Raw genomic sequence first — 234,449 nt, 5'->3', positions numbered from 1 at the left:
ACAAGATGTACCTAGTCTTATAATGGATGTCTGGTGATAATTTCAATAATGATCCTATAAGATCAGGAGGAGTGTCCTGGTGCGAGGGCGGAATGGAATTGATAAAGTGTCTAACTTGTAAGAACATGTAAAACTCATTGTGAGGAAGATGGTATTGTTGCTGCAGAGAGGCGAATGATAGCATTGAACCCCCGGGATCAAAGACCTTGGATGCTAGTTTCAGTCCTTTCTCTCTCCACGTGGTAAATTTGGCATTATCCAGTGACGGCAGAAAGGATGGGTTACCCCATAAAGGTATAAAAGGAGTGTTATTAAAAGATCTAGAAAATCTCTTATTTAGCATAACCCATGTTGTATATGTATCTTTAAACATAATATGGTTAGACAAATCTGATGGAATATCTGAGGATTTAACATGTAGGACCGCCCCTGGTGAGAAAGGAGTGAACGAAGAACAGTCAAGATTCCAGTCAGTATATACACTTGTTTCAAACAGTCTTTTATATAACGAAAAAATACAGACAGGGAGTAGGAAGCCAAATCTGGGACACCCAGTCCTCTCTCCTTACGAGTCGCCAGCATTTTGGTGAAAGCAATTTTAGTTTTTTGTTTTGCCATAGAAATTTAGAAATTGACCTAGCAAAGCATTTATTTAATAAATTATAATATAATAATAAATATAAACATAAAATATAATAATAATAAATAATTATTATTATATTTATCAGAGTTGGAGATCGTATAGGTAGTATCTGCATAAAATAGAGGATCTTTGGGAAAATTATGCTTTTGATTACAGAATTTCTTCCTAATAATGAGAGGCAAATGTTGCCACCCATCAAGCAGAGAAATAATCTTATTGATGGTTGGTGTAAAATTCAAATTATATAGATGTGTATGGATAGTAGGTATAAATACTCCTAAATATTTGATGTGAGATGGGGCAAAGGTAAGAGGAAAAGGAATAGAAGCGAGATGAGAGGAAGGAGTAGAGTTAGTCTACCAATAGATATTCGGATTTGTCAAAGTTGACCTTATAACCAGAGATTCTTCCCAAATCCTCAATAATGGAGAAGATCTCTAGCAATGATGAATAAGGTTTGGAAACAAATAGCAGCATATCGTCTGCGAAGAGAGCAATTTTTAGGTCAACCTTGCCAACACGAATGCCAGTAAATAGTTGGGAAGAACGCAATGCTATGGCCAATGGTTCCAGGGCCATTGCGAAGAGAAGTGGGGATAGAGGGCATCCCTGCCTAGTTCCCCTCTGTATTGAGAAAGATTTAGATAAAAGGCCATTGCATGATACTTGGGTACTAGAGTTACAATAGAGAGTCTTCAGTATGTTAACAAACGGTTCCGTAATTCCAAACGCATCATAGTGGCAAAGAGATGTTTCCATATAATCAAATCGAATGCCTTCTTGGCGTCTAATGAAAGGATCATATTGGAATCAATGGAATTCGAGTCACTAACATGCTGAATAGCCGATAGCACTCGTCTTACATTCACCACCGAGTGCCTACCTTTGATGAAGCCTGTTTGGTCAGGGTGGAAGATATATTGTAGAACATGTTTTAACTGCTCTGCAAGGATTTTGGTGAGAATTTTGTAATCTAGATTAAGGAGGGAGATAGGTCGATAACCTGGTTTGGATAGGTCTCTTCCCAGTTTGGGGAGAACTTTTATTATAGCTGCATTAAAGTATAAAGGAATGGTATTACTGTTAATAATATTGTTATAAAAAGCAACAAGTATTTCCCTATCCGAATTTGAAGGATTTTGTAGAAGTCTCCACTAAGACCATCTGGGCCTGGAGCCTTGCCTGTCTTTAGATGTTTTATAACCTGCAGTATTTCTGGTAAGGTTATTGGAGCATACAAAACAGATGCCAGATCAGACGGTAGAGTAGGGAAGGGAAGAGAGTCCCAATCCACATAGTGCGAAGCAGGAGGGGAATGGAAATCCTCTGGGATCAGAGAGTGTGGAGTAGGGGAAGTAGTGGTATCAGGTGGAGTCTACTTGGGCATATAGTTTTTTGTAGAATTCACACATTTTCAGCAATTTGAGTGTTGGAGGTAGTAAGAGAGCCGTCTTGTGTGGACAAAGGATGTACTAAAATAGGTCTCCGAGTGCCATTAAGAAGATTTGTTAATAAACGACCTGTTTTATTTCCAAATCTGTGGAAACAGAAATATACATTCAAGAGTTGTCTATTACTATTATTTATATGGCGCCACAAGGGTTCCGCAGCGCCTTACACAGTACATAAACAAATAAGCACACAAAAAAAACAGATATTAACAGTACAAACAATGCAGGACAGATACATGATTTATACATTGCTGCGTAACACTTAGATAAGCAGCATGGTGTCTGTAACCAAGGGTTGGGTGCTGTTGTAAATTAGAGTATAATTAAGTGAAGGAGAAGCACATGAGGGAAGAGGGCCCTGCTCATGAGAGCTTACATTCTAAAGGGGAGGGGGCAGGCAAACATAGGTGACATATATGGGCTGGATACAAGGCAATCTTACATCTATGGAAAGCTTAGTCTAAACTTAAGAGGAAAAAAAAAACAATGAGTTCAGCAAAATTACACCAAGCCTCATAGTTGTCATAGTTGGACTGGATAAGCAGATTGCATGGGGAGATCAGGAGGGATGTGGGCAGCATTGGAGATCCAGATGCAGGCACAATCCATAGGCATGATGGTAATGAGGTGGTAGATAAAAGCAGTCCTTAATAGCAAAAATTGCAGATTTGTTAAACTCTCCTTCTGTTCTCCTCCTGTACTAAACTAAGCACTTCAAATCTAGGCACTGATGTTGGAGCAGCCTCGGCTATGGCAGCCTAATAGTGAAAAATTGGTATGACTCAAACCAGGTACCCACACTGATGCCACCCCCACCCCTAACACCCTCCTGTCTAAGCCGGATGATTTTATATAATAGGCTGAGACCTAAATTGTAAAATCAAAATCTGCACAAGGCCATTTTGCGTATGGCTACACGATGCCATTTTGTGTATGGCTACACAGCGCTGTTTTGCGTTCCCCACACAGTATCAGTAATATACGGTGCTGTTGTAATTTAGCAAGGCGTGTTTCCCATGCAATAGAACACTGTTAAAAGTCCTGACAAAAACAATACGTACATTTATACATTTATTACTACATATAATATGAACAACCCCGCGAAGCACGTACCATGGTGTACTTCACAAACACGTAGATGCACAACGCATATTAGAATCTTTTCTTAATGTCCCCACATCGACACATTACATACTTACACATAAAGGTTCCCTAGCATTAAGGTTAATATTAAAGGTTTTATTTGTTATCAACTGTATTGTGAAATACATATATTTGGTATTTAAGGTTTAATACATGATAAGCAGACCGTGTTTGGTGGTATTCTAAACCACTGTTTATTTGCAGATTTCCGGTTCCATCGGCAAGGAAATCGCAACATGCGTTTGCAAGTTATGGATCATAGAGAGATAGGCATTGAAATGTACTCTGTAATGTAATGTTTATTAGCCAGTTTAGACTTGTTCTTCGGCGGGAAAATGCACACAAAGAGCCGTTGGAGGGCTGAACTATTACAATACAAACTGACCTATGAACTGTATCGTAACAGAAGAACCAGGAGGAAGAACCAATGGGATTATGCCAACTCGTTCTATTGTTTTGCCCATCTCTGTAAGGGTATATATGCAAGTACTCTATATCTGGTAGTTGGTCATCTTTCTCTTTCTGTTGGCGGAGGTTTCCACATTTGATGTCGGGAAATCTGGATCCAGAGCGTATGCATATGTATCGACTGTACCTTGCATATGTATAATCTATTGTGCTAAATTGTGTTTAAATCAAGGCGTGTAACTGAATGCTTTTTATATAATAATAAGATTTTGTGCTTTGTAACCAACACTCAAAGTCTGGAAAGCAATTATTTCTTGTGCGACTTGCAACGCTAAATAGCGACTTTAGGGTATAAAGATAAATATGAATTCATAGTTGGGGGCTCGTCGAGTGAAGTCAAGCTACCACAATGGTGGAGGCGCCATACGCAGGAAAGAATGCACTCCCTTCGAAAACCTGCTACCACTTGATGCTGAGAGACCGCTATCCGTTATTGTGTGAGTTAAAGGAGCGCTGACTAGGATCTAGGGACAAGGAAGGAAGAGTTGTTTTCTTTCATTGTTAAAATTTTGTGTTAGTGGGTAGGTCTCACAATAGCGTACGCATATTTCCTGTATTGCTGCCACGTGTTCAAATGGTCATTGTATGTATAGCGTGATTGCTTGTTAAACCTCTGAATTATACTGCTATATTAAGGTAAAAAGGTTTTTATTTTCTGCGTAGAAAATGTGTATGTAATTGAAATGTGTGATTGCAAAGCGGAGGCTACTGTCTAGTTAAGCCTAAGTGTGAAGCGGAGGCTACTGTCTGTTAAGCCTAATTGAAACTCGGTAGGTGCCCGACGGGGCCGTACAAACTACTGGGCCAGTGTACAAAGCAGGTACATTGTGGTTATTGAGAAACGAAGGGGTTTCTTGGTCCGGCACCCATTAATCGCAAAGTCCATTGATCAGTTAGGTTCTTTGGGCGATGCGATCAAACCACATAGTTATATAAACTGTGATTGTGAAGTGGGTTGTTGTGGGAGTGAAACTGCTGGCAAGGTTACAAGTTATTGGAACTCCTAGATGCTTAGATAAAAAAAAATTAAAAGAATCCGCACTGATCCATATATTTTTAGTTGATCTCACCCTACCTTCCTATTTATAGGTGTAGGCCTTCACCTATTAATAATCCTTCTTATCTTATCATTTTTATAAAGAAAAAGAAGTGTAGGAAATAGTGCTACCCTGCTCACTGATTGTACTAAAATTAGAGAAAAAAAGAGAAAAAAGACGTGAGACTGTTGGGTGCACTCTCGGGTGATTAGGGGCAAGTACTGGGCTTTGCTGATGTTACAATAGCAACATTGTAAAAATAAAACGTAACTTTTATTAATTTATTTTTTAAAATTAAAAAGGTATATGCCATAGCATTTGGGGTTAAAATAAAAAGATATAGAGATATAAAGAGAATAAAATATAACTGATATTGACAATACAAGTTATTGACCCAGCGGTCTCATTAGGAATTTTTAATTATCACTTTTTCTTACTTTATGCACTAGCAAAGCCCAGTACTTGCCCCTAATCACCCGAGAGTGCACCCAACAGTCTCACGTCTTTTTTCTCTAACTCCTAGATGCTTCCTATTTTGAGTTTACTCCCAGCTGGTAGCAAGTGGTGAAGCTTGGAGTTAAATTCATCACAAGTAAAATAATTCGCTAGGCGGTTATTTTACTCCTCGCTTATGCACAATGGACCATATCGCCTAGCGAGGGAAGTGGTGCATAGCGGGAAGAAGCGAGCGGCTGAAGCTTTACAATAGGTGGTTATTCTGCTCCTCATTGTGCAAGCCGACTGTAACGCCCAGCGGGCCGACTGAGCATAACGGGAGGGAGTGCGTGAACATAGCTCTCTGAAAATCGTTCACCAATCGAAATTCTCTAGAAATTGCTAAACTTTTTCTCAGATGGGTGCAAGGCAATCTCTAGTAATGGTCGATGATGTGCTGCTGATGGAAGGGCCGACTGGATCGGCCAGGTATGTTATGTTTAAAAAGTATGGTGCATACGCTACTGCGTACTGTGACATATGGGTCAAGATGACCAAGAAATGTAGAACACCTTTTCCGAAGATTGGTAGCTTTGATTTGGAGGTTCTGAATAATGTTAGAGAGAGTATATGTTTAGTGAAATCTCTAAAGAAAAGGATAAAGTTTAATGATTGTTTGAAGTTGTGGCAGGACGAGGGGAGCATGTGGCTTAGCAGTGTGCACGCGACGCAAACTAGGCGTCGCGTGCACGACGCAAGGGAGCGTGCACGCAACACTAAATAGTGTTGTGTGTGTGCTGCAAAGTAGCGCTCACACACAGCAAAGTAGCGCATACTTGCGGAAGGTAATGTTAGTAGCGCACGCGCACCACCACCGCCCTATGTGGATGGGGTGAAGGTACAGTCTATCTCAAAAATCATAAAAATTTAATAAGTAACTTGTACCCGCTCCTAAGTAACTATAAGGAACAAGTTTATGATGCAGATGATGAACCTGTGGTAATGTCAGCTCTCTCCCATGTTGCCCAAATGTTAGATGTACCATCACAGCAAGCACAGGTAGCTGCCCCACTAGTACCAGAAATGGAGGTAGCCCCACCAGTGCAGGAAGTATTAACACCCGCTTTAACAGTAGCGGAGGTTGTTAACACCATACGTAATAGTAGTAAGCTGAACCCTCAACCACATAATCAGGCCAAAGATAACATTGTGGCAGGCATCCATCCCATCCAGACAATAACTGTTCCCAATGGGAATCCGGACGCACATGGTGTAGTGGCCACCAGGAATGTAGCGATGCATTGTCCATGGACTATTACCCAATACACAGGTATAGATGATATAAAAGACAACACACACCACAGGGAAATGACAATCACAGTGCTTATGGATGGTCTTAAAGACACTCTAAAGACCAGGGTTCAGACCTCACTTCCTGGTTGGAGGGGAGTTACAGTAGACACACTCAGGGAATCTGCAATTGAACATGATAAAAACATCCTTAGGAAGAGAGAAATGCAGAGCGAGAAACTAATGGCTGTTAGTATTCAAGCTCTGGATGGAATGCAAATAACACACAGCCACAATACACTCATCCCATACAACCGCCAAACCCTTATCCCCATACACAAACACAATCTTTTCACACTCCCCAACCCACACAACAACCTTTCAATACATCAACCACGAAGGTGTTATAGATGTAACAAGGAGGGGCACATAAGTCGGTTTTGTAAAGCTAGACAGTGGGAAATCCCAAACCAGGGAACACCGAGATACCCACAGAAGGGACACCCACCACAGTCAGGACAATTCCAGCCATCACCTGCTCACATCGTAGCAGTGAATGCTTTGCTGGAAGAAGATAGTCAGCTCTAGGGGTCAGGTCACACCTGTAGTCTACAGCCAGTCAGGTTAACTGGGGATACTAGAGAAGAACCTGTAATGATAGTTGATGTAGCTGGTACTAAACATTCTTTTCTTGTAAACACAGGGGCGACCAGATCAGTGATAAAATCTCCATCTAATTTACAGGTGACCAGCAAAACAGTACCAGCAATGGGTGTAACGGGTAAAGTACAACATTATCCTTTAACCAAATCTGCAGAGATTACTATCGGTCCATTACATACCAGGCATTCCTTTCTCCTGGCAGCAGCGGCCCCTACTAACCTACTGGGAAGAAATTTGTTATGTAAAATGGGATGTGTCATTTATTGTACCCCTGATGGTATATTTTTAGATATCCCAGAGAGAGTTGCACATGAGGTGAGGTATATATTGGACACTCCCAAAAGGTTAATGTTTCACTCTACTGTTTCAGATAACATCTGCTCTACATGAGATGGATTTTTATCTCAAATACCAGGTTCACTCTGGACCAAAGATGGACAGGACATTGAATTGATGGCAAATGTAGCTCCTGTAATGGTAAATCTAAAAAGTGGTAGGCAAGCTCCAAAAATTCCCCAGTACCCTTTAAAACCAGAGGTAGAGTTAGGGGTGTATCCCATAATCGAGAGATTGCGCCAACAGGGAATTTTAGTCCATACAGTAAGTGTAGCCAATAGTCCAATTTTTCCAGTGAAGAAGGCTGGGGGGATGGGCTATAGATTAGTACAGGACATTCAAGGGGTTAATAAGGTAGATGAGAGCCAAATACCGTAGTGCCAAATCCAGCTGTCATTCTCATGCAGATCCCATCAACCGCAACCCATTTTACTGTCATTGACCTCTGTTCTGCCTTCTTCTCTGTCCCTCTCCATCCTGACTGTCAATACCTATTTGCATTTACATACAGGGGGGTGTAATACACATGGACACGATTACCCCAGGGCTTCACAGATAGCCCCAGCTTCTTCTCCCAGGCCTTACACCTTTTCAACCTGTCAATGGATCTGTTCTAATACAATATGTAGATGATTTATTGTTGTGTTCTGATTCGTTTATGTCCTGTTTAAATTATATTAAACTACTGTTGCTTCATCTCTCACAAACAGGACACAAGGTTGCTAAGGACAAATTACAGCCATACTAGTTCAGGGTTAAATACTTAGGACATTGTCTAACCCAGGGATTACGACATCTGACTACTGACAGAATCCAGGCCATACAGACCATGACACTGCTGCAGAACCAACAGCAAATCCGTACCTTCTTGGGAATGTGTGGATACTGCAGAATGTGGATCCCAGGTTTTTCAATTTTGGCTTTACCATTGCAGGAGTTAGTCTCTTCCTCAAAGCCCGATCGTGTCATACACACAAAGGAAACAGAGCAGGCTTTCCTTAACCTTATGGACAGTCTGACAAGAGCACCTGCATTGGGAATACCTGATTATGAAAAACCTTTTGATTTATACTGTACGGAAGCTAATGGTTGCGCAGCAGGTGTCCTCACACAAAAACATGGTGATGCCAGTAGGCCCATAGCATACTAAGTGCACAATTGGACACTGTGGCAAGATCACTCCCAATGTGTTTAAGAAGTGTATCAGCAACAGTAAGAGTGAGGATGCAGTATTAGGCCATATGATTGTTTATACACCGCATGCTGTATCTGCTTTGCTGAATTCTGCCCAAACCAGACATGTCTTCTCAGCTAGGTTCACGAAATGGGAACTAGCCCTAATAGCACCTGCAAACATCACCATTAAACAGGGCAGTACTTTAAACCCAGCAACATATTTACCATATGTGCCACAGGATGCACAAAGTGTGGAGAGAGGTGAGTCGCTGGTGGAAGGTGAGTTCTGCAGGTATATTGATGCACATGATTGTATGGAATATTTGAATCAGACCTTTACTGCAAGACCTGACATACGTGATACACCTTTAGAAAACGTAGATGTGACATTTTACGCGATGGGAGTCATCATAGACAAACTGACACTGGAGAGTTATGTACAGGTTGTGCTGTTGTAAATGACAAAGACATCATAGAAGCCGAACCACTTGGTCCACCTCACTCGGCCCAAGTGGCAGAGCTGGTGGCACTAAGAAGAGCATGTGAATTAGCAAAAGACATCTGCTAATATCTACACTGACCCTAGGTACGCCTTTGGGGTCGTACACGATTTTGGTTCTCTATGGCATCTAAGAAATGTTATGACAGCAGCAGGCACACATAGTCGCACATTCAAAACATATTAAAGGACTATTGACAGCGATTCAAATGCCTAAGGCAGTGGACGTCATTAAGTGTAAAGCCCATACATGTGAGGACGATCCGGTGTCACTGGGCAATAACAGGACAGACAAAGCTGCCAAATGGGCAGCAGGTTTAAAATGTAACATGCCAATTAACCAAATGATGATGTTTCAAATGACTGATATGCAGAAATTAATTGAGATGCAAAATTTGTGTTCCACTCAGGAAAAGGCAGTCTGAGGATCCAAGGGATGTGGACAAGAGTCCTCTGGAGAGATGGACAAGGTAAGCCGGTGGCACCCAAGGCATATTACCCAAGCTTGGCTGAGGCAGTGCACGGTCTGACTCACCTGGGAAAGCAAGGTATGTGCAAGTTGATCAGGGCGTATTGGTGTGCACCAGGTTTCTCTTCCCAAGCCGAAAAGAGAGCAGTGTCCTGTTTGACATGCTGGAGGAAGAACATTGGAAAAACAATACCAACCGAGCCATCCCACATTCCTCCGACAGACGGGCCTTTTCAGGTAATACAAATTGATTTAATCCAATTACCACCCTGCAGTATGTATTAGTGTGTACAAATGTGTTTTCTCATTAGGATGAGGCATATCCAGCTGCCACTAATATTTCTGCGTTTACTGCTAAAAAGATTGTTCTGGAATTTGTATGCAGATATGGTATCCCTAGAATTATGGAAAGTGATAGGGGTACTCATCTCACAGGTGATGTCTTCCAGAACATGTGTAAGTTGATGGGTATTAATAGTAGACTTCACACCCCTTACCGACCGCAAGCCAGCGCCAAGGTGGAGAGGATGAATGGTACTATTAAAAAATAAATTAAGTAAGATCATGGCAGAAACTAGACTGGGGTGGCCAGAAGCATTACCGCTAGTCCTTCATAGCATCATGACAACTCCTAGACTCCCTCTCAATCTGTCCCCTTTTGAGATACAATCAAATGAGGTTGTCTATCAAATAGTAAGTCCACAGGAAGATTTGAAAGGTAACAACGAGGTAACTGTAAGGTATTTTATAACAATGAGTAAACAGTTGAAGCAGCAACAGCAGAAACTGAAATTGTTGACACATGATATGCCAGAAACAAACTGTCATGATGTTGAACCTGGAGAATTTGTTATGATCAGAAATTTCTTGCATTCAGGTTGTCTGACAGATCAGTGGGAAGGTCCATATCAAGTGTTGCTGATGAGTACAACTTCCTTGAAGGTGGCAGAGAGAGATACCTGGGTCCATTCCACTCACTGCAAATAGGTCAACCAACCGATGGGAGAGACAAGACGGAGTCGAGGCAGATAACATAGACTTGTCAATTGCGAGCCTGTTCCAGGAGGGTTAAAAGTTGCAGTGAGACACCTGAGCTAAAGAAATTTGTAGATCACTGTTCCAGCAATGGAGTGGTATGCTGGGGTTACGTTTGTGTCTCTTCCAGAGTTTTCATCATACTAGTTTGTTTCGGGATTTCTGGTTTCTGTGACGAAGGACAGATGACGGAGAGGGGAGCAGATGGTAATATCGATGGAGTGGAACTAGGAGGAGTGCTAAACCAACCGGGGGAGTATCTGACCAAATGCAGTACAGTAATTGCTAAGAGATCTGTTAGCCTGGAAACTCAGAGACAGTGTGAAGGTCTATCGTCTGAGGAATATTGTATTTGTGAGTTTTGTGGGTCCCTAATTGGTGAGAGATGCACCCAACAGTGCCAGTCTAAGTATAACCCGTATTGGGATGGGTATCCTTTAGAGGATTATTATACCATGGTGGGCAAAGTTTTAAACCAAACTGACTGTTGGGTGTGCTCTCACGTGCCTCAAGGACAGCATAATGTAGGGTTAGTGCCATTCCCATTTAATGTCTATGAGGTTTTAGAATTGCAAAGAGGGGATACACTGGATGGAAAATTTCTTATGTCCAAACCACCTCATTTTAAACTCCACCAGTACCAAGTTGATAGATGACTTTTATGTTTGAACATCACCAACTCCAACCAACCAGGAATTTGGGAGGTGACTGGGAATAACCAGACGATGACCTTCTCACTAAGAGCTGATAATGAACCTATAAATTTTGAACTTTTACGCACAATTAGACTAGGTGGAAGACACTTCTGGTATAAATATACACTAAGTTCCACCAAGGAAATGGTTGGTAGGGTACCAGAAGGGTACTGTGCCAAGGTATTACAAACAGAAACTTGTATGAGTCAAATGGGAGAACCTGAAATAGGATCACTTGCTAGGGAAATGTGTTTGACGATAATGATGCATACTATCCCTTATGTACTCCCTGATGATGTGTATGTTATACGTGGAAGGAAAGCGTATAAGTGGCTGTCTCCGAGTTCAGAAGGTTTATGCTACCTAGGAAGAGTAGTTCCAGAAGTTATGACCCTTACCCATGGTGAAATGCTTGGTATCCATAAAAACACACCATCCCCATATCTTCATACGCATTATGAACACCGTGACAAGAGAAACATGATACCTGGTGATATACATAAAGCAACACAATTGATTAGTTAAACAACTGGCTTTCAAGGTTTAGAAGCATTGGATCCCACCAGGATCGCTCGGGGTACTTTAAATTTTAGATAAATTTAAGACCTTGCTAAATTAATAGATAATAACACCGAGATGTATGATTAGGTATACAGGTAGGGAGTTACAAACTTATAAGAAAGAACTTGTGCAGCATAGGCTAGTGTTAAATTATTTAACAGCTGTCACTGGAGGGTACTGTGTAACTTTGGCCACCCAATTTGGTGTCAAGTGCTGCATGTATATCACAAATAACACTAGTGACCCCAGGGAGGTGATAGACCGAAGATGGGTGAAATTCTGCAATTAAAATGGGAATTTCGGAAAAACCATAATGCTTCACTGATTGAAGTAGCGGAGAAGGTAGAAGAGTGGTTCACTTGGTTGAACCCTGTTTAATGGTTCTCCGGTCTAGAAGAATGGGTCCAGGAACTGGTTGCCACTGTGGGTAAGCTCCTGATCTTTATACTGATTGTCATCTTAGTAATTGGCTTATGTGTCGGGTGTGTTCCTAATGTATTGAAGTGTGGAAAGTGCACAAGGGCAAACAGAGAAACCGAGATGATGGTGATGAGCAATGATATTATGGATACCAAGGTCAAGGAAGAACTGTATTACAACCCTGAACTAGAATGTACCATCAGATGATGTATAGATTTAGCCATGCATGAAATGTATTATTAAATGTTATTTTAAACATCCTAGATAATGTAAGTCCCTATCCCGTTCAAGACTTCCTTTATAGGTTAGGTGCATCCCCACATCTTTGCCATGATCTTCCAAGATCCGCGGTGTGCGTATAAGGGTAGTTTTATGTCCCTCCCAGAGACACATTGTTGATGGTTTAATGACCACATTGTGCCATCCCATAATATAACATTAAATAATATGTCATAGTGTAAGACTAAAAATAAATTTAAGACCAGAGTGTGATAGCGTGTGGTTTGCTATCAAAGGGTGGACTGTCGAAGCCGGATGGTTGGCTGAGACCTAAATTGTAAAATCAAAATCTGCACGAAGCCATTTTGTGTATAGCTACACAGTGCTATTTTGCGTTCCCCACACAGTTTCAGTAATATACGGCGCTGTGTTATTTAGCTTCGTGCATTTCCCATGCAATAGAACACTGTTAAAAGTCCTGACAAAAACAATACGTACATTTATTACTACATACAATATGAACAACCCCGCAAAGCATGTACCATGGTGTACTTCACAAACACATAGACGCACAATGCATACTAGCATCTTTTCTTAATATCACCACATTGAAACATTATGTACTTACACATAAAGGTTCCCTAGCATTAAGGTTAATATTAAAGGTTTTATTCGTTATCAACTCTTTTGTGAAATACATATATTTGGTATTTAAGGTTTAATACATGATAAGCAGACCGTGTTTGGTGCTATTCTAAACGACTGTTTATTTGCAGATTTCCGGTTCCATCGGCAAGGAAATCGCAACATTCATTTGCAAGTTATGGATCATAGAGAGATAGGCATTGAAATGTACTTTGTGTGCATTTTCCCGCCGAAGAACAAGTTTAAACTGGCTAATAAACATTACATTACAAAGAGCCGTTGGAGGGCTGAACTATTACAATACAAACTGACCTATGAACTGTATCATAACAGAAGAACCAGGAGGAAGAACCAATGGGATTATGCCAACCGTTCTATTGTATTGCCTATCTCTGCAAGGGTACATATGCAAGCACTCTATGTCTGGTAGTTAGTCATCTTTCTCTTTCTGTTGGCGGACATTTCACATTTGATGCCGGGAAATCTGGTTCCAGAGTGCATGCGTATGTATCGACTGTACCTTGTATATGTATAATCTTTTGCGCAAAATTGTGTTTAGATCAAGGCGTGTAACTGAATGCTTTTTATATAATAATAAAATTTTGTGCTTTGGAACCACACTCAAAGTCTGGAAAGCAATTATTTCTTGTGCGACTTGCAACGCTAAATAGCGACTTTAGGGTATAAAGATTAATAGGAATTCATACTCCTCACACAACAAGGGGGCAGCAGTAAAATAAACAAATTGTGAGAGTGCAATATACCAACACAGATACAGAGGAATTTCTTGCCTTGGTACAGATTTTAAAATAATATGAAATACTGTTTAATCAGTATGTTGGGTGCAGTAGTTAATTATGTAACAGATTTAAAGGCTGTGCAAATAAAAACCAAGCAGCAGTCTATCTCCCAGGTTTTGGAGGAACTCATCAAAATGAGCTTTCTTGGTTAAGTAATCTTGTTTATTACTGAGACTCGGGGAATCTTTATATTTTTGGAATGCATCAGTTAGAGATATTTCTATGTTTATATAAGAATTAGAATTTTTTTTATTTTGGGCAGTATCATAGGATAAAATAGTTCCTCTCATTACCGCCTTAGCCGTTTGCCAAAACAAAGCCGCATCATTGTCTAAATGAGCAATATTGTCTGCCTTAAAATCTTCCCAGGCAGACGCCATCCTATTCCAAAATTTTAGAGAATTAGAGAGATGTGAAGATATCTCCACTGTCTAGGTCCACTCCTTTCCAACTTATCTGAAGAGTCATCCAGATTAAGACGTGATCCGAAACTGAAATGGGTTCAATTTGAACTTTAGAGACATTAGAAAGTAAACCAACTGAGGAAAGCAGGTAATCAATCCTCGATAACGTTTGGTGAGCAGCTGAAATGCACGTGTAGTCCATTTCCAGGGGGTTCAAGGCACGCCATACATCTACCAACTGCAGGGTACTAGCAAAGTGTGGCACACCTAGCTTGGGTAAAGGTGTGGGGGAGGTCAGTGTTGAGGATTTATCAAGCACCTGAAAAGAAATTAAGTTAAAATCTCCACACACTAGAAGAGTTATGACCAAAAGTACTCAATTTGGCAATGAGACGCTGGAAAAGATCTGGAATAAATATTTGGGGCATAGACATTACACAATACAAATGTAATATTATGAATAAAGACTGAAGCTATAATGTATCGACCTTCTGGGTCAGTTATTATTGACTGGACAAGGACATTTAACGGTTTCTATGCCAAAATTACCACCCCTCTCGATTTTGAATTGTATTGAGAAGCAGCCACAACTGACCAATTCAGCACCTGAAGTTTGGGGATTTCCGCTCCAGCTAAATGTGTCTCTTGCAAAAACACTAAATCTAAATTTTGCTTTTTAAGGTATAGGAGAACCTTGCATCGTTTAGCCGGTGAATGAAAACCACCAACATTAAACGAAACAATTCTGATGTCTCTCATAGATTACCATAGAAATATGTCACCATATACCATGACCGTATTCTCATAACATTTGTGTGTATTCAACGAGAATTAAAGGAAGAAGGGAATGGGGGATAGGGCAAATACAAGTGGATAATGACAAGACAAGGGTAGACAGATGAGAAATGGGGTGAAGAAGTAATAATAATATCCGCTGTAACTGTTGAATTGTGGGACAAAAACACCCATATATAGAAACAAGCGAAAGCGATGATAGCAGATATGCAAACTTAAATTCGAAATCACTACCAAATAGTAGAAAGAAAAGAAGAAAAAAAAAAAAGGAACAAGGAATTGCATATTCGTTTTAGACAACCAGTATTCTTTCTGGGTAATATAGACGTGGAACAAGTTCAACATATGCAAGGAACGAAAGGAGCATAACTATTATTCTGCCCTGACTGTAACAGTACAGTGTCATAAGACAAAGTAAGGCTGAAGCATCTAATAATATTCAGTGGTAACCCTTACATAAAATTAATTAACAGATAAGTTGATACTCCAGCAGGAACCAATCTGTTTTCTTGTGACTTGATATATGCTAATCATAACATTTCTTTGTGTAATGAAGCGAAGAACACTTATATAACAGTTAAAAGGTAAAAGTCACGGCATCAACAAAATGAAATAGATAACAGTAAGACATTATCACCTTATATTATACCTAAAAACTGCAGGTCTGGTTGGTATATGTAATACATCCGATAATGAAAAGTAGCATTCATTTAACTCTTAAAGTTAGCATACATAATACTACACAATATCAAATATAGGATAAATATCAGGATAAATATCACAATGAAGTGGCATATCACTGATCCGCGATATCCGATGTCTGCAACTGAGATTCTTCATGGAGATATCCAGCGGCATCTGCTGGGGTGGAGAAGTCCACATGTGATGAGCCCACATAAAGGCGTAGTGTTGCCGGATATAACACAGCGAATTTGCGCTTGCTTTTCACCAACTGAGCACATATATTGGAGAAAGCTTTGTGTGCCCTGGACAATTCAACTGAATAGTCCTGAAAGATGTATAATTTGTGCTCCTCCCAGGTGAGATTCCGTATCTTTGGTGAAGTGGACCAGATAGCAGATTTATGCGGGCATTTAAAAATCATCACATGTGGACGAGTAGGGGAGGAAGCCAGCTGAGGACCTAAACGGTGGACCCGTTCAATGACTAAGTCCCGACAAATATCCTCAATGCCTAGAAGAGAGGGCAATGTCTGCCTAACAAAATGTGCCAGCGCAGCTCCTTTGATCATTTCCGGCAAACCCACCAGCCTTATGTTGTTCCGGCGTGACCAGTTTTCTAAATCATCTACTTTGTTTAGAAGGTACCAATTATCTTTTTGTAATCGCTTAATTTCATGCCTTATGTCAGCCACATCATGATTAGTGACTTTTAGCTGGAGCTCAGTGTCATTCATCCTCTGCGTTGACCCCTGAAGCTGCATGGATGTCTGTCACAGCTTGTGAGAGTAATGGAGCCATAGTGGATTTTATGGCTTCCACAATATCACCATATGTTGCAGGTGATTCAGGAGAGCGTCCTACCTGTGTAGCAGGGGTAATTAATTCAGCCACAGTCTTCTTAGGAGCTGGAGCTGCAGAGGGAGCATCTCCGTCAGCACCCACCGCCATATTGGGATCAGCGCGCCGTTTCCCCTGGTGTGGCTGCGGGTGTTTCACAGATGTCTGTGATGAAAAGTATTTGTTCATCTCCATCCGGAGATGTTAGGGGATGATACTGGGGAAGAGCCGCTTAATTGGAGGCTTACCAAGCCGTGAACAAAGGTAAGGAGGGTTTGAATATGGCGGAGCTCCTGCACGCTTGTCCTCACGCCATACAGCCAGAACCGGAAGTGAGCAGTGACTATTTTAGTGAAGCAAAGTCACAGAAAAAAAATCTTGCACCAAGCGGTATAGGAGCTGACCAGGGTACTGAAACAGCAAGAGACAGCGAGAGCCAATTAATCAGAGATAGCAATGTGCCCTGTTGCTTAGCGGTAGCCTAGAGAGGAGAGAGTCAGGGACTGAGCAGGGTCATCCGAGGAAGAAATAGGGTGAGACACAGCCTCCAACCCATTAAAATGCCCAAGTGCAGACATAGTAGCCAGGAAGGAACCAGGGGAGGCATAGCTATTCACTTCCATTTGATAAGGAGTGGGTGGTTTTGAGATGCAGGGGGCTTTGGCGAGATGAAATTGTTCCCATGTTAAGCCGTGGCAGATCGCTAGTATGAAATAAATTGCTCAGGAAGTATTTAACCAATGTATTGTTAACACACAAACTGTACAAATTGTATAATGGTAACAATTACTCATTGTATTGTATGGCAGCCACTGATGCTCTCTGTATTATAAATTTATGGCGGTCACTGCAATGCTCTCTGTATTGCATGGCGGTCTGTGATGTTCTCTAATTTATATGGCAGTCACAATGATGCTCTCTGTATAGGTAGTAGAGTGCAGGCAGCTATACAACTCTAACCTTTGTGTCTTTGTCTCAGGTGATAGAGCCTAGCTTTACCCCTGCTCTTAAGGGTGTCAGAAAATGTAAAACATCAGAGTGTACAGGTGAGTATGAAAATTCGAATGCACTCCAGGGATATAAATGAAAACCAGCATATAGTGTATACCATGTGTCAGGTAACAAATCAAATGTTTAATGTCAATTGTTTTGGTGAGCTTTAAGCATATAAAAGTTAAAAGTCCAGTGTACTTTCCGTATAGAAATAGTTTTTCTTATATATATGGATATTTAAGAAAGATTGCGCTGCAACTGGTACCAGTTTCACTGAGCTACCGTCCCCTTCCTCAGGAAGCTCAGTAGCTACTCTGGTTCTGGTGTATTGACATCTTAATTATATGGGAAGCGACTAAGGTGTTATTTGAGTATTTTATTAGGATATTAAACAGCAATGATCTTAACATCTTAACAAAACTCATGCATGAGATGAGAAAGATATACATTTCCATTTACCCTACATTAAACCTTTGGGACAGTGCTAATTGACAGTTTAGTCTGTATCCAGCACCTAGTCCAATGGTCCCGATATTAAATATCCAAACTTTCGTCCTTTAAACCAGATCAAAGATTTGGATCACTAGCAACCGGGAGGAGTTAAATACGATGGAAGAATGATAACATTCAATTCCCTGCAACATTTTTAAGTTTAGTGGGAGTTAAATAATGACTATCGGAATTTACATTATTATCGTTTATTTATATGGCGCCACAAGTATTCCGCAGCGCCTTACAAAGTACATAAACACATAAAAAAGAAGATTCCCTCTAGCACACTGCAGCAATATTAGCAAAAATACTTGAATCCTACATGATAATAGAAATTCAGTGGTATTGGTTGCATACATTTGTGGTCCTTGGCTGGATTCTTTTGGGCTGCTCTGCACCTCGGACATGAACCCCTTAATGTTAGGGACGCCGGTATAGAGGAGCCTTGACGCTGGCCCGGCACTTAATCATATATTTGCAAATGTATGCAACTAATACCTCTGAATTTCTATTATCATGTAGGATTCAAGTATTTTTGCTAATATTGCTGCAGTGTACTGGAGGGAATCTTCTTTTTTCTGTGGTTCAGTATAAACCCCGCCCTTTACAAGCACATGAGCAATATCATTAAGCTGATGTGAGCGACCACCATACTTTCTATTTAAAGTAAACAAATAGATTGATTTACAGTGACTTACAGTACAGTACAATAGAGGACATGGATAATATACATTACTACATTCGCGACCATAACACCCAGATAAGCAACAATGCAAAGCAACCAAGTGTTAGGTGCCCTGGTAGAGAGTAAGAAGTAGATGAAAGTAGAGTAAGGAGAAGCACAAGAGGGTAGAGGGCCCTGCTAATAGGAGCTTACATTCCAAGGATACATGTGTTATATATTTTACTAAATTCGATTCTATAAATTTGTGTTTATACAGTATATATATATATATATATATATATATTATATATATATAAAAAAAAAATGAACAAAGGGGGTGCACTCACCAGTCTTCTAAAATGAGTTTTTATTTCATATTTTTTTAAATTTTTTTACTGATGCTGTAAAATTTTTTAAAAAAAGATGAAATAAAAACTCATTTTAGAAGACTGGTGAGTGCACCCCCTTTGTTCATTTTTTTTTATATATATATATATATATATATATATATATATATTATATATATATGCCATGGACAAAAATTTTGAGAATGACACAAGTATTGATTTTTCACAAAGTCTGCTGCTTCAGTGTTTTTAGACCTTTTTGCCAGATGTTACTATGGTATACTGTAAAATTACAAGCATTTCATGAGTGTATATCCAATGCTTGGAGTTTGTCAGAATTAGTGGGTTTTTGTTTGTCCACCCGCCTCTTGAGGATTGACCACAAATTCTCAATGGGATTAGAGTCTGGGGAGTTTCCTGGCCATCGACCAAAATTTTGAGGTTTTGCTCCCCGAGCCACTTAGTTATCACTTTTGCCTTATGATGGAGCACATCATGCTGGAAGAGGCATTGTTCATCCCCAAACTGTTCTTGGATGGTTGGAAGAAGTTGCTGTTGGAGGATGTTTTGGAGTGAGCCCACTCCCTTGGCTGAGGAGCAACCCCACACATGAATGGTCTCAGGATGCATTACTGTTGGCATGATGCAGGACTGATGGTAGCGCTCACCTTTTCTTCTCTGGACAAGCATTTTTCCAGATACTCCACACAATCCGAAAGGGGACTCATCAGAGAAAATAACTTTACCTCAGTCCTCATCAGTCCAATCCCTGTAACTTTTGCAGAATATCAGTCTGTCCCTGATATTTGTCCTGGAGAAAAGTGGCTTCTTTGCTACCCTTGCTGACACTAGGCCATCCTCCAAAAGTCTTTGCCTCACTGTGCGTGAAAATGCAATCCCGCAGCTGAATAAACTTTAGGAGACAGTCCTGGCACTTACTGGACGTTCTTGGGTGCCCTAAAGCCTTCTTCACAACGATTGAACCGCTCTCCTTGAAGTTCTTGATGATCCGATAAATGGTTGATTTAGGTGCAATTTTACTAGCAGCAATATCCTTGCCTGTGAAGTCCTTTTTGTGCAAAGCAATGATGACTACACATGTTTCCTTGCAGGTAACCATGTTTAACAGAGGAAGAACAATGATTTCAAGCTCCACTCTCCTTTTAAATCTTCCAGTCTGTTATTCTAACTCAATCAGCATGACAGAGTGATCGCCAGCCTTATCCTCGTCAACACTCTCACCTGTGTTAACGAATCACTGACATGATGTCAGCTGGTCCTTTTGTGGCAGGGCTGAAATGCAGTGGAAATGTTTTTGGGATAAGGACCTGATTCAGACCCGCTCGCTAGATGCGTATGCAAATTTGGCAAGGCAGGTGATCGCAAGGCAAGGCATTAGCACGCCCACTATGTCTTGGCGTGCAATCGCTTTGTGTATGCAGACGCCCACAGGCCTATCTTAAGATGCCCACTTGCACACATCATCTTCAGGAAGTGTATGCAACCATCGGATGCATACGCAGCGCTTGACCATATCCTACCGCAAGCACTACGAGCAGTTCAGTGTAAAATTCAGCCAAGTGACGTGTACAATGACGCTGCCTCTGAATTGTGCACACCTCTGAAACTACGTTAAGATGCTCAGACACACCTGCTTTCGTACCTCCACTGACACGTTTCTAGTGGCCAGCCGTCACTATCCACAAACGGCTTCTCCTGTCACTCATTCAGCCGGCCAGTCTATGTGCGGTGAGCGAACGCTTCCCGTTCACTCGCACTGGTTCGTGCATGCGCATTGCAGAATGCAAACATCGGCAGTCTGCGTGCGAACGCTGCCTACCGAGCGGGTCTGAATCAGGCCCTAAGTTCATTGTCATGGCAAACAGGGACTTTGCATTTAATTGCAACTCATCTGATCACGCTTCATGACATTCTGGAGTATATGCAAATTGCCATCATAAAAACTGAAGCAGCAGACTTTGTGAAAACCAATACTTGTGTCACTCTCAAAACTTTTGGCCATGGCTGTATATACACACATATAACCACACAATTAGTTTGCAAGCAAGAGGCATGCCCCCCATCCCTTATCATGTTGGTACCCCACCGTCCCTCCCATTGTCAAATACGATGGTGGATCCAAATGTCCTAACGTAGTAGAAGATGTTGTCCCATATTGATTTTCTGTATATGTACTAGAGGTCTTAGTAGAACACTGTGGAAAATTACAGCACAAGTCGTCTTTTTGCATATATTGAATTATAAACGGAGCAAACTTGCTAAAAGTAAAAAAATGGACAATACTGCAATTGACACTGCAGGGTTCAAATTGGTTAACCATCCCCCCTATTCACCAGACCTGGCCCCTAGCGACTATTTCCTCTTTCCAAAGATCAAGGAAAACATCCGTGGGAAGACTTTTGCATCTGCTGACGATGTCATGACTGCTGTACAGGACTGGTTTGAGGACCAATAACCAGACTTTTTCATGAACTAAATCAAGAGTTTGGAGCATTTATGGGAGAAGTGTATTGAAGTAAATGGAGACGATGTTGAAAAATGAATGCCATTTGAACTTAAATTTCTCTGTTATTCATGGTCAGGAGGCTTGTATGACCCTCATTCGTCCAAACTGCTCATCTCTAATATAAATGATAGTTATCTATCATTATGACTGTAACCTGCATAATGTGGGTATTGAATAGTACTAATATGGTCCTAACACTAGGAAAGATAAAACTTGAAGCAGATAACTTGGTTCTCTATGAGGCAGGATCTTTGATTTGGATGGAAGAACCAATAAAATGGATAAATTTGGATGGATAAAATTGCATGAAAATTGGATGAAATTGAAAAGTTCCAAACAAAATGTACAGTAGTAGTACAAATAGACAAACAGTTTGTCCAACCAAAAAACAGGACATACAGACGGACAGGTGAGGAGTCTGATTGGACTTCTACAGGACACATGGGAACAACCAGACCTGGGGAGCCATTTCTCCCTGTGCGCCCCCCTCATGTCAAACACTGGCTAAGCTGCTGTTCTGGAAGCATTGAAATGGCTGACCTTTATCTCAATGAACAGAGAATGACCAAATGACAAAATGGTACAAAATAGTATAGACTGGTAAATGTGACAGAGCTGTAACAAGTGACTGTTTCCCTATCTTTGCCTATGCAAAGTATTAAGTGTGAAATAGCACACACAATTACACCAGTACATCTTACTATGTTATTGCATTTAACACCTAAATGTTAGCAATTTATGGCTTTTATTTACTGGGCAAATTGCTTTTCAGAAGGTACCCACTTGTTATTATAAGAAAGAATATGGGTCAATTGTTCTTATTTTAGGCATTTTCAATGTCCTCAGTAGTTGGAAAGTTGAATTATCCCATTTATATAGAGATATTTATCGCTCTTCACAACCACAGCAATGTTTACAGTTTGTCACACTGCTTATTCATCTACTAACAACGTTTTTTCCTCCTTTTCCCTTTAGTCTACACGGCAGCTGCTGAGCTTTGGTAAGTATTGAGCCCCTGCCTTTACCTATTAGTGCCCAGAGGGAAGGGCAATCCTGAAGCCATGGCTCCCCACAGCTTTCCTCCACATGGTTTTTTTTTCTCTCTCCGGAGTGCTAAAGGAGTCCAGAGGTTGCCCGAGTATGTGGCTTTTATGCCATTATGTGCGTCAATGTTAGCGATATTTACGCAGGTAAGCAGTGGGTGTCCCTTTGCGCAGGTTTTCTTTGGAACTGTTAGCATGTTTTCGCAGCTGTGTACCATGTGAAAACTCGCATTAGCGTCCATCCCTGAATCAGGCACGGGGTCTCCTTCTTTACGGAATGCTAATTTCACAGGGTCCACAAATTATTACTGATATGACTGTTACTCTACTGTCCTGCTGAACTGAACTGTTGTATAGCAGCTCGACACATTCATATTTTATTTACAGCATTCTTGGGGAGATGTATCAAGCCATTTATCTAGCACAGTATTTGAAATGACAGAGGGCCTGATTCAGAGTTGCAACTGCAATTTCGGACGCAGCTGGTTTGCGAAAATATATGTTAATGACTTAGCTGATGTCTTGTGGAGAGAAACACCAACGTCCAGTGTCTCACATTCTCCACTTGTGCACAAAAGACGTCACATCGGGAACATTAGTCGCACATCGAACATCTGAGCAACCTTATTCTCTCTCAGAATGTCCGTCTAAGATGCCGAGGGCCTCTCAAGCTGCGTAGGAATTCGTAGAGGCTCACAAGGGCGCACCCAGAAAATAGTCCCATTACCCCTACCAAATGCTGACCACCTGTCACTAACTTTGCGAAAAAACCCTCACTGCACCCGCCATTGCTAAGCCAAAAAAAAAAAAATAGCTCCACTACATCTGACAAACGTTGTGTCCACCCATGGATCAGGCCCAGAACCCGATTGGTTATTTGGGGCAACTGCTCAACTTTATTTCTCTCCAAGGCTTGCTACATGTCTCCAACAGTGTTATGTCCCTCTTTCTCTTAATTAGCAAGTTAAATTTATAATTAACATGGTTTTTGTCTTGGTAAATACAGTAGGGTAAGAAATTCACAAAATAAATGATAAAATATTTCTATTGGCTTGTCAATACCCTCCTGCAACATTTACTTTGCTTTATCACTCAAGCTTCTTCTATGCCAGACAAGGACGGCTTGTAAACAGAAAGTGACCATAAGTAGGTGGAATCACAGCACATGTAGGAGGATCCTGTCACAGTAGGTGAAGATAACACCAGTAGGTGAAGCATTGCACTGGCATGTGTAGCCAACAAGTAGGTGAAGCCAGCACACCAGGGGGACAAGTACACAAATTAGTTAAGTGACCGTCACCACTTAATTCAACAGCAGAAATTCCAAAGAGTAGTACACAGTATATTTGCCAGTACATATGCACACAGTATATTTGCCAGTACATACACACACAGTATATTTGCCAGTACATACACACACAGTATATTTCCCAGTATATACACACACAGTATATTTGCCAGTACATACACACACAGTATATTTGCCAGTACATACACACACAGTATATTTGCCAGTACATACACACACAGTATATTTGCCAGTACATACACACACAGTATATTTGCCAGTACATACACACACAGTATATTTGCCAGTACATACACACACAGTATATTTGCCAGTACATACACACACAGTATATTTGCCAGTACATACACACACAGTATATTTGCCAGTACATACACACACAGTATATTTGCCAGTACATACACACACAGTATATTTGCCAGTACATACACACACAGTATATTTGCCAGTACATACGCACACAGTATATTTCCCAGTACATACACACACAGTATATTTCCCAGTACATACACACACAGTATATTTGCCAGTACATACACACACAGTACATTTGCCAAATAAAAAGAGGGCAAGTCAAGGGATGTCCAGACAAATGGATGCCATGTTTGCAGCTACATTTTTACCTCCTTCCTGGGGCAGTAAAATTAATTTATTAATAACATTATTATATAAACTACCAGTTTGCAAAGCAGATTTCAAATTAACTCCCATGAAGTTACACAAACGACCTCAAACATACCCAAAGGGCTGGATCTAGATATGGGCCATAACACAAAAGTTATAGGAACGGAAAGCAACTAAAATGTTGTCTAATTAAAAAGCCTTCAGACCTCCCACATGTCATTTATATACCCCATCAGACCCCCTATAACTTGTGTTTTACAATATCTATGAGAACCCCCCACAAGCCTTTTATATGTGCCGCGTGGAAAGCAGCAGCATTTAGTGCCAGCATTGCTGCATGCCACGTGGCACAGCAAACATCTAGCCTGGACACACGCCAATGTTGCAACACAAAGTTTGAGAAGCTCTGCTGTAAACCAACCAAATAATTTGAAGTTCAGTGAATTTTGCCTATATCAACATTTTTATTCACAGTACAACAGGACAAACACAGTTATGACCCCCTGGTTCAAATTGTATGGGGAATGCCTGTTGTCTGTAGTATATAGAAGCATAGCATGTTGTGTATTACCTGTGTGGTTTGCAATTTAATTTGAGCCCCTTTCCTGAGGTTAGCATATGCTTTTTTTTAGGGAGTATTCCAATTTTACTTTTAACAAAAACATTGGAACTCTATGCAAGTACATATTCTACAAATAGCAGTGTAACAAATCACATTTCCATGGAAAATAAATACGGCACAAGTATTGAGCAGAGAGAAATGGTATTGCAGTAGATTCATATTGTAATCAGTAATCTTGTCCAGAGGGGAATTCTGGGTAGCTGCAATCAACCCGTGTCTCCTGTGGTTCAAGATCCTTCATTCCAGATTGCCTGTAATGTATTCCATTTATGTGCAGGAAAAATCAGGGCATTTAATTATAAGAATAATCTCACATTACTCCAACAGAGCTCTCACAGGATGACAGTCTACAGTACATTTAAGTGAGACCCAAGAAATACTGGTTAACAGAACTTTTCAGTTGATAAAAGGGCCTATGCATGATTGCAGGGAATCAGTATGTAATGCCGGCGGACTAAATATCGATGCTGGAAGCCTAAACCGTCAGGATCCCGACTAGGGCTGGTAAGTACCCTAATCCTCCCCTCTCCCCCCCTAACCTCCTCCGGTGATGCCTAAACCTAACCCTCCCGGAGTGGTGCCTAACCTTAACCCCCCCTCCCTGCACCCTAAACCTAACCCTCCCGACGTGGTGCCTAACCCTAAATCCCTTAGGGGTATCCTAACTTAACCCTCCCCCCCCCCGCAGCTAAGCGCTAACACTGCTCGGCTTACCTTAGTTCGGGAAGCAGTCTGTCTAGATTCCGGCGTCGGGATCTAGATGGGCATCGGGATATCGACGTTTGTCTTTAGTCTCGCGTCGGGATTTCGACGCCGGTATTTAATCAGACGGCTTCCTGGTCATCGCCATTTTGACCGCATCCCGTATGCAGTAGTGTAAGCGCTACAATAGTGTACTGGTTTGCTGGCACAGTGCATCTAATATGAATAAATATTGATAAAGGCACTCGTGCATTTATTAGTAATATTTTATATTTTTTTATTACACTATACAGAATTTTGCAAAACCAAATGTTTTTGATCCTAGTCTTTTTACAGACACACAAATAAAACTTCACCTTGAATCTCCAAAAGTCAACTACTTTATTAAAATAAGTGACAGAGTATGTATAGGGGTCAGCCAAACATATTACATGGATAAAACATTTTACCACGTTTAGAATTGAATAAAATTTCAACACAAATAACAAAAATTTGCACATTTATTATAGTAATACAACCAAATAAAATATTTAGATTAACATATATTAGTAAAGTATGCAAAAATAGAATTAAATACAATTTACACATTTACATTCCTGCTATAATATTATCAATGTAAAGTTTTATAGAAAACATCCATCAGTTACTGTATGTGTACGAATACCTCTACAACCCATAATTTTGCTTCACAAGCTTAAATGCTCTTCTGGACACTTCTAGTTGAAACAGATTCAATAAATGAAAATATTATAGTAAACAACACTGATAATGTACATCTTTAAGTGAAACAATTACTCGCTGTACATATATTTGCTTTAAAATATCCTATGAATGATACCATTTCCTGGTTAAAGTCAAAACTATTGCTTATTTTATAAACCATGGCTTTGAATCTCCAATTCAATTTGGATGAAAAAGGCACAGGTTAAAATGCAGTATGGCAATCTCCTACACACATCTTACAGCCAGAATAGATTGTCTATTGCAGTGGTCCACAGGACCCCACACAGGTCACGTTTTCCAGGTCACCCAGCAGGTGCACAGGTGTAGTCATTACTCACTGACACATTTTAAAAGATCCACAGGTGGAGCTAATTATTTCTGCGAGGAGACCTGGAAAACAAGCACTGTTTGGGGTCCTGACGACAGAGTTGGAGATGTAGTCCTACTACTCATTGTGTATGGAGATGTAGTCCTACACAATGAGATTGGAAGAAGCACTATTCTATTCAAAATCTTTGGAGCATAAGATAGATACTTAACTGCTCTCCCGGAACCTCCAGGAGACTCACAAATTTTTGGGGAGACCCCCAGGCTCCCGGTAGAGTGGGTTGTCCTTGCGCATCCCACCATCTGAGCATAACGGAGACAATAATGCCTGGATACATGGGGAGGGAGTGGAGCCAATTATGATGTGAATCTATGATAATTGGTTCATTTTGGCTCCACCAACTCTTCATAGAGGTGCTATTCCCAGCACTTTCCTGTCAGGGGGTAAGTCCTAATGACACATCGTTCAGCCCCACCCCCACAGTGGCCACTTGCATCTCCTCTCCCGGGGAGATTATAAAAGTCGGCAAGTATGCCTTATTTAGTAAGAATATGGGGAAACTAGGCATTAAAAGAGAAGGCCAATTAATTGCACACAGCTATTTAAAAAAAAGGAATAACTCTCTTTAATCTCTCCAGAATTACTGCTGGAGACTCCACCATAAAAAATCGGTAAATAAAAATCCTAACCATATACCAAGCTGCATAGTGTTCGTAAACAAATCGATTTATTCTATAACGGATACCATCTGATTTCTTGATAGATGGTGTTGAATGTTTACGTTTATTTACTGAAGAATAATCCCACATTGAATTCTAGTTATAAAATTGTGGAATAGAATTAACTCGTGGTAGAAATAACAGAAAAGTATTTTTTAATTTTTAGTCCAAATAATTCAAAGAGCAAAATGTATTTATGTAGTATTTCTTCTGCATGTCTTTCTGTGTGCAATGATTCTTATTTTAGTACCTGATAACTAAAACATTTTGTTGTGCGATGTATCAAAACTTAGTTTTATGTGTATTAAAATAAATTGACATTTTAATTGATAGTATTTGGCTTCTTTCAAACAAATATTTGGTCAAAACAAACCTGAAAGCATTTGGGAAACCTGTATCTACTTACCTATGGATTAAATATTGTTTAAAGAAAATAAAGACCAATATAATAGATCAGTGGAATAATGTAAAATGTGTTACAACTGTCATATAAAGATTTAATACATTATTTATGCAATACAAGCTAACTCAAAACTAGGTGTGTATGAAATAGCAGTTTCCCATGTTTCTTTATCAGGGAAATCTTTTAACTGTATATTTAAAAATGTACTGCATATTGTTTTATCATGCTTATATTTTATATGTAATGTAACAAAGGGGTCTATTCATAAAGAACATGAAGTGGCTCACGAAATACACATGGCTATACTGTATATCGCATCACATCAATGCGATATATAGTGATGTTTAGTAGCCATTCATGTACACCAGTGGTGTCAAACTTGGGCCTCCAGCTGCTGTAGGACCACATATCCCTGCATGCCCTGCCACAGTTTTAGCATGTCCTAATAGCAAAACTGTATCAGTGCATGCTGGGATGTGTAGTTCCACTGCAGCTGGAGGGGCCAAGTTTGACACCACTAATGTACACTTACCTGTCTGGCCCCTCCGCGATCCCTGGACCCAGTGAGAATACAGACATATTGTGTGTAATCTTTCTGCTAATGCCCTGGTGTCTGAGAGCAGCAGGTCAGGTCAGACTTGCTGCAATGGACGCTGGGCAACAGCAGGGGGTTGTGCTACTTCCTTGCTCTGTTCAGCTTGCGGTACAGACTTCGCCATCATCAGATGGCGAATCTGTACCGCAGGAGATGAACAGAAAGCTGAGCTATACGTTCCTTTATGAATTGCACTCTCCATATAAAAGTATGGTAATGCAATTCATACACGAAGTGGGGGTGCCGCTGAAGAAGGAATACCCTTCTCCACGGTAACCCCCTCTATGAATCGCCTAAAGCAGTGAGAAGCCATGTTTTCAGCTAAACAAGACTTTTCACTACTTTCTGAATAGACCCCAAAGCATCAAACAATGAAATAGAACACATCATAACAATATATTTAGCACAAGAAGATGTCACATCCACTGAAAATCAACCTATTGTATGTAAAACCTAAAGTATTAGGACTAGATTTTGTAATGTACGAACAATGACAGTGTAATTTCTGGCCAGCAAATCTCATGTAGCATTTCAAGTATAAAGGAATATTCAATAATAGTTCAGTCTTTTTTCCACTATGATTTTAGGAAGTCCATTTCTTCCTCAGTAGATACTTATGAGTAAATGGTGATCACCTCCCGGCCACCACCACGGACAAGGAGCACTCGGTTCAAACCTTCAGTCAAAACTTCTAAAAATTCCATATCTGACAGAAAATTGTTAAAGATTATTTTAAGTTTGAAACACATCTGTGCTTGGAAGGTTATTTACACTATATATATATATTTTCCCTGCACGCTATAAGCAATAAATGCTGGCATGGCACCTGATGAATTTTACAGCAGGGGTTCACAACCCAAATGGCAATGGGCTATACTGCACTGTACAGTAGGATGGTCATGGTATGTATAGTAAATATTCATAAGCATCCCTGGATAAGTTGTATTCAAAATTTACCAACAATCTGGAGATAAACTGTAAATTCCTCAATGTACCCCATATGAACTGTGTTCCTTAACAACCATCAATTAAAGGGAAACGATCAACAAAAACAATCTATAGTATTCAACAAATCAGTAACAAATACAAATCTTATTTCTCATGCATGTATGAATAAAACTTTTGTGAATTCACGGATTCCTGGTTAGCTTGTTACGGTTGTGTATCCCTCCATTGCCACTTAAACTCTTGGCTCCCTGGGCTGCTGTAAAACAAATTTGAATATGACTTGCTGTTCCTTATCTTAGAACCTAAGTTGTCATACTGTACCCAGAGAGCAACTCAGATAGATTCAAGGGATACTTCCATCTGTTAAAGAACACTAAATATGGAAAGTTGAGTCCCCTCATTTAGATTAAAGCTACAGCATACAAGAGCAATCAGTGGAAACAATAGGCTGTAACAAATTAACCTGTAGCTTACACAGTGACTCAAACACTTTGCACACAAAAGATTTCAAGCCAAAGCTCCCACAAGCTGTATGAATTGAGCCCTCTGCACATTAAAGGATTTCAGCAAGAGTCCAAGGTTGCCTCCTCTGTATACAATGATGTCCGCTTGAAATATTTTTTTTGGGAGGGGAATAGGTCAGCGGTTCCCCATTATTCTTGCTGAAGTTGTACATGCACAGCTAATAAAAACTGCAAAAAAAAAAACTGCAAAAAATTAAATAAAAAAACATTACCCATCTACAATTTCATAACCAACCTTGGCACTAGCAGCTTGTCTGATTATCAAAACAATGGGTAAATCAGCGGTGTGCGGTCTCCTTTGTCACGATAATCAGATCCTAGGGCTTTTCCCACAGAGCTGTGTGGGTTTGGGCTAAAAAGAACACACACATTCACACTTGCAAGTTAATAGAAAATCTTTATGAAGAAAAAAAATTAATGGCAGGTTTTAAGTTGCTCAACAGATGTAATCCAGTAACAACTGTGCCCTTAAAGGACTCAAGCAGGCTGGGAATTGTTTTTCAACAAAAGTCAGACAGCCATAGTTTACTCATGTTATATAGTACATTAATCTGCGTGCCTTCAATTTCTTCAGTTTGCCTTTACACAGCATTCTGGTGTGCCAATTAGATGCCAGGGTTGGCAGTTAGAACAGGGAGCTTATTACAGAGCACTCTGTGCTTACATGCAATAAAAACTGAGGGAAATGAAGAGTGTAACACCAGACGTGTACTCACTTAGAATAAGGTCCCTTGAACACCAATGTCAGCAATCCACTTTTACATAGCAGGTGTGTGGTTGCTTCAAATCCACATCAATAAAACTAAAACAATTCCTTTTCCCTGACATACCTGGGCACCAGGGTTGGACTGGCCCACAAAAGTACATGGGAAATCCCCGGTGGGCCCGCTGCCTCTGGGCCCCATACCTTCCTCTAATTGCAGGTTCTAGACTGTGCACTTGCATTATACCTTGTTATTATGAATTACAATTTTTATTATTATTGTTGCTATTAGAGGGTCAGTTACCAGGTAGAGCAGGAGCAAGGATGCTTGATATGTTTCTATAGAAACTACACCAAGATCCACTCTCCCGCCAAACTAATTTAGTGGCGTTGTGTATATTTGGAATTCAGCTGGCACTGTATATTTGGGCCCATTGTATCCATGTTGCCTGCAGATAATGTCCTCTCTAATAGATGGCCGAGCCTCTGTGGTGACTACCCGCACCTACTAAGCATGGACCCCTAGCTCTGCATTCCCCCAGTGGGCCTTTCATGTACCAGTCCGAGTTCTGCGGGAAAAAAGTCCTTCATGAAGAATGTGCTTAGTCTACATATCATTACTATGTGATATTGCACTTTGTAAGGGTGAAAACTCACCATGCTTCCTGGCCAAGATCTAAGCCAATGTTTGTCAACATTTGTGTGGTTCAGCCACAATGTGTAAGACACTGACAAGATCTAATCAGAGACTGTTTGGACACTTACCCATAATGTCTGGGTTGTCTAGACCACTCATCCTTAAGGCTGTAGAAAACCAAGCATGGTTTACCTTAAGATGTGTATTAAAATATAGTACTTGGCATATTCCTAATATATCTTGGTTAAATTAGCAAAATCAGTTGCAGAAATAACAGTAATATTCTCAAGAATGAAGGAATTTAAAAAAATATCTAAATATTTTTTTAAAATTTCCAAGATACACACAGCAATAAGACATGTTACTGCAAGATGTGCACTTGGTGATGGACTAATACCATAGGTACAGTTGCAACCAAGCTTAAAGTGTTTTACAGTGTTACAGTAATTATTATTATCAACGATAGACTATTAGAACTACCGATACACAAAAAGGATACAGTTTTCATCGCCATGTTTACTCTTAGGCGGCCCGGGCATATTCAGTAATACCAGCTGAGCATGCTGAGATCTGTTCACTACAACCTCATTTAGCTTCACTGCAGTGTGCATCCTTCTGACATTTGACTGGTTTCTGGAACCAAAACAATGATGATAGATTTATAAGAAAGTGCAGAAATAACAATACACATTTTAATAGTATTTGACACTTTTACTATGTTATACTATTTGTTTTAAATCTAACCAATACCCATGGAAAAAGCCAGTTTCACATGCAGTAGGCTTTATGTTATGGAAGTAAAAAACATAATAATAAAATGGTATACAACATCAGACCAAACACAAAAATATGATGCACTTTAACTCACAGATTCTCCCATTCTCTGAATGCATTAGATGTTGAGAAAAAAAATATATAAAAAAACACAAAACCATAAAGTCATTTAGTATACTTTTCCTGTTATACAAACTTAAATTAGAGCTATATATATATATATATATATTAGAATATATTTTTTTCCATTGTACTGAATAATGTGCTATAGCCGGGTATGTTACATCAACTATTCTGGGTAATACCGGTTCCAGGTAATACTAAACATCCTGATTGTTAATCTACAGAAAGGGCATAAATAGTACTATGAGCAATAATGCTGTAAAATGGTTATACCTTTCCAAATTATTTATTCCAGGTTTTATTTGAAAATATATTATACATAGTATATAACCCATGACAAAGAAATTGACACGCACGTACATTTTTATGCTGTATTATGAAGCCAGTACAGATTGTACAGTGATAATGCAAACTGCAGGGCATTGAAAATAAAAGGTAGAAAGAAAGATCAGCACATTATCAAAAGAACAGCAACTGCCTATCTGCATTTTGTTCATAGGGTTTGCACACATACTGCAGGAGAAACATAATACATCTTTGTAGTATCTGTATCAAATAAATGTTTCCTATTTTCCTAAAGACGTTAAAAAAGCTATTTTACTTTCTCTATCAGTTTTTTAATACCAGTCCATAGGTACTGCGCAAACTGTGTACATACAGCACCTTTTATTAATATTACCTCACAATAATGTTTTCTATTTATATGTTTTAGTGGGGCCACAGGATCAGCATAATCTGGGCAGCATACAACATGAATCAATACGGTTTTGCTGGTAACATATAATATTAGTATTTACTAGAGAACAGATTCTCAAACTCGGTCCTCAGGAACCCAAACAGAACATGTTTTCCAGGTCTCCTCACAGAATCGGAAGTGAAATAATTAGCTCCACCTGTGGGATTTGTAAAATGTGTCAGTGAGTAATTAATACACCTGTGCACTTGCTGGGTGACCTGGAAAACGTGACCTGTGTGGGGTCCTGAGGAGCGAGTTTAAGAACCAGTGTACTAAAGAAAGAAAATGTAACTTTCTGTTTTCCTTTCATTTTACACTTATTGGAGACTGTAGAGAGTAATAGAGAAGGGTCCATATGTACAGATCATACAGTCAGGTGCATAAATATTGGGACATTGACAGAATTTTCATATTTTGGCCTCTATTCACCACCACAATGGCTTTGAAATGAAACAAACAAGATGTGCTTTAACTGCAGACTTTCAGATTTAATTTGAGGGTAATTACATCCAAATCAGGTGAACGGTGTAGGAATTACAATGGTTTCTATATGTGCCTCCCACTTTCTAAGGGGCCAAAAGTAATGGGACAAACTAAACAATCCTAAATCTAACTTTCACTTTTTAATACTTTGTTGCAAATCCTTTGCAGGCAATTACAGCCTGAAGTCTGGAACGCATAGACATCACCAGACGCTGGGTTTCATCCCTGGTGATGCTCTGCCAGTCCTCTACTGCAAATGTCTTCAGTTCCTGCTTGTTCTTGGGGCATTTTCCCTTCAGTTTTGTCTTCATCAAGTGAAATGCATGCTCAATCGGATTCAGGTCAGGGGATTGACTTGGCCATTGCATAACATTCCACTTTTTAGCCTTAAAAACTCTTTGGTTGCTTTTGCAGTATGCTTCAGGTCATTGTCCATCTGCACTGTGAAGCGCCGTCCAGAGAGTTCTGAAGCATTTGACTGAACATGAGCATATAATATTGCCTGAAACACTTCAGAATTCATTCTGCTGCTTTTGTCAGCAGTCACATCATCAATAAATACAAGGGAACCAGTTCCAATGCCCACACCATGACACTACCACCACCATGCTTCAATGATGATGTGGGTATGTATTGGATCATGAGCAGTTCCTTTCCTTCTCCATACTCTTCTCTTCCCATCACTCTGGTACAAGTTGATCTTTGTCTCATCCGTCCATAGGATGTTGTTCCAGAACTGTAATGGCTTTTTTAGATGTTGTTTGGCAAACTCTAATCTGTTCTTCCTGTTTCTGTGGCTCATCAATGGTTTACATCTTGTGGTGAACACTCTATATTCACTCTTGTGAAGTCTTCTCTTGATTGTTGACTTTGACACATATACACCTACCTCCTGGAGAGTGTTCTTGATTTGGCCAACTGTTGTGAAGGGGTTTTTCTTCACCAGGGAAATAATTCTTCTGTCATCCACCACAGTTGTTTTCCGTGGTCTTCCGGGTCTTTTGGTGTTGCTGAGCACTCCGATGCGTTCTTTCTTTTTAAGAATGTTCCAAACAGTTGATTTGGCCACACCTAATGTTTTTGCTATCTCTCTGATGGGTTTGTTTTGATTTTTCAGCGTAATGATGGCTTGCTTCACTGATAGTGACAGCTCTTTGGATCTCATATTGAGAGTCGACAGCAACTGATTCCAAATGCAAATGTCACTCCTAGAATCAACTCCAGACCTTTTACAAGCTTAATTGATAATGAAATAACGAGGGAATAGCCCACACCTGTCCATGAAATAGCTTTTGAGTTGATAGTCCCATTACTTTTGGCCCCTTAAAAAGTGAGAGGCACATATAGAAACCGTTGTAATTCCTACACCGTTCACCTGATTTGGATGTAATTACCCTCAAAATAAATATGAATGTCTGCAGTTAAAGCACATCTTGTTTGTTTAATTTCAAAGCCATTGTGGTGGTGAATAGAGGCCAAAATATGAAAATTCTGTCAATGTCCCAATATTTATGCACCTGACTGTATATGTTATGTAGATTAAAAAAACTGAAAAGGGGAAAAACAGAATCAATGAAAAAAGAAATATAAACAGGAGCAAACATATTGTGCACCTATTATAAGAAATCTAAAGTGAAATATTCTACCAATTACATACACTAGGGGGTGCTAAGAGGTAAATAATAGAATTAGCCAGAAAAAGTGTGAAGTGTGCAATCACTAAGATAACTGTACTGTACAGTATAATCTTTAGACAAACGTATATATATATATATATATATATATATATATATATATATAATGAGAAAGGAAGATAAGCAACTCTTTTGCCAGCAATAATTGTTTCAGTGTGACTTAGATATAATGGATTTTTTTTTTTTTTTTTTATTAGAACCAGTTTACATGGATCTAGCCACCTACAGTGACAGGGAAGGGAGACGTGAAAGTACTATCTCCTGTGCAACCTGGAACTGCCCCCTGCTGGTACAAGCAATTGTGGTGGCATAAACTACATGAAACAATCCCCAGGACCGTCTGCATCACTCAACAGAAAAAAACTGCTAACACGAAGTGTAATTATTTGAATATTGCGATCATCATAATCTGTCTGTCGTAAAACAACAGAGTTAACCCTAGAAAGCTACATATCCGGGATTTTCTAACTTTCCAATAAAGTACATTCAAGTGGCAACTTTACCTCACTCGGTAAAGGTGCGTACACACTAGACGATATTTTGAACGATTTGACCGATTTCAACGCATCAGCACGACAATTTGTTTAAAATATGTCCAAAACATGAGTGTCCAAATCGTGAGTGTTCACTCACGATCACGATGCACGTACCCGCTGGTCATACATCGCATCTTCAGATCTTGCCTACAGCAGGCAAGATCTGCCAATGTCGTACACGATCTGGTGGCTATGTGATTTCACCACTTAGGACTAAAACTACAATATATTTGAACATAACCTTTCTAGAGTTACTTACGGTTTCATGTTAAAGATATCCCTGTAACTTGCTGCATTTAGATCTTTCATTTTATGCTTCTCAGCAATGAGCTTTTCTTTAGTCCAGGTCATCTGGACCTTTTCTGGTGTAGCAGCACTGGATTTGGATACTACCGCAGAGTGTGATGCCGTGTTTCGGTCATGGATCAACTGCGCCTGAGCAAAAAGTACACAGAAGCTTAAACAGGTGAAGTATATTTCACTCATATCTAAGTGATGTAGTAATACTGCTAGCAGCAATAATGGAGCTTCCTCTGCTTCCCAGTATTTATACAACATCACAATTCCGGATTCTGTATCTTTGAGAATGTTTTATCATGCGGTTTCCTTGCACTGAATGACACAGAGTATGTTGGCCAAATTGCTCTGATCTACATCTGTTTATGTCATGTACAGAACAAAGCTGGAAATATTGCATTCTCATCCATTTAGGTATGCAAGTAAAGGAGTGATGACAGTCTGGCTCATAACTTCAAATATCTTTCATCAAAACCATTTTTTCAGATGGCATCTATAATTAGGCTTGCCATATCATCGCTTTAATTCGGGACACTCATGAATTACACAGGCTCTGTAGCTGATTACAAACAGGTGAAATGGAGATGAAGTTAGCCAGCCACAGTATCTGTTTAATTCATATGTGTCCCGAATTAAGGGCTAATATGGCAAGCCTATATATAAAGAATGCAAAAGAAAAGACAAAGCCTTATCTGAGGCCATCTTTCAACATTTGTGTTCGTCACACTACATCAGCAATACCACTGATTGTTATGCAGTACCCAAATAAGTTATAACCGATAATACATTGTTGTTAATATTTAAATTTTTTTTTTATATTTTTCGCTGTCTCGATGTAAACACACTCCTTGTATAGGAATAATATGGTAGCCCAACAAGGCCTAACGCTTGTAAAATTATACAGCCTACCAATTGGAGAAACCCAAGAAAGTTTTATTTTTCTGTAGTGTTTAAGTCTAGAATCTGATTGGTTGCTATGGGCAACATCTCAATTTCTAAAAACTCTCACTTTAGTAAATACACCCCTTAGGGTGCCTTGAGGAAGGAGTTTGGGAACCACTGGTATAAGTCATACTTCAAATCAACAATATCCTTGTGACAGGCATATGTCAGCCATATAAATGCAGGGTTCAGTATGTTATGTCAAAATTCAGAATATCAACATTCTTAAGTGGCGACACTGACAAAATGTCGACATTATAAAGGTCAACTGTCAGTATGCCAACACTCCACTTTTAACGTAATCCTAAATGCAGCCTAACCCTAATTTCATGTGTCGACATTTAGTACATGTCAAAATGTTGTCAATGTTGACATGTTAAAGGTCTGCAAAGTATTGCCAACATTACATTACATCAACATTACAATATTGAGATAATGAATGTACACGTGCTAAGTACTTCCCTAAATGCATATACTTACACCTCACAATAGTGTACAGTAAAAGCAAATACAATGGGAATCTTTCTGGCAGTAGCCCAATTAGAAGTGACAAATAAATGAATTGCAGATCTGTCAAACACTGGATAAAAATGGTCACCTTGGCACTTACATGATTGCCAGTGTGGTGTGGAACCCACTCCTCTAGATGCCCTAAGCTTGGCGCTAGTTTGAACACTATTAGAGGGCTGGTTGGAGGGTCCTGAATGGTATCTTGCCTAGGGGTTACAAGGGTTCCTGATTAGACTCTGATCAAGATACCAGCATTTGTAGATAAGTAGGAGGTATGTACGGAGGGGCTGGAATTTGGCGTAGTGAAGGTGTTCCTAGCTAGATTGGGGAAGAGGTGTAACTATGCACCTGACTTTGCGGCACAGTTCAGAAATGAGATTTAGATTTGCAAGGCTAGAGTATTGAAATGCTATACAGGGCTGGTGAGGGCCCATTTTTAAGGGCATTCCTTGCTGTGCATAGTGGTGCATAGCCTTTTCCACTGATCAAAAGGACTAGAGCAGAGGTTCCCAAACGCGGTCCTCAAGGCTCCCCAACAGTACAGGTTTTAGAGATATCCAAGGTTGAGCAAAGGTCGTTAAATCAAATTGACTGAGGTACTAATTAAATCAGCTGTGCTCAACCATGGATATCTCCAACTGTTGAGGAGCCTTGAGGACCGTGTTTGGAAACCTCTGGACTAGAGGGATTTTACACCTTAATGTATTTACTAAAATGAGAACATCTGTGGGCTATCGTGAACTAAAAGTTCTCTAGATTTACCTTGGAAAAATTGTATTTATATTTTCAATACTTTTCTCTTACAGTACAGATTTTAGGGAGATGTCCGTTCCCAACTACCATGAAGCTTCACTATCCTCATACATCTTCATAGAACAATGTGGTAAGAAAATAGAGTTTACTTTATTTTTTTCAGATAACGAAAACATTTGACTATAAGTTGATTATTCAATTACATTGTAATATTATATAACTGAAAATGAAAGTTAGTATGGAGTTAAATCATAATATTCATTGACTTTGCTATTTGAATGTATAAAATGATGGCTTTGGAATGTTAGTACTTTGGACTGATCACCTTGTGAAGTGCATGTTTTCCCCTAACAGGGATGTAGAATAAAGATGCGAGGAAGATAGAATGTTTTACTCATATTCATTCATGATTAAAAAAAAAAAAGTCTTCATGTGTTTTATCTAAATAGAAATGAAAACTAAATTTTAAAGTGGTTAGCTCAACCAAGATTGGACCTAGATTTGGATTATACATACCTCTTAAAATATGTTTTGTTAAACACTTGCCCAGCATATTGGTAAATGAAAGCTTACAGTGTGTCTGTATATTATACATAAAATAGACATAGAAACATATCACAGATAGTAATGTAATAGGTACATTGCAGAGACAGGCTTACACTAACCATATATCTACAAACGTGGTACACTTTAAAACTTACCTCTCTTTCTCGTTCATTCTTAGATAATTGCATTTGCTTAAGCATTTGTGATCGTTGTTCCATTACCAAAGTCTTCTCATATGTAAAGGCTGAAATGTCATTTTCAAACTGTGAAAAAACCCAACAAAGAACAAATAATAATAGGAAGTCATATACCAAAACTTAGTAGTGGGACAAACATCATACGCGCCCAAGACAAAAAACAGTCACCCCATTTACCATATAACACTTACAATTCACAGTGTGCCTACCACAAATTATACCTGGCAGTAATCCCAAACACTATGGCCCTGATTCAGACCCGCTCGCTGCCGAAGGCAACTTGCAGGGTCTGTGGGCGTTTTTTTTTCCCCTCCAGGCCACTCGTAAAGCTGTGGGTGCCCACCCACAGCTGTGCGAGCGGGCTGGAGACCGTCGCGATTATCGCGACCATCGGGCTTGCGACGGATCCCTGGGGTAGGGTCTCGGCTACTGCAAGCCCGAGTGGACTCCCTGCTCTAATTGAGCAGGAAGTCCACTACTGACATGTCAGTAGATCCTCCCACAAACGCCAGGCTTTCCCTTAGCGTTTGTGCAGCCACCCCCCCACCCGCCTACAAAACGAGGCGAGCTGTCACTCACCATCGTCTTGTAGCGAGCCCTGCAGCGACTGAAGCTCAGTCATCCGTCGGGGCTTGCACATGCGTAGTAGGGAACCATCGAGCCGCTTGTGGCTCTGAATCAGGCCCTATATTCAGAAGTGCCTCCCACACAATATACCAGTGCAGTGCTATTTACAGCACAACATACATATTGCAGAACATTGCAGAGCTGGGGAGGGTACAAGTACTAGTATTACATTTACAAACTGGAACATAGATAATGTATGTATACACTGTAATATACAGATGTGTCCACACATACATCTATCCTCCGTGCGCTGCAAGTCGTGCTACACATAATGCGGGATCTCTGTTTGAACCGGTAGCGCTGAGCGTCTTTTCGTGCATCTTTTTACATTCAAATGCGTCTTATTCGCATAGTGATACGAACATGTAGCACAAGCAGCTTCTGCTGATTAAAATGATATGAAGCATGCCTATGTTCTGTGTGCGTCTGCAGGTGTATCTGCATGCTAAATACTACGTCAGTGTTACAGCTGCTGACACTGTAACATAGCATTAGCATGCAGATACACCCACACATAGAACAAAGATATGCTGCATATCATTTTAATCAGCAGAAGCTATTTGTGCTACCTATTGGGGATATATAGGACGCATTTGAAGGTAAAAACGTGCACAAAAAGAAGCTCGGCGCCACCAAGTCACGCCACGGCATGGCACGACTAGAAGGGCAATATAACGCGCAAATAGGCTGTATGAGGACACATCTGTACAGTAGATGTAATAATGATATAACTAATACGTCAAAAGGATTATGCTACAGTAACATGTCTTCACAGCTTTTATAAATTGCTTACATTTCCAAAAGTCTCTTCATAATTTGCTTTTGACAAGAAGAATCACTGCACCATGCACATGGCTTCTGTTAGCTGTATCTTAATGACTTATTTTGTGGTATTTTTGGGCTTCTTTTAATATTCTTATTATATTTCTTTTTATACTGACTGGATACTGGCAGTTATTGTATTTGCTGAATCATAAGGAAAGAAAATATTGCTGCTGTAATTAGAAACATTCTAACATTTTAATTTCTATGATCAATTATGGTTTTCTTTTATTGTTAAACAGATGTACTATATTTCACGTATTTGTCTTTTGAAGACATATGGTGGGTATGTTCTTTTTGGCCTTCTTGTTATTATTGTACTCATCTGCAACCTCCATTTGCAAAAAGGTGTTGAGAAAGTGGGCTTGGCCTCACTGATTATACTGAGCCTGTATCCCTGGTACAATAAATTCCAAAGCTTTTAATGAATAAATTAGTCTATTATCCCTGCACTGGTGTTCTGGTCAAAGTTAAAAAACGTAAGCATAGGTTGAATACGGACAGGGGCAAAGGAGAAGGCAGCATGCTTGTATATGCTGGCCTTCTTATCAGTAATAGGGAAACAGTATGAGCTCTATTTCACCTAAATTTCGCTTTATGGCGTTCTCTTACTAAGGAATAGTGTACATATTTACCACACATTGATCCTTAGGACCGGATTCAATTAGCCGCAAAAAGCTGTGGTTTAGCAAAAATTTTTTGCACGTGCAAACTTTTGTCGAAGTTTGTTCACATGGAAATTCTCCTTAGACAAAAACTGACAAACGGTTTTCACCATCTCAGAGCAAGTGAAAAGCTGTGCAAAATCACTATTTTTACTTAGAAATGTGGGGACTTGGTTCAGAACCCCTTGGACACTCCTCTGATGACAAATTAGGCAAAAATACTATTTTAATTAGCTTAATTTTGGCAATAATTACGTGTCATTTTTGGAGTGAAAAAATTAGTGGTCAGGTATTTTGGGGGGGCTGTATGGATGGGACATAACATTGCAGGTGGCTGAACCTGGTGTATTTTATAAGTGCACTTTTTGGACTCAAAAATATACTTGTACCCATTTTAATGTACTCCTAATTTAACTGCAGGATTTATTTTCTTCCCAAAAAATGTGTTTTTTTTCAATAATTTTTCCACACATACAAATATTCATGTAACAGCCTTTTGACACAATTTAAGAACCCCAAATAGTTTTAATAGGGCCACTAATACACTTCTAAATTTATTTCCTATGTCAGTTACCTATTATAAGTGGTACAGACAGATTTCCCCAAATTCACCTTTACTTTTCACAAGTTACTCCACAAACAGTTTTTGTTCTAATGTGTTTTAGTCTTTTATAATAGGACAGTGCAAAAAACGGGAGCGTGCATAGACAAAAGATGCAAAAATATCGCACCAAAACACCCGAAGGGTGCAAAAACTTCACCGACGTTTACTTTTCGTTTTATCACATCTAATTGACCCCCCCTTAGTATAGATTGCACCCAGGCCAGTTGTAAAAAAAAATATCACTAAAACTACCATCTATCAATATAAATATAAAATAAATACATGTTCATACTGGAAAACGATTGCATCCAGTCTATTAGGAGGCCAGGTTTTTTTTTGGGGGGGGGGGATTGCAGATCTGTCGAACACTGGATAAAAATAGTCACCTTGGTACTTACATGATTGCCAGTGTGGTGTGGAACCCACTCCTCTAGATGCCCTAAGCTTGCTGCTAGTTTGAACAGTATTAGAGGGCTGGTTGGAGGGTCCTAAATGGTATCTTGATGGTGAGTTAGTGGTTTTACAATAAATTGTGCGTGTAAATAAAGCTATAGGCCTAATTAAGCAGGTAAGTACCAAGGGTAACCTGTAAGATATCCCTGCGAGGTGTGGAGTGCCCATAGTAACTTTCTGTCTTATGGTTAGTATGGAAAGGTTCTGTATAATATGATACCTTTTTGTGTCAGCGCTATGGTGTGAAATCTGTAACATGAAAGCAATTGCAAAATGAAACAGGATTTAAAATATAAGGAAAATACAAACCATTTCAACCACTTCGACCTCAGCATCTAGGCGTAAATGATACAGGAACATCTGGAGATCTTTTTTCATCTGAATACTGTTATCATCCATTTGGGCAACAGTAAATATCCGCATTCTGCACTTTCTCCAAACCTAAAATGTGAATTAGGATATAGGTTATTAGGAATCACACACCAAAGATTTTAAATACCACAATTAATGCTGCATATTTTTATTGTTCAACAACACTGCAAATTAAGTAAATAAAGAGGAATTAAGAACTCAATGTAAAAATATTTACATACATTGCTGATTTTATTGAGAAGCCACAGGTTACCATTCTTGCAAGCCCGCCTCGCAGCAATCAATCCAGAAGCAGCATTTGCTGCACCCAGAACACTGGACAGCTTATTCATATGCACAGGCCAATCTGGGTAGTGACCACAGAGGTATTCCCTCAGCATAACTCATCGGTAGTCCCCATGGTGTGCTGTCCTGCACTGTAACTGCAACAGGACAGACAGCAGATGCTGCTCCTTTCTTATTTCTGAGAGACATTTTACCTGCCATCTCATTTCCCATTCACTACTGTATATAACAGGAGACTACAGAGGCAGTAGGGCTTATGTAACAGGGTGTGATATGGTGCCGCTGCGAGAACTCCTGCGAGTCTTACATATTTTTAAAGTGGCAATCATTTCAAAGGCAAATCCAGATTGGTTTTTCCTTTAAAATGATTGCTGCTTTAAAAATTATTCAAGTGAACCTGCCCAAATTTGCCACCTCTCTTGTGATGACAAATTTAGGTTTGGTATGTGTATCTTACTGTCTTGTAGATCTTCCAGTACGAAAAGCACCTACAAATATTCCTACTTTTTTAATTATGGATTTGGGTAATTCTGATGTGCAGCAAAGCGTTCGTGTCTGACAGCACCTGTAGCAAGGGGACAATGTTTTAGGTCGCAGTTTCAACAGCAGTTAAAACATAAGTTTCCTCATACAACAGGTGTAACAAAATCAGATAAAATACCCTACCTTATGTTGTCGTAATAAGAAAGGCAACAACATTAGCATCCCGCCATCATGAACAATCCACCACACATCAATATTTCCTTCACTAAAGCGTTCCTGATTGGTAGGAAATGAATCAATGTTTTTTGCTACGAGTAAAGCTTGTTGAGCGGTTGTTGCATCTCGTACTGTGTCTGATGAAACACAAGGGAGAATTTATTAGTAAGGAAGATTTGTCTTATAATGCAGTCAGAACTACTAATTTGGGCTCCAAATATGACAATCAATTCAAATTGATTTGTCTTAAAAGAAAAAAAAAAAAAAAAGGAAAATATGGCTTTATTAACGTCACAAAAAAAAAAAATTACTTGCAATTCAAGTAGAAAAACCATAACACACACACATACACAACTGTGTTTCCACTTTGTAATTTTGTCATCTTAATTTATTGAAGTGTGTTTTATGTACGTTCTAAAAAGCAACATGCAATTTCATACATTTGCTGGCTCCCTATCATGCAGTGCAGCCTGGTATAGCCTAGTGCTGGCAGCGGCAGCCCTCACCCCCAATGTGTTCCCTGGCATTATCGGTAATTGGCCCAGGCTGTATAGATATATAAAAATTCAACTTGCAGATCCCCTGCACACAGTAAGCCACAATTTTGCATGCATACTTTTACAATTCGGTCACAAAATTGCAACCAACTCTATAAGAAGCCCAAAAGTGTCAATATACTTAACCCTTCACATTTTATGACTTCACTACATGCCATACTGCCTGAACACAGATCACTTAAAGGGTCACTGTCGAAAAGCAAGAGAGATATTTCTAGGCAGACTAATATCACCTAGTATATGCAAACTTGAACACTGAAGGAATGTAGCATAATTAGGGTGTGAAATAACTGCTATCCACAATTACAAATAAATAAAAAAGAATGTAGTGTATGTTCTTATAAATGAGGGATGCAAAGTTACAGGGGGCATTCATAAATGGGCTACAAATATAATTTGCTGAATTTGGTTTAGTTTGCTATTATTGTTTATGTATATAGTATCACTAATATACGCAGCACTGTACAGAGAATATTTGGCATTCATCAGACTCTGCCCAGCAGCGTATCTATAATGTATGCAGGATGCACATAGGCCCCTGGGTCCACTGGAGCCCACACTGCACATATGCAATCTACTTGTCTTCTTCCATGGCTGCCTCTGACGCAGGAGAAATCTCTGGGGAAATGGAGCCGGCACTGTTTCCCTGGAGATACTGTAATGGCTTTGTAATGATACCCTTACAGATCAGTTACTATTAAAGTGGTAAGCAGGTCAAGATTAGCAAATGAGCGGATGGGGATACAGGTCGAGGTCTTCATATAAAAATAGGCTCATTATCATGGCAGCATGACGACGACCAGCTGCCTAGATGGCCACACAATCAGCCACAAATCATAAGTATTAAAAATGTTTTTCTAGTTTTCCTACAAAACCATATTAGGCTATTTTTATGTATTTAGTGAGACATCGGGGCTAATTGTATAGGTTTGTACACAATCACATGGTACGGACTACAGCCACACAGCACTGGTCACAGCTCCCCCCTTCTCAGTATAGGCCCTTTTACATTTCCATTTTCTATTTTCAGCACCATGCCTGTTTGTAGCCATTAATCCGGCATTGGTGCTAGGTGCTGCATGTCCAGTTGTAGGACAGGAGGAACACTATCCTATATAGCAGAAAGCAGAACTCCTCAGCTAGTAAAGAAAAAAAAGTGATATGATTGTGTTTTCTATAATCCTAACTAGCCATTTTCAGAGGCAAGATGCCATCAGCATTTGCATTCCCACTTTGGCCAGTTTTAGTAATACAGGTAGTCTAAATGAATGGCATTTTATTTTAATAGACAACAACAATGTTATCAACTTCTGAAGGATTGCACATAGGATGTAGTGTCTAGCGTTAAAGGAGCTGCTCTGCTTACACATACCTTCCTAATGGATTCAAATAAAAGAAATTGCTTTCTTAGATTTATGACTCTTATGATTTCTCTAAATTTTATTAGTATCATTTTAAAACGTGTTTTTAAAGGAACAATTCTTGTTATTTTCATGTGATGACATGTCTGTGTGTGTGTGCTTGTGTGGCAAATAATTTACAATGCAAGATCCAATGCAGCATGAACTGTGAATGATTAAATATTCTTAATACAGTGCTTCAGAATATAATGGCGCTATACAGAGAAGAAATAATAATAATAATAATAATAATAAAACAGCTTTCTCCAGTTTACTTCATAAATTGACAGCTCATTGCCACAAACATCATGAATGGCAATTAATTTGCTTCATTGGTCACCAGTTGCTTCCTTGGAGTAACATACAGTGCATTTAAATATTTTCTTCACTACACAGCTAATAAGCAGCAACAAAGCCTATTCTGTATACTATAAAATGAAAAAAACATACCCACCTACAAAATGTTTCCAACTGTAAGGATTGTTTGGCTGTTTCCATGAGTATGGCCAAGCCATCAAGACTGTGTTATGCTTCATGCCACCAAGTCCTGCCGACTGTATTAAGTGTGACATTCCATCGCGTAGACTGGATGAAACAACTAGCTGACAAAATCCTTTGGTCTTCTCTGTAGTCATTAAAGCTTTGATATTCTAAATAAATGTATTTTAATTACATGCTAGTCATACATGGTTAAAGGCACTTTTGAATAAGAATCACACACACGCATCACAATTGTTATGAAAAAAATCAAAGTGGCACTCTAACTGGGTGTTTATCACTATATCACCAAATTTTACTGTGTATAAAAAGTTATTTTTCCAAGATAGAAGAATATATATATATATATATATATATATATATATATATATTCCCACAGTAGCACTGGACGGCACTCTGAGTCCATGTATGAAAAATAAATCTCCAGGGCACTGAGATAAGATCTTATCTCAGTGTCCTGGAGATTTATTTTTCATACATGGACTCAGAGTGCCGTCCAGTGCTACTGTGGGAATATTGATTGGAGGACGGGCACCGAGCATGGTGATTTGGATGGACTTGAGTGCCGGGCATTTTGTGCTTTATATATATATATATATATATATATATATATATATGTATATGGGAAAACAGAAAAATAGACTGAAACGTTGATACAGTATTGGCTGGAGTCTTCTTCATAAAAGCCTTTGAATTTTTAGATCTGGTTTTAAGTGGGGAAGATTCCAAGATCGTGACAAAGAATTTCATTAAAAGTGTGGATGCCAACAGCTATCTGTACTACAAAAGCTGCCACCTTAATAGATGGAAAGAAAACATACCATTTTCTCAATTCTACAGGATTAAACGAAACTGCAGCGATCAAACAACATGCAAAGACCAATTAGAACAGTATGCTGACAGATTTAGAGAGAAGGAATATCCAGAAGAGATCCTGAAGAAAGCTTTAAACAAAACTGAAGCATTGGATATAAACTATTTAGTTCAATACAGTATAAAACCAAAAATGAGAAAAAAGAAATGGTCCCCTTTATCACTACTTTCAATGGTAAAGAAAAGAAGATTAAAACATCTCTGAATAAGAACTGGAACATGCTTCTAATGGACCCAGTGCTAAAGGAGAAAATGCAAATCACAGATTGTTTTTAGAAAAAATAGAAGTTTAAAAGACATTCTGGCACCAAGTTTACTACCAAAGGAGAAGAAGGGAAATACTGGTGGCAACTTGAGTTGCAAGGGAAGTTACAAATGCGGACGCTGCAACATATGCAAATATCTGCACCCCAAGAGAAAAAACTTCACAGATTTCGGACGGGACAAAGGAATTGGTCATCAAAAGTTTTATGAATTGTATGTCCTCATCAGTCATTTATATGTTGGAGTGCTCTTGTGGGATCAAATACATTGGCAAGACAAAAAGACTACTGAAATTGCGCATCCAAGAACACATTAGGAACAACAAAAACAAAGTAGAAAGTCATGCAGTGTCCAAACATTTTCTAAATAAACATAATTCAAATCCCGAGGACTTAATGTTCAAAGCTATTGAACATGTAACCTTAGGTGATAGAGGAGGTGATTTAGGAAATCTTTTAGCCAGACGGGAAATGTATTGGATCTTTGAACTCAACAACTTGGCTCCTAAAGGATTTAACGAGAGCTACGAGATTGCACCTTTCCTGTGAGGGAGTAACAAGAAGATGGACGGAATGGGTTATTACTACCATACCAACATGACAATACCCATGAAAGCGGGCAGCCTGATGGGTTGAATCATGTTTTTTGGGCCTGACAAGTATCTGGGAGGGAGATCCCCAGAGAATATCAGGTGTAGTAATATATCCTAACTACAAGGAGTTACAAATTAACCCTACTAAAAAATGTGGACGGGAACAAGGAGAGAAAGGAACTCGACAGTATCTACACTCATACCAGTATACGTGTGCCCAAACTCGTCCAATCTTGGAAGCTATACATGTCTGGGCCCGGCTAGTACCTGGATGGGAGACCTCCGGGGAAGACCTGGTGGTGTAGATACTAGAGTCCAGTAGGGTCAATAAATTACCTTGCTAGTATATTATCTGAGAGTAACAAACTGTCACCTTGAGAATAAGGCACCCTAGAAGAAGCAGCTGTGACTGTATCCTAAACCTTGGAGAACTTTATTTTATCCTAATCACCTACCTCATCACTATGAAGACTCTACTCATGGAATAACTAACTTCTGAAATATGAACATTTTCTTCAACATTTTTTAACAATACCTTGTGATTGTATCCTAAACCTTGGAGGACTATATTTTATCCTAATTACCTTATCACTACTCATGAAATTATTAATTTATGGAATATTTCAACATTTTCTGCAATTAGTTCTTTTAAATGCCACATATACATTCCTCTTTTAAATAGTCATTAATTTATTATTGTTTTTTACAAGTTTCTAACAATCATATATCCACCCTATTTTTTCCCTGCATAATCATCATAAGTATATTCATGATGAATTTTGCTTATTTCCAGGTAATATAATATACCATCTAAACATACTGATTACAGATGGTGAGCGGAAAAAGAAGGGCGGAAATACTGTGCATGCATCAGCGCTGGAAGGGCGGAAGCTATGAGTCATTTAAACCACGCCTCAGATGTCCGGGAGTACACGGAACGAAGCGTTTGGATAAGACACGACGGGGTGCATTTGGGAGCAGCACACATGCAGAAGTGACGGAGGCCGGAAATGATGTATCGCCCATCATCTCGGATGCAAAGTGCCAATATAGATAAAGAGACACACCTGATGCCAGTACGTGCGCGACACCTTAGAAGGGCGGAAGTGACGTATCGCTCATGATCATGGCCAGATCGGAGCCAGTAAACAAGTTTCTGGATTACTTAAAAAAGTCTTAATATACTTTACTAATGTAACTATATGCTCCGAATATTATTAATTATCCACACCTTGTAGAGAAAAGGAGGGTGTAGGCAATCTTTACCAGGTGCAGGGTTCCACCCTGACCCGGAAGTGATTACTCCCTAATGGAACAAGAGGGGGTATAAATAGGTGAACATTACACCTTGATCTTCCCATGAAGAAGTCAGCAGACGAAACGCGTTGAGACCCCTATCTCTTGTCCTAGGAAAACCTGTATTCCGTTAACCTTGACTCAGATAAGCTTTTACGTTTTTTTGTTTTTTTTTAAATTACACTGAATATTCTGATCATTTATTTTTGAACATCCCCATTGTTTTCTCGGTTTTATTTATATATTTTTGGAATAAATTGTATGTTTTTTAATTATATATTGGCATCATCCTGATATTTATCTATTTGGGTTTTATGCTCACTATGCATTTTAATTTATTAAGCACTCTGGTATTTATTCAATAATTGTATTTATTCAACACTTTTATGCACTTTAACTAACTAGCACTTTACACGCTATTATTTGCAGAGTATTGCAAATTTTACACTGACCTAGCGGAATTGTCGCTCACAGTCAATTTCCCCCTTTCCCATTCTACAAAGTAGTATATCACCAATACTACCTATTGTTGACAGGGAGCTGACGCCCACCTATTGATATTGGGCTTATCCGCAATTTACATTTTAATTGATATATTTTATCTCACAATTTCAACTTGTTACTGGCGCCTAATCCGCAAGATTTTTTTTGATTATATATATATTGTCAAAACTGGATTATTGGCTGAGACAAGATCAGTTTAAAATTGAAGCGTGCGCGACGCCATCTTGCAAATGGCAGCTAGACTCCATTTTAGAAACAAGAATCTGAAAGACGCCATTCTGTGACCAGCGTCACTTCAAGTTACAACTCAGGAGCTAAGAAAAGATGGCAATGTTTTTGTTAATCTACCAAAGGCAACTGGAAGAACAAGCTTCCTGAGTAAAAGTAAATAGAATAGACAATAGGTATTTTTACATACAAATTGGGAATCCCTGGATGCAGACAAAGTATAGTTGTGGCAATTGTAATATAATCCAGGCATTGATCTACACAATTGGATTTGTCTGAATCCTAAACAGGTCTTAGCCCCACACACAGACAGGATGGCCCCGACTTCACAGCTTGAGATGATAACACAGTTTCCTTTGAACACAGTAAAGGTGGGGGCCTGCTGACAGAGGGCATGTGGAACTATCTGGCTCAGCATGTCACACTGCTAAAGTGCACCCATCTTCATACACACATTAATACGTCTTTATATCAAACCCTGAATACTCACACATAAGGTTTAATAAGCTTTAAAGTGTATGATTTAAGTTGGTTCAGTTAGTTTAAATGCTGAGAAAAAAAGATATTTGATAACTAAGGTATTATACATGCTAAACAAGTCGTGTTTGGAGTTGTACTGATGCGTACTCTTTTAACAGTATTCCGGTGTTATCGGTGGGGAGATCGCATCATGCATTCTCCAGTTATGGATCGCAAAGCCTACAAGCAGCAAAATGTATATTTTAGGAACAGCTGTTAGGATGTTGCACGGGGCGTGAAGAGGAAGATCCCCAGCTGTTAGAGGCAGGGAGAGTCTATTTGAACTAGCCTGTTAAATGTGCTGTAACAGATGCTTCTCCCCTGGGAACCAATGACACCAGCAACAAACTTCCCTATTGTCCTGTTTATTCTGGGGGGGTATAAATATGTGTGCACGAACGCTGGTTCTCAGTCTTCGTGCTGAACGCTGTAGGACTAGGGGTCTCTTGCTGATGCCTATCTCCGGGTCCGGAAGCGCCTGCGTATGTATACTTGCCTTGGGTCTGTATAATTTTCCTTTTGCGCCTAAATTGTGTCTAGATCAATTGCGTGTAAGTGTCTGAACTTTTACCTGAATAACACTTGTGCTTTGGAACCACAGATTCCACGTCTAAGTCTTTATTTATGGTATGACTGCGTACGCAAATTAGTGTCATCCTTAGAGGTTTATAGGAAGGATTTTAGAAGGTACAGGCAGGGGTATATAGAGGTTCATTTTAATATTAACAATATATATATTATATATATATATATATATATATATATATATACATGAAAACATTGAATCTGTTCAAAGCGCCTGTGTGCTAAACAAAGTGCTGTGCAAACATAAATATTATTAATAAAATAAATATGAATAAATATTATTGATAAACTTCAGAAAAATCAATATTAAATATCTGTGGTCTTTTAACCAATAAAGTGCAAAGTGCAATTGTGAAGCAAGTTCCTTAGTAACACATATAAAACAATAGTACCATCTAAGAAAGTGCGAGTGAGAAAAAAATAGTACTCTGACTATAATATACATAAAATGGACACACAAAATTTATTTTAAGACAAGAAACGTAATAAAAATATAAAATGAAACAATAAAAAATAAATAATAAGTTTATGCAGAAATGGATGTGCTATACACAGCAATTAGATAGTTGTTATTGACCAGTATATGAGGGTATGCACAAATAGATAAATATTATAAAAAATACATAACAATCAATATAATTTTAAAAAAGGAATTCTGCGGCTTATCTGATAAGTATGGTAGTAAAGTCCACTTACCTCTCATGAACTTCCTTTTTTAAAATTATATTGATTGTTTTGTCTTTTTTGTGTGTCCATTTTACGTATATTATAGTCAGAGTACTATTTTTTTCTCACTCGCACTTTCTTAGATGGTACTATTGTTTTATATGTGTTACTAAGGAACTTGCTTCACAATTGCACTTTGCACTTTATTGGTTAAAAGACCACAGATATTTAATATTGATTTTTCTGAAGTTTATCAATAATATTTATTCATATTTATTTTATTAATAATATTTATGTATGCACAGCACTTTGTTTAGCACACAGGCGCTTTGAACAGATTCAATGTTTTCATAAATTTAATAACAGCAGATCACCACTGCTATACTTCTTCTGTTTGAGCTGACACCCATACTATAGGGGAGTGCTATATACTATACTTTTTATATTTTAAAAGACATATATAACTTGAATACGACTGGTTCTAAGGCGTAGGACTTCTTCCTATTCTACTGAAATAGGGTGTTTATTATCCTTTGGCGCCGTGTTCTCTCATTTCTACATATATATATACATATATATGAAAACAGAAAAACGCGAATAGACAAACGTTGTGAACGCTGATACAGTATTGTCTGGAGTCTTCTTCATAAAGGTCCCGTGAGTGCCGCGGTTTTTCTGTTTTCCTGTATCTGGACATTGTTCAATACCCCTCTGAGGGCACCTGGGCAATTGCTCTGTATTTTGTTTGGAGTGCCTGCGCTACATATTATATATATATATATATATATATATATATATATATATTTTAGAATTACTACCAAACTAATGAGGGCAGCAGTTCTGTAAGCAATTTAGAGATAGGTGATGTTAAATGTAATTTGATATATTAAGCCTAGTGCTTTAAGTTACATTGAAAATGTGCATTTTTCACATTACTTAAAGCGTATTCTACTCTTTGCTCATGCATTATCTTACATTACTGTGCTTTCATCAGTACCAGCTCGGTTACATTTAAGCAGAAATGGCTGAAAGTGCTTCTCATCACTCTTTACTTTATGACTAGAGCTAAAAAATCCCAAATGGAATTACTGAAAGTAAATTGAAATACTTACTTCTTCACCTTTCTGTGCTTCTATGTGATTATCCAGAAATGTTCCTTGCAGCACAGAGCCCACAATGGTCAGTCCTTTGCCAGCCTTTAGCTGAGATGTTAGTGAGAGCAGCCTGGGATGCTTTACATTCTGCTCAGAATCCAGGTTCAGTAACACCAACACCTGAGGTCTGCAATATATTTTCACATATATTTATTGCTACTCCATTTAAATGTGTAACTATATTTCTCAGTAATGAAATGCAAATACCTAGTTGTACATTGCCGATTTGTACAAATGAATACAAGGCTAATTTTAGCAAGTCCATAAAAAACAAACAAACAAACTTTTGATGGTCAGTTCTGGCTTAAGTTTTTAGTATATGCATATATTTATTACTAGGTGTGAATAAATTAAGCTCACTGATAAAATGTAATAGTGTACAATCCAAAAGATGAGTAGATAAGAAGCAGGCTGATCTTCCTCCTGTGAAAAAGGACTCCCATAGGCCAGTAGCTTACACCAGGAACAGGGCAGCAAGAAAATCTAATGTTTGCCAAATACACTTATTTAAAATATGAGATATGGTAAGAACTTACCCTTGTTATCTCTATTTCTACGAAGTCCATAGGGTTCCACAGGATACCTTGGGTATAGGTGTGACGTCAGTCGCAGGGCACCAAAGAGTTAAGCTTTCAGCCTCCCAGGATGCACTAGGTCCCCCTCCTATACCCCGCCCCCGGGCCAAGGCACCTCAGTTAGTTACCAAGCCATAGGCCGGAGGAGGAGAAGGAAGAGAGAGAACAAAGATCTGGACACATACAAGAATCACATTCTCACCAGAGGGAGACGGAAAACCGGTGACCAGAGCAAAGCCCATCTGCAGCACAGGTGTGACAGGGCGGGAGTCCTGTGGAACCCTATGGACTTCGTAGAAATAGAGATAACAAGGGTAAGTTCTTACCATATCTCATATTTTCTACTTCAGGGTCCATAGGGTATCCACAGGATACCTTGGGGATGTCCCAAAGCAGTATCCTTTAAGGGTGGGGACGCTCCTGTGCAGAAAGGAGAATCCGCTGCCCGAAGGAAGCATCCTGAGAGGCGAAGGTGTCAAACCTGTAATACCTCACGAAGGTATGGACAGAAGACCACGTAGCAGCCTTGCAGATCTGAACTGCCGAGGCACCACGTCGAGCTGCCCACGAAGGACCCACAGACCTAGTGGAATGAGCCTTCAGAGAAGGAGGGACCGGTAGGCCTTCATGAAGATAAGCTTCAGAAATAGCCATACGGATCCAGGCTGCCAAAGTTTGCTTTGAAGCAGGCCAACCCTTTTTACGGAAGCCATAGAGGACAAACAAAGCGTCCGACTTCCTAAACGAAGAAGTGCGGTCAACATAAGTCCTTAAGGCCCGCACAACATCCAAAGAGGCCTCACCCACGGAAAGACCCGGTGAGTTAAAGGCCGGAACAACTATTTCCTCGTTAACATGAAACTGGGAAACAACTTTGGGAAGAAACTCGGGCCGAGTGCGGAGCATTGCCCTGTTCCCATAAAAAACCAAGAAAGGGGGTCTACAAGAAAGAGCCCCTAACTCAGAAACACGTCTGGCCGAAGCAATGGCCAGAAGGAAAACAGTCTTAGCTGTTAGCCATTTAAGATCCACTGAGCCCAGTGGTTCAAACGGCGGTCCTTGGAGAGCCCTCAGGACCCCAGCCAAATCCCAAGGCGCCACAGGTGGAACAAAGGGCGGCTGAATGCGGAGAACACCCTGCATAAAGGTGCGCACATCCGGGATTGTAGCAATCCTACGGTGAAACCAGACAGATAGGGCCGAAACCTGTACCTTCAAAGAAGCAAGGCGAAGCCCATGATCTAGTCCCGCTTGCAGGAAGGCGAGAATCCGAGACAGACGAAACTCCCGCGGTGCATAACCTCTCGGTCGACACCACTGGAAGAACGTATGCCACACGCGATGGTATATCCTCGCGGAAGACTGTTTCCGAGCTCGTAACATGGTACGCACCACAGAGCTGGAAAACCCCGGGACCTCAGCATGGCCGTCTCAACAGCCACGCCGTCAAAGACAGCCGAGTCAGGTCCGGGTGAAGGCAAGGACCCTGAGACAGAAGGTCCGGTCGTAGCGGCAACCGCAGAGGACTGTCCACGGACAGACCCTGAAGGTCTGAGAACCAGTGCCGTCTGGGCCACGCGGGAGCTATCAACAGGAGCGTCCCTCCTTCCTGTTTGAATTTCCGGATTACCCGTGGAAGAAGGGAGACCGGAGGGAACAGGTATGCGAACCGGAACGTCCACCGGACGGACAGAGCATCCACCAGAGACGCCCCTTCGTCTCTTGTGCGAGACCCGTACACCGGCAACTTGTTGTTGTGCCGGGACGCCATGAGGTCGATTTCTGGAAGACCCCACCTGTCCACCAGTAGTTGAAAAACGTCCGGGTGCAGGGACCATTCCCCCGGATGAACGTCCTGGCGACTTAGAAAGTCCGCCTCCCAATTTAGCACTCCCGGGATGAAGACCGCTGATATGGCCGGAAGATTGCGCTCCGCCCAAACCAGGATCCGAGAGACCTCTACGAGAGCCGCCCGACTGCGAGTTCCTCCTTGCCTGTTTATGTAGGCCACGGTGGTAGCGTTGTCCGACTGGACCTGCACCGGGCGACCCTGGAGAAACCGCTGTGCCTGCTGGAGAGCATTGAAGACCGCACGGAGTTCCAAGATATTTATTGGAAGCTCCGCTTCTGTCGGCGTCACCTGCCCTGGAACAAGTGTGGACCCGAAACTGCTCCCCAGCCCCGAAGACTGGCGTCCGTTGTCAACAGGACCCAATTTGGAACCCAGAACGGACGTCCCTTGTTGAGGTCGTCTGTAACCACCACGCAAGGGACAGGCGAACCTCCTGGGTGAGTACAATCGTCTGGGACTTCAGAGACTGAGTCAGCCCGTTCCACTTTGACAGGATCAGGTGCTGCAGAGGTCTGGAGTGAAACTGGGCGTATTCCACCATGTCGAACACCGACACCATGGAGCCCAGTAACCTCATCGCCGAGTGTAAGGACACCCGGCGGCTGTGCAGGCAACTGCGCACCCTTGACTGTAAAGCAGAGATCTTGTCCTCCGTCACGAAGATCCTTTGCTGTCCCGAGTCCAATAAGGCTCCAAGATGCAGAATCCTCCGAGACGGGATTAGAGTGGACTTCTGCCAGTTGATTAGCCAGCCGTGCCGTTGCAGCAGTGCAATGGTCAGGTCCAAGTGGCGTAACAGGAGCTCTGGAGATCCTGCCACCAATAACAGGTCGTCCAAATACGGCAACATGCGGACTCCCTGCAGCCGCAGAGAAGCCGCCATGACCGCCATCACCTTGGTGAAAACACGTGGTGCTGTTGCCAGGCCAAAAGGTAACGCCCGAAACTGGAAGTGGTCGCTGCGGATTGCAAACCTGAGGAACTGTTGATGGCGCAAAAGAATAGGGACATGCAGGTAAGCGTCCTGTATGTCCAATGACACCAAGTAGTCCCCAGGTTCCAGCGCCAGAATGATGGACCGTAGGGTCTCCATCCGAAACTTCGGGACCCGCAAAGACTTGTTGAGTGCTTTGAGGTTGAGAATCGGACGATATGACCCATTGGGTTTCTGTACCAAAAATAGATTTGAATAGAAACCCTGGCCCCTCTGGGAGAATGGAACAGCCACTATAACTCCAGCCTGGAGCATAGTGTGCAATACCTTCCGCAGCTCCGTAGCCTTGTTCCGGTCTGATGGGAGACCCGTGGTGAAGAAGCGAGCCGGGGGTCTGTGCCGGAAGGAGAGGGCGTATCCGTGGGAAACCACCTCCAGAACCCAAGTGTCTGTCGTAGTGGTCGACCAACACTGGGCGAACTGTAGCAGGCGGCCTCCCACCCTGGGATCCCCCAAAGGGAGGCCCGGACCGTCAGGCCGCAGGCTTGTCATCTGGCTTGGGGGCCGGACGTCTGGTACTCCATGCCTGCTTCCGGGGCTTGACCGATTTCTTAGGGCCAGCCTGTCGAGGAAACGACTGTGGTTTGGGCCTGCCCTGGGCCCTAGATGACCGAAAGGACGATGGTCCCGAACCAGAAGGAGCAGCGGCCGACGGGAGACAAGCAGATTTGGCTGCCGCCAGCGTGGCCACAATCTTATCCAGATCCGGACCGAAGAGAACTTCTCCGGTAAACGGCAACGCTTCCAGACCTTTCTTGGAATCTGCGTCCGCCTTCCAGGATCGCAGCCACAAGGTGCGACGAGCAGCCACCGCTGCTGAAGAAATTCTAGACACCAGAGTACTAATGTCTAGAGCCGCCTCGTTGATGTAGGTGGCCGAATCACGGAGATTGCCAATCAACTCCGCCTGTTCGGCCGGACAGTCGGATTCAAAAGAAGCCTCTAATGAATCCGCCCAGCGCTCCATCGCTCTGGCAACCCAGCAAATGGCCATAGCCGGCCGTGCTGCCCCCCCTGCAAGGGAATAAGCGGACTTCAGGCAGATTTCTACCTTGCGGTCCGTAGCATCCTTAAGGGAGGACATGGATGGCATCGGCAATGTGGCACTACGGACAAGACGGGTCACGTGAGAATCCACCTGTGGAGGGGATTCCCACTTAGCAAAATAATTATCCGCGAACGGATAAGCCACCGCCAGGCGTCTCTGCGGCTGGTATCTTTTGCCAGGTTGTTTCCACGCCTCCTCTAAATGGTCCACCAACTGACCCGAAAGAGGAAAGACTGTGGCATCGCCCTTCACATCTTTGAAAAAGGCATACTTAGATTTAGCCGCTGGGGGAACTTCGTCCTCAATCACCAAGGCTGTGCGGACCGCCCGAATAAGTCCAGGAATATATACTTTGGACTTAGCATCAGCGTCCTTAGTATGGAGAGGTTCCTGATCGTAAGGATCCAGAATCTCCCCATCATCAGACGTCCCTTCGTCATCCTCATAAGGAGCGGACAGAGACGCCACCGGCCTTTTATGAGGCCGCATCACAGACTCCCCTTGCAACACATCCGACAAGTGCTGTACAGAACTCGTCAGGGAGTTAACCCACGCTGGCTCCTGAGAACCCGGGAGCGGGGAAATAGGGAGACTGTGGGGTACCACCAATTGTCGTGGGAACCCCTGCATGGGTGACGACACCACAGACTGCTGGGACAAACCCATCGGAGTAAACGCGGGCTGCGGAGCTAACTGGCCCACTAAAGCTGTTAACGCCTGAGCGAAACAAGCCCAGGGCGGCTCCTGTACCGGTGCTGTAACCGTAATAGGCCGCGCCATGGACAAACACTGCCGGCAAAGGCCCTCCGCGCTACCCTCCCCCTCCGCTAACGGTACTTTGCACGTGGTACACTGTAGCCGGAGGGGAAAATCACTTTCAGACATGATGGCACCACGTATGTGACCTCTCTCACCAATTAAGTATTAAATAGGCGAGAGACCACCCTGCAGCACCGCACCGCAAGGGCTTTAGCAGAAGAACAGGGACAGTAATAAAGCTGACAGTTTAGAGAAGAAAAGTTACAGGCAGCGCTAGCACAGTCACATACAATGCAGAGAAATAACAATTCCTGCACTAACAGCGCTGATTACTCAACTACACAGACACAGGGCCTGGTAGGACACAGCGCTGCATACACAGACCTGAGCCACAGCGGAGGAGAGGTATGCGGGGGGACCCAGACCACGATGCTTCCGTCCAGCGCTTCCAGCAGCGTTCACCATGCGTTCTGGAGAAGATGGCCGCCGAGGAGCAGAGAGGAGGCTGGCCTGGGGGAGGAGCGCTGCCACAGGACCAGTCGGCAGCATGCAGAGAGGGCTGTGTGCAGCGGGGGAGGCGCCGGCTGTGAGACAGGGAAGGCGCGTTCCCCTGGCATGCATTTAACCCCTGGGACGCCGCAGCGCTACCGCTCTGCTGCGGTCCGCTGTCCCAGGGGGTAGTGGAAGCGCAGGTTGGTCGCCTGGCTCCACGCTGCAGCCAGTCCCCAGGGAGCCCCCTGCCTGGGGACTTAGGACCATGTGATCAGCGGGGACCCACCGCGGGACCCCGCTGCTTACCTCTGTCCCCCTTGAATCCGGCCATGGTCCGGAGCATCTGGGGTCACCGCTAGCTGTGACCCCAGAAGCCCACCAGCATCCCCGGATCAGTACCGGCGTTCTGGTACCGGCGGGGTGTAGGGAAGACAGCATGGACGTCAGGACTGACTGTCCATGCTGTTCATCCAGATGTGCAGCCACAGCTGCATGAAGAAAAAGCTTCAGGGGCTCTTCTAGCCCCCACTCCAACAGGTGCACCCGACTCCGGCCGGGCACCAAACTAAACTGAGGTGCCTTGGCCCGGGGGCGGGGTATAGGAGGGGGACCTAGTGCATCCTGGGAGGCTGAAAGCTTAACTCTTTGGTGCCCTGCGACTGACGTCACACCTATACCCAAGGTATCCTGTGGATACCCTATGGACCCTGAAGTAGAAAAATGGATACTGGGCAATAGCTCAATTATTGCAGTGTATATAGCTCAATAATAAACCATAACACAAATTATTGCAGTGTATAAAGCCTGATAATATACCATAAGCCCAGTTATTTAGTGTATAAAGCCCGATAATATACCACAAGCCCAGTTATTTAGTGCATAAAGCCTGATAATATACCATCAATCCAGTTATTGCAGTGTATAAAGCCCGATAGTATACCATAAGCCCAGTTATTGCAGTGTATAAAGTCTGATAATATACCATAAGCCCAGTTATTGCAATGTATAAAGTCTGATAATATACCATAAGCCCAGTTATTGCAATGTATAAAGTCTGATAATATACCATAAGCCCAGTTATTGCAGTGTATAAAGTCTGATAATATACCATAAGCCCAGTTATTGCAGTGTATAAAGTCTGATAATATACCATAAAGCCAGTTATTGCAATGTATAAAGTCTGATAATATACCATAAGCCCAGTTATGTCTTTGACTTCCAGTCCTAGTATGTGAAGAGCAAAATGCTCACAACACAAATTTATGAATGTGTCTTGACCAAAATGTAGTGTTTGTGGCCGGGCTACGGAGAGGTGACATTTGCCAGATCTGCGACACTGAAATTAGTAGATTGGCTAATCACATTAATATCATTAATAGTTATTTGTATGGCAACACAGAGCAGTGCCGGACAGTAGGGAACACATGGTACATCCAAGTTACACAAATAAATGCCTATGTAGGGAGAGTCTGCTCATGAAAGTTTAAATTGCAGACTGCTTGCCACAGGTGACGCAACATCAGCAATCGTGGTCGTCACAATGGCCTTGTATGACAGAAGGTGGGAACCAACATAAGACAAACAATAATCCAAATAAAGTGATTATTGGGCGTGTTGGTAAATTGGTCAATCTAAATATATGTGCCTGTGTACGCGGTCATCTTTGAACATAAAGAAATGTCATCTAGAAGTAGTCTGACAGCTCAGTCCATGCACCAAACATCCATCACCCTGAACAACACTAATCTTGTCATGTGTGCAAGTGGGAGGATCAGGCATAACATTACTTGTGGCAGAATGACACTGAAACCTACCTCCAGTTTTTAGTATGTGTTGCACCATGTTCAACTCGAAGCAAAGCATAGCGAGCTGCATTTAAGGACAGTCCTCGTATTCCATCTCCCCATTCTTTTTCAGCCCTAGATATACATGAATTAAATTGTTATAATAGGAGAATACATACAAAACAAAAATCATGAAAACAATGTAAACAACGACTGATGAAGGAATCTAGGATCATTCAGGAGACAATTATGTAGGGAATAATGCATTTGTATAATATTAGCAGAGGGATTTATCTTGCCATACAGCAGCTGCTTTGCAAAAGAGTTACTTTATGTCAGATAAGTAACTGCTCTGGCCTAGAGATACACATGCCTACACAGAAGCACAGACAGATGCATTCATGACATGTGCTCTCCAGTTGATGTTCTATACAAACCTGTCCCTATAGGAGTGTTATATTAAGTGTAAATAATGGACTTCCTCTTGTGCTTCTCCCTACTTTACTTTCATCTACTTCTTAGTCCCTACTAGAGCACCTAACACTTGGTTGCTTAAGCTCTGCTGCTTATGTGGGTGTTATGGTCGCTAATGTGGCAATGTGTATTACCCATGTCCTTGTCCTGCATTGTATTGTATTGTACTGTAAGTCTTTGGTCACCTATTTGTTTTACGTACATTGTAAGGCCATGCGGTACACTTGTGGCGTCATATAAATAAATTTTAATAATAATGAACAGGGATGAAGGTGGGAACGGTTATGGATTAAAAGATCTACAGTAAAAAGGTAGACAATGTCTAGACAGACACCAGATGTTAGACAGGCAATAGGTCGACATGGACATAAGGTCAATCCACTAAAGGTCGACATGTAAAAAGGTCAACAGGTACAAATGGTCAACAGGGTCAAAAGGTCGACATGCATATTGTCGCCATGAAAATGGTCGACACATGTTTTTTTCCCCCCTAGCCCTAATCTTCTCCCTAGCCCTCCCCTTGGTGCCTAACCCTAATGCTGGGTACACACTGACAGATACATTGGCCGATCAATTGATCGGCCAATATATCTGCTGCACGTTCGCCAGTGTGCACCTGCGATATGTCTGTGAACGTCGTCGTTCACTAACATATTGCATTGGCTGTGCTGCACAGCCGATGGACAGATATGTTTGCAGACCATCTGTCCATCGGCAGATGTGTACGGGCGGTCTGCAGACCACCCGTACACACACAGCGGCAGCCGCGAGGAGGGGGCGGGACACGCTCCCGACCCGCCCTCCGGCCATCGGGTCCCGTCCCCTGGGAACCGAGGGCACAAGCAGATGATGGCCGTTCAGTGTGTATAAACGACCATCATCTGCAGATATGTCTGCAGATCACTCGATCTGCAGATATATCTGTCAGGTGTGTAGCCACCTTTACCTTCCCTCCTGGTGCCTAACCATCAGGCTAGGTGCCTGACTAACTGTCCCTTCTAGTGCCTAACCCTAACCCTCCATCCTGGTGCCTAACCCTAACCGTTGGGGTAAGTGCCTAACCCTAACCTTCCGGTAAGTTCCTAACCCTAAAAAAAAAATAAGAAAAAAAATCATGTGTCGACCATTTTCAAGTAGACATTTTGACCCCGTTGACCATTTGTACATGGCGACCTTCTTATATGTCGACATCTAGTGTGTCGACCTTTTGCCTGTCTAACATCTGGTGTCTATTAAGACATTGTCTACCTTTTTACTGTAGATCTTTAGACCGTATATTGGTGGGAACAGCACAAGATGCGTATACTTTAGTAGCTTTATGATAGAGATAAGGAAATAAAATACAATTTTAATTTCCACTGAACTCCTTGACAACATACATACTAGTTTTATGAATCAGTTCTCTAAGCTTTGAGCAAAGCAAATAACATGCATACAAAAATCCATTATCCATAGTAAGTATGAATTATTTTGTATTGTAAAAGGTCTGTAACTTCCTAAAATGTATATATTTTCTGAGAGGCACTATATATAGCCGTTTCTATTGACTCACCCTCTATATTCAATGTACTTATAAATACATCCTGCTATCAGCATAGCAACTAACGCATAATACCATGAACAAATAAACATCAAAGCAAGGCATAAACTCATTCCCACAAAGGAGAGTGTCCTGAAAAACAAACAAATTCAATTAGCTCATTTAGGTACTGAAAGTGCTGATGTATACAGTGCAAATAAATTAAAATAAAATTTAAACATTCAATCATGCTCGGTGTCAGGTCAGGCTAAATGATGGTTGGCTGCCGCCTCTGGTATGAATTTAAAAAATTGTTTACTTAAATCCTATCTCAGGAAACACCTGGTTAAATGTTTCAAACTAATATTGGTATAAAAAAACAACAACATAATATGAGATATGGTAAGAACTTACCCTTGTTATCTCTATTTCTACGAAGTCCATAGGGTTCCACAGGATACCTTGGGGTATAGGTGATGACGTCAGTCTTCAGGCACCACAGAGTTAAAGTTTTCAGCCTCCCAGGATGCATCTGGGTCCCTCTCCTATACCCCGCCCCCGGGCCAAGGCATCTCAGTTACGTCACAAGCCATAGGCCGGAGGAGGAGAAGAAAGAGAGAAGAAAAAAATCTGGACACTCACAAGAATCACATTCTCACCATAGGGAGACGGAAAAACCGGTGACCAGAATAAAGCCCATCTGCAGTACAGGTGCGCCAGGGCGGAAGTCCTGTGGAACCCTATGGACTTCGTAGAAATAGAGATAACAAGGGTAAGTTCTTACCATATCTCATATTTTCTACTTCAGGGTCCATAGGGTATCCACAGGATACCTTGGGGATGTCCCAAAGCAGTATCCTTTAAGGGTGGGGACACTCCTGTGCTGAGAGGAGAATCCGCCGCCCGAAGGAAGCATCCTGAGAGGCAAATATGTCAAAAGCGTAATACCTCACAAAGGTATTGACAGAAGACTACCTAGCAGCCTTGCAGATCTGAACTGCAGAGGCACCACGTCTAGCTGCAAACGAAGGACCCACAGACCTAGTGGAATGAGCCCTCACCAAGGAGGGAACTGGAAGACCTTCATGAAGATAAGCTTCTGAAATTGCCATACGAATCCAGCCTGCCAAAGTCTACTTTGAAGCAGGCCAACCCTTTTTACGGAAGCCATAGAGGACAAACAAGGCGTCCGACTTCCTAAAAGAAGAAGTGCGGTCAACATAAATTCTCAATGCCCGCACAACATCCCAAGTGGCGTCACCCACTGAAAGTCCAGGTGAATTGAAAGCCGGCACAACAATTTCTTAATTGATGTGAAAACTGGATACCACTTCGGGAAGGAATCCCGGACGAGTGCGAAGCACCGCCCTATTCCTATGAAAAATCAGAAAAGGGGGTCTACAAGAGAGAACCCCTAAATCCGAAATCCGTCTGGCCGAGGCAATGGCCAGAATGAATATGGTTTCAGCTGTAAGCCATTTAAAGTCCACTGAGTCCAGTGGTTCAAACGGCGGTCCCTAGAGAACTCTCAGGACCACAGCCCAATTCCAAGGCGCCACCGGTGGAACAAAAGGTGGCTGAATGCGAAGAACACCTCGCATAAAGGTGTGCACATCAGAGAGCGCAGCAATCCTACGATGAAACCAGACTGACAGGGCAGACACCTGCACTTTCAGAGAAACCAGGCGAAGCCCATGATCCAGTCCAGCCTGTAGGAAAGCCAACACCCTAGACAGGCGGAACTCCCTAAGGGAATACCCTCTAGGTCTACACCACCGGAAGAAAGTATGCCACACACGATGGTAGATTCTTGCCGAGGAAGGCTTACGAGCTCCTAGTATGGTTTGCACCACGGAGCTAGAAAAACCCTCTGGACCTTAGCATGACCGTTTCAACAGCCACACAGAGTCAGGTCCGGGTGAAGAGAAGGACCCTATGACAGCAGATTCGGTCGTAATGGTAACCTCAGAGGAACGTCTACTGACCGACTCTGGAGGTCGGAGAACCAGTGCCGTCTGGGCCACTCGGAAGCTATCAACAGTAGCGTACCTCCTTCTTGATTTGAATTTCCGTAATACCCGCGGAAGAAGGGAAAACGGAGGGAAAAGGTAGGCAAACTGGAACGTCTACTAGACGGACAGGGCATACACCAGAGACGCCTTTTCGTCTCCTGTTCGAGACCCGTACACCGGCAACTTGTTGTTGTGCCGGGACGCCATGAGGTCTATCTCTGGAAGACCCCACTTGTCCACCAGACTCCGAAAGACGTCCTGGTATAAAGACCACTCTCCCGGTTCCTCCTTGCTGGTTTAAATAGGCCACCGTGGTGGCGTTGTCCGACGGGACCTGCACAGGGTGACCCTGGAGAACCGGCTGTGCCCGCTGGAGAGCTCTTGACACCGCATGGAGCTCCAAAATGTTTATTGGAAGCTCCGCTACCGCCCGAGTCCACCTGCCCTGAAACAAGTGTGGACCCGTGACAGCTCCCCAGCACCGGAGACTGGCGTCCGTTGTTAACAGGACCCAGTTCGCCACCCAGAACGTGCGACCCTTGTTGAGGTGGGTCGTCTGCAAACACCAGGTTAGAGACAGGCGAACATCCGGAGTGAGCCCCATCGTCTGGGACTTGAGACACCTGAGGCAATCCATTCCATCTGGACCGGATCAATAGCAGCAGAGGTTTGGAGTGAAATTGGGCGTACTCCACCATGTCGAATACCGACACCATTGAGCCCAATAACCTCTTTGCCAAGTGTATCGACACTCGACGAGACTGCAGACAACTGCGCACCCTCAACTACAAAGCAAGGATCTTTTCCTCCATCACAAAGATCCACTGCTGCCTGGAGTCCAATAAGGCCCCGAGGTGCAGGATCCTCTGAGACGGGGTGAGAGTGGACCTCTGCCAGTTTGTCAACCAGCCGTGACGTTGCAGTACCGCAATCGTCAGATCCAGATGGTGTAAAAGAAGCTCTGGAGACCCCGCTATCAACAGGAGGTCGTCCAGATAAGGCAACAGTCGGACGCCCTGCGTCCGCAGGAGAGCCGCCATGACCTTTGTGAATACCCGTGGAGCAGTCACCAGGCCAAAAGGCAGTGCCCGGTACTGGAAATGTTCGTTGCAGATTGCCAATCTGAGGAACTGCTGATGGCGCAAAAGAATAGTGACATGCAGGTAAGCGTTCTGGATGTCCAATGACACCATGTAGTCCCCAGGTTCTAGTGCCAGAATAATGGACCGCAGGGTCTCCATCCGAAACAGAGGCACCCTCAAGGACTTGCTGAGGACCTTTAGGTTTAGTATTGAACGGTAAGACCCATTGGTTTTCTGCACCAAAAATAGAATGGAATAGAAACCCAGGCCCCTCTGGGAAATTGGAACATGCACTGCGACCAGCACCGGGCGAACTGAAGCAGGCGCCCCCCACTTTGGGGTCCCCCAAAAGGAGGCCTGGACCGTCAGGCCGCAGGTTTGTTATCTGACCTAGGAGCCGGACGTCTGGTACTCCAGACCTGTTTCTTGGGCTTGGACAATTTCTTGGCCCCAGCCTGCCGTGGAAAGGACTGTACTTTAGGCCTACCTTGGGCCCTGTGAGGCCAAAAGGACGACCCACCAGCACTAGAAGGAATCGTAGCAGACAGAAGACATGCAGATTTTGCTGCTGCCAACGTAACTACAATTTTGTCCAGATCTGGACCAAATAGTACCTGTCCAGACCTTCTAATCCCTTTTTGGAATCCGCGTCCGCTTTCCAATAACGCAACCATAAGGTGCGACGAGCAGCCACGGCTGCAGAGGAGATCCTAGAGGTGAGCATACAAATATCTAAGGCCGCTTCATTAATGTAAGTGGCCGAGTCTCGGAGATTGCCCACCAACTCGGTCTGTTCAGCTGAACAGTCAGAGTCCAAAGACGCCTCCAAATTATCCGCCCAGCGCTCCATAGCTCTGGCTACCAAACACACGGCCAGAGCCGGTCTGGATGCTTCCCTGCAAGGGAATAAACGGATTTGAGGCAGATCTCCACCTTGCGGTCAGTGACATCCTTCAAGGATGACATCGAAGGCATAGGCAACGTGGCACTTTTGACTAGGCGTGTGACATGTGAATCCACTTGCATAGGGGATTCCCGCTTAGAAAAATAATTGACCGCAAACGGATAAGCCACGGCTAAGCGTCTCTGGGGCTGAAACCGTTTACCTGGATTTTTCCACGCCTCCTCTAAATGATCCACTAATTGATCAGAAAGAGGGAACACCGTAGCCTCACCCTTAATATCCTTAAAAAGGCATATATGAATGTGGCCACCAAAGGATTAATATCCTCAATAACTAAAGCCGAGCGGACCGCTCGAATAAGACCAGGGATATACACCTTGGACTTAGCGTCCGGCTCTTTGGTACGGAGAGGTTCTTGGTCAGATAGATCCAGAATCTCCCCATGATCTGACGTCTCATCGTCATCCCCATAAGGAGCAGATAAAGACGCCATCGGCCGTTATGAGGCCGCAACACAGACTCCCCCTGTAAAACATCGGACAAATGCTGAACCGATGTAGTTAAGAGTATTAACCCACGCAGGCTCCGGAGAAACCTGGGAAGGGACAGGGAGACTGTGGGGTACCATCAATTGTCTCGGGAACTCCCGCATGGGTGACGACACCACTGACTGCTGGGACAAACCCGTCTGGGTAAACGCAGGTGGCCCACAAGGGTTGTAAGCGCCTTAGCGAAACAAGCCCAGGGAGGTTCCTGTACCGGGACCGTGACCATAATCGGCCGTGACAGTGCCAGGCACTGGGGGCATAACCCCTCCGCGTTACCCTCCCCCTCCGCTATTGGTACCTTACATTTAGTACACATGAGCTGGAGAGGAAAATCAGTCTCAGACATGATGGTAAGTATGTGACACTCACACCTATACGTATTGGTATAGTGTGAATAACACCCTGCACACCGCGCACCGCAAGGGCTTTGAGCAGAGCAAGATCAGGGACAGTAATAAAGCTGACAGTAGAAAGTGAAAGTACAGACAGCAGGCTAGCAGTTCAGTCACATACAATGCAGAAGAAACAAATCCCTGCACTATTAGCGCTGATTCTCAACTACTCAGACCCTCAGGCTGGTAGGACTCAGCGCTGCATACACTGACCTGTGACAAACAGAGGAGAGGTATGCTGGGGGACCCAGACCGCAATGCCACCGCTCACAGGCTTCCAGCAGTGTTCACCATGCTTTAAAGATGGCCACCGAGGAGCAGAAGATGAAGGAGGCCGGCCTGGGAAGGACAGCTGACACACTGTGGCCAATCAGGCAGAGCAGAGAGGCTGTGTGCAGCAGGGGAGGCGCCGGCTGTAAGACAGGGAAAGCGCGCTGCCCTGGCATGCATTTAACCCCTGGGACGCCGCAGCGCATGCCGCTCAGCAGCGGCCCGCTGTCCCAGGGGGTAGTGGAAGCGCAGGTTGGTCGCCTGGCTCAACGCTGCAGCCAGTCCCCAGGGAGCCCCCTGCCTGGGGACTCAGGACCATGTGACCAGCGGGGACCCACCGCGGGACCCCACTGCTTACCTGCATCCCCTTGGATCCGGCCATGGTCCAAAACATCTGGGGACACCGCTAGCCGTGACCCCAGATGTCTACCAGCATCCCCGGATCAGTACCGGCGTTCTGGTACCGGCGGGGTGTAGGGGAGACAGCATGGACGTCAGTACTGACTGTCCATGCTGTACTCCCAGATGTGCAGCCAGCGCTGCCTTTAAAAGAAACTTCAGGGGCTCTTCATAGCCCCCCTCTGCACAGTGCCTCCGACTCCGGCCAGGCACCGACGAAACTGGGATGCCTTGGCCCGGGGGCGGGGTATAGGAGAGGGACCCAGATGCATCCTGGGAGGCTGAAAACTTTAACTCTGTGGTGCCTGAAGACTGACGTCATCACCTATACCCCAAGGTATCCTGTGGATACCCTATGGACCCTGAAGTAGAAATATTCATTATTTGTAACTGCTGCCTCTATACAAGGCATCTTGAATTTGACTGGTTTACCATAGACCGTTTAAACTCAAGTAAGTTTAACTGCTATTGTCATAAACCTACGCTATTCTGTATATAATGCTTATGGTGATCTTCTTATCTAGTCGGTTACTCAAAGCATAACCGTTGTTTTTGGTATATACTCAAATTCAGATTTGAGATAAATGAGGCAAGTGTATGGAATTTTAACTTAATTTAAAATAAAAGCACAGAGAAACAAAACACAGTTTAACATTTTAGATTTTTCTATGTGAACCCCTCTCCCCAGTAGTGTATATAAAATATTTGGATTTTCTATTGGTCAGCTATTTTCCTGTTTCAGTGATGCACACATAGTTTATAGAGCTGGTATTTGCTATTTTGATATAAATTGGTGCAAGATTACACAGAAATAAAAGCAATTCTTAGACTGAAAAGCAAAGAAATTGGTTTGAGGTAACCCAAACACATTATTCGCAATATCTTTAAAATAAAATAAAAAAACCCAGCGTCGCTGTATATCGAACACCCTCTCACCCACCCTAAAATTAGCTGCCACTAATCATGCCACATAATGAACGTTATTACTTTGTGGCAGCTCAGACTTATACTCTTACTGCAAGAAGAACATGGAGGGGATTTCCATACTTTAAATACTCAATAGATTATGCTTCTAATGAAGCAGGCAGGAACACCCGTGACATGCGCATCAAGCCAGTTACAGAATTTTACATTCCCAAATCAAAGGATTATGTTTAGGGAGCAGCTCCTGCATGGGATTACTACTGAAGGTTCTGAGTGGTACTGGTCCCCTTCATAAAATGGAGTTTTGAAGGTGGCATAGCTCACCTTAAAGCCAACGATAGTCTAATAATATTTAGCCATAATTTCAGCTAGAAAAAGAGTACGCTACAATAACCAGATAAGACCTTCTGGCAATATCTGATTTGTGACATAGCAGAACAGTGTTGTCCAATCTTGTAACAAGAGACAAATACTTTAACAGAATTTTTAGTCTGGGACCAAAAAAAGGCCTTTGATTAATAGAAAGCCCATTTTGAAATAAGTGATCTTCTATGGCCATGGGGGTGAAAACATCATCAACTAGGAAGGATAATTAGTTTATATACATTTTTTTTTAAACAGTGCACATAGACATAGGCACACACAAGAATAGAAACGAAGATGATAACATTTACCAGTGATAGTATTTAAACCGTGGTCTCCAATTTGGAGTTCGTAACAATGTTTGTAGTGCACAAGCCAAGTTCACAAACATGTAACACATCAGGAAAAACCTAGAAAAACAAAATTAGCAACAGTGTTAATTGTAATGCCGATGTACAGCATTCAAAGTTATTAGGCGTGGGGGAATAAGGCCGAAAATGTAGTCCAGAATACAATACAGACTTGGACATTTGTCATTTGCGCCATTTCTTCTACTACAGGATGCCAGACATTCAGCAGCCAACTAAATGTTTATGTTACCACACGCATACATTTTCCAAAACTGTTCATTTTTGTTCAGTCTACAAAATGGTTTATCACATACCAGGAGCCAAACAAGAACACATCCGAAGGTTCTAAATATTGAAAGACGTTGGATACACATAACCTACAGACAGCCTAATTAGGCATATTACTTCTTTATAAGTGCAGGACAGATTATATTGATCAATATGTGACGTCCTCTAGAAACCACTTCACTAAAACAATGAGGGGGGAGATTTCCAAGCCAAAATCTCTGGAGACTCTTTGAGTATATGTCCCACCCACCCGATTTTCAGTAGGACACATCATGTAAACTCTAATTTCCTTTTCATGTAGCTGACAGACTCCAGAACTTTGAAACTGTAGCTAGAATAGTGCAACTTGTGTAACATTTCTCCAATTTGGAGCTTATTGTTTTTACCAATACATATTTCAGAAAATGTAAGAATAAACTCAATAGAGAAATTATGTTATTTACCTTTACTGAGGTAAGTCTGGGATAAGGTTTCCTAGCAGCATCCATTTCAGTACCCAATTGACAGTAATGCATGGCAGCATTAATTTAATTGGCATCATCATGTAAGGCAGTATCATCAGACAATAATACAAAGCAGTACACAGAGCTAATCAGAAGGTCCACAACCATATTAACATTAAAGAGGGAAACCATTTCAGTATTGTACAAAGTTCCCTGACTGGTTTCACTTTACTTTGCTGTTGCTCTTGCTGATGACTAGAGATGGTGACAATATTTATTTCCTACACAACAGTCAGCTCAGTTAAAAGTAGGAATACAGCCTATATAATCTCAAACATCCCATAGTGTAATTTAACATCTGATGCTTAAAATAGAAAAAAAAAAAAAAAAGCACAGAAACCAGGAGCTTGGGAAAAATAAACTCATAGCCAGATCTTTTCCAAGCATATATGGAGGAAAAGGAGCAAACTAGAGATACCAAATAATTTGCATGAAAAACGGTTTCCCTTACACAAGGCTATGGTGGATTTCCAAATCATATGAAGCACTAGGGCAGATGGTCTTCTGGCTAGCAGCATGATCTGAATAACAAGGTCAGCAAAACCTTTCTACTTAAGAATCTTGGCTTCAAGTAACAATCCATTAGCGAGGTCTATATAGGACCCCTTTTAAAAAAAACGGTCCTATATAGACAATCTGGTAGAGGGAGAACTTGCAGAGGTTAACTGACAGATATTGAAGAGATCTGTACAGGAGGTCCACATGGGCTACCTTCTTCAGTATCCGAGGTATTAGTGTCATTGGGCAAAACTGATACAAACTAGTACAACTGTGAAATCCCCATTGTGTTAAGATACACCCCTGGGTCCCAGGATCTGAAGGAGCAGAATTGGAGCTTGATTTAATTAGATCTATTTATATATCTTCACTAGATCTAAATAAAACATTGCAATTAAAGAATAGCTTGTGCGGCCTAACTACTAGAATGAAGGTCAAGGAGTTAGGCCAAACAAAACATTTCTCCCAGGTAGTGCCCACTAATGAGTCAGATAAGCTGTCGCTGTAGAAATGTCTATCTGGACCCCATCTGGCCCTTAAGTAGAGATGACTAGATAAATGTATATCTTCATCTCAAGGGACTGGCATCTGTAGCGACTACCTGCCATATAGGGAAGGAGGTGTATCTCGTCCCAATTGATTTTGGCGTAGTTTTAATACAGCCAAGTAACCCCAAGTGTAAGACTGTACACAGAACATCATAAATTGTCTGCTCCCTGCCTAGACTGGGCGGTCACCAGAATTTCCCCCAGATCTGAAATGGTCACAACACCCTAACACTACAAGAGCACCTCAATGGAAACCATAACCTTGGTGAAGACCCATTAAGGTGGTCATAAGCCAAAAGGCAATGGGTATAAACTGGAAGTGCTGATGTTCCTACCTTATAGAGATATGCCCCACTTATGCAATGCGGTAGCAAGGACTTACTGCTGGCAAAAGCTTTTGTGGCTGCTTTTTAAGAAGCCCATAAGGGCTTATTTTTAGGATTGGTACCAAGATGGATTTAATGTTCAAAGAGTAAATGTAGCTCTACTGCATTGGGTGTATTCTGAGGATGAAAGAAACACTTCTGCCCGTTGCATCCTTGCCAATATTTCTTAGTTCACTGAAAAAGTACCACAGACCAGAACTATTGGCTGCTAAACTGCCCTTGTCGCTCATGTAGGATTATGAATCAAAACTATTAAAAAGAAGCTGCATCATATGCATCATAGCACCCTGGGCATGCCATTTTATTGTTTTGCCTAAGCCAAATTCACCTTTGTCACTTAAATTGTGCTGTTTAAAAAAAAAAAAAAAAAAAAAAGGAATGATGTGTGGGCTTTAGTTAATTCTGATATAATAAGACAGTCAATAGAATTGGTAACAGGGAGGTACTTATAGGAATCCTTAGGCATTGACTAAAGTGAATAGTCTTGGGTCGAATCCTTGGATTTGTTTTTTTTCTTCTCGAGGAAGGGTCCTTTATCAACTTTTCTAACACATTCGATTTCTAAACATTTAAAAATAAGTTAAGTAAAAATATTTTGACAATTGTTTCAAATAGTGCAATTAAATTCAGCACGTTGTTGAACAGCCCTGGGAAGGAGCTCCCGGACTTATTCAATTGACCGCGGTGTTAAACTCGACTAGAGGAATTCTGCTCGCATTCTCTGAGGTGCGAACAGAAATCCGATTTAAGTGCCAGCCGCAATACTGTTTTCCGGCTAGCAAGGCACTAACAGCATCGCGGCCGGCACTTAAGTCAGAGAATGCTGGTTACCGTGACTAAACACCCAGATTAAGGCGCGGTAACCGGCATTCTCCGACTGGTTCTAGCAGGGCTTAACAGCACGGCCAATTGAATAGCTCTAGTATCTCCTTCGCCACCAATGAGGTTCACAAAAACCAGCCAACTACCTTTATTATTTTATTATAATCTCTTATATTCAAAGCACAACAAAGTTTCCGCAGCGCCTTACATGTTTGGTGTCACTGTCACATGTTATCATGCAACCTACATTTTAGAGTATCATACGTAATACAATTTCCCAGCTTGAATTGTAGATAATTCCATTCTCAAGGCACAACTTAAAATGTAGGTCTTACATTGACAGAATCGGTGCAACACTGTCCAAAGACGCAATCAGAATACCAATTTCACATATGCCAGCTGTCAGCAACAAAGCCCACGTTGGTTCTCCATTGGCTTTTCCACGACCAAACACCTGAACCAATAAGATAATAAAATCTTAGTAATAGTATATTATGTAAAAAAGACTGCTACTTTTTTAAAGGCCCCACGTACCGCCCAATGGCAAAAAAAACCTCACATAGAAACAATGGACAGACCAGGAAGACATGCCTCCCCAATCAGATGTGCGCATAAATAGCAGCTGCCAGGGTCTATTCACTTCTCCATCACTAACTGATTTAACATTTTGTTTCACTGATTTCACAGGGGAAAACTTTTTGAGTCTATGAAAATGCGTTTTTTTCTGGAAAAACATGGGATTCTTTTGGCAGGATATTGGAATAAATACTTTACAGGCATAATGGGGGTGATTCAATTCAGTGCAATGTGAGTAGCCCCGGGAAGGAGTTCCTAGAGCTATTCAATTCACCGTGCTGTTAAGTCCGACTAAAACAAAAAAAGTCGAAGAATGCCGGTGGCTGTTAGCGCCACGCTAAGCTGGAAAACAGCATCGTGGCCGGCACCTGAGTCGGATTTCTGCTTGCACCTCAGGAGGGTGCGAGAAGAAATCCTGTAGTCAGACTAAATAGCACGGTCAATTGAAAAGCTCCGGGAACTCTTTCCTGGCGCTATTCACATTGCTCTGATTTGAATCACCCCAATGAAAAACAAGATAAACACAATTACAACAAACACTTCTAGTACCTTCTTCCATGCAGTGCACACACACATATTTTCCCCAAATGTAATCCACTACAATTTAAGGTATACCAGAGGGCACACCAGAGCCTCCCCTGCTTCTCAACTTAGCTGACTGAAGATGGGGGAAGAATCCTATGCCCCACAGTGGGAATGCAGTGCATGGCTGTTACTTTATAGCCAAGCACCACACTCCCAAACTAGCACAGACATGGAGAAGCAGCATATGTCAGCTTCACAAGCAAAAATTAAAAGCTACTGGCTGCTTTTACTCCATGTCAGTGGCCGTATTAAAAACACTGAATGAGAATGAAAGAAAAAGCACAAATAATATTAGTGTTCCATGGTACCTGAAGGAAAGGCACTATTCCATCTCTTGCAATGGCCTGCAGTAAACGTGGGGCTCCTGTCAAGCTCTGGAGTCCAGCACCACAAGTAGAGAAGAAAGAACCAATAACAATTACCCAAGGAGATGGCCAAGCCAATGTACCTATAACAAGCTGGCCACTAACTGATTCACCAAATCTGAAACATAGTAAAGATAATGGTTAAAACGACTGTAAACATTTTTCCCTGAAGCTACAGGAAATCTCCAAATTAGATGTGTTAATGTCTCAGAGGTTGCTCACATTCAGCTGCCATATATGTTGAAACAAACAAAAATTGACATGTAATTGTAACATATTTTGTATTGATTTTCTGTATGTATGTACTAGAGGTCTTCGTAGAACACTGTGGAAAATTACAGCACAAGTCGTCTTTTATTTTTGCAGATATTGAATAATAAACAGAACATCACTACTAAAAGTTGCAAAATGCTGAAAACTGAAATTCGAGCCGTCATTAAATATCTGCAAATGAAGAAGATGACGCATACTGACATCCACACTCAAGCGCAAGGAACACATTCGTGGGAAGACTTGTACATCTGACGACGATGTCATGACTGCTGTACAGGACTACATATTAAATATAGCTGTAAATTAGTTTGATGCACTATATATAACAGTCTTGAACAGGGGTGGCATTCCAGGTTTGATATCAAAAAAGAAAATCTGTAAGTACTTGGCAATATCCATACATATACACACATATATACATACACACACACACACAAGCACATCTGTAAGTGCATTGTGGGCAAGATAATTTCCTAAAACTCCTGTATTTGCCCTTGAGTTGGAATGAAAGGTATACCCAGGCTAGTGTCACACTTGGACAAAAGTTACTATGGAGCAGATTCAATTCAGTGCGCTGTTGATAGCGCCAGAAAGAACTTCCCGGAACTATTCAATTCAGCTCGCTGTTAGGTTGCGGGTGTTAGCAGAAATCTGACTAAAGTGCTGGCCACAAGGCTGTTTGCCGGCTTAGTGTGGCGCTAACAGCCTCGCGGCCGGCACGTTAGTTGGAAAATTACGATCCTAAACACCAAGGTTACGTCCGGGGGAACCGGCATTCTCCAACTTAACTTGTAAAATTCGGCCTAAACTGACAGGTGAATTGTATAGCTCCGAGACCAACTTCTCAGCGCTATTCACCATGAACTGAATCACCCCCTATGTCTCTATGCATGGCACTTAATCCTATATTTTGGATTGATACTGATTAATAGGTTAGAGGAGCAATTAGGATATTGGTTTTGTAACTAAAACTGGAATGATTGTCAGACAGAAACCAGACAGTCTTTCATATGTGAATTAAGTTTTGGACAATATTCAATCTCAGGGGTCAATCCTATTATGTGCGAATTGCGAGTTTGTTTCTTGAAACTCGCCGACTTCGCACTAATGCGCACTTCCGAGAACTCTCAAATCCAATAAAAAAATACCTATTCACGGTACTCACAGCGGAGGGGTGCAAATTGACTGCCAAATGAGATGTGAGAGAAGTGCATAAAAAAGTGGGGAGACCATCCTGGACGCCATAAAATGTATAATTTCGTTAGCAGGACAGTATAGAAGGCTGTTTGTGGGCATTAGGAAGGTACTGTAGGTTTTTAAATGGTGTCAAATGGCTGATTTGTGCTTTTTTTAGGCAAAAAAATTATAAAAAGCAAACTTTTTCGTTTACTCGCAGACTAATTAAACGAAATATGCTAAAAAAAAGTAGGAAAAAAGGTGATTTTGGGTACTTTGAGGGCACCCTGAAAAATTGTAAAATAAATAAATTAGTTTTTTTAGCATTTATTTATTTTATCAATTAAAAAATATTCTAATTAAATCTGGGGTGCCTAAACTAACGAAAAAGTTGATTTGGGGCTAATTTCAGGAAATTTTTTGTTTCTAACCCCAAAAATGATATGTAATTATTGGACTAATTAAGCTAATTATAAACTTCCAATTGCCTAATTAGTCATTAGGGGGGGTGACCAAGGGGTTCAGCAAAGTGTTCTAACATTTTAACCTTAAAATAAAGATTTTCCTCTCCATCTCTCATCCTCAGGGAGGTGCGTATGGAAAGATGCAAATTTAGTCAGTCTGATTGCAAAATGAAATCGCTGTGCGAATTAGAAGAGAAACTAGCACTGCGCACCTCGCAATTTGCACCTAATAGGATTAACCCCATAAAATCTATAAAGTTTTGAATGCTCACTATTACTTCTAGATAGTGCTAAACAAAAAGAAAACCCCCCACTAATCTAGATTTTGGTTCAGAAATATTATAGATATAAGTACCAAACATTTCAGTAATGTATATTTGAGAATTCCAATGAGCAAAACAAAAATACTGGTCTAAAATGCATATCCTATTTATTAACTAAAAGGAGGGTTGTGTAGATTAATTTCTTGGTAATTGGAAAAATAAATTTCTAGCACTCTTAGAACTATAGCAGTAGTATGCAAACCTAAATCTAATACAGATTTGATAAACATTGGTGTTAATAATATTATTACGGATGCACCAGTACAGGATTAACGGCCTGATTCAGTAAGGATTGCACATGCGATTGCAGTTCTGAATTAGCACGGAACGCAAAATACGCTAATGCTCGCCAAACCTCAATTGGCAGAGAGACATCCACTAGAGCTTTCTAATGTCGCTCTTCTGCATAGACAACAGTACCATCATCGCACAGATACGCAGAATTTACACCAAGTCTGACAGCTGCACAAACTGCAAGTCTCTTAGCACGCATTGGCCTCTCAAGCTGCATATGCAATCGCAGTGGCTAATTTATGCATGCCCAAGCAACGGTGTTCAAACAGACAGACACGCCTGTGTTTTTCCAAACACTCCCCCGTCACTACCCCCAGACGCTGACAGCCTGTCACTCACTCTGCGATTAATTCCTCTGTATATCCGTAGTCGCAGTGCGATCGCAGCGCATGCACAGTGCGGCTTATATGCATGCGAAATGGCTAACAATTGCGCGATCTGCAAATGAAGTTGCATTTGCGATCCTTACTGAATCAGGCCCTAAGTTTTTCATTCAGCCACATTCTACTTTTTTCCCTGTTTACCATGGTTTGGGCAAGGTCAAACACTTACAAATAGCCTGACTAAACAAAAACTGTATTCTATTATATAGAATGCAGAGAATGTACAACAGTTTTAGCAATTAAGGCCGTATTCAATTACACGTGACGAGTCCGAATCCGCAGGAAAGTATCGTGGATGACGTCATTTTGCCAGGTGGAAAGTTTCCACCGTATTCAATTCCAAAGACTTTTCGCGTACGTCAATGGAATGTAATCGGCGAAGTTTCGCCGAGGAATAGCAGGCAGGAAAAAAGTGCAGAATTGCAGTTATGAGGTGCAAACTTTGGGAAACCCGCCCTGCACCCTTGAGACAGTCCCCCAAAGATAAACTGTGTCAAAACATTTTTTTTTAAATACTTTAGAACACCCCAAAAAAGTACTTTCATTTTGGGGGTAAAAGTTCAAAGTTGGGGACAAACTTAAAAACTAGCGAAATAGACTTCTGGGGGGAACCCTAAGTACGGGAAAGGTATTTTTATGCTTACAGGTGCTTGCGGCAGGTGGATTTTTTACGTAAATTAAAACTTCACTTTAGCCCCCATTTTTAAGTACCCCAAATTTGCTGGGAGTAGTTATTTTCACCAAAAAATACTGCTTAATGCTATTCTTCACCACTTGTGTTAATGTGCTAATTGACACAACTTAAGTACCCCAAATACCTTCATTAGGGCTAGTTGGGGGCATATATAGTGATCCCCAATGTTAGTGCATCTTTTGGGGGTATCAGGCTGAGTTCCCCATTTTTTACAGGACTTTTCGCCTGTTTCAGTTTCGCCGGGTGCTGTTTTCGCGTCCTTTCTAATTGAATACGGCGAATAGCGGAAGCATGTCCGATACCTTTCCGCATGCAAAACACGCGAAAAGTCCGACAGGCGAAAAAGTATCGTGGGTGCGAAACTAATTGAATACGGCCCTTAGGTCGAAATGTAATTTTAAGAGGCAGGTTTGAAATTCTAAATTGACTCTGTTTCAAACCTAAAACATATACCTCTAAAATATACAATTACTAGAGGACACACAAATAAGTATGTGAGTAGTTTAGTACATTTTATCTGTAAATAACTTATAAAAGAAGTTATGATGGTATAAAGAAAAAAGTTAGCAACTTTTCTGGTGAAAAACAAACTCTTCTTATTTGCAATATTTAGAAAAAGACATGATTCCAACATAAGAATTTAGATTTGATGTCATAAATGTAGATTAAGAAGCATTTCCAATATACGCACACTTACTTGTCACGTAAAAGTGCACCCTCGATGCAGGCACCAAACAATACCACGCAAGAAAGATCTTTCACAAATCAAGGAACAAAACAGAAAATATTTTATAGCCTGGAATAACATTCTCTTTCTTTGGGACAATTTCCCTTTCCTGAACTCCCAAAACTTTATTTAGCAAGCTCGGACACTTAAGCTGATCAAAAGCAAATTAAGTGAAAGGCTGTGCGCAATACATATTTTTAAATAACTACAGTGTTAGAACATACCCAAGAATCACTAGCAAAATATTGTTTATTAAACAGAAGTTGAGAGAGACTAAGCTATCTTTATAAAGCAAACATATAGCAGTTAATAAGATAAACCATGGGTCTAACAGTGTGCATTGACATGTGCATGGTATATGGGGGTTTATGTATCAAGCAGTGAAAAGTGGACCAGTGGAGAAGTTGCCCATAGCAACCAATCAGCTCCTACCTATTATTTTATAGACTGTACTTGACAAATGCTACTTCAAAGCTGATTGGTTACTGCTATGGGCAACTTCTCCACTGGTCCACTTCTCTACACTTTTCAATGCTTGATACATAAACCCTGTAGTATCATAGATTGCCAGAAAGGGTATATTAATGCATTATATGCTATAATACTATAGCTCCTGTCTCAGGTTTCCCTCATTGCCCTACAGAGCCAAGTTTCCTATATGTTCACTGAACCTGATCTGAATGCATAAGCCTGTACAGCAGCTTCCGAAAACAGATCTGGTTAAGTAAACAGCTAGTAGAGCAAACCTAGAAAGAGCTGTACAGGGTGCAGAGATTGAAGTGCACAACTGGTGCCAAGACCAATACATTGTGCCATATCTGGTGCCAAGACCAATGTATCAAACCATATTTGGTGTTTACATTTTTTTTTATTGTTTCTTTAATCAAACTCCAGTACAGGGTATGGAGGAGCAATTTTACATTTGGAAAACCATATAGGCAGTTCCTACTGCCAATCAGGAGTCCTGATACCCGCGGAGATATTTCTCTCTGCCTTCTATCCTGTGCACCTTCACTTAACCATGCTCCTCTCAGATCCTCCAATGACCCCCTTCTTTACTGCAGGAAACATATATAATGCTTCCCCCAGTTGTTTCATGGCCTCCCTCTAATCACAGCAAACAGTGCTGATGGCCACAACATGGAAGAAGCTTACTGTAAAGTAAACTGGCTTTACTTCAAATTGGCAAGGAAGGCTCATGTGTCCAAATACTGCCCAAGCACCCAGGGGGTTACAGGGTAGATCCCTTAAAGCTCACCTGTGTCAATGTACCCCCCTCTCTAGTGTAATGCAAGTAGGCAAACAAAACCAATGTGAAAATTGATGTACGTAGAGTTGCCAATGAATAAGTCATGTTACGGTCTGGCACAGACCCGCTTTAACAATTTAAGGACTAAACCTCAAGGGACTAAGGACAATTTAAGGACTAACACCCCCCTCCCCATTGATGCCATCCAGAGATTGTGGATATAAACTATACTTCTAGAAATGTAGGTTCATTCCTGAAGAGTCCTATAAAACACAAACGTAATGAACGCTCTGCACCAAATGTTATTGTAGCTAAAGCCTGGAGGCAGTAAACACCAAGGGGTTGGGTTACTAAGTGGCTGCTTTACAAACTGCTAATTTTTGGTGGTTTTTGCTGTGGGATATGAAGTGGCGATTTTTTTCAACGGCAACATGGTATATATTGCCACTATAAATCCTGCAGCAAAATCAATGAAAATAGGCTAAAAACCTGCAGTTTGTAAAACCACTGTTAAATACATAAATGGGACAAATGGGAATTATTCTTCTCTGCTCAACATATGAGTAATTATACCTTGCCACACAATTCAGAAGGTTACAAATGGCTACACAAAAAGATACATATAAAAGATGTAGTTGCAATGGCCAATATTGTTCCAAATGGGATAGACTTCTGAGCATCCTTCAAGTCCCCAGACCGGTTAGAACCAGCCATGATACCTGCATTGGGGAAAAAAAAAAAAAAAAAGAGTAACGCCTAAAGGTTTTTTCATGAAAAAAGAAGACAGGTGAAATGTTGATCGGTTGTCAAAACTGCTGTTGTGTCTCAAATACTGTTGCAGGAATGTTTCCGTACACAATTACAATCAAAGTCTTGCAATAGTCTGAAACCACTCCTCGCTACAAAGAGTGACTCCACCTACTAAACAGCAAAAGGTAAGTATGTCAAATTTAGCAATGCACACTCGTTTTAATGCTTGTAAGCTTGAAAAAAAATTTGGGACGAGTGAGTGAAAAGAATACTATGGACAGAATGAGGTAACGCGAAAGTCTAATGCAGGTACTATCCACTCATAAATAGCAAGAAGTCACCGAAAATAAATCAACCGAAACCGAGGCCTCAAGCGCAAAGTTATATCAGGTAAATATCACGATAGTATAATAATTATATTACCAAATTAGTGTTGGGTGTGGGTTGGGTTATTTAACAATACACCCAACATGACTTCTCACTATTCCCCATGTAGTTTTAGCACGTTATTGTAAAGTAAGATTACGTCTAGTTAAGTGCGCACAGTGCTCCCAAACCACGATAAATGAATTAGAGTTTATTAAAAATGTTTAGAAGTTTTTTGGTATGCTAAATGAATTTAGAACATTGCGATTTAGATATAAAATGACTATACATTATTCAAATAAAATTATAAGGGGAAATAAAGTAAAATTGCAGCCCCTGACCTTTGACCCGGAAGTGAATTAGGAAAAGGGTATAAAAAAATGATAATTTCTGCACATGTCACTTTACCTTGAGGAAGGGAGCAGCTGACTCCTGAAACACGTTGGTACAGGTACATGGTGACAGGATCATCCAGAAAGGAGGAACCATATAAGATCACCCCTTGGATAAGGACCCTGAGACAGAGGTTAATCCGGAAGCCTCCATCTTTAATAACTACGGGCCCTTATGAGGGGGACTTCTGGTAATTCTCCAATTCTATTGTATGGAGGAGGATCTATCCTCATGTAGAAAGCTTTTCACAGTATATAGCATTTGTGGCATTATTGTGAGCAGCATTGACGACCACATGCCCTGAGTTTATATCTATATTTTTTTATATTATTTTCATGTTTATTTTTCATTGAGTGTAATAAATTGCAGTTTGTATGGTATTACACTATGTCTGGCCGATTTTATATTTTTCATGTGTATGAAAACTTCACCACTACGGTCTGAAAATCATATACTGAATCCTGATTGAAGTTGTGGGGAAGTATTGATATATTCATTTATTCTCATCGTGGTTTGGGAGCACTGTGCGCACTTAACTAGACGTAATCTTACTTTACATATTGATCTTGGTACTGAAGGGTGGTACTAGTCACGACTAGTGATCTGCAGCAAATTAGGTGCTGGGCGCCTGTATAACACCATTCACTGTATATCTTTAGCACGTTATTGGTTTTTCAAGGGCTTTTATTGGAGATGAATACATTCGGTGAAAGTTACTAATGTTCACTTGTTTTTCCCTATATAATTCCCAGAAATATTTACTTGATTATGGTAACATTATACAATTTCCTGAGTAAACTGTCATTTTTCTCAAACATTAAACTGAATGACACATAAGCAAAAGGGTTAAGCCTAAAATGACAAAGAAAATTCTCAAAGCCGTCACACATTGGGTATATCTGTACAGATAAGACACTATAATTATAGGGAGACCAGTACTTTTTTTGCCTAAATATTGTAAATGAGCAATGCGGTATTGCCTTACCTGTCACAGAGGGAAAGTAAATTCCAACAAGCATTGTGAAGTAGGTCATGATGTCTGTCAACACATAATTTTGTCCCTCTCCTGAAGATGAAGAAGTTTGGTTTCTCTCAACAATAGATCCTTTTTGACTGTAAGCACTCCAAAGGTTATCTTAAAAAAAAAAGGAAACAAAAAAAAAAAGATCAGTCCTAAATTGTAAAGTTATCATTTAAAAATCAACATATTGGGGGCGTTTCAATTAGCCACAGGACTTACCGTAAGGTTTTAGCTCCTGAAGCTATTCAATTATTCCCACAGTAAGCTATATCTTTGGGCTAAGTGTCTGGAGCTATGCAATTACCACACGCAGTAACATTGCCATTAGTCCCGGGAGCACTAGTTAACACATACATCTCAGGAGGGTGCAAGCAGAAATCAGCATTAAGTGCTCCCTCGGGGGTAGTAGCAAACTTGCAAAGGGCAGTATTTGAATAGCTCCTGGGCACATAACCTGGGAGCTAAAACCCCACGGTAAGTCCTGCTGCTAATTTAATGGCCCACATTGTGTGATATTTAAATAGATAAGTGATGCTCAATATAAAACACTTCAACGGTAATTCTTTTTGAAGGTTAGAAGTCACACATTCAATAGTTGATCACTGCAACAAAGATATCCCCAAAATGGATGCTGAACATCATAGCACTAATCCCTAAAATCCCCCATATCAGACCTTCACATTCCCCCTTTACTTTCCACTCATACATCTCCACATACAGACCTGTCTGCCCTAATTAGATATTTCCTGTGCCCGCTCTGTGTTGTACGGTGGTGGTCTCCCGATGTGGAAAGCGAGCCGCTCCCATCATTACTAGTCTTATTATCTGGTTATATACACATAGAACAGAGGACAAGAGAGTAGGGTTATAGAGCTAGAGGCGGACTCAACAGACTGCTGGCAGCCCTGGGCCTGCCTGCTGCCCATCACTGATATACTGTAGATCAAAAAAGAGAATATCCCCATGTAATAACATTTTCTTATAGGGCTTTATATCAAAAGCAATTTTCAGCAACCTTTCAGACTACTTCATATGTCTAACCAACTATTGCATCATTTGTAACGTAAAACTGGACTCACCAATAAAAACACCACTAGCAACTCCAGGGATCCCTTGTATGTTGGTGACATTGTTTGACAGAAAATATTTGTCACAGTTCCTAGTGTGATTTACAGTTATACAGAATTTGTTCCACAATTCTTCATTAACTGTATTATTAAAAATATATTTGGCACAATCTTTAAGGTTACGAGTAGATAAAACACGGTTCCCAAGAAGGCAAATGCTGTAAAGTAAAATAATGCATTAAGCACTAAGGTTTTAAATACAGATCACATGTATTGTTATATAAAATATGACTGAAAACAAATAGTGTACTGCTTAAGAGTAAATCCCAAACCAACAACATGACAGTAACATATGATAGATGCACTTTAGACCAGATAATATAAGTGACTTTGCCTTTAATTTAAAAAATAAATAAATAAAAGTTACAGTCTGATTGGTTTTTGTGTTAGTCTTTCTGTAGTAACTATTTGAAAAGTGAAAAAAACCATGTATGTGTAATGTAAACACTAAAAGGTATAATTATGAAATTTAGACATACAGCATAAAGGTTACTATTTTTGTGGTTCCCGTGAAACCTACAGCCTGAGAAAGCTGCCTCGTGTTGCCTTATGGCAGACACAACCCTTTGTATAATAACACTAAAGGCAGGTAAGCAATGTGTGATTTCTCTCAGCTGTGTACCTACTCATCAATAGACTGTGGGCTTCCCAAGAATCAGGCTCCTCCCTACCATTTGTTTTCACATTCACATTTATTATGTCCCTGGTTTATGTATGTTCTGTGGCATCTTACAATAATTGATAATATTATATCAGTTTATAACAAAGTATTTCCAATTGTACCATTATATAATACCTGCATTAAAGATTTGTTGTGTTATGCTAAATTTAATCTTATGAGTGGTCACTTTCACTTAAATAATAAATCAGGTATTGGGAATAATAGACATGATAAAGAGGTGGTCTTGTAAACTGTACAGATTTGGCTATGTCACACCTAATACACACATTGTACGCTCTTAAATATAATTTAAACTCATAATTTATTATTTGTCTACAGAATTGAAAAAAAAAACAAAAAACCTACGTGCTGCTAGCATTAAGCCCATGGAAGCTCCAAGTTTACACAGATAAAATATAATATTGCCCTAAGACTGAGGTTCCCAAATGCGGTCCTCAAGGCACCCCAACAGTTCAGGTTTTAGAGATATCCTCGGTTGAGCAGAGGTGATTAAATCAAATTGACTGAAGTACTAATTAAGTCACCTGTGGACAAGCATGGATATCCTTAAAACCTAGACTGTTAGGGTGCCTTGAGGATCGAGTTTGGGAACCTCTGCCCTAAGAATAGCCTTATGAATAGCATCTACATGTGAATCATTGACAAAAATTTGCTTCTTTTGGCTAAACGACACCCTAATTCAAATAACAGTCATACTGTAAAACTGAAGAAAAGCCATGAAAATGAAGACCAAAGAGCATTTTAAGAAAATTAAAGTTATAGACATGCACAAAATAGGAATAGAAAATAATATCCAATTGCTTTGATATCCCAGTGAGCACCGCTGGATCATTTGTGAGGAAATGGAAGCATCATACCACCCAAGCATTGCCTAGACAAAGCTGTCCCTCAAAACTCAGCATCAGGGCAAGAAGACTAGTGAGGGAAACTACAGAGAGACCAACTATCACTTTGTAGGAGCTACACAGTTCAGTAGCTGAGACTGAAGTTAAGATGCACCAGTCAACCATATCAAGAGCTCTGCATAAAACTGGCCTGTATGGGAGGGTGGCTAGAAAAAGGCCATCACTGAAGAAAAACCACAGCAAAGTATGTCTGAAGTCTGCCAGAAAACATCAGCTAGACCCAGCTAAAATGTATGATAAAGTTTTGTGATCAGATGAGATAAAAATGGTTCATGATACAAATACTGCAGAGAGAGAGAGAATGAGAGATGTGTGTGTACTGTATTGTATATACATAAATACATACACACACAAAATTACATTGGGACATTTTAAATTTTTGACTGAATATGCCAATAAATTAGTAAGGGAAATAGCAAGTAATAACATATACTTACGGAAAGTCAGGAGGTTCAAAAGCCGATTTGATTACACCTGCATATATTGCCATAATGGACAGGATCACACAGGCAAGGAATACTAATGCAAGCTTGTTCACATACTTAACACCAACAAAAACTACTATAGCCATTACAACAATTATACATGTCCCATAAATTCTCATGTTGTTTAACATGGCTTGAGGATCATCTTGTTCTATCGGGAAAATAGCAGCATTTGGAGATATATAAGTCTGTGAAAAGAAAGGATACCAAGATGCTCAGCTTTGTAATTACAGTTCATTATAGAATATATTATTATTAATTTTCAGGCTATTTCTTGCACCCAATTTATTTACTAAAGGTCAATTTAAAATCGATGCCATCGACAGAATTTCCGACCGCAAAATCTGCATTTTTATCATTCATAGGGTTTTAACTTCAAATTGATTAAAATGCGGATTTTGCTGTTGGAAATTCCGTCGATGGTGATTGATTTAGATCGATTTTAAATCAAACTAAATATACCTTTATTAAATTTACCCTGAGGAGTGCTTTCTTTGGTTCTTCGATCGACCATTGGATAATCTTTTATTCTTAGGTACACTTTAAAGGATAGAGTAATGAAAAAGTGTTTTTGGCGGTGGTTTAGAACTACCACATATAGAATGCAATTTTGCTCTTCAAACTGGAGTATTTACTATCCTGCAGTTTGAAGGGTCAAAGACAAACTATTAAACTTCATGCAGTTTAAGATAATTTGCATGCTGTTTATTTAAAACCACCACCATTCTAGGGTCCCACACCAAGGAAGAGAGGTAGGCCACAGCTAGTAATGTGCTAGACAATGATACCCATATTCCTGGTACATAGGTACCCGAGAAAAAAAAAAAAAATGTTCCCTCTTCAGTATAAATCTTATCTGTGAATTTTTAGACTAATGAGTGTAATAAATATAATCTATGATCTCTGTAATCTAATAATAATTAGAATATGTGCCTCCTTTAGCAGAATAATAATAGATGTCCCCTTAAGTAAAATAATAATACTAATAATAATCTCCCTTCACTAGAATAATAATAAACAGTGTTGCCATTCTTATAATAATCAATAAGTTTAATACATATTATCTGTAGTGTAGCAGATGTAAATACTTTACATACCTTAGTGCTCTTCCTCATTGCACCACTTTCTGCACTGTATGCAGAGCGGTTCTCAGACTCCGGCTTATACACTGTGGCCCTGATGTAATTTCGGTGCAATGTTTAAGGGAGCTAGGGACCTATTTGCATACAGCTCAGCTAACAGCAGTTGTGGCCATGCAGCAAGTGCTACACTGAACGGTTTAGGGCCAGCAACCCTAAGATAAGGACACGTCCCTCAGATACTGTGGCCCATTGGGGACATCCTTGGTAGCCCAATGGGCCAATAAGACACCTGGGAAGTGCATGCAGGAACTATCTCAACAAAACCTAGATAAAGTGTATGAAATGAAAGTCCAGGTCATCACTGCTTGCCACCTAATAATCAATGTACTACCCATCCAGTTATGCACAAAGTACATCACACTGGCAACATTGCCTAGAATCTAGTATATAAAAAAATACAATTACAGACAAAAAGTACACATCATGAGGAAGCAAAGTCAGTAATCAGCACCATAATAAAAATAGGTCCATTGTCCTCGCATTGTCATGACTTTAAGCCATAAACATACCTTCTAACATTTAGAAATCAAGACAAGTTAAGTGTTTCCCAATCCACCGAAGCTTTAGGAAAAAATTCCACCCACTTTAATGAAAATACTACCCCTCTGAGGCTACCTCAAATAAGGCAACACTTGTGCACAGTTCACCTAAATGTTTTTTTACCTTCACTACAGTGAGGCATGCACCTTGATGTGCGCTGAGTGGGCCTTAGAGACACATCAGTAATAAATAAAGGTCATTTTGCAGTACACCTTGGCTGCAATTTGTAAATGATATAGTAAGGTTACATTGTATTTGTACTTAGATTGGCATTTCCCTTTCAACACAGCAAACAGGTGCAGATGAGTGAAAGGGTATGGTGTACATCTTCAATATAAACGCTCCTGTTATTTTATGTACATTATTCAGCTTTGCAACACACTCACAAATGTCAAATAGTGGGTTTGTCTTAAATGTTATACAAGTTAACAATTTTGTTAGAGACACCAATACGGATTATTGCTGCTAGGTAATTTCAGCTAAATTTGGCCTGTACAATGACTTAAATGTGGTTTAGAATTTTCCAGTACAGGGCCGGATTAACGGGGGCGATCGTCCCTGGGCCCCCACACATAAAGGGCCCCCACACTCTTCGAGGTTAACGTGCGCTGGAGGAGACGGAACCAGTTCCGCCTCCTCCGGGCCACCTCAGCCCGGCGCCGCAGAGAGGGTCAATTTACCGGGCGCACGCTGGTCGCCCGCTGGTAACCAGCGTGCACCCAGCTCTCTCCTCACAGCAGCAGCCGGAGTGAGCCCCGACTTCCGGCTCACGCAGTGTGCACTATGGGAGAGACATGACGTCTCTCCCATAGTGCAGAGGAGCAGCCGAGCGGACCAGACGGCAGCAGCGGACGTGGGAGCGGGGTTTAAGGTAAGTATTATTTTTTTTTTGTGTGTGTGTGTGCAGGCAGCTTTATTACTGGGGGCAATACGCGGGGGGACATTAATATGGGGGGCAATGCTCGGGGGCCATTACTACTAGGGGCAATGCTCGGGGGGCATTACTACTGGGGGCAATGCTCGGGGGGCATTACTACTGGGGGCAATGCTTGGGGGGGCATTACTACTGGGGACAATGCTTGGGGGGGCATTACTACTGGGGGCAATACTCGGGGGGGGCATTACTACTGGGGGCAATGCTTGGGGGGCATTACTACTGGGGAAATGCTTGTGGGGCATTACTACTGGGGACAATGCTTGGGGGGCATTACTACTGGGGGCAATACTCGGGGCGGGCATTACTACTGGGGGCAATGCTTGGGGGGCATTACTACTGGGGGAAATGCTTGTGGGGCATTACTACTGGGGGCAATTCTCAGGGGAGGCATTACTATTGGGGGCTCTACTTGGGTGCGGTGCATTACTACTGGGGCACTACCACAGGAGCACTATTACAGAAGGAGCATTACTATTGGGGGCACTAATACAGGGCCACTACTACTGGGGGTATTTATACAGAGGGCTCCACTATAGGGGACATTACTATTGGTGGCACTACCACAGGGGGCATTACTACTGGGGGGGTATTACTATTCGGGGCTCTACCACTGGGGACATTTATAAAGGGGACATTACTATTCGGGGCACTACAATAGGGGCATAACTACTGGGGACATGACTACAGGTGGCACTTCTAATGGGGCTATTGAATAGGCACTGCATAAGTGGCACCACTCCTGGGGGCAATACTACTCTGGGCTCTGCATATAGGACATTACTACTGTGAGCACTGACATTACTGGGGGCACTGCATAAGGGGCACCACTACTGTGGCCTCTGCATAAGGTCCCCATTGTGCATGCCCCCAGTTTGTCCACATTTAATAGGGGCCCCCACAGACCTTAATCCGGCCCTGTTCCAGTATGTCTAATAAAATCTAAATCTGATAGATCTCAGATCATATTATAATCAGGCAAAACAAATTGCCAAATTTGATCAGAGTGTGTTAGGAAAATCAACAGACCTAGCCAGAAGTACCACCACGACCCTTATTAGTCACTGGATATTTTGAGCACAAGAGCCAAACATGTTAGATTTCATTATACTGCACTGATCCTTTATGGTTCATTTCAATAAGCACACACTAAAGCTGGATACACAGTAGGTCAACTTGACGGCTGATTCGGGTAAGAATACACACTTACCAATCGGCAGCGCGACATGTTGTCCTGACGTTACAGCTGGGTGGGAATTTTAATTTGCCCACCCAGTTGTGAAGTTAGGGCCTGATTCAGAGCCGGATGCTATTTGCGCTCGCTCGTTCAGAAAAAGGAGCCAGATATTTGAATAGAGTGCTCGCTCTTTGCGGTCTGTCGATGCCTCTATGTCTGAGCGAGCGAACGAAACATGTGCTCGCTATTTTGTAAAGACGCCCCCCTGGCCGTTCGCATCATACGTCATCTCCGCTATTTATTAGATTAATCGAGTACATCAAAAGGCGTCTGAACTGCTCGCTGTGCTTGTGGTTGGATTTTCCTACAGCGATCATGCGAACAGTTCAGGCTAAGAGACAACCAAGTGACGTGGCCGATGACGCTGCTTTGTTAATTATGCACACCCTTAAAACGCCCGTTTGGCACGCCTGCATTCGGATCTCCACTCCCCGTTTTCAAGCACCTTCCCCTGTTACCACCCACAAACGCCTCATCCTGTCACTCAAATTAGCAGGCACTCGCTATTTTGCGAACACACGATTTCCGGCCGCACTGACTGGTTGGTGCATGCGCATTACGACCCATACGCATGCGCAGATGTGCGAACATCGCTCGGAGCGAACGAGCGGCTCTGAATCAGGCCCTTAGTCCCTCCAGTAAGTGTATATGGGCAGTTGGAGCTAGATGTGCTGACACATCTGCAGACAGAGCCGGCCTAAATCTATTTGATGCACTAGGCATGATTTTTGTTGATGCTCCCTAGCAGATAATCCCAACAATAAGTTTAGTGTTTGTACATGGACACCAAAAATAACACATTGATTATGGCTTATTTTCTATTGTTAAAGAAATACGTGCTAAATGCACAATATATACAACTATCCAGGCATCTTCCCTTATTACGGCCCACGGCGCAGAGGTGAACGGCGTAAAATGAGTCAGTCAGACTCATTATACTGCTGTGGGCCACTTCATTGCGGAGAGCTCAGATCGGTGCAAGGTACCAGCTGCACTGCCGCTAGTTCCGCCAGCACCCTTCTATCGGTCTCACAGCACAGCACCCATCACCCAGCAGCACAGATCACAATGGCAACCAAAACACCCATCACCACTCTCCAACACCGCAATCCTCAACCAGCACCCTTCACTCAGCACAGCACCCCTCATAAAGAACCCTTCTGCCCTTTCCCAGCACAGCACCCCTCACCCAGCAGCACAGGTCACAGCGACACCCATCAACAATAACCCCTCACCCGGCTAGCACAGAGCACCAGCACCCCTCATAGCAGTCAGCTCAGCATCTCCCACTACATGCTGAGTGGACTTCAATTAAAACATTTTTCTAACACAGTCACTTACTTTTTAAAACTGGCTGGCAGACTGCCTGTACGTCCGCCCCAGCTAAAGCCTCCTCACTGGGCTTTGTGAGGGTGGCGCTGGCAGGCTGCAGGGGGTCAGTGAAAGCTCAGCCTGCTGGTCTCCGCAAAGGCCCATGGGAGGAAGAGCTCACTGTTTGCGGCTGCTGGGCCGGTTTGGGCCCGGCAGCAGCAAACAATGGATGCTGCGGAGCGGCAGTAGCAGCTGCCCCAGTTAGCAGCAGATGCCCTGTGCCTACCCAAAACCTTTGCTGGCCACCGGCCCTAGGCGGGCTTGGATGCCCCTAGGCATTCCAAATGCCCTAGGTATTTGCTTAGTTTGCCTATGCCTAGGGCCGGCTCTGTCTGCAGATAACGCTGCCAATGTCCGTGCTGCACAGTCGACACGTTGTGCCTGTGAACGACGTAGTTCACAGACAAATCGGGGGTACACACCCGTCGATGTGCTTGCGATGTAACAGCTGTTTGATTGAACACCCAATATATCACCCAGTGTGTACACAGCATAAGATGCTGTAGGTTTCTTTTTATTTGCTCATATTCTACTTGAATTAATAAATAATAATTTCTGCTCTGTCTCCACAGTAAAAATGGGAGAAATGTACAGAATTTAATGGCAAATATTGAAAGGTATGAAAGACCCCCCTACACCAAACATCAAGAAAAAAAGAAAAAGGAGGGCGTGGCCTGGCTGGTCTAGGGAACAGACGTGTGTCACATCGGCTCCTGCGATACCGAGTCAAATTGACCCACTGATTACTTCCCCCTGGACTTGAGGGGTATCCACCAACTCCAGAAACACACCTGAACTTAGAGGGACAAGGCTTAGCAGAGTCGGGAACCACTTTATGTGATTCTGCAGACTGCGGCCTAACTGCTCCCTCATAGCCTGGGACTAAATTTCCCACCCAACCCAGAGAGAAGCTCCGGCACCCTGGTGTCCACCCATCCCACATCGGGCACCCCCGGAGTCTCCTTGCAGCCCCCGCGGACCCCAGCGTTACCTACACCTACCTTGGGTGGAGAAGAGTGTCCCCTAACTGGTCTGCCTGGCTGCGATCTCTGTCTGGCCTCAGACGCGACCTCCGGCTCCCTGCTCCTGCCGCCCGGCTGCTTGCTTGGGGCCGCCGCTTCCGGACCTCCTGCTACACGCCGCTCCTTCCCAGACGTGGATGCCGGGTCCCTGCTGCCGCCGCCGCCCGGCCTGACAGAGGCCGCCGTCTCTGGGTCTCTCCCGTCTTGCCGCCCGCCCTCGGTTCCGGCTTCTGGCCCCTTGCTGCTGCTGCCCGGCTGTTTGGCTGAGGCCACTGCTCCCGGCTCCCCTGTGTCTCGCCGCTCGCTCTCGGAGGCGGCGTCCGGATCCCTGCTGGTGCCGCTCAACTGGGGCTGCGGCTGTTGGCTCTCCTGCACCACGCCATCCTCATTTGGTCACGGCTTCCGGCTCCCTGCTGCTACCGCCCGGCTGCTCGGCTGGGGCTGCCGCTGACATCCCTGGCTTTGGGCAGTTTATCTGCAGCACATCTTGTGTTGCCCCTGTGCCCTACATCCAGTCGTGAAGCTGCTGGACACAACTGAAGCCCTTGGGACAATTGATAACGGCTGAAAAGATCCAGATGAGACGCCCCTGAGGTCCTGCTGGTTTCCTGACACCACTGGTGAGTGTTGATGCTCCCTTGCCCTGGTGTTCTCAATTACTAATATCCAAGCCTGCTGATCTCTCCAGGGGAGTTAAATTTGCTACTCTGCAAATCTCCCAATTCTACTTCTCCCTGACTGAAGATTTGGCGCCACCTTGTGGTACACAGTTATAACCACAATTTATACATTTTACAAATCCTCTCTTACTAATACCAATCACTTCAGTTTAAAATATTGAGGGTTTTTTTTTTTGCTATATATACCTCATATACTACTATATTAATATACGGAATTACTCGTGACTTGCTTCATTGAAAATGTGACATTGGCTTCCGCCATGAATACCTAGCCAGCAGCCTCGGGGGGTCTGTGCTCATTTGCAGTTCCTCCATGTGACATCTTTTTAAGTATCACATTCCGCATGCCCACTTCGCCTTCATATTATTTTATCATCTCTGAACATGGGCAAAGATAAAAAATCTGCTCAAAAGAGGGAGGACCCTCGCCCCCGAAATGACTCCTTTCAATTGGACCCGAGACCCTTCCTTCTCCCAACCCCCTCCAAAGAAGTCCCTGCACTCAATCCATCAGATTCACTTTCAAATTCTTCTAACCCGCCAAGCCCTTCCTCAGTTGAGGCTTCCGCCCTTCAATCCTCTTCTAAACTGGGCAGCGAGATTAAAGAAATCTTGACATACATCAAGACGCTGCCTACCAAACAGGACCTACAAACTACCATCAGGCAGGAAATGGCGTCTGTCAAGCGGGACTTGTCATTACTTTCAGACCGTCTCACGTCATTGGAAGAGACTCAAGAATCTACGGACACAACCCTATCTAAGTTGACAGATATCATCTCATCACAGTCCGCTGAACTGCAATCTCTAAAATCCAGGGTGGATGATCTAGATAACAGAGGGAGACTAAATAATATCCGCATCAGAGGCCTTCCTGAAGATGTCCAAACTCCTAACCTTATCGACGCCCTGACTAAAATCTTCAACGAAATCCTCGGCAATGACCCACATGATAAAATTGTTTTCGACAGAGCTCATTGGGCTTTACGTCCTCGAGGTCTTTCATCGGTTAAGCCAAGGGATGTAATTTGTCGCTTGCACTATTTTTCTCAAAAGGATGAGATTATGCGTAAAGTCAGGCAATTGGAAGGTGTCGACTTCAATGGAGAGACTATTCACATATATCAAGACTTATCTTGGCATACCCTTCAGCTTCGCAGAGCCTTAAAACCGCTCACTGATGAACTCCGCAAGAGGCAGTTGAAATACCGATGGGGCTTTCCGTTTCATCTTCAGGTTACTTTCTCCGGTAAATCACATCTTCTCCACACCCCCTCAGATCTTCCAGCGTTCTGCTCTATGCTAGGCCTACCACCTGTTGAAACGCCTGAATGGAAGGATCCTCTGGCCCAATTGGTCTTACCTCCTCACTCAGAGAACCACTCTTCTTGGCATTCAGTTCAGCATTCCAGAAAGCGATTGAAAAATCATCCTCTTCCGCCTGAATTGGAGGACACCTGAGGTTTTTTCCTGATAGTATATTTTTGCTATAAGCTTAATGTTTTCTAATATGTTCAGGTTTATTATTATATTCATAACCTAGGAAATCATTTTTGATGTAATATCTAAATTTGTGATTTATTATAATCACATTGGCTAGGCCATTATAGTCTTGTAGGTCTCGATTATTTGTTTCTGGTTCTACATTTCGGGGACGACTGATTACCCTCCCTGTAGTTACATGTTTTCATGTTCTAATCCCAATCTTACTAACATTTTCTAGTTTATAGATATTTAGTATCCGCATTTGTCTTTTCTATTGCTAAGATGTCACTGTTTAAATTTATTTTTGTTTTATATTAGGACTGCATTTGACTATGACCCCCTATGATCCCCAACGCGCTATCTATGTTAGCATTTACTGAGATATTGGTTTATTATAAATTTTCCACTGTCTCAGACGCGGGAATTCTAATGTTCTCGGTGTTGTATAACATTGTATCTTAATGCTTTTTTGTTTTTTCTCTCTTTTTGTTTTCTTCTGTTTTTCCTTTTCTCCTGTTTTTCTGCCCTTTCTTTTTCTTTCCCTCTCTTTCTCCCAGGGACCACTACCATACTTCCCTACAAATCTCCTCAAATGACTACAGCTGCCAAGCTTATTGTTTCCTCCATTAACGCTCGAGGCCTAAACATCCCTGAAAAAAGATCTAAGCTTTTACGCTCTTTATGGGCAGATAAAGTCGATGTAGCTATGATTCAGGAAACCCATTTTAAATTTGGGGTTCGCTCCCCTTCCCTTCTTGACCGTCATTATCCTACGGTGTTCTTTAGTAATAGTCCTGAAGGGAAATCTAAGGGAGTTGCGATTCTTTTTTCAAAACGATTACCCATCTCCGATGTTTAAATGTATAAGCTGATTCCAGGTAGAGTACTTCTAGTTACTTGTCAACTTTTCCACCAGGACTTTACATTTATTAATGTATATGCTCCTAATCAGGCACAACATAACTTTTTGAAATCTGTCCTAGACCAGCTTGATTCTCGGTTAAAGGGTATTATAATTTTAGGGGGAGACCTTAACTTGACCACGGACCATATTACTTGTTGTTTCATCTAATTCCCCTCGATTCTCAAAGGCTAAGTACAGACACGTTAAACAGAGTTTCCATAATCACCAGCTGGCCGACTCCTGGAGAATTTTGCATCCCACCGGTCGTGACTATTCATTCTATTCCAACCCCCACAAGACATACTCCCGTTTGGATTATTTATTTTTGAGTCACAGACATCTCCACTTGCTCACTGACGCCAATATTGGTCCCATCACGTGGTCGGACCATGCCCCTGTTTCTCTGACGTTGTCACTACCTGGGTTCTCTTTCGGACAATGGTCTTGGCGGCTTAACGAATCTCTATTACAAGATCCCTATTGTAAGACAGAAGTTGACACGGCTCTTTCGGACTATCTAGCTTTGAATGTTACTCCCGAAGTTTCACAGGTTACTATCTGGTAAGCTCATAAATGTGTAATTAGAGGCAAATTTATTCAACTCGGCTCTTACATTAAGAAACGGAAATCTGCATGGATCTCGACTCTACTCCAGCGTATCAATCTGCTTGAGACTTCACATAAATCATCTCTATCTGGCGATGTTTATTTGAAGTTGTCAGAGGCTCGTGCGGAACTCAATAGGATACTTTCTGACGACATAAAGTTATCTTTACGGAAATGTAAGAGCCGGTTTTATCAGTGGAGTAATAAGCCAGGGAAGCTTCTAGCACGGGCTTTGAGGACTCAGCGAGCATCTGGATTTATCTCAACTATTAAAGATAGTTCAGGCACATCTCACTCATTGTCATCTAAAATTGCTTCCTGTCTTCGACAATATTATTCGACTCTCTATAACCTGGCGGGTTCCTCTTCTACATCATCACCTCCTGTTTCTTCCCAAGACATATTAGACTATCTCTCCACAGCCACCTTTCCCACCTTGTCTCCTTCAGATAGAGACGCCCTAGAGCTTCCCTTCACAATGAAAGAACTCGATTCTGTCTTATCTTCTTCCCCTTCAGGTAAAAGCCCTGGCCCAGATGGTCTAACCATCGCATACTATAAAACTTTTAAGGATAAACTGGCCCCTATGCTTTTAAATGCCTTTAACACAATTTCCGCAGACTCTCAATTTTCTAGACAATCTCTAGAAGCATATATTTCGGTAATCCCTAAATCAGGCAAGGACCCCTCCCTGTGTCCGAGCTACAGACCCATTTCACTCCATAATGTTGATCTTAAATTATACGCCAAACTCATAGCCAATAGATTACATCCACTTCTCCCACAATTGGTTCACAACGATCAAGTAGGGTTTGTCAGGGGCAGAGAAGCTCGAGATAATACAACTAAAATTCTCAACCTGATTCAGTTAGTGTCGCAGACAAATGTACCTACCATTCTTCTATCAACTGACGCTGAAAAAGCGTTTGACAGGATTTGTTGGCTATTTATGAGGTCTGTTCTCGGTCACGTGGGATTGGGTCCTCTCGCTATACAGAGGATCTTAGCCCTACATGAGTCTCCATCAGTAAGAGTGAGGGTCAATGGCACCTTATCAGATCCCTTTTTAATAAGTAATGGTACTCGACAGGGATGCCCATTGTCCCCACTAATCTTTGTGCTTTGCATGGAAGCTCTGGCGAGGTCTATTAGAACTAACCCTCATATCTCAGGCGTTCAGGCTGGCGGGATAGAATATAAACTCGCATTATTTGCTGACGATCTCCTAGCTATTATTTCTCAACCGGTCACATCTTTACCGCACTTGATGTTGGAATTTGAAAAGTTTGGGAAATTATCCAATTTTAAAATTAATTTTTCGAAATCCAGTGCCCTTAATTTATCTGCCCCCTCCCCTACAATAGCGAGTTTACAAGGTTCCTTCCCATTTACCTGGCACCTGTCCCATATCACATATTTAGGGATTAAACTTACTAGAAATCTGTCACAATTATTCCAAACAATTTTTCTCCCCTTTCTTTCCTCAATCCGCTCGGATTATTCCCAATGGCACCTGAAGCAGCTTTCGTGGTTAGGAAAGATTAATGTGGTGAAGATGAATACACTACCCAAACTGCTCTATGTTCTCCAGACGTTGCCAATTGCTGTTCCGGAATCTTGGTTTCGATCACTTACTTTACTGATCCGTCAATTTATTTGGTCCCGAAAGAGACCTAGAATCAGACGTGACTTACTATCACGCCCAAAACAGTTAGGTGGTCTTCAGCTCCCAGGCATTAAATCCTATTATCATGCCATCCATCTAAATAGAATCCTTGAATGGACCAGAGACAGAGATATTAAACAATGGATTGCCATTGAAGGCTGCTTCATGAAACAACACCCTGAGATAGTTCCATGGTTGCCGACTCTTCCTAAGATATCCCCTACTCACCCAACTATCTCTCCCACCCTTTCTTTATGGCTTATCCCTAACATCTCCTCACTTTTTGGCCCTCACACTTCGTTTCTGGCTAATCCAAGGTTCCCGCCAGGTATTGACCCTTCCCATTTTCCCAACTGGACCGAGGCGGGTCTCTTCAGAGTTGGTCAGCTGGTAAATGCTTCTGGCATTAAACAGTTCTCAGAGATCCGGGAGAGATGGAACATTACTCAGTCGGATTTCTGGAAGTTTTTGCAAGTACGCCATTTCCTTACCTCAGATAATAGGCTTACCTTAGCAAAAAGGGACCTCACTAATTTTGAGAAATTGTGTGTCACCCCACTATCCCCCACACATACAATATCTGCCCTTTATCAACTATTATTATCCAGTCAAGTGTCTAGTATTCCACCTTGGGCTAAGGCTTGGGAGAGAGATTTAAATCTAACTCTTTCTGACTCGGACTGGCAGACTATCTTTCTTAGAACCCACACTAGCTCTATTTGTATCACCGTTAGGGAAACACAATATAAGATTCTAATGCAATGGTATCGTCATCCCGTCATATTACATTCCATGTTCCCATCAGTTCCCAATACTTGTTGGAGATGTTCTTCCGCTGTGGGCTCTCTCCGACATATTTGGTGGGATTGTTCTTCACTATCAAATTTTTGGTCCGATGTTATCTCTATCTCCCAACAAATTTTAGGCTTTCCCGTTCCCACAGGCCCTGAATTCTGGTTAATTAACCATTCGTCGGTCCCATTGTCCCAGTTCAGGAAATCCCTATTTCGCCATCTGAGTAACGCAGCTCGTGCTGTGATACCTGTACTCTGGAGATCTGCTACTCCTCCTACACGTAAAGACTGGTTTTGTAGGCTTCATTATTTTATGTCAATGGAAGATATTTTATATTCCTCTCTAGATAAGCCCTCTGAATTTGTCAATACCTAGTCTCCTTGGCTAGACTATAAGTCTTCAGATACATACAGGAATTATATGTCTTCCACCTCGTCCACAATATAAATTATGATCCTTAGAATAACAACTATTATTACTCCTATACACACGATAGTCCCTCCTTTTCTTCTTTCTTCTCCTCTCTTCCCTTCTCTGCTTTCTTTTCTTGTCCTTCTCTTTCTCTCTGTTTTTTTTTTATTGATTGTCTTTTTATTTGTTTTCCTTTTAAAAATCTATTTTTGTTTGTTATGTGATTTTTCTCTTTTGATATATTATATATCTGATATAGATTGGCTATTTGTGCTATTAGCCTGATTTTTCTAAGAAAACGAATGTTTAATTATTATCTGCTTCGGGTTTATCAGATGTGAAATGTTTATATCAACTGTAATTTTTTTCTAAATATTCTAATAAAAACAGAATATACAAAAAAGAAAAAAAGAAAAGAAAAAAATGGAATAAAGAAATCCTTACATTTGTTTGTTATCTCAAAACTCACTGAGCCATCATTATTAAAATAGTGTTATTGGTTATGTAGAAAGAAAAGCCGGGCGCTAAAGAATGTACAGCCTTAATAAAATCAGAAAAACCTCTCTGTTCTATAGCTCCTGGTGCTCAGCTCTGTAAGAGGGGGTGCTCTACCCCTCAAATAGAAACCTAGAAAATAAAGTGAGGGAGCGCTGGAACAAGGTACAATTTACAAATGTAATGACAACCAATATCAATAAAAATATTACACTTATATCCAATATAGAACCAGGAGGTAGCAGAATATTAGAATATTGATAAAATTATTACATACAATGATATACTGAGAAGTAAGAGTATGTGTGCACACAATAGTATCCTCTTGGTATAGTTGGTTAATAACATACCACCGCCTGTAAGTAACTGAGAAAAATGTACAAAAAATTGTTTAAAAAATGCTGGTGAGAAACTGCAGGTCAAAAGCTGTTAGTATATGGAGAGATAGCCGTATGTAGGCCCCCATACACTGTGCGATATGCACCCGGCGATGCAGGATCCGACGGACGACATATCGGGCGGTCCCCACACACGGTACTATCGGGTGGACGACAACCCGATATGCCAGCACCCCCTCCCCCACCAGCATAGTGCTGCATGGGATTGTACATCGCATCCTCAGATCAAATGAACCTGCAGAAAGATCTGGAGGTGCGATGTACAACCCCACGGGAGCGCACTCTGTCCGATATCATGCCCATACATGGTACGATATAGCAGCAAAATCGTACCAATCCGTCGGATTGGCTGCTATATCGCTCCGTGTGTGGGGGCCTTTAGTGTTCAGTATGCAAGGGGACTCCAAGCTTGGGGGAACAAAGCTGGATATAAACCTGGAAATTGTGCAATTTCATATATAGACACTCAATATGCTTGTAAATAGCAGTCTGATCTCACCCACTGTAGCTAGTATGTCCTGCCTTGAACGCAGGCACCCCAAATAGAGACTTGGTATCACCTTAGGTGTTGGCTGTAACCAGCATCCCAGTCAACAGAGAGAAGCGTGTCTCACTGGTCAGCTGCAGCGGCTCAATGTCTGAATCGGCCCTTCTGATTTGAGGAGAAACGAGTCAGTGGATTCTTGATACCAGGAAGTACTGCTGGAGCCATGGTACGTGAGACACCGGAAGTAACCGCACAGCGTGTTATGCTGAGAGATTCAGCGTGTGCTCTGTCCCCCACCCATATAATTTTATCGATATTCTAATATTCTGCTACTTCCTCGTTATATATTATATATATATGTATATATATATATATATATATATATATGTAATATTTTTATTGCTATTGGTTGTCATTGCATTTTTAAATTGTACCTTGCGCTCCCTCACTTTATTATCTGTTATGTGACAGAAATACTGCTCAATATTCTTCAGTAAGCGAGTGGAATGCCGGTGTTGATGACTGAAGACTACTTCCTCATAAGGCATGATTTTATGTAGTGCTTAATAAAATGTTTCTATTTGTCATTTTTATTAACTGCTACATAACAAAATTCGGTATAGCAATCCCAAATGATAGATTACACAATAATATGCATAAACACAAAGGAAAGGAGAATACAGATTACAAACAGCCATTACAAAAGGCATTCTGTTGGAAGTAGCGCTTACACAGGAGAAAATGTGGAACTTTTATCTTCAGTATGTAATCATTAAATGTTTACCCATCACTATTATCACTAAGACTGTTCTGTAAATAAATGTCTGAGTCAGTGTGTTATCAGAAATGTATTTATTTTCAGCAGAAGAGGTTTATTTGCTTAGTTCAGCAAAGTTAAGGGGCCTATCCATTACACAACTTTAGTCGTGTAATGGATAGCCGGCAAGGACCAGCGATGCGCGTGCACGCTGGGTCTTTGCCGACCCCGACTATCTACTGAACAGGCCCGTCAACCTGACGATGATCGCCAGTTTCGGCATGTTCAGAGATAGGTCGTCGGGCTTCTGCACTGAATGACGTTCAGTGAACGCCGTTCAGTACAGTATGCATCACAATGGTGCAATCTGAGGAAGTCTAGCTGCTGTATAAATAGACAGTAGAACTGTAAGCACTTTTGTTCTAGAACAGCTGAATAGTCACAATGTGTTAATAAAGTAATACATACAAAATGTCAAGAAAAAGAGAATAAACTAATAGACAATATAACCTCCCTACAAATTCAATAACACCTGCCACTAGCTTCTTAGGAAACTTGTGACTCTCCTGCATTTCTAGAACTACAATTGGCAAACTATAACAATTTATGCTGATATTTTTGCTCTGTTCTGTAAAGCATGTGCAACTGTGTCAATCTGCATAATGTTCCCACACAGTTTTCTGATGAGTATCATTAGAGGAAAAGGAGACTTACCAAGAGAATTTCAATTGTACCAAGAATGTACATAGCTCCTGCAAAAGTTGTACCCAGATAGAAGCAGAGTCCTACAGCACCACCAAATTCTGGACCTAATGATCTTGAAATCATATAATACGATCCACCAGCTGTTAAATTCAACAAAAAAGTTAATCTAGCAAATGAAAAGTAACACAAAAGTGTCATTAGGAAGTACAATTAAAGTAGGTGGCTATTTGACTTGCACATTTAAACAATTTTTGCAATTCAAAAAGCTGGCTAAGTGTTCTCGGAGTTAAGCTCTACGAGTACTTCTATAACTTATTGGTTTATTTTTCCGGAGAGTTAAGGCGCACATCCACTAGCAGATATTAATGAGCGATTGCATGATTACGGCATCATAATCGTGCAATCACTCATTAATTGTGCACTATAATGTCAGAAACGACCAGCGGTGCGCGCTCCAGCTGGTCATTTCTGACATCAATCATCGGCTGAACATGCCAGTCAATCTGATGATAACGACAGATCGGACATGTTCAGGGATGATGGAGGGTGCCTACACTGAACGACTAATCGTTCAGTGTAGGCTCTGCAGGGGATAGGGAACGACGGTACAATCACAATGTCGTAATCGTACTGTCTTTCCATAGTCGCCTAGTGGATGTGCACCTTAACACTGCCAATTGATACTGAATTGTTTTGTTAAATAAAAAAAAAAATAGTTACTACATTTGCAAATAGGTATAAAGATAGAAGTGAATACTGAACTAAAGTAGTATCTACTGTTAAAAATCGACAAAAATACAAAAGATGCAAGAAATCATAAAATAAATTCTAGCACAATTACAAACAGCATGTAAGTATTATGCAGATCAAAATTGGTACCCAATGTGAACTTCTTATAGACAAAGATCACGTGGTAATATATGTTATTCATATGTATAAATACATAAAAGTCTAGAAAAAAGATCAGTGCTTAGTACAAAAAAAGCTTGTAAAAAAAGACTAATATTTTTAAAGGTGTTAATTTATTGAACCATGATAGTTTCATCCTTAGCTAAATACAAACCAGTGAAACAGTCAGCTACAAATAGCCTAGGTGACTAATACCAAACACTAAACTCAAAATATAAGCTTATTTTATTTATATAGTGCCATAAGGGTTCTGTAGCACCCTACAAAAAAGGTAGAGCATACAGCAACATCACAACAGTAAAAATGTGACCACCAAAGACTGTTATAGACAAATTCGAAAAATGCACATATACACAGAATTATTATACAATTAACATACAGGTTGAGTCTTCCATATCCAAAGCGTTTGGGACCAGGAGTATTTTGGATATCGGAATATTCCGTATTTTGGAATATATGCATACCATAATGAGATATCTAGGGAATGGGACCCAAATCTAAACAGAGAATACATTTATGTTTTATATACACCTTATACACACACATCCTGCAGGTAATTTTATACAATATTTTCAATAATTTTGTGGCTCAAACAAAGTTTATGTACATACATGAGATTCATTTATGTTTCAAATACACCTTATACACAAGCCTGAAGGTAATTTTATTCAATATTTTTAATAACTGTGTGCTTTAAACAAAGTTTGTGTACATTAATCCATCAAAAAACAAAGATTTTACTATCTCAATCGTGCTCAAACAATTCCGTATTTCGGAATATTTGGATATGGGAGACTCAACCTGTATTTACAATGACCTCAAAAGTAGAGAAGGATTTGCTTGCAAGGGTTAACATTCTAAAGGGTCTGAGGGTGAGACACAGTGGAGGGGAGATGTATCAAAACCTTCAAGAGAGAAAGTTGAGAAATTGCCCATAGCAACTGATCAGCTTCTGTCATTTATCTAGCAGAGTAATAAAATGACAGATAGAAGGTGATTGATTGCTTTGGGCAACTTCTCCACTTTATCTTTCTCGAAAGTTTGATACATCTCCCCCTGGGAGAGGTCGGAGATTAAGGAGAATGGGTGTTAGGCTTCAATGAAGAGATTAGTTTTAAGAGCACATTTAAAGGTGAGGCTGGATGAAAGTCTGATTGAGTGTAGAAGGTCACTCCAGAACAGGAGAAATCCTGGAGAACGCTTGGGAGAGGTAATCAGGGGAAAATGTGCAGCATCAGTTATTGCCAGAGTGAAGTCGGTGGGAAGAAGTGTGTGCGTGTGTGGAAATAAGGTTGGAAACATAGTGAGGAAGATTGAGGGCTTTGTAGGTGAGTGAGAGGAGAGCGCTGACTGGAAGGGGTGGAGGAAGGTTATAGAGACAGAAAAGGATTAGCTGGATGAGTAGAAGGAGAACCATGAGAGTCCTATGTCATGGAGGCCAAAGGGAGTTGTGGATTTGCAGGAGGAGGGGTTGGTTGACTATGTCAGGCACGATGTAAGACAATTTTAAGGACCACTTTATGTAGATGTACACATTTAAGTCAGGAATCACATGACATAAATGCCATTTAAATCATTTGCTGAAAATAATCAGGCAAATAATTAATGGGGCTCAAGTACGCTCAAATAAACGGCAAGCATTAACAAATCCAATAATAAAACTGAATCACCAGTGATATACAGTTCATTATCACAGTCACTGTGGTAACATCTTCACACATAAACAAAGATCTTGAAGGCATACCTGGTACTACTCCATTTGTCGCAATTGCACTCATAGATATAGCAGTCAGCATTGTCTAAAAAAACATAATTAGACTTAATGCAAATATTTTTGGATATTTGTAGTTACATAATTCACTTTTCTCAAAAAAATTACCTAAATATTGTAATTATTTTTACAGAAATTGAAATGAAGGTGGGGGCAACTTAAACAGCAAACACTGACAGCATCACCAAATCCCTTAACAACCAACAGTATTTTATATCTTTGTGACTAGATCTAATTGAACAACTTTGCTAAGGATTTGGTACAAGTTGGTTAAATGGCTAGTAATGTTTTAACTAGTTTCTAAACTTAAATATAGTACATTACTCTTTTAGAGCAAAATAGGATGTTATACATGTCACAAAGGGAATTGGTATGTTATACCGCCGGACCTAAGCACGGCGGATTAAATACCGACGCCGGAAGGCGGAGATGGAGAAGTATTAACCCTATTCCTCTCTCCTCCCTAACCCCCCTAGTGCCTAAGCCTAACCTCTCCCAGGGGTACCTAAACCTACCCCCCTCCCTAAATATAACCCTCCCCCTGGGGGTGCCTAATACTAAACTCCCCCCTACCCTAACCCCTCGGGGGGGGGGGGGTGCCTAGCTTTAAGTCCCCTCGGCAGTCCCTAAATCTAACCCCCCCCACCCCATGGCTAACTTCTGTATTTCGACAACTATCATTAGTCCCATGCTGGGCTTTCACAGTCGGGAAGCCGGCGGCCGGCATATCGACCGCCGACTTCCTGTCTACATCCCGTCACAAAGGCAACATTTAACTCAATAACTGCAGAAATAATCCACCAGAGCTATCAGGTCAATCAGCACATGGTGAAGCACAATATACTGTACTTGTTATGGGGGCATCATATTTATTGACTCGGAGGCAAGAACCATCAAACATTATCTTAAGTGGCAATATCATGGACATATTAAGGGGAGGGGGGGGGGGGCAAATAAAGTATAATTATATTAAGAGACCATAATATAAATTCATTATATTGAGTCAGAAGTGTAAATTGATTGTTAACGGTGGCAATAAGCATTTATTTATAACATAGGCAACAATTATTATTTTACGCCACTATAAATGGAGCCCACATCATAAAATAATAATGAACCACAATGAAATAATAATAATAATAATAGCAGCAATATAAAAACTTACACATGAACAGCACATCAGGACAATGCAAAATGACTCAAGTACTCCTGCTGTACCAACAATCCATGTCAGTCGCAGAAACAGTATAACGCCAAGGATGTTTTGTAAGCACGGTAAGTATACTCCAATGAAGGTTCCCATTCGTGTTTCCTTTAAAAAAAATATATATATTTTTATTTTTAAATAATGCAAGACATATCTGTTGTATAAATTTCAAATAGTTTTTATTTTAAATGTAAGTGCTCTTCCACAGGGCATACAATAGACAGCCTACTTTAAAATTCACTACAGATAGACTAATAGCACAAAATGATAGGGTGAACACTTTATTCCTCTGATATTCATTTCGCAGTGTACTGAATAATACACAAAATAAAAGTTTATTTTTTTGTAAGGACAGTGGGGTGAACTTGATACTCAAGACACATGGATTTAGTACTAAGAGTTCGGTTCTAAAACCCAGTGCTACCACCAATCGTGCTTATGCCCAAATATAAAAGTGCAGTGCTTTCACTAGCAAAACACGACAAACTCGATCAGAAGAGCCTGGTTTTAGAAACTGACGCTTAGCAAATAAACCCCACAGTCTTTTGAGTCTGGAAATAACTGAATTGCTAGTTACTTCTGACTAATAAAAATTGCAGATATTTTCTTAGATCAGTACCTTGTAAACCCTTTATTGATCGGATTTGAAATATTTTACACTGTTCCAAAAATGTTACATCAAAGAAGACTGTTCATTTACTTTATGTACCCAAGTGAATTTTATACTTTCTTTTTTTCCCAATACATTTAGGGCTTTCTTTCTGTAGCATTCTGAAATGTAATTTGGATTATATAGTTAAAATGGACAAACACGAAACATGTATATATACCGTGGATTTACCCAAAATATTTTAACTCCTAATGCAGTGGTTCCCAAACTGTGCACCATGGCACATGTGGTGCCACGGGACACTTGCAGGGGTGCCTCAGGTTGGTGGTCCAGCACCAAGGCAAATTATATGTGGTCAATGTAATGTAAATATGTGGACAAACAGAAGAACAAACCTGTCCACATAACTGAGCTTAAGGATGACAGGTAAGCACAATTTATTTCACTTTACTACTTTACTGCATTTATTCTGAATTTCTCTAACAAGCTTTTCATTCCTTGCTAAAGTTAAAATATTTGAGTATATGAAACTCAAATCAATTTCTAAATAGATATATGACAGCAAACAGACAAACAAATTTGCTTAATTTACAATTATAACATAGGGCCAGATTAAGCTTTGGGAATAGAGTTAAGGCCCCCGTACATCAGCAATCGATTTTGGCAATTCTGCAATTTGCAGATGATTGAATGAAAAAAAAATCTGCAATGTATGGGCTTCACAGATCGCAGATTGCAACCAAAAAGTGATTGGAATTGTTAAATCAGATTGTCCAACATGTTGGATTTCACAGATCAATTGGGGCTGTAGATTGCTAGTGTATGGAGATGACCAGCAGATTTGCAGACCGTTACTAGTGGAATGATGGGTCTTTCAAGATTGGCAGATCTGTGTTTGCTGAAAATGATCTGCAAATCACTGAAAAAGATCTGTACTGTATGGGTGCAGATTGCTAGATTGGGAAATCCTAAAATCCAGCAACAAATTTTCAAATTGTTCAATTGTGGTTTTCAGATTGCTGATGTATGAGGGCCTTAAGATATAGCATGTAACTGATCATCTTGGTGAAAACATGCTGCACTGCAGGTGGGGTAGATTTAAAATGTGCAGAGATTTAGATTTGGGAGGGGGGTGTCCAAAGGACATCTAAACTGCAGTGTAAAAATAAAGCTGTGCAGTATTCAGTGGCGAGCTGGGCCGGGGGGAAGGGTGCCATGCGCCCCTCGGGCCGCAGCGCCATGCGGACCGCGGGCAGTCTGTGTGACACAGCTGCACCGCTCGTGTAGCGCTGACCGGACTGAGTTCGGACAGCGCTACACAGTGACTAGCACACAGCCGCCGGTGCCGGCAGCTGGGTGTTTGTTTTGAGTGGCAGCCAATGAGAGTCTGTCAGACTCTCACTGACTGCCGCTGTGCCCACTGCAGGAGCCGCTCCATCTTCCGGCTCCTGCAGTGGGTAATTGGAAAGACGTCATGATGTCTCTCCCATAATGCAGAGCGGCCCGGCCCGGGAGGACAGACGGAGGAGCGGATGGCGGCGGTGGCAGCAGGGTTTCAGGTAAGTGTTTATTTTTCATTATTTATTACATGTGTGTGTGTACAGTGGGAGAGGGGGACCATTACTGGGGGCACTACAAGGGGTGGGGGGACTACTACTAGGGGCACTACAAGGGGGAGAACACTACTGGGGGCACTACAAGTGGGAGAGCACTACTGGAGGCACTACAAGGGGGTTACTACTGGGTGCACAACAAGGGGGGTTACTACTACTGAGGGCACTACAAGGGGTGGATTACTACTGGGAGCATTACAAGGGGGGGAGACTGCTACTGGGGGCACTACAAGGGGGAGAGCACTACTGGGGGCACTACAAGGGGGAGAGCACTACTGGGGGAACTACAAGGGGGGAGACTACTATTGGGGGCACTACAAGGGGGTGAGCTCTACTGGGGGCACTACAAGGGGGGGGACTACTACTGGGGGCACTACAAGGAGGAGAGCACTACTGGGGGCTCTACAAGGGGGGGACTACTACTGGGGGCACTACAAGGGGAGGACTACTATTGGGGGCACTACAAGGGGGGGACTGTGCTGCCCCATATCTTTATTTTTAATTTACATTATTTCCATATGGACCCGCCTCCTCCCTGGAACACTTGAGGGGGGTCGCCTAAGCACACATGTGCTCTGGGTACCCTGGCTACACGCTACTCCTCTGCCAGGGCCACATGCATGCATTTGCCCCCCAGGCTAAAAGTTGCCAGCCAGCCCCTGGCAGTATTTGTGGGCTACATGTAAATGCATCCAGTATTCAACCTACATGCAAAATAAAATGTATGTATTTGCACCCCTTGCATTGCAACATGGTTTGTCCTGGTTCAGTTACTTGCTATATCTTACTCTATTCCCAAAGCTGAATAAGACCTATAGTTCATAAGTATTCTCTGTCTGCGTGCTAGAAACGAGCACAGAAGTCTATTTACATGCCCATGACATGGATCAGTTCTGTGAAAGCGCATGGACGCCACTCAGTTACTACACAGAAACACCCTTTCCCCAGAAAGAGTAGACCATCAACAGACAGATTAATCCATTCACACTTGCAATCTCCGTGCGTGTGCATATGAATAATGCGGCGCACGCACAGGTCTTTATGAGCATGTCCACGAGAACCATCTGCATTTACACTTGCATTCAACTTAGGATCAGGCTGAAACCTTAAGCTGTAACTACCAAAATGATCACATGACCAGGAAGCATGTCAGTAAAAGTGGCGAACATCACCTATTCACATGTACTTGTGTTTTTAGCACAAGTTCTTTCTTTATGTAAAAATACTTGTAACTTTTCACATAGGGTGACTAGCGCAGGCAGTTTTTTCTTCCGTAATAATAAAAATATTGCTGCAATAAAGCAGCTACGGTCTCACAGCACAAAAAAACAAGTATCTGTACATCAAAGTTCTACAAATACATAGAGCTCACACAAGCGGGTCTGAAAAGACTCAATACCTTATAGGAAAACATAGGTTGACAAAAAAGGGAATAAATTAGGCACATCTGAAAAAATCCATAAAACCAATATGCTGCAATAAGAGTAAAGACCATCTTTTATTTATTTATCTGCACGCATGGGAAATAGGGCATTTCTCTGAGATGGACACAATGTCTATGTTGGATGTAGCATAGTGACTTTCGGCTACTGCGTATGCGCAACAATGGGCTTGAGATGGCCTTTTTTATTTTTGCAAAGTGAATGACAGGTAGTCAGCATTTGGTGCAGGTAAATAGCTGTGGCTACAAAAGCACTGAGGGACCGGAACCGTTTTCTGGGCATGCTCTAGTGAGTCTGGGCAATTCATACGCAGCTGGAGAGACTCTGAACATTTTTAAACAGCATAGGGCTGCTCATATGTTAGATGTGCAACCAATGTTCCTAATGTTGTGTCTTTTGTGCGCAAGTGGCGCATGTGAGGCACCGGAGGTGGGCGTCTCGGTTCACAAGTCATCAGCTAAATCATTAGCATATTTTCACAGAACCACCGCGCACAGAATTGCAGTTGCGATAAGATTTTACACATCTCTGAATATGGCAAATAGTGCCCGCTCTACATTTAGCATGAAAATACTGGGCAGCTTTCGGTTTACAGTGGAATTTAGAGTTAAGCTAGGCCGTGCCCTCCTTCAACAACATTAATGTTCACCCGTAGCAGCCCAACATGAGACTGCCAGCTGCACCCATACATGGATTTACTCCTACATTTGAATAAAGCCTAGAACATGTACTGTTTTTAGTAAGGAATATATTAAATGCAGCCCTGGTGCTTCTGTATCCAGTATCACCAGTGCTAAGACAAACTATAGGGCAGTTACAGGGATACAGTATTAATATTAAAATTTCAATAACATGCAAATGTGTTCTATATATTGTATCATGTATTAAAAAGTCTAAAATGACTTTATTAATGAAAACATTAATTACCTTCACTTCTCTCCTCTTGCGATCTTCATACTCTTCATGTTCTATGACTCCCTGAGGTAAATTTGTGTAATTTGCAAGTTTGTTCAGTAGTGATGACACCATTGGGTTACTATCCATTTCCTCCTGCAGAGTTGAATTTTATAAACATGAAATAATGTTATGATATATCAAACACTTGTCCAATTTTTTTTTTTTTAAACAACTTTTTATTTCAAGTGTACATAATTATACACAAGTCAAGGAGCAAATTTAAACCACCATAGCGAGGACGAGAATCCCATAACAGTGAGACATTACAAAGTTCATACAATAGAAAGTGAATAGGATGTATTGACAAAATCAAACAAACAAATACAGTACTAAAAAAGGGGAGGAAATATCAAACCAGTCAAGGCATAAAAAGAAGCCTATGTAAAAAGACTGTATACATGAGCGGGGAAAGGGGTGTCCACAGGTGCATAACAATAGGCCAAAACTCAACTCAATTGCCTATATAAATACCAATTGGTTGACTCAAATGGTTTAAATTTAGAAGTTTGTTGTTGAGAGTCAAATCTATCAATGAAGAAGCTCCATTTACTGTAAAATGTAATAACTCCACTTTCAATAGCATCATAATATTTAAGAAGGGGGTCATGGTTTTCTAAAGAGGATATTAAATGCTTCCAGCTATTAACTGTGGAGGACCAAAAATAAACTAGGTAATGTTGAAGCAGTAGTGTGGTGAGCTACCTAGTTTTTTAACTCAAGACAAGCAAGAGAGATAAGTAAAGAGACGAGGTTGTCAGTATCGTTATCACTATTCATAAGAGAAGGAAGAGTACAAGAAAAGTGACGGGCTTGTAATTACATAAAAAAAAGTATCATTATGAATACCGAATTTCTCTTTAAGATCTTGAAAAGAAAGCAAAGAACCACCTGGGTCAAATATATCACGAATAGCAGCAATACCTATGGATCTCCTTTGTTGGAATTTGACGTTGTAAAGTCCTGGTGTAAATAAAGGATTGCCCCAAAACGTGGTGAACCTGAAGCTTTGAGGATAACGATGTAGCCTCTGATGAATAGCTAACCAAGAAAAATGTGTCCCTAAAAAGGATGTCAGGTGGGAGGTATGTAATAGGGCACAAGGGGAGTAGGGCAAAAAAAGGTGGTACAGTTAAAATGCTAACAGCGGGAATTCCGGCAGTCAAAATGCCGGCGCCGGAATCACAACACCTGTCAGAATCGCGGCGCCAGCATCTCGACCACTGGAGTCCCAAAGGTAAGTAGCGGGGTTGGGGGGAGGGTTAGGTTTAGGGTGCGGGGAGAGGGAGGTTAGGTCAAGGCACTAAGGGGGAAGGTTAAGGTCAGGCACCGGGGAGGGTTAAGGTAGGGAGAGGGTTAGGATACCAACCAACAAGGTGTCAGTATGCTAACTCCGTCGGGATGCCGGTGTCGGATTCTGATCGCCGGGATCCTGAACGCTGGCAACCTGTACCCATTCCCAAAAAAAGGGCAAATTCTAGGGTTTCATTAGTAGAAGAACTACGTTCATAGATCCAATATTGAATATAACGAAAAACAAATGTCCTAGTAAAGTTAGCAAAGTCTGGGTTACGGGGAAGCTGGAGTTTCGCAAGTGAAACCTGAGGCTTTCTGAGATTCCAGACAGGGGCGTATTTCTAATGAGTGCAGGATGTGCGGTGCACACGGGCCCCTGGGTCCAGGATGTGCCCGCACCGAAAACCCTGCTTCCATATTATACTTACCTCTCCGGAGTCCCACGTCAGCGCCGGTGTCAACGCTGTGAAAATGTCCGGAAAATGGCCGTCGCGCCCATTTTCCCGTCTTTTAGCGTATGTGCAGTACAGGGAAAACAGCCACCGCAGCCATTTACCCAGTGACCTGCGCATGCGCTATAAATTCTGGGCACACTCTAGTGGCCAGAGTCCATCAGTGCGTGCGATGCGCTCAGTGCACTACAGGCTGCCGGATTGAGAGGAGGGGGCCCATGACGAAGACTGCACACGGGCCCCTCCTCTCTTAAAACGCCCTCCATTCCAGGGGAATTTTGTAAACAGTTTAAGACAAGAAAAAGGCTTGGTCTTTCTTAGAAAGACTCAGGGGCCACATTTAAATAAGATATGAAAGCTTGGAAAACATAATGCTTTTGAGCACCGCAACGCGGCCTAATAATGACAAAGGGAGCAATTACAAACTATCTAATAGATGTTCAATTCTGGTTAACAATTTTGGTTAACAGAACAGATGTGGGGTAATAGAAATGCCAAGGTACTTCATGGATGCATCCGCCCTGGAAAGCTAAACCGTCAAAAACAGATGGGGAGCCCAAAAGGTAAGAATTCTGATTTGTGGAAATTTACTTTATATCCCGCAAAGGACCCAAAACGGGTTAAAACATCAATCACAGTTGAAACCGAGAGGGCCGGGTTGCTCAATAATAAAAGCATATCAGCGAACAGCGCTAGCTTGGTTTCCCATGGCCCAACTCGGATTCCCATGAAGGATGTATTTCCTCGCAGAGCAACCGCCAAGGGTTCCAAGGGCTAGCACAAATAAAAGTGGTGAGAGCGGGCATCCCTGTCTAGTGCCACGTTCTATCTGAAATGAAGGGGACAAATAACCGTTACATGCAATCTGGGTTAAGGGTGTGGAGTAAAAGGCCTATAATGTCTAAATGAAGTCCTCCGGAAAGCCAAACCAACCCAGGACCTAGTATAAATGATCCCATGTTACCATGTCTAAGACCTTTTTGGCATCTAACAACAAAAGAACTGCATCAGCCCGACCCCCTGAGGGCTCCAACCACTGCTATACTGTAAGAACCTTACGGAGGTTAACCACACAAAACCAGTTTGATCAACATGGACTATGCAGGGGAGCATCAATTTATGCTTATCGGCAATAATCTTTGGCAGAATGTTATAGTCTAAATACAAAAGAGAAATGGTCCGGCAGCTCCAGATCATGACCAGGCTTGGGGAGTAATAAGTGTAGCAGAATTAAAATATAGAGGCAATGCTTTCTTTTCAAAAATATCATTCTAAACAGTAGATATTGTTTCACCAACATAACCCGTCTGGGCCAGGGGCCTTGTAAGTCTTCAAAGATTTGATAACATCAGAGACTTCAGCCAAAGAGATGGAAGCCATCAAAGCCGCTGCATGATCTGAAAAAAACTTGAGGGAGGGTTAAGCCATCCCAAAAGAGTTTTTTTTAGGTCTAAATTAACATCATCAGTAGCATATAATTGAGTATAAAAATCACAAAATATGTCCATGATTTGCTTACCAGAGTAAACCATGGGTACCTGTCAATGTTTTTAGGGATTTAACTAGCTAAGGTGAATGCGTCCCTTTTAATAAATTTGAGAGCAAACATCCCACCTTATTGCCATGCAGGGGAAAACGATAATCACGCTGGAAAGCAAAATGGTTACCAATCTGAGAAAGAACAGTATCAAACTCCAATTTGTAATGTAAATAAGCATCTTTTCTTGAATGGTTAGGAAGCAGTTAGTACGCCTCAGTGAGCTATTTCTGCACATAAGCATTAATATCTATAGAATGTTGTTTGACATAAGATAAAATAGCACCATGAATTACCGTCTTGGAAGCCTGCCAAGATAGTTGAGGGTTCTGCTGAGCATGGTCCATATTATCATGTAGATACGCTTGTCAGGTCACTTCCACCATGTCTCTGAACTTCAAAGAGATAGTTAATTTAGTAGGAAACCGCCATTGACGCTAGAGACCATGATCAACATTAGGAGTAAGTGTAAACCATCCTAATGCGTGATCTGAAATACAAATTGGTTCTATAGAGGTAGCAGAGCCTCTAACCAACAGGTGTGTGACTTGCAGTAAGTAGTCTATACGAGATAATGAACCATGTGCAGCAGAAAGGCAAGCAAATTCTCGATCTAAAGGATGCTGAACCCTCCACACATCAGAGAGGTGTAACTGCTGAGCAAAAAATGGAACATCAAATCTAGGTGGAGGAGGACGTCGATGACCAAACGATTGCTAATCCATAACAACAGAGGAATTATATTGAAGTCACCATCGAAAATCAACTCTGGCGATGATGGAGTGGAAAGTTTAGCCAAAAGAGGTTTAAAAAACATATTTTGGTGCCTTTAGGGTACAGATAAAAGATTGAGTGGACTGAATAGCGACACCAACAATCACAAATCGACCTTCAGGGTCAGAAACAGTGGAGTGAACCACATAGGGGAGAGATTTATTTAAAAGAATAACAACTCCCCTAGCTTTAGAGTTAAAGGGAGAGAAGGCGAGTACAGCTTTATTGCACGTATTTAGTTTAGCAGTTTCTAAAGAGGTGAGAAACATATTTTCAATGAGGCCATTCACTTAAGTGTACAGCAAAAAGAGAAATAAGTAAATACAAGTAATAAAAACTGAACACATGTATAACAAGACTTCTGCAATTTAAATGGGGTTTTATTATTTTTTGTGCACCTAAGCATCTGAAAAGAAAAAAAAAAAAAAAGTATATAATGATGCTTTATAATGCCTATTTCTGTCCCATAATCTCTTTATATACTCCCAAAGCCCTACAGTCAGTCTTAATATTCTCAGGTTGGAAGTCTGGCCCTGCTGTAGCTGTGTGTAGAGTAGTGTTGGACAACTACAGTCCGCAGATGGCTGCTCTTGATCAAACATGGCACTGATACTGAAGTGGGAGTAAAGCAAAAAGAGCATGTAACTTTGCACCTTGACAAAATCATGATGCGCTGGAGGTGGGGCAGATTTAAAATGTGCAGAAAGAATTAGATTTGAGAGAGGCGTGTCCTAACTCAAATCTAAAATGCAGTGTAAAAACAAAGCTGCCCAGCATTTGTGGGCTACATGCAAAAGCAGCCATTATTTATCATACATGAAAAAATATAAATGTATTTACACCCCTTTCATTGCTACATGGTTTATCCAGGTGCACAGTTACCTGCTCTTTTTTGCTTTACTCCCACCTCAGAATCAGGCCCTTAATCTCTAGCGCAGACAACATCCGCATAACAGAACCACCTCTTCATGCAGCATACGTCAGAGGAGGAAAGTGGAGTACAGTATGCTCCCCCCTTATTCTGTGGGCTGAAGGGAGGGCAGTAATTAGTATATCTAACTGTAAAAGTGGAGTCAGTCTATGGGGTTATTTTGTAGCCAGTGGGCACCTGTGGTATGTGGGAATTATGTGGCTATTTTGAAGGTTGAGAGCTACATGTGGTATAGCAAGCTGTCCATCACTGATCTAGAGTGTCCAAAAATGACAAAGCTTTCATAAGGCGTATGCAGGGACTATATATAGTCTAAAATTGATCTAATAGTACACATGCACAAAGCGCATGTACAGATACAATGCAAACATAACCGGATATAAAGTAGGCCACAAAACAATGCAAGTATAGTCTTTAACTATACATTTATGCAAATATATTCACCATAATCAATAAAAATGAGCACTGGCAGAATCTGTCCCCTAGTTGATGGGCACAGCAGACAGGTTCAGGGCCAACTCCTAGAGAGTGCACTTGTGAGTCGGAAGAGATGGTGATGTTAGACTCAGATGATGGGACTTGAGAGGGTGGAAACATGATGAACTTAGTATTAGACATGTTATGTTTAAGAAAGCACTGGAACATCCAGGATGAAATAGCAGAAAGACAGCTGGAGAGATGAATGAGGGAGGAGGAAAAGTCAAGTCATTTGATGTACAGGGCAGTACACATTTGAGAAAGGACTGTGGTGGTCTTCTGTTATTCTGGTCTCCAATTATGCCATACATAGGAAGTTATATGGCAGGCATGGGACTATAGTGATGTTTAGCAAAATGATGTACATGACGAGTATGGGTGTGAGGACATAGACAGCAAGCATTGGAAAGTGGATGGCATGAGGCAATTATGCTAGGTACCCGGCAGGAAACTAGTGGACAGTTTTGCTGTATTCCTTGGTGTATGTCGTGAGCTCATTTACCATCTACAGTGAGCCATATACACACACTAACGTATTTTTCACAATACCATGAATGTTAGTTATTACCCCACTTTACTAAGTTTATTTATTTTCACTAAAATGCACACATTATTTACATTTCCACCATGCCACTCTGTAACCTGGCCCTCCACCAGGTAGGTGTAAAAGTTGTGAGGCACCCCATCAGAGAAGTTGGGCAACACTGGTTTAAAGGTCACAGGTTCCATAAGGAAACAAACTATTCTACTGTTCATGTCTGGTCTGATCTTGTTCCTCACCCGCGCCTCCACTAAGGGTACTCCTAAAGTATTTTCTATTCTTATATAAAAGATTAAAATATGTTCTTGAAGAAAAAACTATTTCAAATATTAGTAGTGTAACCTGAAGAGAACAATTCTTCTAAAGAGGTTCAGTCAGAAAAATGTATTTCTGACTTACTATGATAGATCTGTACCTCTCTGCTAATACTGCAGGAAATACAATGCTACCGTGAATTGATTTTCTTTTATTCCTTTGCCCTTCAGAGAACCTTACTGCTGTTGATCAAAATAGAACAGCTTGTTTGTGGTAGATGAACGTAACAAGATTCAACCAGGCTTTTCACTTACTCCTTGAAGCTCATGCTTTTAACCTTACTGCAAGTCAGAGGGATTACTACTATAGCTTCATGTCAATATAGTCTAAAAACACTACAACACATGAATTAGAAACACAGTATGCATTTGATGAAACAACTTAACTTCAAATGTGGATCTTTGTTGCCAAAACTTTCTTGCCAATTTTGTAATGTCTTAAATATAAACAAAGACTTAAAAACTAACTCAGTCATCAACATTTATATAACCATCAGCACTCATTCATGTCTAATGTAATATTCCTGCATACTATCTAACAGACAGGGCTAAATTTACTATGCAGCGCTTTTCAAAGCCACCATGTCTTTGGTGGTTTTGGCCACTGGATATAAAGGAGCTATCATATTTAATACACAGTACACCTGGTGTTGTATTGAATATAATTGCCCCTTTAAATCCTGCAGCCGAAGCGCAGCGATCTTGAAAAGTGGTGCAGGATAGATTTATTCAAAAGTTGAAGATATTTTGAAATTTCTTGTTAGTTGTCAAAGTTAAGTGACCGATTTATTGGCCGATACTTGGATGGAAAAAAATATTTGTGAAATTTTACTGTGAAAGTTTTTGCAAATGAATTAAAACAACAGTGGGGCAGATGTGTCAAGCAGTGAAGAGTGGAGAAGTGCACCAGAAAAGAAATTGCCCATAGCAACCAATCAGCTTGGAGGTAGCATTTATCAAGTACATTCTATAAAATGATAGTTACAGTAGAATCTGATTAGTTGCTGTGCAACTTGTCCACTGGTCCACTTATCCACTGCTTGACACGTCACTGTACCCTGCTTAACAGAGTAACAGTGGCTAAAATACATAGTTACATGCTGAATAATTAATAGTTTATACATAATTTGGAGTGAAAACAAATCTGATATATTTAAATATCAGTAGTCATTTAATTTGAGCTAATGTCAACTGTTTATTTGTTAATATAATTTTAAAATTAGCATTTAATTATTAATTAACGTGGGGGCAATTCAATTCAACACAAATTGAATAGCGCCAGGAGCGAGCTCCCGGAGCTATTCAATTCAGTGCGCTGTATGGACGGGCTAAGGATAGAGGATGCGAGCAAAAATCCGACCAAGTGCCGGGCACGCAGCTGTTTTTCTGCTAGTGCGGCGCTAACAGACGCACGCCCAGCACTATGGTCAGAGAATGCCGGTTAACGAGCCTTAACACCCTTGTTAAGGCGCGATAACCTGCATTCTCCGACCACACAGCGCACTGAATTGAATAGCTCGGGGAGCTCGCTCCCGGCGCTATTCAATTCGCGTTGAATTGAATCGCTCCCTTGATATTTTAATATGTATGCAATAAGCCAGTGGTTCTCAAACTTGGTCCCCAGGACCCCACACAGGTCACATTTTCCGGGTCACCCAGCAGGTGCACAGGTGTAGTCATTACTCACTGACACATTTTAAAAGATCCACAGGTGGAGCTAATTATTTCACTTGTGATTCTTGCACTGTTTTCGGGTCCTGAGGACAGAGTTTGAGAACCTGTGCAATAAACTAATGATATTTTAAGGCTTCATGAAATCTATAAGGTTTTAAAAAGATGGAGGTATGCTGGCATGAGGTTCCACAGCAGCTGGAAGGCTATTAGTTATGCTGGACATACACCTCCAGATTAAAAGGTCTGTCAGACCAATTATCTGACACACTGACAACATCCAATATTGTTGCCATACACTGTCAAGACTATAGCAATGATATTGGATGCTTTCAGCATGTCAATTAGTTGAAATCAAAGCACCAATTATCGGAACTTTTGGACATGCTTGACGATTAACCATATCATAAATAATTAATGCCCGGTTGCAGAAATACACTGTTCAATTATCAGGCGATCTGCTGATTATTTGCTGATTGAGTGGATAATTGAACTGTGTATGACACGCATTACAATGAATCAACAAGATGTATTTCTCCCTTTGAGGGTTTATACTTGAGGTATAATAAGCAATGTACAACATGCTGATTGTGATCCACCAATTGATTGCGGGACACTCTGGTGTAGATCACCACACCATCAGGACAGTCCATAGTCCAGAGGCTGCCTAATCTCAGAAAGGTGGTGTACGGGAATCGCGGTGCAGGTCACGGCACTGGTGACATCACGGTAAGTGTGTCACCTTACAGCCCTACTGCAGCTGCTTCTTATGAGTAATTCTTCCAATCGCGGGCGTGACTGGAGCTTGCCCTGCGGAGTTGGATGTAGCCTGCGGACAGAACCTGTGGTGGTGATCATTGACGGTAAGGAAGCCTTCGGGGGGACTCGAAGGCTGGCATAAAAGAGCATAAGGTGCTCTGAGGCTGGCATGTAAAGGGGACATGACTGGGCTCTGACATATTTGTGACATATGGGGGCATTATGTGGAATTTTCTGCGATATATGGGGGGCACTGACATTTTCTGTGACCTATGAGGGGCAATATATGGCATTTCTTATGCAACAACTAAAGATTTGTTTTTTTTCACACTCTTTTCTAACACTTTTGTTTCAAATTATGAATGGTGATGGGAAGGTGTGGTAGATCACGGTTAGTATTGACACTTGAAAGTAGATCACGACCTATTGGAAGCTGGACATGCTAGGTGTAAATAATATAAAAAAATACTTTGTTTAAACCCTGCAACTGAAAAAACAGTCAGCTTGGCGCGAATAAGATCTATAAATCCTCTATAAGTAAACACAACCGCACACACCTAATGGTGGGTACACATCTGACAGATATATCTGCAGATCGAGTGATCTGCAGATATCTCTACGTTCATACACACTGAACGGCTATCATCTGCTTGTGCCCTCGGGTCCCGGTGGCCAGGGGGTGAGACCCGGGACGCGTCCTGCCCCCTCCTCGCGGCTGCCCGGCTGCCGCTGTGTGTACGGGTGGTCTGCACACTGCCCTTACACACTTGCCGATGGACAGCTATGTCTGCAGACATATATGTCCATCGGCTGTGCAGCACAGCCAATGCAATAGGTCGGTGAATTGATCGGCCAATGTATCTGTCAGTGTGTACCCAGCATAAGGGTCTGTGAAAACCCTATAAAAGATTATCAGAGGCAATCACAAACAAACATAAAAATAGTCTTGGTGTTGCGCTAATAGCCTAAAAGTAGATAATTGATCAATTAATAACTGGACATGGCAGAAGATATAATCAAGACACCAAATGTATATTTAAGAAATCTTACTTTATAAAGTCTATATCAAGTACAACAATTAATCAATAAGATAGAACAATATAAAATATATGACTTCATAAGAAGTCTATACAGACTAATCTGGTTAATATCTACGACAAAACTGCTAGCTTTCTATAGCATATAAAAAAGGTTCCCTATTTAGGAACCACAAATACGAATACAAACTGTCCAAAGACAGTGATCTCACAGGACCATTGCCCACTTATTAAAGACTTAATCCACCGTCTCCGACTTCCAGGTCATAAGAAAGAAGGAGCTTGGTAACCTCCGTACAATATGAAGAACGGCTGCTGATAAAATGACCTCCAGATCTTGTAACAATAAAGCTCCATAGAGACTGAAGAATGGGCTGCTGATGTAATAACACCCAATTGGGGACTAATAGCACGATGATCCAAAGAGAACCAGGTCCGGAGGCTGTAATAAAGTCAACTCGTGACTGACTTCACCTGTCCCCGTATCAATCCAAATCCAGCGTCCCCGACCAGAGTGTAATGCTCGAAGTGCTGACAGCTCTCATATAGTCAGAGTCGGGTGCTTAAAGTAATATCCGGCAAGTAAGATATACAAAATAGCAATTTGTAGCAGTTTGTAGTAATCCTCTTGAGGATGTAATTACACAAAACTTATTTGGATGCATGCATGCACTGCACAGTGTAGTAACATGCAAAACACACTACAAAAACTTGCATTTACTGCCTTTGATGACTAGCCAGGTGTACTACATATATCAACGCATACTGTAAATACTCATCAAGTAGTAGCAGCATAATTCAATAGGGATGGCCAGGCGCTATTGAACTATGCTGCTACTACTGATGAGTATTTATGCGTTGAAGTGATGGCTTTTTCTACATGATGGTGCTTTTTTGATACTATACTGAATACATTTTCCATGCATTTAAGTATTTTGGTGGTGTGCTGGTTGCCCAACGATATCTGAATTGGATTTCATTTGGAGCTTTTCCAATTGTATATGATTTGACCTGGCACCCACACAATCAACCTGGAAGTATTTCTGGATACTTCTTGAGTATAATATATATATATATATATATATATATATATATATAAGGGATGTGCTCCTGATTGGCTGCTGTTCCGCGAGCGGTGATTGGCTCACGACCGACTCCATAGTTCAAAGGCCGCAACGCAGATACTCTTTTTCTCCGCCTGCCCCCTGATGCACTATTCGCCGCTGCCACCGGGTCCCTTTCTCAGGTACTTCTGTTGACCCTGTCTTCTGCCACCACTCGAGTCCAGATAGCCTTCCCTGCACTGCCCCCCCAGTCCAGCCAGCCCTCCCCCCAGTTTAGCCAGCCATGCTGCCTTCCCTGCTCCTCCCCGAGTCCAGCCAGCTTTCCCTAAGCCATCTCCATGCCAGCCTTCCTTCCCTGCCCACCCCCCCAGTCCAGCCAGCCTTCCTTCCCTGCCCACCTCCCCACCAGTGCAGCCAGCCTTCCTTCCTTGCCCACCCTCCCCCAGTGCAGACAGAATTCCTTCCCTGCCCCCCCCCCCCAGTCTAGCAAGCCATCCTTCCCTGCCTACCCCCCCCAGTTCAGCCAGCCTTCACTGCTCTCCCTCCCCCTTCTGGTCCAGCCAGCCTTCACTGCTCTCCCTCCCCCTTCTAGTCCAGCCAGCCTTCACTGCTCTCCCTCCCCCTTCTAGTCCAGCCAGCCTGTCTTCCCTGTCCTAGTCTAGCCAGTCTTCCCTGCGGCACCCCTATGTCTAGCCAGCCTGCCGGCCTTCTCTGCCCTGCCTCTCCCCTAGTCCAGCCAGCCAGCCTTCCCTGCCCTTTGCCCCCCCTCCCCCTCAGACCAAGCCGGCCTTCCCTGCCCTATTCCACCCCAATCCACTCTTCCCAGCCAAGTGCTCCTGCTTTTTTAGCCTTCCCTGCCCTGTGCCCCCCATTAATATCCAGTGTTTTCTACCCTGTGCCCCCCCATCCACCATGTCTAGCCATCCCTGATTTACATATCAATTGATGCACCACCCCCAAAGTAGCTCCACCCACATTATCCACAACTCTACCCAAGTCTCCCCGATACCCCGGGGGGCCCTGCCTATTTTGTCAGTACCGGGCCCCAAAATTTCTGATGGCAGCCCTGTATATGTGTGTGTATAATATATATATATATATATATATATATACACACATATATACACACACATATATATATATATACACACACACACACACACACATACATAATCCTTGTATTAAGTAGTGAGAAAGAAACAATTGAAAACACTATTCAAATTCACTATGAATTTTAACTAAATTTCAGCATACAGATCACAGAGCATTAATGCTGTAATAATCTGTTGTCCCCATCTCCTTCCCAGTATATTCCAAAGTTCTGAAGGCAAGTACTATGAAATCTCCCATACGCATGATTAATCAATCTTAAAAAGCTCAGTGCAGATTTAGCAGTAAAAAATAGTGAAATCAACTTGGTTTTCAGTTCCCTAATGGTGCATACACACGGTCAGATTTTTCCTTCAGATCTGAATGATAACGATTTAAAAATCGTTCAGTCGTTCATATCTGAAGGAAAATCTGACATATCTGTCAGATGAACGATTTGAACGATGCGCGTTACCGATGGTCAGATAACGATATCTGACATCTGATGTATTTGCAGTCAGACTTGGACGATTTCCATTCATTTTAATGCAGTCAAAAATCGTTCAAATCTTTGGTAAAAATCGTTCAAATAGTTGATCTGACAGATCTGACCATGTGTATGCTCCATAAGTGTCTTCCTACATAATTAAATCCTCAGGGATATTAGATTTGATAAACCAACTTGGTTGTCCTGCAATTATGTTACAGGTGATACAAACAGCATGGCTGCTGTGCCATTTTTCTGTTAAAACTGTTCAGAGTACTTTTAATGTATATATTAGTGACTGTATTAATATTATTAAAAAGTTTTTCTACTAATTTAGCTATGCTGTTTGATACTAATATTCAACTATGTTAACCAAGTATACTACCGTGCCCTTTGATATGATTCTGAAAGGAATGTGCTTTGGTTACATATTTTGACTAGTTACATCTAAGATTGTGTGTTATTGTCTGCTTTTAGTAAGGAGCCTTGAATATACCGGGCATCCAGAAAATATGCACAGCGCTTTACTTTTTCCACATTGTTATGTTACAGCCTTATTCCAAAATGGAATAAATTCATTTTTGTCCTCAAAATTCTACACACCATTCCCCATAATCACAAAGTGTAAAAGGTTTTTTTTGAGATTTTTGCAAATTTAATAAAAACAAAAACTAAGAAATCACATGTACATAAGTATTCACAGCCTTTGCCATGAAGCTGGAAATTGAGCTCAGGTGCATCCTGTTTCCATCCTTGAGATGCTCCTCCAGCTTAATTGGAGTCCACATGTGGTAAATTCAGTTGATTGGACATGATTTTGAAAGGCATACACCTGTCTATATAAAGGTCCCACACTTGACATTGCATGTCAGAGCACAAACCAAGCATGAAGTCCAAGGAATTGTCTGTAGACCTCTGAGACAGGATTGTCTCGAGGCACAAATCTGGGGAAGGGTACAGAAAAAAATATCTGCTGCTTTGAAGCTTTGAAGCACAGGGGCCTCATCATCCGTAAATGGAAGAAGTTCGGAACCACCAGGCAATGTTTAAAACAACTGTCCCATCCATACAGCACTCTCATATACCTGTCCGATATAGAAGTTTTTATATGTCAGAAGTTTTTATAAGTGGGTAATTAACTATTAGGGAGGGTGTCCCAGGGGTTCTGAATCAAGTCCCAAAATTTTTACTATGAAATAGGAATTTTCCCAAACTTTTCAGCACGCTTTAACTATTATGCAGAATTAGCACACGTTAACTGGGCAGCTAATTGAATAGGGCATTTTTTTCCCCTGAAATTTCCTTTTTTACGCGAAAAAGTGTTATCGTGGCTAATTGAATTTCCCCCTAAATATTGACAGTAAATAAAACCAACACCGTAGAAGTGGTGGCATTACTGTTCAGGAAAACGCACACACAATTTAAAGAGCAATTTACAATTTTTTATTTTTTAGAAAACCTATTCAAAGACAAAGACACACATTTTTAAAAAAGTCAGTATGACATGTGCAACAATATGCATACTTCAAGTACCAGCATTCCTTTATTTCAAAAGGAAGTACAAGAAAAGAGAGAAAAGATGAAAGAAAAGCATTACCAGTGATTTCCCTTTGTGACTGCTCTTTCTTAGTATAATGCTTCTGGTCTTTTACTCAGTGATATAAAAAATAGAGTTGGTACCATACCCATCCCAGGAAACATCAACAAAGAAAATACGTTTTCAATGAATCAATGAAAAGCAGAGTGAAACTGTTAAATCGGATGTGGTTAAGTAATTATGTGCAGAATTAAATCTTTACAAGGTTGAAATGAATCAACTACACTTCAAACAACATGTGGGGCGCTCAGAGAAGCACAGGGATTAAGATGGAGTTAGAATGTGTTATGATTTAATCATTATAAGACTTTCAAATCTGAACGCAAAGGAGCATTAATTGAAAACTCCATCAAAATGATTAAATATTTTCATCAAGTACATTGAAGCAGATGACATTAATTATAAAACAGATGGAAAGAAAAGGGCTCTTTACTCTCTGTGATTGGAGACAATGCTATGAGATTAGAGCCAACAGATTGAAGTTTCACTGAAGTCTTTATAGGAGCAGATTAATGGTACCCAAATTCAGACAAGATAAAAATAATGATGATGGACAATTATTGTAGTGCACATATTTCAACTGGATTGTGATAATCAAAAAAAATTGTCATATTATCTTTTCTCTTTTAGAGGGAGCTTGTAGTAGTAATTTGGACATTACAGAATAAATCACAGCAATCCCTAAGGATCACAGTAATCATTGTTACCAAAAAGAGTATTGCTCAGGTGGTTGCTGAATCGCCCTCTTTAATTAAGAACATGATTACACAAACCCAGTAGGTTCACTGAGGAAAACAGAAATTATTTCCAGAGAAAACAAGTGGGACAATGTGACAAGAAGTCAAACATGCTGAGGAAATTTACTACAAATTATTGTATTCATCTACATAATGTCAATAAAGCAAAACAGAAACATAGTAAAATCAAGTAATAAACCAGGTGACAACAAAATACAGGGCAATCAAGCTTGTCACATTTTAATTGTGGTAAACACTGTAGAAAAAAAAAAAGAGAAGTAGAGAAAAGGAATATAAAAATATAGGGAACGGAGTGGCAGGCCGCAAAGAGAGACAGCAAAAAGAAGGAGACCGAAAGGAGAACAGAGGGGGAGGGGAACAAGGGCATGGGGTAGGCAGAACAGGCAGTAACTCTTCTGATTAAATTACATGGAAAACAGCAAACCTGTGTGAAAATGAGCACACCGTGCTTTCAAACTTTGAGAAAAGACTTTGCAGACTTATTCAGAATGCTGATAATACTGTATGCTCCATCTGCTAAATTTGCCATGTACAGTTTATAATAGTTTCTAGAGTAGGAAGAGTAGGTTTCAGGCAATAAAGCTGATGCAAAATGGGCGTAACAATTTGTTTTGGTGTGTGAAGAGGGCTGGTAGTTTCATGGGACGAAATCCAATAGGGGCGACTTGGACCAGAACAAGAAAATTTTCAGGCTTTGCCACCATATATGGCTAAAAGAGCCAATTGCAGAGCAACCTCTTCAGCAATTAGGCGAGGTAGATGCAAAAAATGTATGCACTGTGGAGGGTACAAGGTACCATCTAATAATAATATTGAAATTTTCTATGAAGTAAAAATCAGTGTTGGCAAAGATCAAATAAGAGGCCACTAATAGCGCTGAGAATACGGGATACCCAGGCCTCCCCCCTGAAATGGTTGCTGTAGAATACAAAATCTAATTCTGTCATGTTTCATCTGCCATATTAACAGGGACATGAGATGACTAATAAATTTAAAAAACAAGGCGGGACGCGTATAGGGAGAGTCTGAAAAAGGTTTAATAGACACTGCTAAAGGCTCTATGAGGAGAGCAAAAATCAGAAAGGAAAGTGGACAACCCTGGCGAGTACCATTTGTGATTTTGGAGGGTGAGGAAGTAAGGCCAGTTAGAAATTTATTGTGAAAGCACATAGACTTAAGCACTCTGGACATGAATGACCATGATACGTGGTTGAACACTATCTGCATCCAACGCCATCACCAATGAAGGGCAGTGATGCTGCTGGATTGCGTGAGGTTGATCAAGCATCTAGTATTATACATAGCCTGACGGCCTACAATAAAACTGGGTTGATCAGGTTGGGAAGGAGCGGGGAGAGCCATCCTGAGAGTATCTCTGCATAAATTGTAAGATCTATATTCAGAAAAGAAATAGGGTGATAATTTGGACATGAAGAAGGATCATTGGCGAACATCATTGTTAGTCCCAAACTAGACTCGCACTGTCAAAATGGGCAGCCTCCAATATTTTATTAAAGAGCATAGAATCTCAGAGAATTTCTTGTAGTATGGGGGGGAGGGGTCAGGCCATCCAGGGACGTGCAATCAGCAAGGGAGGCGGAGCCTCCCCTGTCATACTCCTGAAATTTGATATACAAATGATCAAAATACAAAGAAGATATTTATAACTTATAAACACCTTCTTTGTTTATTGTATACCTTTTTATAGTTAACACTAACCAGCTTTGTGGAGATGAGGCAGCAACTGCTCAGCCTCGCTTCTGTATAGTCAGACACTATTTGCAGAGCTGGGGATGGGGCCACACCATGGGCAGTAAGCTACACAAAGAGAGCTAATAGAGGCATGTCTCTAAGATTGGGGGAGGGGCAGGGGGTACCCTGAGCACTGATGGAAACCTTGGATGTGTCATGTGACAAATGCACTGCAATGTTTAGAGATCAGAGCAGAGTCAGCAGCAAATGAAGAACAGTGATGCAGGTAGGAAAATCAATGGACACTGAAGCTTAGTGTAGCAAGGGGAGAGTTTCAGTGAGTAGGGGGTGAGACAGGCTCCTAGCACTCAGACCCATCTCCATATGTGCATCTCCAGCCATTGACCTCTCCGCACGTCACTGTGGCCATCAGGGCCAGAGGAGGATTTGAGAGAATTAATCTCAGCTTGGACATCTGAGTGTTATGGCTGCATTTAGCTAAGAACATTGAGCAGCCAAAAGTTTTCAAATAGATAGATATGGGTCAGATACATTCGATCCCAATGGGAGCGGGGCACATGGAATCAAATTACAAAGTGATTTGCAAAATTAAAAAAATTTGTCAATTATCTGCGTGAAGTCATAAGCAAGATGGCCAGAATCAACCTTTCCGGATCTCACTAATCAGACACGTGGCCCGTTTTCATTGAAGTTTGCTCACCAACATTGAAACCACATTGTCAGCTTTTTCACAGAAACGCTGATGAAGTTCCTTTAAGGTGGCGGCCACCATGCATCACAACAAAGTATTTATTTGTCCCTTGAAAGCCAGAATCTGAGCAAGAGCCTTGGAAGGGGAGGACTGATGTTGTGAAGGGAGGGGGCCAAGTGACTCTCCATTCAGCTGATGCGTTGCTAATAAGGTGGCCTCGAATTGTAGGTTTATGCGCCTCCCAGACAATACCCAGAGACACTTAGTCTGAAACATTCCTCTTAAAGCAGTCAGTTATTGCAACCTTGATATCTTGGAATGTAGGCTGGTGTAGTAATTGGGAGCCATCAAGCCACCAGTCGATGTGGGAGTATGTATGGTGTGGCGCTGAATAATGATGAATGTTTAAGACTCCAAGTATCATTGAGTACCAAGGGCCTGACTTCACTACGGTTTGCTATTCTGCCTATGCGCATGCAACGCAGTTGCTAAAATCAACGGTGATATGTAAATGTTTGGATTTCCATTGCGATCGCAGCCTGACATAAGGATGCCCACTTCCCCTTACTCACATCTGTATACTTGGCCAACATAGAGAAACAATAACATCAAGTACCATCAGTTAGTTAATGAAGCCCTGACCTTACTCAGGAATTTTTTACTTCAGCGCACGCTATGAGACCTCAGGAGGCATCTGGTATCGCAGTGGATAATGTATGCACACCCCTGCAACGGTGTTGAAATGCACTGGCACGCCTGCGTTCGCCCGACCAACCCCGCGTCACCACCCACAAAACGCACTTCCTGTCAATCACTCTGCCATGGGTCTGCGTCTCCTATGTGACCGCTGTCCCAATCGCAGTGGCTAGTTTGCGCCCGCGCACTGCGATGCATATGCAGTAAGGAACAATCGACCAATTGCGTGCGTATAAGCAACTGCATCCCTTGCTGAATTAGGCCCCAAATGTCTGAGGCACTCAAAGAGAATCTTGAAATTCTGGGGTGAGTGCGAATCTGAGGATCTAGTAACAGGAGATGACCTATCCAGCAGGGGGTCTAAAGCAACATTAAAATTACCATCTATAATAATATAGCCCTGCACCACCTGCTCAATTCGTTTAAAAGCCTCAGTAAAGAATTTGGTCATGGTTTTGATTCGGGGTGTAGAAGATGACTTTCGTAACTTCCTCTGAACGCAGCATACCAATGACAATCAAATAACGACTGTCAGGGTCAGCATACATATTGGATATAATGAAGGGTAGAGACAGATGCAATAGAACAGCAACTCAGTTTCTTACAGTTGGCTGAGGCAAAAATGTTTGCAAGAATGGCTGACCCTGAAGTTTAGAATGAGCTCCAGTGAAATGAGTCTCCTGCGTGAATACAATATCTGCTCTCCTACAGGCTCCCAGAATCACCGTCCATTTGTTGGGTGCATTCAGACCATTCACAACTTTTAAAGCCATGAGACCAAGGTCAGGGAAGTGGGGAGCAGCTTAATGGCAAAAATAATGGCCTGGGTCACAAGGGGGAAAAAAAATGGGAGAAGTGTGTCATCAGGTTGAGGGGAGGGGGTGATTGGAAGAGAAGAGGAAAAAAAAAAAAAAGGTAGCCACAAGATCGAAAAATGAACAATTGACGTGCCTTCTCGCAGCTCCCGGGATAGTCCCTCTAATCTGTGGGCCCCATGGTCCCGATAGTCTTGCTGGTCCTCTGCCCTTACCACACCCTCTGTGGTTCTGATCCCCTCCTCCCCGAGCTTCAGGAGTGGATTTGCGGCTTCAGAGTCCCCGTGGCCTACGCAGTCTCCTGAAACCGCGGGCTAAATTTAGGCTCCCGCCGGTGCGTCCTGGACCAGCGTTGTCGCGGCTGCTGCCGGATCTTACTGCGATTTGCCTCTCCTCTACAGCCCTTCTCTGTCTAGCCAGGACCCCAGGTGGGACTCTAAACGTCCCTCTAGAACCTCTGGAAAGCGGCCGCGTTGGGAGCAGTGAATCACGGGTGGCGGCCTTCTTAAGGCCTCCCATCTCCAATAGAGGTCTCTCCGGATAAAGCCTACTGCATAGGAAGGTGAATCAGAGTGTATTCTGTGTGCTGTTCAGGCTGTTTTTTTGGCCCAGCGTGTTCTGTCCTGTACTGGTCCGTGGAGATCCTGGTCTGCCCCATAGAGTGATAAGGCAATAAGACTTTCATTGATAAACTGCCTTGGGGGAGCTTCTGTGCAAGATTGAGGGCCCCCCTGCACTCAGTGGACCCTAAGCACTGGAATGCATGTCCAGAGAGCTTCAGCTATGATATAAAAATATATACCTAGTAATCCATCTTTTCCTCACTATGTCAGTCTGCTCTGATATGTTTCCTCATGGGGAAACGGAATATAGCTAAATGACCTGCTGCCACTCCAGTTAAGCCATCACCTAACACTGCTTTTCATACTCTATTTGGAGTTTGCACACCTGCGTCTGGTACTCCACCAGGGCCTACCTCTCCACATATGCTAATCAGTCCGATATTGGGGAGATCTTGCAACATTTACGGTCCTTACCGACTCGGCAGGACATTCAACAAGATTTACAATTACTGGAAAAATGGATTCAGGAAACAGTCCAGACTCACATCTCCTGCATCTGTTCGGACCTTACGTAGCAGAGAGAGTGGTTTCCTTGGAAGACCATGTGGAATCTGTTGATACCCAGCTCGATGACTGCAATACTTTGCTCTCTCGCCACTCCCGATTTTGTTGGAGATGCAGCGTAGACTAGATGATGTTGACAACAGGGGTCGGCGAAATAATTTGCGGATCTGTGGCGGATCCCGAAGATATTCCTCAGTCGGGAATTGAGGATGCTCTCACTAAAATATTTAATGAACTTTTGCATGTTGACCCGTATGCTAGGATCCAATTTGATCTAGCTCATAGGGCACTACACCCTAAAGGTATGCCCTCTGAAAGACCCAGAGACATTATCTACCGATTGCACTACTATACAGTAAAGGAGCAAATTCTACGACAAGCCCGGAAAACAAAGGAGATTGACTTCAATGGATGTCCAGTACAGATTTTCCAGGAACTCTCGTGGTCAACACTCCAACAGAGGAGTCTTCTCTGCCCGCTCCCAGAGGAATTGCACAAGCGGGACATTAAATTTCGCTGGGGTTTTCCGTTAAGTATTAAAGTAATGCATGAGGAGAAACTACTTATTCTTCGAGAATTTACTGAATTGCCCCAATTTTGCTCTTCTCTGGGTTTGCCTGCTATTTCAGTCCCCAACTGGCTGGATTCATTGGATACTAGTGTCCCTTTGCCACTTCGTAGGGAGACCTGGCAGCAAGCTCGAGGTTCCAGACGTAGACCGGGAAGAGATCCTACGGCTGAGTGTGAGGAAACTACCTGATCAGGAAAGCTATTATTGTCCGTTATATCCTTTTTATGCTCTGTGCCTTTTTGTAGATTTATGCTGCTTTCCCTACACCTTTTAGGATGCTTGATATTGTTATACATTTATCTGAGATCCTGGTGTATGTTTAAATAGATTCCAATAGGCCCTGAGCAGTTCTTCTGTTTAGCCTGATTATCCAATGTTTATTCCTTATGTTCTAACTTAATATTTTTATATGGGTTCTATATTTTTGATGAATCTAGGCGAATATTAGTGTTTATATTATTTTAGATAGGTCCCAATTGTTCTGGGACCTATTTGGGTGTCACGTTCAGTACTACCTTCCATTTTCCCCCTACTCCGTTGTGTATACAATGTCCATGGACCCATTAGGGGTTTTCATTGCCTTTATTACGGAGGTTTGTTTTTATGCCAATACCATATTAGGCTTTCCACTGAGATATATACCGATGCTAACATATCCTTTGCTTCTTATGATTTGTTTTGTATTTTTCCTTCATTTACTTCCTTCCTTCCCTCTCTTTAGGCTCCTATGCGTCCCCTCTTCCCCCAATATTCCTTTGCTGATAGACACCGTCTGCATTCAGGTAATTGATTTACGGACCCAACATTCAAGATGCCCACCCATACACTTTAAATATGGCTAAGTTATCTTTTTTGTCTAACAATGTAAAGGGTCTTAATATTCCGGAGAAAAGATCTCGTCTTCTACATACGTTGCATATGGACAAGGTAGATATAGCTTTTCTCCAGGAGACGCATTTTAAGAAAGGTGTGGCTCCGTCCTTAGATCTCAATATTTTCCAGTGGGGTACTTCAATGATTTCTCCGAAGCCAAGGGTAAAGGGGTGGCCATCTTGTTTTCTAAACATTTAGTGCTTTCTGATATCTGTTGTCCGTATTGGAGATGGTAGGGGATTATTGGTCATGGTTACCATAGCTAACCAAAAATATTCTCTATTAAATTTATATGTACCCAACAGGGGTCAGTCTGACTCTCTATGTAAGTCATTAGAAATGCTAGATGATCAGTTGGAGGGCATCCGAGTGGTTGGTGGAGATTTTAATCGGGCCTTGGAACCTTCTCTTGATACCACTTCTGGATCCATATGTACCTCTACTAAAGAGTCTAGGAAATTTAAACTGACTCTGCACGATTTCCAATTGGTAGACACTTGGAGACTCATGCATCCGGCAGAGAGGGATTACACTTTTTATTCTTCCCCACATAATTCTTATTGCCGCATTGACTATTTTTGTGTAGATCATTACCACCTAGATCTCCTTGCAGATGTCACTAATGGGCAGATCACTGGTTCTGACCATGCCCCAATATTCTTAACTTTGTACCTTCGCGATCCCCCACCTCGCCAGTGGTACTGGAAATTTAATGAGCAGTTCCTCCGTGATTCCTACTGTAAAGATCAAATTGGGAAAACCATGAGAGAATACATTTCTCTTAATGTCACTGATGATGTTTCTCCCATCTCAATCTGGGAGGCCCATAAATGTGTTGTTCGGGTTATGTGTATTCAGTTAGGGTCCTATCTCAAAAAACAGAAAACTAAATGTAGGGATGCTTTGTTAACTAAAATCCGGATGCTCGAACTTACCCATAACAATACTATGGCCTCTGATGTACTAGTAGAACTTCAAGAGGCTAGAAATGCTCTTAATTATCTACTATTTGAAGGGGCTAGGAGAGGGTTCCGAAGATACTGCTATAAATACTATCATTGGGGGAACAAGCCAGGCAAAATGCTGGCAAGGGTTCTTAGAGCTCAGAGATACTTGACTTATCTCCACCGTATCAAGGATCATACGGGCAAACTTTGCCATACTGACAAAGATATTGCAGCAGTCTTTCAGACTTTTTATTCTGCCCTATATAATTTAGGCCCGGTCAATACAAATTTGGATCAGGAAGCTCGGGTAACGCATATCCAGAGATATCTGGAAGAAATAGCTTTCCCTTATCTCCTCGAAGCGGTGACAGAGGCTCTTGACTCCCCTTTTACAGAAGAAGAATTATCTGTTGTGTCGAAGCTGGATAATTGGCTGAGACAAAATCTGTTTAAAATTAAATCTGCACGACGCGATTTTGCGAATGGCAACAAGACGCCATTTTGCAACTGGCCGCACAGCGCCATTTTAGCGAATATAAGTACATACAGCGATGCTATTATTTAGAGTTGTGCGATTACCACGCAATAGAAAGATGTTAAAAGTCCTCATCATATAAATACAGACAGTTACTAAAACATATAATATGACCAACCCTGCAAAACACATACCACGGTGTACTCCACTAAACACGTAGTCGCACACTGCTAACTAGCGTCTTTTCTCAATACCCCAATACTTATACGCTGCACACTTACATAAAAAAATTCCCTAGCATTAAGTTTAATATTTAAGGTTTTATTCATCAGTAATGTTGTGAAATACATGTTATTTGATATCTAAGGTTTAGTACATGATAAGCAGACCGTGTTTGGTGTCATTCTAAACCACTGTGTCTTTGCAGATTTCCGGTTTCATCGGTGAGAAGATCGCAACATGTGTCTGCAAATTATGGATCATAGAGAGTTAGGCATTAAAATGTATCCTGTAATGCAGCCAGTCTAGATTTATTATGCAGCGGGAAAATGGACACAAAGAGCTGTTGGAGGCTGGATTGTGACCATACGAACTGACCTATGAACTGTACTGTAACAGAAGAACCAGGAAGAACCACCAATGGAATCATGCCAAACTGTTCTATTGTATTGCCTATATCTGTAAGAGTATATATGTGGGCTCTCTGAAATTAGATCCCAGTCTTCTTGCTTTGCTGTTGACGGAGGTTTCATCTTTGATGCTGGGATCTGGTTCCAGAGCGCGTGCGTATGTAACGACTGTACCTTGTTTCTGTATAATTTGTTTGCGCTAATTGTATTTAGATCACAACGTGTAACTATCTGTTTTTATGGTGAATAACTTTTTGTGCTTCGGAACCACAATCAGTCTGAAAGCAATTATTTCTTGTGCGACTCACAACGCTAAACAGCGACAATTTTAGAGTGTATAGATAGGTAGGAATTGATAGTTGCTATTAAGTACTCCCCATCGGGCAAGAGTCCTGGACCTGATGGCTTCACGCCGTCTTACTACAAGGCATACCAAGACACTCTTCTGCCGCTTTTGTTACGGGCCTGTAATGCTGTATCAGCGCATACTCCTTTTTCTGTCCAATCGCTTGCGGCACACATTACGGTAGTCCCCAAGGAGGGCAAGGACCCATCATTACCGGCCAGTTATCGTCCAATATCTCTTTTAAATGCAGATGTTTACACTAAGCTTATAGCTAATCGGCTAAAACCCCTCCTGCCATGTCAAGCTTTACGCTAAGCTTATAGCTAATCGGCTAAAACCCCTCCTGCCATCTATTATCCATTCTGACCAGGGGGGGTTTGTCCCAGGTAGAGAGGCGAAAGACAATAGCCCCAAAGTCCTTGATTTAATACATAATGCAGTCTCCTCTGACATTCCCATGTTGCTCCTCTTTACTGATGCTGAAAAGGCTTTCGCAAGGGTGGATTGGAGCTTCATAACAGGGGTGTTGCAGCGATTAGGGTTGGGTGAAGTCTTCCTTTCAAAAATTCTGGCCCTATACAGAGCCCCTTCGGCCCAGATATGAGTGAACGAGATTTTTACCGGCCCCAGTCCACATTTCAAATGGTACTTCGCCAGGGCTGCCCTCTCTCTCCCTTGGTTTTTGCACTGTGCATGGAAGCCCTGGCGAGAGCAATTAGAGCGAACCCTAATATTACAGGCCTTAAGGTGGGTTCACAAGATTATCGCCTTGCCCTCTTTGCGGATGACCTGCTAGCAATAGTAACTAATCCCGCTACCTCTCTTCCTAATCCATTGAAGGAATTCCAGCGTTTTGGGGATCTCTCCAATTTTAAGATTAATTATTAATCTGTTACCTTAAAAGTCACCGCTTCAGTTGAGACTGAGATTGTAGCTGCACTTGGTGCCTCTTTCCCCTTTAAGTGGCAGTCTTCTTCTCTTAAATATTTAGGCATATTTATTCCTAGATGTATATGTAACCTATTTGCCCTTAACCACACACCCTTGCTTAGTTCCATCCGCAAGGAGTTAGATCAGTGGAGTCTGCAAAGGTTTTCGTGGCTAGGCCGTCTAAATATTATCAAGATGAATATACTTCCGCGCCTCATATCTATTGCAGACTACACTGATTGCACTCCCCCCGAGCTTTTTGTCTGTAGCAAATACCCTCATCCGAAAGTTTGCCTGGAGTGGTAGGAAGCCCAGATTCAAACATGAAGTGCTCTTTAGGCAGAAGTGTCAGGAAGGTCAACAATTGCCAATGATATCTACTTATTATCAGGCCATTATACTTGGTAAAGTTCTGGATTGGACTCGGGGCACTGTGGGTAAGCAGTGGGTGGAACTGGAGGCGGAATCGTCTAATCTTCATTTGAGCACTTTGCCGTGGTGCTCTAAAATTGCTCGTTCTACACATCAAATAGTGGGTCCTACATTGGAGACATGGCAAAAATTGCGCATTAAACCTGGGATTTCTTCTGAGATTTCTCCTCTTACTCCTATCCTTTATAATCTCCTTTTCCCTCCTGGGACCTCGGGGTGGTTTTCCTCCACATGGTCTGCTGCAGGGATTTCTAGATTTGGTCACCTTGTGGCCCAGGGCCAATTTATACCCTTTTCAGATTTATGTGCCAATACCTCTCTTACAAAACGATTTTTTGCCTCTTCTCTTGGGGGTCCTTCAGTAATTTCTAGGGATATGACACCCTTTGAGTTTATGTGTTTGCACCGGCAGCCTCCCACACATATAATCTCGGGTATATACAAGATTTTATTGCATAACATGTTTACAGGGGATCCTCTCTTTGTAATGGCCTGGGACAGAGATTTTATAAAAAAACATTAACTGGGACAAAAGTGTTTCAAGTAACTAATGCGTGTTCCAATACTTTAGAGGTGCTAGAAACGCAATATAAAGTCATGACAAGATGGTACAGCTGCCCGGTCATTCTCCATAAATGCTATCCCACGGTGTCCCCTCTTTGCTGGAGATGCAAATCATGGGGAAACAGGTATGATGATGCATATCTGGTGGGATTGTCCACTAATTGCCCCCTTTTGGGGTAAGATAATAGCCTTGGCTTCGGAGATCTTAGGCTACACTGTTCCATCTGGCCCGGATTTCTGGTTGCCCTAACATACATCTGACCCGATTTCTCTATATAAAAAGTCCCTTCTTTGTCATATTAATAATGCTGCAAGGGCGGTACTCCCAGTCCGTTGGCGCTCTCAGACTCCTCCTACAGTGTGGGAATGGTGTCAACGGCTATATGACCATGGATGATGCTCTCTACTCAGCCCCAGAGAAACACTGAGTTTCTCTGGTTCAGCTGGACTGATTTTAAATCCTCTGCTTCATATGCAGCCCTCATTCCACATTCTTAATTTCTAAATACCAATGTTGTCTTGTTTTAGATATCGGTACATTCAGTGTCTATTTGCATCCCCCCTCTTCCCCCTTGCCCCCTCTTATCTTTCTCTCTCTGATAATTCTTTTTTTCCCCTCTCCCTTTTTTTTATTTCTTTAAAAAATTAAATATTTTTTTCTGACTATTTTATAGTAAAATATGTTGTACTTTAGACAATACTAAATTATTTCTGTTTTGGTATCTGTCCTTTGTATGTCTAAATATGGATCTGTATTATTGTGCTTCTTTCTATATATGCTTTGTACTTATTTTCTGTGACAAAAATTTGTCTTTGTTCTGAAAATAAAGAATTTATAAAAAAAAAAAAAGAAAATTGAACAATTGAATAAGTCGCTGTTAGAGGTGTAAACCCTTATTGAAACAAAGCAAGCACTGGGCCATAGTGGGGGAATGCTAAGCCAGTCGGCAATCCTACGAAAATTAGGGAAGGGTGCATGGGTGTGGGTCTACTCGAAAGGCACTAGACCTCAGTGGCATTAGCGGGAGCAAGAGGGTAATACCAAAAAGTACATAAGCACAGGGATGGAGGAGGGAACGTGAGAGAGGTGGCGAGCACATGAATAGAGAGCTAACAACGGTAAACCTAAAGAAAAGGGTGAAAAAAAAAAAAAAAAAAAAAAAAAGTGTCCTGTTCAGGCCACATGGAGTCAAGAACAATAAACATAAGTAATGATAGTAACCATAACATGCATAACTTAATGCACAAACATATTGGACAATAATAGATGGCTAGGTCAAACCTAAAGGTGGTAAATAGTAAAAAAAAGGGGAACAACAGTATGAATGTTATGTTATATAGAAATGTTATGTTATTTAATGTCCTCAGTTATGAGGACATTAAATAACAACTATGGCAGGACCAGGGGGAATGATGAGGAATGGTGGATTGTCGTAAGTAAGGAGCGGGCGAATTATCGAGGAAAGAGGGCTGGAGGCAGAGGAAGGATCCCCAAATTGCAAGGACCTCCTGATCATGTACAGATAATTTTATTGAATGAGATGTAGAGCCAATGAATACTTGAAGGTGAAAAGAGTGACCACATCCATATTTAAATTCATGTTGGCGAAGAGCCTAGTGATCAGCTGCAGGGCTCTGCGTTTTTGAATGATGAGCAGACGAGATCTTGATAAATCTGCAAGTGTATATCCTGAAACACAACATCATCTATGTTTCCAGTAACAGCCAGACGTTTTTCCTTCACGTGGAAAATGGAGACGAACAATAAAATCCCTATGGTGTTGGTCAGCAGATGGTCTGGCCTGAAGTGCCCTGTCTGTGTGCTCTGTCCATACGGAAGTCCTCGGTGGTCTGGTCAAGAAGCAGGTCATGAAACAGGCTGGAGAGAAACTCATGGAGAGACACAGGACATACAGACTCTGGAATGTTTGCAAATCCTCAGGTTATTCCTGCGAGTTCTGTTTTCAGAGTCTTTCTGTTTTTCTTTCAAGGACTCAGAGCAGAGGACTGCGAGCTTCAGATCAAAACTAGCTTGCAAACGACAAAGTTTGTCCATCTTCGATTCCAAAGCATCCATACACGTTCTAAGTGCCGCCATCTTAGATTTAAACTCAACATAAGTTTTTTTTAAGTTCTTGTTGAAAGTAAGCCCAGTTGTTGTTTGCCTAGGCAATAATGGCATTGGAGAGTGAAGCATGTGCTCAATGTAACATGTGGAACTGCCCAAGGGCGCACAGCAGTCTGTGGAGATCACATCAAAAGTATAAGTGACGTTTCCATGCATAATGGAAGGAGATATCCCCAAAGCGAATCCTATCGCGATGCAGGGAGAAGCTAAGGATCAGATGTGGATGGGGTCCTGTGGGCGTCCAAGGGACACATACTGTAGCATTGGCAACCAAAAGTGATGACACTTTGCAGTATAAGTGCGGCAGTATATTAAAATTAAGAAGTATTTGCACCTCCTTTAGCCCCAGAGCAAAATAAAAATCACTGACTACAGCAAGGTTTTGTTAGAAAATGGTCTTTTTATGTACATAGGTGTTTCATAGCTGCCAAAAGATGCTCTTTTGTTTTATCTGAAGGGAACATCCTTAAAATACTATAGCTTTTGTTTTGAACAAATGGTCTTTGACTTGAGATGTGCAGTGCAGTGATTATAAAAATCAGTGATTTCCTTAGGATTCTTGCTATAAACCACTGCTGAGGACTTGAACACATGTTAAGCAAATTAAGATTGATTTCTGATACCTTTTATTGTTTAACGGAATAGATTTTGTAGCAAGCTTTTAAGACTACTTAGGATTCTTCTTCAAGCTTGTTAGAAACAAAATTGAAATCCTTTTTATGCCTAGAGTGACACAATTCAAACAGCAAACAACTTGAGACACAAAAAGATAAAGCTCTACAGATATGGAACCCAAGGCACAGATTTGCAGTTTCAACAAACTAACCATAAGTGAAACATAAAAGCAAATTACCAGTGCATTTAATATCCTAGGTGGCATGAGGACCGTTTGATAATTTTAATCTCTTAAAAAGTTTCCTTTCATTGACAAGGAGGCAAATTTTGTACATTCTGCAACAACAAATATCTGGTTCTAAAAGGGTTAAATATACTACACCAAAAGACTTGCAGGAAACTGAGTGGACTTTATATTCCCGACTGGCACACTGGTAGGAGTAAGTTGCCATTGATATAATTAAGTGTGTAGTTCTCAGGCATTTTCTGCAGACAGGAAGACGCGCTACTTCCTGCTGGACTATTTAGGGAATTCTCCTAGATTAGGGGTGGGCAATAAGCGGCCCCCCAAATGTTGTATGACTACACATCCCAGCATGCCCTGCCACAGCTTTGCTATTTGTCCATGCTAAAAATGTTGCAATGCATGTTGGGATTTGTAGTTCATCAGCAGCTGGAGGGCCACGTATTGCCCACCCCAGTGACCTAGATCATTCATTTCAAAATAAGGTGGTGATCAAAATTAGAAGTTCAGAAGTTCTGGGAATATTTATGCCTGTCACCTTTGCATTGTATGCATTGGTTCTACTTTTTAATTAATTTGGGCAGAACCCCAAGGTGAGGGTTGGATCTGACCACTAAGGGCACACAGGATGTGTGTATTCCAGGGCTTACCCCAGGGTATGTGGAATGCTTTTTCAATCTGAGTAAAGCTGGCCACACATCTAAAGATTATCTGTCCAACCAGCCAACTAGTTGATTGGTTGGAATGAAAATCTGGTAAGGTATGAAAGCAAATGACAAGCAGCAATTTGCTCCCAAATGCTGGAAAATGGGCCAAAACTGTTGTTTGAACAAATAGTTTAGATCAAACATTTAACAAACTTGTCTGAACGACCATTTTCATTCGTTTTCTGGCATTTAGGAGCAAATTGCTGATCATCATTTACTCCCATAGGTTACCAGATTTTCATTCCAACCAATCAACAAGTTGGCTGGTTGGATGCAAGTTGGTCTAGTGTGTGGCCAGCTTAACTGTAGTGGAGAGGCTAGGCCCACAGGATGTTTTCCACAGTCATTTATTTTCATGCAGCTATAATTAGAACATATTACCAAGCTTTAAATAATGGACTTTGTGTCCAGAAAACTGATTCAGGTTACAGACCTAGTAACTAAATTTCACTTTTGTTGAGTGGTCAAAAAATAATGTAGTTTAAATAGATCTTAAAAGCATTTTCAGCTGCTATCTATTGTAGTCAGCTAACAATGGAGGATAGATGCTATGGTTACTATACAGGAGCCTCAATTTGGTCTTAAAATGTATGAAAAAAAGAAACCGATTTGACAGTGAATTCTGGGTAGGGAATGTGTTACAGAAATGTAAGTTGTGGAATGTATCTGTTTATTTAAGTTTGACTTGAAAAAAGACTGATGAAATGTATCAGAGGCATGAATCAAATTGACTTGTAGGTAATCAGTTGAATCAGTAACTGGAGAAACCAGTTGACACATTTTGTCAACTTTTAAAAAACACCCATTAGCCCCATCATCGATGCACTTGAAATAATAAATCGATTACCAAGAAGATAGTTCTCTCAGGAAACTGATAGAGATCTCATGATGTGGACAACTCACAACAGGAGCTCCTAGCCAGGAGAATTCAAGAACATCAGGTTTTACTTGTGACCTCACTAATGGTGGGTACACACCATACAGATATAGCTGCAGATCGAATGATCAGCAGATATATCTGCAGATGATGGTTGTTCATACACACTGAACAACCATCATCTGTGTCTGCCCGCAGGTCCCGGTGTCCAGGGGGTGTGTCCCACCCCCCTCCTCATGGCTGCCGCTCTGTGTGTATGGGCGGTCTGCCGACATTCACAGACATATCGCAGGTACACACTGCCTGACAGGCAGCAGATATATTGGCCGATCAATTGATCGGCCAATGTATCTGTCAGTATGTATCCATCTTAAGGGGATTATGCAAAGTTAGGAGCAAATAAAAACAAACATGTTGCCTGTAATGGGTGCAAATGCATTTATTTGTTTTAATTAGTTTTGCATGCAGGTAAAATAGACTGCTTTTGCATGTAACATACAAATACTGCACAGCTCAGTTATTGCACTGAAATTTAGACTGAAGCCAAGACACACTCTAAATCTGCCCCACATGCAGGGCAACATGGTTTCGTCGAAGTGTAAATTGCTCCCTTTTAGCTATGGTTTTAAAATTTGCCCCTAATGCTGCATAAATGCCTAAATCTTTTCATTAACTAAAAGGATTATAAAAGTAGATTAAAAAAAGATGCCACTTACTCAAAGGGGCAAATTCAAATCAGCAGGATATGCCCCCAAACATCACCTCACAAGTGCTCGCAAGAAAACTATGCATTTAATCAGACAATTCAACAGTGAATAAAGTCACTATTTTACATAAACAAAATAAATGAAATGTCCACAATGCTGTTTTCACTCCTTTTGCAGTGTTAGTGGGGGGCTACTTCTCTAACAAAATAAGCTGTATTTGACACTGTTAGACTTGCAATGTGGATTGGTTGAGTCATACATGAGAGTAAAGCTGGGTACACACTGACAGATACATTGGCCGATCAATTGATCGCCAAATGTATCTGCTACCCATCGGGAAGTGTGTACCTACGATATGTCGGTGAACGTCGGCGCTCACGGACATATCGCATTGGCTGTGCTGCACAGCCGATGGACAGATATGTCTGCAGACATATCTGTCCATCGGCAGGTGTGTACAGGTGGTCGGCGGAGCGCCCATACACACAGAGCGGCAGCCACGAGAAGGGGGGCGGGACATGCCCCCAGCCCCCCGGGTCACGCCCCCTGCGGGCAGACACAGATGATGGTTGTTCAGTGTGTACAAACAACCATCATCTGCAGATATATATGTCAGGTGTGTACCCACCATAAGGGCTAGGATTCCACCAGTACATGTCCGAAAGATGTGGAAGGAATTGCAGGTGTCCCTAGTACAGTGAGAAGGATATACTTATTTTAAACTGCAGATTTATTATACTGTCACTCAACACTGAACAATGGATTTACCTTTAAGGTTTTCAGCTATAAAATTTATTTTTTGAGTTTTAGTGGTTTTTAAGCTGGGTACACATTAGATGATATATTGCCTGATCTATTGTTTTGATGCGTATTGGAACGGTATATCGAGCACATCGTCTAAGATGGACCAGCGACTGTGCGCTTCAGCGGGTCGTCAGCGACGTCGTCACATCTGCTGTTCTGCACAGCAGATGGGCCAATCTCTGGGCCGACGGCATGCTCCTGCATACAGCCACTTAACTATAGCATATTGGGGCAGATGTATGAAGCTGTGGAAAGTGATAAAGTGCAGAGTGATAAATGACCAACCAATCCGCTCCCACCTCTCATTTTTCAAACACAGCCTGTAACATGACAGTTGTGAGCTGATTGGTTGGTCGTTTATCACTCTGCACTTTATCACTTTCCAGAGCTTCATACATCTGCCCCATTGTGTGCTACATCGTTCTGTGTGTGCGGGTGACCAATGTATTGTTACATTTGTCTTCCTTTCGGCCATGATCCAGGATAGTCTAATGTGTACCCAGCATTACGGTAGGAGTGTGAAATTAGAAAGACTGACCAGTATGTTTGTTATGTGATTTCGTTTGAACATTCTCTCAGTTTGCTGCATAGTTTGATGACATTTGTCTGGTGATGTCACAGAAGGTGGTCACCATGGTCTTTCCCTTCACCAGATTCTCACTTTATTCCTAAAAAAAAAAACTCTACCTGCATTTTTGAAACTTTTGTAATCTTGATAAAGAACAAAAAAGTTGATTTTACCTTATTTGTTTTCTACTTTGGATAACTTCTGATATACAGTACCTCAAAAAGTGCCATGTTTTTCCCATCATAGAAGTTATTTCTGTCCATCTCATTGTGAATAAAGGGACTATTTTCTCTAGGGTTGCCATCACCTGCAGAAAAAAAATCCAAACGTGTCAGTAAAATCATATATATTAGGGTTATTAATATATTCTGAAAAAAATAATAAAAAAATCAACACAAGAAAAATAATAATTTCAAACATTTCATCTAAAATTCTTAAAAGGTGACGTGGAGGGAGTAAGAAATGTGATTTTACACAAAACACGCAAATTTTTTGGATTATTCCTCAGTTATACCAAACAAGTAATTCCTTCATTTATAATAGATCTATAACCACAAGCACGTTTTTTGTGCAAAACATATAATAAAAAAACAATGCATATTCACATTCCCCATGCAGTAGCTGGCAGCCATCCTTAAAAAAACAACTTGTTGTAGTATGTAAAATGCCAACAATGTATTTAATGAAATAGTGGAGAGGGGATGTAGTTATGAGTCTTAATACCGACAGGGGAATCCCGATAACAGAATTAAGATAGGCATTGAAATACCGACGCCCATCTTAATCCCTATGCCAGAACGCTGAAGGACACCAGCCCAAACTTGGAGCAGCATTAGCGTTAGCTGCAGGGAAGGGGGGTGGGGGAGGGTTAGGTTTAGGGAGCATAGCGGGGTTAGGGTTACATTTTTGGGGGGAGGATAGGGACCACTGGGGGGGTTAGGATTAGACACGAAGGTGGGAGACTTAGGTTTAGGCACTAATGTGGAGGGATAGGGTGTGGGTTAGGCTACAAAAAGGGAGGGTTAGGGTTATGGGGAGGGGGTATACTTACTTACCAACCATCGGGATGCCGCTGTCGGTATTCTGACAGGAGGCATCCCGACAGCCGGCATTACGTACCAATTCCAGTGCAGTGTACCAGCACACGCATACTAAGGCAAGTATAAAATATCGTTTTTCTGTACTCCTATTACTCCCTCTCATTTGGAAGCTCCTGATGGTTAATTACCTCTAAATAGCAACATAAAAAGCTAACAAGAAATACTGTAATATGACCAGCAATGCAAATGTTGCTTATATATTTTATGTGTGCAAGAGGTCCAAGACATGTCCATTTCTTCTACCTGAAGATGGAAGAAATGTGATCTAAGTGACACACACACACACACACACACACACACAAATATAAATAAATACAATCACACTTCTAAATCAATTCACCTCCTTAATTTATTTATGCAGGGAAGGTTTGCTTGGCACCTTAAAACAAATGTAGCATTATTTAAATACCACAGCCTACGGAAGGGTTTGCGGGAACCAGGAAGAAGCAGGCCCGGCGACAAGAGAGTCTATGTGTACACCTGTACTGGGTCCCGAGGGATCAAAATGAGGCAGTGGACTCACTGCTCCGGTGGGTGCAGTGCGATCGCCACCGGGGACTACTGCTGTGCAGCTCCCTTGTAGCCTGGCCCGGGCAGTGCTGGCCTCTTCCAGGTGGCTCAGATGCGACCCGGGCAAGGCGTGACCTAGCAGTCTGCAACACAACGTCACCAGCGCTGCACGTTGTCCCTGCCTATGACATCTGGTACAGCCACAACCTTCACTAAAGGGGATCAACACACACACTATATCGTCAGGCTGCGGTGGTGAGGGGCTGATGACGGTGATGGGTCCAGAGGATGGTGATGGGGGCTGAGAAAGGTGATGAGGCGGATGTGAGAGTGCATGGTCAAAGGCGGTGGGGTTGGGGGTGGTGGTGAGGAAGTGGTGCTCGCCCTGAGAAGAGTACTTGCCGGAGCAGAAGATCTGGGTGGCTCTGTAGCAGCTCTACTGTCTGCACTTTCCAGGCACCCTGCAAGCCAAATGCAGTTGACATGGTGTAGCGATGGTGCTGCCTCCTGGGCACTGTGCGGCGCCACTGCTTGCACAACCCTAGTTATAGCCCCGTGTGCATGATTAAAGAAATCCTGCAAATATCAGCTGTTTAGAGGTGCATGAGGACCAGATTTTGGAAAAACCTTGTTACAATATGGTACCCTGCATTATCATTCTCTCATCTCTCCTGTGTCCAACAAAACATTATGTAGATCAACTCAAAGAAAAACATCAAATGATGTTCGGGAACCTTAGGAGAGATGTGCATAAGCAAATGATTAATTGGTCACAAGACACTAGAATCAAATATTAAGACTTGATGTGCAAAAAAATGGACTTGGTTCACTTTAACTATGAAGACTCCATATTAATATTGCTATGGCACACCTGTATAACAAAGTTACCAGAAATGTTACAGAAACGGACACGTATTTGGAAGAATATCTTGAAAAAGAATTATCAGCAATCCAGAAATAAGCTATTGAGCAGCAAAATCTGTAGCACATGTAAAAGGAAATAGATGGCAAATAGATGTAAAAGTTTCCTATAGCAACCAGGGCTGATGCTCCAATTAGGCAGTTTTAGACAGGAGGGCGCCACTGAGTCCACCAAACAAAAGAAAGTATGTCTCCACGGTTCTAATCATCTGCAGCCGCTATATGGCCAGACCCCACTGTGACAGTCACCATCCTCACACTGAGCCAGGCCGGCAGGTCTCTTTGCATAGCTGCACTGCCCGGGTGGGATGGGCTACCAGCTGCAGTACTGATGTGTGCTGTGTAACAGCATTACCCCATGTATTAAAAACATGTATTGAAAAATAAATAACACCAGAGTTTGACTGTATATAACCAACTGATGACGAATTCCCAATATTAATTTTATACAGCAATTGTGATTATTTGATAAAACTAATAGGTAAAAGCATGCATTTAAAAACAGTATTTACATGTACAAAATATCAAAAATATATTTAAATAAAACAAAGATTAAGTGGCCTATTTATCAAGCTCATTTTCCTTAACATTATGCAGAAAGAGCAATTTCTGCATCATTTTATGTATTTCAGCTATGAACTAACAGCCTAATGCAGGAGATTACAAGAAATCTCCAACATAAGGTTAATTAGCACTGCAGACCGCAGTCCCCATTATTGTCAATGGGAGCTACAGTCTGAACCCTATGGCCCCATTGGTTTATCTCATCCTCAAGTGACATATACCACTTTAATGGTGCGTACACACGGAGCGATATTGACCACCAACGATATTGCTGAACAATTTCCCTTGAAATTTACTTTGAAAATAATGATCGATATCGTTCAACGATATATGAACGATTTTACCAACGATGATGAACGATATTACCATCGACCAATGATATCGATCAGAGGAATAATGAAGCTGAATTGAAATGCCAAAGATTGGTCCTAGTCTTTCCAGAGGGGTTGTTACTGGGCAGATGTTTATGGTATGGTGGGAGTGGGCTCACCGTCCACTAGCTATTGGAGGACACAACGAGGTGCCTGGATTACACAGCAACAGCAGCCGCCACCACAGAAGGGGAGGGAGGCTCCTCATGCACAAAGGACGGTAGGCGTTCCCATGGGAACGCCTCCGTCTGGCCAGGCACGCCCACCAAAGGGGGCGTGTTGTCACTCACCATCGATTAGAGTGGACTTCTGCCAGCTGATTAGCCAGCCGTGATGTTGCAGCAGGGCAATGGTCAGGTCCAAGTGGCGTAACAGGAGCTCTGGAGATCCTGCCACCAATAACAGGTCGTCCAAGTACGGCAACATGCGGACTCCCTGCAGCCGCAGAGAAGCCGCCATGACCGCCATCACCTTGGTGAAAACCCGTGGTGCTGTCGCCAGGCCAAAAGGTAACGCCCGAAACTGGAAGTGGTCGCTGCGGATTGCAAACCTGAGGAACTGTTGATGGCGCAAAAGAATAGGGACATGCAGGTAAGCGTCCTGTATGTCCAATGACACCATGTAGTCCCCAGGTTCCAGCGCCAGAATGATGGACCGTAGGGTCTCCATCCGAAACTTCGGTACCCGCAAAGACCTGTTGAGTGCTTTGAGGTTGAGAATCGGACGATACGACCCATTGGGTTTCTGTACCAAAAAAAGATTTGAATAGAAACCCTGGCCCCTCTGGGAGAATGGAACAGGCACTATAACTCCAGCCTGGAGCATAGTGTGCAATACCTTCCGCAGCTCCGTAGCCTTGTTCCGGTCTGATGGTAGACCCGTGGTGAAGAATCGAGCCGGGGGTCTGTGCCGGAAGGAGAGGGCGTACCCGTGGGAGACCACCTCCAAAACCCAAGTGTCTGTCGTAGTGGTCGACCAACACTGGGCGAACTGCAGCAGGCGGCCTCCCACCCTGGGATCCCCCAAAGGGAGGCCCAGACCGTCAGGCCGCAGGCTTGTCATCTGGCTTGGGGGCCGGACGTCTGGTACTCCATGTCTGCTTCCGGGGCTTGACCGATTTCTTAGGGCCAGCCTGTCGAGGAAACGACTGTGGTTTGGGCCTGCCCTGGGCCCTAGATGACCGAAAAGGACGATGGTCCAGAACCAGAAGGAGCAGCGGCCGACGGGAGACAAGCCGATTTGGCTGCCGCCAGCGTGGCCACAATCTTATCCAGATCCGGACCGAAGAGAACTTCTCCGGTAAACGGCAACGCCTCCAGACCCTCCTTTTTGGAATCTGCGTCCGCCTTCCAGGATCGCAGCCACAAGGTGCGACGAGCAGCTACCGCTGCTGAAGAAATCCTAGACACCAGAGTACTAATGTCTAGGGCCGCCTCGTTGATGTAGGTGGCCGAATCACGGAGATTGCCAATCAACTCTGCCTGTTCGGCCGGACAGTCGGATTCAAAAGAAGCCTCTAATGAATCCGCCCATCGCTCTGGCAACCCAGCAAATGGCCATAGCCGGCCGTGCTGCCCCCCCCGCAAGGGAATAAGCGGACTTCAGGCAGATTTCCACCTTGCGGTCCGTAGCATCCTTAAGGGAGGACATGGATGGCATCGGCAATGTGGCACTACGGACAAGACGGGTCACGTGAGAATCCACCTGTGGAGGGGACTCCCACTTAGCAAAATAATTATCCGCGAACGGATAAGCCACCGCCAGGGGTCTCTGCGGCTGGTATCTTTTGCCAGGCTGTTTCCACGCCTCCTCTAAATGGTCCACCAACTGACCCGAAAGAGGAAAGACTGTGGCATCGCCCTTCACATCTTTGAAAAAGGCATACTTAGATTTAGCCGCTGGGGGAACTTCGTCCTCAATCACCAAGGCTGTGCGGACCGCCCGAATAAGTCCAGGAATATATACTTTGGACTTAGCATCAGCGTCCTTAGCATGGAGAGGTTCCTGATCGTAAGGATCCAGAATCTCCCCAACATCAGACGTCCCCTCGTCATCCTCATAAGGAGCCGACAGAGACGCCACCGGCCGTTTATGCGGCCGCATCACAGACTCCCCTTGCAACACATCCGACAAGTGCTGTACAGAACTCGTCAGGGAGTTAACCCACGCTGGCTCCTGAGAAACCGGGAGGGGCGAAATAGGGAGACTGTGGGGTACCACCAATTGTCGTGGGAAACCCTGCATGGGTGACGACACCACTGACTGCTGGGACAAACCCATCGGTGTAAACGCGGGCTGCGGAGCTAACTGGCCCACTAAGGCTGTAAGCGCTTGAGCGAAACAAGCCCAGGGCGGCTCCTGTACCGGTGCAGTAACCGTAAGAGGCCGCGCCATAGACAAACACTGCCGGCAGAGGCCCTCCGCGCTACCCTCCCCCTCCGCTAACGGTACTTTACACGTAGTTCACTGTAGCCGGAGGGGAATATCACTTTCAGACATGATGGCACCACGTATGTGACCCCTCTCACCAATTATATATTTAAGAGGCGAGAGACCACCCTGCAGCACCGCACCGCAAGGGCTTTAGCAGAAAGAACAGGGACAGTAATAAAGCTGACAGTTTAGAGAAGAAAAGATTACAGGCAGCAGCGCTAGCACAGTCACATACAATGCAGAGAAATAACAATTCCTGCACTAACAGCGCTGATCACTCAACTACACAGACACAGGGCCTGGTAGGACACAGCACTGCATACACAGACCTGACCACAGCGGAGGAGAGGTATGCGGGGGGACCCAGACCACGATGCTTCCAATGCAGGCTTCCAGCAGCGTTCACCATGCTTCAGAAAAGATGGCCACCGAGGAGCAGAGAGAAGGCTGGCCTGGGGGAGGAGCGCTGACACAGGGCCAGTCAGCACAGTGCAGAGAGGGCTGTGTGCAGCGGGGGAGGTGCCGGCTGTGAGACAGGGAAGGCGCGCTCCCCTGGCATGCATTTAACCCCTGGGACGCCGCAACGCTACCGCTCTGCTGCGGTCCGCTGTCCCAGGGGGTAGTGGAAGCGCAGGTTGGTCGCCTGGCTCCACGCTGCAGCCAGTCCCCAGGGAGCCCCCTGCCTGGGGACTTAGGACCATGTGATCAGCGGGGACCCCCCGCGGGACCCCGCTGCTTACCTCTGTCCCCCTTGAATCCGGCCATGGTCCGGAACATCTGGGGTCACCGCTAGCTGTGACCCCAGATGTCCACCAGCATCCCCGGATCAGTACCGGCGTTCTGGTACCGGAGGGGTGTAGGGAAGACAGCATGGACGTCAGGACTGACCGTCCATGCTGTTCATCCAGATGTGCAGCCACAGCTGCATGAAGAAAAAGCTTCAGGGGCTCTTCTAAGCCCCCCTCTAGCAGGTGCCTCCGACTACGGCCGGGCACCAAACGAAACGGAGATGCCTTGGCTCGGGGGGGGGGGTATAGGAGGGGGACCTAGTGCATCCTGGGAGGCTGAAAGCTTAACTCTTTGGTGCCCGATGACTGACGTCACACCTATACCCCAAGGTATCCTGTGGATACCCTATGGACCCTGAAGTAGAAATAAAGGTTTTTGATAACTAAGGTATTATACATGATAAGCAAGTTGTGTTTGCTATCAAAGGGTGGACTGTCGAAGCTGAATAATTGGCTGAGACAAGTTCGGTTTAAAATTTAATCGCAGCGACGCCATCTTGCGAATGGCCGCAAGACTCCATTTTAGAAATGAGATCGCAAGACGCCATTTTGCAAATGGCCGCCTAAGCGCCATTTTAGGTAAACTCACAGTATAGTACATGTGGCGATATTTATGTTCGCACTATGCGATCGCTTCTTTCATCATTTCTCATACACACAATCATACCCACAAGAGCGCTATTAACTAGTCGCATATTTAACTAGTCGCATATTAGCGAATGCATAAGACTTTGAATGAAACCGCTGTAAAAGTTACTTTATGCGCACGCATCTGCCCAAGTTAAATAGCGTCCTTATATCAAACCCTGAATACCCACACATTCCATATTCACACATAGGTTCCATAAGTATCAAAATGTATGATTTAAGTCGGTTAAGTTAGTTTCAATGCTGAGAAAGAAAGGTTTTTGATAACTAAGGTATTATACATGATAAGCAAGTTGTGTTTGGTCTTGTTCTGATGCGTACGCTTTTTACAGCATTCCGGTATTATCGGTGGAGAGATCGCATCATGCAAACTCCAGTTATGGATCGCAGAACCTACAAGCAACAAAATGTTTAACTGTTGGAATGTACAGAAGGCGTTACTAGAAAGATTCCCCTGCTGTTAGAGGCAGGGAGAGTCTATTTGAACCAGCCTGTTAAATGTGCTGTAACATATGCTTCTCCTCTGGGAACCAATGACATCAGCAAGAAACTTCCCCATTGTCTGAGGGGGATTAATATGTGTGCCCGAATACTGTTTTTTTAGTCCATGCTGAATGCTGTATGAACTGAGGGTCTCTATTCTGAGGTCTATCTCTGGGTCCGGAGGCGCAGCGTATGTATACTGTACTTGGGTCTGTATTATTTCCTTTTACGCCTAAATTGTGTATGTATCAATTGCGTGTAACTGACTGTACTTTTACCTAATAATATTTGCGCGTTGGAACCACAGATTCCACTCCTGTCTTTATTTGCGGTCAGACTGCGTACGCAAATTAGCGTTATTCTTAGAGGTTTATAGGAAGGATTTTAGAAGGTATAGGCAGGGGTATATAAAGGTTCTGATCCAGTTTCGTTAGTTGGGGGCTCGTAAAGAAGTCACTTACCTGCTCACACGGTCATCGATATTTCAGCAAAGGGTGGAGTGGCCACATGCAGGGTTTGCCTGCAACTGCTTTGTGCTGAAAGATCGCTATCCATCTCCGTGTGAATTAAGGAAGCTGACTAGAATCCAGGGACAAGAGAGGAAAAAGTTGGTTTTCCTCTGTTGATAGAACTTTGCGTTTAGAGGGGTGCCGCAGTATTGCGTACGCGGCTAAAACGCATTTATGCGTACGCAGTTAAAAAGTCATTATACGGTTGTGTGGCAGTCGCATTAATGTGTATGCGGATGGTCGCACAATAGCGTATACGCACTTCCGGTTCTGCTGCCACGTGTTTGAACAAAGCCACTGAGGTTTACATTTTTTTCTATTACCAATATCTGGGTTAAACGTGTATTTTTCTGCGCAGGAAAAAAGTGTGTAACAGTGAATACTTGTTGAACAAAAGTTAAGGGTATCGTATGATCCTTAAGGGCTAGGTGCAAGGGTTAGCCTAGTCGCTCGGTAAGCAGCTTTACCGTTCTATACACAGTAGCAGGTGTACATGTTGTCTTTGTTGTATAGAGGTGCGTGAGAGTAGCCGACATATAAACTCTCATAGGTTTGGAAGTTGCCTTACTAAAACTTATCCGGGTGTGGAAGTTGCCTGTTTCAAATCTTATCTAGGTGTGGAAGTTGCCTTACTAAATCTTATCCAGGTGTGTGGGCGCCGCCGACTTAAATCATCCACAGGTAAGTGAAAGTATATTGATTGTCTTTCACCAGTTTACATTTTTATTGAAAAGCGTAGGAGTTGTCTCAGAATGGGAGCCACGCAAACAGTAGAGATGTTAGGCAATGATGTGCTGCTAATGGAGGCTCCGATTGGATCGGCCCGTCCTATTATGCATACTAAGTATGGTACTTATGCAATAAGGTATTGTGATTTATGGTTTAATATGACGAGGAAGAGTGTTAGACCGTTTCCCAGAATTGGTAGTTTTGACAAAAATGTGTTAGACAATGTCCAGGATCACATTTTAGTATGGTGCGATCCCGAGAGAAAAAGATTAAGTATTTTGAATGTTTAAAACTATGGCAGCATGAGGGGGATGCGTGGCTTAAAAATGTGCAAACGACGCAAACTAGCGTTGCGAACGCATTGCCAGAAAATACATCCACGACGCTGAGTTGCAATACGGGCAAGCCTCAAATTGGCGCGCACGTGCTGCAATGTAGCGTCGTGGAGAGTATTGCCAGCAGTTCACGCTTACCTCCCCTACCTTATGTGGATGGAGGTGCAAGTAGTTACCAAAAATACCCATAAAATGTAACAAGCAATTTGTACCCCCTCTTAAGTAACCATAAAGAAAATGTTTATGATGTAGATAATGAGCCTACTGTAATGTCTGCCATTTCCCATGCTGTGCAAATGATAGATGCTGCATCACCACAATCACGAGTGCTGCCGCCATCTCCATCGGTAACAGCAAGGGAAGTGTTAACACACTCTGCACCCATTGAGGAAATTGTTAATACCATACGTAGCTGCAGCAGATTAAACCCCCAGCCAGGTAACCAGGTCAGAGGTAGCTACGCTGCCGGTCTGCATCCCATTCGGACAATAACTGTTCCGAATGGAAATGCGGATGCAAACTGTGTAGTTCCCACGAGGGAAGTAGTAATGCATTGTCCATGGACAAGAGCAGAACTAAATTCCATCATAAATGATTTCCCTGATCCCAAAAAGGAATTAGCCAAATGTCAAAGATTTTTGAGAAATTTGGGTAGTTCTCATGAGCCCACTAATAAAGATTGGCGTGTGGTGTTAAGGGCCTGTCTACCACGCAATACCGACGTGGCAAAATTTATCACGGATTGTGTATTGGATGGCGACGTTCCCTTAACAGACCAAGTAAACCAAGGTAACATTTCCCGTATTGTGACTCAATTGGGTGTATATTTTCCAGTAGTAGTTAACTGGAACAAAATCTTCACAATCAACAAAAGGAGAGTGAAACTGCAGAAGACTATTGCGACTGGGCTCTGCAGGCTATCACCCAGTACACTGGGATAGAAGATATTAAAGATAGCATTCACCACAGGGGAATGATAGTCACGATATTGATGGACGGTTTAAAAGAGAATTTAAAAACTCGGGTTCAGACCTCAAAGCCTGGCTGGAGGGGACTTACAATAGATAACCTCATAGAGTCTGCCATAGAACATGACAAAAACATCTCAAAAAAGAGGGAGACCCAGAACGAAAAATTAATGGCTGTCAGTATACAAGCTCTGGAGGGAATAACGGTAACATCACAGCCAACAGACACGCTTGCACTTGCACACACACTCATGTCAGAACAAGTTGCTCTCACTAACCCCACTCAACAACAAACACAACTCTATCCCACTAACCCAATTCAACCACAGGTCCCAGGATATCCACCTACTTCTTACCCCCCACAATACCCTTACCCTCCCTATCCTTACCCATATCCACCACCTTTACCCTCTGCTCAAACTTCACAACAACACATGCTTTCACCTGAATCACGGACATGTTTTAATTGTAAACAAACAGGACACTTAAGTAGAAACTGTACAGTAAAAAAAAAAGAGTATGGACCCCACATCAAGGGAAACCTGGATACCCCCATAAGGGATATGCACAGAGACCAGCAAATGTTCAGCAAACACCAGCTTCAATTGTAGCCGTAAATGCTTTATTGGAGAATGGTAGCCAACACTAGGGGTCAGGTCATACCTGTGGTCTACAGATAGTCAGGTTAACGGGAAGTACTAGGGAAGAACCGGTCTTGATGGTTGATGTAGCTGGTACTGAATATCCTTTTCTTGTAGACACAGGGGCGACCAAGTCAGTGATGAAATCTCCCGTTAATTTACAGGTGACCAACGAGACAATACCAACAATGGGTGTGACAGGTAAAGTGGAACGTTATCCTTTAACAAAGTCCGCAGAGGTTAGTATTGGGCCGTTGCATACCAGACATTCTTTTCTACTGGCTGCCGCGGCTCCTACTAACCTGCTGGGCAGAGACTTGTTATGTAAAATGGGATGTGTTATATATTGCACCCCTGATGGTGTATATTTAGATATCCCAGAGAGAATGGTATACGAGGTGCGGGATATGCTAGACACTCCTCAAAGGATAATGCATCACTCTACCGTTTTAAAAGAAAATCCATCACAAGTAGATGAAATGTCCCAAATTCCAGATTCCCTTTGGACAAAAGATGAACAGGACACTGGATTAATGGCAAACGTAAGCCCAGTAATGGTAAACTTAAAAGGCGGTAGGCAAGCTCCAAAAATTCCCCAGTACCCACTAAAACAGGAAGTAGAACTAGGGGTGTTTCCAATAATTGAGCGATTATTGCAACAGGGAATTTTAGTTCGTACAGCTAGTGTAGCCAACAGTCCCATCTTTCCAGTAAAGAAGAGTGGTGGGAGGGGTTATAGGCTGGTGCAAGACCTTAGAGGTGTTAATAAGGTAGTAGAGAGCCAATTCCCTGTTGTGCCAAATCCAGCTGTCATCCTAATGCAGATCCCACCAAATGCAACCCATTTCACTGTCATTGACCTCTGTTCTGCTTTCTTCTCTGTGCCTCTCCACCCTGACTGTCAGTACCTATTCGCATTCACATACAGAGGTGTGCAATATACATGGACACGATTGCCCCAAGGTTTCATAGACAGCCCCAGTATTTTCTTCCAGGCATTGCATGACTGTTTACAAGCTTTTCAACCTGCCAATGAATCAGTTTTAATTCAATATGTGGACGATTTATTGCTATGTTCTGACTCATTTATGTCATGTTTGAATGATACTAAACTTTTGTTACTTCATCTCTCGCATACAGGACACAAAGTGGCTAAGGACAAGTTACAACCGTGTCAATCCAGAGTAAAATATTTGGGACACTACCTAACCCAGGGGTTACGACATCTTACAACAGATAGAATCCAGGCCATACAAAACATGACACTGCCGCAGAATCAACAGCAAATTCCTACCTTCTTGGGAATGTGTGGATACTGCCGAATGTGGATCCCAGGTTTTTCTATTTTGGCCTTGCCTTTAAAGGAACTAGTCTCTTCCTCAAAGCCCGATCGCGTCATACACACTGAGGAATCAGAACAGACTTTTCTTAATCTTAAGGATAGTCTGACAAAAGCTCCTGCATTGGGAATACCCGATTATGAAAAACCTTTTGATTTATATTGTACGGAAGCCGATGGTTGTGCTGCAGGTGTCCTTACACAAAAACATGGTGATGCCAGTAGGCCCGTAGCATACTACAGTGCCCAATTGGACATGGTAGCAAGATCACTCCCCACCTGTTTGAGAAGTGTAGCAGCTACCGCTTTATTGGTGAGTAAAAGTGAGGACGTAGTATTGGGCCATGATATGATTGTCTACACTCCCCATGCTGTATCTGCTCTGTTGAACTCAGCTCAAACCAGACACGTCTCCTCGGCTAGGTTCACCAAATGGGAACTAGCTCTAATCGCTCCTGCAAATATTACTGTCAAATGTTGCAGTACGCTGAATCCAGCAACATACCTACCATATGTACAACATGATGTACAAAGGGTGGAAGGAGAGGAGTTGCTGGCGGGAGGTGAGTTCGGCAGACAAGATGATACTCACGATTGTATGACATATCTGAATCAGACCTTTACTGCTAGACCTGACATACATAACACACCTTTAGAGAATGTGGATGTAACTTTCTATACGGATGGGAGTTGTCATAGACAAACAGACACAGGTGAATTATGTACAGGTTATGCTGTTGTAAATAATACAGACATCATGGAAGCTAAACCTCTCGGTCCTCCTCACTCAGCCCAGGTGGCAGAGTTAGTAGCACTGACTAGAGCATGTGAACTGGCAGCTGGCAAATCTGCTAACATTTACACTGACTCGAGGTACGCGTTGGGGGTGGTGCACGATTTTGGGGCTCTGTGGCATCTGAGAAATTTGATGACAGCAGCAGGCACACCAGTTGCACATTACCGACATATAAAACATCTTTTAGAAGCAGTCCAACTGCCCAAAGCAGTGGCAGTAATTAAATGCAAAGCCCACACATGTGAGGATGACCCGGTGTCACTGGGCAACAACAGAGCTGATGAAGCTGCAAAATGGGCAGCAGGGTTAAAATTGTCTTCCCCAATTGAAACAATTATGTAATTCCAAACCATTGATATGCTGAAATTAATTGAGATGCAAAGTTTGTGTTCAATTCAGGAAAGATCCATTTGGAAGTCCAAGGGATGTGGGCCAGAGTCCTCTGGGCTCTGGAGGGACGGACATGGTAAGCCAGTAGCCCCCAAGGCATATTACCCCAGCCTGGCTGAGGCTGCACATGGTCTAACTCACCTAGGTAAACAGGGTATGTGCAAGTTGGTGAGGGCATACTGGTGCGCACCATGTTTTTCTTCACAAGCAGAGAAGATGGCAATGTCCTCTCTGACCTGCTTGAGAAAGAACATAGGGAAAGCGATCCCTACCGAACCGTCCCACATTCCACTTACTGATGGACCTTTCCAGGTGATACAAATTGATTTCATCCAATTACCACCCTGCAGGAACCTTAAGTATGTACTAGTGTGCACAGCCGTATTTTATAACTGGGTTGAGGCGTACCCAGCGGCCACTAATACTGCTGCGTTTACTGCCAAGAAAATAGTCCAGGAATTTGTATGCAGGTACGGTATCCCTAAGATCATCGAGAGTGACAGGGGTACTCATTTCACAGGTGAGGTGTTCCAAAATATGTGTAAGCTGATAGGTATTAATAGCCGACTTCATACCCCCTACCGACCGCAAGCCAGTGCCAAGGTGTAGAGAATGAACGGGACTATTAAAAATAAATTAAGTAAAATTATGGCAGAAACTGGACTAGGATGGCCAGAAGCGTTACCTTTGGTCCTACATAACATAAGGACCACTCCTAGACTTCCTCTGAATCTGTCCCCATTTGAAATACTATTCGGCAGACAACCTCATTTGATTATAAGTCCCCAGGAAGACTTGAAGGGTAACAACGAGGTAACTGTGAAGTATCTTATATAAATGAGTAGGCAGTTAAAGCAACAGCAGCAGAAACTGAAATTGTTGTCTAATGATATGCCTGAAACTGTCATGATGTTGAACCAGGAGAATATGTAATGATCAGAAATTTCTTGCGTTCAGGTTGTTTGACTGATCGGTGGGAAGGTCCATACCAGGTGCTGCTGACGAGTACTACATCTTTGAAGGTGGCCGAGAGAGATACCTGGGTCCATTCCACTCACTGCAAAAAGGTCAATCAACCGGTGGAGAAACAAGGCGGAGACAAGGATGTTAGTGTGGACCTGTCGCTCGCGAACTTGTTCCGGGAGGATTGAAAAGGTCGCAGTGAGATACCTGAACCGAGAGAAATTTTGCAGGACTTGTTGTTAAAATGGACGGGCCTGCTGTGTTCATTCTCATATTCTCTTTTAGAGTGTTCACCATCCTGGTCAGTTCGGGAATATCCAGTGTCTGTGATGGGGGACCGATTGAGGAAACGGGAGCTGATGGCAGTGCTGATGGAGTGGAATCAGGAGGAGTGCAATGCCAATCAGGGGAGTGGCTGACCAATCTTAGTACTGTTATTGTTAAGAGAGCTGTCATTCCGGATACTCGGGGAAGGTGTGGAGGTTTATCGTCTGAAGATTCCTGTATTTGTGAGTTTTGTGGGTCCCTAGTTGATGAGAACTGTATCCAACGGTGCCAACCTAAATATAACCCGTACTGGGGAGGGTATCCTTTAGAGGATTATCACAGCATGGTAGGCAAAGTGTTAAATCAAACTGATTGCTAGGTGTGTTCACATGTGCCACAGGGACAGTACAATGTAGGGTTGGTGCCATTTCCGCTGAATGTCACGGAAATTTTAGAACTGCAAAAAGGGAAAACATTGGATGGAAAATTCCTCTCATCCAAACTACCTCATTTCAAACTCTATCAATTCCAAGTAGATAGATCACTTTTGTGTTTAAACATAACCAACCCCAATAAACCCGGAGGTTGGGAAGTGACGGGGAATAATCAGACGATGACCTTCTCACAAAGAGCTGATAATGAGTCCATAAACTATGATCTGCTACGCTCAATTAAATCAAGTGGGAAACATTTTAGGTACCGGTATACATTGAGTTCCGCCAAAGAAATGATTGGTAAAGTACCAGATGGTTATTGTGCTAAAATAATACAACCAGAAACTTGCATATACCAGATGGAAGAGCCTGGGATAGGAGTGTTTGCAAGAGAAATGTGTTTAATGATAATGATGCATACCATTCCTTATGTTCTCCACGATAATGTATATTTTATATGTGGAAGAAAAGCGTACAAATGGCTCTCCCCGAGTTCCAAAGGTTTGTGTTACCTGGGAAGAATAGTCCCAGAAGTTATGACCCTCATGTTGAAATGCTGGGAATACATAAAAACACACTGTCACCATATCTTCACACACAATATGAACACAGAGGCAAGAGAAATATGATACCTGGTGATATGCATAAAGCCGCTCAGTTAATCAGTGAGACAACTAGCTTCCAAGTTTAAGTCACCCTGGATCCCACTAGGATTGCTAGGGGTTCATTAAATTTTAGATATATCCAGGAACTTGCTAAATTAATAGATAATATCACCGAGATGTACGATGACACATTCAGGTACACAGGGAGAGAATTGCAAGTGTACAAGAAAGAACTAGTGCAACACAGGCTAGTGTTGAATTATTTAACTGCTGTTACTGGAGGGTATTGCGTAACGTAAGCCACCCAATTTGGAGTAAAATGTTGCACTTATGTCACCAATGATACCAGCGACCCTAAGGAGGTGATAGACCAGAAGATGGATGAGATTCTGCAGCTAAAGTGGGAATTTCGTAAGAACCATAACGCATCAGTGGCTGAAGCAGGGGAAAAGATAGAAGGATGGGTGTCATGGCTGAACCCAGTGAAATCGTTCTCAGGTCTAGGGGAATGGGTCCAGGAAGTGATCGCCAGCATAGGCAAATTCTTGATCCTTATACTGATTGTCATCATAGTAATTGGCTTATGCATCCAGTGTGTTCCTATTGTGTTGAAGTGTGAAAAATGTAAAAACAGAGTAAAACGAAAGAATGAAACTATGATGGTGGTCATAAATGATAATATGTATACCGAGGTAGATACAGAACTGCATTACAACCCTTAGCTAGGAAGTACCATCATTTAAATGTATAATATTTAGACATGCATAGAAGATATTATTGAAATGTTATTTATAGAATACCTCAGACAATGTGAAGTCTCAAATTCCCCTTCAAGACTGCTGTTATAAGACTGGTGCATTCCCACACCCGTCACATGATCTTCCAAGATCCGCGGTGTGCGTATAATAGTAGTTTTATGTTCCCACCCAGAGACACATTATTGATGGATTAAGAACCACCTTGTGCCATCCCATAATAACACTAAATAATATGTAACTGTAAGCCTAAAATAAATTTAAATAGCAGATTATGATAGCATGTTGTTTGCTATCAAAGGGTGGACTGTCGAAGCTGAATAATTGGCTGAGACAAGTTCGGTTTAAAATTTAATCGCAGCGACGCCATCTTGCGAATGGCCGCAAGACTCCATTTTAGAAATGAGATCGCAAGACGCCATTTTGCAAATGGCCGCCTAAGCGCCATTTTAGGTAAACTCACAGTATAGTACATGTGGCGATATTTATGTTCGCACTATGCGATCGCTTCTTTCATCATTTCTCATACACAATCATACCCACAAGAGCGCTATTAACTAGTCGCATATTTAACTAGTCGCATATTAGCGAATGCATAAGACTTTGAATGAAACCGCTGTAAAAGTTACTTTATGCGCACGCATCTGCCCAAGTTAACTAGCGTCCTTATATCAAACCCTGAATACCCACACATTCCATATTCACACATAAGGTTCCATAAGCATCAAAATGTATGATTTAAGTCGGTTAAGTTAGTTTCAATGCTGAGAAAGAAAGGTTTTTGATAACTAAGGTATTATACATGATAAGCAAGTTGTGTTTGGTCTTGTTCTGATGCGTACGCTTTTTACAGCATTCCGGTATTATCGGTGGAGAGATCGCATCATGCAAACTCCAGTTATGGATCGCAGAACCTACAAGCAACAAAATGTTTAACTGTTGGAATGTACAGAAGGCGTTACTAGAAAGATTCCCCTGCTGTTAGAGGCAGGGAGAGTCTATTTGAACCAGCCTGTTAAATGTGCTGTAACATATGCTTCTCCTCTGGGAACCAATGACATCAGCAAGAAACTTCCCCATTGTCTGAGGGGGATAAATATGTGTGCCCGAATACTGTTTTTTTTAGTCCATGCTGAATGCTGTATGAACTGAGGGTCTCTATTCTGAGGTCTATCTCTGGGTCCAAAGGCGCAGACTTGGGTCTGTATTATTTCCTTTTACGCCTAAATTGTGTATGTATCAATTGCGTGTAACTGACTGTACTTTTACCTGAATAATACTTGTGCGTTGGAACCACAGATTCCACTCCTGTCTTTATTTGCGGTCAGACTGCGTACGCAAATTAGCGTTATTCTTAGGAGATTTATAGGAAGGATTTTAGAAGGTATAGGTAGGGGTATATAAAGGTTCTGATCCAGTTTCGTTACCTCCCCAGTGCAAAGATTGTGGGGGAGATGACTGGGGGCTGCTCGACCGCCGGACCGATACGTTTTTTAATTTTTTTTAAATTTCTATCACCCCACATGGTTTTCTAAGCAGAAACTCCAGTGTGCATATTTTTTTAGTTGGATACCACGGGTAATTGGGGGTGTGCATACCCATGGTAACCTAAAATTGTCCGTGAGGTTTTTTGCAGTTAAAACCTCGCGGACAATTGAATATGCCCCTATGGCTGCTTTCTCTAATTACTGCTCATCAGATTACTGTAGCTCTTTGTCAAATTAGGGTTTACTGGTTTGTAGACTTTACACTCCCAAATTTGCAGATTTTCCAGCCACGACCTACATTTTTTAGTGTGCATGCAAGTCTTTCATAGGCGCAAGTCTGACTTGGGAGCAGGGACAAGGGCTGGAGTGGTATTCAGGCATAGCAATGGGGCGTGTAGATGCAGGTAAAGTACAGTAAGGGTGTGTATGTGAGGGTATTGGGGGGAGCAGGGGTGGTATGGTGTAGCTTTGCCTAGGGTGCCTTGAAACCTTGCACTGGTCCTGCCCACAACAAAAGCAATAAGGAATTTGTTAAGTCATCTGTAATATAGTAGAACATATTACACGCATCAGTCTCTATAAAACCGTTGATGGAATATTAAGAAATGCAAATCAGAAGTAAACATCTGAAAATAAATGTATTGCAGAATAACAAAGTTTTGCAGAATATGTTGAGCAATATTGTTTCCATACCAGATTGGTAGATATGATTACAGTAGTATTAGGGTAAAAGTACTGTATGTTCACTAAAAGAAGGTTAAAAGAAATAGAACAAAATATATATAGTAAATGGTCTTAAACCATTTACGAAACGCGTTGGCGGCACGTTATAGCCGGACATTGGACATCCCGGCCGTTCACCCTGCCCGCCACCAGATTGATGTCATAATTTGTGGCCGCACTAAGCTGGGCGCCATCGGCACACGTGGAGCAGGAGCAGAGGCCAGGTTCCAGCTTAGTGGCTCCCACAGCAGCTCAGACCTGTCCGAGAAGACACTGGAAAGACAAGGATGGGAAAGGTAGGGAGAGGTAGGGCATAACAACCGCGGGCAACAGTGACTGTGTCTCGGAATCTAACAACTACATTCCCCAAAAGGAGCAATAGACAAATGTTTATACTAACCCTTTTTTTTTTTTTTTTTTTTTACAGGTGCCACATCATTCTGCTATAATTTTACACACACATATTATATATATATATATATATACATACATACACACACACACACACATATATATACACACACACACACACACACACACACACACACACACAGTGCTCATTCTGGTTCATGTTTTAAGAGGGGACCTGATCGCAATTTCAAGGGGGGATCTGAGCACCATATCAAGGGGACCACTTAAGGTTCTCTCAAAACTGGTTGTGTTGGGTTCACATCAGAGTTATGTAGTACAGAAATTCAACTCCAATTACTGTCTCTGTGTGTATTTCAGGCTACATGTGTAATTTATTGGATAAGGGAGTTTAGGTGATGTTAAAGTTGTATCTTGCGGGACGAGTACGCGTTCATGTTAAAACCCCCGGACGGCTTATGGATAACAGTCACATGGGGGTACGCTTCTAAAATGACATTTACATTATCTTATTATTTTTCCCCCAGCAAATTTTGTAGGTAAATGTACACTGAAGCTGATATTTTTCCAGGCACTCTCCTATAAAACAATAGTGTGCTCTTTGCAAAATCAATCTGTAGGAGAGATTTCATATAGCTGGCACTGCGAAAAAGTGTGCATCAGCTTAAAGCATTAGGTTTCTGCTTGTGTCTGAGAAAAATGCAACCTGATCAGACGGCGTTAGTAAAATCGATCACTATGGAAACCAATTGGAACATCATAAAAAGGAGGAGAGTAGGGTCATTCCATGCCAAATCATCAGAGCTTCCAACCCAACCGTCTCAGATTTTCATGAAATTTGGTAGGATGATAGACGGCATAAAGTAACTGTCATATGTAAAATTGTAGCCCTCAGTGATGCACGGTATTCATGCTACAGGGTTCCAAACATGACAAAAAATGTAACATTTATTCTTGCAAGGTCAACTAAAATTAATCAGAACTTAGCTTCAACACAAGACCAACATGAAAGTTCTACAACAATTAGAAGCAAAGGGACCAGAGTTTTCATAAAAAATAGTTTTATATTTACATTTCAAGGTCACATGACCTTTGACGCTGAATATCTTTAACAGTTTGTGTTTAATTTTTTTTTTACATATAAATGTTATACACTTAAATACAATTTCTCTTTGGTTTAAGTTTCATTGGGAACAGGAGTAAAAAAGAATATTAAGTATGGCAGTTCAACCCTTCTTAAGGCGCATATCCACTACACGATTAAAATGAACGATTGAACGATAACGACAGTTATCGTTCATTAATCGTGCAGTAATTATGCCGGCAACGACCAGCGATATGCACTCTCGCTGGTCAGCATCGGTCATCGCCAGGTTGTGCATGTTCGGGGGTGAGGGAGGGTGCCCACACTGAACGACATATCGTTCAGTGTGGGCACATTATCCACTGCACAGTATGATGAACAATTACGATGTTGTAATCGTACAGTCATTCTACACTCGTGTAGTAGATATGCACCTTAACATTAACCATGCAACTGGCAAGTTCAAACTTGTCTTGTAGTGTCTCTCTCTGTAGGGAAAAGTTACTCTTTCTGTGATGATTTGGCATGGAATGACCCAGTAGTAGGGGTGGTTTAAAGGCTATTTACTCCATACTTGCCAACTCTTCTAGATTGTTTAAACTAGAATCCCACATGCGGTCCAAGGTCCGAGGGAGTGATGACATGAGCGCAACTGGGGGCTGTGATGATGCGAATCACATAGCAAATACCTACTAGCTGCTTCTGATTGGTTGATTCTTAAATTCACCACTGAAGCAGATAAATGTTCCTTCTTTGCTCGTGCATATATTATATGATTTTGTGGGGGTATTTAGCACATTTATATTTTTTCTATTCATACACTAGAAGGAACGATATATGTGCTGCATTCAAAATTGCATATCCCGTTTTATTCATATATAATAGTGAATGCATTTTCACAATCAAAAGAAAAAAGTTGAAAAATGTATTAGATGTATGCCTGACATAAGCTTGGTGCATGTGCTACTGGTACAGAGCTGCACACATCTTACCATTCACCCAACTTTACAACTGTGTGGAAAAATATATATACACACACATTTAAATAATTGAAATAATGGCCCTCATTCAGAGCCACTCGCTAGCGGCAGTACGCTCGTTCCGAGCGATGTTCGCACATCTGCGCATGCGTACGGTTTTTAGTACGCATGCGCGAACCAGTCAGTGCGGCCGAAAATCGTTGGTACGCAATATAGCGAGGGCCTGCTATTTTGAGTGACAGAATGAGGCGTATGTGGGTGGTAACAGGGGAAGGTGCTTGAAAACGGGGAGTGGAGATCCGAACGCAGGCGTGCTTAAAGGTCAAAACGGGCGTTTTAAGGGAGTGCATAATTAATACAGCAGCGTCATTGACCACGTCACTTGGTTTTTTTTAACTCAGAACTGCTCGCAAAATAGCAGTTGAAAACACCAAACACAAGAATAGCGAGCAGTTTATACGCTGTACGATGTACTCGATTAATCTAATAAATAGCGGACATGACGTATGGTGCGTGCGGCCAGGGGGCGTTTTTATCAAAAAAACGAGCGCATGTTTTGCTCGCTCGTTCAGACTTAGAGGTGTGAACAGACTGCAATTTGCGAACGGATCATTTGAATAGCCACCCCTTGTTTTTGAACGAACGACCACAAATAGCGAACGGCTCTGAATCAGGCCCAATATTTTAACATTACATACTATGGGACCAAAACACAGCTCAAAATAAATCTCTGGTTGCAGCTATGTTGTTGTTGGTGCTGCAAAGTTTCATCAGTGCCATAAAAGTTATATACACAATAATATACTTTATCTTTTGCACCATATTTACCAACCTTACTGTGACATAATCATTCACAGATTTGCAATTCTATGATGATAGAATTTCAACACTTGTGCCAGGGGGCAAGAGGGTCTCTTTCTCGCTTTTAGCATATGAGCTCTCACAGGCAGGTCCCTCATTCTTCCTCCCTAAATCTATCCCTTCCTCCAGTGCTCCCTGTCCCTTGTGTCCTAGTCCAGTTGTTCCCAACTGGGTGCAACAGAGCAATTGCAGGGGTACCACAGGTTGGTGGTCCAATACCAAAACAAAAGATTTATAATCAATGTGCAAAATCAGTGCTGGTGGCTGGCATCCATAAAATATGTAGACAAACAGAAGTGCAACACAGTGGGAAAAAATGCTGTTACTCTAAGGCGATGTGACTCAAGAACGTTTGGGAACCACTGTCCTAGTCCATTTCAGCAACTCACTGTGTGGTCGCCCTTCGTTGGGTAAAGCATTGAGTGCTTAACGGACTCCCCTACACTTGCCTGTCCTCGCCTCATTTCTACATCCTAAGAGATGGCGGCGGTCTAAATGCAGACAGTTCAAGCCCGACACGGGACTTAAGATAGGCATCGAAATACTGAAGCCCATCTTAATCCAGACGCCGGAATCCTGACAGACGCTATCCCGAACGAGGTAAGTTAGGAGATAGCCGTGGGGGGTTAGGTTTAGCCATCCTTGTGGGGTACTTAGGGTTAGGCACCCCCCAAGGAGGGTTAGGCTAGGGAAAGGGAGGCTTAGGGATAGGCGCCACTGGGGGGAGGTCAGGGCTGGGCAACCCCCAGGGGGGACTTAGGGAAGGCACCACCATGGGAGTTTTAGGGTTAGGCACCACCAAGAGAGGAGGGTTAGGATACTTACCAGCCGGCATCGTGATCTCCACCTGACGGGCTTACACAGTTTACAAAGGGAATTGAACAGCCGCTGGTATTTCAATCCCATTCTTTCCAAAGCTCTATCCACTTACAGTTACTGTACCATTGAAATGTTTTACTGTTACAAGTGACTGGATGGCGATTTCGCTTCTCTACCTTAAGTCTCATGTCTGTCCATGCTGGCATCCTTGCTTGTCCCGGTCAAGTCTTATGCTGAATTTCAGTAGGTTATGTAATTCATTTTGTTAATTACATCTATGCATTTATTACTCTGCTCTTTATCCATGTACATATTAGTTTTATGCATTTCTTGACGACAACAACATATTGCCAATTTGACTAAACAGCAATACAGATGTGTCCTCAAACATCTAGCCTCAATACGCCATGCTGTGCGAGATGCCTGGCATGAGTGAGCTACCAGGTCCGGTGCGAATCTGCTTGCGTGTCTGTCTTTTTTGTCCAAAATGTGTCTTAGTCGCAATGTGGTGCAACTAGGACGCACAAGCAGACTGTGCAGATTTAATTTGATATGCAACACTTGTATATCTGTGCAACTGAGTTTGTAATTGAAGCACAATGGATGTTGGCGTGGAAAAAAGCCGCAGCCGCTGCATATTGTAGCACTTCGTATACAGACTCAGACTCACTAGAACACAGATATACAAGTGTTGCCTATGTAATTAATCAGCGAGGTCATTTGGTGCATCTTAGTTGCATCGCATTGCGACTAAAACGCATTTTCAATCAAAAAAAAGATGTTCTGGCAAGAAGTCGCATGGTAACTGGGCGCCGAGAGGAGCGGTTTGTATGACTGCAGCAATGGTGTATGAGAACACACTTGTAGGTGTAGCTGCTGTTTGGGCTGTGTGAAAACTTCCTGCTGGTGCTGAGTGTTATGCGATGTTCCTGTGTAACTTCCATGCAGGACCCAGATCCAATAATGACACTGCAGAAAATGTGTTTCTCAGCCTTCGTAAAATGTAAGGTCACCATATTTGCAGAGGATGCACGTAATCTACTCAGGAAAATTACTAAATAAATTACTAAATACACAAAATATTTGGAAAAAAAAATGGTAAGTTGGGCAGGAAAAAACCATGAAATTTAACATAAAAGAAAAACTACGGGCCAGATTCAGTAAGGATTGCTATTGCGATTACACAGGCAGATGGGTGATTGTTGCGTATTGCGCATGCATCACAGTGCGCATGCATGAAGGCTACACTGTGATCACACTGCCCATTGCAGAGTGATTGACATTAAGTGACCATTTTAGGGGCATACATACTGTAAAACAACTTAGGGTTAGGCATTGAGTACTCACTGTGTGCAACGAAGTTAGCGTGTGGGACAGATGGCACTCGATGTTACCGATGTTTGTGAAGGATTGCAACGTATTACGGATGTGAGATAGCGGTAGTGGGAGGCAGTGGGCGTCTCTATGCTGGCAGTGCGATTGCAATCATTAGCATATTTTCGCAGCAGACCTGCGTGCGATCACAGAGCTGTGATTGCAATAGCGGATCCTTGCTGAATCAGGCCCTAAGATTATTTAGGCCATAATAAATATGACTACCTATGTGTAACATATGATACAATATTGTCACCAGTGCAAAATCAGAGACTGAAAAAGACCTAAAAAAAACTATTAGCCAGTAGCTACACTGTAAAGGCCCCCACACACGGAGCGATATAGCTGCTGATCCGGTGGTTTTGAACGATATCGCCGCTATATCGTTCCGTGCTCCCGTGGGGTCGTCCGTCACTCCTCCAGATCTTTCTGCTTGTTCAATTGATCTGGGGGATCAATGAACGATCCCATGCAGCGCTATTCAGGTGGGGGAGGGGGGTGCTGGCATATCATACGGTCGGCCACCGGATCGCTCCGTGTGTGGGGACCGCCCGATATGTCGGACGTCGGATCGTAAGGTGCTTATCATACCATGTATGGGGCCCTTAAGACAGTCAGTGCAAATGATAAGTTGCTTGCAGGAATAAGAAGGGGAGTAGATGTGCATAGTTTTTGTACTTTATTAATCATTGCCTAGACAAAATAATGCATGTAGGAAATGTTCTATAATAATGATATAGAAGAATAGGGATGTAAAGCTGGACAACCTTGTGAGTGTGAAGGCTACGAACGCTGTTCCAAAACGGCCAATTACATCTGTGGTAACAATGCTTAAGTTTGACAGCATTGTAAATCAGTATCACAGAGTTGTGTAGAGGCGCATTATGCTGGGCATACACGGCCAGATAAAATGCCTGTCAGACCGACAGACATTTTATCTGGCCGGCTGCCAGCCGCAGATGTCGCCGGCATACACTGAGATTTCTCTCACAGTATATTCGGCAGACATCCGCGCTCCGCCCCCGGGGGAGGAGACATTTCCCTGTTCCTTCCGTAGGAAGGAGCACAGGAAATGTCTGTCTGTCAGCCGCGGCTGGGCATACACTGCCCGATGCGGCCGACAGTTTACCGGGAAATATCGCATTGGACGGGCATGCTGGACAATCCGGCATGCCCGACCGAGCAATAATTAACCCTCGGTCACCCCCCACACGCTACAAATATCGGGGCAGATCGCAGATATCAGGCGGATCGCCCCGATAATTGTAGCGTGTATGGCCAGCATTAGAGTTAGCCGTGGCTTCTATCTCTGCAGGCAGCTGCGTGCAGCCTTCAGTTTGTTCAGTTGTTTAGGAACAATTACACACACTGCAAAATAAATAAATAAATAAATAAAAAAAGGCTATTTACAGCAAAATTTTGGGAGACAATTCAGTTCTACCTTGAACCTCAGAAAAACTTGCGAGGGAAAGACTGCTGTAATTGGCCAGGACATGACCAGCAGCATATTGTATTGAATTCCTCCATAGAGTACACAGGAATTTTATAGCCATATTTTAGTTTTTACACCAGAACATTAGCAGCTTAGCTTATTATAACAGCAAAAACAACCACGTGACATGTCAAGAGCAGATTGTCGCTACAAAAAAAAAAGTGATGAGGGTCATATTATTATTCATATTTTGGGTGGGAAGTGAGACATTTATAATATGTACAAAAAACACAAGTTAAATGTAGAGATTTTTCAGGTGTACTTTTATATCCAAGATTGTGCAGTTGACAAGAGGAAATGTTCAAATTGATGCTCATTACTGCTTGTAACCAATATTTTTCTGGAACTAAAGAAGTCTGAAAGTAGACAATGGATGGTTGTCAACACTGTTGTTCGGACAAGCAAACAGACAAGTGGACAAGCACCTTTAGATTGATGGCTTTCACCATAGAAGTAGATATTATCAAACATCTCCAGACATTAAACAAGGAACTCTGGTTTGAATATAAACCCTTTGCCAGGGTTACTATTCCAGTCTTGACTCTCTCTTAAATAACAAGTTATTTACTGTACATGAATGTTTAAAAAAAAAAAAAAAAAAGTACACGCACATACTCAACTTAAACCTTACACCAGTGTGTTTAACTGCATGAATGTACCAGTTTCCATTTACTCTTTGCAAAATAATCATACTGTATACCTAAAACATTTTTACAAACTAGCAATAAGCACAATTTAAGACAAATAAATTGTATTAAAGAATTATTTAGATATTACGCTTGCCTTTTGTACAGACCACATGTCAAATTACAAATGCATAATAAAATAATTACCAATATAAGAATGGTCCACAATCCACATACTATCTCATCAAACTAACACAGTAAAAACCAGGCAGTGAACTAAAGCCATGTGTAATCCTCTTATATAACAGATGATACCAGCACTGCATTTAGCAATCCAGTCCAGACTCAGAAATTAAATGGGCAAAATATAAACAAACTTAAAATTCCATATTACAGCAACATTTCCTATTAAGAATGTTGATAGCAGCCGTTACCTTTGATCAAAGGTTCTCTAAGCACATGCCAGGAGGAATAAAGACAAAGTAGCAACTGAATTAAAAAAAAAATAAAAAATAGAAAATTACCAGTATTGTTTACACCTACCAGTGCTTGGGCCACTTTCTGTATAATCCAATATGTTCATTTTACAATATTAGTAGCTTTCCAGGTAAAAATGCATGGTAAGAATCACAAGGCAGCAAACTGTTTCCCACTCTGTTCCGTTAATGCCTGTTTCTCAGTAGCAACCAAACTACACTAAGGAAAGTCATCCGGCTTCCCAGGGTTTACACTGCACCTATGACACAAAGCCAAGCAGCACAGCAACAGCAATAGACTCTGACAGACTTAAGCCTAGGGATCTTCATCAGTAATAAATGGTGCAGGGTCTCAAGGGGAGCGTCAACACGTGTCTTAAAGATTTCTCTTCAACACTACTTCAATTTTTTTTTCATTGTTCTGTAATAAGTGTAATTTAATCCTTTAATATACAAAAGGATAAAAACAACTATTATGGTTAGAATTATGTTATTAAAGTTATAGCAGGGTCTGATTTGGCAATCATACAATCAGGTGGTCAAAATTCATTATTTGTTGCAATCAATCTCTCTGTTCGCAATATAAATCAAACACACCGGTTTATGTTTAAGTGTATAAAACTAGAACAATGCCGCAATGGATTTGAACACATTCCCTAAAATGTAAACCATAAAATAAATGGTTGAAATACTACTAAGCACTGTAAGAGGATGTAAACTGCATCATGAAAAATAAAAAAACTATTGTAGAACCGTGTGCGCATATATTTATTATGTGCACAGATGGAAGTGTTAGGTTACTATCTTATTTTTTACATAATATTCTTTGTAAAGTTAGAATTCTTTATTATATGCGATCCTGACACTATGCTGGCAAATTAGTGTTGCTATTAGCTTAATGATGCCATGCTGTGAAAGGTGAAGTATGCGAAGGGGAAAAACGCACACTGTGAAAAATAGATTTAAACACATCAGCAACTTAAATTATATTAAATGATTAAAATTGGTGAGACAAAATGGCTGACAAAAAATGACTGCCTTTAGGAATAGTTGGTGCAGACAACACTCTACTGAGGGACACTAAATGTTTAATTCATGAAAGATACATCATCCAAAATGACAGCTATTAAAATTCCTTTTCCCAGAGCAGTAACTAGATTCTTTTGGTATACTGGGCCAGAAAGAGCATTGTCTCCCACCCCTATTTTCCAAATAGGTACATAAGAGGTGTGCATCCAAAAAAGGGCATGGCGTCATGGGGAAGGGGCATGACAAATTCGATTTGTCCCGTACGATCATGAAAGGGTACCGATCCTTTTGTACCACGGTTATCCAGGTGTCGCTGCCAAATACAGTGTGAATCCAATGGCTACAGTGATGATACACAATTATACAGTAAAACTCACCAGCTCTAGATGTAGGAGAGCGCTGGTGAAGCTGCATCTGCAGTAGGATTTGTCCACCAGAACAGCTGTGCACAAGCCTGGAGCCGCTGAGTAGATCACAGACTATATATATGTGTCCTGCTACATCTTTGCTGTGTACGCAGCGAGGCGTGCACCGGCGAGCGGATATGCACACTGCATTCGCACCTGCGCCTCCATAGGAATGCATGATTGTGATCACAGTGTGCGCCATGGCATACTGTAGCGTATGCTGCTGCGGGTAATTGCGTGGCGCAATACGTGCGCACATTTGTATCGCGATAGGCAAAGTTGTAGCAGGACACATCTGTAGGTATGGAAAGAGTGTTACTTGTAATGTATATGCAGCAAATATCAGCAGCGGGGAGGTCCAGTTATGTACCCTGCGCCGGGCAGATGAACTCACCGGCAAGGGTACTGGAGGTGTGCTGGTAACACCTGGGTCTGGAATCAATGGCTCTCTTCAGGGCTGCCATTAGAAATTGTGGGGCCCCGTACAGATGTAACAGACAGGGTCCCCCTTATCCTCCACCACCTCGGGCTGTTAGACACAAAATTCCAACAAGCACGTTACAGTATGATGCCCCTTCCCACATAACACACACACATGCCTGTGAGTAACCTACATATGTGTAACACTTACAGAATACCTATACTTTAGGAACCGTACAAAATGGATGTGGACACCAATCCTCTTACACTTCACTAGAGATTTCCTTGTCAAACAGAAAATTGACAGGCGCCGCATAACATCGCCCGATGCCCTGTGCCATGGCACATCGCACCACCTTAGTTACGGCCCTGCCTTTTCCCTCCTATTTTAAATAACTGGTGCCTCAATTTAAAAAGGATCAAATTAAGTTATAGCAACATTGCAAACCTTTTATTGTTGTTTGCTAAAATGTAATTTTAACAATTCGATTCCATTTACCTTCCAAATCCCATGTTGCAGGATTTGGATGTTTATTAAATCACATGACCAGTATACTTAATCCTTCATAAATGACTTTGGTATTTTTCATGTTATACATTTCTCTGACCTAATTTCTCTTTAAAGTACATTTTAAATATAATGAAACTGGATAGAAAACGAACAAATTAGCTTCACCCTGGGAGTCAATTCTGGTGGTTTCACAGGCCAGCACCCCATCTGTTGTTACTTATACAGCATAGTACCCATTCCACAGACAAGTGTAGACCGGTGTATATTCTGAAAACTACATTACAATGTTATGCCCATTCTAGTTTGTAAGGCATTTTCTGATTACATACAAAGTAGAGCCCACTCTGGTAGTAATGTATACCCTCCAAGCTTCAGCTGAAAATGTTCTCGAACATGGATGATGGTGCTTCTAAGGTCCTACACATTTTACTGGCTCACAGCAGAAAATAGTCCCATTAGCCACATTGACTGTATGTACACCTTTCTAGTACTGAGTAGGACTCCCCCTTTGTCACCAGAACAGCCTAAATTCTTGTGGCATGGTTTCAATGGTTGTTGTATGATATGTCAACATACATCATGTCGACATCGACCATGTTCTATGCTGATGAAATGTCAATATGTTAGAATATCGACATGTCATCACTGGTGGCCCAGCGGTAACCTAACTCTAATCTCCTTCTAGTGCCTAACCCTAATGTCAACATTCTGAGAATGTCAGTATTTCACATCGACATCATAACTGTTGGCATTGTGGTGCCAATATTATGGGGGCAACCCAAATAGGTGCAAGTTTGTTTTATGAAATTCGCAAACATCGCACCAATGTGTACTCCCAAGAAATGAGAGATCCAATTAGAAATGCCTAATCGCGGTACTCGCAGAGAGGGTGTGCAAATTTTCCATAACATGCAACTTGGGAATAGGTCAGGAAAAAGTGGGGAAATCATCCTGGGCCCCAAAGAAGTGACAACATCATTAGCAGAATCATACAGAAGGCTGTTAGATGGCATAAGGTAAGTAATGTTTTTGAACTGTGTCACATGGCTGATTTGTGCATACATTTTTTTGTTTTTAAATGAAAAAAAAAAAGAAAAGAAAAATCAAAGGGTTCCGCACTGTATCCTGACATTTATACCTTAAATAAAGATTTTCCCTACCTTTCACACCCTGAGGGGGGGTGTACACAAACGCAATTTTCCTTTGAAAAAAAAAATGCGAGTTTGTAATTGGATTGCAACTGCAATTCGCAGTGTGAATTCACAGTGAGACCTACTCGCACAAGCTACTGTAACTTGCACCTAATTGGATTGCCCCCTATGACTGTCATCATAGTTATTGTTGACTAATTGACTACATCCCAGATTCAATAAGGTGCTGGAAATATCACAGAGAGAATCTGGTCCATGTTGACATGATTACATTTATTATTTATTTACAGTTATTTATACAGTATAGTGCACACATATTCCGCAGCACTTTACACATAATATTTGACCTGTCCCAGTCGGGTTTATAACTTAAATTCCCAACCACATGTACATCCGGGATAACTTTTACATTTTTTGTTGGGAGTCAATTAAATTACCAGTATATTTTTGGATTGTGGGAGGATACCAGAGTACCCGGAGGAACCCACACAAGCACGAGCAGAATATATAAACTCCATACAGTTAGGGTCATGGTAGGAACCCACGACCTCAGTGCTCTGAGGCAGTAATGCTAACCATTACATTAACTGTGCTGCCCCAGTTGCTGTAGATGGCAGCCGGACATCATTCCAAATCACCAAACTGATTTCAAGCACTAATAAAATATATAAATGTTAATATTGAATAATATTAATCATGTAAATATGGATAATCATCAAGTAGCAGATTTCAAAATTCTGTGTTTTACTTTCGAAACAAGAATTCCAAAATAAATAATGGATCTGTACTAAATGACTCTTTGATAGTCTTTCAATAAGAGATGAAACTCAGAGCTATTGCAGTCTGACTTGCTGATATCTATAATCTAATTCGAGGATAATATCTACTTTATGATATAATAATATTCAGTCACTTCAGGTACCTGGCGATGATAACTGCTTAATTGCAAACATTGATGTCTAACAATATGAAAGGATTATTTGTTTAACTTGTGACCATCTGATACTTAAAGACTATCTAAGAGTGAACTGAATATAGTTACATTTTTTCTTTGCTTAAAATGGTATGAAATGGTTTGTAACCTCTATTGTGCCTGGTATGGTTTTCTGTCTTACCGGACCATAGATAAATTATATAAACTTTTGTTTCTAGGTTGTACAATATTGCTGTAAAACTCCTATTCCACCACATCCCAAAGTTAATTTATTGGGTTGAGATCTGGTGGCTAGGGAGTCTACTGTACTCATTATTATGTTCATTGAAACCAGCTTAACAGTAAATATGCTTTGTGAAAGGAAGCATTATACTGCTGGAAATAGCCATTAGAGAAGAGTCTGGTCATAAATGGATTCACATCGTTAGCAACAATATTCAGGTAGGCTTGGCATTTGAACAATGCTCAAGTGGCTCAATGCATGCTTCTAAGAACACATTTCCCACAATACTACACCATCACCACCAGCCTAAAAAGATCACATAACCAGGTTTTGTCGAGTCCAAATTCTGGCCCTAACATCTGCATGTCGCATAAGAGAGATTCGTCAGACCAGATCATGTTTCTCCAATCCAATGCTGGGCATACACTATACATTTATCTGTCAGACATCTGTCCAATCTGGCTGGTTGAATGAAAACCTGGTAATGTGCAGTGTGGGAGCTAATGACATTCAACCATGGTCCCAAACCCTGGAAAACGGACAAAGATGATTGCTCAAATTGGTTAAATTTGTATGATTTAACCAATTTGTCTGAACAACCGCTTTTGCTTTTTTTCCAGGATTTGTGAGCAAAAGGCCGATTGTCATTTGCTCCCATACACTACCAGAGTTTCATCCCATCTAGCCAGATTGGACAGATGTCTGACAAATCAATCAAAATGTATTGTCACATCCAAGACACTCACAGTCCGAAAAATTAATAACTAATAATTGCGGCAGGGAAAATACTGTTTCGAATTCTACTAGTTTGACACCTAATACATCTAAAACACTTACCAGAAGGCAATAAAGAGAACAGAGAATTACATAGGTGGCTAAAATCAGCGACAATCTTATTTGCTTTTGAAACACACCTTTTAGTGTAAATATCTTCTAATCTAGGTAGGGCTTGGCCAATGGTTCTTTAGGCCGCTTTAACCACCCTAGCTAAAGAACCACAAATAATTGTATAGTGTATGCCCAGCACTAAACTGTCTAGTTTTGAAGAGCATGAGCCTACTGTAGCCTCAGTTTTCTGGTCTTAAGCCGGCCATCCACTATACCAGGGCTCGACAAAACCCGGGGGCCAGGTCGCCATGGTGACCAGATTTTCAGCAACCCTCGGGCCTTGTAGTCAGTGGCGGGCTGGGCCGTGGGGCAGGGTGCCATGTGCCCCCCGGGTCGCTGGCAGTCTGTGGGGATCATTCAGAGTCGGTCGCAAGCGCCGAGCGCTCGCAACCGACTCGATGTTGATCCACTGGGCATGCGCACGACTGAGCCGGCTTCAATCGAGCGCATGCGCGAGACCTGGCTAGGGGTCTCACAGCAGACGGGCGAGCTGTCGTTGGTGAGTGAGGGAGGCGGGCAGGGGGCGTACCTGCCCAAATGGAGGCGTTCCCACCGGAACGCTTGCCGTTTGGGGGCGGCCCCACTGACATCATTGCTGATGTCAGTGGGGAGCTTCCTGCTCGATCAGAGAAGGAAGCTCCCTGGGGCTTACAAGTGCCCAGACCCAACCTTAGGGTCTGGTCGTAAGCCCCGATGGTCGCAATGGTATTGACCATCGCGACCATCACCCATGTCGGTCGCTAGAGCTGTAGGTGTTAACCCACAGCTTAGCGATTGACAAGGAGGCGGTCGATCAGGATGCAAGCGGCCGCCCTGATTCAGTGCGACCGCTTGCAACTAACGACCGAGTTAACGAATGAGGCCTTGTGTCTCGGTGACACAGACTGCACCGCGCGTGTAGCGCTGACCGGACGGAGTTCGGTCAGCGCTACACAGTGACTGACAAACACACAGCCGCCGGCGCCGGCAGCTATGTATTTGTTTTGAGTGGCAGCCAATGAGAGTCTGTTAGACTCTCACTGACTGCCGCTGCGCCCACTGCAGGAGCCGCTCCATCTTCCGGCTCCTGCAGTGGGTAATGGGAGAGACGTCATGACGACTCTCCCATAATGCAGAGCGTCCCGGGAGGACGAACAGAGGAGCGGATGGCGGCAGCGGGGATTCAGGTAAGTGTTTTTTTTATTATTACGTGTAGCACTACTGGGGGCACTACAAGGGGGAGAGCACTACTGGGCACTACAAGGGGGACTACTACTGGGGGCACTACAAGGGGGGGTTACTACTGGGGGCACTGCAAGGGGGGGTTACTACTACTGGGGGCACTGCAAGGGCGGGACTACTACTGGGGGCACTACAATGGGGGGGGACTACTACTGGCTTTGCTTGACCGGGGTTTTTTGGCTGTGGAGGGGTGGTCTTTCTGGGGGTTGGTTGCCTGGAGAGGCGGGTTAGCTGCTCAATAACGTGGCTGTGGGAGGGTGTTTTACCTAGGGTACCCAGTTAGTGGTGCTACACTTTCATCCTGGCTCCTAGGTTTTAGAAAAATTTGTCAAGCCCTGCACTATACAATTGTCTGTCAGATATCGGTCCAATCTGGCTGGTTGGAATGAAAACCTGGTAATGTATGGGAGCAAATGACAGTCGTCCATTTGCTTACAAACACTGGAAAATAGCCAAAAATGGTTGTTTGGAGAAATTGGTTAAAACACACAAATTAAACCAAATTTAACAATTTTTTTGTCCTTTTTTTTTTAAAACCATATGATCGACTGTCATTTGCTCCCATACATTACCAAGTTTTCCAACCAGCCAGATTGGACAGATATCTGTAAGAAAATTGTATAGTGGATGGCCATCTTAAGATGACAGGAGTGGAATATGGTGCTGTGTTCTGTTGCTGTAGTTAATCCATTTCAAGGGTCAGTGTGCTGTGCATTCAGAGATGATCTTCAGCATACCATTGTGGTCTTTTCTTTTTACATGTTGTTTTATTTAAACATTTTCATACTGTACAAAAGGTTACAGACATCCAAAGACTACCAAAAGCGTCTCCCTACTCCTCATCTTCCAGACAGCCCATATCTGCTTTCAGCACTGCTTGCATTGAGGTAATGCATCTGCATGGTGGGCACTTAAAATGAAGGAATAAAAAATAGATATTAATTTCCTCTAATTCCAGGAAGGATTTCTTTTTTTTTTTGAAGGGGAAGGGGTGATGTAATACAGGAGGACCCATCAGGAAGCAGAGTGGTAAGGGCTTGACAAAAGTTGCAAGTAGTGTAAAAGTTGCAGACAGTAAAAAATACTGGTTGCAAGTATTAGATTCAGGGGCTGAGTCATTATGGATCACAATATTGCGTACGCACGCAGTTCAACTGCGACAGTATGCTAATCTATTGCGATCGCAAATGCAAACTCAGCACTACATAAGGACGCCCACTTTACATGGCACACGAAACACTCAGTACAATCGAGTACCATCGCAGCCTCTTGTACACTTGCACAAGCGGTGACCTTACTCAGGAATTGCTAACAACCACGCACGCTATGGTATGGGATCGCAGTGGATAATTTATGCAGACGCACTGGCATGCCTGCAATCGGCCGACCACCCCCCCATTACCACCCACAAACGGTACTTCCTGTCAATCACTCTGTAATAGGTCTGCGTAGCTGCTGCGATCACAGTCCCCATCGCAGCAGCCGGTTCGCGCATGCGCAGTGCAAAACAACTGGCAGATTGATTATGTATTCGCAGTTGCGTACAGTAGTGAATCAGGCCCTCAGACCAGAGTTGTGCAAATGATTTAAGGAGCCCTCCAGTATACTGTATAATGGACCAATAGAGACCACTCCCCTCCCAGCCTCCTCTTCCCCGCCACAGACAACTCTAGGATGTACGGATGCAAGTTCCAACAGCCCCAGGTGTTATGTTCTGGGTTGTTTGTGGACCCGGGGTGGTAGCAGGAGCGATCACAGAAGCGGGTTTGAATATAAAACTAGGTTTTTTAATAGGTGCTTGAGTAGACATAAAATATGGCAGTATATAAAAAGTCCAGGTATATATAAACGTGCACTAGAGTTCTGTGGTGGGAGTAATGGGTTAATGTCCAAGTAGAAACAATTAGAACTGTGTGCAGGTAGTGAGACTGGAATAATCAACCAGGTATGCAGGTAGTGATGCAGGAAAATAATAAGCCAGGTATGCAGGTAGTGATGCAGGAAAATTAGAAGCCAGGTATGCAGGTAGTGAACTAAGGCAAATGAGCAGGATGTCAGCAGGCTCAGGCACTCAGGTATGGGCAAGGGTGGTGGAGGAAGTGGGGTAGTCCAGCGGAAGCTAGGAGCTGACAGGCAGACTGGCAGACAGCGAATTTCACAGGAACAGGAAAGCACAGAGAACTCCCTCTCAGCTAGGCTGAGATACACGTTGCACTGGCAAAGAAGGAAGGCACTGAACCTTCCTAAATACCCCATGCCGTGCTGTTACTGGCCGGAGGGAACTTGTGACTCACCAGGATTGGCCAGCCGCATCACATGGCCAGAAGGCAAAATGGCGGCGCCCATGCCAAACGGAACGGAGATGCCGCCAGGCCTTAGCAGCGCAGAGTGACAACAGGCCTGCACAACAACGCGCGCAGCCAAAACCCCCCGCCAGACACCAACTCCGCCACCAGACAGCCCGCGCCACAACGACCTCACAGGTAACACCCGCCTATCGCCATTCTGAAATACCCTGGCCGTGACACCGGGGAACCCCACAGAGAAGTATCTGGGTCAATACCTTCCACTGTCAAAATTTAATTAAGCAATTTCCGAATATTACCAACCTGCGCCAGGATAGAAAGTCTACGGCCAAACTCCCCACCACTTATAGCCTGTAAAGGAGTAAATTCATGATCGAGCTATGCAACCACAAGGGCCTGCAGACTCACCCCCTCCATATTACACATCCACTCCGCCAAATGAGCAAGTTGGAAAGCCTTAGGCAGATGCCTTAAGCAGAGTACACACTGGGCCTGATTCATTACGGATCGCAAGCATACAGACCCACTGCGAAAATATGCTAATATTTGCAATTGCAATGCTGTCGCAGCCCAACATAAGGACGTCCACTTCCCCTTACTCACATACGCAAAAACATCGAGTTCAATCGTAGCCTCATGCACAATTGTGTCAGACCTTACTCAGAAATTGCTAACCTCGTAGCACAATGACTTGCTCTTACATCATGAGTCACTAACCCCTATTTACTCAATATTTATACTAGCCTCCACCCACAACTTTAAACTATGCTATTTGTATAATGATTTGTTGATGCAAGAGATCAATAAGTTATGGTATAAAGTATGGTCTGCTTGGTCACAGGATTTTATTTTGCAACAGAACCATAAAACAACTCCCATCGATCCTAAAGTGGCTAAAATCAGCTAAACTCCAAGAAATTCATATCACATTTCTTAACAGAGCCCATCTTTCCCAAGCGCAATGGAGCAGAATTACCAACTCAGACCCTAAGTTTGCTTGTTGTCCAAAATGCTCCTCATCTTCTAGTAACTGTATTCACAATAAATAGCAATGCTCTAAGATCAAGAAATTTTGGTATAAAATTCATAATTTTGTCCAACAGATTACAAAGAGCAATCTTCATTTTTCTTGGGAAGCATTTATATTAGCAGATTTTTCCACTTGGGCTCCAAATTTAATTCAAAATAAATTGTTGCCATTATTAATGACTATTATAACCCTAGCAAAAAAACTGATCTTAAAATATTGGCTATCAAAAGGAGTGCCATCTTTAGAAATGTTGAAATTTGACTTTTTGAATGTAGTATATTTTGATAGACGCGCTGCTCTTTTTGATATTGAAAGGGGAGTCAAGACCTTTATCTTGAAATGGGAAATATATTTAGACTTCCTACCTACTACAAGATCCGATAGTATTATGAAAGTTTTTGACAATACCACTTGGTCTTTGATGAGACTAATATCTTGACAGCTAAAATCGGTACATAATAATATCACATTGTAGGATTTACTCTCACTGAGGAATAGTTAACAGAATACAAAATCATTATATGCTTTGATAATTGTAAGATGATTCATTCTATTTCTATTTTTATTTTATTTTCATTACATTTTGTTTATTTACCTTTATTTTCTTTATTATTTTATTGTATTTTATTTTTGTTTTATTGTATATCTAGTTTATTAACCCTGAGTCTTTTTTGGGGGGTAGGTTTTAGAATCTTTCCCTCTCCCCATAAAAAGTAAAAAAGACAAAATTCAGATACTCAATATTCCACAAAATGTATGTACTTTATTGCATGTGTATGTTTTTTATGATGAAAGCTATAAATTTGTTGTAACATTTTTTGTATGTATGTAATTTACTGAATTCTGTATATAATTAAAAGATATTTAAAAAAAAAAAAAGTAATAGCCTTTGTTACAATTTTTTTCTGCTTCTCTATATAGTTGATGTAAATGGCCTTTATGTTTTTTCTTTAGCACCGCACTAAATATGATAATTTTGGTATATTTATTTAAATGAAATACCATGAGTTTCAATGGTGTTAAATATTTATAAAAAAGATGTTCTTGTAACTAATGTTACTCACATGTAACTAACATTACACAGAGATAATATAATACAGGACAAAATGTTCTCTGCATAGTACAGTGGTTCCCAAACTGGGTGCCTCAGGGCACTTGCAGGGCTGCCTCAGGTTGGTGGTCCAGTATCAAATAAAATTATTTTTAGTCAGTATGATCCTGCATCCTGCAGCATGGCGCCCGCTAATGATATCACCTATCAGACCTGCATGCAGGTCCAAAGGGCGATGCCGCACGGGAGCGTGCATAGTCAGCGACATAGTGGGTACACACTATCCAATGTGGACAATATGCTGGCCTGATCCACCGGATCAGGGAACATATCGTCTAGTGTGTGCCCGGTGTAATGATAAACTCAATTCGACTTGGTAAATTAGAAGAATGTTTCTCACATTTTTTAAAAGTCTTTACTACAAGGCCATGAATGATTAAAAAAACCTCAGTATTAAAATTTATTTTTTGATAAAATTTGTTGTATGAGGTAAATGGCAACTTTTTATAATAGCAATAGTCCTACATTATTATTATTATTACCAGTTATTTATATAGCGCACACATATTCCGCAGCGCTTTACAGAGAATATTTGTCCATTCACATCAGTCCCTGCCCCAGTGGAGCTTACAATCTATATTTCCTATCATATACACATACACACTAGGGTTAATTTTTGTTGGGAGCCAATTAACCTACCAGTATATTTTTGGAGTGTGGGAGGAAACCGGAGTACCCAGAGGAAAGCCACGCAAGCACAGGGAGAATATACAAACTCCACACAGTTAGGGCCGTGGTGGGAATTGAACCCACGACCTCAGTGTTGTGAGGCAGTAATGCTACCATTACACCGTCTGTGCTGCCCGACATAGATTATGTTTGTAAATTTCCAGTTAAAGATGTGTCCACATACATCTTATCTCCGTGCGTTACAAGTCTCGTTAAATAGAACGTGTGAGCACCACGTGAATGCGGGTGTATCTGCATGCGAAGTACTACAATACAGTGTCAGCGGATGTGACACTGTAATGTAGCATTTCGCATGCAAATGCAGCCACACAAAAGAATATAGGCAGGCCGAATATAGTTTTATTCGCATCATTTTGCGAATAATATGCATTTGAATGTAAAAAGTTGCATGAAAAGATGCTCTGTGCTATGGAGACGCACAACGCTCACTCATTTTATTTAAATAGACTAGAAGGCCTGTTTAATGCACAAGGAAGTAAGATGTATGTGGATACATCTGTATGTTAATGCCTAATACTTTATATTATATTCTGTGCAGTAAAACAAACATTTAAAAAACTCAAATTACATGGCAAATCAGAGAAATAATGTTTGCAACAAAATTAACGTGGCAGTGCCAAAGTAAATAGCACTAAATCCGTGCTTATGTCGTCAATGGCATCTTTCTCAGGAGAAACATAATATACCCAGACCACCTTTTCATTTCAAGTAATGTGATGTACAGCAAGAAAGTTGTCATTACTGATACTTATGTTTCTTTCTTCTTGGAATTATGCAACAGTGTATATATATATATATATATATATATATATATATATATATATATATATATATTTTGTTACTGTTGCATCATCAGGACGAGCCCAATGAACTGCCATTACTTAGTTTTGATACTGAAGAGCATAATTTTCAGTCAGTCAATAAAATTACTGTATCCTCTTTAATATGTTGTTTTTGAGCCCTCAGTTCTGAAGCTTGCCTGCTTATGTTATATGAATGGGTATTTTCTGCAATTGGCTGGAGAGCATTGCTGTTGTGTAAACCAAAACATATTAAACCACAGAAAAAAAGGTCCAAAGGACTCCCCTTCCCTTGCTCTCAAATGATCATCATCCTACCAATGCTTTCACCTTATGAATATTTAATATTTCAGAATTTCATAATATAAAAAAAAGAATTAACTCCAGTTTTCTAGAGCCCGTTGTATCTTCACACTCAATGTGCTTCCCTCGTAGGTTATAAAAGAGGACAAAGTAGGAGATAACATTTATGTAAGCTATGATATTGACTTAAATACACATGTAACAATAGTGACAGAAGACCGAAACGTTAGTTACAGAGAAAATGTGTAAAGTTAGTTACCATTTATAAGATAAGCTATTTTATTTAATGGCCATCAATGGACATTGAGGTATTGGATAGAGGTCCAAAACTCTCACAACTTATGGTATCTAAAATTACACATCTTACAAAGCGGAAGGAAACTTATTCATGTTTTATAACTAAAGTTACAAGTTAGTTATACTGATGTTTACCTTCAATATTCAGCTTCAGACACTGATTGTTATTGTATGTGAACACATGTGGTCAACCACTGTATACTAATAGTAACATCACCTAATGATAAATTGTGGAACTCCCATTTGCAATGTGGGAAATTAAAACATAAAACGGCATCCCTTATCAACATTTTCTTCTTTAGAATTGTGTTAACTTTACATAATATTCTCTGCATATGAACACAGAGTTCCTGACAGAACAGCTCAGGTACGCTTCATCTATTTATATCAGTTTCTGCACTCAATAAACTTTCTGCTTTTTCAAACACTTAAAACACATTAAAGCACTGCAGTCAACACAAATAAGTTATACAGCTCTTTTATTTGGAACAGGAAGCCGACGGTCAGAAGCATCACAAGGGGGGTGCGGGCCGTACCCGAGTGTCAACCGCCGAGGTGCTGCACTGTAGCATTACGTGACTAAAACGGGGGTTCGGGCCGCGAGGCCATGCCCCCTATCCGTGAGGCCACGCCCCTCCATTTGGCTTCAGGCTGAGAACCTCTGTCATATAGCAAGATTGTTACTGATGATTGAAAGAAGACAGTAATAAAGATGCCCCAAGTAAATTAATATGCTAAAACAGAGAGGATTACCCTTCACAAAAATAGTGGCAAACAATTTGCACAAAGTTGAAATCGTATGGTGTTAAAATACTCTGTCAATTAGTAAACTGATTGGAGGCAGGGCCGTCTCTTCCATTGGGCTTGTTGGGCAGATGCCCAAGGGCCCGAAGCTTCTAGGGGCCCGCCAACCCACTCCCCTGCAAGTGCGGCCAGTTAGTAAATTAGTGCTATTTTAAAAAGCTAGCCGCCGGCGCACTGTAGTCCTCCGCTCTGCTCCTCCCCCCCGTGACGAGTACTCACCTCTGTCCATGAGCGCGGCGTTTGGCTCCGCCCCCACCAGATAGTCTGTCACTTTCTCCAGGCTCCGGCTGGCTTGCGTGTGACTCCGCCCCCTGCTTCCCACAGTCTGTCACTCACTCTGTCTGCAGGCTCCGATTGGCCACTGTTTAGCCCCGCCTCCTGCAGTCTGCTTGTCACTCAACTCTAAAGCTCCAGCTGGCCGGTATTTGGCTCCGCCCCCCAGCCTCCAACAGTCTGTCTGCACTCTGCTGCACTCACTGATCCATGCATAGGAGATGAGGGGAGTATGGAATTTTTTTTTTTATTTTTTTTTACAGGTACTCATGGATTATCTATTTTCAGAAGGGGACGTGATTGGCTTCAGGGATACATAGGCGATTATGTGAGATAGTAAGTGTGCATGTATGTTTGAATAAACTTTTACTTTCATGGTGTGTCTTGTCATTTTTTAAATATTTTTTCTGCAGGTGAACTACAGGTACCAGCAGATCCATAATGCCTTACATGCTGGTACTTCTGGTTCTCCAAGTACCATCATACGGGGGAGACTTGCTGGGACCTGTAGTTCTACTGCAAAAGACAATGTTTAAATTCTTTCAAATGCTCCACATTTTTACATAATCAACCCGGCACCCACCACTCCAGTGGAGCCGGGGATAGCCCGGGCTATCAACCTAGGCCTGGTGTGCCCTGGAGAGGGGGACTCCTTTATTGGGGGGGGAGTCCCCAACTCCCAAGGGATTCCCGGCCTGGGTTGACTAGCGGTCAGGGGTAATGCTTTGGCCGGGGGACCCAGTGAAAGGGTTCCCCTGGCTGTTGGATTACTCCCCAGCTAGAAAGGGTCCGGTGCTGGTTATGGATAATACAGGAGATCCCTACGCTTTTTGTCCCCTGTATTTCCAGAACCAGGACCAGCTCGGCTGTGGGGACCCCTGCGTCATTTGTACCTTGATTTTAGCACAACCAGGACCGGCTGTGAAAAGCCCAGGGCTGGTTGTGCTTTGGGGAAGGGGGCAAGACATTTTTTTTTTTTTTACTTTGATTACATATTTTTTAACAGATGCATGGACGGATCTCACTAATCTGTCCCTCATCTGTGTCTTTTATCACAGGTGCCTGCTGCACGGATCTCACTGGTGTGTCTTGATGCATCCATCTCAGATATCCCTGATCCGCGCATGCAGCATCATGCAGATCTGAACTACATATAATACACACTGAACGATATGCCACCAGATCGTGGATGATACCGACAGATCTTTCCTGCAGCAGGAAAGATCTGACGATACAATGAATGACCCGCGGCCGCCCAGCCTCTGCCGCGTAGACTCCTGGATCCGGAGGACCCATCCCGGTCTCCGTCTCCTCAGAGGAGACTCCTCTGCCACTACCTCTGTCCCGACTCGGTGCACACACCCACTCGAACCGCAAAGGTAAGGGCAGTGCTGCGGCTGAGCAGTAAGCCCCGGGGCAGTGTGAGAGACACAACTGCTCATACACAGCAGCCTTTTACTTGTGGGGACAAATAAGTTGCAGGTACTTAATTTGACTGCAAGGGACGGCTTCTCAGTTCCAACTCCACTCCTCTGGTTACCAGGAGCAACCACCAGCACTCCAGCGCCTATGTTTTATATATAAGTAATTTTGGAAAGATTGCATAACTTTTCTTTTTTGGGCAGCTGCAGCCTATCAATTATCCATACACAGTATACATGGTGAGCGCCAGGGTCAGCCAAACCTTTCTATTTTTTTAATCAAATGTCTGATTGATTTTGTTGAAAGGACTACTAAATCTAAAGGTTTAATTTAATTGACAATTTACATTTTTCTGTCCCGTGCATGGCTGGGTAGGGGCCCCAGTGCATTGCTTTGCCCACGGCCCACACTGTTAAGACAGCCCTGATTGGAGGTGTATCCACTAGACGATTAAGTTGAACAATATAGATAAAAACGTTCGATAATCGTTTGAACATCATTTGAAAATTAGGTCTTTTTAGGCATCTATCATCGTTGAAACATGCTGGTCAACCTGACAATATTGTCAGGTTCAGGATGTTTGCAGATGATTGATTGTGCCTGCACTGAACGACATATCGTTCAGTGAGGGCACCCTGCAGTGTAGTGAATGACTGAACGGTAACGATATAGTTATCGTTCAGTCTTTTCACTGTCGGGTAGTGGATACCCGCCTTAACAGCTGTGGAGGTTTGTCGGTATTAAAGAAACATTTGGAGCAAGCCTGTCCATTTCTCCATTTAAAGTTCTATATTTTAAGTTCACAGTTAATCAATTGAGTTTATTAAGTCAATAGTCAGAAACAGCATCTTTTCAAACTAGTATTCTATAGTAAAAATGGTATGCTCTTATTGTAAACCCTACAATAATTTGACTCTCACAATGTTTCATTGCCCTTACAAACTAATCTTGCATATTAGAGGTAAGACATCCTACATGCTCACTTATTAAGTCATATAGAATAATAAACAAAATACTGCACATTACCAACACCTCATTAATACAAGATAAATATACATTTCATAAAAAAAATACCAAAAATTAGTTACAGCACAAGAATTACTGTACTAAACTGTTTGTTGCACTAAATCTGTAGGATTTAATTAACAATACAGGTGGATGTTAGCATCAATTACACAGTCATAGGTTTGTTATTGCTTCTTAGTTAACACCCACAAATCTGTGTTCATCTGTTAAGTATTTTCGACTGCAAAATTCTGTATACACAACTCGCACCCAAAAATAGTTAATCTAAAATATGTGTAAGATGCCATTTGTAATTAAATTTGCTCAAGGGGTTCTGGTTATATTTGCTAAAATATCACAGTACAAAACTCGTGGCTAATAGAATATGATCTTATGCCTCTTTTCCATTTGACTGTCGGGTCACACTCAGGATTATGTTCACGCGCTCATTCCGGGTGTGACCCGGCTGATCTCATCTTCCATCGCTCGCTTTTCCTATGCAGAGAACAGGACCTGGGTCGCATCGACTTTGTAACCCGTTTACACTGCATCACGTGCAGGATTGAACACGCTTTCAACCCTTCTCGTGACCAGGGTTGAAATGTCGGGTCACTTGACCCGGCTTAGTTCAACCCTGCTCTTTCACACTGCACAGTAACCCGGGTTCCTGCACATTCACGTACATATTGCTTGACATGTGGTCACGCCCCTAAAATGACACACCAACTGGGAAAGTGCCACCACGGCTTTGGCACGAGAAAGAAGTCCCAGGATGGGATATCATTATGTTAGGAGGTAGACATAAGTGTTTAGGATTGGGTCTCATCTTTACACCACCCCTTCTTGTATTAATTTTACTAACTTATTTTAGAGAAAAATTGTACATGTTTCTTGTAAAATAAACACATTTGCAAATAAGTGAAAAACACTAAATACAATTTTCTTGTCAGGTATAGGAGAAATATTTAAAAGAAAAAAAGTTAAGAAAATATTTCCAGTGATCGCAAATACACGCTATTGGGGACCGGGGCCTCACTTTTGCAGAATTGGTGGGCCCCGGGGAAGCGCTCTGCTGCGGCCAATCCCTGGTTCCTGAGTAGGCTGAGATGCTGTGCACTGCAGCCAATAGGAATCTACCATGTCTTCACCTTCAAAAGCTGGAGGAAATGTAATTCGCTGCCGCCCCTCCTGCGATTTTGAGGTGGAGCCGGAGACCCAGCTAACCTCACAGTCAGTAGCAGAAGCCAGATGGGCTGGGCCGTGGGAGTGACGGATGCACCACTGGCGGGTCCCATTTTAACACCTTGGGCCGGCCGTTGTTATCTGCATGGGCTGCGTGTGCTGTCAATTGTCAGAAGTACAGGCCCTACTCCCTCTCTATGTCCGGCCAGAAGCCCCCAGTTTCTCGTCTCCCCTGCCAGCCTAGTGCTGGCGGTGAATGAGGATGAGTGTATTGCAGCGCACCTGGCCCCAGCTGTCCCTGGCTTCCTGCCTCTAATCCCCACCTCCCCTGCACCCCTAATACCCAGTGTCACCCAGCCCCTTCTGCTGTCCATGTCTACTCCTCTTTCCCCAGCTCCCCTCCACCTCCTCCTGTATGTGGCTCCCCACCCCCCTCTAATATCTGGTGGCACCCTGCCCCTTCTGCTGGCCCTGCCTACTCCTCTAGTCCCAGCTCCCCTCCACCTACACCTGTATGTGGCTGCCCACCCCCTATAATACCGGGTGGCAGCCAGCCCCTTTTGCTATCCCTGCCTACTCGTCTTGTCCCCAGCTCACCTCTACTATCTGCTGTAAGTGGCTGCCCTTCCCCTCTAATACCGGGTGGCACCCATCCCCTTCTCCTGCCCCTGCCTACCCCTAGCTCCCCTCCCCGAATCCTCCCGTCACTGGCTCCTCACCTACTATTCCTGTTTCCCCACCTCCTACTCCTTTTCCCGGCTCCCCGCCACCTACTCCTTGTCCCAGCTCCCCGCCACCTACTCCTTTTCCCAGCTCCCCACCCCCTACTCCTTTTCCCAGCTCCCCCGCCACCTACTCCTTTTCCCGGCTCCCCCGCCACCTACTCCTTTTCCCGGCTCCCCCGCCACCTACTCCTTTTCCAGGCTCCCCCGCCACCTACTCCTTTTCCAGGCTCCCCCGCCACCTACTCCTTTTCCAGGCTCCCCCGCCACCTACTCCTTTTCCAGGCTCCCCCGCCACCTACTCCCCGCCACCTACTCCTTTTCCCGGCTCCCCGCCACCTACTCCTTTTCCAGGCTCCCCGCCTCCTACTCCTTTTCCAGGCTCCCCCTGCCACCTACTCCTTTTCCCAGCTCCCCCGCCACCTACTCCTTTTCCCAGCTCCCCCGCCACCTACTCTTGTCCCCGGCTTCCCACCTCCTACTCCTGTCCCCAGCTCTGCCTCCCACAAAATCAAGACAAGAATCCAAAAGGACCTGCAGCAGGAGCGCAGCCGCTCCCATCCAGCTCCCACATAATAAAATGGAGAGAAAAATGCACAGCTAGACGCAGATAATTCCTTGAGCATTTCTGTTCAAAGGTAAGAACAAAATCTTTTTAGTTTATTTTTAAAATGCATTTATAGGTTCGTGGTTTTTCATAAAATTATGCTGAAACTACAGTTTCTGCATAATTTTAAGTATCTCCGCTATGTAAGAACAGTCTAATGCATAAGATTTCACACTTCACACCAGGCAAGTGGCGCTGTGTGGCGTATTGAGGCTAGATGTATGAGGACACATCTGTAAAACAGAGGTGGAGCAGAGTAAAGAAGCAGGTGCTTAGCACAATAAAAGTAAATATAAAGCCTGTTCCTGCTTATGTGCTGTTCATGTGTGGAGACACAAACCCATCATGGAACTACAATAGGTGCCTACTGCCTAGAATAATACTCCTTAAAAAAACTCTACATTTTTTACACTGTGCCCAAAGATTCCAAAATTATCAATTATGTTACGCAAACCACCATTTTGCACCAACAAATCTATGATCTAGCAAAAAGCTTCTGATCAAAAGTCTAATGCTGGGTACACACTAGACGATATATGTCATCCAATCCCGCGGATCGGGGCAACATATTGGGTACATGGTCTAGTGTGTATCCAGTATATGCGCCAATATGCGAGTGTACCCATTATATGCAGGTCGTTAGCGACATCGCCCGTCGCCCCTACTGCAGGGCCGATGGGAGATGTTGCTAACGATGTGATGCTGCAGAATGCAGCATGACACATCCCATCCCCCCCCCAGTCGGACCTGGCATCGACAAGTGTGTATGCACTTGCAGCATGCCAGGTCCTATCGCCGGCGATGTCGCACTGGGTACACATTGTTTAATTTGTACCCAGCTTAATACATCCTGACTGTATCATTGCAAAAGCAAAACATCTTGATAAATACCTTGTGCATTTTAAACCTAGCAGTGATGCATTCCTCAAAATCCTAAACCGGTATTAGTTGAATGTGCCATTCTCCTAAGCCATACTGTACGTGTCTGTAAGGAAGGCATACGTTATTGCCACAGTCATCAAAATAGTTTTGCACTCGTGAAAAGATACTAAATAAACTTGTCATCTAATCATATCAGGATTTGCGCTGATTTTTCTACGTTGGGGACTTAGCAGGAAAAAAAAAAACTAATTATTTTTGGGTCTGGTAAATGAAGTTAAAATAATACAGCTGGTTGTGTAAGCCTCTCATTTAGCATGAATGAACTTCATATTAAACAAAAATCCCATTTAATTTATGTATGCCAAAAAGCCTAAAGGGAATTCACATACCAGCAAATGCAACTGCCAAAGGGTGCCATGAGGTGTAAAACACTTTAATAAAAGGAGTAAATCTCCTTGAATTAAATAAAATGGCATACCAAACATTTGCATTTGCTGTGGTATCAGTTTTGTTTAAAGAATGCACAGAAGGGTATTTCACTTTTTCGATCAACAAAAATAGGTATAAAGCTGAACTACACCTAGGAAAATGTTTCTCTCTGAAGTTGCCGCTGCTCTTCGAAGCAGATAATGCAGTCATTTGAGGTCCTCAGACATCACTTGTTCCATCAATGTATGAATGTACACAGGACATTTCTGCATACAAGCAGAATAGAGGGCAGAGGAGTTCTATTGAGGTCCCAAAAGTGTAACTATGTATTTTGAATATTATTTGAAGCTCTTGCTCTGAAACCACAAGCACTTTTTGTAAATCTGTCATTTAATGTGGTGATCTTCCCACGCCCAGCCTTCAATATTCTGTTTTCTGATTACATATTGTGAGATGGAAAAATATTACCGGTGGCTATTTTGACCTCATCAGAAGTTGAATATTTTAAGCCACGCATAAAGTGTTGCATAATAGCCTTTTATACTCCCTCTTTTGTTCACCATTCATCATCTAATTACTGTGCGTTTGATGGTTTATACTTATTACATTTGATTTAACAGTGGTATGTGTTTGCCTTCAGTATTCTGCATTGTAAACTTTACAAATATGGAACATTGGCCCTCATTCAGAGCCGCTCGTTAGCGGCAGTACGCTCGTTCCGAGCGATGTTTGCACATCTGCGCATGCGTACGGTTTTTAGTACGCATGCGCGAACCAGTCAGTGCGGCCGAAAATCGTTTGTACGCTATATTGCGAGTGCCTGCTATTTTGAGTGACAGAATGAGGCGTATGTGGGTGGTAACAGGGGAAGGTGCTTGAAAATGGGGAGTGGAGATCCGAACGCAGGCGGGCTTAAAGGTCAAAACGGGCGTTTTATGGGTGTGTATATTTAAAACAGCAGCGTCATTGTCCACGTCACTGGGTTATTTTATAGCCAGAACTGCTCGCAAATTTGTGGTAGCAAACACCAACCACAAGAATAGCGAGCAGTTCATACGCTGGTCGATGTACTCGATTAATCTAATAAATAGCGGACATGACGTATGGTGCGAGCGGCCAGGGGGCGTTTTTAACAAATAAACGAGCGTATGTTTTGCTCGTTCGTTCAGACTTAGAGGTGTGAACAGACTGCAATGTGCGTACGGATCATTTGAATAGCCACCCCTTGTTTTTAAACGAACGACCGCAAATAGCGAACGGCTCTGAATGAGGGCCATTATTCTTTGTTTATACATTTCATTGGACTTTCTTGTTTGCTTAATGTAAGGGTGGGGGATGGGAACCCGGTGGTCACAATTCTGACTGCATCATCCCGGCAATCAGAATCCTGACCCAACTAGGTAAGTACCCTAAACCCTAACCCTTCCCCCTGTATAAACTTGATTATTTTGACTCTCACAATGTATGCCCCCAAATCATTTTTTTTTATTTTGCCTTTTAAATTATTTCCTCTTCAAATTAAAAAGCTAAATTGCTGAAATTTTGCGTCCATCTGACATTTACAGGCATTTTCCTCATAGATTTCTAAAAAATATGTGCTTTAGATTTGAGTTGGTATGTGGGAAAGCAGTAGTGAGGAGTGGTTGGAGAGTTGGTCAGAACTGAATGAGGGCATGGACTGGCGGCATACAAGAGAGATGCGCTTCACAAAAGCCCCATATTTCTGTCCGATTCCTGGCACTCCCTGTGACTCACCGAACCCTGCAGTAACTCGGAAGACTCCCCATCACCCTGGGGAGGCTTTGAGGCCGGTCCTAGCTATATTCAATGCCGCCCCCATGGCCCCCCTGAGTTGTGGCATGCTTGTTGGTCCGGCAACACGGCCTGAAGTTGTTACCCGTGACTGTGGCGCTTAAGCCCTTGCTACTGTGGACTTAGTCTGCCTGAAGCTCTTCTAGTGTCTAGAAGAGAGCTATTTATCTCTAGCGGTGGCTCTGGTGAGTAGCAAGTTGCAACTCCCAGTTCTCCTAGTTTGTGACCTGGGACCCGTACAGTTCTCCCACAATACTTCCCTACAGCTATTATATGTATGATTTTTGATTGTGTCTGGTTCTGTTTCATATGTTTTGTTGCTCATGGTGACCTTCACAGCTCTTTTATTACTTCAGTTTTGACATATACTGTTTCAGTGTTATTTACTTCGTTATGGAAGATTTACTCTTATTCTCAGATTATACTGTGTAATGTCATGTTTATGGGTGGGGATGGTCCCAGCCCACCTCATATGGTACCTATCTTGCCATATTTTCTTTATGTGGCAAATAGTACTGCTTGATATACTGGGCTAGTTTGGTTTTTCTATCTCCCAGTTCTCTTTTTTCCCTTTTCCTACTACTTTCCACATGGAGACCGACTCCTTGGCCAAGGATGCCAAAGTAATTTTATTATTAAGCCCAGTATAGTGACTATGGTTAAACTTTTCTCTCTTAGACCGGTGTCCAATTAGCCCAGATATATTTTCGGTGGCAAAAAAACGGGTATTTTTTGCCAATAATCGTAGTTTTTCGACTGTTTTTTTTATCACTGTATACTATTTGTTCGCCCGAACAAATAGGAGTATTCAGCCGAAAAAAAAAAACATAGGATTCAAGAGAATTTCACGGATCTATTGGTTTTCGCCATCACAGCAGCGAAAACATGGCACTTTTCGGGGATTATTTTTTGGGACACATCAGGTCCTGAAAATATATCTCCAATAAGTGTGGGCATCGGGCCGTACTTCTGGGCTAATTGGATAGCTTCCGTGGGATCCATTAGAGGGGGTAATTTACCACTGCTAATTGCACACCAGCCTTAATGTAAAAGGGCTCAACTCCCAGAAGAAGAGGAGCGGATGATGTGATCCCTCCAGGAAACACATTTCTCCTCCAAAGGCCCCACTATTTTTAAAGATCACAGGTATCCTGTTTTTTTAAGCTGCAAATGGTCTTTTAAAAAGAAACGGGATTGTTATTCTGTTCCATTCTGGGCAGTAACTAGAGGCCCTGATTCAGAGTTGGAAATAGAGTAAGAAAGAGCAAGTAACTGTGCATCATGGTCAAAACCATGCTACATTGCAGGTGGGGCAAATGTAAAATGTTCAGAGTGATAAAGATTTGGGAGTGGTGTGTCCTAACTGAAATGAAAAGTGCAGTTTAAAAATAAAGCTGTCCAGCATTTGTGGGCTACATGCAAAAGCAGCCAGTATAACACTGCATGCAAATTGTTTTTTTTATGTATTTGCACCCCTTGCAGTGTAACATTGTTTGTCCAGGTGCACAGTTACTTGCTACTTCTTACTCTATTCCCAACTCTGAATCAGGCCCAGAGTGCAGAACAAAGAATAATTTCACATATCTCTAATATTAACAATAAATGTGGTAACCACAGTGTAGTCTGACATGCCATGACTCAGACCCTCAAAGTACAATATTTAAAAAGCTGTGCCACCTTCAGGGCATTGCGCAATGCCACAGGCCACACACCCCTCCCTAAGGCCCTGGCTTAAAGCTGACCAATGTTTTGGTCAAAAGATTATGGGGGGGGGAGAAAGAGAAAGAGAGAACTGTGTACCTGGACAAACCATGTTGCATTGCAAGGGGTGTAAATACATAATTTGTTTTTTGCATGTAGGGTAAATACTGGCTGCTTTTACATGTAGCCCACAAATACTGCACAGCTTTATTATTACTCTACAATTTAGATGTCAGTTTGGACACCTCCCTACCAAATCTAATGGGGGGCATCCACTAGACGATTTTATCCCTGTCCAACCTCTTAACGATTTTCCCTTGAAGTTTCCCTTGAAATATGATTTTCCACTCTGAACAATTTGCAAAAGATTTGCAAACGATTTGCAAAAGATCTAACAATAAACTATGTTGTTTTAATCTGTGATTGAGAGCTTTCAGCTATAGTGGGCAGATAGTGGTTCATCGTTTGATCGTTCAGCGTGAACGATGTGTAAATGATGTGTAAACGATTTGTAAGCAATCAAGTGAAATTGACCTGCATGTTCAGTCGATGGAGGAGACGATCAAACGACCAGCGGGAGCGCGCATCGTACATCGTTAGAAACAATTACTGCACGATTTGCAAACGATGTTTGAACGATTATCGAACGATTATCAAACGATTTTATCATTATCGTTCAACTTTATCGTCTAGTGGATACCCCCTTACATCTCTCTGCACATTTTAAATCTGCCCCACCTGCAGTGCAGCATGGTTTCACCAAGATGATCAGTTGAGAGAGATCTCTCTCTATTCCCAAGTCTGAAACAGGCCCTTAGAACCCAAGTCTCCCTTGTGTGTTTAGTATCTTTATATAAACCATTGGGGATGCTACCGAAAAGTTCACAAAAGAATAATATAGTCAACAAGGAAGATAAGCAAAAACCTATACATATTTGTGTATGCTTATTTTTTTTTTTATCCAATAATTTTTTATTGATTTTTAAGTACATAATAAATTTACATTGTAAAAAACATTGTAAATAATACAATAAAAACTACTAAATACAAAAATCAAAAAGTAAATGTGTGTGGTCTCACTTCTCAGCATTTAAATTACAAATTAATTATATTCCTTCCTTCACATGACTTACGGACAGCAAATATATAATTTGACATACCTTTTCACAAAACAATATACGCGTATTATAGAAACATAACTCCCTGGAGTTAAGCACTGGACAGGTTAGGCACAGTCATCCTTGAACAACTATTAGGGGTATTCAATATGGAGCGAAAACTCAGTTTTTGCGATGTTTTCGCACCGATGACGTCATTTTTGGAGGTTTTGGTTTTACACCGTATTCAATTTCAAAGACTTTTCGCAGGTTCGAAAAGTCTTTGAAAAAAAACGGGGATAACTTTTCACCACTGAATAGGTGGCGAAAAAAAGTGCAGAATTGAGATGTAGGGGTGCAGGCTTAAAAAAAAAATAGCCTGCACCCTTCACAATGACCCCTTGAAACAATCTGTGTCAAAAAGATAAAAAAAATCGGGACACCCCAAAAAAAGCACTTTGAATTTGGGGGCCAAAAAAAAAAAATGTTGGGGGACAAAGTTAAAAAATAGTATGCCCCAGGTTTTTTTTTTTCATTGCAGCTGCTTGCGGCAGGTGAGTTTTTCACAATTTTTTCAGGTCACTTTAGCAACTTTAAAATATGCTGACCCCCATTTTCAAGTACCTAAAAATTTGCTGGGCATAGTTATTTTTCCCCCCAAAAAATTCTAAATGCTCTTCTGCATCACTTTCTTCAAAGTCGCATTTATGCACGTGCCGCGGCTATTAGAAACCCCGACTTCCTTAAGTACTTAAAAATGGGGGTAGCCATAGTGATCCCCCATGTCTACACATCTTTAGGGGGATCCCTAGAATATTTCCCGGAAATTCCCATTTTTGTTGAACCTGTAAAAAAAAAAAGTAGCAAAAATTTACAAAAAAAATGACATAAGGTCCCCCCCCCAAAAGCCAAACCAGACCCAGGATTTCTACTTGACAAGGGGACCGAACATCTGGTATAGGTAAGTATGTGTGAATGGGTAGGTGTGTTTAATAAACTTATACTGGACACGGTGTGTGTGTGTTCTGTCTTTTTTTAACTATTTATTTTACAGTGAAGTTACAGGTGCCGTATGTCTGCTGGCACTTGTAGTTCCACTGTAAAGTACAATAGTGTGACATTATTTGGCCCCCCTATTATCCCCATACCCACCGCTCCAGGGGTATGGGGATGAGCCCCAGGCTTCAGCGTAAGCCTGTGGTGCTCGGGAGAGGGGGGGACCCTTTTTTGGGGGTCCCCGACTCCCCCGAGATCACCGGCTTGCGCTGACCGACTTGGGGTGTAATGCTAATAGCCGCGGCAGGAAAACACACCTGCCAAAGCTATGTAAAAACCAGACTTTCTTTTGCAAGCAAAAATAGGGGTACCCATAGTGATCCCCCATGTCTGGACATCTTTAGGGGGCTCCCAGGCATATTTCCCGAAAATTCCCGTTTTTATTCGTTAATGTGGTCAAGGGTCATTTTTAAAAAAAACAGGGATAATTTTTCAATTCACTACAGCAAGTGAAAAAAAGTGCAGAATTGGTGTTTGGGGGTGTAGGCTTATAAAAAATAGCCTATACTTTTGGGAATGTCCCCTTAAAAGGAAATGTTCAAAAAAAATTGTTTAAGAAAAAAAATCGGGACACCCTAAAAAAAAAATTTGTTGTGAAAATATAAAAAAAAAAAAAATGCCAAACTAACGAAATTAATTCTAGTGGGGTCCCCAAGTATGTGGCAGATGTTTTTTTCATTGCGCAAAGTAGCAGCCAGTGCATTTTTGCAGAATTTTTAAAACATAACTTTAGGGACTTAAAAATATGCTAGTACCCATTTTCATGTACCCCAAATTTGATGGGACCACTTTTAAAAACGAAAAAAAAAAGCTAAATGCTCTTCTGCATCACTTCTTCAAAGTCGGGAAAAAAACACCTGCCGCGGCTATTTAAAAACCCCGACTTTGTTCTGCAGGCAAAAACGGGGGTACCCATAGTGAACCCCGAGGTCTGGACATCTTTGGGGGGGTTCTACAATTATTTCCCAAAAATTCCAATTTGTTTTCGCCGATCCAAGTATCGCCGGGTCACGTTTTCGACGATTTCATATTGAATACGGGGATAAGTGGGGGCGCGCATGATACTTTTTCGCCGGCAAAAGCTCGATGTGCGGCGAAATTTTCGACGGCAAGGTTAACGTTTCATCTTTCCCAGGTAGCATAGTATTTCTGGCAGTATAAACATACTTTTCATGTGCAGCAACTGCCCCAACCAAGGATAGCCATGTACCCATGTTTGGCCCAGAAGTCGCCATCCACTCCCTTGCTATACATACTTTGGCAAGCGTACAGAGGTTATTAGTGTATCGTATGGCATGTTTATCGATTGTGTCTGCATCAATCACAGCCAAAATGCATGTAATAGGGGTAAGGATATCTTGAGGTATACCCGTAGAAATAATAACACGGAGCACCCCTTGCCAAAAGGAATTCACCAGAGGACATGACCATATTAAATGCCAAAAGTTCCCCTCAGATGAGTTACATTTAGGACATTTTGACCCCTATTCTAATTAATCGGATGGGTGTCATATATACTCTATGTATTATAAAGTATTGTATCTGCTGGTATCTAACAGACGTGGTAGCAAAAAGAGGGCTAGCAAGAGCTGCTCTCCAATCATCCTCCTCCATTACTCCAACATCATTTTCCCATTGCAGTTTTAAAGATAATAACTCAAACTTATGATGCTTGTTCAACAATTTAAGAGTAAATCCCAGATATTAAGCGGCCACAACCAGCAGATTGCAATAAAGTTTTAATGGGAGACTCCTGTAGAGATAGAGGAACTTCAGAGAACTGGGCATTGATGGCATGTCTAAGCTGGAGGTATCTAAAGAAATGGTTAGGGACGTCAAACTCTAGACGCAACTTTAAAGTTTCTGCCTGAAATATCTGCCCAATACACTCTATACCAGTGTTGGCTAACCTTGACACTCCAGCTGTTGTGGAACTATATATCCCAGCATGCCCTGCCACAGTTTTAGCATGCCCTAATAGCAAAACTGTAGCAGTGCATGCTGGGTTATGTAGTTCCATAACAGCTGGAGTGTCAAGGTTAGCCAACACTGCTCTATACCCCATTGGCCCCAGGCCTCACCGACCTGAAGAGCAGAGAGCTCACTGAGACAATTAGCATGAGCAAAATGAGTATCTGGATCTATGCCCTCCGCTTGTATTAGGCGTGAAACCAGTCTCCAGATAGTGATGGCCTGCCTAATTAAGGGCATATTAACCATATGTATATTATCACTCAGCAATAGTCGCAATGGAGAGAGCCCTGTCTTATAGTGAGCCAGGACAAGGGAAGGAAAGGAATTATCAGTTTTGTTATTAATCCATTCCCAGACATGTGTCAATTGTGCAGCAAAATAATAAAATTTAAAAAAGGGTAATGCCAAGCCACCAGAATCACGAGGCCTAGTTAAAGTATCTAATTTGATCCGGACTCTTTTGTTGGCCCACAGTAGAGAGGATAAAAGGCCATCAATCTGTTTAAAAAATTTCTGAGGCATATACACCGGAGTATGACAAAGAATGTACAGGATTTTAGGTTGGAGAACCATTTTAACAAGGTTCACTCTTCCCGTTAAAGTTAGTGGCAGTTTACTCCAAATTGGGACACAAGACTTAAGACAGGCAATTTGCGGCAGTAAATTCAGTGACAAATATTGTTGAGGGGTATTAGAGATCCATAGTCCTAAATATTTAAATGAATTCACCCATTTTAAAGGGAGAGTTACAACAGGAACGTCAGGGCAGGTCCCCCTGAAGGGAAGGATACATGATTTATCCAAATTAATTAATAAGCAAGAATATTTTCCAAATAAGTCAATAACCTCTAAGGCCTTAGACATAGAGATATCAAAATGCGTGACAAAAAGTAGTATGTCATCAGCATACAGCGCAATTTTATCTTCCCTTGATCCTAGCTGAAACCCATGTATGTCAGCGTGATTTCTAATCATGCTGGCCCAGGGCTCAATGGCCATAGCGAACAGGATGGGTGACAGGGGACATCCCTGCCTTGTTCCCCTATACAGAGAAAAGGATGTGGAAATAAATCAGTTCACCGACACCCTTGCCACAGGGTCCGTATATAAAAGCTTTATCCACTTAATAAAAACCGGGCCAATACCAAAACGTTCCATAGTCTCCCAGAGAAATACCCATTCAATCAAATCAAACGCCTTGGCGGCATCCAGTGACACGATTGTAGAGGTTTGTGGGTCCCCACGTTTTATCTGTAAGTGTGTAAATGACCGCCGTAAATTTATTGCCGTGGACTTACCGGGCATAAAGCCTGTCAGGGTGAATCAATTGGGTTATGACCCGATTAATCCTGGAGGCTAATATTTTTGCAAGGATTTTTACATCTGTAGTGAGGAGAGAATTGGGTCTGTAAGATTCAGTCCTGGTGAGATTTTTACCTGATTTAGGTAAGACAACTATCAGTGCCTCAGACATAGAATTTGGCAACATATTGTTTACATAAATTTGATTAAATAGCTCCAATAGTTGAGGTACAAATGTTTTGTTATGTTTTTTGTATAACTCCAAGGGGGCCCCATCTAAGCCAGGGGCTTTACCATTTAGGAACGACTTAAGGGCCACCTCTACTTCCTCTAATGTCAATGGAGAGTCAAGAGAGTCCCTTGCCTCCGGGGAGAGTGTCGGAAGTGATACAGCGGTCCATTCCCAACATCCTGTTGGGAATGGACCAACCTAAATTTGTAACGGTCAGAGTAGTATTTAACGAATTCCTCCACAATATCTGGGGTACGCACATATTCAGCATTATCTGACCCAACTAATTTTATCACTGTATTGGGTGACTTTTGTTCAATTCGGGCCAAGTTAGCTAGATAAGAACCGGGTCTATCACCTGATGCATATTGCAAGTGTGAATTAAAAAGTAACTTATATTGAGCCTTGTCCATCAAACAGTCCTTCCACAATTTTTGGGCATCCCACCATGCTTTTTTATTTAATTCTGAACCGTCAGCAATATAGGCTAACTCCAAGGATTTACAGGAAGCTTACAAATCAATTTCAACTTTTATAAAGGAAAACTTCAAACCAGCAACTCTTCGAATAAGAGAGCCTCTGAGAAATGACTTAAAGGCATCCCACAAAACCGAAACAGATGCAGTACCACTGTTTAATTCAAAAAATTCTTTCCACTCCGCCTCCAACTTCGCTCCAGTGCCCATGTGTGGCAGCCAAATCTGATTAAATTTCCAAAATTGTTGGTCCCTCTGACCCCCTTAGTTTAAACTTATTGTTATTGGGGAGTGGTCAGAAATCCCCCTGGTCTCATATATTATCTTGTCGATTCTAGGCAGCAAATCTGGTGTAGCTAAAGCCAGATCAATCCTGGAAAATGTTGAATGCGTGCATGAGAAGCAGGAATATTGTCTCGCAGAGGGATACCTCACCCTCTAGGCCCATTCCTCCAACCATATTTGAAAAACCTGTTCCCCTCCCTTGAGTAGCTGGAGCAGGCATTCTATGTCTATCTAATAGAGGGTCTAATATGTTATTAAAGTCCCCCACGCACAGAGCAGGTGTTCCAGGGAATAAGGCCAAGAATTCGGCAACCTTTTTGAGAACATCATGGGAGTACGGCGGTGGGATATATACCGCCAATAATAATAAGGATACAGAATTAACTTTACATTTTAAGAACACGTATCTACCACATGCATCACACTGCACCTTTTCCAAAAGGAACTGAACAGACTTTCGCACTAGAATAGACACACCTCGTGACGCTGAAGTATGTGAGGAGTGATATGTCCATCCTATCCATGGCTTCTTCAACAACAGCAATTTCCCACCCGTCAAATGAGTCTCCGTTAGACAAATTAATCTGAAGCGTATTTGTTTACCTGTCTGAACACCAGCGATCTCTTAACCTTATCGTTCAAGCCCATCACATTCCAAGTGAGAACATTAATATTGTGTGAAGCTGTCCTTCAGATAGTGAATATTGAAACATCCATAAAATCATATTAAAAATAAATTTGCGACACCACACAAAATAGAGAAAAACTACTACCCACCCAACCTAGGCATACCTTATACCTGAACCCCCCTACCCCACACTATTAATCTGAACTAAAAAATAATTCAATTAAATATATTACCTTACTTGCATAAGATAAATGGAGCAAAATATATAATGAATAAAGAACAAAACACCTGGAGGCCTCCGAACACGGAGTCTTCCCCCGGGAACAAAAACATATTTTTAGAAAATTCAACATATATTAGCCGGTATCTAACCAGCAGAGAAAACATATACGGATCTATCCACACAATACAAAATGCTACTACACAAAAATACTATGCATAAATATATCTATAAAATATAAAGTAGCATCAGACCCTTATTGATGTACAATAATTTGTCTACATAATAACAGTACCGTTAAAGCATGAACCATATACACTATAACAGAAATGCATTATGTGGCAGACCTTTAACCATATATAATTCGTGTAACATATGGTAAAATAGCAGGATATCAATCATTAGCCAGCACTTCCCCGGCAGGTCTGCGGCGGTCCAGCCACAACGCCGCTTCCCTCGGAGTCGTGAAGAATTTGGTCTCACCATCAGCAATGACCCGAAGCTTGGATGGGTATTAAACGTTGTATGAAATATTAAGATCACGTAGACGCCTTTTAATCGGGAGAAATTGGGCCCCATCTTTTTGTATTTCCATAGCGAAATCCAGGAAAACAGACACACGAGTCCCGTTCCACTGTAATGGACCGCTAGTGTGGTCCAGTCTAAGAACAGAGGGCCTGATTCAGACCCGGTTGCAAGCGCAGTGCGCTCGCAACCAGGTCGATGGTGGGCCAGTGTGCATGCGCACGATGGAGCCGTCTCCGTCGTGCGCATGCGCGAGACCCGGATATCGACGGGCACTCCGTCACTCAGGGTCTCACAACAAAGGGGGCGAGCTGTCGATGTTGAGTGACAGCTCGCCCCCTTTGGTGGGCGGGCCGGGGGAGTGGCTGCCCAAACGGAGGCGTTCCCATGTGAACACCTCCGTTTGGGGGCGGCCCCACTGACATCACGAGCCCGGAAATGTAAGAACTTCGCTATTAGAGTACGTGGTGGTGCCCCAGGTGGCAGGGGTCTAAATGGCACCCGATGGGCTCTCTCAATTGTGAAATATGATGAGAAAGAGGTAGAGCTGAACGTGTCAGACAGCCATTTTTCCAGGAATTTTTCAGGATTGGTTCCCTCCTCCTTCTCTGGCAACCCCACGAAACGGACATTATTACGCCTTAGGCGTCCCTCCATGTCGGACATTTTCCTTGTATGAAAATAAGCTGGGAATCCATAGAGTCAACACGGACGCTTAAGGGTGTCATCTTAATCTCCAAAGTGGAAGTGCGAGTCTCCACCTCACCAACTCTCTCACGCTGTGTATGCTTATTTTAAGTGCACTTATGTGTGTAGGTCTCCTTTTTTTTGGTACACAGCATTAACATTTTGTCCTATCATTTTTGTAGTCCCCCAAGGACTGTTTTGTTATAGCAATATATAATTACCATAGAACTTAGGGCCTGATTCAGAGCTCAACGCTGAGCGGTCTGATTCAGGACCCTCCTACCTTTTTTTGGAGCGTCCTCATGGACGCTCGCATAGCTGTGGGTTACCACCCACAGCTATAGCGAGCGTCCATGATGATGGTCGCGATGGTCTTGACCATCGGGCTTGCGACGGAGACCCTGCGGTAGGGTCTCGCTGCTGCAAGCCCTGGAGTGATTTTGGCTCTATCAGAGCCAAAATCACTCCCACTGACATCACTAGTGATGTCAGTGGGGCTGGCTTGAGACGGTAGACGTTCCCATGGGAACGCCTCCGTCTGGCAGGCACGCCCCCGGCACGCCCACCAAAGGAGGCGTGCTGTCAATCAACATCGACAGCACGCCCCCTTTGGTGCGAGACCCGGAGCGACGGTGAGCCCGTCGCTCGCCGGGTTTCGCGCATGCGCACGACGGAGCTCCCTCCGTCGTGCGCATGCGCAGTGGGGAACATCGACCCGCTTGCGAGCGGGTCTGAATGACCCCCTTAGCTAAGCTTTAAGGAACATTTTAAGTAATTTGCAACATCAAGCTGCTGACAAATCCATTATACCCGTAATGTCCAGATTAGATTAGACCCCTTTGTAGGGAATTGGTATGTAATGCAGGCGGATGTTTAGCCGCCAGATCAAATACAGACAGCGGCAGCCCGACGGATCGAAATCCCAACTGCCCTACCCTAATCCTCCCTTAGTGGTGTATAGAACCAATATTCATAGTTACAATACTTTTATATTCCTTTAAATTATATGTTGCATATAGCACTGTAGGATTACTAGATATGCTCCTGTTTCTCTTTATATAGGAAAGTGCAAGACATTTTGGGGGAGATTTTTCAGAGCTTGGATAGAGATAAAGTACCAACCAATCAGCTTCTGTCATTTTTTAAACACAGGGCCCCATTCCACAACGATAAATAACCCTTTTAGAATTCGCTAAAGGGGTTATGTCATGCTTTCAATAGTAACAAACAGGGGCAATCTAAGACTACCGCTGTTTGCATCTAAAGATGGCGAGAGCAATGTGGTCCCATTGCCGGCAATGGGGACCCGGCAGCAGCCTATCTGGTTTCAGTGAAGTCTTCCAAGCACTGCCAGGTCACCATCGGGTTAAACAGTCATGGACATGCGCAGACTGACCATCGTGCATGCGTATGACGTAGAAGTCAGTAGCCGGCAAGACCCCACTGATGAGGAGGATGTCGCTGGACCTAGTCGACGAGGTAAGTAATGATAAATACCAGTGACATATTAGTTTGTACCATCACGATACCAAACGAAATATGCCGCTGGTATTTAGGTTTGTTAATAACTGGGGCCCCCAGCCTGTAAAATGTCAGAAGCTCATTGGTTGGTACTTTATCTCTCTCCAAGGTTTGATACATATCCCCTTCTGGAGCTGATATTGGGTGAGACTTACAATAGTCAGCACAGTCCGAAATACATAAAAACCTAGTTCAAAAATAAAAAAAAGACAAGTAGCGTTCCCGCTAGACTGTTTTAGCGGAGCGCGGCACCCTGCCCTCCTTCTGGAGGGCAAAAAGCACCCTGCCCTCCAGAAGGAGGGCAAAAAGAGCACTGCCCTCACAGCCGCGGGTCACAGTGTCCCGCGGGTGGAGAAATGTGCGTTGACCCGGTCACCGCCGGAGAATAGACGCCGGACGCATGCGCCCAGCAGCTATTCTCCCTGTCTGCAGTGCTTGGGGGCTGCCCGGCGTGTCTGTAAGTGCCGGGCACGCCCCCAAGTATGACGAAAAGGGGACGCGTCTTATAGACACACTCCCTCTTCGGGCGCGCGCACAAAGGTGCCCTCTCTAACTCCAGTGCCCTTCCTGCCGCCGGAGCTAGAGTGAACACTAGACCAGTGATGGGTAACCTGATACACTTTAGGGGCTACTTGGTGAGCCCAGTAACCTTCAAAAAGGGCCACATGTTACCTTTAATCTAAACACTTAAAATAATATTTTTTTTAAAGAGAGAGACTCCTACATACATTTTCATACAAATATTATGCACAATAACATACAATGAGACTTTAGGCTAACCAGTTTTTGAAAATTAGGTAAAAGGCTGGAACAGTAATAACAAAGCAATTCTTCAGAGAAGTTTCCATCTGTCAATCTGTTGCACTGGTTGTGACACACACATACAAATATCATACAGATGTGTCCACATACATCTATCCACCGTGCACTACAAGTTGCGTTACACAACCCGTGAGAGCAGTGCGACTCTGTAGCGCAGAGCGTCTTTACGTTTGACTTTTTACCTTCAAATGCATCTTATTCGCACAATGATGCAAATAGGACACGCAAGCAGCTATTGTAGTGTTCCTGCTAGTCTGTTTTTGCAGTTAAAACAGCCTGCCCTGTGCCTTTACCGCCCGCGGGCCGCAGTGTCCTGTGGATGGGAGAAGCTGTGGTGAGCTACCTCCACCGGGCGAATAGATACTGTGTGCATGCTCAAGGTAGATTTCCACCATGAGGGCAGAGCTTGGGGGAAGCCCAGTATGCCCCCAAAGTGTGATGAATTGGGGGGGGGTCACAAGGACATGCCCCTTCCCCCCGCTTGGCCATGCCCCCTTTCTGGAGCACCGTTGGCATGCACAGATACTCCATGACTAGACCCTCCGCGCCCTGCCTTTCCCCCAGTCTAGTGGGAACACTATTTTGTTTAAAAGGATATGCATCATGCTTATATATTCTGTGTACGACTGCAGGTGCATATACATGCTAAATTCTACATTACAGTGTTAGCGGCTGTGACACTAACGTAGCGTTAAGCATGCAGATGCACCCGTAGTTATAGTTACAGAATATAGGCATATTGCATATCATTGTAATCAGCAAAAGCTGCTTGCGTGTCCTCTTCGCATTGCTGTGCGAATAAGACTCATTTCAAGGTTAAATGATGCTCGGCACTACCGGGTCACGCCACGGCATGGAGCGACTAGAAGGGCTGTTTAACGCACAAGCTGGCTAGAATGTATAAAGGCACATTTGTAGCTTTCAATAAATGGCAAATTATTATGCCGTTCAAAATATAGACCTATACAATGGGTGTACCTGTTTGTGCAGTTTACAAAGAACATAAATAATAAAAAAGAGAAGTGGCTGTGCAGATGCAGCAATTTTTTAGCCCCTGAGCTACAAAACTGCTCTGAGCCAACCGCAGCATACAAATACTTCTGTTGCCTTCCAGGACACATACTTCTTCATAGGCAAACACAAGGGGGGTTTCCGGTTGCCTGGAATTTTACTAATACTGCATGTTCTTCTCAGTATCACAAATTAAATAATCAGCACCACCTCAGGATCTTTAACAAGTGCCAGTGATTAATAACTACTCCTGTGCACCAACTAGGAGATCTCGAAAACATGCACTGTCAAAGACCAACAATAGGGTTAATTGTTAATACTGTATAATAATACACTATCCAGTGAATAAGGAGACCAATATAAACATATATGTCTAAGGCAGTGCTAGTTTCTTCTTCTGCTCCCCAGACTTGTTCCAATGGTCAGGAAAGGTCCTTGTGTTCCCGCTAGGCCTGCTAAAGTGTCCCGGGAAAAGTGGGAAAAGTTGCGGTGACTGATCACAGCCGGGTGAATAGACGGCGTGCGGACGCCATATATTCACCATGATGGGAGAGCTTGGGGGAAGCCCAGCACCTCTGTAAGTGCTGGGCACCTCCCCAAGTGTGACAAATTAGAGGCCCTCCCCAAATGCAGCCACGCCCCCTTTACAAGAGCAGAGCTTTCAGCGTGCGCAGAGGCTCCCTGCCAGCACCCTCAGCGTCCTGCTCTGATCGCAGTCTAACGGGACCCCTAGGTGTCCACATGTGAAATAAAAACATTCAGCTTAGGCAGGATGGCCTTACTGCTGCTTCTAATGGCTTACTGTGATTGCTGGTCCTGTATATGCTGGATTTATGACACACAATACACTTTGTATGACGCTTGTTAAAGCTGGTTAAGTGCTAATTCTACCCTCTTCATGGACTGGCCACACTCACTCTAAAATCAAGCATTTGGAAACCTCCCTCTAGAAATTCTGTTTGCCACTGTTCTTGGAGGTAATAGAACATCAGCGCACGCTATAAGGCCTCAGGCTACGGACAGCATCGCAGTGGCTATGCACGCCCATGCAATGGCGTTCAAACGCACTGCAACACCTGCGTTTAGATGACCCCCCCCCGTCACCACCCACAAACGGCACTTCCCGTCAATCACTCTGCGTGGTCACTGCAGAACACAACAATCGGCCCATTGCGTGTGTATTAGCAGCTGCGATCCTTGCTGAATCAGGCTCTTAGTGTGAAACCACTGAAGTCTGATTTAAGCATTATTAAGGTATTATGGCCCTCATTCAGAGGCGGTCGTTAGTTGCAAGCGGTCGCTCTGAATCAGGGCGGCCGCTTGCATCCTGAACGACCGCCTCTTTGTCGATCGCTAAGCTGTGGGTTAACACCCACAGCTCTAGTGACAGACATGGGTGATGGTCGCACCATCGGGGCTTACGACCAGACCCTAAGGTTGGGTCTGGGCACTCGTAAGCCCCAGGGAGCTTCCTGCTCTGATCGAGCAGGAAGCTGCCCACTGACATCAGCAATGTCATCAGTGGGGCCGCACCCAAACGGCAAGCGTTCCGCCTGGAACGCCTCCGTTTGGGCAGGCACGCCCCCTGCCCACCTCCCAAACGGGGCAAGCTGTCACTCACCATCGACAGCTCGCCCTGTCTGCTGCGAGACCACTAGCGACGGAGCGTCCGTCATTAGCCGGGTCTCGCGCATGCGCAAAACGGAGCCGGCTCTGTCATGCGCATGCCCAGTGGGGTAACATCGAGTCGGTTGCGAGCGCTCAGTGCTTGCGACCGACTCTGAATGACCCCCTAACTGTGTGTGGGGATAGTACAAATTGGAGCCAATCAAACAAATGTAAATGCTCAATGAAGAAGGAAAGTAGTGAGCTAATCTACGCAGCATGATGTGCTAAGGGTTATTCCATTGTGCACACATTAAAAAAGAATAAGTACATTTTTATTATATGCATCAATGTAGCCATAGCACTTCACAAAAAATGAAATACCAAGGAACCCCAGTGGCACAGAAATTGGTGATGGCATTGTCCTATTTATATTATAGCACACTGTCAATTTCAGAACTTTAAGGTGCATACACACGTAACGATTTTTTTAACGATTTGTCGATAACGACGTTGTTATCGTTAAAAAAAAAAAAAATTGTTCAGTTTATGAGTTATAACGATGAACGATAATCACAAATGCGCACTCCCGTTTGTAATTATCGTTCATCGTCCATTTCAGGCTATCCAACATGACGATTTTCATTAAGGGAAGGAACATTATTCGTTCATCATTCAAAAAATCGTTCACTTTTTCACGGGAAAATCTGACAAAAAAGTCTGACAGAAAATCGTTGGTTACAAAATCGTTACGTGTATATGCACCTTTAGACTTAAATGTTTTGTAGTTGCCACTTAACTTCTGTTACAGAACACCCATAGCTATTTAGCAAACAAATACTAGCAAATGTTAACGGAAATTAGATTTAGATTTAACTTTTATAAAAAAATATTGGATAATATGCTCCAGAAGAATAAAAACAGTTTCCAAAATAATGAATATTAATTCAAGTCATTTCTATATTTGGGCCAACTACTGTTTGAAAAAAACAACACATTTAATGTTCTGGAAAAGTTGGAAAAGGTGTACATTAGTTTTAATATTTTTAAGCCATCTTTCAAAGAAAAGGCCAATTAAATCTTTTGTATTACAAGATCTCTAAACCCTTCATAACCGGAGGCAATTTTCATCTGAATGGCCAGAACAATGTAGGCACACAGTAGTAGCAAACGTTAAATTAACACCTGATGTGGCAGGCTGCCACTTATGTAATAGACTGTGTAAAACAGGTTTCCTAAAGCATTAAATATTAATTTAGCTTTTTCCTTCTACACACATTACTTTTTCAAATATTAGATGTAATAATGAAGGAATTGTGCACCAATTGAAATTAATGGAAAAACATTTTAATGCAAACCAAGCAATCTGAGAAGCCAAAAGTAGCATTAACACTTGAGAGCTAACTGCCCCCCAAAACCCCTCTGGACTGTTAGGGTGCCTTGATGAATGAGTCTGGAAACCACTGCCCTAGTACTAACCCAGAGCGAGTATTTTTTAGCTGATTTCCATGGCAATGTACTGAAATTAATCGTCCCTTGATTCCACCTGTTCTATAGCTTATGTTGGGTACACACTGGCAGATATATTGGCCGATCAAACGATCAATATTGTGTGCCTGTCAGCCAGTGTGTACCAGCGATATGTCTGAACGTCGTCGTTCACAGACACATCGCGGCAGCTGTGCTGTACAGCCGATGGCAGAAATATCTGTCCATCATGCTGTGTGTACAGGGCGATCAGCTAGCCGCTCGTACACTTGCAGCGGCAGCCATGGGGAGGGGGTCGTGGCTTGACCCCCGGCCAGATGACAGATGATGGTTGGTCAGTGCGTATGATCAACCATCACCTGCAGATATATCTGCAGATTACTCGATCTGCAGATATCTGTAAAGGTGCACACACAGGGTACGATTAAAATGCACGATATGAACGTTAATGATCATATCCTGCATTTTTCGGTGTCTGCAACCCACCAACGACCTGCGATGCGCGGGCATGTATGGACGATAAAGATATCGTCCATCGACTGTGTATGCAGGCCAACCCGGTCAATATTGACCAGGTTACTATAGGGACCGTCATTGGTGGGTTGGTGGTGTGCTGGATGATCGATCATCCAGTACACCCGGGATATCGTTCATCGATATGGTTATCGACGACGGTCCTCCCGTGTGTATGCACCATTAGGTGTGTACCCAGCTTTACGCTGCAAAAAAATCACTTATGTCAGCAATTGTATAATTAATGTTGACATTTTTTTTAGGCTTTGTAAAAATAATAATTTATACAGCAAATTACTAAATATAGTGACGCATACAGTCGTTGACCTTTACTAGATTCCTTCCCATGTAACATTTTCCAAAATTGCAAAAATATGTTTTTGGAAAGAACCCACCATACTAAAGCTACAATACTGCCACCACCTCACATCTTACAGCCATGACACCATTAAACACCGAACTCCCCAGCCACTATAATCAAACAATTGATTCTGACCTCACACACACCGTTACCTTTCTATCCTAGTCCACAGAGTGAGAGGTGCCACACAACAAATATGAAAAGCAGTATAGGGTTAACATTTATCGCACTGGGTGAAAGATGACAGCGGACAAGTGTTAAGAAAAATATATATAAAATGGTTCACTGCACAGCAATAAAAATGTGCAGAACTAAAATGGTGTGTGTTAAGAAAGGTATGTCAAGAAATATTTCAACTGATAATCAAGATGGAACATGTTTACTGTATGCAATACCCAGAGTGGTCTATTTGTCGATAAACGCTTAACAGTGGCTGTGAAGTTTCAATGGTTTCACAGGCTGCTCCCCCAATGATATGCTACAATAGAGTACTTCATGGGTTGGGTACGGTCGGGATGCCAGCAGTCAGGATACCGATAGCAGAAGCCTGATCCAATGAGGTACGTGTCCTAACTCAACCCTTCTCTTAACCCACCTTTCCCACAGCCTATCCCTAACCCTGCCCTCTAACCCCAATACCACTGTCGAGATGCCAGCGGTCAGGATTCTGGATCCGGTATTCCAAACGCTGGCATAGTAACTACATCCCGTACTTCACATAGAGGTGCACAACCTGTCTTATAAAAGTGTTTACATTTCAGCAGAATATTGGCCTCTTCAAAATATTAACTAATAACATATTATGTTTAGGAAATTTCACACCAGTGGCGAATCTACGAGGGTGATTCAATAAGTAAGGTAACAAGACCTCTCCTGTGTGTCTATTTTGTTCTAATTTCCTGTGAGGCCAGAGCAGGTAGACAAGGCCGTTAGACTGCGCCTCATATCGACATACCGCCCAACATCAGCTGTAAGATGGCGGGGCTGGCAGAAACATGGTCAAACATTGAGGTGCGTAGTGTGATCAGATTTCTGCGTCTAAAGGGCACATCAGCAGCAGAAATTCATCGCCAACCTGTTGCAGTGTACGCTGGTAACTTCATTTCATGGAAACAAGTTTGGGTTTGGTGCACTGCCTTTGATACAGGCAGGACAGACATTTAAGATGAGCAGCCATCTGGCCGGCCAAGCATGTCCACCACTGACGACAATTCGTGCTGGACTGAAGGTCTGATTCAGGAGGAATGTCTGCTATTGTGACAAGGGTTGGGCACAATGCCAGAGTCTACTGCACCACAGAGAGGATGAGGCCCACATGGAGTAGTCGGCCCATGGGCCCCCTCTCTTAAACCCCGTTTCACACTGTATTGCAGGAACACCTAAGAGAAATATGCAATTTGAAGACCACGGGTGTGATGCATCAAACCTTGTAGAGAGATAAAGTGGAGAGGTTACCCAATTGCAACCAACCAATCTGTTTCTGTCACTTTAGAAGCTGTGCTAGATAAATGACAGTTAGGCCCGTATTCAATTTGAAACTAAAACTCCGTTGCCAGACTTTTCGTCGTCATCGCGGTTTCAGTTGCGAAAAAGTATTGCGTGCGTCCCCGTATTAAATTCCAAATCGGTGAAAACGGGACGCAGTGAAACTCAAATAGGCGCAAAGTATTGTCGTTTTTGGGGAAATCAGCCTGACACCCCCAAAAGATGCTCTGACATGGGGGTTAACTATGAGTACCGCCGATTAGCCCTGCTGAAGGTATTTGGGATCTTTGAATGGTCTCAATAGGCACTATTTAGCGTCTGTCAGCAAGTGGTGAAGAATTGTATTTTGCTACTTTTTTGGGGGGAAAATAAGTATTCCTATCAAATTTGGGGTACATGAAAATGGGTGCAAGCATATTTTAAAGCTGCTAAAGTAAAGCATTAAAAACCACAAAAACGCACCTTCAGCAAACACCTGCAATTCAAAAAACACCTCCCCCATACTTGCAGACACCCCCAGATGCAATTTCGCTAGTTTTTGAATTTGTACCCCCGCTCTGAAAAAATAGGTGAAAAAAAATCAAAGTGCTTTTTTGTGGTGTCCTTTGTGGGTCTTTCTGCTGGTTTTTTTTACGCAGTTAGCGTGGGGGGGGGGTTGGCCAATGGGTGCAGGGTGGTTCCCGAAACATTGCACCCCAAAACCCCAATTCTGCACTTTTTTCCGCCGGGTGTTCATAGGCGAACCTTTTTCGCCTATTACATTGCATTATCGCACCGGCGAAAAGGCACTGAAATTGAATATGGGAAGAAGTTAAATCGGCGAAAATTACATCATCGGCGAAAAAGTATCACAGAAATTGACTTTTTGCTCCAAATTAAATACGGCCCTTAGAAGTGGATGGTTGCTTTGAGCAACTTCTCCACTTTATCTATCTCCCCTCACAATGAGGTATGATACATTTTTCAGATATGAATTCAGGGACTGATTTATATACAGCATGCCATTTATTTTAGTTATGATTATTATTTTTATAGTAACACTTTCTTTATTTAAGGCAAAGTAAACACAAACTAAAAAAAAGTGGAGACCTATTATTAACAATTTATAAACTCCCAGTCTTTAGAGCTCCAAATACTATGTGTGATCAATTGTCCCAAATAGTAACAACAAATGGGATTCTCTCCTAAGGGAAGAGGAAGAAGAGGGGGGAGGGAGGAGGAGTAAATCATATGAAATTTCAAAAAACCATAAAAATATTCCAATGGTATCTGACCCAAAACACTGGCAACAGATGTTAAAATTGACAGCCTTGTTCCAGAGTGATGCTCAGCCAGGAGGTGGGGGGTACACAACATGACTTTTGCTCTATCTCCATTTAAAGATAATTTGCTTAATAAATGTGCTGATTCTGTATTACAATGATGGCAGAAAAACAGCTGTATATAGCAACCACTGGGGCTGCAGCTGATGGAGATCACAAGTTAATAACATTTTCCTAAGTGTCAAGAGCAGTTGTAAGGCAATATGAAAAGTTATTTAAACATTGTCTTGAAATAGTAGGTGTAAAATGGCACTGCTATTCTACTTTTTTTTTTAATTATTGCCTTCTAACAACAACTGGGTACTCTGATACCCATTTAGTGTTCCCTCTAGCTCCGGCGGCAGGCAGGGCGCCGGAGCTAGAGAGGGCAATCTTGAAAAAGGGGCGTGGTTATGAAAAGGGGGCATGTCTATAAGACGCGTCCCCTTTTCGTCATACTTGGGGGCGTGCCCGGCGCTTACGGACATGCCGGGCAGCCCCCAAGCGCTGCAGAAAGGGAGAATAGATGTCGGGCGCATGCGCCCGGCGTCTATTCTCCGGCGGTGACCGGGTCACCGCATTTTGTCCACCCGCTGGACACTGCGTCCCGCGGGTGAGAACGGCTCCTGCAGGCTGTTAGGGCAGGGCGCTTTTTGCCCTCCAGAAGGAGGGCAGGGCACCGCGCCCCGCTAAAACAGCCTAGCGGGAACGCTACCCATTTTATATCAAAGTCCCAGGTCTGACTCAGGATTTGAAACATGTTTCAACCCAGATCAGACCCAGGACAGACCCCTTTTACACTGCGGCACACCGCAGTCTGCAGTGACCCGGCTTTTCGGGCGTTGCACTGCAGTGGACCCTTGGAGATGATATCATCTCCAAGGGCCATTCAAGCCGGCCAATCGGGCAGCATGATCCAGTCATCGTGACCCAAATCACGCAGTTTACACTGCAGGGTGACACAGGAACGATCCGTGGCTAACCCTGCAAGTTACCAGAGTTAGATGCCCGGGTCCCTGGACCCGGGTGGATCCGTATACACTGACAAAAATCCCAGGTTGATGAGTGTTCACATGCATCAACCTGGGATTTTCAGGTCGGTGTAAAAAGGGGTATTAGTGGCTCTTTGCATACAATACTCATAGGGGATAATTCACTTAGCTGTGTGGAGTCCCACCTTGCCAAGTGAGCACATATTCCGCACTTATGGTAGCCCTGAACTCACAGATTTTTGTTAAAAAAAAAAAGTACAAAAATACACAAGTTTGAAGCAAGTTAATGCCATTGCTGGATTTCCCACACCGTTTTTCTGGCTAATTGAGTTGATCCTTTAGAGGCAAGCTGTGATTTGTGGGAAAATAGGGATAACCTTTAAATTATTTTTCAAAACATTTTTAATACATTGCTGAAAGCTGTAACAAATTTGTAAAGAACCTGCATTTCAGGTTTATGGGGGTTTTTTTTCTGACAGAAGCAAAATAGAAAGAAAAAGGAAAATCATCCCAAGCAGCAAAGAGACGCTAGAAACAGACAAATGAAACATGCGCAACAATTTAAAACAAACTTCAGCAAATTGTCTTTTCACATGAAAATATTTTAAAAGCTCAAGAATGTTCTTCTGTATAGCCAAATGCAGCAAACTATAATATCAATTATTATTGTATTTTACTTGGACTATAAAAGGACATGACGCACAACTCCATACAAAGCACTTGCTGTAAATGAGGCTGAATTCGCTTCTTATTCACTTCTTTATTCATACTCCAGCTTCTTATTCACTTCTAATTCATGCTCCAGCTTCTTATTCATGCTCCAACTTCTTATTCATACTCCAGCTTCTTATTCGCTTCTTATTCATGCTCCAACTACTTATTCACTTATTCATGCTCCAGCTTCTTATTCATGCTCCAACTTCTTATTCATACTCCAGCTTCTTATTCGCTTCTTATTCATGCTCCAACTACTTATTCACTTATTCATGCTCCAGCTTCTTATTCATGCTCCAACTTCTTATTCATGCTCCAGCTTCTTATTCACTTCTTATTCATGCTCCAAAGTCTTATTCATGCTCCAGCTTCTTATTCACTTCTTATTCATGCTCCAACGTCTTATTCACTCCTTATTCATGCTCCAACATCTTATTCATGCTCCAGCTTCTTATTCACTTCTTATTCATGCTCCAACGTCTTATTCATGCTCCAGCTTCTTATTCACTTCTTATTCATGCTTCAACTACTTATTCACTTCTTATTCATGCTCCAGCTTCTTATTCACTTCTTATTCATGCTCCAACTACTTATTCACTTCTTATTCATGCTCCAGCTTCTTATTCACTTCTTATTCATGCTCCAGCTTCTTATTCACTTCTTATTCATGCTCCAACGTCTTATTCATGCTCCAGCTTCTTATTCACTTCTAATTCATGCTCCAACGTCTTATTCATGCTCCAGCTTCTTATTCACTTCTTATTCATGCTCCAACTTCTTATTCATACTCCAGCTTCTTATTCACTTCTAATTCATGCTCCAACGTCTTATTCATGCTCCAGCTTCTTATTCACTTCTAATTCATGCTCCAACGTCTTATTCATGCTCCAGCTTCTTATTCACTTCTTATTCATGCTCCAACGTCTTATTCATGCTCCAGCTTCTTATTCACTTCTAATTCATGCTCCAACGTCTTATTCATGCTCCAGCTTCTTATTCACTTCTTATTCATGCTCCAACTTCTTATTCATACTCCAGCTTCTTATTCACTTCTTATTCATGCTCCAACTACTTATTCACTTCTTATTCATGCTCCAGCTTCTTATTCACTTCTTATTCATGCTCCAACTTCTTATTCACTTCTTATTCATGTTCCAACGTCTTATTCATGCTCCAGCTTCTTATTCACTTCTAATTCATGCTCCAACGTCTTATTCATGCTCCAGCTTCTTATTCACTTCTTATTCATGCTCCAACTTCTTATTCACTTCTTATTCATGCTCCAACGTCTTATTCATGCTCCAACTTCTTATTCACTTCTTATTCATGCTCCAACTACTTATTCACTTCTTATTCATGCTCCAGCTTCTTATTCACTTCTTATTCATGCTCCAAAGTCTTATTCATGCTCCAGCTTCTTATTCACTTCTTATTCATGCTCCAACGTCTTATTCACTTCTTATTCATGCTCCAACATCTTATTCATGCTCCAGCTTCTTATTCACTTCTAATTCATGCTCCAGCTTCTTATTCATGCTCCAACTTCTTATTCATACTCCAGCTTCTTATTCGCTTCTTATTCATGCTCCAACTACTTATTCATACTCCAGCTTCTTATTCACTTCTTATTCATGCTCCAACGTCTTATTCATGCTCCAGCTTCTTATTCACTTCTTATTCATGCTCCAACGTCTTATTCATGCTCCAGCTTCTTATTCACTTCTTATTCATGCTCCAACGTCTTATTCATGCTCCAGCTTCTTATTCACTTCTTATTCATGCTCCAACTTCTTATTCATACTCCAGCTTCTTATTCACTTCTAATTCATGCTCCAGCTTCTTATTCATGCTCCAACTTCTTATTCATACTCCAGCTTCTTATTCGCTTCTTATTCATGCTCCAACTACTTATTCACTTATTCATGCTCCAGCTTCTTATTCATGCTCCAACTTCTTATTCATACTCCAGCTTCTTATTCGCTTCTTATTCATGCTCCAGCTTCTTATTCACTTCTTATTCATGCTCCAGCTTCTTATTCACTTCTTATTCATGCTCCAACGTCTTATTCATGCTCCAGCTTCTTATTCACTTCTTATTCATGCTCCAACTACTTATTCACTTCTTATTCATGCTCCAGCTTCTTATTCATGCTCCAACTACTTATTCACTTCTTATTCATGCTCCAGCTTCTTATTCACTTCTTATTCATGCTCCAGCTTCTTATTCACTTCTTATTCATGCTCCAACGTCTTATTCATGCTCCAGCTTCTTATTCACTTCTAATTCATGCTCCAACGTCTTATTCATGCTCCAGCTTCTTATTCACTTCTTATTCATGCTCCAACTTCTTATTCATACTCCAACTTCTTATTCACTTCTTATTCATGCTCCAACTACTTATTCACTTCTTATTCATGCTCCAGCTTCTTATTCACTTCTTATTCATGCTCCAAAGTCTTATTCATGCTCCAGCTTCTTATTCACTTCTTATTCATGCTCCAACGTCTTATTCACTTCGTATTCATGCTCCAACATCTTATTCATGCTCCAGCTTCTTATTCACTTCTTATTCATGCTCCAACGTCTTATTCATGCTCCAGCTTCTTATTCATGCTCCAACGTCTTATTCATGCTCCAGCTTCTTATTCATGCTCCAGCTTCTTATTCACTTCTTATTCATGCTCCAGCTTCTTATTCACTTCTTATTCATGCTCCAGCTTCTTATTCACTTCTTATTCATGATCCAACGTCTTATTCATGCTCCAGCTTCTTCTTCACTTCTTATTCATGCTCCAGCTTCTTATTCACTTCTTATTTATGCTCCAACTTCTTATTCATACTCCAGCTTCTTATTCACTTCTTATTGATGCTCCAACTTCTTATTCATGCTCCAGCTTCTAATTCATGCTCCAACTACTTATTCACTTCTTATTCATGCTCCAGCTTCTTATTCACTTCTTATTCATGCTCCAGCTTCTTATTCACTTCTTATTCATGCTCCAGCTTCTTATTCACTTCTTATTCATGCTCCAACGTCTTATTCATGCTCCAGCTTCTTATTCACTTCTTATTCATGCTCCAACGTCTTATTCATGCTCCAGCTTCTTCTTCACTTCTTATTCATGCTCCAGCTTCTTATTCACTTCTTATTCATGCTCCAACTTCTTATTCATACTCCAGCTTCTTATTCACTTCTTATTCATGCTCCAACTTCTTATTCACTTCTTATTGATGCTCCAACTTCTTATTCATGCTCCAGCTTCTAATTCATGCTCCAACTACTTATTCACTTCTTATTCATGCTCCAGCTTCTTATTCACTTCTTATTCATGCTCCAGCTTCTTATTCACTTCTAATTCATGCTCCAACTTCTTATTCATGCTCCAGCTTCTTATTCACTTCTTATTCATGCTCCAACTACTTATTCACTTCTTATTCATGCTCCAGCTTCTTATTCACTTCTTATTCATGCTCCAGCTTCTTATTCATACTCCAGCTTCTTATTCACTTCTTATTCAGGCTTCAGCTTTTTATGCACTTCTTATTCAAGACAATATTAAAACAATGAAATCAAGTTGGATCACAATTTTAACATTGTAAAAACAAGAAAGTGTATCCCCTACACAAATTTCAATTGTATTTTGCCAGGCCCAACAAGGTCATGGGCATGAAATAGGCTGGAAAGTGGGCGCATGTACACATTGTATTGATTTGAATAAGTAGCTGTAGTGTTGCAAGGGTTAAATAGCCTTGGGCCACAAATTTGACACTTGCAACCAACAGAGGGGGGTCACTTACATATGACCCACTTATATTTTGCCTGGCCCAACAAGCATTTGGCCATGAAATACGCTGTCAAAGTGGGCACAGGTACAACTCTTATTGATTTGAATAAGTAGCTGTAGTTTTGCAAAGGTAACTCTTGCAATGGGATGTAGTTGAGATCCCAGCGGTCGGGATGACGGCGCTCAGAATGCCGGTGCCGGAATCCCTACACCAGTCAAAATCCCTGTGGCAGCATCCCAACATTAAGGGGGTGGGTTAGGTTTAGGACGCAGAGGGGGCCTTAGGTTTAGGGTATCGGTATCATAACAGTGTCGGGATTCTGACCACTGGAGACCTGAGAGCCGGTATCCCGTAACCATTTAAGGTATGAGAAAAGTGATGTGGGCGCAGGTAAATAGCAGCCTAGAGGGTCAGTATGTTGGGTGTCTGTAATCACTCACAATAATTGTAAATGGAAAACAGTTAGGCTATTGACCTCCTGGCGCTATGCAATATACTGGAATCAGTGGTAAAAATAATGTATTTATTTAAAAAACAAAAATAATTAATAAACATGTATACACACACACATAAAACCTAGGCAGACAATATGAAAATGATTCAAAATGTAGCATATTGTGGAACATAGCAAAACTGAAAACATTGTGTGTGCAAAGTAAAATGGCAATGAGAAGATGTGCAATATAATGTTTGGCTCCTTCGGAGCATAAATTGGCACATATAGCGTCGTATTCACTTCCAGGCGAAAAGCCGTTTTCTGCGTAAAAGTATCGCGAGTGATGTCATTTCACCATGTGAAAAATTTCCTCCATATTCAATTCCGAAGACTTTTTGCTGGTGCGGAAACTCAATGCAATGGAACCTGCGAAAAAGTTTCGCCTATGAATAGGTGTCGAAAAAAAGTGCAGAATTGGGGTTTTGGGTTGCAAAGTGCGGGAAGCCCCCTGCACCCATGGGACAGTCCTCCAAAAGGTAAACTGCGGCAAAAAAAGTTTTAAAAATATTTTAGATCACCCCAAAAAGTAGTTTCATTTTGGTGGTGAAAAAGTCCAAAGTTGGGGGACAAACTTAAAAACTAGCGAAATAGACTCCAGGGGGCTCCCCAAGTATGCCCCAGGTGTTTTTAAGTTTGCAGGTGCTTGCGGCAGGTGGATTTTTTACGTTTTTTTTAAAACGTCACTTTAGCAACTTTAAAATATGCTAGCACCCATTTTCATGTACCCCAAATTTGCTGGGACTACTTACTGTCTCCAAAAAATAAAGCAAAATGCTATTCTCATCACTTATGCAAAGATGCTAAATAGCAGCGGAGATCATTTAAGCATCCAAATACCTTCAGCATGGCTACTCGGGGGTATCTATAGTGATCCCCAATGTCAGTCCATCTTCTGGAGGGTGTCAGATTTGGGGAAATCAGCCTGACAGGACTTTTCACATATTAGAGTTTTGCCTGGTCTCGATTTCGACGATTTGTAACTGAATATGGGGAAAGTGGGCACGAGTGCGATACTTTTTCGCAATGACAACCAGTCAGTGAAAAGTCCAGGACTTTTCGCCTGGAATTGAATATGCCCCATAGTGGTAAAAAAAATAATAATTTTCATAGGTACTTTAAAAGCTCAATAAACAAGCACAAGTAAAGGTGGAAATGATCCTACCCAGCTGAGGGATTGGAGCCGCAGGTAAAAAAAATGCAAGGTACCTCGCTCCAAAGTCAAACTCCAGTTAGGTAGGGATGTCCTTCCAATAGGATGCATGCACAGTCAGTGGGGCCAACGCATTTTGAACTGCAAGCAGATCCTTTTCAAGGATTGTTGCTGTTCTGCATGTTCTTCTTTTATCCCCCTTCTAATGAGGTCAGCATAGTCCCAGAAGTGTGTCTGTTACAACTTCCAGTCCGTATCATGGGAACGTGACTGGAAGTGTGCATGGGGTAGTGGGGCCTGTGCCCATTTTGCCAGCCTATTTCATGCCCAAAACCTTGCTCAGTCAGGCAAAGTACAAGTGGTTCATATGTAAGTGACCCCCCTACTGTTGGTTGCAACTGTCAAGTTTGTGGGCAAGCCTATTTAGCCCTTGCAAAACTATAGCTACTTACGGTATTCAAATCAATACAAATTGTACCTGTGTCCACTTTGCCAACCTATTTCATGCCCAAAACCTTATTGGCCCAGTCAATACATGTGGGTCATATATAAGTGACCATCCTCTATTGGTTGAAAGTGTCAAAATTGTGGCCCAAGGATATTTAACCCTTGCAGCACTACAGCTACTTATTCAAATCAATACAATTTGTATATGTGCCCACTTTGCCGGCCTATTTGATGCCCAAAATCTTGTTGGGCCAGACAAAAAACAATAGAAATTTGTGTAGGGGGGATACACTTTCTTGTTTTTACAGTGTTAAAAGTGTGATCCGACTTGATTTTTTTTAATATAACATGTTTGAATAAGAAGCTGGAGCATGAATAAGACACTGGCTGAATAAGTGGCTAACTTCAGCCTCGTTTCTTGTAACCATTACCAAACACTAGGTGCCCAGTGCTCTCATACCCAGCTGCTGAGCATTTGTATTGAGCAAACCCTGAAATCTCTCCTACGTGTGCAGCACAGCGGCAGTTAATAGTAAACTCATTAATAAACAAATGACAGATTATCACAGCAGTCTGGGGGAGTGGGCGTGGCCTAATGCTGGCGTCACAGCCAGTCAGGTGAAACCCGCTCCCGTACACACAGGTCAGTGGTCTCTTAAGCAGCAGCAGCAGCAGCAGCCGCCGCCGCCCCACACTGACCGCACTTCTTCCTCACAGACAGCCCGCGTCACACCGGCATCATGCTGTGTACGGTGCTGTGTGTGTGTGTACGGTGCACGGTTATAGCACTTAAGAGGAAGTTTCTAGTACAGAACTGATTCATGTGCACTTACCCAGCAGGGACTCCTCACTGTGACACCTCGCTGCCCCGCCGCCAGCCCTCTCCTCCTGGCCCGCACCTTCCCCAGCATCCTCCTGTTGCTCCACTGGAACCACAGTGAAGTTAGTGGGCATCCTGGCAGCGTCTGTCAGGGACGGTTGGGTGGGCGGGTAACACCTGTCCCCCCTCTGTCGGTAGCTCAGTGCGGACACGCTGCTACAGCAAAATGAGTTTGACCCCCTCTCTTCCGAGTCAGATTGCGGGTGTTCTCCCCGCCCCGGTCACACTCCGCCCTACTGCTCTGCGTTCATGTAACTGTTTAACTCTTCAGCGTCTTCTCCTGGCCTCTGAGATAAGAAAGTGTTAAATGCGGTGGGCGGAGCGGGTGTGTTGCACAGGAGGCTGGGTGGCAGCAGCCTATAGGGAGAGGCGGAGCCCTGATACTTGTTTCTAACATAAAGATTCTTCCCTGTAACCATGTAACACAGACACCTAGCAGCTCTATAGCTCCTTACCGTAATAAGACAATGCTATACTGTATATGTATCACTGGAAAGTATTTAGGTGTCTATGTACCAAGCAGTGATAACCCCTTTTGTGCTGCTTCGTCCTATTTCAGAATGTTATTATGCCCTCCAACATGACCCCTTCCACCAGGTACAAAATGCTGCACTGCTCCTGGACTTCCCTCTTAGGGGCGTATTAAACTGTGGACGTGAAAATGAAAAAAAAAAGTTTTCAACCGCAGGGTTTAGCTATTCAATAAGTTGGGATGCAGTAATTTCTATAGAAACCACCCCATCTTTTTTCTCATACCTCCAGCGCAAGTCTGATTTTTCCTAAAGTCATTTATTTTAGGAAAAATCAGCGGGGCTTGCTCTGGGACCCCAGCGGAACCCCCTTTAGGACTACTTAAGCTAATGAATCAGCCTCAGCGGAGGTGGACTGAGACTGATGAGCTGCTCTTCAGGGGGCCCACTGCTGGTGTCGCTGCCTGTCATACAGCTGGACAGGGACAGCAGCAGCCGGCAACAACACTGGGCTCAGTAGGCTAGAAGAGTGGGGCGAGTGCCTCTCCTGCCTGGCGCCTCCCTGCTTTGCATAGCATACTTTGCTGAGTGGGTTGGGGTGAATAAATATATAAATGAAAACTATGTATCTTCTGTTATTCCCCTTTATGAATGCTTTCAATGTAATGGTGCATACACACGATCAGATTTTTTCTTCAGATATGGACGATAACGATTTAAAAATCGTTCAGTCGTTCATATCTGAAGGAAAATCGTTCATATCTGACATGCCTGAACGATGGACGATCAACGATGCGCGTTCCCGTTTGTCAGATAACGATATCTGACATCTGATGGGTTTGCAGTCAGACTTGGACGATTCCATTCATTTTAATGCAGTCAAAAATCGTTCAATCGTTCAAATCGTTCAAAACTTTGGTCAAATCGTTCAAATCGTTCACATCGTTTAGTCGTTCAGTCGTTCATCTGACAAATCTGACAAGTCTGACAAATCTGACCGTGTGTACGCTCCATAATTGATGGTTGTGAAGTGTTTGTAGATAATGGGCCTGATTCAGATGTGCATGATATTGCAGCTGCAACTGCATCTTTTGCCATAGCCAATGATATTCGCACATCAAAGCCCACTGGCTTCAGTGCTAATCTGTCCCGCCGTACATATTCAGATACACCATCAGTCGCGCCATCAACCAATACACCAGCTCTATGAAGGCACAGATTATCTGTCTGAACATGGCTGACTGTGTCAGGGCAACTGCATCTCTAGATTATTAGCCAACCCTCTTATCTCCCATGAACGCCCACTGAAATCAAAAACGTTCTGTTGCTCCCGGCGGTAACATCGGTACACTTGCGCAGTGCAACTCGGTTGCATGTACAGACTAAAAACATCATCTGCTTCCGCGTGGCATCCACATTATGTGCACCTCTGAATCAGGCCCAATGTTTACAGCAGTTTAATTCAAGCAATAAAAAAAGAACGTTCTTGGACCTATTTGTGTTTGTACATTTTTCTGGAAAGGCTTTGAACTATTCATATAAATGCAAAAAGATAGCAACACACAAATACTGCATATAAATACATGAATACATTCATGTATTTACTATCCGCCTATACCAAGGGACAAATACAAATACCCGAAAGTGCTACCAAAACGCTTCCAGCAGCTTTACAGGATATGTCTCAGAGTGTGATTTCTGGTGTGAATAGAGATCAGCATGCCGTAATTGCTCTTATAAGTACAGAGCGAGCTGCTAGTGGTGTGCATTTCATTGAATCGGTCTCCCAAGTTTACCTTTTTGTCACCCATATAAAACCTTTAACCACTGGTACGCCAAAGAATACCCCCAAATCCATTTCAATTCAGTTTCTCCCTAAGTAATTTAAATTATCTCCCCAAATTGATCAGTAAAATGAATGCATTACCCCTTACTGATCTTGCATTTTGGTTGACAATAACTTAGGCATCACTTGAAAAGTGGACACCTCTTTTTGAAATGTGGTTATCACAAAGATATGCAGCAATAAAAAACAATGGTTTACTGGACGCCATTGCCACCAATGACAGATAGACCCTTAAGAATTTAATTATACTTGCACCACTGGGTATGCCTAAATAGTCCTGAAAGCTTGTAATTAAAATGTCTTCAGATGTGTTATTATTCAGACCCACACTGTGGTGGACAGATATCAGCGTGTTCTTTCATAATATTTAATGTTATATCCTGTACAGAAATGCATAAATTAAATACACAAAGAATCACATTAGTAATCTCAATTCATATTTTAGATATAAACATAATAATTAACTTTGGACATACATCCAATTCCAAAGGAAATTATACTGTTATACATACAAAATAAGAAACAATACAAGTAATGTGCAGTTACAGATGAAGAAAATGCAAACTACTTCAGTATGCAGAAAATTATAAGTGTTACGGTAGAACTAAACTTGCCTACTTTTGCAAATGAGTTTCAGGGGGATTATAGTTGGGAGTAGAATGTACCACGAGGGGGCGCTTCATGCTCTTCCCAAAGGTGTGTCTAGCTTCACCTATGGGCATATCTTGCCACTCAGGGGTGTGCCCTGCACTGAACCAGGAGTCTCCCACAGGATGCAGGAGGGTAGGCAAATATGCCCCTTACCCATACAGTGTCCAGCATGCATGTTGCCAAAGGGCCTGATTCATTACCGTTCGCAACTGCGATTGCGTGCGGAGATGGGCGATTGTTACTCTCTGCGCATGCATCGCAGTGCGCGATAGTCTGACTGCGATTCTAGACACTACACAGACCCAACGCAGAGTGATTGACAGGAAGTGACCATTTGGGGGTGGTGACGGGAGGTGGTTGGCGAAACGCAGGCGTGTCAGTGCGTTTGAACCCCGTTGCAGGGGCGTGCATAAATTAGCCACTGCTTGAGCTCCCACTGTGTGCGACGAGGTTAGCAATTTCTGAGTAAGGTCAGACCTTGTGCAACGGTGAGTGAGACTACGATGGTACTCGATGTTACCGCTATATTGCTAAGTATTATTGATGTGAGTAAGGGGATGTGGGCGTCCTTATATTAGGCTGCGATGGCATTGCAATTGCAAACAGCATATTTTCGCATGAAGCAGGCCCAGAGTCCTATACTATCGGACACCTCTCTGTCATATGCTCTCCCCCTGGTGGCCGCCGACAGCAGCTGCAGCTAGAGGTTGTTCTACATACAGGTTATTCCATCCCGTGTAATGCCGACGTCCTGTGACTGTCACTAGGGTGAGACAGCACTGCAGCGAGGCAGGGGAATGCAGAGCTTTTAATTAACTTTCTGCGGCATCGGGAGACTCTACATTGATACAGGAGTCTCCCACAAGAAGCGTGAGAGTAGGCAAGTTGGATAGCACAATTGGATGGATTCTTGTAATTATAGTGAAAGCCAGTGACGCATTAAGAGATAAGAGGGCCTAGACGGAGACTGTACACAGGCCCCCTCCTCTCTTAATATGTCCCTGGCTTTCACTATAAATTTCTAGCCGGCAGAGCAAGTGAGTAGACTCTGGTACTGTGCCAGTCTACTGCATATGTGCAGGTCTCTGTGAAAAATAGTGCTGTGGCCATTTTCCAGGAAAATGGCCAGTGTACCATTTTTCCGGTGATTTGTGCGACACTGCCACTACCATTGTGGGAGTCTATAAAGGTAAGTATTCAAAAACATGGGAGTAGGGTGTGTGGTATGGGCTCCCTTGTGAACTGCACACCCTGCACCCATTATAGATACACAACTGGTGAAAACACTGTGTCACAGACATCGATGTGTTATATTGTAGTTGGATAAAGTCCAAATGGAGATACAGGCAACCTAGCAGCTGTGGGCCTTCTTCTTTTAATCTATATTCATTCATTAGCCAGAAGTGGACATCTGATGTTATAACATCCAGCCTAGGTAACGCACAGGATTGATAAACCAACCAGAGAGATCTATATTTTTAAATGCTAGCCAACATAGCTGCCCACATTATATACCAGCCATTAGGACACTTGCTTATTAGACACCTACATTATTATATATCAGTCAGCACAGAAGCCCACAAGGGTGTGGTATATTTTGTCAACATTCATAATGTCGTTATGGTCATAATGTTGACAAACAGCATGTCGACATCGACCACTTTAACATTCATGTCGACACTGATGACATGGCAACATGACTAGAATGTCGACAAAACGTCCCTGTTGTTCTGGTGGTGACTTTCCTGATATGGCCACTCCAACAATGTCTTCCTGGTCCGGCGGTCAGCTGGTGAGGACCTCTGACTCATCCTGTGCTGCTTCTTGCAGTAAGCATGACTAATCCTAACCCCTAACCATCTTCCTAGTGCTTAATCATTCCCTTCCACAGGCTATCACTCCAATGCCTGTCTGAGCAGAATGCGGACATTTCAGATGTCATCATTGTTAAAATGTCGACATTCAGCCCATGCTGACATGTTCAATGTCAATATTTCGACAATGTCGACATCATAACTGTCAACACTGTAATGTAGACATTATGACAACATTCCGCCCACAAATGAGTTTAAACCAGCAGAGTTTTCAATGTGATTATATACCAACCAAGAGGTGCCCATAGGATTTTATACCAACCAGTTGGCCATATTAAGGACATGCTTAAAAACTAAAAGTAACATTCAATATATTTGTTCCTGTAAAAACATTTTATAAATAAAGATGACTGCATAACTGTCAAAGGTACTAACATGAATATATACAGGCTATTACAGAAATATCAATATGACTATACAAACCGAAAGGAATGCCCATAAAGATGTGCCTTTTTTTCCCTCTCTTGAGCCTTTTCCTTCTTATTTTGTTTTCAGTATTTGGAATGTGAAATTAATGTGGGCCTTAAAATGAATGTTAAAAGCTCTGACTATAGCAGTTATAGGCAACAGTAAGCCCTTCAAGCCACCACTTGCAACTCACAGCTCCAACTTGTGTTATATTTGTTTTTATATAGCTTGTAAAAATTGTTTGAATGCAGAGGTGTCACCGGGTCTGGTGACACCTGGTGAGCACTCTGACTATCCCTGCTCGCAGGAGTGCCAGTGTCCAAAAAGGGGTAGACCTAATATAAAAGGGCCCAACTCAAAACCTAACTCACAAACCTATCATATTGCCCAATATAAATAGACTACAAAATATTCAATAAAATACTAGCTGAATAAGACTGGAACCAGGGCTGTAACTAACTAGGGGTGTGCGAATAGCGACATCAAGATGCCAGTAATGCTCACTTCACTCGGCAAGTTATACTTGCCCACTTTTCCAGGCATCTGGGAGAGACATCTGAGATTCTGGTGTCTCCTGGATGTTTCGGGAGAGTAGATAAGTTTGGGTATGGTACAGGTGAGTAAGTCTACAGTAAGAACATAAAGAAACTATACTGATAAATATAGATGTAATTTATAGATAGCACTGCCTGGAATTTATATTGTACTACTGGTTAGGCAATAGAAGACATGTGGTCCCCACCTCCTCCAACAGATGCCCCTGGCACTTTCTAGCAAACACTAGTCTCTGACACTCCACAAACACCTTCTATGTATCTTTCTGTAACCATATTATCCTTCTCTCTCCACACACACACACAAACAGGGCTGCCATCAGAAATTATGGGGCATGGGACTGACAAAAAAGGCAGGGCCCCCCATCCCTTCAACACCCCACCCGCCTCTGTCGCATCCTCGGCCCCCAGCACCGTCACCTGTCTCTTCTGCCGGGTGAGTGTGGCCAGATGTCTGCGGTGCCCCGGAGCTCTCCGTTCCGGGGCTCTGCAGTGCAGACACAGCAGGGAGGGATCTTAATAGCTGTAGTGGCTGGGCTGGCATGTAAATCTTCACAGGCTGCCGTGTAAACAGCAGCCTGTGAAGATTATCGGGGGCTGTACGCCATCTCAGGGTGGCATACAGTTTCTCAGTCAAGTTCCGAAAAAAAAAGTATTTTTGGAACTTGATGAATTTAATAATTTCTACATCCCCATACTTGAGTATGGGGACTGGGGAAATTATCGATGCACATTTGTAACCAGGAGATATCTGTAATATCTCCTGTGTTACATGAATGATGAAAAGCCCTGACACTTAAATTATACAAAAGTAGGTGAAAATTTTATTTTTCATCTGCTTTTGTATAAATTAAGTGATGATGAATAGACCCCATAGACATATTGTATAAAATTTGATATTATACATGAACATCTTTGATTATTACAAGCACTGGCGCTGAAACGAGGGGGGGCTGGGATGTTTTGGAAGAATGAACGAAAGAAGTTAAGTATTTACTATGTTTGATACACATATACAACTATATGTAACATGCCTTACTTAATAAATGATAGAGTTTAAGCAAATTGAGTTTGCAGATTTTTTTATTTTTGGACATATTTGCCAACTCACAATACATACTACTTACACCTCCTATAGTGTTAGGAACAAACAAAACCTACCTTAATGTGCAGCTATGTATATCCTACTAAAATATGTGTTTTTATATTTTTTTATTATAACTTTTTGTTGTTGTTGGTTTTTGGCCATTATAAAGTGAAGTCTGAGCATGTCTTCCTCTTCTGGGTGTAACCAGCCCAACATAGTGTGTGTAGTGGTGTCTGATAATAATGCAATGTGTACAGCACCTATTGCTGTAAACGTAATGTATTACTGTGGCATGAATTGCTGGATTGGGAGTCTTTATGTCTGTATTTGGGGGGAAACTGACATTGTAGTCATTATATGTGCGTGTTTATGTCTGTACATAGGGCGGCCAGATGGCACAAAGTTTGCAGCCTTTGATATGTATATATTATTTAAAAAATAAAAAAAAATCTTCACAATATTTGCAGTGCTGTGTGTATGGTACTGGGAATAGCAGGGTGCATACATTGGGCTCAATCCTATTAGGTACAAGTAGGTTCCTGTGAGCCATTCTCACAGCGAAGTCGCACTGCATATTTCAGTTGCGTTTTAGTTCCAAACTCGCATTGATATTTCTGAGGAAATTCAGTGTTTTTTGGACGCATCCCCCTAAGCAAATGAAAATCTTTATTGTAAGGTAAAAATGTCAGGACACAGGGCCTGATTCAGAGTTGGGAATAGAGTGAGAAATAGCACTTAACTGTGTACCTGGACAAACAATGTTGCAATGCAAGGGGTGTAAATACATATATTTTTTTTGCATGTAGGGTAAATACTGGCTGCTTTTACATGTAGCCCAAAATACTGCACAGCTTTATTATTAATCTACAATTTAGATGTCAGTTTGGATACCTCCCTCCCAAATCTAAATCTCTCTGCACATTTTAAATCTGTCCCACCTGCAGTGCAGCATAGTTTCACCAAGATGGTCAGTTGAGAGAGATATCTCACTCTGGCCCTGATTCAGAGCCGGACGCTCTGACAGGGCCGGCCTTCTTGTTTTTTAGAGCGGCCTCCTGGCCGCTCGCATAGCTGTGGGTGACCACCCACAGCTATAGCGAGCGGGCAGGAAGATGGTCGCGATGTCAAGACCATCGCGACCATCGGGCTTGCGACGAGACCCTTGTGGCAGGGTCTCGCCGCAAGCCCCAGAGAGATTTCGGCTCAAACAGAGCCGAAATCTCTCCCACTGACATCACTCGTAATGTCAGTGGGGCCGGCCCTAAACGGAGGCTTTCCCATGGGAACGCCTCAGTTTGGGCAGCCTCTCCCTCGGCCCGCCCACCAAAGGGGGCGTGCTGTCACTCAATATCAACAGCACGCCCCCTTTGGTACGAGACCCGGAGCGACGGGCAAACCGGGTCTCGCGCATGCGCACAACGGAGCCGGCTCAGTCATGCTCACTAGGCCACCATCGGCCCGCTTGCGAGTGCATAGCGCTCGCGAGTGGGTCTGAATCAGGCCCTCTATTCCCAAAATTGAATCAGGCCCACAGTGCAGAACCTCTGGTACTACCCTCACAATGAATAATCATGCACTTGGAGGGGTTTAAAGTGAAAGCATAATGTGGCCAATAAGGACAAGTCAGTTTTCAGGTGAAGTTCTCTAAAAAGCTCAATAATAGGTTAAATGATGTTGGACAGGAACATGGAGGTGTAAAGGATTTGGGACAGGTACGTGGAGGTGTAAATGATGTGGGACAGGTACGTGGAGGTGTAAATGATGTGGGACAGGTATGTGGAGGCGTAAATGATGTGGGACAGGTATGTGGAGGTGTATATGATGGGGGACAGGTATGTGGAGGTGTAAATGATGGGGGACAGGTATGTGGAGGTGTAAATGATGTAGGACAGGTATGTGGAGGTGTAAATGATGTGGACAGGTATGTGGAGGTGTAAATGATGGGGGACAGGTATGTGGAGGTGTAAATGATGGGGGACAGGTATGTGGAGGTGTAAATGATGTAGGACAGGTATGTGGAGGTGTAAATGATGTGGGACAGGTATGTGGAGGTGTAAATGATGTAGGACAGGTATGTGGAGGTGTAAGTGATGTAGGACAGGTATGTGGAGGTGTAAGTGATGTGGGACAGGTATGTGGAGGTGTAAATGATGTAGGACAGGTATGTGGAGGTGTAAATGATGGGGGACAGGTACGTGGAGGTGTAAATTATGTGGGACAGGTATGTGGAGGTGTAAATGATGTGGGACAGGTATGTGGAGGCGTAAATTATGTAGGACAGGTATGTGGAGATGTACATGATGTGGGACAGGTATGTGGAGGCGTAAATGATGTGGGACAGGTATGTGGAGGTGTAAATGATGTGGGACAGGTATGTGGAGGTGTTATATTGATTGGAGAGGGGGTCCTGAACTTGCAGATGAGAGATAAATGTGCAAAAATCAGCCATTTGACACCTATTAAAAACCTCCAGTACTAGTACTTTACTTATGGCCACTAACAGCCTTCTATATGGTCCTGCTATCTGGTTTGTCACATTGTGGATCCATGATGGTTACCCCACACTTTACTGCACTTCTCCCAGGTCGTATTTTGTAGAAAAGTTGCACACCCTCACCACGAGTACCAAATCTCGCATTTCTCAGGTGCGCACATTCGAGCAATGTCTGCGAGTTTCATAAAACAAACTCACATTTGCAAACTCGCACCTTACCAGAATTGAGCCCATTGTGTTTGGTCTATGTCTGATTGTGGGACGTTGACTGCTGCAGAGAAAGGAGTGTGGAGGGTATATAGGTTGAAGACCCTGGTCATGTACTACACCCTGTACTGTAATATGGCCTGCCCATGCTGCATCTTTACCCAGCACATGTTTGCACTTTACTGGGGTTTAAATTAGAGGTGGGCTTATTTAACTTGTTTGGAAAAAATATTTTTGCAGGGACGAATTGGAGGGGCCCTAAACCGGAATCTCGCCTGGTGCCCCATGGGCTCTTAAACCTGCTCTGATGCAGGGGCGGACATAACACACAGGTTATATTATTAGGCTGCCTTTTATTGATTTGTCCAGTTTGACAAAGTTAGGAAAGCAGAGTGCTCGCGTTGCATGATGGTCTCTGTAGTCCTAGAGACTCAGGGCCTGATTCAGACCCACTCACGAGCGCTGTCGACGGGCGTCTCGCTACAAGACGCTCCGGGGCTCGCTACAAGACGGGGCGGGTGTTGATGTTGATCGACAGCTCGCCCCGTTTTGTAGCCACGTCGGGGCGGCTGCACAAACGGAGGCGTTCACGAAGGAACGCCTGCCGTTTGTGGGCGGCCCTACTGACATCACACGTGATGTCAGTGATATATATATAAAAAATCAATCAATCAATCAATGTAAAGCCGGCAGTCCACAGCAGTTGTATAGCAAAACAAACTGCGGCACTCATGGGACCTTGTAAATAATACTCCAGAAACCAACAGGTCTAAGTTCGACGTATCAGTCTCACCGACGTTTATGAAGAAAATCCTGCGTTTGCCCCTGGGTCCAGTCACAATTAATCAGGGGGGGAGAATTTGGAAAAAGCTGGGGAGGGCAGTCTGAGCACTGGCCTGATACAGTCATATATGTAATAAACCAGGGGAGGGGGGGGGAATTTGGAAAAAGCTGGGGAGGGCAGTCTGAGCACCGGCCTGGTACAGTCATATATGTAATAAACCAGGGGGGGGAATTGGGAAAAAGCTGGGGTGGGCAGTCTGAGCACCGGCCTGGTACAGTCATATATGTAATAAACCAGGGGGGGGAATTGGGAAAAAGCTGGGGTGGGCAGTCTGAGCACTGGTCTGGTGTGGCTTAATAATTTTTGGCCAAAATATTTGTACTTTTTATTTTATTGTGTATGAATAAGGTAGCAGGGAAGGGGGGTTTTGGGGGGTAGGTGAAGGAGGGGTTGGGCCTATTTTGTCAGTCCCAGGCCCCACAATTTCTGATGGCAGCCCTGAAAGGGAGGACTGACTGCTGATACAGCAATCTCTCTCCCCAGCCCACTATACACGCTGCTAAGCTAGGGAGTGCTGAGCTAGGGAGAGAGGCTGCTGCAGCAGTCAGTTCTTTCTCTCACTGCATTATATGTGGGTGGTGGGAACGATTGCGTCCCCATCCCCGAACACCTGTGCCCCCTGGGCGGCGGTCGCCACGCAAACATATGTTATTTTTTTAAGGAGGGGGTCTGGCCACACCTCCCCAGTTGGCCACGCTCCCTCCCTGTACCTGGGCCTGGCACAGCTGTTGGCTGCTCTGGTTGTGTCTGCGAGTGAAGAGACTGGGAGAGAGTAGTGATGTCCTCATACACAGGCCCCTCAGGCTTACTGAGATCTGGCCGATATTCATCAATTTAGGGTGCTAAAATAAAATTATATCTTGACCCCACCCAACCTAAAAATCTTGTGGCACCCCTGATTACAAGAGAACACATGTGGGCGCACAACATAGAAGTGTATGGGCACACAGCAGCTACCAACAGGGAAACAGGGATTGACAAACTCCCCTTAAAACAGAAATAAATAGCTAGAGACAGGGACTGATCACAACAACATACTCAGTTTGCATTTGCACTGAAGAAGAGGGCACAGTTTTAAATGATTCGGTATGAACTGTCAACAGTCAGTATGTTGATTGCACAATGCCAATATGGTGGTAATGCGGTGTAAAACATATTAATCGTAAATAATTGTAAAGCACTACCCTATAACCAGCAATGGGGGACCTGCAAAGCCGGAGATCCTGCTGGTCGTTCATGTGCAACTTACTGTGAGTCTTTGCCGGCAGTGTTAGCCATCTTAAATGATGGCTCTGAGCTTCATATTTAAATAATAATACAAAATTAGAATACAGATTGTGGTCAGTAAAACATAAAATTGACCTAAATTTTCATATGCATGGTCCATTTTAAAGTAACTAACGTTACATATCTACTGTCTGTTATGTGAACTATACTGCATAACTTCTAAATAGAGGGAAGATGTATAAAATATAGTATTACAAGATAAGTGGATTTTAATGTGTTTTTATAAGTGTTATTTACTTTCTTTGCAGAAAAACTTAGGTTGACACTTAATGAAAACTTCTGGTTCAGCTTGCTGTAACTTACGTTACATGTAATGAGTGATTAAAAGTAATAGCCTTTGTTAAAATTTTAATTTCTGCTTCTCTATATACTTGATGTACATGGCAATTATTTTCTTTAGTACAGCACTAAATATGATCATGTTGGTATATTTATTTAAATGACATACCATGACTTTCAATGGTGTTTAATATTTATAAAATAGATATTCTTGTAACTAACATTACACACAGGTAACTAACATTATTTAGATAGAATATGATACAGGAAAAAATGTTCTCTGCATAGTATAATAAGAATAAACTCAATTTTACTTGGTAAATCAGTGGCTGTGACACTGTAACATAGTATTTTGCATGCAGATACAGCCACAGTCGCACACAGAATATAGTTATGCCACATATCATTTTAGTCAGCAGAAGCTGCTTGTGCATTCTATTAATGGAGCATACACACGGTCAGATTTGTCAGACTTGTCAGATTTGTCAGATGAACGACTGAACGATTGAACGATTTGAACGATTTCACCAAAGTTTTGAACGATTTGAACGATTTGAACGATTGAACGATTTTTGACTGCATTAAAATGAATGGAATCGTCCAAGTCTGACTGCAAACCCATCAGATGTCAGATATCGTTATCTGACAAACGGGAACGCACATCGTTGATCGTCCATCGTTCAGGCATGTCAGATATGAACGATTTTCCTTCAGATATGAACGACTGAACGATTTTTAAATCGTTATCGTTCATATCTGAAGGAAAAATCTGATCGTGTGTATGCACCATTAGACTTATTTATGTTACAAGTCGTGGTCATGACTTGTCTCCTTCGAGCAGTTTACCCAGTCAAGATGGAGTTACTCCAGTTTCTCCTGATACTAGGTTATCGGCACGCCTCAGGAAGTGACGTGTCATCCACAGTGCAGCGTGATTGGTTCTGCCTTCTATCGGTACACACTGGACTTTTGCCGCCTCGCCGACTATAGCATATCTGTGGGTTCCATCGGCTTGGCTGCATGGTCAGCGTTCTGTTCCTCCTCATGGTGCAGATTTTGGCCTTGCCGAAGTGGCTTCTGTGCTACCTATGGCTCTCCAGCTTCTCTATGGCTTCCTAGCCGCACCTACACCTCCGTGCTGCCATCAGCTCCCCAAGCCGCAGCACTGTCTACTTACTCTTACCTTCGGCTCTTGCCACACCAACAGCTTCCGTGCTGTTCCCGGGTTTACTAGTTCTTCTACAGCTTCCAAGCCGCATCTATACCACCGTGCTGCCATCGGAACCCAATCCACAGCACTGACTACTTACTCCTACCATCGGCTCTTGCCGCACCTTCGGCACATTTGCCACATCAACAGCTTCCATGCTGTTCCCAGTTCTCCAGCCTCTTCTACAGCTTCCAAGCCGCACCTACACCTCCGTGCTGCCATCGGCTCTCCAAGCCTCAGCATTTACTGTTAACAACCTATCTCCGGCTGTTGCTGCACCATCGGCTCTCAAAGCCACAGCATATTCATTGACTGTCTACCAACGGCCATTGCCGCACCATCGGCACACAAGTTGCATCATCGGCACATTGCCGTACCATCGGCTCTCAAAGCCACATCTTTTACCATTGACTGTCTACTAACGGCTATTGCCGCACCATCGGCACATTTGCCGCACCATTGGCTTCCAAAGCAACTGCATTACCATTGACTATCTACAGCTATTGCCACACCATCGGCACATTTGCTGCATCATCGGCACAGTAGCCGCACCATCGGCACAGTTCACACTATCGGCTTACAAGCCGTATCTCTCCATCTGAATTATCTGCTCTTCCTATACAAGACTCCTTATCATCTCAAGGTCCTAGTTGACACTCCTGTAAGCAGCTACTACTCCGAGCAGGAAGTCCAGGCCTAAGTACCGATGAGTGATTTATCTCTAAGGGAGCAACGGGCGGTTGTTAGTGGTGGACGACCTCGTAGCCTGGGTTCTAGACGGCTTACTTGGAGGGGGCACTGGTAATCTTAACAATTTGAAGGTAAAAAGTTGCACAAAAAGACGCTCAGTGCTACCGAGTCACTAGAAGGGCTCTTTAACACGCAAGAAAGTAAGATGTACTGTATGTATACACATCTGTATGTTTATGCCTAATATTTATCAAAATAAGCATATGTTTGTATAACTGAGATCACATAATATAACTATGTTACACAAAGAATATACATTATACTCTGTGCAGTATAACAAACATTAAACAAAACTCAAAATTATATGGCAAATCAGAAAAATAATATTTGCCACGCAATGCCCTATGCTTTGCCAGTGTACACAGCAGCAAATCTGTGCTTATGATGTCAATGTCATCTTTCTCAGGATAAACAGAATATATTCTTGTAAACCCAGACCACCTTTTCTTTTCAAGTATTGTACAGTAAGAAAGTTGTCATTACTGATACATAATATTTTCAATGTAGTGTTTGTGATCCCCCTTAACTGTAGGGTACTTCACTACTACAAAAGAGTTCACAGGT

The 234,449-nt window shown here is 42.4% G+C and overlaps 1 protein-coding gene across 1 annotated transcript; it reads right to left on the bottom strand.

Moving 5' to 3' along the window:
- Window positions 1-26,364: 26,364 nt before the first annotated feature.
- SLC12A7 (solute carrier family 12 member 7) lies at window positions 26,365-220,199 on the bottom strand. Its single transcript, XM_088445686.1, has 24 exons — window positions 219,878-220,199; window positions 142,085-142,176; window positions 109,600-109,722; window positions 104,966-105,112; window positions 103,774-103,828; window positions 101,130-101,260; window positions 85,438-85,673; window positions 83,366-83,571; window positions 82,251-82,400; window positions 80,377-80,475; window positions 78,478-78,535; window positions 74,117-74,291; window positions 72,983-73,101; window positions 69,564-69,662; window positions 62,392-62,511; window positions 60,396-60,500; window positions 52,820-52,988; window positions 46,137-46,332; window positions 43,693-43,862; window positions 42,679-42,810; window positions 39,157-39,264; window positions 36,213-36,388; window positions 32,107-32,240; window positions 26,365-29,501 (listed from the first exon to the last, which is right to left on the bottom strand). The coding sequence occupies exons 1-24, from the start codon at window positions 219,996-219,998 to the stop codon at window positions 29,410-29,412; spliced, it is 3,213 nt and encodes a 1,070-aa protein (XP_088301812.1). The 5' UTR covers window positions 219,999-220,199; the 3' UTR covers window positions 26,365-29,409.
- Between the last annotated feature and the right edge of the window lie 14,250 nt (window positions 220,200-234,449).

The sequence above is a fragment of the Taudactylus pleione genome, unplaced genomic scaffold (genome assembly GCF_031769625.1).
Source record: "Taudactylus pleione unplaced genomic scaffold, aTauple2 ptg000386l, whole genome shotgun sequence".
NCBI lineage: Eukaryota > Metazoa > Chordata > Amphibia > Anura > Myobatrachidae > Taudactylus > Taudactylus pleione.
The sequence above is the reverse complement of the archived record's forward strand: the minus strand, read 5'-3'. Positions and strand labels throughout refer to the sequence as shown.

Bases quoted from the DNA above. Each gene is read 5' to 3' on its own strand.
- SLC12A7 (XM_088445686.1), bottom strand. From the start codon at position 219,998: ATGCCCACTAACTTCACTGTGGTTCCAGTGGAGCAACAGGAGGATGCT. The intron at 85,674-101,129 runs GTAAGTCTCCTT...TTCTTTTCACAG, and splicing joins GTACAATTGAAATTCTCTTG to ACTTATATATCTCCAAATGC. The intron at 29,502-32,106 runs GTATCCTTTTTG...ATTTTCTGTCAG, and splicing joins TAAACATGGCGATGAAAACT to ATATGGAATTTTTAGAAGTT.